The 275660-nt window shown below is 40.7% G+C and overlaps 12 protein-coding genes and 1 long non-coding RNA gene across 27 annotated transcripts; 10 read left to right on the top strand and 3 right to left on the bottom strand.

Annotated features, from left to right (window-relative positions):
• Window positions 1–29122: 29122 nt before the first annotated feature.
• Window positions 29123–43430, top strand: spopla (speckle type BTB/POZ protein like a). Of its 3 annotated transcripts, none has more exons than XM_034573230.1 (12): window positions 29123–29322; window positions 30532–30615; window positions 34265–34382; window positions 35343–35464; window positions 35763–35914; window positions 36048–36175; window positions 37890–38067; window positions 39301–39356; window positions 39544–39666; window positions 41103–41245; window positions 41347–41400; window positions 41921–43422. In XM_034573230.1, the coding sequence occupies exons 3-12, from the start codon at window positions 34305–34307 to the stop codon at window positions 42063–42065; spliced, it is 1179 nt and encodes a 392-aa protein (XP_034429121.1). In that variant the 5' UTR covers window positions 29123–29322; window positions 30532–30615; window positions 34265–34304; the 3' UTR covers window positions 42066–43422. The 3 variants fall into 3 exon arrangements, with proteins under 3 accessions (XP_034429121.1, XP_034429119.1, XP_034429120.1); XM_034573228.1 differs by having other exon boundaries at window positions 29136–29322; window positions 35742–35914; window positions 41921–43421; XM_034573229.1 differs by lacking the exon at window positions 29123–29322 and adding an exon at window positions 29453–30187 and having other exon boundaries at window positions 35742–35914; window positions 41921–43430.
• A 1375-nt stretch (window positions 43431–44805) lies between these two features.
• nxph2a (neurexophilin 2a) lies at window positions 44806–65933 on the bottom strand. Its single transcript, XM_034573231.1, has 3 exons — window positions 65319–65933; window positions 65032–65182; window positions 44806–47713 (listed from the first exon to the last, which is right to left on the bottom strand). Exons 2-3 carry the CDS (start codon window positions 65074–65076, stop codon window positions 46967–46969), a joined length of 792 nt encoding a protein of 263 aa, XP_034429122.1. The 5' UTR covers window positions 65077–65182; window positions 65319–65933; the 3' UTR covers window positions 44806–46966.
• A 5680-nt stretch (window positions 65934–71613) lies between these two features.
• LOC117754418 (UDP-glucuronosyltransferase) lies at window positions 71614–75217 on the top strand. The gene is made up of 5 exons (XM_034573222.1): window positions 71614–72603; window positions 73721–73852; window positions 74107–74194; window positions 74350–74569; window positions 74924–75217. Exons 1-5 carry the CDS (start codon window positions 71734–71736, stop codon window positions 75204–75206), a joined length of 1593 nt encoding a protein of 530 aa, XP_034429113.1. The 5' UTR covers window positions 71614–71733; the 3' UTR covers window positions 75207–75217.
• A 1614-nt stretch (window positions 75218–76831) lies between these two features.
• On the top strand, window positions 76832–78936 carry LOC117754422 (granzyme B-like). Its single transcript, XM_034573232.1, has 5 exons — window positions 76832–77195; window positions 77368–77515; window positions 77944–78082; window positions 78402–78662; window positions 78779–78936. Exons 1-5 carry the CDS (start codon window positions 77144–77146, stop codon window positions 78929–78931), a joined length of 753 nt encoding a protein of 250 aa, XP_034429123.1. The 5' UTR covers window positions 76832–77143; the 3' UTR covers window positions 78932–78936.
• Window positions 78699–80188, bottom strand: LOC117754425. The gene is made up of 3 exons (XR_004612416.1): window positions 80082–80188; window positions 79660–79698; window positions 78699–79553 (listed from the first exon to the last, which is right to left on the bottom strand). It is a non-coding gene; the product is annotated as an uncharacterized LOC117754425 (long non-coding RNA).
• A 1263-nt stretch (window positions 80189–81451) lies between these two features.
• LOC117754423 (granzyme B(G,H)-like) lies at window positions 81452–83932 on the top strand. 2 transcript variants are annotated; one of them, XM_034573235.1, is made up of 5 exons: window positions 81452–81674; window positions 81869–82066; window positions 82451–82586; window positions 82906–83166; window positions 83283–83932. In XM_034573235.1, the coding sequence occupies exons 2-5, from the start codon at window positions 81960–81962 to the stop codon at window positions 83433–83435; spliced, it is 657 nt and encodes a 218-aa protein (XP_034429126.1). In that variant the 5' UTR covers window positions 81452–81674; window positions 81869–81959; the 3' UTR covers window positions 83436–83932. The 2 variants fall into 2 exon arrangements, with proteins under 2 accessions (XP_034429126.1, XP_034429125.1); XM_034573234.1 differs by having other exon boundaries at window positions 81455–81674; window positions 81869–82016.
• rabl3 (RAB, member of RAS oncogene family-like 3) lies at window positions 83203–86414 on the bottom strand. The gene is made up of 8 exons (XM_034573236.1): window positions 86310–86414; window positions 85731–85822; window positions 85419–85548; window positions 85211–85325; window positions 84950–85103; window positions 84542–84613; window positions 84148–84186; window positions 83203–84042 (listed from the first exon to the last, which is right to left on the bottom strand). The coding sequence occupies exons 1-8, from the start codon at window positions 86353–86355 to the stop codon at window positions 83986–83988; spliced, it is 705 nt and encodes a 234-aa protein (XP_034429127.1). The 5' UTR covers window positions 86356–86414; the 3' UTR covers window positions 83203–83985.
• A 76-nt stretch (window positions 86415–86490) lies between these two features.
• On the top strand, window positions 86491–97918 carry gtf2e1 (general transcription factor IIE, polypeptide 1, alpha). Of its 4 annotated transcripts, none has more exons than XM_034573227.1 (7): window positions 86537–86708; window positions 87598–87603; window positions 88148–88441; window positions 89096–89253; window positions 95045–95240; window positions 95526–95758; window positions 96884–97918. In XM_034573227.1, exons 3-7 carry the CDS (start codon window positions 88152–88154, stop codon window positions 97336–97338), a joined length of 1332 nt encoding a protein of 443 aa, XP_034429118.1. In that variant the 5' UTR covers window positions 86537–86708; window positions 87598–87603; window positions 88148–88151; the 3' UTR covers window positions 97339–97918. The 4 variants fall into 4 exon arrangements, with proteins under 4 accessions (XP_034429117.1, XP_034429114.1, XP_034429118.1 ...); XM_034573225.1 differs by having other exon boundaries at window positions 88145–88441; XM_034573226.1 differs by lacking the exon at window positions 87598–87603 and having other exon boundaries at window positions 86491–86713; window positions 88149–88441.
• Window positions 97919–117304: 19386 nt separating this feature from the next.
• Window positions 117305–240897, top strand: stxbp5l (syntaxin binding protein 5-like). 8 transcript variants are annotated; one of them, XM_034575062.1, is made up of 30 exons: window positions 117305–118362; window positions 138645–138742; window positions 173678–173759; window positions 179186–179286; window positions 186158–186292; window positions 194483–194546; window positions 196868–196951; window positions 198409–198532; window positions 201843–201918; window positions 202643–202797; window positions 203365–203437; window positions 204356–204503; window positions 204884–204951; window positions 205127–205167; window positions 206601–206815; window positions 206964–207133; window positions 207485–207610; window positions 210077–210228; window positions 212603–212671; window positions 213843–213908; window positions 220921–221025; window positions 224380–224433; window positions 226933–227112; window positions 232231–232332; window positions 233232–233477; window positions 235720–236083; window positions 236350–236515; window positions 237223–237334; window positions 237553–237773; window positions 238011–240897. In XM_034575062.1, the coding sequence occupies exons 1-30, from the start codon at window positions 118195–118197 to the stop codon at window positions 238050–238052; spliced, it is 3807 nt and encodes a 1268-aa protein (XP_034430953.1). In that variant the 5' UTR covers window positions 117305–118194; the 3' UTR covers window positions 238053–240897. The 8 variants fall into 8 exon arrangements, with proteins under 8 accessions (XP_034430953.1, XP_034430955.1, XP_034430954.1 ...); XM_034575064.1 differs by lacking the exon at window positions 212603–212671; XM_034575063.1 differs by lacking the exon at window positions 224380–224433.
• A 439-nt stretch (window positions 240898–241336) lies between these two features.
• On the top strand, window positions 241337–248158 carry poglut2 (protein O-glucosyltransferase 2). The gene is made up of 10 exons (XM_034575071.1): window positions 241337–241812; window positions 243514–243719; window positions 243797–244002; window positions 244920–244997; window positions 245190–245362; window positions 246239–246476; window positions 246665–246874; window positions 247011–247100; window positions 247227–247331; window positions 247984–248158. Exons 1-10 carry the CDS (start codon window positions 241613–241615, stop codon window positions 247999–248001), a joined length of 1524 nt encoding a protein of 507 aa, XP_034430962.1. The 5' UTR covers window positions 241337–241612; the 3' UTR covers window positions 248002–248158.
• Window positions 248159–248581: 423 nt separating this feature from the next.
• tex30 (testis expressed 30) lies at window positions 248582–250819 on the top strand. The gene is given in 6 exon segments (XM_034575073.1): window positions 248582–248623; window positions 248829–249065; window positions 249157–249208; window positions 249837–250051; window positions 250640–250691; window positions 250694–250819. Coding segments are annotated over 6 exon segments (657 nt in total). The 5' UTR covers window positions 248582–248605; the 3' UTR covers window positions 250777–250819.
• A 1101-nt stretch (window positions 250820–251920) lies between these two features.
• On the top strand, window positions 251921–255066 carry nepro (nucleolus and neural progenitor protein). Its single transcript, XM_034575072.1, has 9 exons — window positions 251921–252064; window positions 252250–252404; window positions 252502–252590; window positions 252995–253123; window positions 253277–253354; window positions 253493–253794; window positions 254017–254075; window positions 254202–254398; window positions 254490–255066. The coding sequence occupies exons 1-9, from the start codon at window positions 251980–251982 to the stop codon at window positions 254839–254841; spliced, it is 1446 nt and encodes a 481-aa protein (XP_034430963.1). The 5' UTR covers window positions 251921–251979; the 3' UTR covers window positions 254842–255066.
• Window positions 255067–259588: 4522 nt separating this feature from the next.
• Window positions 259589–274496, top strand: ralba (v-ral simian leukemia viral oncogene homolog Ba (ras related)). 2 transcript variants are annotated; one of them, XM_034575074.1, is made up of 5 exons: window positions 259589–259732; window positions 270235–270442; window positions 271561–271769; window positions 272527–272704; window positions 272816–274496. In XM_034575074.1, the coding sequence occupies exons 2-5, from the start codon at window positions 270329–270331 to the stop codon at window positions 272936–272938; spliced, it is 624 nt and encodes a 207-aa protein (XP_034430965.1). In that variant the 5' UTR covers window positions 259589–259732; window positions 270235–270328; the 3' UTR covers window positions 272939–274496. The 2 variants fall into 2 exon arrangements, with proteins under 2 accessions (XP_034430965.1, XP_034430966.1); XM_034575075.1 differs by lacking the exon at window positions 259589–259732 and adding an exon at window positions 269876–269896.
• Window positions 274497–275660: the final 1164 nt, after the last annotated feature.

Below are 275660 nucleotides of genomic sequence, written 5' to 3'. Positions count from 1 at the left end.
CTGTTCACGAGGAAAAATGTGAACTCCCCATTTTATCCTCTCGAAAAAAGAAAAAAAAAGGCATAAACAGCCATGACATTTGCCTCTGAGCAAACAGAGGCTAATGCTGCATTACCGCCAATCAGTCAACTTGGTAAATGTTTGTCTAAAGTATGATGGATGACACGTCGACAACATTAAAAAGCGACCGCTTCCTAAACCTGAAATCTTGCATATTCAGAGACAGCCGGTGTGATGCTCCAGACAGCCGCCGCCCTGCTGCTTGACGCTTACCAGCAGCAGGATATGGCTGCTTCTTAGCGGACGGCGTGTTTTTTCCTTGGAGAGAGACACATCTGGCCTTGGATAATCTCTCCTTAGTCTTCTGCTGTGTAATACATGCAAAGCTCTGCTCCATGTAATTCCCCCAACTGCTCTTTTTTTTTTTTTTTACTTGACAAGGGTGAAAAGACCAGTAGTATGAAGTGTATTACATGATTTCTTTCTACCAACTGTCTCAGTAGCTCGTCCACGCAGAAGTTACCTTTATTTAAATGTGAAATAGAATATGAAAGTACAAGTAGGGGATAAAAGCAGGTTTAGATTAGTGCAGATATTTTGTTATTCAATTTTCTGAAGCTTAAAATGTGCCCCTGGTGAGCAAAATACAATAGTCACTTAAATATTGGCAGCTCAAAATGTGGTGCTGTTGTATTGTAGTGGTGCACAAACATTTATATTTAAACCCATTAATTAGCATTCTTGATAGCATGCAAGTCATACATGAAAACGTCATAATTATGCTTTGTGAAATGAAATCAGGACCAAATTGAGATTGAACGTCAGCCACTGTTAATGGTAATGAAATGTGCAGTGCGTAGCCAGACGCCTCGAGCCTCAGCAATATAATATGTAGCAGCAGTGTCTCACTTGTTTATTTATTAACAGAGGGATTGTCTGCTTCACTTGCTATCACTGAGGCTTGACAGCTGCAGAGTCCAGGTGATGCATGAGCCAATATGTGAACTGGAGAAGGCTCAACATCGCACATCAATATGAAAATCAGTTTCTGGCAGAAATAGCCCGTGGCAGTACATCCAGCCTCAAAAAGTGACTAATCTTAGGGTCATAAACCCTGCACAAGACGCCCTGGGTCTTTTTTAGAGCGACAGAATTCAGAAATACCATCATTTTCCATTCCACAAGCCAAGGACCTTGCTCCTTATATTAGCAGATTCCTTTTAATAGCGTGTGAAATAGCAGGGTTGCCAGAACTAAGCAAGAGCAAATAAAAGAGAGAGTGAGGGGGGATTGTGAAAGGTGACCTTAGTCTCTGGAGCGGCAGATTAAAAACTTCAAATGCTCTGCCAGCGGCTCTCCTAAAGAAACAAAAAGACCACAGGCACGATGTTACTGTAGATGGAAGTGGCTGCCAAATATCATCTTCTTACAGAGAGGGATTATGAATTTCACAAGGCAATGGCGTTCCCATTGGAGAGAATATTAGTTCACATATTGTTTTTCCAGATCTGCATATATTTCTGTTTATATATTTTTTTTCTTTTCCTGACTTTCAGAACTTTGTAGCGGACTATTTTTTTTAATTTGTCAATACATGGAGCCAACCAAACTGAATTTAATGCTATGTAGAATAAAATATAATGGCCATGTTTTCATGTCAGCCAACACAACTGACTGATATCACTATTATATAAGAGATATAAAACACCTGCAAGTTGCATGAATATGCTTATTATGGCAGAATCAATTTTATCTTTAATTTAATGTAGGCACATATTTAATTCAATGATTTATTTGTGTCGTGCCAAATCACAATATGCATTATCTCACAGCACTTTACATAAGAAAGGTGGAGATCTTACCATAATAAACAGTTCACACTATGGGTTGGTGATAGATTTGTGGTATATAACTCCCACTAATTTAAATATTTTAACAGGAATGTTCCCCTTGAGTTTTTAAGGATAAAATAGAAAAATTCAAATGCTGTTAAAATCATTTCCAAGCAGACATTGCTGCATTCTTGTGGTTTAGCTTCAGCGTTGCCATTTAGAAGCCTGGTGCACATTATAGGTGATCAGGCAGCACTTCCCCAGTCCCTCCCGTGGCTTGATAATAACTCAGCTCACTTAATTACAGACTCAGCTTCCCAGAGAAATAAAAAAGAGAAGCAAGAAAATGATTTTTCTCATGAGGGAAGCGAAACAATGGCGCTCCAAATCCTTGAATGGATTTCTATCTCAAAGCTCGTGGTGGAGACAGTTTGAACTGCAGTATCGCCGGGTGCTTTAATTACTGTTCAATGACTTCACTCTGAGTCCTTGGCCTAGTTTAGATTCCTTATCAAAAAAACAGCCATGCGCTGAGAAAAGATTACTTTTTAAACTTCGGGATGAGGGGAGGGCAGAGACAGAAAACAAGCTAATGCTGTTGCACAAATACATGGAAGGGGACACAGCCCAGAGCTATTTGGAAAGCAATAGCCCATTCCAAGATGTGGCATCGGGCTGGCATCCGCACAGCTCTTAAATTCCTTCTCTCGAGCCAGATGGCTATGGAATTACACAATTTTTAATCTAAAGCACGAACCTCTCTAGGCTTGGGGAAATCTTCTTGGGATAGCCACATTGGATTTATTTGTAGAGGAGACCGTCTCTTGCCCCGGGGGCCACATTTGATGGTAAATATGAAGTTTGACACTGAATGTCCTGAGTCCACTTACTGCGAGAGATAAGTCAAACCTACAAACTTTCACAGCGTGCCACAAATAGAGCCGGTCTTCCTGGACAGTTTGAAATACACCTTGTAACCTTGATATATTAATATAAAGAGAGGTCCTTAAATACTTAAAACAATAGTGTGACATTTTGGGAAGTGTGGGGTTTTTGTTGGAAACAGAGGGACACATAGATTGCCTGGGTCTGTCCAAAGGTAATAAAATCTGGAGTTAACTTGTTGTTAAGGTGTATACTGTAAATACAGCACTGCGGTTGTATGCTTCTGCCAACCAGTGACGTATCACCTTACATACTTTTTCAGTTGAATTTATTTCATCTAATCTACTCAGTTAATCTTTGTGTCATGGAGACAACTGGTCAAGTTGATGTTGAGGACATTTCCTGTAGGCAGACTTGAGACATCATGTTCAAGAGGCCCAAAACCTGTTTTGTGAGTCACGGTGACCTTGACCTTTGACCTCCAAATTCTAAGTATGTGTGTGTCAGATGTGACGAAATTCCTCATGGGTGTTCTTTATATATCACGTTCACAGGAACTCTTCACATCATATGTGAGCTTTGACCCTCGACCACCAAAATCCAATCAGTTTAACTTTGAGTCTAAATTGATGTTTATACCAAATTTGAAGAAATGTCTTTAAAGTGTGTGCGCGCTGTTGCATACATAAAACCATAAATGTGCTTTGTGAGGTCAAAGCAACCTTGACCTTTGACCTTTGACCACCAACTTCTAATCAGTTCATCTGTTAATCCAAGTGAACATTTCTCCTGAATTTGAAGAATTTCCCTCAAGGCGTTCATGTTACTGATTTCATCCCCTCAAACTAGAAAACTATAAATTTTACACAGTTTTTTGGTAGAAATTAAAAGTAACAGATGAATAGCATATTATCCGTATATTACATGTTATTTAGTGAGTTTCAGACTTGCTGGTAGGCAGATGTTGTTATTGTCAAACAGAGCCAGGCTAGTTTTTGGCTATGTCCCAATGCAGTTACACCATTGCTCGGCTAGTCTCGCCTTGGCCCAGCGTTTTTTCCACTTTGCAGAGCTCTGGAGCACATGTGCAAAATAATCAAATCTTTGAAATTCTGATTGGTGTGTGTGTGTTGATAGAAACCCTGGCAGTGTGTTGTGATTGCTACATTCTCTGTAACACAACACAGACACAGTTTATATCTGGGATATCTATAGGTCCTGTAATATGCTCAGTATGCTGGATCAATACCATATTGTTTATTTTGCAGTGGGCTCATACAGTCGCGGGCGCTGACACATAAAGGGACAGTTTTTTTCCCCCTCCAGTAGACATTTCTTATTTTGTATCCACACAGGGATGAAAGAAAAGTCGGGTGAGGTGCTTGGCACTCTCTCCACTCTCTGAATGCAACATAAAGCAATGCACTTAAAGGTTAATTAGAAAAATTATCTGTTGAGCTGAAAACAAATGGTACCATGGAGTCCCCCTGCTGGCAGACGAGTTAATCTATGGCAGGTCTCCTCACTGGTCCACCTGCGATCCGTCTCCGTCAGTCGGCTGACAGTCCCCGCGGGCCGCTGAGAGGATATGCTCCATCGCACCGCTGTGACTCGCCTGCTAATGAATACAGAGGAACCCGGGACGTCCAGACGCCCACGCAATGGCTGGGAAGACTCCTCTGGCTGCTCTGAATCGTTCTCCGGGCCGGATGTTGGCTCAAATGAAGCGGAACGCAGCTACTAGACTGCGAGCGCGGAGACGGATGCCACTCAGCCTGAATAGCGATCGCTCTGATGGTTGAGATTTACTCAATGAAGCCCAATAGAGAGTGAATAAGCAGCAGTTTATGTGAGATCTGATACACGGGGTATAAAGATGATGCTGTAGGGAAGGAAATATAGAGAATGGGTAAAGAATCAACTTTCATATTAATGGCCGACTTTAATGTCAATCTGAGGGGACGCGGTTTTATGGCGCGTGAAATGTTTATATTGGGGTTTTAGAAAGAGGAGAGGATATTAAGATAGAAATTAATTTACAGTAGTGCCTGGTTTCTCTCAGGCAACTGAGTCAGCCTTGTTGGGTGCCCTCAATAAAGCCTGCATGCAGAAACATAAGGTTGATGATGATATGGGAGTATCTGGTCAAACATGAATATCTCAAGTGTACTTTGTCATGATAAAGAATTCAAGTTGGGAATTAAACTGTTGCAATGAAGATTGGAAACCTGTTTGGATCAGGACGCTATATAACCGCTTTATTTACTGTCCTTGCTGACATTCACAGCTCGCCGTTAGAGGCCCTGCTGCATCCCTTCTTTCATTAGCAAACTTAGTAATGCCGGCGTTTAAATATCACCTGACCCACTGTACCCTCAGCACAGGAAGAGCAGGGGACGGTGAAGGGCACAGGAAGCTCATAACTCAACACAGCATCATTAAGTCGTCAGATACTTTACGGTCTCTGCTTAAAAGTTTTTGTTCATTTTAAAGAGGCACTTCAGAAGTTTATTTCACAAATTTTGCTCCTTTTTCACGATCATCTATTACAGCGTGATGAACCTTTGGGGGGGGGGGGGGGGGGGGGGTTGATCCCTGGCACCTCCAGTTTGCATTCTGAAGAGTCCATGGGCAAGATACTGAACCTCACACTGTGTAAACAGAGTGTAGAAGTGCTATATGGCTGTGAATGGGTGAATGTAAATTGTAATGTAAAGCACTTTGGGTGGTGAATAAGAAGAAGAAGAAAAGTGTGCACATAAAACAGCCCATAAGTGTAAACCAAGACTGAACAGTGCTGTGACGAAGCTTTAACAATCAAAACAAAGTACAAAAATGTAAAACCAATTAAATTGGAGCGTCGGCTCAACAAAGGACAACTCAGCTCTTCAATGTAAGGTATGATGTCATGCATATAGAGACATCCCTCCCCTGACTGATGAGGCACACCTCCCTTAAATGGGTCCTTCAATCTACTGAACAGTCACCTGTTAGAACCAGATTCAAATCTGTGGTTTCTCAGTTAGTTACCAAACAGTAAAAGACAATGAACCTTGTATCAAAACCAACACCTCTTATACAAACACTAGCAGGTACATGCAGGTTTTTTTGAACATGGGTAAACCCGCTAAAAAAGACAGTTGACTTTTTTGTCTTGTTTGACATCACCAACTTAAAAACCTAAAAAACTCTCTCTGCATCTTTTGCATTGTTCCCAAGATGTAAAAACAATACGAGTACTCAAACGCTCATGGCTATTTACAGGCCATAGCCCAGAAGTTCAATGTGTGTCATAATGTCCCACCAGAATGGATAGCAGTGTTACTGCTATCCATTCCCACTATAGACAAAAGATGTCAGCGGCTGTTAGTGGGTTTTTGGACCAGTGGAGAAGTGGCTGTATTGATACAATCCATGACATCACTACTGACATCAGCACGATTATAAAAGTGTTAATTCTAGTCTCTATGCAAAGGCTTTAGTTGGAATAACTATAATTATTCTGATTGATGTGACACGTGCAGGATGTGGTCGTGTATTCTGATGATGCAGATGAAATCATAAATACTACAACAGCCCAATATCGTCTTCTGAAGACATGCTGTGTCCTGACGTCAACATCAAGCCTCAGCTGTGCGTGTCCCTTTTTCACAGAAAGAAATCTAGGTTGATTTATGCATCCGAACTGATGGAGCAAGTCAAGACTGTTCAGTGGATCTCATTACCAGTTCAGGTGCGATCTGATTCCATGGGGATGAGGCCACGTGTCGAAACGGACGGTCAGTGAAGTGACTGACAGTCGACCACAGGGGGCCTCTTCCTGCAGGCCTACAGGTACACTGATGCCTGTCGCTGTACACACACACACACACACACACACACACACACACACACACACACACACACACACACACACCAGGCCAATATTTGTTTTCTATTAAAAATTGGGCCCCTTTATAAATAGGCTGCGTATTGATACTATTTTTTTATATTCTTTCTTATTCTTTACTTCTCAGCATCATCCTTGGTTTAAATGCTTTGCTCCATATTTTAGTTTTCAATGTAATACTAATAGTATATTATGGCAGAAACATTGACTGCTAATAAATGCTATTATCCATTTTTCATGTGGACGTGGTGAAATTTGAATATACACAGATGTGGAAGGAAATGAGGGCCTGAGTGGTAGAGTAGCCATCTTGCATGTGTGTTCTTATGTCACCATAGCTTTCTGTGAATAAGCAAACATCAGTGTTGCAGAACAGTTTTGAGTTGTCCTCTCCTTCACTCGCCTGCATTTAGGCCTCCATATTGTTGCTTTCTGAATGGAGAAGACGGTTATTCAAAAGCTCAAATTCATCATGATGCTGTAGTACAGTGTTCATCGCCTTGTGGTTTTCCTTGCATTTCATTTTTTGGGGTTTGTGTCAGTTATTTTTGATACTTTGAGTCTATTATTTCCTGTGTTTCTCATGTCAGAGCAATTCACGTGATCTAACTTTGCTTTTTAAAGACTGTGTAGCGGAACTGTCCTCGTGTGAAGTCTGCATTTGTGTCCTTAACTGTTATCAGACTTGACTAAATAGTTTTAATCAAATCCAAGACACACAGATGAAGGTATTTATTATGGGACATTTAGATTTGTTGGTTACCTAATGAATGTGCATCTAGAGAGAATAATCACTTTGAGGAGACGGAGTTAAACTCTGAAATGTAACTTAAGCACACTTACGTTGGCTGCTGCTAAAGTGGGTCAGATTAGTTTGAGTGCCAGTTAGCAGCATCTGTCAGCTGGAAGCAAACGGCACTTTGATATGTGAGGTTTTATAGAGATGTGGAACAACTGAAAAAAAAAAAAAAAATCTCTGCAGACAGCAAATCATCTGCAAGCAAACGGCTGCAACTTCAGTAAAAAAAAAACTCTGTAAAGGAATTTATCCTGTAACGGGAAAATCTACACATGTCAAACATTGAGAAAATGCCCTGACAGGAGTGAACAGTTTATAGCAGTTACTTTTAAACTAGGCAACAGAAATATGAAGGATATTTACAATATTCTTTCCAATATTTTAAAAGGTTTTGAGTGAAATGTTTATCTGAGCATGTGACCTACTGTGACCTCACTGTACTTTGTATCAGTGTTTACAAATAAGTGGTCATCTTTTCATACATCTCAGGCATTAGACTCTCCAAAGGAACCACTGGGATATGGAAACAGTCTCGTAGCAAAGATGGTCAATATAGGAAAAGATTAAGTAGAATGTGGGTTTGTAAACTGTGACGGATATTTACAGTGAAGAGTTGAAACCAAATTTTAGTAAGACATTTCTCCTCTTTATGTCAATATGGGTAACAAGAGCCTTTAAACGTGATATATTAAGGAGTTTAATGTCTGAAACTAAAACTAAAATTGTAATAAAGCAGAAATATTCTTCACTGTTCTCTTTGAAAGCAAAGATCTGACTTTTTTTTCTTTAAACTAAGAAACTAAAACCGCAATTCAGATGGAGGAGATGGCTTCTTTATAATTATCATTACAGGTAAAGTCAAATTCTTTAATTTTACCAAAAACACAAATCACATAATTGCTTTAAATCCTAACTGCATATGACAATTTATCTTTGGATAAGAAATCTGGGAGGACGTCAAGTTACTGTTCATGGAATCATGTAAATATTACCATCCAGATATCAGAGCCGATTTCCCATGGTCCTGGAGATCATTTGAACATGCACTTGAGAACACTGCATTTCTAAACTTATATTCATGTACTGTTGTATGTGAAAGACCTTTTTTCTATTTTATTAAAAGAGGCACAAAATTACAAATATGCAACACAAAAAATAAAAAATATCCCCAAATTCACTGAGGACAAAAATGGACTCCATCCTCTCATATACTACAATAATGATGTATAAATACAGCTCTGACAATAATACTCAGACAACACTGCCATTTCCCAAAATGAGCACACTTCCTTACGATAGATGAAACCAGACTCTAAATACAGTTTTCAGTGCTGCTCTAGGTTGTCTCCTCAGTCAGACCCTTATAGGCTCTGAGCTACAGGAGCAAGTCTCACACAAACCTTTAACAATACATACAGTAAGTACATGTGTCATATCAGCAGGGTTTAAGTCACCAACTGTCCCCAGAAGACTATAATCATTGTCCCATGAGTGATGGCAACCACTTCATTTAGTTCTCCATTGACTACGATAGGGCTCATTCACTGTGATCCTCAAATGACATTATATTACCAGGAAGACGGGCATGTCTTGGGTGTGACAGCACGGGGGTGTGAAATCATGTTCCCTTTCATCAAAAGAGTTATGATCGGTCAAGTCGGGCTCATAACAAATAGCAGGCTTTGCGCTTTTATCAGCGACGCCGTGACCCTCAACGCCGTGACCTCATCATTAATATGGGAAGGCCGGATGATAGATCAAAGCACGGTTCAGTGGAGCATCCCTGGGCCCGAGCTAGCCTTGAATCGTTCATCACAGCATCCCTGTGGGGACTTTACGAGGGTCCGGGGAGAGAGGACGCTCTCCAGGCTGTCACATTTGTTTTACCGCTTTTGATAATGGCTCCCCTTTTAAAAGATGATACTCGCAGGGGTTTCTTATCAACGAGTGGCCGTGATTTCAGCTGTGACGACATCCTCGAATGTTTAATAAAGCCAAACGGTCTGTTTCATGGTTTTCTTGGTGCAGTTTTGGTGAAGGGCTTGAGTCTGGTTTGCTAAATACAAGTAAACTGAGATGCTGTATTAGAGAGAAATACAATCAACTAATTAGTGCTTGAGACCATAGTTTTGGTGGTTGTTGTTTATTACCACAGCCAAGGAGGTTAGATTTCAGTTTGCTTACACACAAGATTACACAGAACCAACTGAATGAAATTTTGGGATTTCTTTTTACATTTTCAGTTTTCAATTCATGAAACTGCAAATTTGGTGCAGCTTGATTGAATTTCAGGGGTCTGTTGGGTCCTGGAATGTTTGTTTGTATTTTTTTTCACCAGAAACTTCAGGAAAGAGCCCATTAGTTTATTACAATTATATTATTTTAGTGTAGATCCAGTTCATGGACATTTCTCTCTCTCAAACATTTTCGACATTTTCCTTGATTTCCTTGAGAATCATTTAAAAAATCACACATATTTTGGAAACTGATATTTATGCGTTGCAAATCCAAATAAGGAATTCAGATCTAGCTCATTTAAATGTGGTTTCATAGGGGTGTAAGCTTTTTTTCCCCACCTGTATGGTAACAGATAGAGCTAGAAGAGTGTGAACTAAGGCATAATTAGATAATAAATGCCACCCATTTTCTCAGAGATACAGTACGTCAGAGAGATATCAGTGTGGGTTTGGATTATGAAGTGCAAAGATGGCATATCCAGTTTTTTTAAGAGATTAGGTGCATATACGCTCAGATGCAAACAACACTTTGAGTAAGATTGCCAAACCTAAACTGCCTCAGAGCTCTGAGTTAAACAGATGGAGTGATAAAGCTGGTGAGGTTAAAAGTCACCTGCGCATACTGAGATGATTTTACAGAGTTCTATAGAAAATTCAGCAGTAGGAAAACCAGTGAATGGGAAACAGTTGTGCCGGGCAGGTGTCGGGTCACACGGATAGTTATAGGTCATGTGCTTGGGCAGGGAAGTTGCCAAGGAGACCGGGTCTCTGTCTCTAAATCTATAAACTGTAGTTAGGGACTGGTAGTGGACTATAAAACCCTTCGATACATATAATATAATCACATAGTGTCACTCAACTGCAGAGTGCACAGGGGGTCTCGGACAGATGTTCCCTGCTAAAGGGGACAGAGCAAGTGCAGAGTGGTTTGGGGAACAATTTGAGTTTCGGGTTGTAATTGAGTGAAGAGGCATTATGTTTTATATGGTGCGTTTGTAGTTGATGAAGAGGTGCTTTACAATGTTTGTCACGTCAGAGTCCGAGGCAGGGAGCTTTGTTGTCATTGCACAAAAGAGCACAGCGGAATTTGCTGTGCAACACCTTAGAAACCTACACACACATTTGTCCACATTCATAAATAATAATACTATTACCACCTGCTATAATACTGTGTGTACATGTAGGTCACATTTACACACTGATGTAATCCAGAAACCTACTTTAGCTCTTGAGCCTCAAGAAACTGCCCTGATCTCAAATTCAGTGCTATTTTTTATTTTATTTTACTTTTGCACACTTGTAGTTTTAATTGGCAGAGAGCACTACTCTGAGCCATGAACCCATAAAACCTTTTTAAATGAGATATCTAAAGCTGCTCCTAACAGTGACTCACTCATGCTACCTTTGCCTTTATGTGGAACCAGGAGCTAAATATCATTATGCTGTATCAGTTCCCTCTGTTTCATTGATATTGAAAAGGTTATGCTTAGCCCCAGGGGCGACTTGATTTAACAATTATTGGAGAGATTTAGAGTTGGATTCCTACTTTGAAAACCATATTACAAAAGTGAAGAAAAAACATTTTTGCTCTTTCTAATATAAAGTGCTCCCTGGAGCTGGGGAGACGTACCGGATCAATAGTATCAATACTATGATAGGAAACAAGATATTGCCGGAGATGACCTACTGTGGCTTATATTTTGTCTTTCTTTTCTTGTAGAGGCTGCATTATTGTTACGTGACAAACTTTTTCCGATTGTGCTCAACTTCCGGAGCCATGTGAAAATGAACTGTGAACATCTCTCTGCTCGGCGTGACGGATTTCTTTCTCTCAGGAAGTGAAATCAGTAACATCGTTCACACTTACACTGAATACTGTTTGAGAGCAATAATAATCATGCCCCGCACTCAGTGACATTATTGCCGTCGAGGTATTGAGTCGACGATATTGTGGTTGATTTTTCTCTGCGGCACAAGTGTCAGTTTGAGGGATTTCTGCGTCGACAGGTGATTAAGTGCAGGGTCAGCGGCAGCTTCCTTCAAAGATGAGGAGCATGTGAAGCAGGTTTTTACTCATTATGATGATGGGAAGTGAAAACATCACAGAACCTTGGTGACTGCATATGTTCCTATGTATTATTGTTATTGTATGGTATGGATTACACTGATCCATGAAACCACAGCTCATATTTCTCTACATTGTATTGGAAGCTTACACATATACTTTTAATATTATGGCTGATCCATGCATATTTGCACTAAAATAAAACAAAATATTTGTATAAAGCTTTTCCATTTGAGGGTCCTGCCTCATACTGTAAACACACACTTGACTTCCTCTTTTATTAGCCTTGTTCTATTTGTCAGGGTGTGGCAGTAACATCACTCTTATTATGGATGTTAACCTAATCAGCTGTAACTAAAAGGTATTCATATATGTGTGTAATCTATAAATGTGAAAGGTCAGAGAACGTAGCAGCTTTACTGCTAAAAAAAGAAACCAAACAGAGCAGGAAACAAGCAATGTGACACAACAGGTTTTGTTTTTGTACACTGAAGCACGGAATACACTTCACCTATAGTGTAAGTGCATAATATGTATTTAATATATAATATGTACTGGTGTAGAATGCTGAACTACACATGTGATCATCAGCCATAGCACTATATGTGGAACCTTTGTTAAACACAGATTAGCATAGAAGACTTGTGATTTCATTATGTTACTCTGTGCATCTTCTTTATGATTTAATATCATGTGCTTGTGCTGTGTGTCAATTCCATTTATACTCTAAAATTACAAAGTATGTATATAATATCTTTAAGGAAGATGTAAGCGCATGTTTCCTTTCTCTTCTACAGTGTTTTAATCTGTCATGGACAAAGTCTTCATTACACATCACTGACTTGACATGTTACTGTAACAGATTATGAAGTTTCTAATCCAAGATGAGCGATATAGGATTTGGTATAATTCCAACGTTGTATCTATTAACATCCTGAATCTTCACTAGAAATAATAATAAAATGTGTAATAAAGTTTTCATATGTTTTAGACTTGCTTATACTGAGGGCCCCACTGATGCTACGCAGGATTTAGGAAGATACACTGCAGCACATTCAGGTTCACCCATATGTCATAATTTCAACTATTTAACTATATTCTCAATTCACAAAAAAATACAGCTTTAGGGGTCACTTGTACATTTGATTCTGTTCTTTAACATCAGTAAAAAGTCATCAGTTAAAATGAATTTACAGAGCAGGGTCTCAGAAGTGAGAGTTTGGCTGCTCTGAGTTAAAAAGCTATTTAACAAAAAAAAAACTCAAAATGAAAATGCCATGTGGAGTTTGCATGACTCAGACACCTTTTCCTCAGAGTACTTTTGAAATCTATGATAAAAGTCGTAACATCCCGTCTCATTGGCCTACATGACTCTGTGTTTTGTTTAAATCCAGCCAGCCGTATCCCTCAGGCTGCTTTTCACCTGCGATAAGAGCGACGGTTTCTCTCAGCGTGGACAGACATAGCTCAACTCCTACAGGTAGCGGCTGACATGACTATTAGTCTTTCTTCTGGTACTTGCAGGTGTCAGACTCGCCAGTGCTCACTTGTCAGAGCTGCTCTGTGTGCTGTCTGAGGTGATTCATCTTCTTGCCAGCATCATTAACTTCCTCGTGAAAGGACTGGCAGAAGGAGACTCAAAGCACAGCTCCGAAGAGTTTATGTGCCTTGTCAAGAGCGACTCTCCCTCCTCTATAATCAGATTTAAAACTTCTCTCTCTTCTATGTACTTTTTGTGTGTGTGTGTATGTTGTTCTCTGGCTCCTCTGTCTCATGTTGGAAGAGTGTCCTGAAAAACCTTCCTCGCTGTTAATAATCTAATGTGTCTAGTTAATTGTTTAAAGAGGAATGATTTGATCTCATTCAAACGCCATTCAACAATAAAACAAATACAATTATGATAACAGAGTTAAGAAAGTAAGAATAAATGCGATCATAATATTAATGCAGATCCATTAATCACTCAGTAAAAATAAACAATCGGACAATGGCATAAACACCCAAGGCACTATTCTGTTTTTCTATTTCCCATTAAACTAATGGGTTTCTGTGTTTCACCATTAATTGCTTCATTTCTGCCACAGATGGGTTTTTGTCGCCCTGCAATGGAACGTATTCACTGATTGTTTGCCTTGTTTAGGCTCCTAAATGAAACCGCTTAATTAGCGAATGAAACGTAAAGACCTGTCAAATTAACCCCTTTTTGCAGTACATTACATTTCTGCATTAAACCCAAAATGAAATCCTATGCACAGGCACAACATCAGTGCATCTAATAATAAATAAATGATACATTTTGGGGCTGATGACGCTTGATGAAGAGATGGCATCAAGTGTGACTGTACACGAGAGCAATGGCCTGCAGCAACAAATACATATGTATTCATAGAGAATAATTTGAATCATGATTTATAATATGCTTGTATTAAGGTTGCGGAAGGTGACAGGTTTTGTAGCTTTTTCCATTATTTTCAGGGATTGTCTGAAAACCTCTATTAAAGTCTCCCTCTCTCTCTCTCTTCTTTTGAATTAACAGCAAACGAGATGTGTTAGATCTCTGAGATTGTTTTCCTCTGGGAGAAAATAAAAGGAAGCTCACCCCCTGACCCTCTTTTCTCCAAAACATACCTCTCTTTCAGGTGCTTGATAACAAGTTATTATCCAATATGGCAGCCTGTTTCGGAGCGGGTGAAAAGTGGCAGAGGGTCTGTAGCGGGCTGTTATTAAGCTGGAGTGTGGGCTCTTAAGGACTGCGACAGACCGTCCTTCAACCTCAATGTTTTATTATGAATTTAGTTTGGTGTCTCGTCTTCTCGGGCTATTTTTCAAAGGAAACCTTTCACTTCTTAAACATTCGCTCTGAGAGGAGATACAGATCGGAGTTCTATAAATGTATTACTGTCAGATATATTCATTTCACTTTTCCCATCATTGCCTATGACTTTATTTGTATCATTAGAATTTGATAATGCTCATTAAGTACACTCATTATATTGATCTGATGCAACTGCACGCTGGTTTTTGTCGAAATGTGGATTTAATAGAGCTATCACCATTGATATATGGCATTGTGGGAGCCCTATCACAATTTTTGAAAACAACGATTTTTCCAACTTAGCCTAATTTAACAAATGTAATCTTTCCGAACATCTAAAGACTTATATAGGGTTGTTTATGCCTTTAGGCTTATTTAATGCAGGTATCACTCGCATTCCTACATTGCCTTCAGTTGGTTCAGAATGCTGCTGCTAGAGTAATAACTACATCGTTTTCTGGCCTCATTCTACTGGCTTCAGGGGCAGAGCCAGGGGTGGAACCAGGGGGCCACTGGTCCCAGCTAAAATCTGAATGGTTCCTTAAAGATCCCACGTCCTATCAATAGGGTTTCTTTTTTTTAAAATAACTAGACACTTACTAAATATACAAATAAGAAATATGACAATTTGTAGAGAATTTTTACTTTCTATACTTTTTTGAATGTTGTTTCAAAAGATTTCCTACACCTGCCACTGATTGGCTTCGTGTTTGTTTTTGCATTTATTTACAGATTTGATTAATGACTTTAAAGCTTTACAAAATATAGCCCCTTTGTATATTAAGGATTTTCTTTATCCCATTGAGCCTGCAAAGCATTTAGATCAACTGATGGTCTTCTTGTAGTTCCCAGAGCCTGATTGGTGACAACAGGCCCCCAAACTCCAGAATAGTTGGAGCTGAGATCAGAAATAATGCATCAGTTTTTGCTTTTAAACCTCTTCTTAAAACAATCTTTAGCTGAATTTCACTGTTGATTTTATTTGTTATTTTAATCAAATTTTCCTGTTGTACTATTGTTGTTTCATCCCCTCATGAAGCCCTTTGCAGCTTTAAGACAATTGCTACACAAATAAAGCTTCTAATAACCATCTGTATGTTGATCCTCTGCAATATTAGCACAACTACAACGAGTGTAGTGCAGAGGCTGATGGCAAAAGCGTTGTTCCCTCAGAACACGCCAGAGACGATTCTTGCTCCTTGTTCAATATTGCAACTCATAGAGAACACACGCCCATTTGTTTAGGATCATTGTTTGCTCTAAACATGTTGCAGACTATTGAGCCAGCAAACCTCCCCCTTAAATTTACAGTGTTGGTTAATAGGGTTATACGAGGGGAGTGGGAGCGGGGGAGCGCTAATAGGAAAAACACTGAATACAGGGGGAGTTTCATCTCTTGTGTCTCCACTTGATTAGTTTAACAGCTCCTTTGATCTTTCGCTGTGATTGAAGTGTTTAAGTGGAACATGGGGGGCAACGGCGGAGCCAGAGAGCAGCCGCCGAGTAATGTGCCACCAAATGCCTATGAGGCACAACATCTTAATGTCAGGGGGAAATTAAAACACTTTTCCATTACCGGGGCCCTTGAATCTTAATTCATTTGTCCACACGCAATACAAAGCAGGTGACAAGGTCAGTAAATACTCATTGAATAAGATGTGAATGTTGACCTTTGAGAGCAGGCGGAATTGAGAATCATTTCAAAATATATATGTGAATGAGAGAGAGCTCACGTATTCTGAGTTCTGGGAGTGAACAAAAGCCTTTGTACTGAGGAGCAGGTTTCTATTGATTGAACCCACGCTCTGCAACTTTGCACATGCACATCTTCAAACGGCAGTGAGGGGTAACTTTTCAAAATTGAACCTTAGCTTACAGAAATCCTGGTGCGCCCTCATGTTCACCAACCTGGATGCCTTGTTGTCCTTAAGCCCAGTACACACTACAATATCTCTAGCCCGATTTCTGGAAGGCGCCGTCAAAAGCCCAAGATCGGAGGAAAATTGGCGTTTTATCGATTGTATGTGAACTCTTCAAAGACTCGACCCGACGCAGACACCAACTAGATTTTTAGCAGGCTGAATATCTAGATGAGTCGGCGACAACTACAGCCAATGACAGCACAGGACAGTGTGAAGGTGATGAATGTACATGTAGTGGTGAGAAGCGCCCTGTTTGCTGCACACAATGACCATGCGTGTGAGGGACATGGTGATACAAACACATTGCAGATTACATAACTGTATTGGGCTTTATTTTAGTTTGGACTTAAAAAAATGTAATGTCTGGGTCGGGCTTGGTTCGTTTCCTCTTGGGCTCGGACGGGTTTGGACGGAAAAATGTGGCCCGAGTTGCTCTCTAACCTTTACAACTGTGACGTCCACTGAACCATTTCACAGCTTTTCCAGTCTGCTGTGTCATTCTGAACATAATGACACAGAGGGGCAGGGAGATCGGTCTGACTCACAGTGGCTCACACCAACAGGAGTGAAGTGTGAGCCACAGTGATTTGACGACCTTGAATAGCTGCTCACTTTACTGCAGTAACCAATCAATCAATCAAATTTTATTTGTATAACCCATATTCACAACTCACAATTTGTCTCATAGGGCTTAATAAGGTGCGACATCCTCTGTCCTTAACCCTTAACAAGAGTGAGGAAACACTACGAAAGAAAAACTATTAACTGGGGGGGAAGAAAAAAACAACAACAATGTAGAAACCTCAGGGAGCCACACATGTGTGTGATCCCTCTCCCAGGACGGACAGAGGTGTAATAGCTGCAGCGTGTAGCAGAACACAACAACAAAATTACAATATTTACAAAGTACAACAGAGACGATAGAGCCACTGTTGGTGAGCCACATTTTCTCAGGACTGTGGTTCCTGACGTTGTTCGACTAAATAAATCTACTTCTACTTGTGACCAACAGTAGCTGCATGTGTAAGTGAATTTAACCTGGTTACACAAATAATATGATTTATTTTCCTTTGCTTCGTCTGAAGACAGTAAAAATCTTGCTAAGGTTATTTTGAAGTCGGCCAGACATCAGTCCAATTACTGTCTTTCTGTCCGATCCAGTTACGCCGTCACATATCTCGTCTGCTAACCTATCAACCCTCAACTCTTGAAATCCCGACACAGTCTGGGGCTTCAGGAGCCATAAACCTGAGGTATCTTTGAGACACACCTCACAACACAAACAATTTGGTACCCGTAATGTTATGTCAATACCGCTGGACACAAGACAGATGCTGTTATTACTTTGTCATTTCAACACTTCGCACCAGTTGGAGAACCCCTGTGATCCCGTTGCCACCAGAATGTCAACTAATGACCGGACAGTCGGAAAAGAGCAGCGAATTTGTTACCGCTGACAGGAAGCACTGATGGATACGAGAGGTGAACATCCACAGAACAACAGCCTGCAGAGAAGCCTGAGAAGTGGAGTGACACAGCCGCTGCCCGAGGTGCTACTGCAGGTATAAATACACGCCTCACACAAGAACATAATAATAGTCGATGAAAAGTCCCTTTGAAAGTGTAAATGGGTTTGAAATATTGTCATTTATAAATGAAACCCATTACTATGTACTATTACTGTAAATATACCAATTGAAAAAAATATTTAAACTGTTTTGCTGAAATGGTCTGCCCTTTAACCAAATTATTATCTTGTGCTTTTACTAATGTAGGTGCTCCTTCATTCCAGCTTGCCATAATTTCTTTATATAGAACAGATACATTTCAAATTTTAATTCCTTTGTACAAGGGATCTGATTTATTTATTTTACTAGTTCCTTAATTGTAAGCACCAATAGAATTAATGCTTTTCCAACTGTTATTTATCCATCATGCAGGAAACCATAGGAAGCTCTCCAGCTCCCAGTCTTTCCCAGTGTACCATGCTGGGATATCACTTCAGCTTAGCCAACACTGTAATAAGGCATTGAATAAAACTGATCTATATAAAAATGTTGATAACTGATTAACTATTTGTCTTACAATAGCTGGTAGAATATAAAAAAATCCATAATTGCGAAAGCCTGAAATCCCTTATCCCTGCACCTTCCTGTTATCATAATCTTAAACAACAGCACATTATTGGTTATGTATTGTACTCTTGCACTCTATATATATATTCATTGTGATTGGACTGTATTATGTATGTTCTTATATTTTTTATTTCTTGTATTTTTAATAATTATTTACATGTTGTATTGTGTGTTATGTGCTTTGCTGCTGTAATAGAAATGTCGCAGTTTGCGATCAATTAATGAACATCTATCATACGTGAAAGGCGCAGTACAAATGTGTGATATTACATTATGCATAACAGCTGACAGACAGGAAGTATAAATTAGTAAAACTCGAGATTGACTCATTGCCGTCTTTGCCTCTCAATGTGCTTTTCCTTTGGTTTTTACCTCAATGCTAAACTGGGGGACACAGATGAATCCTTCAATCTTTCATTCTGTGCAGCAGCTGATATTGTTTAGGTACCTGTGATATGTTTTGCCATCAAACTTTATCTCGGCTGAATGTGCAATCACAACACTCCTGCTCATGTTGTCAGTGATAAGACAATTCACCGGCAACCATCTACAGTGAATAACTGCAGCTTTGAAATACATCTGGACATATATCCTTAAGATGTGTTTAAATTCCACTGTTGTCTCAGATGATCCCAGCTTTACTATCCTATACGTCAACATGAAAGTAAATACATGTTTAATTCTGTATGCCAATTTGACCCTATACACAATATGAAATATGAGGTGTGTCTGATAATTATGAACCTCTACAATGATCCATGCTGCGCTGCTTGCTGTCGAGCTTGTTGTCTGTGTTAGCACAAAGTTAAATCAGGAGAGATTATCCACACATTCTCGTTAGAGCTCCAATCACTCCAATTACATTTGCTCCAAAGTGACTTTTCCCAGTCATCCGGCCAGGGATTTCTTTAGCCATCAATTAGAAACGTCACTTCTAATCTGAGCCTGCTTCCCAGACACTGGTCATTTCCCATTAGAGTCATTTTCCCCAGGATCCCGTGGAGCGATAGACATCTCCGCGGCTCAATAGAGGAGACGTGGAGGAGACCATAATTAAAGAGGTGGCATTTCCTCTCAGTCAGGCTCTCTCAGAGATCTGAATCTGCAATTACCTTCCAGAAAATAGCATTGTCAGGACAGGACCCACGTTAATAATGGCCCCCATCTCTGGGGCAGGGTACAGAATGCAATCATTTCCACTGAAGCCGCACTTTGATTGTTTATCGCTTTACCCAGGGTTATCAGCCACTCTACTGTAGCGAATGTACACAGAAGGAAATAATCCTGTGGGCCACTCGCAGGGATGTTCAAGTATTTTGCTGTGCAGTGATTGTGCTCATAAAGGGTAACTTTTTTTAACGCCATGCTCATAAAGGTTGTAATATCATGGCTAGGATTCACCAACCGGCTATCACCCAAAGACAGAGCGATACAACTATATAGATGGTATCTGTATTCTCCTAACCCTCTCTCTTTCTCTCCCTCCCTGTATCTCTCACACACACTTTCTATCTCGTTTGCACATACTGCAAGTGCACAGGCTCCCTTAAAGCCTCTACAAACCCGCGCCTGACTTTCCAGATACTTTATCAAGTGCATAAGGACCATTTGCACAGAAGGCAATTAAAAGCTTTAGTGATTCCTGCAGGCAGAGGGGTAGTTTGGGGGCCCCAGTTGACACATGAGCCAGCACCTTATTGGAGAGGGCTGGCTTTGTGCAGCAAAATGGCCTCAGTAATTTATACCAAATAGACTGCAGGTAGGGTACGAGAGCCAAGAGGAACGCATCTGCATTAATCAATATGAAATTATCCTGGACGTAATTTGTGGAGGGCAGCCATGCACCTGCCTCGAAATGTGATTGGGGGAAGCCTGCACACAAACAAGTGACTAAACTCTGCTGGAAATCTGGCGGCTATAGAGCAAGAAACGAGATCCAAAAATCAGATCCAATTGTCTGGGAAAATCCCAAATCCCAAATCCCAAGGAAACAGGGAACTGAAAAGAGGAGAACTGATGAATGTAAAAACTGTGTTCATTTGTGAAACACACTCGCAGCTTTTGGCAGCGGTAAAGCTTTATACTGACTTGTCGAATTCAATGTAAAATCCTCAGTTTAGTAAATGTGACTTTTAGAAAATGCATCCTCAAACAAATGCAAATGGAGACTGCATGGGGACTGATGCTCAAGGGTTATAAGGAAATAAATCTATTAGCATGGTAAATTCTGGTCCCGCAGATAAGCTCGTCCTTAAAATGACCATATGCAAAGGAAGCGATAGGGAGGATGTCCAGCGGATTATCGCGTTTGCATATCTTCCGATCAATTCCGCTCGCTGCGTAAAGGCCAAGATCACTGTGTCATGATTTCGAATCAGTGTTTTTTTTCTTCTCTTTCTTTTCTATATGCTCCTCCACCTCCGGCTCCCAATGCCATTAGTGTCAGTAAATAGAGGAGAGGCATTCTGGACGTGGTCTGGCCCGTCTTTGGCAGCTGGTGACCTTCCTGGTCTGTGTGCTCCATGACTCTCTCCAGCCTCCTTTTTCAGGTTTCAGACAGCCCGGCGCTCTTTATCACTCCCAGGGATCAGCAATTGCTCACCGACAGTCTCAGTAATGCATCCACGCCGGGTATCTCTTCAGCACGCGACGATGTGCTTTGCAAATACAATACGCGAGGAGCGAATACAAGAGAGGGAGAGAAGGAGATGGGGAGCGGAGAGGGTTCGGAGCATTTCAAGTGCCAGCCAGCAGATGAATGTTTTAAGCTGTAAAACGTTACTCAAGGCGAGATTTAAATAGTATTTCACCTTCACGGGAGAGTTATTAGTAGAGTAACAGTAAAATACAGAGAGAGGGAGAGAGAGTAAAGATGAGGTTACATACGCCAGAGGCTGATGTTCCTGATGGCAAGATTTTTATGTAATCTGTCAGCCCGATTAACAAAGTCAGGCAAGAGAACAAAAGTTTTATTGCCTCTAACTGGAGTGATTTGAGATTGCTCGTTTTTTTCTAACGTGAAATTCTGCCGTTGAAATGAAATTCTACCCCATGTTTAAGTCATGATATCCGACTATAACCTTGAGACGACAAAACAAGAGCCACATTTACATACAGTAAAACAACAGGTTGCGCGAAAATTTTGAGTGTTTAAGTTCCCCGTGACTCACGAGAGGTTTTGTCAATTATGCAGAGCGATATTCTAAAAAACATTTTCCTGTGATACACGGTTCATAAGCATAGTACCACAGGCTTAATTGGTTGAATTCCTCTCCTGGCAGACAAGGCAACTGTACCCTCAGGCACAGATAAAAGACTTCTAAACTCTCTTTTGTGGAGCGAGGAGATGAAAGGGCAGAGAAGACAGGAGCTTGTCAGGAGAGGAGCCGGTCTCGCAGCAGCCAGTTAGTGTGCAGGTGTAGCCGACCAGAAGAACGACGGGTTATCACGAGCTCCCCGCTTTGAGAAATGAGACGCCTCGTCATCAAGTCATGATGTCTTATTCCTCCTTCAACTCTCGCGCCCAATCATCCTCGCTGCTGACGTGACAGACGTCATGTTGTTTACTAATATCAGGCGCCGTCTGTAGCATGGCGGCTGCGTGGATTTAAATATTTCATTTAGCCTATTTTAAATAGGAAGACAATGAATAGCTCTTTGCTTGATTTAGCAATGTTTGTTCAGTTCAAGCTTCCACGCTTATATTTTTTATTATGTGCTTAAATGAAAGCAATGAATGACTTAACAATTATTTGTACATACTGGGCTCATACCAGTGATCATATACAGGCAAGGCAACATCATATATAAACAAAGCATATAGACATTGTGTGATGCACACGTGAAATGTTTTTGATTTGTCAAGCTTGCCACCTGCCTCAAACCAAGTGATCAGGTTTCTTGTTGAAGACCAGACTGAGGGTGAAAAAAATACCAAAACAAGAAAGAGGTGAAAACGTCGGCAGTCTCTTCACGTATTTAATGCAAATGATATGCAGCAAAATGTGTCTTTTATCCGTCTTTCACAGTTTGGTCACATACATTGAGTGCACAGAGGGGGCAACAGTGTACTGATCATCTGAGGTGGTTGCAAAACCTTAAGATTTTAGGCTATAATAAATTGTCATTGTTGTAAATTTAAACCTGTGTGCTGTAGTACACAACAGAACACTTAATACTTAAGTGCACCATGAATATATTGTTAATGTTAAATTTATACCTTTTCTGATATTTCTTACTCAAATATATCATGAATCAATATATATATTAAATCCAAACGTATGAAAAAAATATTTGAATCCACAATAAATTATTTTAAACATAATGTCACATCTAAAGGTTTAGTGTTTGAATTTGACTTTTTTGAATCACATATTTAGATTTATTCATCCATCCGTTATTTATACCACTGACATGCAGACACTAACAACCATTCACATTCACACACTATGTATCTTATGTTAAATCTATCTATCTATACATACATTTAATATAGTATATACATTTACATTTTGTATCATTTTCAATTGTCATTTAAATTTGAGCATTTATAGTACATTTAATCATATTTCCCCAGTAAAAACACACTATCAAAAAGTATTCTCACAAAATTCCAGTGTAAGTTTTGCATTAGAGTTACTTAAAAACTGTCAAACTACTTGTTCAGTGTTTTTGACACATGGCAAAACTGACGTGTTAATTTGCATCACTGCAATCACTGTGAAATGATGGTATGACTAACATGACGTCATTTTATTCTGCCATTTAATAGATACACAAAATTAACAAGCAAAAAAACTCATCGAGTACAAGTTAGTATTGTCAAGTGTACCAAGAATCGTGGACAAATTATCACATTTGTTTTTTTTGTCATTAATCAAGTGAAATATGGAGGAATGTGGTTGAAAATTGTTAATCTGAAAACTAATAACAGTGATTCAATTTCTCAGTAATGTCATAGTTCATTTGATAATCAAACCGCGGAAAGAAATGTGCATATTGGTTAAATTAGTGTCTCATTTCCACACCAAGCGGCACTATTAATAACACAGAGCCAGTGTGCAATTTCTCTCACTGCTCCATGGGAAATGAGCTATGAAGAATAGCAATAATTGTCGATGGACATCTTGGCAACAGAGCGACTGCTTCATGCTGCATAATCAGCCCTGTCAAAATCCTGAAAGGGCTGAAACATTGTTGGGAAGGAAAACATGGAAAGCACTTAATTAAGAAGAGCGAAAATGGAAACAAGTGTAATTTAATCTTGTTTGGAGTTTCATTACATTCACACTCTAAGTTAATTTTCTGCCAACCCTGGTGTTTAACTCTCCTGTTGTAACATTGCGGATATTTGGCTCGTCACAAATTTTGCTAATGTCGTTTCCAGTTGCCATATTAGGTCTTTGTTTTCTGGCCGTATCCCAATTGCTCGAGGTGTAATATGACAATGAGCAGAAAATTATATAACAATGTAACTTTACATGCTAAAGGGGAGGTTTTTTAGTCCTATGATGTGTTTACATTTTCAGTTAGAAGTATAATGTGTAGCAGTATAGAAAATCCCATGTATTACTGTCCATGTAAAAGCTCAGTTATCTGAATCCGACCCACTCTCTGAGGGTGGCTAAATTTCTTGTCATTATCAGGAGGGTCAAGCACATAAGAGAGGAAAAACGTTTTTTAGAAAACCTTCGTCAGTGATTACATCTAGTTTGAGAGATTACATCTAGTAAAGGAGTCCCGGTCCAGTGCCCAGGCTTAATGGAGCTGCAACTTTTAAATACAGGCACTGAGAGGGGTATTGTGTTACAGATTCAAACACAAGCCTTCATCAATGACATGCACAAAGACTAATTACATTGTGTGTTATATAATGGAATATAAGAGATTTTTCTACTGTATAACGTATTGCAGCCCCCTTACCCAAAAAAGGGCGAACTGGGACCCTCTCCCAGAGCCAGACCAAGGAGATAAGCTCGCTGGTGTGCATGTTGTGGTCAGGCATTGACCCATTGCCACCAGTTGGCCCTAAAGAGCTCCTGTCCTCTAGGCTCGCCACCAGTGACGATAGCCATTAGGGTTGGGTGCTGTGCAAAACAGGCAGCAGTCAGAGGTGGGAACCTGGCTGTGCTGACTGGTTCTAGGTACATGGAATGTCACCTAGCTGGGAGGCAAATAATTTGATTTGGTGCAGGAGGTGGAGCAGTACCAATAACTGGAAGTAGATTAACTCATCTCTTGGCATAGAACTAGCACAAACTCCTGGAGAGGGGCTGGGTTGACCAGGGTAAGAGACACCTAGTGGCAATTAGGATAGAGTTCCCCTCCATGTGACTTTGGGTTGCTGAAATGAATCCAGTCTGGGTCTCTACTGGATGACTTAAATGCTCATATGGTTGATGAAGGAGAATTGTGTCTTTACTCTTTGTAGATGATGTGGTTCTGTTGGCTTCACCAGATGTTGACCCTCAGCATGCACTGGGGTGTTTTTCAGCCAAGTGCAAAGCAGTTAGGATGAGAGTCAGCACCTCAAAGTCTGAAGTCAATGTTCTCTCCTGGTTCAAATGGTGGATTGCTTCCTCTGAGTTACGTATGAGCTGGTGGCCTAACGGAATTATCTGAAATATCTTGCGGCCTTTGGTCACGAGTGAGGGCAGGATGGAACAGTAATGAAGACATTGGCAGACGGTATACCGGATCATTGTGGTGAAGAGGGAGTCAGAAGGCAAAGCGTTCGATTACCCAGTCAATCTAAATTCTGAACCTCTCATATGGTCATGAGTAGTGACAGAAGAATGAGATTATAGATAAAAACAGCCAAAATTTCCTCCACAGGGTATCCAGGTTCAGCCTTAAAGATAGTGTGATGCTTTGAATAGAGCTGCTGCTACTTTGCATTAACAGCCAATTGAAGTCATCCGATTAGGAAGCCTTCAGGGCACCTTCCATTGGACGTTTTTCAGGCACATCAGACCCCAGGGTAGAACCAGAGCTCCTGGAGGGATTAAGTTTCCCATTTAGCCTGGGAATGCCACAAAACTGGGAAAAGGGACTTCCCTCCTCTGCTTGCTGACATTGAAGCTGAACCCTGGATAAATGTAAAAAAATTAATGAATGAGAAAAGGACCAATGAAGCAACCCTCTTTCAAACACTGGAATTTAACATTTATTTAGAAAACTTAACTTTTTATGTCTGGAGTTTTAGATCATCAATCTCCGGTGCATAGCTCTAGTCTTTTGTGTACACTCAAGACAGTCGCACATTATGTATCATGAAGTTATTCAGAAATCGGTGGATGTATTGTGAGCACTTCAACTCTAGACAAGTGGCCCATATGTGAAATTTACAGTGCTGCAAGACACGTATATTCTGCAGGACCTTTATAACCACTGCTACTGTAGTTTGTTGTGCATCTTTTAGGGTAGTAGAGACTGGGCTTCCATGAAGCAACAGCAACTTTTCCTGTTTTTCTTGCTTATTATGTACCAATAAAGATAATTTGTCACATGTTTCGGTGTCTTTAAAATTTCTCTAAAATCCGATAACATCAACTGGTGGTAATCATTGATTAGTGCGGTAGAACATACAAGGGATATTCTCCATCTTGTCCTATGTTCTAAAAGGGGACAGTGTTTAGTTTAAAAAAGGCATAGAGGTAATGTCTGCTCTACTAAGCGGGCAACATGGCTTTCATAGTACTGCCATACAAGCCAGTAGCCAGTCAGATTTACCTTTAGCCTCAGCACACCCTCAAGTTCGGCCTGTATCGATGATTACGAGGCCAAAACACTTGATGATGCACACTAAGGTGCACAATTGAAGTTACATCCCTGACATCCGCTGGTGGCCGCTAACACCTGCTCACATCTAATGGTAGATGGTAACTTAAATTGTGCAGAAGACCTTCAAACGTACAAGGGATATTCACCACCTTGTCCTATATTAAAAAAAAAAAAAATCTCCAATGACAATAGACTGCCACTTCTCTCCTAAGGTGGTTGAAAGCAGCATTGAATACATATCAATGAAGATGCAGACAAAGCAGGTAAACGCATACATCTACAACTGAAAGGCCATCACTTCACAAAATACTCATTCTTTACCTCAGAAGAAAAGAACAAGAAAACATACTGTATATCCATCTTTGACAATTGGGAACTATCACCAATAAAGAAATTTCATGAGGACTAGTGATAATCTCATCAACTAATAACTTTCTTCCCATATCCATCTACTCAACAACTGGGTATTACCCTGTTTTTCATTACCTAGATTTAATCAAATCAGATGAAACTCCTCTAATTTGAAATCTCCTTTGTTCAGTAGCATATGACTTGATTTCCAAGTCAATGACAGAAAAAAGTGTGGACAATGTCAGACTTCATTTTTCTCTCGACATTTGTATGGCCACGTTCTGATAAGGTCGCCGGGGCTCGTCTTGTTACCATAGCCTTTTTCTTCCTGCTCATACGTTCTGTCTCTTTCAATCTTCCTCACTAAAGACACTGAATACTTGTCAGGGATGATATCAGATGTATCCGGAGATCCTTTTAATTAGAACGGTATTGTAGACTGAAGGTACAGGACTGTCACAGCCATTATGCAGATGGCTATTCATGCTTGATGAACATATCAAATAGGACAAAGACACAAAACAGGTATTCAGTGCTATTCATTGTGAAGCCAAACATTGAGAAAGAGTAGAAAAAAAGCTTTTGATTTTGCATTAAACTGCAAAACTAAAGTATAGGTGAACATATTGCGGTGCACGCCCACTAATTCAATACTAGCGCTTTTAAAAGAATAGCAGATAAATGCAATTAAATATTCCTTTGCTTTCCTGTTGTTGAATTGTTGGATTATGTCACGTTTGCATGGGCACTTCCAGCAGAGCCTCTCTTCCTGCCCTTAAATTAAACTGATTCAGACTCCCGATAAGTATGCCTCTATCTCTTCAACTGCGATCGTATCATCCGTCGCTTCCACTTCAAGATGGCTCACTGTATCGACACTACGATATTACAAACATTTGATGTGGGCTCCAGTTTCAAAATGTGACATTTTGCTGCTGCTACAGTACGTTTGATAAAAACTGAAACTGCCTTGCATAGGTACGGTGGTGTTTGTCGTCACTATATAAAACACAAAAAATCCAAAGACCGCACCATACTTTGCCCATGAATGTGGACTGATTGATGTTCGAGGAGCCATTTATTGCTCATTGTGCAGAACAGTGACCATCCATCTGAAAGGGAATTAGTTATCACAGGCCTACAGGGAGTCTTTACGGAGTATTGTTTCAGAGAATGACTTACCCCAAGCTGCTTTGTGTTTGCTAGACGAGAAACATCAGAAGCCGACAGAAAATACAGTGGCTGAGAATTAGCTGCAGTTGTGGGTGTCGTCTATCTTGTAAGCTACAAAATATTAGGACTTTTTTCTTTCTTTATTTTTTTCTGTGTCCATAGCATGAAGATGGGCTATTATAGACACATAATAGACAGCTTATGAGCAACCCCCCTCTCCCTGTTCACAGACACATTGTTTGCATTTCTTCCCATGTGAGGATCTTCAACAGTAGTGTTAATGAATACATTAAAAGTGCTCCGTGTCTAATATCAACTCTTACCAAGAACAGGAGCCGACAATTTAATCCAAATTCTAATTTCAGCAGCAAATACAACCCTATGACTGAAACTGACCTATAACAAAGCAAGAACCTGCCTTAAAGACACACAGTCCCAAGATATTATTGGTTTGACAGTCCAAAATTATATTTTTTGTAAATTAAGCCTTCATATATTTACTGTAGTTACAAAGGATGAGAATTCAATAGAGGGACATGACATGCACCCATGCATTGGGTTGGACGGAATAATGAAATCTAAAAACATGATATAATATAATATAATATAATATAGTTCAAGTGTTTTATTTGTCATATACAGTCCTGTACATGGAATTCTTACTCTGCCTTCCGCTACAAGTACCGTGCTTTAAGAGTTTTAAAATAAAATAAAATAAAAATAAAAATACAAAAGATATAACAGATATAACAGATATAACAAAAAGAACAAGGTGTTCAGGAGCGGAGCAAGAAAACACATCTGCAACGGTGGACGCCATGATACCTTGTGTATAATATAATATAATATAATATAACATAATATATAATATATAATAGTGGAATAAAATCACTTAAAATACCATAGACAGTATACTTGTGGTAACTTAAAATATGGTATCATTATTACATGTGCCCTGTGAGTTTCCTTATTCCTTATTTATTCTTACTATACTTATTAATAATTGTTATTTTATCATTATTATTATTATTGTTATTATTATTATTATTATTGTTGTTATCATTGTTGTTGTCCATCCATCAATTACCACTTATCCTTTTAGGGTTGTTGGTGGAGCTGATATTTAATTTAGTTTTTATTTTAAAGTATTTATTTTACAATATTGCAGTAGTAGTAATAATTGCAGTATTTGTCTGGATCAGTCAGTAGAAAACAGGGACCAGGATGTCATTGGCGCGTGCGCAGTGGGTATATTTTCTAACCTGTTAAGCTACCAGCAGCTAGACAGATGTAAGCTAGCACAGACATAAATTAGACAAAGAAGCCTTGTGGAGAGACTGAGTAAAAAAGAATTTAAAGTCACCGGGGGTGAAAGGAGCGAGTGTGACACAAAGCTATATGCGTTACCCGATATATATGGAAGTATGAAATTGAAAGGTACGCCGCCAACATGTCTTTTTAAACTTTTTGTGAGCATCAGTGCAGAGATTAGCTCCGGCTAGCCGCTAGCCCAAGCTAATAGCCGCCGTTGTTTTCCCACCAGCAGCCCGGGCAGAAATGCGAGGGTTTTTTTTTTTTACGTTAGCTCGTTTGCGTTAGCATCCTGCAACAGGAATCAGTACAGGCCCTTTGTTTTACAATGGGCACTGCGGGTCCACATAGGACATAAACAGTTTAAGTTGTAGCATTGTTAGCTTGTTTGTGTTGCCTTCCGAGGAGTAACGTTGCTAATGTGAGGCTGCCCTGGTTGTACGTGGACAGATTTATTGTGAACAAGCTAGCTCATCAGTGCTAGCCACAGCTGCGGTCTCAGGGCTGAAGTGAAGTTAACATTAATCTTGCTAATGAGAACATGGATGTTAGCTTTAGGGTTAGCTAAATACGCATTGCACACTCAATTGGCAGTTTCGCGGTATCTAATGGTTTCCCCTGATAGATCGTAAAAACGCGTTTCTTTGGTGGAAGTAGCTTCGTGTGTTTTTAGCGAAGTCAAATCGCAATGTATGAATGATGCTTTTGGGAATCGGTGTTGACACTTTGGCTGATGTTCACGCTAACACCGGGCTGTTGCTTTCCAGTGATTTCTATGTGTTGTGTTAAGGATAGTCACATCCGCTCACATCTCGACTAGCATGCAGCGCTAAGCTAGAATGGGGCTGCAAAGCTAAAACAATACGCGATCATTTCATTGTGAACGAATGCAAACGCACTGAATGCCATTCAGATAGCATCACTGCTGCTGCTGCAGTAAAGGCGAGGTACCACGACTCCAAGCTAATGTGCTAGCCAAACAAAGTTGCAGGTGAATCTCGAGTTAGCTAATTCAGCTGAGTGCTCTGTGGGCCTGAGCAATCAGCTACAGACAAGGCTATACGATAAAGCATCAATAATTGATCTAACATTGAACATGGCATTGGTATTAAAAGCCTCCACTACCTGTGCACCCTTGTTATCTGTTACCTGATAACCATAACACTTCTAACGTGACAATCTAAAATGGTTTGCTAGCTCTGTGGTTGTTATTTACACTTGTATAAGTGGGATGTGACAGCTCGGGTTTTATTGTGAGAACTGTGACTTTATTGCCAGATGCTTCTGGAGATCAGGTCCAACGTCGAGGCCTAATGTGTGTTTCTTTATTTCCAGAGTGGAACATGGAGATGGGGCCATGAAGGATCCTGTGATAACTTAGAAAAAACTCCATCATTGTACATTTCAACCAGATTAGAGGTGATTAGAAGCTTTTTTTCAAATTCATATCTCGTGCTGCATGATCTGCTTTTCATATATAACCATCATAGCAAAAGGTGCCAACAGGTTATTGTACTAAACAGCTGTTGAAATTGTCATTGCAAGCAAATATCTGTATGCTGGACATGAGGCCTCTTTGTCCAATGTTTCCTCATTCATCAATAGTACTTTATGTAAAAAAAACTAGAGGAAAACTTGTGTCCAAAATGAATGGCATGAATGATCCAGGTCCAGTCACTTGCACAGGGGTTTGAGTGACACCAGTAGCGCACCTGCCACCTCTCTCTAGTACTTAACGAAAGTTGAAAGTCCCCAATATCATAGAGGGGAGTTTCATATGTAAAATGTATGTATAGAGAAAGCAGATGTCCTTTTTCTATAGTTCCCACTTGCATCGTTTTGAGTGCACATTGTCTCATAGTTTAAATACATTTGGCCTCAACCTGAATATTGGAAATACAGATGATAAGTGAATGAGAGCTCTTATATATACAAAAGAAAAAGCTGGAAATGTGTGGCACATTAATGTATATGTACAGAAGCAGGGGTTCTGAAATCTTTTTAATTAATATTGCCTGACACTCCCACAGAAAACAAGTTAACTTCAGAGAAAAGATATAGGAGAAGAACACTTTTTCCAACAGTGTTATCTTTTTTCTATGTCTTCATGTCATCTTATCTTGGAAACATCTCAGTTTTTTGGGTTCTCGAGTCAAGCAGGAGTATATTTTTTTAAGTAAGGATACAGTTATTTTATATTTGTAGGTTTTCACTTCTGTCCTCATTTGGTAGTTGTCAAACTAAGGGTGTTCCTATCAGGATTTTTGGGGTCGATAGTTTGAAGTAGTATTGGCTGATACCTATCACATATCCCTGTGTATGTGTCTTGGGTGGTCCAAGTGACGATTTGTGGTCGGATTTCTCTTCCCCGTTCTATATACAAATAAACACGACAGAGCTGAATCCTACTCAGAATTTTGTGAGATAGTGTCCATTATAACTGTCAAGTTATTCCTTTGTTTTCAATTCAGTGCCACATTAAACTCCAGAATCAGCCATGTGTGTGTCACATGTTTCAGCTGCGCTGTCAGCAGCTGCTGGAGTGACGCTGTGTAGGATTTTATAACTGATCTATATGAGCAGGACACATTTTAACTTTCTCTGACTGTGTGGAAATCTGATGTTTTCACATCACAGATAGATGACGAAGAAAGGCATTAATACCAGAGAAAGGAGAATTGGTGACCTCTTCGCACAGCGCAGCTTCTGTCCCGCCGGGCTGCGACAGGCTCTCACCCGAGAGTCACACACAGCGGGCCACAGTAGAGGAGGTTATTCAACCTGATCAGACAGACCACGCCTAATAGAATCCCCTGCTCTATATGCAAACAAACATGTATACCCTGTTTCCAAAGATGAAATTTGTTTAAAAAATAAGACGAAATAACCGACACTACTGAACCAACACACTGGGACAAATGCCCACAAACGTTTTTTACACAAAGAAAGAAATAAATTCATGTATAGCGTTTTACAAGAAGGCTAAAATAATTAAGAATTAGTTGTAGACAGTGTTTCATAAAGTTTCTCTCAAAAGTGCACAATTTAAAAGTGAGTCTGGTGATAATACGATCCTTCAATGTGGCCCAGGATGCATTGCTGGCTGTGGTCTGAGCGATCTGATCTCAATTTGAAAGCCTTCTTTGTATCATGTAGCATGATTTATTTATTTAACTATGTTAACAACATATTATAAAATCAAGGAATGAGAAAGTATCATGAATTCAAATTACAACTGTTTATTTTTGGCAGGGCAACTTTTGTTTAACCTTCCTGTGGAATCAATAAAATACTGCATATGTGTAAATCAAAACAGAGGAGAAGAGAAGTAAGATGCCTCACTCGTTGGCTATTTCCACCATCAGCTCTGAGAAAAAAAACTTAAAAGTAGTCATCAAATAACTAGAATACAAAAGTATTTACTGAAAGAAATGATGAATGAGCCATCTGAATTCCTTCTGATCTCTGTTGAGAGTTGCACTTCCTGAGTGACAGCTGTTTGTTGTTTGTTTTGCCTGATCTGATCGGCTCCTCTGATCGGCGTTTATAGAGATCACCGATCAAACTAATTAGAGGGATTGGCTGATGCCGATACCCTTTGAGATGGATTTATTGAATCATTGATATAGTTTCAGAGACTGACTTAAATTTCACTTTGTGTGAAAGATGAAATGAAATGTGCTGACACTCTAAAAGGGAATTTAAAAACACTTATGTAAACAAGTGTCTTTGTGAACATTCCAGTTTTTGTTTTGGCTTCGGTGTAAATCTGTCATATCACTCTCCCTGGTTAAGTGAATGAAATTGGCATGTTTGGGTTTGAGAAATGTCGCTTATGTGACTTAAAACAATGTGCCACATTTGCTTTGATCACCATTATCCCCAGAGACGTGCCGGCCAAATCCGTGAATCATGCTGTTTAGTAACTACCCAATTCACCTCACCAGTGAGTCAACAGCGTGACATGAGACGGTTGTTTTTCCACTGTGTTTCCAGTGGAATGATTTTGGCTGCAATCCCTGTGTCCTCCTTCCATTTGCGTATTTACAAAATGAGTCAGACCATCACCACACTTGGATCATAGAGGCTATACTCAATACAAATGGAGAATATATTCAGGTTAAGAGAGAGTCTATGCACATGATAACACAAGTGTAACAAAATGTCTCTCAGGTCTCACAGTGAACTTGTGAGTAGTCCAAATTTCTGCCAGGTTTTTCCACTACAATTATAAAACTTGGGCACATTTTCAAGCAACCAAATGAATAGAAAAAAATCTGCTGAGAGTTTTCTACTGATCCGAAGAGAAAGGATGTTGTATTGGTCCAATATTGTTTATCTAAAAGTTAGAGTTTGGAAAGTGAAGGTTTTCTTTACTTTCAGGATTAGACAGACAGCTTTAGTGTCAGTACAGTGATTAGAAGACTGTTTTAATTGGTGAAGTTCCAGGTCCAAGTTAAGACTGAACTAGAAATTTTGTTTTTAGCATCAATTGTAAAAAAAATCATCAGTTTTTGCCCCACTTGAGGATTTCAGTGTTGATCTGCTCGTCCTTTTCATCCTCGTTCCACCTTTTTGAAACAGTTTCAGTCTCATTGTAGTGTGGTTCCTTTTTGATTGCCTTTCAAAAGTTTCAAGTGTAACACGATATTGATTGATTTGAACCCCAGACTGCCCCGCTCCCTTGTATGCAATATGTCATTTGATAGGTTGACTCTTTTTTTTTTTTTTTTTTTGCTTGTTCTTGTTTCACATTTACTTCTTTGGCTGATGTGGAGAATAGCTGTGAGGATGTGCATTTATGTGGCCACATAGATGGGAGTGGCAAATCTCCCATCAAATACATTGTACATTTCCTGAAGTGATGTCAGTATAATGCACCATTTTATGTCTCGCATTGACAATGAACTACACTGAACTGCATTTGGTTTGTTTTACTTTGCAGGCTTATTCTGTCCAAGCATTTCCAGTCATCCTTGACAGAGAGTGAATTTATCTTATCACTAAAACTCATGCTTTTGATTTGTGCAAAAATAATGACCCTTATTTGCTTTCTTGGAATGAACAGTGCTTTCAGGACGCGAGTGAGTGGTACTCCAAAGCCGGCGATGTCACGGGTTCCCACCCCTCCTCCTCCTGGGGAGATGTCAAGTGGACCTGTGGCAGAAAGCTGGTGTTACACACAGGTAGGGGCACAATGTAAATCACTGTATAATGTTATGTACACAAATGTAACATACTACAGGTATAGGTTTTATCAGTCTTAAATCATTTAATAGTGCTGGGAAAGCCCTGAGTGCTGCTGGTTCCTTCCTAACTCATACACCTATTTTTATTTCCCCCTCTTTATTTGACAGGTCTGATGTTCTGATGTTGAGTTACTGATAATATTAACAATGAGTCTGTTCTGTTCAAGTGTAACTCACACAAGATGGTGTGAAAGTGAGTCAGCATGAACAATAACATTAGCTAAATGGAATTCAGCCATTGTTTATTTTACTCTTTATGCCTGTGTTTTCTCACTGTGGCAGAAGAAACTATGTTGGTAAAATTCAAAGTATTGTAATCTAGGGTGGAAGTTAAGTTACAGCGTCTTAAATCATACCTGTTACAAGCTGTTTCCAGACATGATCTCTCCGCATGTAGAAGGCAGGACACAATGTGTAAATACTGCTGCGGAAACCACATAATTGTTTACAGCACATCAACACTAGTGTTTGCCCTTATCTTATTCAAAAGCTTACAAATGTCATTGTCTTTCTAAGTTGATATCTTCAGAATCTTCTATGTGTATGGCAACTCTATTTGTATTGTTTTAGTTGTTTTCTTCTTTTTTTTTCCTGTCTGTTGCATGTTAGACACGCCCACTCGCTCGCTGTGAACTTTCGGAATATTTTACAGCTCTATCCTCACAAGGGCTCACTCAGACATTTTCAGGACATTTTATAATGGGACTATCAGTTCCGGAGAATGTCCGCAGCAACCGACTCTGATATTTGCGTTCTCACATACAGCCCCTCCGGATAATTTCAGAAGCATGTCTGTAACCTCTGTCTTGACAAACTAAAATGCTTCTGATGTATTTTCAAAATGAAACAAAGCTTTTGTCTGGTCTGACGGTTCTGTGTGTTTCTTTTTCTTCCAAGGTCAAAGTTGTGAAGTTTTCCTACATGTGGACCATAAACAACTTTAGTTTTTGCAGAGAAGAAATGGGCGAAGTCTTGAAGAGCTCAACCTTCTCTTCTGGTCCTAATGACAAAATGAAATGGTTCGTACTCAATTTATACGTCTCACTGGAGTTTTATTTATTTGCAGAATTTCTGTGGCTAACAAGTGAATAAACAGACTTTCAGGATTTTTGGAATTTCAAGTCAATACTTGAATGAATTTTTGATTTATTTAAAATGAGCAATTCTTTATCCCTGAATTTCACCAAACACAAATATGACCTTTGAAAAGATAGTTACAGTTCCTCAAAACAAGAGAACGTTACTCCTCAAGTTTCGTCACAGTGCTATTTTGACAAAAAGTGTACTATTGTGCAGTGGCGTCTCTTTATTTTCCAGGTGTCTGCGAGTCAACCCAAAGGGACTTGATGATGAAAGCAAAGACTATCTGTCACTGTATTTACTTCTTGTTAGTTGTCCAAAAAGTGAAGTCAGAGCAAAGTTCAAGTTTTCTTTGTTGAACGCTAAAAGAGAGGAGACAAAAGCAATGGGTGAGTACAAGCCATCAGAAATGTCACCACATCAACTTACTCTGTATATTTGTTGTTCTTTTAATCTCATTTTTATTAACTTGATAACTCACAGGCAAATAAGACTTGGCGTTATTTTGTTCTGTTGTTACAGAAAGCCAAAGAGCATACAGATTTGTCCAAGGTAAAGACTGGGGCTTCAAAAAATTTATAAGGAGAGATTTCCTCCTGGATGAAGCCAATGGACTCTTACCAGATGACAAGCTCACCCTCTTCTGTGAGGTAATTATTATGGTGTTGCTTTGCTTTTGACACAGAGCCACGCTTTCCTCACTTGTACCTGTGATGACCCCGTCAACGTGGAACTTTTACACAAATGTATTTTTGACATGGAAATGGGACTCTTTTTGCCCCGTTGACTTGGTGACAAATTTTAGAAGATGTTTGATCGGGGAGGTGATCATTCAAATTCGCTCTCTTATTTGAATGTGGCAATCTCTCAATTCTTGGAACAAAAGTACCATCTTATAAATGCTGTTTTATTTATATATATATATATATATATATATATATATATATATATATATATATATATATATATATATATATATATATATATAAAAAATGTAATAGAAATCAAGATACATTATTAGTAAATTGTCTGCAGTGTCAAGGATAAGGTTTTGATTAGTGGAATGTAACGGGACAGAAGGCCTATGAATTAGCTTGTAGCCTCTTGGGCTACAAGCTAATTCATTCAAACGTTGTTGGTAAATTTCATATTCAAATTAGCCCGTTAGAATTCAAAACTACATTACAGAAGCTCATAGGCTGTCTGAGGTAGTTTGCCTCATGATTAAGGGTGCTTACTATCAGCTCGACCTGTTGTGTGCCCTCTTAACCAATCAGAAAAGCCAGTTTGTTGCCTTGTGATGTTGTTTTGCTATGAAAAGGGAGGATGCTAGCATGCACAGCCATCCTGAGTGGACAATAGGACACTAAAGTTTGTAGAAGCGGTGTGTGGAAGTATTTTGGGTTTTATACCGTAGATGGAAAAGTCACAAAGATAAGGTTGTATGTCGACTTGGCACAAAGCTGCAGGCTTGGTTACAATTTTTATGGCCGATAATCAAAATCTCTTTTCAGAAAATGAATGAGATTTTTACTTCCGTAACCGTGCTGCTGGAAAGTTTGACATAATCAAAATAACATGTTTCTTTTCATTGAAGCTCGTCCATTTGAATGTTTCTGTTTAACTTCTTTTCATTATCGTGAACCAGTATAATGTTACTAAGTGGCTATTGTGTTGTGCTTGGCTGAATCTTTGGCATCAAAACTAGATCATTGTTATGCTGAAGCATTTAAACACCTGGTGTTGCCTGAAGTCAATCAAGGCTCGAGTCCTTTGCTTCCTGTCATTGTGCATTTCCACCGGAGCTTTGATACTATTAAACTAAAAACCTTCTGATGGCATTTACTTCAAATTGTATTAATCTTAGGAAGTGAAATGCTTCCTCCTCCTCTACCCATCATTAACAATGATGCTTGTTCTGGAAATAATTGAATTCAGTGTGTCAAGAAGAATAAACGTCTCCTAGATTGTTTTTTGTGGGACAAGTTAAATGAAGTTTCAATGAATTTTGATGAAAATGCAATTGGCTGTATACTGTGTGCGCCAAAGAGCAGTTCCAGAAAGATTTGACAATTTCTGGGAAACCGGTGCCTGGGAAAAACAAATGACATTCAAATTAAAGACAAAATGCCATTTTCACAGAGCAGAGTTAATTAATTTTGGTTTCAAGTGGTTCACAAACAAGAATTCCTCCCACTGCAGGTCCATTGAACGTATTCTTTAAAAGGAGCAAATTAAAACTAAAAGATTTTCCTTCAATGCAGAAAGTGCGCAGATGTGTTTTCTGGTGAATTTATTAGACGGTTAAGTCTTGATGAGGCTGCTTTAGTGTGTCGTTCACACTGTGTTGTTTCTTATGCACAGGTCAGCGTTGTCCAGGACTCTGTTAACATTTCGGGCCAGTCCAACATGAACATGCTGAAGGTACCGGAGTGCCAGCTGTCAGACGACCTAGGGAATCTATGGGAGTGTTCGCGCTTCACAGACTGCAGCCTTTATGTGGGAGGGCAGGAGTTCAAAGCCCACAAATCCATCCTCGCAGGTAATAATAATAATAATAATAATAATAACTTTATTTGTATAGCACTTATCTAAACAAGGTTACAAAGTGCTTCACAAAAATAATATCCATGGCAAAAAGAAGAATGAAGTATAATAAAAGGTATTCAGTTCAGTTCAATTTCAAGGGCCAAATCATTTGTGGTTTATAAACTTGAGTGTCCATGTTGGTGTTTCTATGTTGGGTGAACAAAATGTTAACTGAAGGCACGACTGGCTGAACATAAACCTGCAATAAGAAGTGACAACCTTCAACACCCCATGGCACTTCATTACAAGGAAGCTAACCATGGTAATTGTACGCTAAAGATATCAGGCATAGACTTTGTAGAAGAAGTATTTCAAAACAGGAATCGCTACGGATATATATATATATATATATATATACATTGAAAGCTTCACAACACCCAGGTTTAAATGGGGATACCTAAATATTTTAGGTATCTGAATATTTAGATGTTGTGTATGTTATTATTTATTTGCATATAATCTGTCATGGGACCAGTCTGGCCTGATCACGTGACTAGTAGATATGAAGAAGCCCTAGCAAGGCCATTTTCTACTTGGCCCGATAATGGTCCTAATGGCTTAAATGTATAGGCCTGTTTTTACTATTGATACGATTCAATAACCTTGAGATATTAAAAGCTTTTTAACCCTCCACCTTCCTGAGTGACTCAGATTCCTTCAACATGCCTGAAACTTTTGAAATCCCCAAAATGAAGAGCACCAGTAGTACAAGAAAAACTAAAATATAAAAATCTTATCAAGACAGAGGCATCCAAACTGGCTCCAACAGGACACGTCCATGTCTCTTCTTAATGGCCTCACGGCAAGAGACATAATCACCTTGAAAGGCTGTAGACAGTCTGAATTTCTGGCTTGATTTGTAACGGCCTAGTTCTGCAGTTGGAGCTAATCCACCCCACTACCCCTGCTTGGCCCGGCTTGATCCAGATGATTGTAGGATCCAGAAGATTGAGAGGCTGCCTCTCCTCTCCAGCTTGTCTCCATTAGACATGCGGGCAACTGAAATGGTCAAGGATAAACGCTGACAAAGTGGCCACTCGACAGATTTTAAAGCCCTAATCCTGAAATAGTTCATGTTTTTGTGCCTTTCTTTCAATGAGATAGTCGTGTCGTTTTATATAATGTTTCATCAAAGCTGCTGTTGACAAGGTATGACATTTATGAGTGTCCTTTTTTTTTTTTACAGCGAGGTCTCCTGTCTTTAATGCTATGTTTGAACATGAAATGGAAGAAAGTAAAAAGGTAAGAACTTCTTATAATTGTTCCTTTTATATTTCATTTATCTCTATAGCACAATGCCACACAGATCATGTTTTAATGAATATCATACAAACTCAGTCGTAATGAAATTCATCATCTTCATTCATTGATGTATTATCAGTTTCTAGGCTCTTGTGAAAAGTCAAGTAACCCTTTGTCTTAACTGCAGAACCGTGTTGACATCAGTGACGTGGATCCAGATGTCTTTAAGGAAATGATGGGCTTCATCTATACAGGAAAGGCCCCAAACCTGGAGAAGATGGCAGACAATTTGCTGGCAGCTGCAGATAAAGTAAGTACCAAGACATTTAAACCTAAGTTCATAGTGTTTCTAAATATCTACCAGCCACTTAAAAGAAAACAGCTAAGCAGTTTCCTTTTTTCATTCCTCGGTTTTGTGTTATATTGTGATACATTCGGTGTGAAGTAAGACCTCAGCTGGTTTTTATACGCAGATGTTGGATTGGGGGGGGGGGGGGTCTTTGTCCAACCATCTCTTCATTTTCTGAAACAAACAGTGAAACATTGTACACCTCAAATGTATATATTTATCAATGTCCGAGGAATTATGCTTTAATCCCTTTATTTAAACGATATGTCTTCCCCTGCCTACATCATACTGCTTTCACTACTTTTGATTGACACCATGTTCAGACAGCACGGCTCTCAACTGTGTTTTAAACTAGTTGGTAACCAACTAGTGATGTCAATGTACAGCACTCATACACAACTCTTATCAAAACAGTTGGTCTGAGTTTCATGTGAAATTAGTTTTCAGTTGCATATTAGATTTTTTTTCTATTAAATGATGTCAAGTTTGTATTAATATATGTAACAGTAATGATATAGTCGTGGACGGTCATGCACTTAGTAGTTTGTTAGTTTATATCTAATTTGACTCATTTCACTCTTGCATGTAAAATATCAACCTGTTACATTGAGTACAGCATTTCAGTGAATACTATCAACAGTATAATGTATTCAACTTCTGCAGCCACCGTTAGACAAGTGCTAATTCAAGTTAGTAGAAGTTAATGAGGATGAAGTCAGTGATTTTTTTTATCTGTATGCATGCGACAATAATTAAAAAGGCTTCTATTATCTTGGTAATGAAAACATATATAGTTTATGAATATAGTCAAGGTATTATGTTATAAAATATCGTATGGATAAATTCCCAGAGGTGAATGTCAAGTATTAGACTTGATTCGTTGTGCAGACCCTTATTTATTTATTTTATTTTTTAAATGTGATGTTATGATGTCAGTGGATGTACATATTATGTCGCAGTTGTTGTATTTTATAATCCCTGCACCTTTTATAGCTGTGAAACAATATTTCACCTCTTTGAGGGTAATTGTATGATGAACTTAAATGTAGTAGAAAACCAGAATACTGGGCAACAACCTTGATTCTCCCTCCACATCACTAAATGTACACCATGTGGTGAAACTGTGTACCTCTGGTTTTGTGACATTGCAGTGTAGGTTACATGAGCCTGCTCCTTGGGCATTTTGAACCCTGGTCATTTTCTCCCCTATTTTTAGTCAAGGCATAATTATAAAAAATAAAAAATAAAAAATAAAAAAAACAGATTGCATATGTAGTTTTTATTTATACTGAGAAGTAGTTGAGACAAACCCTCAAACCGTGGGTTAGGGTTAGGATTACTGAATCCAGGATGTAACCGCTGCTTTTTGTGTACCCCCCCTCACCCGCCACCCCCAGTACGCTTTGGAGCGTTTAAAGGTCATGTGCGAAGAGGCCTTGTGCAACAGCCTTTCAGTGGAGAATGTGGCCGACACCCTCATCCTAGCAGACTTGCACAGTGCCGAGCAGCTCAAAGCACAAGCCATAGATTTTATCAACAGGCAAGTATCGCAGAAAAAAAAACAAACCTCCAATGATAAATTCCTGCTGCCATTTCTGTTTACCAGCCCTGAATGCTTACCTTTTTATCTCCTTGCCATAGGTGCAGTGTCCTGAGACAGCTGGGCTGTAAAGATGGAAAGAACTGGAATAGCAAGTATGTAATTAGCTGATATATGTGACACAAGATTAATAACACACTCTTATCTCTTCCGCCAAGCAGATGCATTAGAATTCATTGTTTTAGCCCAGGCAGACAGAGTGCTATTTGCCTTTTCAGTTTGAAGCGCCATATCTTTGTATCCAAGTTATTAATAGACTCATACCTGCATAAACTGTGGAAATGGAATATTTGTCGAATTTTAAACAGAAAGGCGGTGGTCGCTACGGGAAGCTTTTCTTTCAGATGATGTAGTGTGTTATTACAGGACACCTTGAAATGTTTAACTTGCATCCGTCTCGGTTGTGTTCACCGCGCGGAGACGTTCTAATCCTGCATTCATTTCAACCTATGCACATTCATAAAGCACTAATGGCCCTTTTCAAGTTTCGCCGTGCAACTCGCAAATCAAGTCCTCCTTATTGGCGCTGTCATTACGATCTCATTTATGTTTATTGATTTTTAATGTGCACATTCGTACGTCTGAGTGTTAACTTCATTTTCCCTGTGCTTACAGTCATGCTACAGATATAATGGAGACTGCAGGCTGGAAGTCAATGATCCAGTCCCATCCTCACTTGGTTGCAGAGGCCTTTCGCGCCCTGGCTTCAGCACAGTGCCCACCCTTTGGTCTTCCCAGGAAGCGTCTAAAACAGTCCTGACTGCCTGACTGTGCCCCAGAACTTTACTGGAGGTGTGAAGCATGGGTTTATAAAGGAAGGACTAGCGAGGGTGCCACTCTTATTTCCACCAAAATTGAACACACTTGAAAAAAAGAAGAGTGGAGCTTTCTGGCCAGGAATGTGGGGAGGCTGGCACGTTGGACGACTGACATCAATGGATTGAGGGAAAAGAGCGGTTCGATCAGTGTTGCTTGCTTGCTTTGCTTCCCCAGCTGAACTTTGTTCGGCGCGGGTAACAAGTCAAGCCGTCTGCTACTGTTTTTTTTCCTGTAATTTTGAAAATGGCCTTAATATATCTGCCATTGCTCTGGAGCTGCTCTAGAGTACTTTGTCTATTTTACTCTGTGCCTGCCTTGTCACAAAGACCAGGCCTCCTCCAGGTTGCACTAGTTCCCGTGAATAGTCATTTTGATATGGAGTTCTATAGGAACGTAACAAAGGTTTAACTAAATGGGAAATATTATATATATTTGTAATGTTTAGCCCGTTTTGTGACTAGACATTAAAAAGCATGAACACTTTCAGTGCAAGGTCAGTTCTTTACACTTTTTAAAAGATGTGTATGCCCCATATTGATGGCACCATTTCTATGTAAATGACAGTTGAACCATCTTCAGAAGACCAGTGTACAAGAAAGTCTGTTCTATTGCATATTTGTGGGGAAAAAAGTAATCTGCCATTATGAAGACCCAGTGTCAATCCTAATAATTCATGTGAGACAGGAACGTGTCTGTACCTTGGCCCTAATATATTAAAACATTGGAAGTATATGGAAGTATTTACTCAGTCTCCCATTTGAATGGCATATTCCAGATCATACGTCTGTGAACCGTTATAGATTAAATTTTTAAGAATTTCTTTCCTTAATATTGCCAACTTGCAAATATATATTCTCAATATATTGTGGTTAACTCAAAGTGGAAAGACTAATGCATGGTCATGTTATTGTCAGAAAGTGTCCAATTTTGTTTTTAACAATTTATTTTCTGCAACTATCTGACATATTTCAGCAGAATTAAATGAATTGAGTATGTGCAAAAATTTCCTCTAACATGCTTGGGTATTTTGTAGGATGCTGAGCATCACTTCTACTGGCAATGTTATTGTGTTTGAATGGGGGGGTTGTCATGTTTATTCAGTCCGTCTTGTATGTAGCGTGGTGTGACAGACACTTCAGAGGATTTTGTAAATTAAAAGAGTAGCATCATTTTTACATGATATTACTCATCATTCAGCGTCGTGTTGAGATGTTGAAACTACTTTTTATTTGGAAGCAAAAAAGATGAAGTTGTTGTCTGCAAGGATGCCTGCATTAACCCATTAAAACATTTTCCAGCAGTCTGAAGAGACCTGAAGCTTGTTTATTTAGTTTTCAACAGGAGGTTGTTGAACTCGATGTGACAAGAGACGCGAGTACGAGAGAGGGTGCTTATTATCCACATGGTCTCATTTTAATGACCATATTAATGGATGTGGATGTCAGGCAGACATTGTTTTTTTCTTCTTTTTGTCCTCCACTGGATTTAAATAGGATTGGGAAAACACCAGCGCAGTGATAATCAAAAGAAAATGTGCTTAAACCGCATTAGCAGCCGCGTGTTCGGTGTTGAACCTTTATCCCGACACACTTGTTTTATGTGTGAACGCTCGGCACAAGCTCTAATTAAAGTGAACATGAGGCACCTCTTTCCGTGCTGGAACAGAGATGTCTTCATCAGCAGCTCGCTGATCCCCCGTCCGCCTCTCTCGGCACAGATCCTAGCAAAATACCTGATACCATCTCTTCTTCGGGACGCCTCTCCATCCTTCCTCAACCAAGTGTAGCACTTGAAAGCCGAGCCGCCTGCAGTGGCACCATCAAAACTGCATTTGGATTTGTAGGAAGCAGGATTGCTAAGCTAAAGACAATGGGTTTGGTAGAAAGATGTTGTGAATGTGTGTCTGATGTGTCTAAATAACAAAATGAAACTGCAGTGTTGACTTTACATAGAGAAGTGACTATGGTCCTCCCTGCATCCAAGGAAAATGATATTAGCCACTTGTTTTTACTGAGCTTTAATCTATTAAGTAAATTACCTTTTATTTCCCATGATGCATTTTGACATGAGGTGAAATTTAATTTTGCTTTTCTTTTGTCTTTCCAATGATTTTTCCCTTTTTTATTGTTGCCTCTCAAACCAGTTTCAGCAACCAAGCCTGTAACTGACCACTGGTGATGAATTGTAGCTCTGCATATGTAAATCACTGCTGTTAATTGTCGGATCAATTTGACATGGGTAATTACCTAACGGATAGAAAGTCATTTATTATCTGATTGTCTAATAATTACTAATATCACCACTGGAAAATCAGGGAAATTGAAATGTATGTGAACATTCCTCTTAGCTTTCGAAGGATTTAGATGCGGCGGCAGGAGAGCCTGGTGTGACTTGATGCCTTAAGGAGTGGGCGCCTCACCCTGATCAGATAAGAGTAATGGAAGGGAATGAAAAGACCCCTGTCCCCGATGGCTGCAGAAAAATGGATGTGCTCCCTGAGGTGTACCTCTGGTATCATCCACGCCTGTGGACATAGATTTATTGCCCATTAAAAAGCTACACTGAAATGTAGCCCTTAAAATGGCGTGTTTATCCTGTTGAGAAGTCCTTGTAGGAATGAAACGAGACAAGCGTGAACGCCGACAGATTGCAGCTGACTCAGTGTGACAATACGCAGTGAGCCCAGTTCAAATAAGGTTTAATGCCATAAAAACCTGAATTGATCTTTACAATTTCCATTTTAACAAAAGTTAACCCCCTATGAAATCAAATATTCCAAAATGAACATTTGTACTTACACTATACACACAGCAGTGCTCATTTCTATTTTACAGGGGAACCGTTAAAACAAGATTAAGCAAGCAAGAAATCAAAATAGGACCAATTTGCAAGGATTACAAAAATGGAACTCAAAGCAATCTATGACTAGTAGCAATAAATATGATTATCTACATGATGCTGAACAAACACCAAAAATAAGGAGCAGTATACTCATTGATATATTTCTCTGGAAAAAAAAAATAAGAACAAATTGACATCATTTACTCTGAAGCCATAATTAAACACGTTTAGTTTTTAGAGTTACACGGTAATACACAGCATTTTCACAAAGGAGTAGAACTAAAACATCAACATATATCAACTCGGATTTAAATATTTCCTTATCCATACACCTCACCACATGTGTTGTGTGACAGGGTCATTTACAGCAGACGGGGGGGGGGGGGGGGGGGGCATGAGGTACAGCGAATAAAGAAACTGACGGAGATAATTGCCATGTGATTAGTCAAAGCCCTCGACTAATCTCTGGATGTGTGCAAACAACAACTTATGGCATTTAACGTGTTGATGGTTCTCCACAAAACCTTTTAAAAATGTGTTTTTTTTTGTAATTGCAAAGTCAAAGCACATTAAACCGTTTTACTACGAGACGGGGTGTTATCCACTTTTACACAGAAGTTGTTCAGTTTTAAGCCTGCTGTACATTTGGGAAATGTCTGACATTTTCAAATCGAGTAGTCCCACTTCTCATTAAAATTCCAGACGGATTCTGTACTTTTGTCTTTTTTTTTTCTCTTTTGCTTTTGGTTCCTCCACTCCCTGTGTTAAGTAAATGAAATTTCCCAGGCTAATTAAAGCCTATTAAAGACAGGTAATGTCAGGGCTTGTGGCAGGACCATGACAAAGTGCTGATAATTGTCTGCCAGACTCACTAAATCCACCTGTCCTGCAATTATCCCCCTCCACCCCCCCAACCCCCGCCACCCCCGCCTCTCCCGACATTAATCCACTGTGGCGCCCGCGCGGCAGGCTGATGCCTCAAAGTGCATCCTGCAAACACAGATGTTAGATTTCAGGCTAGTTTAGCATACACATGCCTTATGACGATTGTAGCAGAGGAAAAAACCCAACACATTTCTCGAGAAGCAAACAAGGCAGCATACATGGGTACCTACATATGTCTGTGTATTGATGGTCATGCTTTCAGGTTGCTTTTTGATCAGATCTGTCGGGTCAATTTATTTTGTCTTTCGGCCTCACTTAAATTTGGTTCAGTGGATCAGTTTGCTTGATTTCAGTCCCTAGAAGAGACAGATCGCAGGGATAAGAGACAGGTTGTGAGGCCGTATTAATTATTCAGAGCTACTTGAAAAAAATACCCATTAATCAAACTAATCTGATATTAAAGAGGCTGTCCTGCCTGGGCTGTGTTCACAGGTACAATTGGATGTGAGCTCCACTTTGAAGACAATGAAGAGATCATTTTGACTTATCAGTCAAAAGTAGTGATGCCTCAAATGGGTGATATCTCAACTTTATGCACTAATGAGTAACGATTCAATTGTCTGAGTATTGTAATTGTTAATATGAGTCTTGTAATATTTCACCCCGTAACTGACTGTTTAAATGAGGTGAGGGAATTGTTTGATAACGCTGGCATCAATGCTTCATTGGCAGAGATGCTCTTCCAACTGAGAGGCTGCGTGCCTATGGTCTTGCCTTGAAGGAAACATCTGGACAGCGTACTAATTATACCTGTGGTTTATAGAGAACATGTGCTGTTGTGATGGGAAGGAGTCACTCAGTGTTGGGAGCTAGCTCTGAATCCCAAGTCAACCCCTAACTCCCAGGTCCCTGGACACCTAACTATCTGAAGTGTTTACATGTGCAGTGTGTACAAAAAGTTTTGTAGCAATGCGGCAAATCCATCCCGAAATTTTAAGCTGCACGTCCTCAAACTTATCTCAGGTTTTTAGGTATTTCGGGACAGGGAGCTTAGAGGTTGACATTTACATGTTTGAAGATAAAACAAAACGTCGATGCACACTAACAACCGCTAGGTCACCCTGTGGAGGAGTAAGGCTGGTCGCTATGGTAGTTGTAGTCAGGGCATACCTTTTGCACCAGTTTATAGTCTACACTGTAAAAGGCTATATAGATGCATATGACTTTAAAGGGTTTCGAGCACAGCCAGGACACGTGGCTCTGCGTCTGCTCCTGATAGCACACCTTGGACGGGTCGAAGCTGCACAGTGCAGTCTTCTTGTTGCGGTCTGTCTTCTCGTACTCGATGCGGCAGTTGAACGACTTGGTGTCTTTGGTCTCCAGCGTGGACTGCTGGGCGATCTCAAACTCCACCACCTTGGAGGGCGGCACCAGGCTGACTGACACGTTGCCCAGGCCGGTGGAGTTGTGGCGGAAGTAAACGCTAAAAGTGCCGTTCCCGTGGTCCACGATCTTCCCCGTGATCAGCAGGTTGAGTTTGACAGTCTTGATGTTTGAGTGGAAGTCCCCCCACCCGAACATCTTTTTGAACTTGCCGGTCTTGACGATGGGCCTGCGTTTAGTTCTGGCCTGTGCACCCTGAGCATCTGTCTGGTTAGATAACCAGTCCCAAAAGTCCTCCATGTTCTGTAAATAGGTTATTTCCCTCATGGTACTCTTGAACCCGGGGGAGCCCTTGGCAAACAAACGTAGGGGGTTGAGGATCCGTGGGCTGGCCCCCGTGGGAGAAATCTTCTGTTCGTTATTGCCGTCTCCCCACTCGATGAGCTCTGTGGCACCTCCATGCACCTTCCTGCATGTGACCTACAGAGAAAAGAGAGCATATGAAAGAATGTTAAACGTTAATTTCACCTTTTCAAGGAAGAAAAATCCAGCAATGCAGTTTTCCGGTTTGTTTGTTTGTTCGTAAAAAAGACCATAAAGCTCAGTTTACACGGGCTGTCGTACATTTCATGGACAGTAAATCTGGCACAAAACATCATTAAATGCAACAAATCACACCAGTGTTCACACTGACTGACAACTTGTCCGAGGTGACTGCACTGTAAAACAAAATACCACAGCATAGGATCAGCACAAGGGATAAAGAAGGATATCTCTACAGCACTTAAGAGGGAGAGAGGAAGAAAATAAAAACCACCATGAACATGGAACACCCACTTGTTAAACAACTTTAAAAGATTAAAGATTTACTGTGGGAAATGCTTGAACACAGCAATGGTACCTCTGGGGAAAAGAAATCTTTGGTAACTAAAGCTTTACAAAAAAACCCGACTTCAAACAGATGCTGCATTTGAAACCGACTGCTGAAGGATTTGCTCAGGCTTCGGAAATCTGACATTGAAAATACGAGTTCAGGACGGCCACTTGATTTCCTGGCACAATAAAATGTATGAATTTCCTTCTATTATCTCGCTTGTGAGTTCTCTCTGAAGTTCCTTCCTGTTTAAAGGAAGTTTTTTCCTCTGCGTTGTTGCCAAGTCTTTGTTCATGGTGGGGACTGTGTGGTTTATCTCCATTATATTGTGAGGTCCTTACCTTCCTCTGTAAAATGCCTTAAGATAACGTGTGTAATGATCTGGTGTTCTATAAATATAACTGATCAGAATTTGAAGTAAAGGAATCAAGTTGCCTTTCTGAACTTTCTGCACTTCAGAAAAGTTGGTTTAAAAAATCACTATAATGAGAATCACCAACTTTCATATATATGCGATTTCCACTATAGTGTTATCTACTCAGTGAAGTCCAAGCAATAGTTTGACATTATTGGATTATGCACATTGATTCTGTTGCAGAGAGTTAGATGAGGAGAATAATGCTGCTCATGTCTGGAGTATTGTAGCTGAAGCCATAAGACATTTAACACGAAGACTGGAAACAGGGTGAAACAGCTCGTTTAGCTCTTTCCAAAGTTTAAAAAGCAGAATGTCCAGCATCGCATTGAAAGCTCTCAAGTTTAAATCTTATCGTTAGACAAAGCCTGACGATCTTTCCCTTTGTATCAAGCCTTTACGCTAAGCTAAGCTAAATGACTGGAACTACTCCTGTAAAATCAAAAATCATAATTTTGTAAATTCTCTATATATATATTTTTAAATCTCTACAAGTTACGACACATATTCAAAACTCTCTCCTTTCATTTAGTTAAGGTGATCAGTTAGACTTGAAGTCACCACCACAGTACTGACACAATGAGCCACAACTTGATTTGTAGGATCTTTATTAAACTACACAACCTTAACAATTTCCACTCAAACCAATGAACCTGCTACAACACAGTCCAAACTTGGAGGGAGGAGAGTGGAGATGAGGTTGGTCGAAGGAGTCTGAATGCGGTTGATTATCTACACCACATGGCATCAAATGTAATTGTGTAACATGGCTTAATAACTGAGAATTTAACTTTCCACAAAACGAAAGTACTAAACACCAGTAGCTCCTCCGCACTGACGAACTCCATAAGAGCTCATATTTGCATAAAGCTCCTAATATTTTAGGACGACTTGTCAGATTACATGACATTGAAAATCCCCTGAGCTAAACGTGAGCCGGTCTCAGTCCACTAATGCTATTTTTAGATAGCACCGTGCGTATGAACTTTGGCTTATAATGGTTCCCAACAATGAAATCCGCTTCTACAGTGGTGTGGGGTAAAGTATGTGATATAAGTGCTAATCCAGATGCAGCAATGAACTATGATCCCTGCTCTTACCTCAAAGCCTTTTTGGCTTCAGGAGCGATTCCTGGTCCACTTCAGATAAAGCTTTAATAATTCACGGCAATGAGCTTAGCTAGTTTTATTAGTAATTAGCAGTGGCGGCTTTCCCCGGGCCCGGTTGCAGGGATCACTGAGAGAAGCAGATGTTGAGAAGCACAGAGCAGCGGCTGTTTGAATTCTCACTGAGCTGCTGCGCACTACTTCCAAACTAATTATAATTTAGCTGTAAGCCTAACTGAGGCCCGTGTGTACAAAGCCAACAAACTAGGTCTGTCAGCCACTATTTGTTTTGTTTGCACTCACATTCTAATATAAATCTTTTCCATTTGACATGTTAAAGTGCCACGTGCATTTCAAGCAGTGCAATGTCCTTTCCCTCACTGCGCTGCTCGTGTCCCACACGGTCCTCACTCCTAAGCAGAACGTAATGGCTATCTGGATATGTAATGTGAAATCAATACGTCTCCAACGGACAATGAGTCTGACCCATCCATCAGCCCTCACGACGCTTAATTAAGACAGTAGCTCCCTGTAAACATGGATGAATGAGGCAACGCCGTAACAATGTCCCCCTGCGTATAGCTCATCACGTCCACAGTCATTTAATCAACCGATTCCAGAGTCCGTATTCCCCACTGATACCTCCACTTAGTAATACCTTGTCTGAGCTCAGCTGTTGATTTGATTAGACCATTACAGCGTCACAATAAGGAAGCGACTGTGAACATAAAATCGGCGTGACTGCCGGCTCCCGACAGGAAACGCTTCTTCACCGCTGTGAGCGAGGGGAAGACGTGGCACTTGTCTTCGCACCCTTCCCGAGTTGTTCTATCCGTTTCACATAGGGTGTCGTGCTGCGTGGCTCTTCAGAGGTGAAACCCCCCGAATTTTGTTTCTTTTTTAGTGTAAATCTCAGGTGAGCCTTGTATAGGGTGATTATAATGGAAATGAGAGAGGAGTTTAAGTCTGATGAGCAACTGGGAAAATTGCCGTGACGACAAGGGGATCAGCGGAGGGATATCTAATGCTTAAAATGCCCCGAGAGAGATGAAGCGCTGGGAACTTAAAAAGCCTGCACTGACACACAGGCTTTGGTTTCTCTCTCTCTCTCTCCCTGTCTCCCTGCACACATGCAACACCTACACACACACACACACACTTCCTTTATTTAGTCGGAAGTGGTGTCTCTTGAAAACAGACGAAAAGAATCAGTTTTTTTTATGTAACAAGACGATTTTGGGGGGGAAAAAAAGGGAGGCAAGGTCTGATGAAGGAGAGTCTACAAAAGCTTAATTAAGATTTCTTAATCGGTGCTGCTGTGCTAGAGGCATTTTGGGGCGACTTGAAACAAGACATTATTATGATAATAACGGCAGACTTATGGAGCTGAAAACACCAGACTTCATTTCTGCAGCAAAAAGGGAAAGTGACTAGCTTCTTCCCTTTTACTCCTGTAAGTCCTGAACAAAAACACAGAGAGGTGCATGAACCTGGTGTTACAGCTGTATTCCCCAGCTACATGTGCCTTATAAAAGTAACACAGCGGTAAGCATGAAGGTGGGTGAATTATAAATGCTGTCAGTAATATTCATGGCCTTCTACAGTAAAAGAGAAAAAGTGACTCAGGTGTTTTTATACTGTAGCTGCTTACATTTCCAGTTAATGTTCTCTCTCTCTCTCTCTCAGACCAAACCCTGTGAACCCTCCATAGTTTACAGTATTGTGAGAAGGAAACTGAGATTTCTTACATTTAATCATCAATATCACTGGAACCATAAAATGTACCTCAGTAACCTCATCAGCAAAGGCTATTTATTACATTTTGAGACTTTCTGCAAAATCAATACTTGTGTCACGGACACTGCATTTTTCACTCCACTTTCAGGGCCAGTTAATAATGAAATACTTTAAGTTTAGTCTGAATTGAAAATAAGAAATTTATCTGAAACTAAAATAAAGGACTATTGAGCACATACAAGATTTTGGACCCTATCATTGAAACAATTGTTTAAGGCAGTTGGAATATTAATTAGTTAGTAAGATAAAAAAAAAACATGATTCATAATTAAAAAAATGTGTACAAAACATATATATTGATATGTCATATTTTAGCCCAACATTGGTATTGTCATCATTACAAAAGGCAGCTTTGCGGATCTCTGCTACATGAGAGCAAGACTGATATTACCTACCAATGTGAGCTGATCACAGAATTATCTGCGTGAGTCCATATGTTGTCAAATCAGTGTTGAAATGCCACAACTGTGTTTTTAGTTCGAAACAGTGTCAGCATCACATTGTTTGTCCTCCACACAGAACAGGAGAGTTTATTTTTCCACTTTAGAATGATCAACTCATCACGTATCTTGATTACAAATCCTTAATATCCACATTTACAGACCTCTCAGCCAAAATATCTTTACAATAAAAGACCTTGTTAAACTAAACTCAATATATACAAATATTTGTCTCAGCATCAGCAGCAAAAAGTGTCTTCATTTGATACTATAAAATTTCATGATTACTTTGTAGTAAATGCTGCCCCTTTAAACAGACATTTAAAAAAATAGCTTTCAAATGTTAACGCACAGCTACTTTTTATTCATCAAATAAAAAGACTGAAATATTAACATCTTAAGTAATTTTTGCATGTGCAAACATTTTGGGAATTCTGCTTGTAAAACCCTGAGAGTTTCATCAACTTGTTCTGGTTTAATTGACTTGTAGATGAAGAAGGTCAAGAATCGCCATTAGAAATATTCAGCTGATGTCAGTTCCAGAGTCGATAAATCCTCTATGAAGCATCAGAGGCTATAAAAGGGAATCACTGCACTTCCAACTTGAATTCTCGCCCGTCCAAAATGTCGTTAAGAATTGGCAGTGAAGGGGAACTGTGGAAATCAAGGCACTATCTGCCTGACCAGGACATCTGCTGAGCAGGAAGCCAAAGCCAAACCTCCATATGACCGCAAAGGAGCTGTGGGAAGGTTGAGCTGAGTGTAACCTGACCTCTGACCTCATCACAAACCTCGACTTTCTGAAGACAAACAAAACAACACCCACAAAAAACCAGAGTCATTGTGGAAACAAGTGCTGTTGACAGACGAAGGTGAAATTGTGCCACAACCACCAAAGGTGTGTTTGGTAAAATGAACACCTTCTCAACTGTTTAGCTTGAAGGTGGAAACATTCTACTTTGAGGAGCGGGGGTCAGTGGTACAGGAAACAGTCTGTAGGAGAGTGGATTCCACTAAACATCAGCAAATAATTCTGGATGTAAACCACCTGCAGTCAGTCTGGAAAGTAAATGACCCAAAGCAAATCCCAAAATCCAGCATTAACTACTTCAGCCCTCACATGCAGTTCCCTGATCCGAACATCAATGAAAATCGCTTGGTTCGATTTTAAACATGATTTCCTGCAAGGTTCTGCAAAGCAGCAGAACTTGAAGTGCTCCAGGGAGAATGATATTTCCTATTTCAAGTGATTGAAATTCTTGTTTACAAAGAGCATTTGCAAGCTGAGAAATCTGCTAAGGTACGAGTCACTGCCTCAATGACGCTTGCATGTTTTTCACATTTGTATTCATTAAGTTCTTGAAATAAAAAGTCAGAGTGTATTAACATTAACATTTTCGTATGTTAGCACAGAAACTGGGAAAACTGAGTTGAGTTTCCTTAAAGCAAAAACACGGAGGCACTGAGGAAAATACACGTCACTGATATACGGAGGCAGAATTTGGTAAATTACCTTTACATCTCTAGCCTTTGATCTTATTTCACATGCAATTATTCCTCTAGATCTCTTAATGTTGCATAAAATCTGATTCAAGGCTTTGAAGTGAGGGTTTTTTACAGATATTAAGTAGAAGGTCTTATATGTTTCTAATTTAAAATAGTCTTTACCTCACATCTCTACGTGTTCAAGCAAAACTGTATTTGCATCTTTACATTTTTTTTTCATGTTTTACTGTCGTTTTGTGATTTTTCAAAGATCCTCCTGACAAAATGAAGGATTGATAAAAACATGCACAAATGTCCCTGCTGCAGAGCGATGACGATTCGTACAGGCTCCGTCCCTGCGGCACCTGTACTGTATGTTTGATTTAATGGCGTGTAAATCTATACTATCCTCAGGTATTAGTGGCATTTCAATACTGACAGCGGCCGGGGCCACACACACACACCGAGTCTGGATGAACCGGCCTCGACATTCGTCTGTAATGAGCATTATGGAGCTGGCTGTCTGCTTGTCCCGTGGGTAGACATATCTTTTAGAAGCCTGACATAAAGGTAATTGCCACGGTGACCACAAGTAGCCTCTAGAAAGTTATTAAGAAGCCAGTGACATCTGGCTTCTGGATCATCTGAAGAGATGCCGTTAAAATGCATTCGCACCGAGCAGCCGGGCAACATTGCGCTCGGCTGTGATGGGTTCTGGGCCGCGGGCGAGGCTACAGTGGTGTTTTGATGGGCAACGCTGGAATCTGATGGGAGTCTCTCTAAACCTGGAATGGCTGACTTGTGTGCCCCCCCCCCCACTCATCATCTGAGATCTGCAATTCCGTTTCTTCTCGTCTTCTTCTCTGTGAACGTCTCCTGCATCGTCTTCATTATTCGGCTCCTTGTGCTAAAATAATCCGTTTTTGGAGCTTTCCATAGTTGATTTTTTTTTTCTTTCCCCAGCACATAAGGTTGGGATATGCGTCGGGGGGAAATTTGGTTTCAGGCATCTTTCTCACAATAAACAAAATGGGCAATTAACCTGCTCAGCGGTGCAGGCAGAGCAGTTCCAATGATGCACTCCACCGTTCTTCATGGATTTATCTGTGCAAATTGACCTCACTTTGGTGGTGCAATTCATTTCTCTGCTAATTTTCTGTGTCTGAAGCTTCATTAACTTGATGCGCTTCCACGTAGTAAAAAATCTGGACGTCCCACGGAAATTACACCGGCTTCGCCCCTGCCTCTCCTAATACTTCCACTGCTACTGAACACCTGCCACATTAGAGCAGCTCAGCCGCTCGCTGCAGCTACAGCGTCAGACCACGGATTGTTGCAGAGCCCGGATTGACTGCAGCTTCTTGCTTTTCGAGCACCTAACATGACAAGCTGCTCCGCTCGCATTAAAACAATTCTCTGCCTGCAATCCCCCGCCCCACATCCTTCCCCTGCCATCCACCTGATGTTACAAGGCATATCATTTGTAATGATTCACACCCAGAGCCGGCTCCGGGAAAGAAGGCCCTGGAGGCGCATAGGCCGCACGGAGCGAGAGTCTACACATTGCAGAAGAATAGATTGGTGCTCTGATCGCTGGAACAGCTTCACGCTCCAGAGCCATCACTTTTAATCAGAGGCTGTCCAGGGAAACACATGGCAGGGGCTTCAGCACTGTGGTGGATCGCAACAGCAAATCCACACCAGGGGCACCTTACCAATCACAGGCTACGGTTAGGGTGCGTGCGTGTGTGTGTGTGTGTGTGTGTGTGCATATAGCATATCTACTCCCCTCCAGTATAATCCTTTAGGCCATTACCACCTGACCTCTGAGAGAATGAGACAGACTACGGCCTCTAATATCTTAACACTTGTAAGATCCCATATTGAATTTGTGGCTTAACTCATCATCGACATACTCGAGATTATTCCAGGTGAATATTGAGAGCAGCAGGAATCTAATCATCAGCCTTATTGTATTTATTTTCTAATTGTATGTTTTGATTCAGTACATCATGAATATATGCAATAATAACCTTCACCGAGGAGGTTGTGTTTTCACCCTGTTGTTGGTTGGTTTGTGTATTTGTTTGTGTGTTTGGAAGCAAGATCACACAAACACAACTAACCAGATTTCCACGAAACCCGGTGGAAGGATCATTAAACTTAACTACACATCTGGATCACTGGGCGGATTTTTCACTTTCAATATTTGCTATGTAGAGTGTTTTTCAACATTTTCACATTTTGGTTTCTCTGGACATAATTCATGGATCTTAATTTTGTAAAAGCATATTTATGGAACTGAACTCTATGAGTGTGTGAAATCTGGCGCAGCTTGATTTAATTAACGGTGACTGTTGGGCCTTGGTCTAGTTTGTTTGTCAGCAGGATGAAGCGAAAAGCACTGAACAAATTTTCATTAAAAATAGTGGAAGGATGGGATGTGACCCTAACGCCAAAAGAACCTCCTTCAATTTTGGCACGGATCCGGACGAGGGTGCGGATACAGAAATAAAATTTTCGCTTTGTTTAACATTGTGAGATATGGTACATTGTGAAATTCTCAAATTTTTTCCGGGGAATACTTCTTGGACCTTGATTAATAAAGTCAGGCACATTCAGGGAAGGGTGAGGGTGTGAAATTTGGTGCAGATTGATTGAATTCAAGGGGGGGGGGGGGGGTCTTGGCTTCGGTACGCGCTCTACTGAGTGCCATCCTAGTTAATATATATGTGTTTGTACAGATGTCATGCCGACAACCTACAAGGCCTAAAACTCGTGTCATGGGCTCCCTATATTTTTTACCACATCAGCGTGTGACTGTCTAAGCACTTTCTGCAGGTGCTGATGGTGACGGGGGGGTGACACTCCACATCCACTTTGGTATAGGAGCACACACTGAATTATGATTTATCTTACAAACTGTGGCCACAATGATTTAATGGCAGGGGAAACATTATAATGCATAAAAGGTATTATGCATAACACACGCTGTGAGGATTCTACCTATAAACAATGTGCTGCTGCACCTGATTAGTTCCGTTTCAGCCGCTGTTTTCATGTTGCTCAGAGTTGAGAGCTCAATTTTCCTGCAGCCACTTAGGAAACAAACGTTCTCCACTCCACAAGGTGTGTCGTATATTTTTATTACAGTCTAATTCAAGCCTGGAAATTAAACAGCCACCAGGAAATATATCGTGTAGATTAAAAACAGGTACAGCAATTTTTAGTAACACTTACTTCTAAGTTCCCCCTATTAAGTTTACAAATAATAAATAAATGGTTTATGGTACAGTATAAGTATATAAGGTAATTTTTTTTAATGTAAAAATATACTGTTTTCTTTCAGATATTTTGGCTGTTGATGAGTTTTAAAGTTTTGTCCTTGAGCAAGGCACTGTATGTCTGCCACTGTCACCAGGCTGTACACGACCCCTGACCTCTCTTATGGAGAAATATAAGGAGCAACTTTGAGTCCTGCCCACTTCCCTCTTCAAGATATTGGGATTATGCAGATCAGTTCAGTTCTCAATGAGCACCGCTGTGAAGTTGTCATTTTTCTGACACAAATAATTATGGACATATTGAGCTCTTATAGTCATTATGGTATCTAAGTGAATGAAAGTTGTTTGAGGACCTGTTTTTGCTATCGACTGTATATTAAAATGGACGACGCATCTCCACTTCCTCCCACTATCCAGAAATGAAGCCCAAATATCCCTGATACGAACGCTGCCATCTTGCACATTTGAGTCTGTGCAGTAGCCATCAGAGGGATGTAGCTGTGGCACAGAGGTCCCGCTGATACATGGGCTTGACCAATCACAAGTCTCAGTCCCAGCTGTCAATCATGATGTTTCACCCAGTTTAAAAAGCATCAAATAACTAATTAGAAACAAACTTAAAGGAAATAAAACAGCACATACATGAGTATGGTGAGAACTACCTAAATGACAGAAACCATCTTTGAGAAAAATGTATTTGATTTCTTTTTTACGTTGACATTTCCCATTCACTAACGTGGAGGAGGCGGGATTTACGACCTATACAGCGGCCAGCCACCAATTGGCGATCGCGACGATTTGTATACAATCAGTGGTTTAGGCAAGTGTTGTGGCAAAATATCATCTGACTGCTTATGTCGTCGTCTGAGGTTGCTCGCCTTCTATTATCAGCATAAATCACGACGCGAGTCATTAGTCACGTTTATGGCGTTTAGGTTCTTCCTCTGACTGACAATGAGGCCTTGCGACTCCTTGTTGCCCTTTAACAGAGTTTTACTTGCACGCCGGTTTGTATGGACCTTCATATTGAAACATTTGGTGTCATTAGAGAGTGTTTCCCTACAGGAAGCGAGCCACTCAACTGTGCAAATCACACACAATTACCTCGGCTACAGTGTGGAAGCTGCCAAAGCAGAAACGTGCTTCAGTGTTTCCTTATAATATTATATCATTATACTACAGTTAGCTCCAACCTCGCTGACATGTTTTGTTTGAATTCTAATGAGTGTCAGTCTCCTGTTTCCTAACAAGAGCTCTCAAATGATCAAGTCTACTCCGTGGCCTGCCCTTTAAAACCTCGTAACATAGCAACTAGTCTCAAGTCACCTTTAAGTTTACATGTAACCTATATCAGCTTTCTCTCTAACGGGGAAAAAAAGTAAATGTCAGTGATTTTGTCAAACGTATTAAGAAAAGAAAAGTCTGAAATGTAATTTAAACCAGCTACAGTTTAACAGGGACCTGTGTTGGATGCAGATCTCCGGCCTGATGCAGCAAACCAGTGTCAATATCACACAACACCGCACTGCTGTCGTATTATTGTTGATGTATTAAAGCCAGACGTGAACAGTGATCGTAGCATTTCATTATATTGTATTTTCTCTATGCTCTTGACTCTATATTATCATATTTGTCTGTAAATTATAACCTAAAACTGCAGCATTGTTTTTCTTGGTTTAGGTGAAGGTGGTTCTGAGGTTCTGACCACTCATGTTCTCCCAAGGTGTTTCCTCCAAACATTTACCAGGAGAGACAGAGGCTCCATAACAGCAGGGAATAATGGTCTTATTCTTCAAGAATGAAGTTCAAAAAACATATTACAATTCTTCACTTAAGCAAAAGTAGAATACCACACATTAAAACACTATTATACGTTTATGCAGCAGAAATATCATTATTTTAGTATAATTATTATTGGATATTTATTACACATCATTAAGAGATAGCTAATTAGGTATATACAGCTATAAGTATCTCTCTCTCTCTCTCTCTCTCTCTCTCTCTACATATGTCTATCTGTATGTATATACATGCGCATATATTTTTTGAAAATGTGTGTACATATGTATACATGTATATATACATGCAAATGTGTATGTAAATCTGTGTGTGTGTGTGTGTGTGTGTGTGTGTGTGTGTGTGTGTGTGTGTGTGTGTGTGTGTGTGTGTGTGTGTGTGTTCACTGGAGCCATGCATTATATTTATAAATGTATAGATAATGATAATCATTAGTAATAATTATATATTTTTAAAGGTTTCATACTCAAAATCTCAAGTAGGTAACCAGTGTCTGTAGCTTTCAAATTAAATGACTGTAGTAAAACTACAGTGTTTGCATAGAGGCAGCAATATTATATTAAGGTCAAATGTAAGTACTATAAAATGCAAATACTGAACAGTTGCACAAATTAAATTCTATAATCTATAATCCAATATACCTGTAAATTAATAATTTATTTACACAAATCCGGCTCTGACAAAATAAGAATTGAAATAGAATTGACGGCAAAGTGAGAAATGTTTGTGAATATTAACAGTTGATCCAAATCCACTGAAATAAAATAAAAGTAGAAATCTAAATTGTACCGCTGCATTAACTCAGTCACAGTTAATGTGGCACCAGTGAGTTTTTGAATTACCTGCTGGAGATCACAGACATTTTATTTTTCACATACGCTGATGGCAAAGCCTAGGAGGGTGAAGGTGGGATGCAAGTGAGCGCGGCTCGGTGTGGCAAATTTAAATGCAGCGATGATGTCAGGTGTTCCGAGAGTGTTAACAATGATCCCGCCAGGCAACAAGATGGAGAGCGAGCGGAGGCTGTGGGACGAGAGCCTCTCGGTAATCTGGATACTTGTGTTATCTTACCACCTGCCACATGTGACAGCAGCAAAGCCCTGAACACTTCACTTTTAGACAGGCGTTACCTTTCAACACATCATCACTTTCACAATCCCATTACATGGTCAAAGCACCATCTCCTGCGCTGGCTCCTGACACCTGCAGCACACCTCAATACGTGTGATAGCAGGGATTTAGGAGGATAATTCCACAAATCATGTTGGACCCGGTGTAATTATCATTGGCTTGACCAGGCCACCTTGTACTTTGGTATTCATGCTCATAAAACTCCTCCGCGTGGTATGTTATTCTCAAATCAATACTGCTTTTCTTAATATATCTCGGGAAGGCATAATATAAATGTTTCCCTCGCTGTTTTTTATTGACATTTTCCCTGTTTTTCAGATCCGTGCTGCAAATGGTGCGAGTGTTTGATTTTTTCCCCCCCTTGATTTGCTCAAACACGCGTCCACTAAATTTGACAGAGAAAACATTTTTCCCGCACTCGCAGCCGACTGCGCCGCGGCTGATTTCACAGAAACAGCTCCCTTTGAAGAGGAAACACGAGTTGGAAAGACGTTGCCTCATTTTCCTCTGAGTAGCTCTGAAGACAGTTACTTCACAAGAAATATACAAAGACAGAAGGGAGCTGACAGTGCTTTGTTAGGGCTGAAAATGACAAGCTGGAAAAAAGGAAAAGAAGAGAGAGGGGCCTCAAAGCCCAGAGGCAGAGGAGGAAAAACGCAAAACTGAGAATAATCAGCGAGGAGATTTACTGTACATATTCTAAAGCTGTCACACCTTTCCTTTTTACAGGAGAGCAACGCATTTCCTAATTAAAAAGGTCAATCATTCCCTGCACTCTGACGTAGAGTGTGATTTTCCTTTTCCAAAAAGCAACCAGGTGGTTATTAAGAACTTCATATGTCAGAGTGTTTGGGAAAATATGAAAGTGTTGCAGAAACTTTGGGGTGGTGGCTTTGTGCGATTACACAGCTTATTCCTGAGGTTGGCAGTTCAAACGCAAATGGAGAATTCTCGGCTGCATGCGACAGAAACGCAACAACTCTTTGCAATATGTGACAGAATAAAAGAAAACGTGATACCACGATTTTCTCAGGCCGCACGCATAGAGACAAAATACCTGTTGTAGAGGAGCTGTTCTCCACGTTCTGCTTTGTTGCAGCACAGCAGTAAAGAGCAGTGCAGGGAGTTAAAAGAGCTGCTAAACATCGAGGTTGTGCATCAGAGGCTGCTGGATGACTCTGACCCTGCAGAGCGGTAATGACAACGCTATAAGGTAGCAGAGCCTCCAGATCTAACGCCGCCTCGGGGCTGCGGATGGCTCCATAAAAATTCATAGCTGTGGACCAAGATCAGGAAGACTCGACATCGTATTAAACATAATGTTTCCAGCACCGGAGCCACCGGAGTGGGGTGTGAGTTCATGCGAGAGAGCCGCTCGGCACCTCACTCCATCTCGAAGAGCTCACATCACAAGAGATGCTCGGGGAAAGTAATCATAAGTGTTTTGACTTTAATCTTTAATGGTCCACTCAGCAGCCAGATTAGGGTTATTGTCAATGCAAAGGGCAATTGTGTCACAGCTATCAATCACCAGGAGCTTCTTTCTCTTCATTCCAAGACCTTTATCATGGATTTATTGTCAGCACGCACGCAATTATGACTGATGATTGGGAAAAGGGGAGGACAGGCTCCAGGGCTCAATACAGGCAACACGAGTTGGAGTGGCTGCGAGCTACATTTGAGGGATTTAACCTGCGGAAACAACAACCTTTTCCTTAAGAGGTCTGAGACAACATGCAGGCGGAGGACGGCAAATGCCACGGACAGTATTGTTTATGAGGGATTATCTAGTCGGGCCCTGTGGCGAGAGAGATTGTGACCCCAATATGAGAACAGATACACATCAGCACCGTGTAAGCTCCGAAATGATTCCTGGGAGGGCAGCCCATGCATACAAGGCCCCTCTGCTCCGTCAATCCATGTTTAATCACTTCCACAGAACATTTTTTTCTTCGGGTCCGCCTGACATTTCCTCTCATTTTTCTCTCTCCACCCAATTTCTCTGGTGGGTTTTTGAAGACTTAAGTTCCACTCTTTTTCTCTCTCTCTCTCTCTCTCCCTCCCTCTCTCTCTCTCTCCATCCCTCTCTCCCTCCCTCTCTCTCTCCCTCTCCCTCTCTCTTCAGCTTTCTTACAAGGCAAATCCTGAGAGAGGTTGCGAGGACCAGGCAGAGCAGGGGATGTGAAGAATATAAACACACATTTCTTTTTTTTCTTTTTTTTCTTGTCCAGAGGGAAAGGAGGGATGGGGCGGTGGGGTGGGGGGGGGGGGAGGCGGGAAGGGGTGCAGGGGGCTGGGCGGTGGGGTCTGTAAAAGAGACGAGGACCTTATCACAGCCCAGCAGCTCTGTAATTCGCTGCCATGATAAAGTGGCAGCGCGGAAAACCTTACAAGGCTGGCACAATCCAAAGACGGATTAGGTTTTTCTGACATAAGCTTCCTGAAAAACTAATCAATCAGCCCATGCGGCATTATCAGAAGCGTGAGATTAAAGCGCCGCTCCTAATCCCCCCCACTGTACATTTTATTACACTTTCCCAGTGTTATTTGCCTTTAAATATACAATAAATAAATAATAATCAAAAAGAAAACCCAGACCTAATTGAGCGTGGGGAAGAGGGAGAGGGGTTAAAGAGCCCGTAGAGAGGGAATTTATGTAGAATGTGTGTTTTGTTATGAAGACAGGGATAAAACTGTTGTCCTTGCCAGAGCCCCCCCTTTGACTTTGCATAGAGCCTCACTGTCTCACTCCAACACTGCAGAGAAACAAAAAGTGAGGAAGAAGGAAATACAAATCCTTTGCCAGAATTTTACAACAATGTAGCAGCTCACAAAATGTTGCCAATTCCAATTCAGACTCTTGTCTCTAGTGCCGTCGACGGATGAAGAGATAAATCATGACGTAGCTGTATATGCTGTGAAATAAATAACTGTTGAAATTAATGCTAAATCCTCTGGGAAATGACTTGTAATCCCTTAAATCAGCGCACATCAAAGTTACAGGGATGAACTCGGGGCGTGCGGCGGATCCAGAGGACAAGGCACGTACAGCTTTACCAGTAACCAGATAAGCTTTGTCTCTTTAATGCGTCACGCCCTTCTATCAAGACCCTTTGCTTACTTCCCCTGCTCGTGTCGGACCCTGGGCGGCGTTTACAGTATCAGAGAAGGTAGCTACTTCCAACGCTCTTGGCACGGGCCACATTTCCAAAGAGCTCTGCACCCCTGCAACAAGATACAGTGGTGCAATAGACTTTCTCAGCGTCTTCTCACTCCTAATCCCAACAAACAAACAAAAAGAGCCCTTTTCCCTGCATGCAATCTGTGGAGTGGAGCGTATAGAGGCAGGGCTGGACCAGCAGGGAGGAGATGGCAGAGAGTGCGGCTCTCAAAGCCATCCACATTGTTCTGCTGTCATTGCACAGAGGATAACTGCAGCAGATGTCACGAGGAAGAATGGATTCTCCCAGGATGGCTGTGACCCTCTTATTTGTCCCTGGGGTATGGCACAGATGCCGGGAGCCGGGGATGCATTTTCACCAATTTGATTCATGTCATGAGTGTATGCGTGCGCGTGCGAAGACGCAAGAGGGAGAAAAGCGTTTGGGTTTTCTTGTTGTTGGACGATTTGGCCTTTTGCTCCAGAACCCGAAATCTCTGATTAAAAAACAAGGAATGTAAACCCGTCCTCATTACAGTTCCGTCCTGATGGTTTTAGTTGTCTGAGGTTCAGCCTGTGACACTAGTGTCCCTGGATTGAAACCTTGCAGTGTCTTCAAAACTTTCCTATTAAGCAGACATACTGAGAAAAAAAAAGTTTTGTGCACATATTTCACGCTTTCTGCCCGCGCCAAGTCTGGAACTCAAGCATTCTTTAAACTACGGAAGGTGGGGGAATACTGATAAGGGCCAATATGTCCCCATTCAGACAGGGGTGAGTCTGCTGGGAGGGGAGCCACCGAGGCCAATGAAAAGAGCCTCTCCGGGGACGCAGCCCGTCTCCCTCTCCTCCCTCCCTCTCTGGAGTCAGTATAGCTCCCAATGGGCACAGGGCTGATTACAGCAGCAGCCGGGGCAGACAGCACTTTGCCGCTCCATCTGCACAGTTCAAGGCTATCTTTAAAGAAGCCCTCTTTGACGACAGCACAGATGTGAGGAACTTCTTCAATCGCGTGGCATTTTCTGCTCAGGTGTGATCACGGCAAGAAGCCTGTTAAGCAAGGATGATCACGATAAAAAAAAAAACAACACACACATATATTCAACCTTTATATTTCCCTATACAAAGCTTGTGATCTTTCTTTGGAGAGCTTATCCCTGCAATAAAAACAGAATTAGACTGTGGGAAAAGATTACGTCCAGAAGCTTATGAGACAATCAGGATCTGGTGAATACTAACAGTTTCTCTCTCAGGGACACGGTTTCATCACATTTGCAGTTACAGGTTATTATAGAGGAAGCGCACATGCAGGCCACGGAAACCTGTGAGTGCTGCAATTTTCACGCAGTGTTCTCGGTTGTCACTTCATTAATTAATTTATTTACATTTTTTTCCACTCTCTACACTTAGATGTAGAATTAAAATGACACTTTACGGGTGTCAAGGTTTTTTTTTTCGACACGTGAGGTTAAACCTTGTTCTTGCCTGATGGAAGGAAAGTAAATGAAAAATGATCGTTAACCACAAATATGCAAGAGATACAGTTGAAGAAATGAGGAGCTCCATTGTGTTGTTGAGCAATGGATGACAAACCCAACACACCCAGACCATAATATATGAAAATAAAAAATAAAACACTCACACAGTGGAAATGAACCATAAACTTTGCAAGCTTGCACATCAGTTTGTAGTTTATATCCAGTGACTATTAATTTGATTGATTTTTAACCACATTAACTCAACCTCTTAAATAATAAGTGCTGCAGAATAGTTAATTATAAACTATGATAATGCTCATTAAGCAGGAAGGTGATGTAAACGTTTTTTTATATTGTGGCTACGTGCATTATTTTCTGTACCTGAGAAGGTTGAATGTCCTAAGAAAAAGTCAAAGTGTTAGAATATTAAGTTTAAGTCAGTTGCTATTTATTAAATAAATAAGTGCATGTTGTTTTGTAAATATATTATGTCATTTGACAAAGAGTCTATTTCACCAAATTAAATGCAGTCAGATATTTGGAATTTACTTTTTTTAATTAAATATTTCAGATAAGAAAACACATCATTAGTGGAGCTGGTAAGGTCCATTAAGATACTTGTTTTAATGAACAGATTGTACGTTCAGGTCTATAAAAAAGGAAGCTTACTCCTTATTTGCTGAATTAAAATGCTGATGAATCACCTGAAATTTCAAGGCGATCATTTTAGTTCATTATCATTTGGTTATTGATAAATCTTGCATTGCGTAAAAAGTCTGAAAAAACCTTCAGATCTGTCCGTGTTTAGTCTGCAGGGACTCAAACCCTCACCTGGTGCAGGAGAACCAGAAGCAGGAGCGTTTGCAGGGCACTCATCTTCAGTGACTTCTCGACTTTATTCAAGATGAGCGGCGCTTAAATCCTCTCTGGAAGCTTTGGAGAGGGACAGACGCACATGCCGCTGGAGCATCGCAGTGATCACCTGCGAGAAACATTCACCACGTTAAATCGCTGCCAATCCCCCCCCCCCCCCCCCCCCCCCTCCCCTGTGGTTCTTCATTTGGGAGAGGCCCCCCGGGACATTTTGAAAAAACAAAAACTATGAACTTTTTTCTTACCGTTTTCCAAAGGCAACACCTCGCTTAGTTGGAGGAGGCGACTGGAATCATCCCTGTTCAATCCACTTTGGGGCAAAGAGTCATAAAATCCTCTCAGCGCGTCCCCGTCTTCCTCGGACTCTTGGGTCTCTCTGCAGACTCGGTCTACATTCACTGTTCTGAGATTGTGCGTCAAACCCAAACCTAAATGAACTCTGCTCAGTCCGGAGCCGTGTTGCCGATGCTGAGACGTCGACGCACCGCGGTGAAGTAGAGCCAAGTGAGCCCGTCTCCCGGTGTCAGGACTGCAGTCAGTCAGACGGCTGTGCGCGCTCTGTGCGCTCCCCTCAGCCAAAGTACTTCAGTGCGCAAAATCCTCCGCCGTGCGTCTCCAAGGTCGGCGCGCATCCATGCAAAGAGTCACAGCCAAAGATTTCACTCGTGAAGTCTCACTCTCTCCATCTTGGAGACAATATGCGCCTTGATGTGCCTGTTATCAGGTTTTTGTTCAGCAGCACGTCCACGTTTTTCTTTTTTCTTTTTAACCCTGTGAGGGACCAAACCTGAGATCTCACTTTCTCACCGTGTTGGGTGATTTGGCACGTTGACCTCCAACGTTACACCCAAATGTGGCCGTGGCTGCTGCCCCTTACCAGGTGTAGTTGTAGGTCTGTAGCATTATACAGAACTTTGACACAACTCTTTTTTAAATTATTTTAATCAGAGCAACAATGATTTCCAGTTGGGAAACACAGTCACATTAGTGTTTGAGTCCTGCAAGTGAAAAACACCCCAGTGAGTGAGATTCATTCATTTGAGAAGCAGCTGACGCAGCAGCCCTGACCACAAAGTACAGAGAAGCAGAAAAGGTCAAACGTTGACTGAGGCTGAACAAAGGCAACATGACTTTCTACTGTGGACACGAGGCCATCTATGTGACTCTGGCGCCATCATGTGGTCACAGGCAAAGGTGCCACTTCACAGAGAAAGCAAGGGAGTTGCAGTTGTTTCATATACGGTGAAAATGAAATGGTTAATTTGTTCATACCCAAACATTTGCAGTTTAAAGTCTGATTGTTTGCAGGACTAACCAGCAGGGGGCGAAACATCTCCACACTTGAGCTTTCAATGCTGAGTGACAGAAGTCATTGATGCAGTTCAGTACAAGTGTCAACAGTGAAACACTAGAAGAGCAGCTCAGGACACAATGTTTCAGATTAAACTGCTGAGCTGGAATCAGTTCAGAGAGCAGGGATCTCCTTTCCGTTTCTTTTTCTATGGCTCAATAGACCTTTTACTTTCAATCCCCCTGTTTAACATCAAACAGCAGCATATAAATGTGTGTTGAAATGGTTTCTAACACAGAAACTTAGTTAATATAAGAGTTAATATATTAGTTAACAACTGGATTCCATTTTATAAAATGCTGATTAATAACAATACAGTAAAATATATTTGTAATAATATGTACAACATAGACATTTAATTTCTTTAATGTACATAAATATGCGTTATATAAATAGTTGTGTGTTATGATATATGTGAGTTATAGTTTTTGACAAATTCTGTACATTAACACTTAAAACATCTAATTTTTACATTGTATTGTGTTACTATCTGCTTATAGATGATAAACAGAAGGACTTATAGTGAAGTGTTATTTTTAGATCACCCACACATCTCATACCATGAACAGGTATATGAAGAAGCCAAATGAGCCAATGAATGAGCATTAAAAGTTGTTTTCAGATTCATATCCAATACATCCAATTTTAAACATTTGAGATCAGCTCCTATCCGGATGTCATGTTTTATCTCGTGGAATTTTCACAAGACTTTTTATTTCAGTAACTCAAATTTCTTTGACCATGTAGAGTTCAGGTAAATTTACTTGCATTATGTAATATATAGCAGAAAGTATATATGGCTATTTACACGATATCAACTTGAGTAGGAACGTCAGCTCGATAACAGCTGTCATGATATTCAGACTCTGCCAAAGACGAATCAGCTCACAAATAAAAGGCCTTCTTGGGTTTAAAGGTCGCTGATAATGTTAACTGCTTCACATCTACATTAAAGAAACAATGGACATTGTTACTGAAGAGATTACACTGATATCAATATAGTGCATGAAGGATGAGAAGTCCCTCCCCCCCCCCCCCCCCAGATGCCCTTCTGTTCACCTTAAGAGGAGCAGCGTCACTGACATGGATCTTTCCAATTAAGTCCAGGGAATGGATGAAAGTTGGGCACACTAATAAAAAGAATGGCTCTCAGGTACGACTCGGTTCCCTTCATTCACATCAGAGCCGTTAAAAAGAGTTGGATTGTTCGCGAGTGACACAGCACTACCTGACTTCACATGAGGCAAACAGTATATCTGCAAGGCACGGCTCATTAGTTGCAAACAGCCAGGACGTGTATGACTGGCACCACGTGGAGTGACAGCCACTGATGTGAACTCTAACCACTGATATCAGATCACAAATAAACTTTCAGTAAGCAGGACTCAAACACTGTTTTAAAGTTTGACACCTTGAAATGTGACGTCCGGCCACCGTGCCGTATGCTCATGAAAATCAAAACCTGTTTACCCAGCTGGTAAACAGAGTCCATTTTATTTTTCATGTTGTGGTTGTGTGTGGTTTATTTTCTTAGTTTTTTTCATCAAGGATCTTTTATGATTTTTAATTCTAATTCAAATGTCAGACTTCAGTTCATTGGTCTTTGAAATGGTGCATGATTATGCAATGAAATTGTCATTATATCAGTGGTTTTAAATGGTTTCAAGCTGATGACAATAATAATACTCAATAATAATAATATTTATCATAAAAACCAACAGTGAACATCTGCTAATATCTGCTCTGGGTTTGATTTTATGAGTTTGGCACCACCATCTGGTTGAAAGCTAAATCACTACATAGTTTTGCAGCAACATCACAAATACATTAGTTTCTCATCAAAAGGCAGATTTTCTTCTTTTGGGACGTCTTCAGGTGTGATATGTTTCTCTTGTTTCAAGGTTTTACAAAAACAAAAAAACTCTCATTCACAATATGAGGACAAATCACACAAATACTGAAAGTAAAAGCAAAATCCATAAAAGCAGTGTGAGATGTTCAAAATTGATTATGGCTTTGATTTAGTTGCGCTTGCAGGTGTCAGCTTGCCTCAAAACAAACGCATATCTCAGTCTAGTATCTTCCTGTATGAGGAAATGACAACGTTTCATCAGGTTGCCAACAAGCTGTCTGCATGGATTCTCAGCTTTAATGAGCGTGTGTGCCTTTCATTCATATTGAGATTTGTGAGACTTTTATTACAACCTGCGTGTGAGCTGCACATGTTAACACAGTGCGGTGTTTGAAGCTGGGACAGTTAATTACATGGGGTGTGTCTTGTGGTGATGGCGTGAACAAGCCCAAATATTTAAACTACCAGTCTCTACACAAGGAATGGCACTGTCGTGGCAATTCTGCAATCCCACTCCGACAACGAGGAACGAGACACACATCTCTTACAGTACTGTCACACTTTAATGCTCAGAGCCTGGTGCACAAGACAAAGGTTGGTTTGTAGTATGCACCCCGATCGGAAGCTGTTCTTTCTCTTTATACATTTGGCTCCTTCCTCCCCTGGTTGAGGCTGTTTCTAAGCCAAAGGTCAGGATCTTCTGATCAGGCCAAGATTCATTTAGTTGTAGAGGATACAGCACGATCAAGGTTACATTGTTCAATCATGATCAATCAAAGGGGAAATTAACATGATTACATTGTGCATGATCAAAATGTTACATTTCCCTCACAGCAGTCAGAGAGCATGTAACTCTGCCCAAGGCCCAACATTCCCCTTACATTCACTGAAGCCGTACATTCACTAGATTTCCATCTAGATCTGCCCCAAATTGCACACACTCATAAATATCAGTCCCCTAAACATGTCTGATTTTTTCCCATCAATATCCATGAATTACTCTTTGAGAAATCAACACAAATATTGCAAATGTCAATGAAAGGTGAAAAAAAATCCAGAATCCACCCACTGATCTGCCCACAACGCCTCCATCCACCAAGTTTCGTGCTAATCCATAATAGCTTTAGCATATTTCTGCTAACTTACTAACAAACACAGACACAAACATAACCTCCGTGGATGAGGTAAATATGGAGACGATAAAAAACCCTGCAGCTTTTGCAAAACCTTTTCTTGCAGAATTTTCTACATACACACATTTACACAGGAAACATTCCAGCCACATTTTTTCTGTCTTCTGTCTCGAGACGAGAAAGATTGCAAGTACGATCAAAGCTGCTTTCTTTACAAACCTCCCCACATCTGAGTTCCTCCCAAACCCCACACAAACATTATTTTCGTGTCCGGTGGCAGTGACGGAGGAGGTAGCTGCTGCTGTAGAGCTGTTTTCGCTTTGTGGCCACTTTAGACAAGGTCGTAGGCTTTAAAGAGTAACACTGACCTACACACACAGATACCGAGGCAGGAAGCAGCCCTCCTCCTGTATACTCAGGTGAAGAATCAGCAGAATGAAGTGGAGCGAAGGTCAATCCGGAGAGTCGGTCACATCTGACAGAAAACAGCTTGAACACACAGGTGGCTGGGAAATTGTCCGATAGCAGTTTTCTCAATGATGACATTTTCGTGTGTGGAAGCTCCTGTGTCTGGACATTGCTGAAACATGGAGTAAGCAATTTGTCACGCTGTATTGACATGAAGGACAACGTATGAACCCAAGCACAGCCCCCCCCCCCTTCCTCCGACTTCCATGTCGGATGTGTGGAAACAGCTCCCTCATTACTCTGTCCTGTTGCTTTTGGAGGCAGGACTGAGCAAAAGCAGAAGAACAGGAAAACAGGATATATGAATCAAATTTCATGGCAATCCATTTGACAGATGTTTAGACATTTCATTCAATGCCACGACTGTTAACCTTCTGGTATAGGGCTATAGAAAAAGTAATTGGATCCTCAAAGTTAGTAGGATTCATCCTTTGGGAAGTCTGTACAATATAATGGCAACCCATCCAGTTGTGAACATGCTTAGGAGGGCTAAAGTAGCTGAAAGTGCCATCCACCGAGTACAGTGCTATCATGGCTAACTCATTTTACCACCAACAGTCCCCTGATGAAACCACATTTAAATTCACTAGATACAGATTTTTATTTAGATCTGCACCAGATTGCACTCACTCATGATATCATTCCCCCCTTTTTTTCCTTCAAGATCCATGAATTATTCTCTGAGAAATCCACCAAATTTTAAAGAAAGTGAAACACTGCTAAATAACTAACTCTGATAAAAAACAAAATCTCCTTGGTGGAGTTAAAGATGAGACATTTCACATCTAAAGTCAACAACGTCTGCAGCTGAAATAGTCCCTTTGACACACACACACACACACACACACACACACACACACACACACACACACACACACACACACACACACACACACACACACACCCTCATTGGCTCTCCTTCCTCATATTTCCTTTTACAATTCATTCAACTAAATGTGTAAAACCATGTGCGTTGCCCTGGCAGGATTCCAGAGTTACTTCATTGTGAAAAAAAACCCAAAATAAAGTAGGGGCCGCACATTCCAGGTAGTTAGTAAGGTAGTTACAAGCAAGTTGTAACCGAGGGTGAAATTCCACACATTACATTGTTTGGTTTGATGTTACCCCCCCCCCCCCAAAAAAAGGAGGGTGTTGGTTTCATATTACCACTTGCTTCGCACGCCACTGGTCTTTTTATGGTGGTTGTGTGACAACAGCAGATAGGTTAAAAAAAAGAGCGCACGCAACACATGAACAGGCACGCATGTGTCTGGGGTGAGAGAGAGGGAACAGCAGGACCGACCAGGGCATAGAGTCCAGAAAACAAATGAGAAAACAATCAGAAATCAATGCAATGAAATTTACTTCCCTGCAAAATTTTGTATGATAAATAAATGTAATAAAAACATATTTTTTACAGAAAGACTAAAACCTTCTGTTTCCATTTGTCACTGTTGGATAATCATACTGTATTTATACATAAGAAATCTGTGTTATGTCACCTGTGAATGAATACCCCAAGACAGAGAGAAAGACAAACCACGTCTCATAAGAGAATCATTAACTGGAGACAAGCTGAATAGTAAACTTCTGCAAGAAATCCTGCGGGAATCTCCATTCTCTCTGCCTTACATAACAGCCCGCCCACAACTGCAGCCTGAACTTCCTGCAGAATTTGAACACACACACACACACACACACACACACACACACACACACACACACACACACACACACACACACACACACACACACACACACACACACACACACACACACACACATATAAAGCCACTGTTACCAACAGGCACTAGTTGCTCTTACAACAAGGCAGCTTGCAGGACAGAGAAGAGGCAATGAGCGGCAGGGTGTGGTTTCCAATGCTGGGGCTAGTGGCCTGGCTGTGCTTCCTCAGTCTGGGGCCTGTTCAGGGGGGGAAGGTGCTGGTTATGCCTGCAGATGGGAGCCACTGGCTCAGCTTGAAGATACTGGTGAAGGGGCTCATCCACAGGGGCCATGACGTCCTGGTGCTGGTCCCCGAAAGCAGCATGTTGATGCACGAATCAGAGGACTACAAGACTGAGATGTACCAAGTGTCATTCACCAAAGACGAAATGGATGCAACCCTCCAGCAGCTGAAGGACAGTCTGTTCCTCAATCCACCAGATTGGAGAGATTATTTTGTCAATATAAAGCGTTTTGTCAACTTTACCTCGCTTCATTTGAGAGGTTGTGAGAGTTTGCTACTCAACCAGCCTCTAATGAGTCGAATGAAGGGCATGGGCTTCGATATCGTGCTTACAGACCCCTTCATACCGTGCGGCGCCATTGTGGGACATATCTTTTCCATTCCAGTTGTTAACTTCCTGCGTGGTCTTCCGTGTGAGCTGGATATGAAGGCGAACAAGTGCCCCACTCCTCCTTCATACGTTCCTATGTTCCACTCTGGTAATACAAACATCATGACCTTCCCACAGAGAGTCAAAAACATGGCCATGTCTGTTGTGGAGTCCTACTCGTGCAGCTTACTCTTTGGCCACTATGATGAGATGGTCAGCAAGTACTTGGGAAACAACATGGACTACAAGACTCTTCTCAGTCATGGGGCTCTCTGGCTCCTCAGAAATGAATTTACTTTGGATTGGCCCAGACCTCTCTTGCCAAACATGGTCTTAATTGGAGGCATCAACTGTGCAGAGAAGAAGAAGAAAGCTCCCCTGCCAGCGGTGAGTATGTAAAGAATGTCTGCCAGAGTAAACAAGCATGCAGCACATCTGGTTTCACTTTTGGAGAATCACATATACATGCTTTTTCTTTAGTCTGACTAAAGCTTACATCTACAAGGAAATCCGGAAAAGCTCCACCAATTGAAGGATTTGTTTAAACAACTGCTCAAATTACTCCCAGTGACGACTTTGTGCAGCATTCAAACTTGTTTTAGTCCCTTTAAGTGTTTTCAGTTGCATGTCCTGCTAATTCTGATCTCCTTATCCAATGTGTCCAGCAGCAACAGGTAACAACAAACAGGCAACAGGCAAAAAAATCCCTCACTGACAAAGTTAGCCACAAATTAATGAATATAGTGGAGATACTAAATATGTGTTTCACTGGAGTGGGTTGAGACCAAAATCAGAGCTAAAAGGAGAGTGATTCACCTCACAGCCACAAACACGACTCCTTGTGAGTCCTAATGTTGCTACAGATCTGCTTGATGTGTAAATAGGTAACAGTTTACTAATGTTATGGCGTTATGACGGGAGATTCAGTGTGTGATATCTGATCCAGGACACACTGCTGCTGGACAAGGGTCAATCTTATCTAAGAAAAGAAGAAGAGGGAGGGGCCCTTTTGTTTTGACATCTACCAAGTACTCCTTATGAAAGAAAAAGATTTGCTGGAATAGGCACAAATACGATTCTAAGATTGGATCTATGCTGAAACCACATTGATCAGATTCAGCTTTATTTGTCACTTCCATAGTACACGTGACAGCTTACATGGGAGTGAAGTGCTGTACTACTACAAATCAGGGTGCAGGTCACATATAGTACTACAAATATAATACATATAATGAGACAGATTAAGACATATTATCCATGTTACATAAAAAAGTTAAGAAAGAAGTAATAAAATAAAAAGAGAGCTGCGTTAAATGAATTCCCCTGTGTATATTTAAGAATAATGAATGACAGAAGATGATACAGAAAGAATAACAACCTTAAACATCAAGCTTGTGCATTGGTCTCTGGCCACTAGATTACCTGTTATTAAGAACATACGACTAACTTGGTATTTCTGACATCTTTTGAGTGACTTTTTGTGTCTTCTTCCACCTCCCTGCAGGACTTGGAGGAGTTTGTCGAAGGCTCAGGAGACGATGGATTTATTGTTTTCACTCTGGGCTCAATGGTGCCCGACATGCCCGAGGACAAGGCTCAACACTTCTTAGACGCTTTTCGGCAAATTCCTCAAAGGGTAACAATAAAGCTCATAGATGAAATCACGCTTCTTAGATTCAACAGCTCTCCTTTATCAGCTTTACCTCAACGATAACCCTCTTTGTGTGTAAAGTTTTCCAAGCACCTAGAACAAACATTTACACATTGGCCAACTTGAGATTTTCTAAAACGAGGCTCTAATCTGGTTGAACCGTAAGACTTTGTCCCCTGCCTTGCCTCACGCTCCATTTCAAAGTTTCGGCACATTAAGAGATATTATTTATGTTGCAGGTTGTGTGGAGATACGCCGGAGTCCCTCCTGAGGGTGTGCCCAAAAACGTCAGACTGATGAAGTGGCTACCTCAGAGAGATCTCCTTGGTGTGTTTAGTTTTATCCAGAATGTATTTTTTTTCCTTTTTGAAAATCTTTTGATACATTTTTGGAGTTTAATTTTAAAAAGACATTTACATTATTGTATATTATGACATGGCATTGACCTTTAACTTAAATGTGACTTTTCCTCTGCTCCTCAGCTCATCCCAAGGCTAAACTCTTCATCACGCATGGAGGGAGCCACAGTGTCTACGAGGGGATCTGTAACGCTGTGCCCCTGTTGATGTTTCCGCTGTTTGCAGAGCAGGGAGACAACGGCCTTCGCATGGTGACGCGCGGTGTCGCAGAGACACTCAATATATTTGACCTGACCAGTGACAAACTATTGGCTGCAGTAAATAAAATCCTCCAAAATAAAAGGTAAGACCACAACATGTTAATTAGGGAGAACAACCACTCAGGTGAAAATATGCTTCTTGGTGCACACACAAAACGTTCTGATGCACACAGAAAGATTTCTAGTGCACACAAAGCTTTCTGGTGCAAACACAAAAAAAATGTTGGTGCACACACAAAGCTCCTTGGTGCACACACAACACTTTCTGGTGTGCACTGGAAACTTTTGTGTGTATATAAAAAAACAATTGTGTCCCCTTGTATCTTCAGCCAGACATGAATCTTTTACATCACTACTTAGTACAGTAAATAAATTGATGAATGATAATCACAAAGTGGAGATCATACTCTTGACTTTTTACTTCCACTCCTCCCCAGTTACAAAGAGAAGATAGCGGAGCTGTCTCAGATACACCAGGACCGTCCCGTTGCGCCTCTGGACCTGGCTGTCTTCTGGACCGAGTTCGTCATTAGACACAAAGGAGCAGCGCACCTGAGAGTAGCTGCACACGACCTGAACTGGATTCAGCTCCACAGCCTGGACGTCATTGGCTTTATTCTCCTCATCCTCCTGACTGTTCTGTGGGTGACACTGAAATGCTGTTTGTTCTGCACCCGCAGGTGTTTCAGAAGAGGGACTGCAAAGACAAAATCAGAGTAGTTTATTTGGTTTAAAAAAGAATCTGTGATGAAGTGAATGATAGACGTTAAATCGCGCCTGTGAGGTTTCACACTGATGGACAGCATGAGTGTTTTTCTTATGTGTGTGTTTGTAAAGTCTCAACCAAAGTGCTGGGACTACACGTTGAGGTCTGCTGTACAGACCTCTCCTGTTTTACTTGACATTTATCGACAGGAAGGCAAAGTATTTAAAACCCAAATTCATACCACCTGCAACCCACTGTGTCAAACCAGACGTCCATCTCCTCTGCATTGGTCTACTGGTTCTTTTTGAGCACCAAGCATCATATTCCCTGTACTGTGAATACCAGCTCCGCCAGTGTGCTGTACACTGTTCTGTCTGACTGTGTGTGAGGAACAAATAACCTCCATCAGGGTGCACACACACGACAGTTACTTGCATTCTGTAACAAACACTAACCTTTCAGTTGCATCGCTAGAATAAGTGCTAAATTGAGAAAATTATAAGTCATGAGAATTGTATTGAGTTCTTCTCCACACGACTCAGTGCTGAGCAATAAGAGGAGCAAACATGTTCCACTTCACAATAAAAGTTGAATGGGCTGAATTTTTTTGACATCGTGCTTCTGTACCTGGTAACAGGGATCTCTATAATTGCAATGTACAGCCATCATCATAAACACTGACAGGTATTGATTTAGACACTAACATGCTTCTATCTAGTGGACAGTCGAAATAATATACAACTCTGTATCGAGCTTTTTAGCTTCCTTCTAAAACTATTTCTTCCCTTTTTGTTTTTTAGGTTAAATAACTCTCAAGGAAGAAAACACACATTTTGTGGTATTCTAATCTTCGGAGTCCCGTCCTGACGTTTTTAAAACCATACATATTAATATATATTCATGAAAGATATTATACCATATTTGTGTTAATTGATGTTGAACCTCCTCCTGTTTCATTGTTGAAAACTCCCTGTCTGAATATTCTGCCTCATCTCTTCCCCTTTACTCTTAAACTCACCTTACAATGCCCTTTACCCTTATCTTAAGTTGATCAAACCTGGAAGCCCCTTCCTGCCCCTCTGTTTATTTGACCCTTGAGGCTCTGAGACTGTAAATCCCCTCTTCTTCCTTCCCATTTGTAATCACAGCACAATGTCTGTACCCATTGATCACGGCTACATTTGCATACAGCCTGATCACCGCCCTGTCCTTCACTCTGGGACGGTTCACGGTCTCAGATCCATTCAGCACAACAGACTCACCCTATTCTGGAATACTGATAAAATCACACCTCTACAGCCAACTCTGTTCTTTTTTATAATCTTCAACACTCTCGATTATAATGCTTCGAGAGTGCTTACTTCTTTGTTGTAAGTAAAAAATACATTAACTATCAAGAGCTTATATTAATGTCTTAAATAATCACTAATCCTTCCCCAGGTGTTGCACCAGGGTCCTGAAATCCACAAAGGACACCGGACAGGTCTGCTGGAGATGTGTGTCCGGTCTCCAGAGTAAAATACATCTAAACATTGAAGTCTGTCTTTTGAAAAAAGGTCAAATTCATTATTACGGCTGGGAAAGAACACGGCACAGAAGTAAGAACATTATGTTTGTGTGTGTGAGGTGGAGAGATCTTTTTCATTGTGGTTAATGTGACCACATTTCCACTTGAGCATGAACCTCCTTCCATGAATCTCTTCCATTAGATTCAAATAGATAAAGAATCATCAAGCATGAGTTTAAACACTGCGTCCCAAATTAAAATCTTGTAGTAACTTGACAGTTTCAACTGGTTATGGTAAAGGGGTCTCACTCTTGCAGGAAACAACAACTCTGTGCGGTGTTTTTGACACCTACTCACAGTTTCCTTTGTGCGAGTTGGAAGGTAGTGGCGGTGGGGTGTGCAGCCCCCGTCTGACAGTTCAGCTTTTACCTCTGCACAGGGACAATGATTCAAATCTTCTGCATCATATTTTTCTTTCAGTTGTTCTCTCTAAATGGTAAGATCATTCAATTTCTAAATTATTGTTTTCAGGGATCATAGCTGATTTTAACAAACCTTTTAATGTCTAGATTTTTATTCATCCTATAATAATTATGATAATAATTTGATGGCTGGGGATTTAGTATTTTGGAATCTGTGTATTCATTTGCCCACTTTCTTCATATCAGGGGCGACTGAGAGCGGCATCTTTGGTGGTAAAGTTTCAAAGCCTCATTCCAGACCCTACATGGCATCGCTCCAGTTTAATGGACACCACTCATGTGGCGGGATCCTCGTCCGGGACGACTTTGTTCTGACATCAGCTCACTGCAAACAGTGAGTGTACTTTGGACCAATTTTCCATCACAGATAACTTTTAGTTAGTCAGAGGTGTACATAATTAATTATGTAATTTACAAAGGAGTTGCTGGTGATTACTTTTCAAATGACAAACATACATGTTGTGTAAATCATATTATTACATACATGCGTGTGTCTGTCATAACTTATGGTTTTAAATAATAAATGGAATTTGTCCTCCACCGTTAATACCTTTTATAATTTAATTTGTTTCAATGGTAGACTTCACCTTCAGTGTTTTAGTCCCTTTAATGGTTTCTCATTTGCTTTTTAATTGTTTGCCTTTTTAATTTTTAAGTTGAAGCACCTTAAATCTATATCAATAAAGTGTATTATTATTTAACTATGTAATCATGATAACTTCATAATAACTTAATATAATATTTTGTCCCCCGGTTTGACAGCCCTGAGACGATGATGGTGGTGCTCGGCGCACACAACATAAGCAAGAAAGAAAAAACTCAGCAGAATCTCAAAGTGGCAGATTACTTCCCACATCCAAAGTACAATGGACAACATGATTATGATATTATGCTACTCAAGGTAAAACTGTGTAAAAGTCCATATCAAAGTTGATCTGAAGTGTTAAAACCGAAATCAGTGTCTCTGTAAAATCCTTTTGTAGCTTTTAGCATCATGGTGCAAGTTTCATTTTGTCACCCTGTCTCATGTTGGGTTTAAGACTTTCACACATTTGCACTGAAGCGGGTGAGGGTGTGGGGGTGACGCACTTTACTTAAAAACTCAGTGTTGCATGAAGAGGATATAAACCACTCAGGGCTACACACACAATGTCTAGTCCAACAGAAGCTTTCATAATCTTTAAAGGCACAATAAATAATGATGCTCTGTTTTCTTACAGTTAAAAACCAAAGCAAAACTGAACAAATATGTGAAGCCCATTGGATTACCTAAGAAACACGGGAAAACCCCCGCCAATGTAGCATGTGTCGTTGCTGGCTGGGGCCAAAGAGCAGCCGAGGGGCCTGCCTCACATGTACTGAGGGAAACCACGGAGAAGATTCAATTCGGCATGGAATGCGAATATATCTGGCAGAAATACTTCAATAATGATCAAATGATATGCACCAAGTTTGACAAAAAGAAGGGAGGAATTTGCCAGGTAATTGAACAGAATACAACAATAATGCAACGATACAAAATGTCACAAATTATTTCTTTAATTCATTAAGAGCAACCTTTCCACAATCAAGTGTTTCTGTTGCCTTTTCCGTGCAGGGGGATTCTGGCGGACCGCTGATCTGCAACAGCAAACCTCAGGGTATCACAGCTTTTACTGTCGAGAAGGACTGCGACAATCCCAAGTATCCCCATGTCTTCATGAACCTACATTTCTTTCTTCCCTGGATCAAGAAAACCATGCAGGGGTAGGGGAATGTTATATGAGCCACTATTCAGAGGCCAAGACGTTATCCCTTTCTTCACTTGATTATTAACGCAGCTTAATAAAGCAAAATTCAAATTAATTTAGCTTGAAAAAGGAAACTGGTATATGTGAATGTTTTGCAGAGGTATGAAAAAAATTAAATAAAATCACAGCTGCTTGTATTAAAGAGAAGAAGAATTTTTGGAATATATTCAACCTAACATCTTGCTGTACAGTTATAGAATGTGCCTGTGTCCTTTCATTCATTGCTCGAGCTCGTCTTTGCATTCCTGCAACTTCCTTTTTGAAAAATCCTTGTGCAGGTTTTGTCAACTATGTACATATTCTTTTCTTTAACTCATTTAAAAACTCTATTTTCATTAGCATAGGTCTGAGTCATTTCTGGGTGAAAGTGTGTGTAAGACTGAATGGCGTGAAGGAGAAATGGCGGTGTAGCAGAGGAGGGCAGATATCGAAAGTATTTCAGTTAGTGTGTTGGTTGTGGTGGAGAAGCCCACACACGCACTCTGATCGAACCCCCCAGGCCACTGCTGCAGCGCTCATTGCTTGTCAGTCATTGTGCAAACTTTTGAAGTTGAAGCGTTTTCTGTCAGTGAAACCCGTCATCTGCAGAGAGAGGAAACGAAATGTTTAGAAGAAACAGCTCACCTTAAAATTACATCTCAGTCCTCATTAAGTCAGTTTCTAAAATCAATAAAGTCTGAAAACTCACCTGACTTGGATCTCTTGTGAAATATCTCTTTTCTATAACCTGTTTAGGGAGAGGTGAAGAGTTTTTGAGTTAAACTTGACAAAAAAACTTGTTCAGATCAAAATGTCAGAACCAAGTCACAAAATACGTGTTTTTAAAAGTTATTATTATTTAACTTTGGTAAACCTTTAAACTAGACCAAGATGATGAAGTCATAGTTGATATTTAGGAATATTTTGAACAGTAATATTCACTTCGACATTCACTTCACCAACTAAAAGTATTGGTCTACCCTCAATATAACACCATCATTAGAGCAAAGCATCATCATCACATTATTATACACAGCACATGCACAGTATAAACAATATTTAACTTTACATACCGTGTATATTGTAAAGGAAGTTTCTATACAGCTGTGTGTCACATTAAAGAACTCTCACCTTGTCAAAGAACCTGCTCAGCTTCACTGCATTCGATGTGCCTGCAGCCAGGTATCTGGGGTTAGTGCAGTCCTGGGAAAACAACATTACACATCAGCAACAGGCTTAGTTCAGATTGTAATGATGGCATAAACATTTCTGATGGGAATTTGGAATGCACTGCTGTCTGCTGAGACTTCCACTAGGTGTCACCAAAATCCCTCAAATTTTCAAATAAAACACAGAGAAGCATTTTTTGGTGACCGAGTATTAGTTATAATTTAACAATGTTCTTGTGGAACATTTGTGGCCTTTTTGGTGTGGTTTTTATAAAATTCTGAACTGTCAAAATTTCACTTAACTTACCGGAATCTCGACACAACAGTTACTTGCATTCTGTAACAAACACTAACCTTTCAGTTACATTGCTAGAATAAGTGCTGACGATAATGTTGGAAATTTTCTTTGCAAAAATTGAGAAAATTATAAGTCATGAGAATTGTATTGAGTTCTTCTCCACACGACTCAGTGCTGAGCAACAAGAGGCGCCAACATCTTCCACTTCACAATAAAAGTTGAATGGGCTGAATTTTTTTGACATCGTGCTTCTGTACCTGGTAACAGGGATCTCTATTATTGCAATTTATAGCCATCATCATAAACACTGACAGGTATTGATTTAGACACTAACATGCTTCTATCTAGTGGACAGTCGAAATAATATACAACTCTGTATCGAGCTTTTTAGCTTCCTTCTAAAACTATTTCACGGTCTCAGATCCATTCAGCACAACAGACTCACCCTATTCTGGAATACTGATAAAATCACACCTCTACAGCCAACTCTGGAACTGGTTGATTTTTCTTCAACACTCTCGATTATAAAAAGACACTTAAGTGTGAAGGGTTACACGGACACGAAGACTAGAAGTGTGTGACCTTGTGATTTAAGGCATTCAACTCCTCACTAGAATTCTGGTTTCAGTAAATGCTTACTTCTTTGTTGTAAGTAAAAAATACATTAACTATCAAGAGCTTATATTAATGGCTTAAATAATCACTAATCCTTCCCCAGGTGTTGCACCAGGGTCCTGAAATCCACAAAGGACACCGGACAGGTCTGCTGGAGATGTGTGTCCGGTCTCCAGAGTAAAATACATCTAAACATTTAAGTCTGTTTTTGAAAAAAGATCAAATTCATTTCGGCTGGGAAAGAACACGGCATAGAAGTAAGAACATTATGTTTGTGTGTGTGAGGTGGAGAGATCTTTTTCATTGTGGTTAATGTGACCACGTTTCCACTTGAGCATGAACCTCCTTCCATGAATCTCTTCCATTAGATCAAGCATGAGTTTAAACACTGCGTCCCAAATTAAAATCATGTTGTAACTTGACAGTTTCAACTGGTTATGGTAAAGGGGTCTCACTCTTGCAGGAATCAACACCTTTGTGCGATGTTTTTGACACCTACTCACAGTTTCCTTTGTGCGAGTTGGAAGGTAGTGGCGGTGGGGTGTGCAGCCCCCGTCTGACAGTTCAGCTTTTACCTCTGCACAGGGACAATGATTCAAATCTTCTGCATCATATTTTTCTTTCAGTTGTTCTCTCTAAATGGTAAGATCATTCAATTTCTAAATTATTGCTGGAAGAAACTTAATCATTTGCAAATAATATACATAGCTGATTTTAACAAACCTTTTAATGTCTAGATTTTTATTCATCCTATAATAATTATGATAATAATTTGATGGCTGGGGATTTAGTATTTTGGAATCTGTGTATTCATTTGCCCACTTTCTTCATATCAGGGGCGACTGAGAGCGGCATCTTCGGTGGTAAAGTTTCAAAGCCTCATTCCAGACCCTACATGGCATCGCTCCAGTTTAATGAACACCACTCATGTGGCGGGATCCTCGTCCGGGACGACTTTGTTCTGACATCAGCTCACTGCAAACGGTGAGTGTACTTTGGACCAATTTTCCATCACAGATAACTTTTAGTTACAGGTACAAGTCAGAGGTGTACATAATTAATTATGTAATTTACAAAGGAGTTGCTGGTGATTACTTTTCAAATGACAAACATACATGTTGTGTAAATCATATTATTACATACATGCGTGTGTCTGTCATAACTTATGGTTTTAAATAATAAATGGAATTTGTCCTCCACCGTTAATACCTTTTATAATTTAATTTGTTTTAATGGTAGACTTCACCTTCAGTGTTTTAGTCCCTTTAATGGTTTCTCATTTGCTTTTTAATTGTTTGCCTTTTTCATTTTTAAGTTGAAGCACCTTAAATCTATATCAATAAAGTGTATTATTATTTAACTATGTAATCATGATAACTTCATAATAACTTAATATATTTTGTCCCACGGTTTGACAGCCCTGAGACGATGATGGTGGTGCTCGGCGCACACAACATAAGCAAGAAAGAAAAAACTCAGCAGCATCTCAAAGTGGCAGATTACTTCCCACATCCAAAGTACAACGGACATGTTTATGATATTATGCTACTCAAGGTAAAACTGTGTAAAAGTCCATATCAAAGTTGATCTTAAGTGTTAAAACCGAAATCAGTGTCTCTTTAAAAGCATTTTGTAGCTTTTAGCATCATGGTGCAAGTTTCATTTTGTCACCCTGTCTCATGTTGGGTTTAAGACTTTCACACATTTGCACTGAAGCGGGTGAGGATGTGGGGGTGACACACTTTACTTAAAAACTCAGTGTTGCATGAAGACGATATAAACCACTCAGGGCTACACACACAATGTCTAGTCCAACAGAAGCTTTCATAATCTTTAAAGGCACAATAAATAATGATGCTCTGTTTTCTTACAGTTAAAAACCAAAGCAAAACTGAACAAATATGTGAAGCCCATTGGATTACCTAAGAAACACGGGAAAACCCCCGCCAATGTAGCATGTGTCGTTGCTGGCTGGGGCCAAAGAGCAGCCGAGGGGCCTGCCTCACATGTACTGAGGGAAACCACGGAGAAGATTCAATTCGGCAAGGAATGCAAAAATATCTGGAAGGAAAACTTCAATCATGATCAAATGATATGCACCAAGTTTGACAAAAAGAAGGGAGGAATTTGCCAGGTGATTGAACAGAATACAACAATAATGCAACGATACAAAATGTCACAAATTATTTCTTTAATTCATTAAGAGCAACCTTTCCACAATCAAGTGTTTCTGTTGCCTTTTCCGTGCAGGGGGATTCTGGCGGACCGCTGATCTGCAACAGCAAACCTCAGGGTATCACAGCTTTTACTCGCAAGAAGGACTGCGACAATCCCAAGTATCCCCATGTCTTCATGAACCTACATTTCTTTCTTCCCTGGATCAAGCAAACCATGCAGGGGTAGGGGAATGTTATATGAGCCACTATTCAGAGGCCAAGACGTTATCCCTTTCTTCACTTGATTATTAACGCAGCTTAATAAAGCAAAATTCAAATTAATTTAGCTTGAAACTGGTATATGTGAATGTTTTGCAGAGGTATGAAAAAAAAAAATCAGTTGCTTTTATTAAAAAGAAGAAGAATTTTTGGAATATATTCAACCTAACATCTTGCTGTACAGTTATAGAATGTGCCTGTGTCCTTTCATTCATTGCTCGAGCTCGTCTTTGCATTCCTGCAACTTCCTTTTTGAAAAATCCTTGTGCAAGTTTTGTCAACTATGTACATATTTTTTTCTTTAACTCATTTAAAAACTCTATTTTCATTAGCATAGGCCTGAGTCATTTCTGGGTGAAAGTGTGTGTAAGACTGAATGGCGTGAAGGAGAAATGGCGGTGTAGCAGACGAGGGCAGATATCGAAAGTATTTCAGTTAGTGTGTTGGTTGTGGTGGAGAAGCCCACACACGCACTCTGATCGAACCCCCCAGGCCACTGCTGCAGCGCTCATTGCTTGTCAGTCATAGTGCAAACTTTTGAAGTTGAAGCGTTTTCTGTCAGTGAAACCCGTCATCTGCAGAGAGAGGAAACGAAATGTTTAGAAGAAACAGCTCACCTTAAAATTACTGAGATGTAATGTAATGTCAGTTTCTAAAATCAATAAAGTCTGAAAACTCACCTGACTTGGATCTCTTGTGAAATATCTCTTTTCTATAACCTGTTTAGGGAGAGGTGAAGAGTTTTTGAGTTAAACTTGACAAAAAACTTGTTCAGATCAATTAAATGTCAGAACCAAGTCACAAAATACGTGTTTTGAAAAGTTATTATTATTTAACTTTGGTAAACCTTTAAACTAGACCAAGATGAGGAAGTCATAGTTGAACAGTAATATTCACTTCACCAACTAAAAGTATTGGTCTACCCTCAATATAACACCATCATTAGAGCAAAGCATCATCATCACATTATTATACAGAGCACATGCACAGTATAAACAATATTTAACTTTACATACCGTGTATATTGTAAAGGAAGTTTCTATACAGCTGTGTGTCACATTAAAGAACTCTCACCTTGTCAAAGAACCTGCTCAGCTTCACTGCATTCGATGTGCCTGCAGCCAGGTATCTGGGGTTAGTGCAGTCCTGGGAAAACAACATTACACATCAGCAACAGGCTTAGTTCAGATTGTAATGATGGCATAGACATTTCTGATGGGAATTTGAAATGCACTGCTGTCTGCTGAAACTCCCACTAGGTGTCACCAATATCCCTCAAATTTTCAAATAATACACAGAGAAGCATATTTTGGTGACCGAGTATTAGTTATGTTTTAACAATGTTCTTGTGGAACATTAGTGACCTATGTTCAAACGCCTAAGCGCTGTTATTTTAACACAAAGGTGAAGCCAGCTAAGTAACAGATTTAATATTAGACAGGGCCTTTGGGTCAGAGCTTGTGTGAATGAAGGTTAACCTACCAGATTAATCTCCTCAGCATTGAAGTCTTCGGAGAGAAAGGCTGTTCGGGTGAGAACTTCATTGCGTTTGTTGTCTGCGATCTGGTCAAACTTGGTGCCAATCAGCAGCAAAGGCACTGGGTTCTCAGCAAACTGCTCTCTATCATAGTCACTACTGCAAGGAAAGAAGAAAAAAGAGGGATGTCCCCCAGTGAAAACATTTACAGTTACTAATTGGTTTCTTAATTTTTGATAAACACCCTAAAACACACGTCTGCTTACCCGTTTGAGACAATGACTCCTGTTGGAGACGAATCCTTATTCAAAGCTTCTAGTGACCAGCGGTAAAGGTTCTGAGAGGATTTCTTATTTGTCAAATCATGCACCAGTATAATTCCTAGAATAATCCAGAAAATGAGAGAACATAGATTAATCGTAACGATTATTTTAGATACTTAAGACATTCGTATCTAATGAAAATGAACTTTACCATTAATTGAATTGTAGAAGACGGCTCTGGTGCTTTTGATGCTGCTGGCACTGCCGATAGATCCTCCGACATCCCACAGCTCAATATAGTAGGTTTTCTCCTCCGGGGTTCCCTCTTTATAGTCTTGAACCTGTCGTTGAAGGAAAATGTCAAACTTTAAATTACATTAATCTGTGGCAAAGCACGGAACTGCACTTTATTTACCATAAATATATATATATATACTATCAAGTCAGTGTAATGCATGTCTATACTTATACTATACCACTACTTTTGAGATCAAGTATGGGTCCAACTAAAAAGCCTGCGTACCCGAACATCCACCGAGCAACCAACAGTCCATGATGGATTTCCCAACACCTGATTCTGACACAGAAGATGGACCAAGGAGGATTTGCCCACACCTACAGAAAACATGCAATATGGTTAGATGACTGATATTATTGGATGGATTATAATATACTCAGGTAATGACTCTTTAACACAAGAACTCACACATTTAGTGAAAATGAAGACAATGAAGCCTCTAGTGACTGAATACGTCAGTTTAACATAATCGTAGTTTCTGTAGAACATCAGTAAATATATTTATTTTTAATATACTATACTGGCAACATATACGGGCAAATGTGTTTGGATGAACTTTAAACTATTAGAGTTTCTCTGTCTTATAGCAAACAGCCTTATTACAAGCTAATGTAGCTAATGTAGCTTAGAGTAGCTTTACAGAGCCACTGGAACAGACTGTTGACAAGAGTTCGGGTTGATACATTTAGGCTTAGAGGAGTGAGAATCACGTCCAACTTATTTCAAACCCAAGTTAATGTTTTACTCAAATAAGCGAACACGTTTGTATAATATTCTGAACTGTCAAAATGTCACTTAACTCACCGGAATCTCCCAAAACTAAAACCTTCACTCTGTCCAGAGAAGCCATCTTTAGCCACAGCGGCGTCCCGGAAGAAAACAGTGGAAAGCCCGCCTTCAACCTCGAATCTGATTGGTTGCAAAAGAATTACTCCCCACCTCTATTGGCTAATAAATGTTGACTTTCCTCCTCGGCCAATAGGAATTCAACTGAACCTTTTTTTTTATTTTGGGGTTTGCGGGTTTATCTTCTGAGTTCTTCATGCGACGCCATGAAGCATGCTAGCTAGCTTCAGAAGCTAACAGACTGGGATGTTTGCCTGTGTTCCAGCTGAGTTCGTGTGAAACGGAGTCAGCGTGTGGTCTGAAACATCTCAGAGAAGGTGTAGCTGTATGCTCACATCCTGCGGGAACACCAAGAGAGTCGGGTAAGAAGCTGCGAGTTCGTTTGTTCACGGTCTTCTGCCAACATCACTCCATGTTGGCTGCAACTTAAGTTATCGTTGGGTAGCATTAGCAAGCTGGAAGTACAAGATAATGTCAAAATAAAAGATATTGTTAGGTCACAACGTCATTAGCCGACTATGGTTCCAGCATCAATAGTAGTGGCTCACTGTTATTTGTCTTTGTGTCATTTAGCTAACGGTAAGCTAGCGTTAAGTTAGCACAGTTTACAGTGAGCTTAGCTTAGCTGTCAGTGTTCTCTGGTAGCATTAGCATCATTATACCTGAGCTTAAAGCAACTGGACAGGTTTAAAGGTTATTTTACACTTTAACACAAGTTTTTAAAATTATTACTTTGTCACACAAATTATGTCCTGGAGGATTTCTGTGCCTCACAACGTCAACCCTGGTTTTACTTTGAACTATTCTCGTGTAACATATGTGGTAAAGAAGGTGTTTGTGTTTCCTTATTTGATTTGTAACAATTGATTTTACTTTGATTGCTCGTGTTTATTCATGATATACTGTGACGTGTCCTCGTGGGATTAGAGAGGAGCTGTGAAATAAATTTTCTTCAGCTTTTTCCTCATTATTATTATTATTATTATTATTATTATTATGAATACTAATTCAATTAAGTATATACTCTTATATGAAAGGATACAGTGAAAGGGAAGATCTTATTAGAAAAGATGTTCATCTCTACCTGTAGATTTCCCTTATTGATGTATTGCTGCTCATTTGATCTCTTATTTACATCAACTTATTCACATTCCCAAACTGCAAAGCTGCTTCCATACGTGCCTCCGAAGCTTTCACAGACTTTCTCCACCTGGCCCCCAGAATAAAGATTGCAGAAAGTTCAGAGGAGCCGATGTGAGATCACAGCAGGAGATCCTCACAGGATTCACCAGGAGCGAGTGGCCGGGTTGATGACGTTTCTGACATGCGACAGATGAACAATCGTGAAAAAATAAACAAAAAGAAAACAAATATCTCAGGATGAAAAAGCAGGGCCATGCACGTGAAAGACACAGACAAAGATGTGAAGAGAGTCTGTGGTGATGAGAGCTGAAGCTGGTGTTTATGTGCTGTAAACAAAGTCACGTGATCTTCGCAGTGGAATAATATATTACATCCTGTGTCTGCCTGCTACACCCCCCCTCACCTGAATCCTGTGGCGAATTTGTTGCTGTTGTGAATGCGTCTGAGCTGAGAATCCCCTGCTGTGTTGTGCAATTCTCCAGAGTCCCTCAGCAGGACATGTCTGAAAACAGCTTAAGTGATTAATGTTACTTGCCTATTAATATATAAGTGTTGAGTACTCATGCCTAAAGTTCCTGCCTGCTGGCTCATATCTTCATACAAGACAGTTGCAGTCCATCATTTTTTCAGAGGTTTCATTTCTTTCCCCAGCAGAAGATGATTGAACCAGATCTATTGACGGAGGTTCCCGCTGCACTCAAGCGGTTGGCCAAGCAGGTTGTGAGGGGTTTCTACGAAGTGGAGCATGCCTTGGCCCTGGATGTGCTTATCCGCAATCCATGTGTACGCGAGGAGGATATGCTGGAGCTTCTCAAGTTTGACCGTAAACAGCTGCGCTCCGTACTCAACACCTTGAAGGCAGACAAAGTTGTCAAGTGCCGCATGCGAGTGGAGACGGCATCTGATGGCAAGACAACGCGACACAACTACTACTTCATCAACTACAGGTGGTTATTTTTACAACTTTCTTTATTGCAGGTAATGAACAGTGTCTTAAACACCTCCTGCTGACAGGTGGAGTTTTATTGTGGCTGAAGGCGATGCATCAGGAGGTGGGTGACTCGGTATCCACCTTCCAAACCTTGCATTATCTATCCGCACATTATATCAGCAATGTTTTGATGACCTAATACCACAACACTTTCAGATGGCTGTGGTACAACTGGTGCCATTGAATCTTCCCTATAAGGCTAATAATAGGTTTGCTCAACTGCCAAGTAATGCAAAAGCAATTTAAGCACTGAAACAGAGAAATTACTTTTAAGTCTTAAGTTTGTGTTGTAAACAAAAACACTTGATTTACACAGTGTCTTGTCCTGTCCCCTGCATGCTCCTCCTGATGCCACCTTTGGACCGAATGTTCTGGACATTTTCCTGTTGTTGTGCACTCGTCTTACCCAATCTCCTATTGCAATGAAAGGCAAACTCTGGAAAATATATGGAAAAATGGGTCTGGACCTTTTCTGGAGTTGATATCTGAAAATGGCTATGGAGTTCATCATTGTAATGTTTTACATTCTATTGTCAAACACATTAAAGTAACTAAATCCTTTAATGTCAATAGGTTGCAGTCAACAAAATTTGTCGATCTGATTTTATAGGGTACTGGTCAATGTGGTCAAGTATAAATTGGATCACATGCGACGGCGCATTGAGACAGATGAGCGGGACTCCACCAACCGTGCATCCTTTCGGTGCCCTTGCTGCTTCTCCACCTTCACTGACCTAGAAGCCAACCAGCTGTTTGACCCTATGACAGGTACAGTTCTGTAGCACATCAGTGATGTTGTTCTTCTTCATGTTTCAATATGCAAAATTACTTGACAGTTTTGTTTCTGGGATGGTATTATGATGTTCCTAATGGTGTCACAATGAAATGCACTGTGTAAAGACAGAGACCGAATTGTCAAAGCAGACAATTAACTGGGTTTAGAATTACTTTCTGTCACAGCTTAAAGTCCAAAGCACCTGTCTTCCACTCTTGCCATAAAAACATTTTCTGTTGAAGAGATTGCCCTTAAATTGTCTTTAATCACGAGTGGCTTTCTAAACTAGTTATTTAAAAGGACATTAAAAGTGTTCATTCATGGATAAGTAAGTAAGGTGCAGCAATTCAGATCTGCAATAGATGTATAGAAACCGATGTATCTCTTCTAAAATAGGGCTCTTGTCTTTGGGCACAAGAGGAAATCTTAAGCATATTTCTGCCATGGCAGAGATTCATTGACAATGTGAAAATGTAAATTGTAGTCTGCTCTTTATGTTGCAGTGCGCCTCTAGATGGCAGTCACAGCTCAATTTATCTACAGTGAAATTATGTACTAACATAAATTCATCAAGTCCCTGCAGCACTTAAATGCCTCCAGCCCTTTATTTAAAATGTCACTGTCTATTACCTGCATTTTCTTTTACCTCTGCATCAACAAAAGGAGAAATGCAAAAGGGTGTCTACAAACAACTTGAATTGTTTAGTTTGTATTTATTCTGTTTATGTCCAGCAGTCATGACGGGTTGTTTCCCCTATGTTTGTTACCATCTTCATGGCATGACTTGTGTAAACTGTGGGGGTTACTGGCTACCAATTATTACCATGATTTAAAAACATGAATTAAAACAATAGTACATTGTAAATAATCAAAATACTTAATAAAGTTATTGAATAATACTTAAATACTGTTTATAGATACCACACAAAGTAACAGAAAGTAGCGACAGTGTATTTCACTTTAACTAAACATTGTGTATGTTTGCCTCAACTCTGTTTACTCTGCTTATTTTGAGAGAAAATTAATTCCAGCAGGGCAAACAATATTTCTTTCAGAGTTTCACTCACAAATAACCGTAAGGAATTCATTTTGAGAACGAGTCAACAAACCAACACCTTGTGAATAGTAACTGAATTTGATGTTAGTGGAACTCACTCTGTTCCAGACATGATACAAATGACACAATGTAGGATCATCACATCTAGCCACATTATACCTCCTGAATAATGTGTACAATTTAAATACGTCATCTTGAATCAAATTTGTTGAAATTTGACCACTTTGGTTAACCTCTGGGACTTGAAAATTAAATTGTTTGTCATTGCATGCTGCAGTTCACAAGAGGTGGTTTCCCTGAAAATGTTCTTTCACGCCACAGTAATGGAGATAATGTTTTTACTTTCCACTGGATAAATTGGGCTTCCTCGTCACAGCAGAAATGGACAAACAGCCCTGAGGCTTCAGTCCCTCTTTCACTTTGCCAAAAAGTATCTTAACCAAGCTGGAGGGTTCCTTTTGTGCCTTGGTTAAAAATAATAACTCGTGACAATATGTTGGCAGTAGATCGGCCTGAGTGAGACATGCAGCGATGCTGACAGTTTGACTGACTGTATTCACAGAGGGCTGAGTAATATCAGGCCCATATTAGTTTATCTGCTGTTGTCCATCATCTTCACCTACAGCACTGACTCATCCTTTGTTGCTTTCACGACTCCCCATCTCTGTATTATACACTTTTTCTTTTCTCTCTGTCTTTGCCACACTCTGATTCTCACCTAGTCTTAATATGGGCTGACATCTGTCCCGAACATTGTTTCTAAATGGGCATCAAATACCTCACTTATCAGTCGAGTTATCCATTATGTTGTGTCAGGGCACATGTTTGAAAGGTGATTTAAAAGAAGCAACGTTATTGGATGGGGTAATGTAGAAAAGGTTATAAATGTTAAAGGGAAGATTAAGCTAAATAACTTGCATCTTGAGATCATTAGTTATTTGACTGAACAAAACAAGGCATGACCAGCAGATCTCAGTCAGCAGTGCAATTGAATAGTAGTCCCACTGAGACCTGCAAGGCCTCTGTTGAATTGCTCACAACTCTAGCAGGCAGATGCATGTGGTATTCATGTTGTCATGGAAAAGGTCATTTAAAGATTAGTTTTCATGGCCTGAGAAAAAAAGATTGCCATCTGCAGCCCACACTCAGGCAGTGCTGAAAGCATTTATTAAAGTGTGACAAGTATATAAATCTAATAGCATCCCTCTTTAATTAAAATACCAAATGTTCTGTTTATACAAATTTTCCCCTTTAAGACTGCTGTAGTAATGTAGTATGTTAAAATCTGCTGTATAAAACAAAGCATTATACCATAAGAAATATCTACTGATACTACTCTACTACCCAGAAGATCCTGCTCAGTAAAATGCATGAAAATGTGCATTAGAATGAAATGATAACTCTATAGAAGAACATAAACTCTATTCATTCATAAACTGCATTCATTCTTTAGTCCCTCAGAATGACGCACCATGCTTACACCACCTGATCGCCCAGTGCTGTTGCTAGGATATTCAGATAGGTTGTGCAACATAAATGTTTTAAGTAAGCTTCAAATTCAAGTAAGCCTTATTGGCATGATGGATCAGAAGCCTATATATATATATATATATATATATATATATATATTCATATACTGGATGATGTTACAGGCAGCATAACGTTCACCACTGCGTCTCCAGACTCTTTCACGCCTGTCACATGTGCTCAGTGGGAACCGGCTCATCTGTGAAGGGAACAGAGCGCCAGTGGCGGACCTGCCAATTCTGGTGTTCTCTGGCGAATGCCAATCGAGCTGCACGGTGCTGGGCTGTGAGCACAGGTCCCACTATAGGACTGTGTGTGTGTGTGTGTGTGTGTGTGTGTGTGTGTGTGTGTGTGTGTGTGTGTGTGTGTGTGTGTGTGTGTGTGTGTGTGTGTGTGTGTGTGTGTGTGTGTGTGTGTGTGTGTGTGTGTGTGTGTGTGTGTGTGTATATATATATATATTGCTCACAAAAATGAAGGGAGCAAATTATACAATGTACATCAGTAAAGATTTTCGACTTGAATAATCTGTTCATCAAGATCTGATGTATGATTAAATTGTTCCCTTAATTTAATATAAACAGTGTATATATCACATTGTCACACTATATCTCGCACATTTGAATTAATGCATGGTTGATTTATGAAATATATGTTCACATAAATCGTTTATTAAGGACTGAAATCAATTTCTAACCATGATATACTACAGACAGTCTGGTAAAGCCTGGATGATTTCGTATTTTCGTCAATGTAATGTTTTGTTTTTTAAACAGTTCTTAGTGAAAGCAAGAAAGAAAAATACAATTAAACGAAGTTTGAAGCCCAATAGAAAAGCTTCACTTTGCCTACAAACCCAGATATAACGTAAAGTAGAAGAACATAATGCGATTTTGGATAATCTGATTACATGCTTACTGGTTTTATAGATGGATACATAAAGATCTAAGAATATGGACATATCTACCTAAGGGATGAGTCATAAAAACTGCCTCAATGCACCAGTTAACTCCTGCAAGGAAAGAAAATGCACAATAATTCTACATGGAATAATACATTTGAGCCAAAGAAACCACATTCCCAGCTTACTGGTGCTGTTTTTAAGCCTCTTCCTGCTGACACGTTTAACCCTCCTGCCAATTCCTCTGGACTTGTCTCTGGTTTCGACATATCTCAACCAGTATCAGATCTTGCTGTGAAGGCAGTAACCCTGCACCCTGACAGGCTGACAAAAAGAATACCTGCAGCTCACACAGTGGGAGACGGATAGACCAGTTGCTTCTGCAGGGCCAGCAACACTCAGCCTGACCTCACAGGGATGGGACGTGACATTACTGCTCTCCCAGCTCATTCTGACCCTCTAAAGGAGAGCTGGACACCCTGCAGCTCTAAATGTTCACAATGTACTGTGTGAATGTTGGAAGATGGACACTTGTTTACTCACTTCACCTGACATGTTGGTCCAACTACCTCTTAGTAGAAAATACTGTTTTTTACTTTAGCTGTGCATAAAACGTTACTTTCTTATACTATTCCTTCTGTGACGTGGCCTGCTCTGTGATGATGCTGGGACATTCCCAACTCTTTGTTGCCCCAACACCACAACAATGCCCAAAGCAGTGTTTTGTAACTAGTCAATTGCGAGTTGGAGTTGGATTTTACTTTCTTTACAACTTCATCAGCAGTTTCTCAGCTTAATTACCTCCACCAAGGAGGTAATCAAGTTTTCATCAAATTTTAGATTTCCATTGATTTCCCAAGGATTAATTCATGGATCTTGAGGAGGGGATTATTGGGCCTTGGTGGAGATAAATGCTCTACTGAGTGCCATTCTAGTTATTAATGGAGCATGAAGCTGAGGTATCACAGGATTGTTACAAAATGGTACTGTGCCATTAAAGGTTCAGTGTGTATGATTTAGGTGAAGGGGATCTACTGGCAGAAATTGAATATAAAATAATCCTAGTGATGTTTTTCATCTAAACTATATGAAATGTCATCTGCCATGTTTTTTACAGTAGCCCAGACTGGACAAACTAAACACCTTTTGAGTTGTTGTGACAACTGAAGGCTGCCACCGTTTCTCTCTCATGTTTGGAAGGGGAGGGTGAGGTGAGGGGTATTCAGCTGCAACATACAACTTCACCACTAGATTCTATTCACTGAACGTTTTCATAAGGTAGACAAAACCCCAATAAGAACAGCAATTTTGGACATTGTTTTATAGTGGCCCACATTTCGACCCTTAGAATGGCCAATAATTTCCCAGTACCTCGACACGCAATCCCAACTAGTCATTTCTGTAAGAGGTTTTTGAAAAGTTGGCTTTTAATCTTCAAGGCAATGCAAAGCCTTAATAGACATGTCTGTAAATTATGGGTGAGAGTCTTGCCCAGGTTCAAAATGTAATTACCTCCAAATCAGATCCAGACCCTTTAAATACCTTTTTTAAATAAGAGTCCAGGGACCTGGCTCATACTTGCAGCGTTAATTAAGCACACAGGCTCCACAGTCACTCACCTTGAGACTCATTTAGATTGTTTTCACCCAGGGTGTGATGGCTGGTCTTAGGTAACATACTGTTCCATGCAGATCATACAGACCACTCACTCAGTCTGCTCCCTTTGGTTTTTAACATAGGAGACACAGAAATTACAGATTTTGTTGTAAATGTATGTCCGTACTTAAAGTGCCTCTTCATTGCGATCAGTCAGCTGCATTATCACTTCTGCACTGATGGTTGATGGGGATTGAGAGGTTGTGCCGTGGGGCGTCCAGGACCGTTCTGTTTAGATTTAGCATTTTCTTCCCATGTCTGCGTGGGTTTCTTCCAGATACTGAGGATCCTCCCACAGTTTAAAGATGTTAGACTAATTGTTGGCTGTAAATTGCCTGTAGGTGTGAATATGAGCCTGGATGGTGGTTTGCTTTGTGATACACTGAGAACTGTGCAGGATGTCTTGCCCAGTGTCATCTGAGATTGGCTCCATCCAGCCCTCCCTTACCCTCAAAAGGATAATTGGTATAGATAATGGTTTATCTATAGTTTTTTTTAAATTCCTTTGCATTTAGTTTGTTATCCATGCTTGTGCCTGTGATTTCATTTAAATATAGGGGCAGGACTGATATCTGCCTTGGTCTGGTGGGCCACCTGAACATCTCCTCCCACTCGTTTTAAACCGAGATTCTTTCTTTACCCACAGGTACATTTCGCTGCACTTTCTGCCAGACAGAAGTAGAAGAGGACGAGTCCGTCTGTCCTGATGCCAGGACGCAGGTGGCACGCTTCAACGAGCAGATCGAACCCATCTATGCGCTGCTACGTGAGACCGAAGATGTCAACTTGTCCCACGATCTTCTGGAACCTGAGCCCGGAGAGATCCCTGCGCTCAAACAGAGGTCAGTTTTGGACAAGTTTCCCAGAAAACAACATATAGAGTCCCATCAGTGGGCATCACATGAGTCAAATCCTGAACCAGTTTGGCTTACGACAGATTGAAGTTTGTCTCCGTTAACAACAACAATTACCACAGTGCTAATGGCTCCAATTTTGCAACGGTGCCACAATGAAATTCTATTCTATTAAGCCACAGCAGTACCTTAAATAAATTACTCTCTCAATTTTTGATGTTTAATTTAACTGTTGAAGTTATTTAAAGGATATTTCCTCAATGTTTCCTACAGCCGTGAACGTGCTGCAGCAGCTGCAGGGATGACTGGCCCACACCGTGAGGCCTGGTCTACCAAAGGCTCGTCCTACGGCGACATGTACACTCAGAACGTGGTTATCAACATGGAGGAGCAGGGAGACCAACAGAAACAGCCCAATGAGGGCAAGGTAACCAAGGAAAGGCCTGTCTGGTTGACCCAGAGCACCGTGCAGGGAGCGTACAGTGAGCCCGACGTAATCAATAACCGTAAGTTTTTTTTGCAATGTGCTGTCATTATGCTTCTGTGAAGAATCTATGAATTTGTCATCAATTTGGGTTTATAACCAATGCTCCTTAACCAATTAGATTAAAGGGTAATATAATGAACAAGTATCTGATGCCCTAAAGACTAGGCAATGGAAACATGCCGGTGGGGATGGACTGCATCAAGCCCAGTCCCACACCTTTGGCTGCTCTTCTCTGACCTTTAATGTCCCTCTCTGCGGTCTTTGTAGTTGAAACGGGCTGTTACAGATCAACCCAGGTTATCGTTCCCTGCCGGAGTTGTCTTTGACCGTGCTATCTTGTGCTCGCATCGTTTCTCCACCCAAGGGCACGCAGATCTCAGGCCGGGCCAAAATCCGGTTGAACCATTATTGCTTAATTGAAATAATGACATTTGATTAGTGCATGGCTGGGCAAGGATTGCTCATTAATAAAATTCATTATGGTGGAAATGGCATGAATTATGCCTGTCAAATGTCCTGTCTCTGAGGTGTGCCTCTGTGCATCTGTCTGTAATGACCTTGTTCCCCCGTCAGACCCTTTAAACAGACGTGACATCTGAGGGGGACGTGGTTTCTAAATAAAGCTTTTATTTATCTGCAATAATTAGTGATGTTCCGATTAAGGCTTTTTGGCACTGGTCCTAATCCGAGTCCTTCAACGTTGTGTATCTGCTGATGCAGTTCAGTATATTTACTGAAATATTGATTAAACTCTTCCCTCACACTGAAATAACAACTCACAACTATTTTTTCTCGAGCTGCTTGATCCAAAGACCCTATTAGGCTGATAAGCTTAAATTATTGATATTGATTTAATTAATGGGAGAAGGTGACTCTTGAATCTGACATAACACAATCAGCTCGAGAGATATATCGCCCTCTTAGCTGTAAGAACTGCTGAATCAGAGTTTGGCTGAGTACAGACACTGGCTAAACGATGATGGTTGAGGGGACCGACTATAGAGAGACTGTGATGTCTAGTTCCTGGCATAAATCAAAAAAATTTTCAGAATGTTTAAAGGCAGCTTTAACTCAAGTTCCAGTGGAAATTTTATGAAAGATTTCCGAAGTAAATATATATTTCTAATAATTGTTGTTTCCTCAGGTGGAGACATTGCACCGGAAGCCATCGATGGAGCAGCTGCTCATGGAATTGGTCAGGCAGATGAAAATGAGGAGGTGATGCGCGCTTTGCTCATCCACGAGAAGAGGGGTGCGGCGGGAGCCGAAAAAGGCGGAGCGAGCACTGCTGCTAAGGGAGTCAAGTCCACCAAAGCTAATGGCAGCGACTCGGACAGCGACACCAGTGAATCAGACGACAACCTCCCCGCAGGTCCTCCCCCTGCAGCAGCTGCTCAGCACCGGGCCGTTATGGAGGAGGACGACGATGACGATGAGTTTGAGGAGGTGGGGGATGAGCCGGTGGTGATGGTGGGAGGTCGGCAGTTCTCGTACCGAGAGGTGAGCCAGAGGCCAGAGCTAGTGGAGCAGATGTCTGCGCAGGAAAAAGAGGCCTACATTGAAAAGGGACAAAACCTCTTCCAGGATATGTACTTTTGAATACACGCATTCACTCATTAGAATATAAACTTTGGCTGTTGCACACTGTCAGAGTTTTTATCAGAGGAAAGGTTTGTGGACACAACTCATCAAGAATAACTAAGATGCTGCTCAACCAGTATTGACTGTCAAAAGGACATGTTTTGACAGTGTTGCCTCACTTGTAGTATTCTGTCCAAAGTATTTTTTGAAAATCACCAAACCAAAAAAGAGCAGGGCAGCTGCTCTTCAAGCAGTTTTGTTGGTCGTTTTTTTTAATTTTTTTTACTGAAGCTCTCAAGTTTAACAGATTACCTTCACTTACTATGTTTCAGCTTCCTTTTTTTCAGTTTTCTTTCTCATGACGAAGGATAAGGAAACAAAAGCCTAGATTTCACACTTAAAGTCAATTTCTCATGTCCGTTGAGCTTTGAGATTGGCTGAAATATGAGTGCAAAGCAACATGCTGCTTCCACTCCACTGTCAGTGTTACATGAATGTTGACAAAAAGGTAAAACTGTATATAAACGATTGTCTCAGGCATTGTTGAAAAGTAGAGCGAATAAAAGATGTGCGTAAGATTTCATACTTAACGGTCAAACAGTTGTTATTTTTTAGCAATCTGTAGTTACACAAAAATCACTGCAGTACAGACATACACATGTCAGTGTAATAAAGGTGTTAACTAAAGGAGGAGCTGAAGTCAGATTATAATAATAAAAACATTTTGTACAGATATTGAGAAGTTTGCAAGACATTTGTCTTCTCAGATAGAAGATGAGACTGACTCATCCATTATGTTGGTATGAAATATGAGTTTTGGAATTAATTTCTGTGCTTATGTGTCTGGATAAGACATGAGACCGTTCAGCAGCTGGTGATGGCTGAAGGTAAATGTGCTAAGTAAAATATATGAGTTTACAGTGACACAAGATGTGTTAAACAATTATGAATCCAGTTTTTGCTTGTACTCACTTTGTAAAAAATAAACCATTTTCATTCAGTTTTCTCTTAACCTTCCATGACGTGTGTTATTCTCTACACAGTATTATAACATGCAACTCATTTCTCACTATATTACACTAGTTAAGTTTCAGTACAATGGCAACAAATTCATTTCTGCTTCTCCTTTTGCTTGTTTCAGAATTACTTTTCAAATGAAATGAATGCTTCACAATGAAGAAAATTCTCGACATTATAAAATACATGTTTAATACTTTAAATGTGAAGTTGAGTAAATTATGCCTTTTTTTTTTTTTTTTTTTTTTTAGGACGTACAGATATCATGCACAATTGATTCCTTCTGTTTAAAATTCAAAGACATAAATTACCTCTACCACAGGTGGATGTCAGATGGATTCAAATTTGATATTGATTAAATTAAATAATTCATTATAAATTTGAACCGTCTATGATGCTCACCAAAGTTCACTCTCTAAATGAAACTGATGTCGTCTTCTGACATCCTCTGCAACAAAGATTTCCATCTCTGTAATTTTATTCTGGAGCGCCTCTGCGTGATTCACAGTTTGCTTTTTTTGAATCTCACACTGTTTGTTATGCTGCCCCTCAATATTAACTCAGACCTCCTTTGAAAACCCACCTTCTTCTGATTGGCTGCACCCAGCGTCGGTGAACACGCCTCGTCTTCTTTCCAGTGTGGAAATTATGAGCACAAGCTAAAAGTAATGTAACATACTTGAACAAAAAAGGGCAACTTTTTTTAATTCATCCATGAATGTTTGACTCCAAATCTCATCCTGGATATGAGAGTAGTCACAATGAACATCTTCTGCAACAAAGATTACAGCAGGACGTCTCTCTGGTTAGTATTACAACCATTACCTTTCTTTTATGTGACATAACAGTGGATTTTGTCTTTCAATCACAATCCATAGGTGGACAGTTGGGAACTGCTAGAATCTCTCAGGAACTTCAAATAATGTAATGCTATTAAACACCCCCTTTAAAAGCTAAAGCGGTAATTGGTAAATTTACTACACCTACATAATACCCCTTACTACAAATGTATATCCACATTTGCTCAGGAATGGAAGAGCATCCCATATTAATAGGCAGAAACTAACACATATTCCACATTATTTCTTTCCCCACGGTCGAATCTTCGCACTCAGACCTCCCCTGTTCCTCTGGGTCACATCCAGGAGATGATCATTTATTGAGGAGAACACACTCCCTCTATTCCTGAGTGTTTCTCTTAAATAAAGACTGTTTTAATGTAACCATGGTAACCTCTGGCACCCGGGTCACATGCTCATAATGGGAGCAATTTCCCCTCAAAGCAGAGGTGTGAATATTGACGTGGGTCTGGCATTTACAGAGCAGCCTCCTTTTCAAATGAAACGTTGAATGTTGCTCGCTCAAGTCAAACCTCTCCTCCTGTTTTCTCTTCAAGCAAAATGCAACACAAGTCCCTGCCATCGGGAAGGTGTGTTAGTATTATGCTGCAATCTAGTCCAAATAATTTAAGAATCAAAGCTGAATAAACGGGTATAAAAGTTGCCAATATGTGAAATATGGTATTTGAGGAATGTAAAAAATCTATAGCCCACCCTTTACACTGCAATCATCTGCTAGACGCAGCAATATTGACAACGATCCAAGATACTAATATGAGGCAAACACGGAGGGTTTCACTGAAAGAAAACCGATACACTGTCTGTTAAAATGACTGCACGTCTACTTGTCTTGTGCATTCACACAAATCGGACGTTTGAAAATACGGTGTTACATCTCCATCGCTGCCGATCCTGGCCTGAGAGTGAGTGCTGATGGAATCCATTCCCATTGCAGACTACAGCCAGATGTTAGTGGGTGTTTGTTGACCAGTGGAAAAGGGGCTTCACAGGAATACCCAAATGTGCATAAATATGTATTGTTTGTTGTATTGTTCCAAATAGCAGACATGTTGTGCCGTGGGGATGTTTGAGCCTCTACTATCTCAATACCCGCATATTTATTTCAATAGTTGATGAAGTGACCAAAATAGTAACAAAAAAAGCAAGTGAACATTGTAATTAATGTTTGTCGACTGGCCTAAAACATGATTCCAAACAAATGCTGCTGCTGTGTGTCTGCTGTGCAAGTAGTGCCTGATGTATAATTAGTGTTTGCCAACAAGTGAGCCAAAACTATTGCCTGCCCTAGAGACCAGAGATTAATTAGAGGCAGCTTCCAGGGAATTGGTACTAGAAGGTTTTAATCTTGGCCTATTACCTCTGTACCATGCGTTTACTGCACAATCCCCTGTAAAGTTATGGATTTAAATACTTTGCATTATTCATCTTTTACATGTGAGTTTAAGTGCAACGTTTGCAGTCGTCTCAACATTAAACAATCTGTGCAGTTTGGCTGCACGGCAACAACTGGAACTGAAAGGTCTAACCCTGTGTGCACCAGGGGGGGAAAAAAAAGGGCTTGGTTTGGGCGACTTGATGTTTCATACACTGTACATCATTTACACACTTGGCGTATTGGATTCAAGTTAAAATGTCACACTCTCCCGAGGAGCTTGGTGAGGTCGGACACCTCTCGGGCAGCTCGACAAGCCCATACACTCCTTTTAAGTTAGAGGATGGACACCTGTAGGGCAGAGTCTTAAAGGTCAGGATGAAAACAGGACCTGGCCTCATTAAAACAACCCCCGCCCTTCAGGACAGCTCAATTAAAAAGCTAACCGCACGCTGTTCCATTGATCTGCCAAGGCAAGCCCGAGGGTGGGGAGGTGGGCTGGGTTACATGGAGGATGAACAGAACTCGGTGGGGATTCCACAAAGCTGTAAAATAAAAAATAAAAATCGGGGGGACCTTGAAGATCAGGTGCAGCAGTGAGATGGTGGTTAATACGTTTAAACATGGGTTCTGGAGTTTGGACACAGTACAGGTCAGCCCTCTGCTGTCGTCGTCTTTAGTTCAGCATTTTTTCCCCTGTTGATTCGGACACAAATAGACGTTATTTGAATTTTCAGGACAATAATTTAACAGGGTTGACCCTCCAGGGAGCGAGTGGCTTTTCGCTGGGTCAGGATTTCGCTGGGTGTGGTGTGTAGCTGTTTTTATATGTACTGTATGAGTGTGTGTGTGGGTGGGCGGGCGGGTGGGTGGGTGAGTGGAGACTCTTCAGAGGCAGGTTGGAATGCTTCAAGAGCTCTGCCTGGGAAGATTACATAAGGGCTGATGGATTGGAGGTGTCTCTGTCACTCCTCATCCAATAATGAGCCAAGATTAATGACCTCACGATCGACCCAGTTTGTCCGTCTGTCAATCAGACACCAGTTTGCCAATTTCCAGACACTTTACCAGAGCAGTCACGTCACCGCATTTAATGGTGCAAACTTCAACAGGGCGGCGCAGCTCTAAATATTTCAGAGGCGAGCGAGGTCAGCTGAACATTTAACACTCTCCTGGTGAAGCCTGCTGCTCGGAGGAATCACCTCCATGTGCATCGAGGAAGACACACTGTTCCAAGGCCGACACAAGGGAAGCAGCTGCAGTGCGGAGGGGAATAATCATTCATAACTGCAACAACTGCAAAAAGCTCCAATGCTCTTGAATATTTGATTAATATTTCACAGCATTTATACTTTTCACAGCATATTTTAGCAGCTGGATTCTGTTCTTATAGTTTAATAGATTAAATGATCATTCATTTCTAAAAACAGAGTAAAACAAGATTTATAACATGCTGGTGTTTCAGTATAATGTTTTATGTGTTAATGTTTATCATCTTCACCATCTTAGTTTAGGTTTTCAGGTTTTTCAGTAGCTGTGACTGATCAATCAATCAATCAATCAAAATGTATTTGTACAGGACAGTTCTGTCCAAAGTGCTTCAAACGTGACTTTGAAAAACCAAATAAAAATTACTGACAATGAAAATACCATAAAATAGATTTTAAAAGCTGTAACAATAAACAATAACAAGAAGAAATAAAAGTCAATTGAATGGTACAAAAACATATACTAATATTACAGTAATTTAAATATTTTAGATGCCATGAAATAATGTCCATAAACCATACTCTCAAAAACCAGGCTAAAGAGATTTTAAAGGTTTTAAGGTTGTGATCTCTGGTCCTGGTCAGAATTCCGGTTGCAAAAACCGCAGTCTAAAAACTCTACTATCTAATCTATCTATCTGTTCTATTTGTATAGCGTTAAATCATAATATACATTATCTCAAGGTACATAAAAGATCAAGACCTTAAAAATTATAGAGTAACCCAACAGATCCCACAATGATCTATGTTGTTATCCCTCTATCCATATATCCCTTTATCCATCCATCTCTCGATCTATCTCTCTATCTGTCCTTCTCTCTATCCATCCATCCGTCCGTCAGCAGGGGAAGGATCCATTATCCATCGAATTGAGTGGTGGTTGTGCTGCTGCTGTCCGTGCTCGGCTCCCATCGCTGCGACCGTGACAAATGTCTGTCCTTATTTAGAAGCAGTTAACCTTTTGTGGGAAGCATTTCATATCCACTCTGAAAAGAACAACCATTATTCACATCATTTATTCATGAGAGTCTCCACACTCTGTCCACACCAGCCAGGGACAGTGATGCAGCTGTGGAGGTGCACTCACGTCGGCCCGACACACAGTGCACGGGCCTCTTCACACCTGGTGTTAACACTGACTTTAATGTGGCTAAATGACGGCTGCGTTGCACCATGGGTAATAGCTACATTTCTCGAGGCAAATTGTTTTATTAGGTCTTTGTTAGAAGTGAATACATGATGAGGAATGAGTCTATTTTAATAACGGCACAATGATTATATTTCCCTTTATGATAAATATATGGCTTTAAACCATGAAAATAAAAAATTCAATAAATGCTGAATATTTAATGAAATTTGTTGAACAGGGTTTAACATCATTGAGATGGAGAATGTGAACTGGACATGAAGGTCATCTGACGCTTCTTCCCATTCTTTCAGGTAAACAATATTTAATGTGTGTTTTACTCAAAGATATGAAGAGAGACGACACGAGAGAGCAGAACAGAAGGTGAACTGTCACGCTCGGGCACGCTGGCTGCGGTTGCGCCGTGGAAAGGCTGCGTGTCGCGGTTGTCTGTTGTTCACACTGGTAGCATGGGTTTTCAGTCTCCACAATAACTTTTGTGTCATCAATCCTGTTTACAGACTCTTAAAGTGTTTTGTGGACTCTTCACCCACCCCTCTATCAGCATAGTGGTGAATAAATAATGAGTGAATTCTCATTTTTCTGCGAACTATTCCTTCAATAGGAGAAAACAACTAAATAGAAAGTTACCTTTGAATAGGAGAGGTTCCATCTCCTCCTCTCGACCCGGACCACCAGTGCAGGATCCACTGCAGAGGTGCGAGGTGCCTCTGTAATTTCCAGCTCTTCATCTGGGGTCATCCTCATCCTCCCTGAGGCCATCTCTGAAGGACTTTCAATGTCCTCAGCAATCTTACTGAAGGCCTTTTTGTGCCTCTCCAGCTCAGCCTCTGGACGGACTCACGATGTGGCACTTTCTCCTCTCTGCAGAGCCTGATCTTCTTCCTCTCTCTGGAGGAGCTTCCTGGCCCTCTCTTGTGGATGTCAAAGTGCAAGACTTCAGATAAGGGCCTTCTTCTTGATTCTTCATGGTCGACTTCTCCTACTAAGATTTTCAGAAAGCGCAGTCAGAGGTCGTGAAAGCACATCTCACTCTCTCCTGCAGCAGAAGTGAAATGATCACATGAAGTGACAATGAGTTGTTCATGGTCTGTGGTTGTCATGGTGATAAGACCAACAGAGCAGAAAATTGCTTGGATCTCAATGCTCAATTAACATAAATGATATTTTGTAACTATTTTCAAAAGAACAATTTACACCAAAGGTTCATGAGATAAAATACGACACCGTCACTCACCTGAGCGCATCTGACTGGAGAATCTCCGGCTGCGCTCCGTATATGCAAGAGGCAACTTCCAGAGAAAGTCCAGACCCCATTGTGCAGACATTTTCTGGAGTTCATGTCTGAAAAATGCCTTTTGTTTGGTTTTAATTCCTTATTTGACAATATAAAAACAGGGTGAAACTTCATGATTGACAGCTGAGACTGACTCCAGTTGGTCGAGGGTGTATATATTCCTGGGATCTTGCCACTGCGGCTCCATCCCCGATCATTACCGCGCAGACTCTGGCTCCAAGCACGTAAGAAGGCAGCCGTCGTACCTGGGATGTTTTGGCTTCATTTTTCGAGACGTGTCGTCCATCTTTATATAAAAACTATGGTAGTGGAGAATCAAATAGCAAAGGGCTCTTGGCACAAAGTTTAGACCTAACACAGAATTTCCTAAAACACACAGACGCATGTTCAAATATCTAACACAGACAAATCCATAGCTGCACAGACCTGATCACGTGTGCACACAAACAGGTATCAACAGATAATTCTACAAGCAATAATAGTGACAATATTGTCACCTTACGTCTCTGGGGATTTCCCACAAGTCCTTGCAGCCTGAGGAATGTGAAGGGGCCTGTTCGATGAGCACTGATGAAGCAGCTGCGTCTCTGCTCCTCTTGTTTGTAGCTCCACCTTCAAGCCCAGGGACCCCTGAGAGTTGATTTGAATGGACTATTGACCTTTGACCATTCCTCTCTCCACGGGGACCTGGGACTATCAGTCAGTCCTCTCATGGCTGATTAGCTTCTGAGTGATTTCCAGTCCTGCTCTATTGCTCTGTACATCAGAACCGTTGCAGTTATGGGCGGCATCCGCGGCTCATTGTGAGAGGAGGAATAAAAAGCACCGTGCATCGTGTTTCCACATGAGCAGGACTTTTATTCATTCAGCGTGTCCCTCCTTGAACGTATCGACAGTGGCCAGACATCCCTTTTAAATCGGGAGAGATTGAGTTCTGTCTTCGTCCTTGTAACAAGACGTTGTACTAATGTATGAATAATTCCTTATGCTGTCACTAAATGATGAAATTATTGATCATACATTGAACAGTGGGTGAAATTATCTATGATTATTATCATACACGTAGCAGCCCCGTCTCACCTCTCTTCAGCCTGACTCTCTCTCTGTTTTAGTTCTTTAAACTCTCCAGAATCATGCTCCACCTCTCCTCTAGTGGCCCTCGCTGAGTCCCCTGATCCGTTCCCCCACCTACTCGGTACGGTACAGTCCCTGCTCCTGTTATCAGCCTCTCAGGATGCAGTGAACAGAGGCCAGGTTTCAGGACCTGTTTGCCAGATTGTCTGGTGCCAGAGGCTGTTATCGGTCTGACTCCTGCCTGTCGTCCGGGCCCCGACGCTGCTGCTCACCTCACGTTATCACCTGCTCGTTCTGCCCGTTGATCTTTCATTTCGTTAGCTGCCTTTGACTAACTTCTCATGCATTTACTTTGGTTCCCAAAAGCCAAACAGAAGTGTTCCAGTGTCTCTGTGTATTTCTGATTTCCTGTCTTAGCATTATCAGCGGACAAAACTGTTGGAATTATTGGAAACTGGCATTCGCATACTCTTCTTGAATTATTCATGCAGTCGAACCGAAGTTGGAAAAAGTAAGTTGCTGTGAAATGTCACACGATCCAATTTTATTTTAATCATCTGACCAAAACTTTCTATACAATACAATAAAACTAGCAGATGCACTCTAACCCCACCATTCAAATTGTGACTGAAATTATATAAGATCATGTCTTTTAAAATTTGACATTAACCATGATGTGATGGATGAGAAGGACTGAGAGTCTGAATCAGGATGTGTGAAGAATCAGCTGCAGAAAATGCAGTTTCAACAAATAAAATAATTTGCCTGGAGCGTGTTTCTCTCTCCCTCTCCACTCTCTCGTCTGATGTCCCTCTGGCTTCACACCTCCTCCTCCACCCGCCTCCAGGCTCTATGGGAAACGTCCCATGAGCCCACGGCGTTGACGTCACCTCCTCATTATGTCAATGGTTGCCCAACAGAGGGACTTGTTTCTATGCCACCAAACAAAAGCCTCGTCTCCGTCTCCTGGCAAAAGGAAACTTTCAGGCCCCACAGGAAACCGACTATTCATTACCGCATGACTTATTCATCTCTATAATGTGCTCACATTAACCCAGGGTTTCATCCTGATGATAAAAAGGAGACTGTACCGGTGTGATTTGATACTGTTTTACTCCCTTTAACGGCCCAGGGATTCAGCTCTCCGGTCAAAACATCTTCATCCCATTTGTCTGTGCTCAGCTAAAGGATGAATCACGATGAGTAATATTGAGATATGCTTTTACTCACTGAACATCCAGAGTCTTATTTTGATCAGCAATTATATATACTTCCCTGAATCATTCCTCTTCATAGCTTTTTTAATATAGATCACCTGACATTCAACAATGATGCACAAATTGAGACCAGGTTTTTGGAGGCAGAAATTGTTAATAATATTAAATAGTAATAATATATAACTGGCAAACTGAAATATTTCTAAGTTTCTCTCTCTAATCATAGTTTGACTTGAGCCCCCTGATGTTTAATCTCACTAGAACAACAGAGCACAAGTGCTGCATAATTAAAAAATGTAGAGAAAAGCAGCTGCATGTAAAACTGTTCAGACACCTGTAGCACACACCCGAATTAAAATAAAGGTTTAGAATCAGACCTTTTATTGGACCTTACTGGGGTTTCTCTTTAGCAATATGCAATACTCTGTTAAAGAACTACTTTTTTAAACAAACTACTGGATGAATTACCACAAAACCTGGTGGAAGGATGTCGTATGGGTCAAGAAAGAACCCTTTACATTTAGTAGTGGATCCCACAGAGGGTGGCACTTTCTTTTTTTGTTTTCATTTTTGTTGATTGCTCAGAGAATAATTAATGGATCTTCACGAAAAGACTCATGTGTTTTTGTGGCTATAGGACTATTGACATGGCCTAACATTTAAATAGATTGAAATATAATTTATGATTATATTGTAGGAATGGCATCATCATGTCGCTTAGAAGTCAGATTATATCAAATGGTGTGATGATTGATTGAGCTGTTGGAAACTCAAAATGCATCATTTACAGTATATGCATGAATCCATCTGAAATGGATATGAATAAACGGACATTTACTGCACCTCGTGTATCCCTACATTCTACAACACTGGTCCATCACTACATGTACGACTCCTCAGATGTTTGTGATGTGTCTCTGCGTCACCAGCCTGTTAAAGCTCCTCTCGGTTGTGCTGGTGCCGGCTGTCATCAAGCACTGATCAGACTGAAGACAGATTCTGCTCCAACAGGCGTCCATATGGCTGCTGCTGCTGCAGATCCCGGTGACACAGCTTTAGCTTCCTGCTGCTGAGGACATTGACAGCTATTGACGAGCCCCATTGTCATCCAGCAGGGCCAGAGACCTCAGACTCAGGCATGTTAGTGCTCAGTGGTGAAAAGCTTTCTTAGAATAATTAGGTTTCTCGTCCCACACTGTAAAATGTAACTCATGTGTTAAGTCATTGTGGCCACAGAGTCTGATGTTCTGTTCTGTCCCCATTGATCAGTGGAGGTCAACACAAGTCATTCAGTTATTGACTTGTGTAAATCCATACGATTCTATCATTGTTTTTTCTGAAAGGTAAAGATGTGTCACGTGGACGAAAGATAAATGAGCATCTGCCACTGGAGTCCTGAACAGGGTTGGGTTCCCACGAGGACCCACAAAGTATGGGTTAAAAACATATTGGTATAAATTCATTGGTATGACCATGGGTGAAAATGTAATAAACACCGACGGCCAGTTGTTGGGAACTAAAGTTTTTTTTTTGAGTGACTGTGTGTGTTGCCTGTGTGTTTACTTATGAGTAGCGGGTCGGGTCACGGGTCATATGTTAAGGGTTGCGGGGGGATCCAGATTTGAGTTGGAGATAGTTTTGGGTAAGGGTCCGGTACAGAGCTTTGAGGGTACAAGCAGGTGTGGATTTACTAAAATAGACCCGTGCAGGATTCTTACTACCACAGCCTTATGCTGAAAGTTAGAAATTACCTTTTTGCAATTAGTGTTGTGGAAAATTTTATATGTGACTCAATTACTGAGAAAGGTTAAGTTTTAAGGTTGAGTTTTTCTTGGTGTCAGCATGGCTATAAATGTCTTTGTAAGTTTGAAATAGGTTTTTCTCCTTGAGGATCAGTAATAAGCACCGGCCTCGTGTTGGATACCTGCGTGTACTTACCCACATAAGTTAACACATTGAAGGGGGCATTGATATAATGAAGGAAATGGTGTCCACTGTGTAGAACCATTCAACTTGCCTTCGTAGTATCAGGTGATATTTTCAATGAGACTTTTAAGGGGAAGGAATCTGTGCTTGACCTGTAATAAGCCTGTGCTGAATGCTTTCATATCCATACTATAGTTGAACATTTTCAGACATTTCATATTCATTATCTCACATGATGTATCACACATGCTGCTGGCACACATTTGCTAACCCCCGAACGTATAGGAACAAATACAATACTGGAAGTTGAAAAGTCAGACTTCCAGTCCCAGACGATTTCCCATTTTTAGCTGGGCCATCTCCTTCTTTTCTTCCCCCCTGCTCGACTCCGTGTCAGGAGAGATCAGATTGAAGATGGATGATTTGTGAGGAGCTGACGAGGTAATCTGCTGGGATGCTCACACTGGATCAAGGTCACAGCTGGCTACTGCCTCCTCACTCCATCCCCTACTGGCTCCTACAGGTCGTGAGCTGTTTGTGGTGATACAGTCAAGGTCACAGCTGTAGAAATCCAATCTTTAACCCAAAATGTGATTTACTGGGTTCATTTTTTTTCGAAGCAAATGATGAGAGGAGGATGTCGTGATTCACTTGTTGAACTTTGTGTTTGCAACTTAAAAAAAAAAAGACTCAGAATCTCTTTATTTCCTGTTTTCATTTGAAGCCAATTTCCTTGGCTGTGTCCGAAATCACCCATTCATTCACTAACCAATCTAACCAGTCAATCAATTCAGTATCAGCATCTGCAGATGGACTCACAGTACAATCACCTGAATGACATGCACGAATTAACAAAGGACAGAAGGGGAGCTCTGTGTTCCTATAACCCACAGGGCCCCTCCCATGGGTATGGTCAAGTATTTTATTACCGTCCTGCTTATCAGTGTGGAAGACCCTGGAGTCGTAAACCTACAGTTTCCCTTTTAGATAAACAACTGGTCAATCTTCATGTTGCATCACATACACCAAGTACAACATTTCCATTACATCTGCAAAAGAAAAAAAAATCCATTGCTTTTGGTGCTTTTTCTCTTTGACATCATTGTCAGCCAGTGGGGAAAAAAACTCCCTTTGAGTGGATTTAGTCTGTTTTCGACTTCTCTGAAAAGTCAAAGCAGGATATTGTATTTTGGGTGATATCTGGTTTTCTGTCAGAAAGTTCGTAAAGCCCAGAAAGTGCCTAAAAGGAAAACATTACCATGAAAAGGCATTAATGTCGGTTTTCACATCGTATTGTGCAGATAGTGCCGCCCAGCAGGATTAGATGAGCACAGCGGGGATGTTCCACAGCAGACGAAGAAAGAGAAGCTGGACAGATCGATGGATCGTGTCCCTCTTTGTCCTCACTCTTATGCTGTCTGGCTTTTTATTTCTGTTAAATGTGAGAGAATGGATGACATTTTCAACTAATAGCATATCTGACTCTGTTTTATGACTCTGTATTTATAACGAAAGTACGTATAAGCCCAAGTATCAATACGTCAATGAGTTATTGTGACATCCCAGCGTGGAGTATAATCAAATCACAAAAGACTTTCAAATTATTTTATGTCAAGAGAATCCATCAGCAAAAAACACTTTCCAAATAATAAAAGTCAACCACAATTGTATTATTTCTTTTAACAAACTAATAATTTACAGTGAACAGTTCAAAATAACGATCCTCTATTTCAACATCATGTCTTCTGAATACGTTTCTGTAATATTTTAACTCAGTTTTTTAAATTCCAATCCTTTTAAGAGGACTTTGTTTTCCACCACAGAAAAGGTAGTGGATGGGATATGTTGGAAACCAGGGTCTCAGAATTTCAGCTCTCATCCATGAAATGAATTTTATTTGATCATTTTATACACTGACCACTGCAGCTGCACTCTGAATCCTTCCAGATGTCCGGGCTCCTCACCCTGAGGCCGAGCACAGACACCCTGCAGAGGAAACTATTTACAGCTACATCATGTATCTGTTTTGTCACTTCCCAAAGCTCATTCCCAATAGATGAGGGTTGGAACACAGATCTTCGGCTCAGCTCCCTCTCGCCATGTTGATCCGGTGCAACTTTCACATCCCTGCTGCTGTGGCAGAAATCTGCCAGTCAATCTCCCTGTTCATCCCAGCCTCATTAGTCAAAAAGACCCCGATATACTTATTATACACTTGGTGCAGCAACTCTCCTCCAACCCAAAGGTTGAGATCTACCCTTATTGAACCTCAACCCTGGACTTGCGACTCATCCTGGCCCACTTCACATTCAGTTGCAATCTTCAAGGGGGAAGGCAACAATAATGTTCTGACCACAGCCCCTCCCTTGCCTCTGTAACAGAAGATGGCTCTGAACCTTTATCACCAAACTCCCACGGGATGCATTGAGGAACGGGTGGAAGTTGAAGAAGTGTCTTAGAGTGCTCTACCAGATGGTGATCAGGTGACAGCTCTGTCCCTCTATGAAAGAACCACCAAGGTGATCACTGTGGCCTTTTATGTTCTAGCACCAAGCAGATATGCTCAAATATGTTTGTTAAAGCTAATCCGTGACGAGCACAGGAGGCAGAGCCAGAGCCTTCCCCTCAGCAACTCAGAGTCTCATAGAGGTGACCCCCCCCCCCTTTATTCTCCAGGGAGAGCTCCAACAAATTGAGGCTCAGGAAGGGATCTGTTAGTATTCCCACACCTGCTTGTTGTCTGTCACTCGGTCCAGAGACAGACCCTCTCCAGGAGTTTGTTTCCTGAACCCATGTAGAGTAAAGCCCAGCTATATTGGTACAACTCTACCTCCCACACCAGCTCCAGTTCCCTCCCCACCAGAGGAAAAGGGTTTGTTGTCTTCATAAACAATGCACATGTGCTTTCTATCAAGTCAATGCCAGTCAATACCAGTAACACACTACAACACAGTACCAGTGAAACACATTTATTTCCCAGCACAATATCAGATCATTGAATATTTAATACATTCATTTTAAAATACATGTGACCATTTCCTCAATAGTGTTAAAGTGTCTTTAAAGTCTTAAAGTTTTTAATACCAGACATGGTTTCATCAGTTTTGAACTAATGAATAAATCTTGACCCTAAGAGAAAAAGGAAAGAAGTCATTAGTTGTCTTCGTCTTTTGGTCAATAATGAATCTTGAAAATCGGGGTCATGCTTTTATCGGCTCATTTATATGGAAATGACCAGCCCCTGTAGGATCGGCCCCGCCTCTCAGGCCTTCACTTCCTCCACCTTGACTCAATTACCAGTGGTCCAACAGACAGGAATGAATTATTAATTAGAAATTGATTAAAAACAACTTTTTTTGTAGCTTCTAAACTCTGCTTCTGTGCACTCGTATCAAATCACCGCAGGTATTAAGTGGTCCAAAGTGACTTACAGATTGGTGGGTGGTCTGAGTCAGTGTTAATCAGCTCAGTGGGGGGGGGGGGGGGGGGGGGGGTCCATAGGGTGCATGAAAGTGATTAAACCATTTAAAGCTGGATTGTATCCGACTGTTAGGGTTAGCCTTTTCATGTGTTCGTCTCCAACCAGGTTCAAAAACATCGCATCACTTTTCAGTTACAGTGCACAATGAACCAACTGGATATTATTATACCTCACACACCCTGTAGCCAGGAGCGGGGTTGTGTTTTCACATGTGTGTGTGTGTGTGTGTGTGTTTGTGTTTGTATACAAAGCAGACTGTACAGATCAGTGTCCAGTCGAGCTGCTCGTCCCGTGAGCGGACACTGTGAAAGTGATATATACCGAGTTTATGCTAAATTATGCCGGCCTGCAGCGGATTGGAAAAATGTTATGAATGTTTTAACTCTCTCACTGTGACTGATGGCAGAGAGCAAAGAGGCTCTACAATGAGGCAACGTGCAACAGTATCCAGGGTACGCATCCCCCTCAGATGCTTTAACTTCATTATCAAACACCTTCTATATTACACTTGTTTATGTGATAGGCCTATAGAAGTTTTAAAGATTTAACTATCTTAAAATCATTGAGAGTGAGTCGTTACCAAGCTGAAAAGCTGGTTTGGCTTCTTTGTACACTGAACATGGAAACCCGTCTTTTGATGAAGTTGCTTTAATGCATGTGTGTGTGTGTCTGCGCAGGCACACACATGAACATTTGCATAAATTCATTACGAACTGAATTCATTCCGCGCTCAGTTCGGACGGGTTTTTAATTACATCTGTCCTTAAAAAATTAATAATCCTCAGCAAATCATCTGTGAGACGAGGCTGACTGAACACCAGGTCAGTATTCCCATGATACAGAGGTCAAGCGTGGAGCCATTGTGCAATTTTGCCGTTTATTCTCAATCAGTGGTGAGTTATAATTACCATTTACCCTCTTTCCACACACCACAGACATGCTGGTGCTTGTGCCGATTCAGAGAAGGTTCAACTTGTGAATCTTCCCATGGGCTGGAGAACCAGTGCATCACTACATCACTGCACCTCTATATATTTCTCAGCTTTACCTCTGATGCTAGTATCAAGCACAACAACAACACTGACATACATTGTCTCTTTCCAAGGGTTTTTCTCCCCGATTTGAACATATAGCGTCTTCTTCTTCTTCTTCTTTGGATTAGGCTGAGACTAGATGCATTGGTGTTGCCAAAGTTTGAGTTGGTCATAATCATCCATCCCCCAGCCCCTGACATAAGCAGCTCTTGGTTCTATACCAGGGAAGCTCTTGAATTAGTTTTACTGGCAGACAAGCAGTTCTTCTGTTGGGGAACTAACAGATAAGGAACCCACTCTGAACTGACCTTCAAACGGCCTTATTGGGTAAGTGGTCTTCAAATATTCTTATATTTTTCTTGACTACAGCCACATATGTTACATAAAACACAAGCTCTCTGTGGGTGCATGTTTGTATGCAGCATTATTGTCTGTGAACAAAACACAATACAAAAATCACTCTCTGCATTTGTCTCTATTCTTCATTACCTCAGGTGTCAAAACAGCAAAAATCAATCTGACCTTACATAAAGAGAAACACGACCTCGAAGTCTTTGAATGTCTCCAGCACAAAACATTAAAATGTTGGTAATGATAGAGCTGCTTTCGAAGGCGTTGAGGGAACACTGTTGAACATCCTGTGTGAAAATCCCCCCCCCGAGGTCGAGTCCTTGTGTTTCGAGTAGCAAGTAACATAGCTAATGGTCTGGTGTGTTTGTGTAGACACGGGAGACACTTTCTCGATCCTTTCGGCCGTTTCCCCTGTCTTTCCTCCAGCTGAGAAAATTGCAGGCTACCGTGGATCTGACCAGAACACACCGCATCTGATACAAACCTAATGGACAGTGACGTCGTAATGTCTGCACATCACGGACCAAGGTCGGTGTGTTTCTTTCCCAGCTTTATTTCATTTCTCTATAGCTCCTGTGCAATAATGATAATGGTCATAGTGAATTGCAAGGACACACGTTGCTTCTGATTCTCCATTTATGTTACTGCAAAGGTTATAAATATGACCATTATATTAATTGTCATAGCAGTGAGATCCACAATCAATATGCAGAATTGCAGCTCTGTTTACTGCAGTTTTTTCTGTACAGTTTTCAGCTGAGCTTTTTCCGAGGATAACTTTGCTAATTGCTAAACAAAGGTAGGTATCGAACTAAAGATAAACAAGATTAAGTCTACCACCGCCATGCTAACATTCTCACAATGACGATGCCATTATCACACTGATCTTCCCCAGGAGTGTTTTCTGCTTCCCTTTGTTAGTTTGACTATATAAAGATGGATGGCATGACCAAAGTGAAGCCAAAGTGTTTGAACTGCCACCTGGTGACTGGCTTCAGTATAGGTCATAAAGGTAAGTAGTTCTTATTACACTGACGTATGTTTAAGAGTTAATCACATGCACAGACTCCGCCTCTAAAGGCTCAAGATGGCAACGTTTATATCCAGGATATTGGGCTTCATTTTCTGATAGTAGGAGGAAGTGGGGACATTTTGTCCATATTTTTTATACAGTCAATGGTTAGGCCTTTGATAATGCATTTAAAACAAAGATTAGTCTTCTACACTTCACACACACACACTTCATATTAAGATACTCATTCCACTAATAAAATTAAATCATCAAAGTCTTGCTTCACGACATGAGCACTTCTCTTCAACACATTTTAAACCCCCTGTGTGCACACAGTTCATTTGTTCTGGTTTCACATTTATTCTTTGCTTCTGCTGTACTTGCCCAGTATGAGTCTTTCAGCACATTGGTTTAACTTTGTTTAAAAACTGCATGACTTGGTCTCGATGGAGTCGTGACGAGCCTCAGATGTGAGTTTCATCCAATTTGCCGTGTTCTGAAAGAAAGTTTAAAGGCCCCCCCCCCCGCACAGTGCTTTGCAGCTGTGCATTACCTATGCAGGTCCCATGTTGTTCCCTTGAGGTGCTGCAAAGGAAATCTTGTAAGGGATCTTTGCACTGTAATTCAAATACTATGAAAAGTCTCTCACCATAGGTACAGATCTGTTAAAGTCCTTTTAAAATGTTTTATTCTAATTTTTGAAAGGCAGAACAACTTAACCGATGATGAGAGGAATACCCGAGCCGTTTTACATATCTAGATTAGAGAATAGTACAGACCGACCATGTGTGCCGTGCTCTGACTCCCTAACATCAAGTCTCACCGGGGGGGCACAGGCTGGTGATGTAAGTGCTTATGCAATATCACTGGTACTGAACATTCAAATAAGGTGATTATAGTTAACATTTCTCAGAAGAGCCTGTGATGAATATTCTAATGCTCAGAATATTTTTTTCATCTGTTGGATTCTGACATTGTTTTTACAGTCAAGAGAGTTTAGTGAAAACTCCATTATTCTCATAAGCTTCTACTTAGTGCTTTCAGGGATCCTCTGACTTCCGAGTCTTCTGGGTGAGTAAAGGCCGAGATTCACAATATGCCCGTCTGTTTTTTTGTGTTTTATTTTCTGACAACATTGTGCAATATTGCTCTTTGGTTGCTCACCCTCTCGGCTGCCAAAACGGCCTTTATTGGCACCTGAAGCCCCCCTCAAAATAATTTTACTTCGACAATTATTAAATGAATAAACTGGTAGTTTGTTCTGAAATGAAGAGAAACCAATGGCTGCCTGGAAGGTAAAGCTATCCAAACACTTATGGTAGGCTTTGCAAAATGGTTTGTGGTCATGTAAAGTGTATTTTCTTGTCGGTTAATGGACTAAAACCATGTTTTCTCCGATGTATTGTGAAGAATTACTTGCAAAGTATGACATGGCTGAAACCAGCAATTATAACAAGACATTTTAAGAACCACACAGGAATTCTCTTTGTCATTGAACATGTACACAGAACTGGCAGCAAAGCCTCACACCGTGTGTTCCTTTTCTCATTTGTTCAGTCGTCTACTTGATCAATTGTCTATGTTTATAATTTCTTTGGTGCAAGTAAATCATTTCCATCGTATTTCTCCACACAAGCTGTGAGTGTTGTGTAGCTCAGGTTGAGTTTTAGACCGATAGAAATAGGGCCTGTGAACAAAGCTACACATCCAGTAAAAATGTGTAGTAGTAAAAATCCAGTAAAGAGAGATGATACATAACATTTCTCTTTGCAATCTACATCTTGTTTTTTCACTAACTGTTATATCGATGCATGGACATTATCTCAGTCAATCCTGTTGATGGAGATTTTCTAACAAACTGGCAGGCAGTTAACAGCTAAATGGATCCAGTTAACAGAACCCACAACACAGCACTTTAGGTTAGGTGTAAATCAGCACAATGCAACTTTCTGTTTTTGATTCTCCTCTCAGATATCTCTTTACATGCATGTTCTTATTACCTCACGCATTTATTCCTGCAACAGCCTTTTTTCTGGTCTTACTCAGAAAACCCTGAAGCAACTGCAGTCAGTATGAGATTGGCTTTTAACTAGAACTAAGATATATCATCACATCACACCCGTTTTATCATTTTTACATTGGCTCCCAGTTTGTTTTGGAATTGATTTAAAGATTATATTGATTACTTGTATGGCTCCTCATGGCCGGGCCCCGGCTTAATCTCTGATGTTTTGATTCCTTATTTACTTCTCTGCACCTTGTGATCTTCAGGCAAAGGTCTGCTGTCACTTCCTGAATCTAAAGGCTGAAAATTAGATGTGGACAGAGCGTTTGCCATCAGGGCCCCTAGGCTCTGGAATGAGGAAAATAATGGTGAGGAAATAAGGTTGACTTAGATGTTGTCTTTGCTAAAAATGTTCTTTTTTTAAAAGGCCTTTTCCTGAATTTACTTGGGGTGCCAGGTAATTTTTGTCTTTCATCTCTTTTATTAATATTATCATTTTTATAACCATGTTACCATATTTCCTCCATTTATTTGTTTTCTTTCTATGCAGCACTTTTCATTATGTGTTGAGAAGTGCTCTATAACAAAAGATATTAAGTTTTGTTTGATGCGAATGGATTTAGAAGATCTTTTTTTGTTTCTCAATATTATTGTATGGTCTTGGCCTCATGATGTAAAGTGCCTTTGAAAATAAAATAAAAAGCACTTGAATGGTGAACAGTAAGGTAAGCTGCTCCTATATTGCAGTTTCCTATGTCCCCCCCCCCCCCCCTTCATCATTCTGTTTCTTTCATTAAAACCATTCACCCAATCCTTGGTGAGGGTGGGCGGGGGAAAAAAAGAGAAAGTGAGAGAGAGAGAGAGAGAGAGAGAGAGAGAGAGAGAGAGAGAGAGAGAGGTGTAGTGGTTGGGGGGCGGGGCTTGCTGGTTGATGGTTTTTCAGCACCGCGGACAGCTCCCGTCTCCTGCTCGTGGCTCTGGGCTGCAGGGAGGCCACACATCTGGACAGGGGGCAGATCTGGCCACACATCTGGACAGTGCATGAAGAAGAAGACCCGACTCACTTCGATCCGTAGATTCACCTCCAGCTCTCACCGTCAACGCATCGAGCCGCGTCTCTTCCTTTCATCCCCCCTTTTCCTCTCCTCCTCAGTGCCCGAAGACTCCCAGCGTTTTCTCGGCCCGACCGTGGACCGCATTGCCTATGCGTCTCCCATGCTCTTCCTGTTTCAGGCAACGACGGCGCAGTGAAAGTACTTTTTTCGGAGGGGAGGGAGTGGATTGACCTGCTCCCAAGTTTGTTTTTTCTCTTACTATTTTCTCTTTCTCTCTCGTTTCTCACCCGTACACTTCAGTCTGCTCGGTCCCTCGGTTGTGTTGCGGTGTGGGGTTTTCCTCGGAGCCCAGGTTTGGATGTCAGGCTGCTCCAGGATGCAGACGAAAGATGAAGTTGAACGGTCTCAGTAGCCGTCAGTGCGTGCTCGGAGATGAGATAGGCGACCTGCATCCGCAATATTGGCTGTAATCCCGGAGATCAGAGTGGATCAGACGCATTCATTTTTCAGAGAGCAAGATGAGGTGCCTGTGTGACTTTTTGAAACGCACCTAAGAGAGAGATAGAGGGTGGTCCTTCTACCCTGCTACTGCTGCGGGAGGCGACGTTTTCCTTTTTGCTTTTTTTACACAGCTGCCTAATCCAGTTTGCATCCGAGAGGAGACAGGGAACTCTGTGGGAAACAAAGGAAGAAGCAGAGTGGTCTTGATTCCCCCTCCGATCAACCCAAAACGTGACATACAGGCTATATAAAAGAAAATGAAGAAGTTTCGGAAGGTGCTGGACGGCTTGACCACCTCCTCTCCGGGGGGGACTATCGGGTCCCCATCGTGCGGCAGCGCGGCGGGGACTCCCACCTCGGCGCCGACACCTAAGGAGATCGACGTGCAGGAGACGCTAGTGTCGGAAAACTTTCAGCTGTGCAAGGTGGGTACATAAAGAGCAGTTTCAGGATATAGACAGAATGCAACACCTTTTATTTTGACTTTACCACATCGATTTTTTCCACATGTATAGAGCTTGTGCATAGAATTGTGTCTGCAGGTGCTTCTGGAGAAGGAGAAGGAGGTCATAAAAGTTGAATGTGGAGTGAGTTCGGCTGCTGATGCGGTAGATTTGGTGGCCTGCTGTTCTCTGTTTACATTGGAAGTTCAGCACCATGGACAGCTCCTCATTTTCGCTCCTCCTACTGGGTATCAAAGCGAATCATTTTCCAAATAGCAGAAAACACAGTTAAACACAGGATTATATTCTATTCCTGTCAGTCTTAGTTTCAGTTTTTTTGTTTGTTTTAGGGCCTTAACTGTAAAGAACTGCAGTTATTCCATTAGTCACCCGTTGTTCATCTACATAAAGCTCTTTCCCCCATGGACATGTGTGCACAGCTGGTGAAGCTGGCCGTGCTTGTGTGTGTGTGTGTGTGTGCATGTGTGTGAGTGTGTGTGTCTGTGTGTGTGTGTGTGCATGTGCAGTTTTTGGCTGTCCACTTCCACCAGTATGTGCAGTCAGTATATAGCTACAGTGTATGTGCCCCGTCATCAGGGCTGCAGCAGCCTCACACACATGTGATACAAACAATCCAAAGGAAGTCAATGAATAGCAGCCTCCTCCTCCTCCTCATTGCATCAGCAAGCCGACACAAATAGTGTAGGAGCGATGACATAACTGGTGTCCCTCCCTTGCATTATGAAAAAAAAAAAAAAGTGCACAGCAAGAGCCAGCGGAGGGACCCTGCAGTATACTGTCCTAGCTGATGTGCTTTTTCACTGAGAAGAAGGGAGAGAGAGAGAGAGAGAGAGAGAGAGAGACGGGGGGAGGGTGGGGGTGCAGGGTGGTGGGAGTATTTATAGCAGCCTCTGCTGCCCATTGCAGCCCTTTCCTGGATGCAATTTTTGGAGCTGACTGCAGCGATTATTCCTCGCCCTTAAAGAAACGGGGGGTTACATTTTGGATACGTCCGTGAATAATTCATTAAGAAACCAAAGAGAAAGTGGGTTGTTTGTTGGAGCTGATTCATTATTGGGCTGAGTGATACTGGTGGAGTGTGTGTGTGTGTGTGTGTGTGTGTGTGTGTGTGTGTGTGTGTGTGTGTGTGTGTGTGTGTGTGTGTGTATATTTCTGTATGGAGGAGCTGGGGGAGGAGGGGAGTGAGGAGGAAGGAGGTTGATTCACAAGCTGAAAAGGATGCTGCAGAGCTCCCTCAGCAGACAGGCAGGGCAGGGAGGAGAAAGTGCTGGAAAAAGAACAGCATGATTGCCTGGTCCCATGCAGGAAGCCACTCCTCCTCAGTGAGTGGCTTAAAGCACGGTTGTTTTAGAAAAAGCCATGAATGTGCAAATGTGCCCTACATCCCACCGTCACCACGTCTCCTCAGTTTCTTTTTTTTTATTTGAGTTTGTGCAGGTGCAGGTTGTATGTCAGCCTTTGTGTGGCTGTGTTTGTGTGTGTGAAAGGAAGTGAGAGACAGTCACAGAGGGAGAGGGAGGAAGAGACAGTAAAGCTGCACCACACGTCTGGGTGAGCATGAATCTGAGTATTTCCTGAAAGTAAACCAAATGCACAGCCTCTAACTTCATTCAGAGCACAAAGAGATCACATTTTATTTTATCACAAATAAACTTGACGGAGACAAATACAGTACAATCATCTGAATTTGCCATTTTCATTCAGTGCCGCAAATACTTTTTCAATTAGACACACTGTCCAATGGGAGATGTACATTTGTGTGTTTGGCATCTGGGATAACTTTTTGAAGTTAGCCACGACTTCTGTCCTGTGGGAAGATACAACAGCTCATTTTGTTTGGATTATACAGGATTTTTTGTGCTCACAGTTCAAAGCAAAACGCCCTAACCACAATAGCAAAGTGAAAATGATGAAATCTCTCTCAGACTGAGGAAGTAGAAAAAGGGCGAGAGATCAAGTTGCATCTGTTGGATAGAAATTGAATTAATTCATCTCAAGTTTACAGCAGGAGGGAAGAGAATTATCCCCAACCCTTATATTGCTGTTATTTTATTGTACACATATTGAGTTGTGTGAAAACAAAGCGTTTACAAATCATATACCCAACTCCATCATGCAGCTCTGTCAGTGTAGTCCTGAACATGTTGCATCAGTGATACAATTCAAGTAAAGTTGGGAGGAAGACAGAATGAAGGTACAAGCTTTATATTCACTGACATGCCTTTTCTGAAAGCACTTACAATAGTTCAGGCTTATACACTACAAACAGCCTGTTTCCTTACGCTATCAACAAGCAAATTCTACTTATTTACCATAATGCATCATAAAATGTTCACTTTACTTCAAATCTGTTTACAGCTTTCACTTTAGACTAGAAACAGCCCCAAGACAAAACTCAAAAACATGAATAGGTGATCAAACCCTAAAAAAAAGGAAAACAGAATAGAAACAGCACTTTGCCTTTGGCTAAAACCACAGTACAACAAGCCAAACCCAGAGAGAGGAAGAATGGGAGGATGCCATCTCCATTAGTTTTCGAAATGCACAAAGCTGACAGGAGCTTGTCTGAATCTCTGCAAAAATATTGGTCCCACGGGTCGACCAGTGGATTTTAAGTGAATAAGTTATTGTTACTTTTACAAACTTTATTGTTTTTCATCATGTACTTTCTGTGTGTAAAAGTTCAAATACATGAATACATAAAGAGACTACAGAGCAGCAGCAGATCCACTAGTGCAACTTTAACTGGTGATTTTCATTCTTCAAAACATATTTCTCTCAGACAACTTCTTCTGCAAAAAGCAACAGACCTGCGCTCATGACTCCATCTTCTTTTTCTGCTCTGATTTTACCTTTTTGTGTTTGGATGTTTGTATGTTATGAACACATTATCTGTGTTTAGGCTTTCAGATTTTAGGGATTTGTGTTTGTTTGCCCTTTTGGTTTCTTGTTTTACTTTGAAACATTTTTCCTTGTGTTTCTCTCTTGCTTTATTTCCTGTCTTTATCCTGTTTCCCGCCCCTGTGATCATCTGCACCTCTTCCTAATGTGTTTCACCTGATGTCTTCAATGATCTCTGCCTCCCTTGTATATTTAGTCTCTGTGTTTGCCGTAGTCTTGGCCAGGATGACTGGTCATGTTTCTGGGTTTGTGCTACTGGTGTTTCGGTTTTGTTCACCATCTTTAGCCGTTTTTTTCCCTTTTAGAGTATTTTTGGGGGATTTTGATTTCTGTGGAAGAAGGTCATTAAAAATAGCATATGTGTATTCTGTATCTGCCCCAATCAAATAGATGGTTCCTGTAGATGTTCAGATTTTGGTGTCTGGTCGGCCCCAAACTAATCCTACCTGCTGCACGATTATTTGGGACAAAGAGCCCAAAACGTTACAGCCAGATTCATAGAGACGAGAAGAACAAGGAGTTGTGTAAACCGAGTCCTAGCCAGCCAGGTGCATCCTTTCATGCCTCCTCTAAATTGCTACTGACAGCTATCATCAGCACAGTGTGAATCCAGAAACACGTCGCTTGTCTTGGTCGTCCTGTTCAATTTCCACATGTCCAACGAGTGGAGCACTTCTGGAAAATGGCAGAACACAAAGTTTGTAGCATGATTGCCTTTCTAAACACCGTCCTCAGTCAGTAGCTGGTTGAATCCAAGCCTCAGTCAAACAGGGAAGAGACAAAATATTACATGTGGGCCTTCTCTTTGTTCTGTGTTTTTCTCTGTTCAATCAGACTTTCCTGTTCTTTTTGTTCATCTGGTTTTACTGTGGTAAGGACATGTTAGCAAGTCTTTGGAAAATGGAGAAAATTGATGGACAATGTTTACTGAAGAGCTGATTATCAGCAACACTATCACCCAGTTTGACTTTGAAACTTCAAAATATATACTCTGAGGTTTAAAATGGCTGTAATATTTTAAATGTTTGACTCTTTGACTCTTTGTAAGTGGTGGTTGCTCGTTGTGGTAACAGAGATTATTATGACTTGCCTCTGCAGCTACTTGGCATCGTTTTTAGCTTTGATTTTCATGTTTGGATGACATTTTCACCGTCACCAACCAGCACTCAACTTTACAGTATAACCGGTGAATTACTGGAGGAATTGGTATGGCTACCGATTAATGCTAATATTGCTGCTGGATGTGTAAATAGGCAACTGTTTGCCAGCAAGTTTATCATCTCGATCACAAACTTGATAACGTGTCAATATTAAGTTTGCTCTGCCCCATGTGGCCAAAAAGGATTATTGTTATTGCAAGTAAACAAGATCATAAACCGTGAAGGGCACTGCACACCTTCGCCAAGGTGGTGTCCTTAAATTCACTCAGGCTGCACCAAACTTCACACACTCATAAATATCAGTTCCCTAAATGTGCCTGATTTTTATTTATATATTTTTTATCATCAAGTTCCATGAATTATTCCCTCGGGAATCAACAAAAACGTTGCAAAACTACCCAAAAAATCCTGGATTTGCACCAAAATTTAATCTGTTCCTCCGTGACACACACCACATGCTACAAAGTTTCGTGGGAATCCGATCAGTTGTTTGTGTAATCTTCTAAACACACACACAAAAACCGACGGGGGAAAACATGACCTCTTCTTCTTCAATAAAAAAATCAGGCATTAAAGGTAAAAAATAATGAGCTTCACAGAGGAAGTAGAGCAGGACTAAAGTATTGAAGTATAAAAGATCCTATATATCTGGAAATAGAGGCTTTCTAGCCCATTTTTTAAGTTGAAAATCCCTGACAGCCTCGTGTTTAATGCTAATCACTGCTGCTGTCTGTCAAAATGACTGTAATTTGTGTTGTGCAAATTCTAAAGCTCAAGTGACTTCATCCATATTGCATGTGCCGCTTCCTTTTTTTTAACCCCATCACCCTGCGTCTAGCTGTAGAATTATAATTAATGGAAAGTGATGGTTTCTATGTGGCCGCTGTGACGAGCATGGCTCCAACTCCATTACCCAGAATTTATGAATATAGTTTGGTCGCAGACGTTTGTAAGCTGATGTAGAAAATACAAAGTGATTCCGACAGATGAGCACATGACTTAAATGGATGCAGATGTAGTCGAAGCCCTCCAGGATCCGTCAGTGTTCAGGAGTATAATCTGCGACTCGATATTTGTGATCACACATGAGTAAACATGTCGCAGCAACTCAGAAACAACCTGGGCAAGAAAGAAAGAATCAACACAGCTGCATGGCCACCTAACCTTGCAAAAACGTGTGAGCACCATATGGACTGTTTTAATGCCAATAAGTTACAGACATCTCTACGCAATATTATTTTCATGCATCTTTGATGTTTTAAGAGAGAACAATCAGTTCATATAAACATGAGTGTAAGAGGAGAGAGAGGAATACTTGTATTGGTCCCTGATCATTGCAGCAAAGTCACGTGATTCATGAGTTTTTTAAGTGTTTTTTAATATCTTTGCATCCGGAGCTTGTTAAAAGGTGGACAAGTGAGACATCTCGTCCCCGTTCACATTTCTCCTCCTTCTAATAAGTGATTAATCTCAGAAGAGGGAGCATGATTACCCACAACACCAGCACAATCACGTTTCAAATTAGATTTCCTCTTAATAAGCGTAGTTTCTATGTCCATTTGGAGGATCGGATTAGTTTCAGACTAATGAAGAAAAGCTGCTTTGAGCCATAGTTAGATGAACAGTAAGAGTTTCAATATTGTAGTCCATTTAGGGTGCAAACATTTTGTATTAAACTCATAGATGCAGTTCAGAGGTCAAGTGCCCCCCCCCCCCCCCCCCCCCCCCCCGAACCCCGGGCTCATCTCTTTCCTCCGACAGCATGATACGTGGGCTCGTAGCGATCAGCTCACCCCCTCCGCAGCGAGCCCATGAGCTCTCCATGGGTGTGATGACTCAGTGGGTCGACTTCCAGCTAGTCTCACATTACCATGTGTCGGCTGCCTGTCAGAAGCCACAGTGTGGGATCAATTAAGGAGGAGTTGATGTCACGGGGGAAAAGGAGGAAAGACGTTCAGTGAGCTGTATACTGTGCGCTCAGTGTGCAGCAACCATCCTGTGTGTATCAAATTATCAACTACAGTGTTGTATTTGTGAGTGTGTGTGTGTGAGAGAGAGAGACAGAGCGAGCCAATAGAAATAGCTTCTGTTTGATTTTGTGTGGGCTTTCATAAAGCTTTGTCCATTCGGTCTGTAGGTGACGGCAGACTGCGCTGCCTCTCCTCATGCTGTGCAAATACACTCGAGAGAGCTTTTCAAACAGCCCTTCATTTCACTCAGTTTTCCATCGCTCCGACTCTCTGAGGAAGTCAGTCTTCATTTTTTCAGTATGCGATCAACCACTACAGAAACGTATTGTTTCGTGTGATATGAAGCTCCTGTTGAGAACTAAATTTGGGTTTAATTAAATTGTATCTTCTTCATTAGAATGGCATTCAGAGAGCTCAAACCTCCACCGAGGCCCAACAAGTCCCCTTATGGCACTACAATAACATTTTAATAGATCTGGATTTTATGTAGATCTGCACCGGATTGCAAACACTCAGTAAATATCAGTTGAAAAACACCCTATAGCAGTGTTAAGTGTTAAGTGTTTTTCTCTGACCCACAACTCATCATTCGACCATGTTTTGTGGTAATGTGTCCCGTAGTATTTTTTAAAAGCTTCTTCAAATAAACATTAAAACAAGTTGGTGGAGGTAACAAGGTTTGAGTTGTAACTACAGCTGTTAATATATGAAAAATAAAAAACAATTACATTTTTAATCAACCAATCAATCAAATCCACTGACACACAATCATTTTTTGGGAGTGTTCATAAAAAGGAAATGCATACTTGCCCTAGATGTTCTGCAGTTCTGAACAAACGTAACTCCTACCATCAGCTGTTCTACCATCTGTCCTTCATGAGGCTTCTTGTAGAGAAATGTTCATTTCAGTTTTGCATATTTCGGTAAATGTTTCCCCCTCTGTTCACCGACAAAATTTGAGCAAAAACGATCCAAACACAGTGTTTTTAGTGCACAACTCAGAGCGGTGAGTTGAAACCTGATTATGGAAAACAATCCACTTGGAGCTGCAGTGCTGCAAAGCTTTAAACCAACATTGGGGTTTCTTCCCTACCTCTGAGTGGTTATTGGATCCATCTGCTCTTAAGAGCTTCTCTCAGGCACTTGACAAACCTCATCGGCTTGATGTGGCTCTTAAAGTATCTAAAGGGTGGCTGTAGAAGCTGGAGTTGAGGTTTTTTAAATGTATTTATCTACTTTATTTTATAACAGAAGTGCAGCATGTTATAGGATTCAAGGTTCCTCCATGACATTTTTTCTTTTCATAATTCAGTTAAAAAGGACTCAGAAGAAGCCTCGCAGCAGAGCATTCAATAAGTAGGAGACAGCATATTGAAGAGGCAATTTATTTCCTGTGCCTTGGCCTTATATAAATGTCTTCCTTCAACATTTAAGTTTAATAATCTAAATTCAAAAGTTATCTTTGTATGTGGAGGCAGGACCGACGACCGACAGCTGCTATGTTCAGCCTTTAAATGTGATTCATGTCATAAAAACACTCTGCCTTGTGCAACATGAGATAGTAAGTTTAACAGGAATCATCATTTGTATCATTTTAAACATTTCTCCAATTGTTTTGGACACTTAACATCAAGAGTACAGGTGTATATATTGTGAGACTAAACTTTGTACTTGCATGGCACTCAGAGTGAATACTGCTAACAAGAAATTACATTTTAAATTCACTATATTCAGATTATTCGGATCTGAACCACATCTCACAACCTCACATATCAGTCCCCTAACCTCCTTGGCGGAGGTGATAATGCATTATTAATTCAATCATACATTTTCTTCACTTTGTGATAGAGTTTTACTTAACTGACAAATAACTTTAACTCTTGAGTGGATTCAGTTTCAGCATCTTACCCATTGTACCTTGACATGCAGTGTGCATGCTGACCACCTAAATCTAAATACTATGGATGACCAGTTTCAAGTTAACTGTTTCTATTCAAACCATTAGACAACTAGAATGACACCCAGTAAAAAGAAAACTTCCACCAAGGGCAATTGTCCCCTTTAATTTAATTATGCTGCACCAACTCGCACCTACTCACAGATATCAGTCCTCTTCACGTGCCAGATTTTTTGATCAAGATATATAAATTAATTTAAATATTTTAAAAAGGGATGAAGAATTCCTGGTTCTGCCCCCTGATGCGGATCTGCACCAACATTGAATGTGTACTTTCCTCTCCCGGCAAAACGCACCAAACATTTACTTTGAAAACCAACCAGTGAAAACGAGGGGGCGCAGTGATATGACATTACAGCGTCGTGATGTGTCTACACTTTGTCCGCTCCTCCTACCTTTTTCCCTCAAGCCTGGAGGCACGATGCTGATGCCATTACAGGCTCACTGACATGCCTGCTGCTGTGGTTAAAAAGGTTAAACCACATGCACACTACATCCACACATGGCTGGTCTCTGACTCCGTGGCTGCAAGACGGCACGACATGGGCATAGAATCACAACCTCCTCCTCCACACACAAACAGAAGAGATTGCTTTACAGTTATAGAATATAAAGATGTGGATTTTAGGTTTATGATTTCATCTGCAGGGACACATGCGTGATTGTTGTTGGAAACCTTGAAAGATTGAGGATTTAGCTCATGCAGAGAGTCAGATATTTCTCTTTGCTCTACCACAAGACATCAGACTCTGGGCTTTCACACCATGATATCGATCTATATCCTCACTTACCTCCATTAATTCCATTTCTTTTCTACTGTAAGAGCAAAACCCTTTGAAAAAATAAGAGCCTTGATGTTGATGAAGTTGCCCTCTGCTATATTGCATGATGCTGAAGCCTTGTTCACTGGTCTCATGGCTTCTGCTTCCACTGTGTGACGAGAACTATGACAAACTGTATTAACTCTGTGTCATATCCGTGTGTCTGATAGTCTCCTCTTCTTCACATCTCCAGTAACACTTGGCATCTCATCTGTCTGTCGCACTCATCATGTCCGCTTCTCTCCTTCCCTGTCCTGGTCATAAAAATGATGCAAGCATATGCCAACTAGAATCTCTCTGAATCTCATTTTCTTGATGTGATAATTAGATTATTTTTCAATTTCTTTGATACGATATAAATAGAGTCATCCAATTATTTGAGCACACAAACCAATATCAGATTAAACAAAAAACGAAAACTCTGCTCTGTAACATGTAAACAGGAATATGAATGGAATATTCTAGAAGCAACTCATTTAAACATCTTAAAAGAAATAATATCTTGAACAGAATAAGGTAAATTGTCAGTATATTGCTGTCTTTGTTGTTGTTCCGTCACACACTGGTGTACCTCGGAAAAAGTCTTATTTTAGATGATTTACATATTGTATTAGCATATTGTATTTCTATACTGTAGCTATAAACATATGCAAATGACGAGCTCGTCTTCAAGAGCCCCCTTCTTCACTATTCTGCTCTTTCGCTGCTGCAGCACCAGGAGATAAAGCTTTTCTCCACCTATAGCTTTGCCTGCACCTTATTCCCTTCATCCTTTCTCTTATTGAAAGAAGCTTCCTATATCCATACCCTTTAAGTCTAGAATCAGTGCCTTTGACAGCCAGCAGTGTTGTGCAGTAACAGAATGCTGCCACAACATACACCATGTATGTTGTGTTTTTGTCTATTTACAACACATTCAGATTGGGGGAGCAGTCTTGAACGTCCAGGCCTTACAACACTTCCTTTAGCTGTTTTTGTCAAATGTTGCCTGATATATATCAACAGTATAAGCTGCACCTGTCTGTGCAGTATCTCCCTATGTTCAGGTGTGTTTGTGTGGTAATATGTACATAATCATCCCCTCAGATAGAAACAATCATACAGTAATTCAAATGTAATATAAATGCAAAGATGGACACAGCAGCAAACATACAAACATATCTCTCCCCCCACTTCCTCTGGCCACACGTACTGTCTGCAGCTTTCATACTAATGACCCCACTACACTCAGCAGGGAGAGAGGCTTATCCAGGCTCATTCATTCGTTTTCATACTTCCAATCTCTCGCGCAGTATTCTCACCCTGTGCTCATTTGTGTGCTGTTCTCTGTGTGTGTTTGTTTGTGTGTGTGTGTGTGTGTGTGTGTGTGTGTGTGTGTGTGTGTGTGTGTGTGTGTGTGTGTGTGTGGTGAGCACATAGTGCTTATTAGATCAGTCCCAGCCTCAGTGATGAATCAAAGTCCCTGAATCCTTTGGCTTTCAGTGTGCTAAACAATCACACAGTGGAAATCTTGAGTCACTCTATTCATGACCGAAAACACTGGAATAAGACATCAGAGGTAGTTTTTGATATCATAGTCCTGCTTGCCTGCTACTAACACACCCTACATGTTATATATGTTCAATTTCTATCTTATATATGGGGGCCAAACATTCATTTCTGTGGCGGCTCACATCCCCTGTTAATGAAAGAATGAGAGTGTTTTTTTCCTCGTATATTCTGAAATGCGCTCCAGGAGCAAGCACATTTTCATTTGCATCCTCTGCCATAGTGGTTTTCAGACAAACAGCTAACGCACATCTCTTTGCCTGAGAATCTTTCACACAATGTGAACTAAGTCCCATCTTTTTTGGTCCCATTCAGATAATGCACCTTTATGAATCCAACTGTAATGTAGTTTTTTTAAATGGCGAAGCTTCTCTTCTTTATTCCATAATCATTTAGTTAATAGGAGGTATGAGTGGTACAGAAATAAAGGCCTGAGCACATTTCAAGAGATCTATAAATCTTTTCTTACTGCACCCTCCCCCCTTTTCTTCTACTGTCAGCTTTAAAAGCCAATGTTACCTCGTGGCACTTAACCATTCATCCTATGTATAAATCGTGTCACATTTACAGCAGAAGTAAGGCCACGACCTCTACAAATCTCTACTTAAGGTTTCTTCCAGTATACAGGATGTGACAGGGAGATTGTCCCGACCTTCACCCTGAATTTGACAGGGATGCATTTGGGAAACATAAAAAATTCACAGAACCTACTTTGCACCATCTAGGTTGAATCTGATGCACAGACGCTGAGACCTTTGCGCATGCCTTTGCCATTTGAAGGCTGCTGGCATCTTTCCCACATGGTGTAGAACTCCCTGCCAGTGTCTCACTTCTGGAACGAAGTAGCTGTAAAATTATCCGAGATCTTATCTTACACTTGCCATCTGGAAGCATTAGAGAAGGATCATGTTAGCTGGCGTAACAGCTGCTTGGAAGAGGGGTTGTTCTCGCTGCACGCCGCCATATTGTCGTTCTATTAGACAATGGATTATTTACTTCTTGTACAGAACATGTCTGGAGCTTTTCCACTGTCTGTGTGAATGGTGCAGACACACATACATTCAGTGCTTGATATGCAGCTGTATCCATGTCCTAATTTTTGTTAATATGACTGTGCGATGTATCCTGTATATCAGGGGAGGGGAACCTTTTGCAAATGAAGGTCCATGATGCAACGGCTGGGACGGCTTTGGCGAGGGGTCTGACGTCAGATGATGATGATGATAGTCACAACTGGTTTAAACCAACACGTCTCTATAGCTCAAACAAGTCCTCAACTTTGGAAGAGTCAAACATCGCTTGCAAAGACAGAAATTACTCCTTTGTATCAAATCCTGCAGTAATCTCGTTCGTGCGTAACAGCTGTTATGTCATTCCTGAAGCTTAATTAACATTTTTTTCTCATATCAGGTTCCATAATAAACCGGCTACATAACACCAAAAAAGACTAAATATTCAAATTTTGCATTTCTTATTCAGGACTGATGTTTGTTATTGAAACAGATAAAACCAAGATGTTTGAAACCTCAACCAAATGACTGTAGGCTACAGCCTACGCCGACTGTAGAGGACACATCTCTTTTCGCTCCTGCATGTTTGAATATGGTACATGTACTGGATTGAGCCGAATCCTGAATTTGCATTTCGAATTTCATGGAACACAAAAGAACAGCCTGGACCCGAGGTAGACCTGATGGGCATCTCAACAATAACGGATAAATCCTCAGTTAGAAAATAAAGCCAAGAATGTGTCTGATAAGAAATGAATGACGTCGTGCTGTGTTGTGTAACCACTGTGTGTTTCCAACTGGTTTCACACATTCAGAAACCCCCTGATCTCCTCTCCCCTTAACGTCTTCTCTCCTACCCACGTTCAGCTTTGCCTCTTTATTCATTTTTATTTTGGGCTGCTCCCGACAAGATCAAAGGAATTTTAGATCAACCTCAAAATATCCCTTCAAACAGTGATCGGGGAAGCCACGTGTAACTCTGTTTGTTTTCGGGAGAATCTGAGTCCGTAGAGGAAATTGGACTGGATGAATGTGACTGGAATTTTCTACTTTCCTCTGCACTACTGTCTCTCATCCTGACATTTAGCCTTAGGGAGAAGTAGCTCATACACCTGAGTGATGCAGAGGGAGAATTTGTATGCACACAGGGAAGATTCAACACACACAAAGGCGAACTGTATGGATAATGTGTTCACAAAGCTCACTATGCATACCTATAAGAAGCGATAAACACACCTTAGCTCCTCACTGGGTTCACAGATCCTGGATGCCTTGGTGCTATTTATGTACAAATGTCTTTCATTTATAAAGCACTTGCTCTAACATCATCAGTTGGATTTATAGCCAGATATGCAGGGTCCTTCAACCAGCAGAGGACAGTTATCTAGTTAAGGGTTGATTTGCTCTCATTGTCATGGCAACACTGAAACACTCCCATTTGAATTTTAAATATTGGTCACACACACGTCATTCAAATTCACTCAGAGACACACAGGCCTGGATTCAATATGTCACAGTTGTCCATTTCTCAGGTTTTTGGTTACAATAATACAATTTTAATTGAATACTCTGGATTAAAATAAATGTTTACATTTATTTAACCAGATACTTGATCATATAAATAAAATAACATTTTTTTTTTACCATTTCAAGTAAAATAATGTTTTCATTTAAAAATAAAATAAAGAGCCTTAAAAAAAAGGCATCTTAAAATATAGTGATTAATTTTAGGAAAAAAAAAAATAAAAATGTGTAGTTTGAGTTTCCCCTTTTCTTATTTTTTCATTTAAGATAAACAATACCAAAAAATATTAACAACTAAACAGCTTTACCTTTTCTATTTGTTCCCACTTCCTCTTGTTCACTGAGAGTGTGCTGCCAGGAGTTACTACCATAAAGACAAAAAGCTGCGCAGGTTAAAATAAGACTACCGTAAATATAAAAGAAGTTGCGCATATTGTAATAGAAGCCACAGTCAATGGTCACGTTCCTGCAGCGTGTGGTTCAAGTCTCGCGATAGTTTACCAACCTGCAGGCCTTTCTGCTCGTGGAGCCCAGACTGAGGTGTAAGATGATCCACTGGTCAAAGTGTAGCTGCCGCCGAAGGGAAACAAATCCCTTTCTTGACAAGAAGTGGTTTTTGAACTTCTTCACCACTAATATGGTGCGGACAGTAAAAGTTATAGGTAGGATAAACGTTTGGTAAACAAAAAGAGCTAGGCTAAGCTAACGATAGCTCACACCTGCACCTTGAAGACAAGAACTCGCTGACCTGCGTCTGCAGAGAAACAAAAAGGTTAGTGACACCTCACGTTTCAACATCATTAGAAATAACAGTGAGTACAGTAAGATTGCGTTTTGAATTTAATTTATAACCTGTTGCTACAGTTGGGAAGACCAATATTTCCAAAACATCAAAGTGTGGCTCTGTGTTAAAAAGTCATAAAAAATTATCACTTTTTGCTTAAAAATGTAATACATATGGGAAACTTGGGCCAGTTTATTTGACATGTCACTGAAGGAAAAGTACATCACTGATGACGGCTGTGTTCCATGCACATGTTCCTGTGTGATGCCTCATGCTCAATACCAGGTTCCTGAAACTAAAGCAGTCAAATGGAATTCAGTTACTATTGATTTTATTATGTTTACATGTTTTTTCCTTTTCATCTTTGTTTCAAATTGTGACAAATTACTGTCAAAATGTCTTCTGGGAAAAAGCCCCTTTCTGGCAGCATTCACAGAAATCGGTTTTGAATAGTTTTCAAAATGGTTTGCACTATGTTAGTAAATGGCCATTTAAGTCACCCTTGTGTGTAATATTATTATATAGTATTATATGTGTCAGCCTCTTTCTTAAACTGCTGTCGTTTGCCCGATTGAATCCAAATGATACGTTTTTAACCACTCACACTGCAGATTTTACAGACGTGCTCCTTTAGCTGTGCGATCTTTGTGCTCTTGACGGCTCCTCAACCAAAACACTTCAAACGGTCATGTATGCCACACTTACAGGAAGAGTCTTCATAAAGACCCCCTGTTGTGATATACAGGACGCTATGCCTCAAATTTTCTGAATTGTCTTTGCCCACGAGATGTGATTTCTTAGCTAACAACATAATGTTGAATCAGTATTCACGCTATCGTTGCCTAGCAGCACTATTCTCCTGAGTTAACTCCTAACGCCAAGCACACAGTGAACACGACTTCCCACATCATAACCACGAGCTCACCAGTTCCAGCTGAAGGCAGCATTAGCAGTCTACGCTGCACTTCCCCCGGTCCTCATTAATATACCTGCCAAGTTTGAAGCCGATCGGATGAGCAGTTATGGAAACATTAAAAGAAGGTAAGAGTGAGACTTCGGGAATTTATCAGGGGGAAGTGCAACTACGTGTAATGCAGATTCAGCAGTTTCTGCGCAAACTCATAGATCTCAACACCATTAAAATGTCTTTTCTTTACATCCAGATCCATACACGAAGGAAAGTGATAAAAAACTGAAACAGAATTTAATTGGTGCACGCCCCCAGCCCTCCACCATGTTTGGTTCAAATGGGGACAGGACTTTTTGTGTAATCCTGCTGATGAAGTGCGGAGGCTACAATAATAGTAATGACTGCATTTTAGGATTTGTATTTTTAAAGACATTGCTGTTTTTAATTACAGAGTAGACTGAACAATTTGGAATTTGTTGTATTCTGAATCTGTGAAACTATACTCGTAAAGGTTGGAAAGGATCTTGGGTTTAATGCTGATATAATATTGTCTTTGTCAGCTCATACACAAGAAAACCTCTCTATACATGCTCACCATATCTGTTAGGGCTACTAATGCAGCAGACCTGCATATTTCACACAAGATACAGTAAGATGCCGACGTGAACACCATTAAGAAGCATTCAGAAGAAGAATGGCACTCAGTAGAGTGTGTATGTCCTCCGAGGCAGAACAATCCTACACATGATTGCCGAGTTCTTACAGTAGTAATATAAAAGAAACAATGAAGTGGTCCAATAACTGAAATAATTTATTCATCATAAAACATCCTAAACAATAGAGATTATAACCGATGTCAGATATATTTGACTCTTACTCATATGCAGTACGTTTCTTTCCATCATTTCCATTTTATCTTACTTTCTTTCGCCATCCACGCACAGTTTTCTTACTATGCATTATTCACCATACTGTCTTCATCCGTTCCTCCGTTTATTCTTGGTCTGTATGCGCAGCACTTTCCCTGTGATTTTGTTGTGTAGATGAACGTATGCAAGAACCATCAAGGCCACACTGTAGAGTCTGCTCAGTACATCACTCACGTGTCTCAGTATCTACAGAGCACCTGCAGTGATGCACTGCCATGAGCCACATTGAAGGGCTGCTGCAGTGAATCAGTTGGACCAGATTCAACTCGCACGCTACCTGTCTCAGTGTAGCTCTGAAGAGACAGAGATAAGAGTTGTAAGATAGGAGAGTTAGTAGAAATAGTAGGTATGTGGATGCTACTTTAGCTCAACATGGTTAACCTTAAGTGATCTTGCTAGGTGGTGAAAAGTATCTTACACTACTCTAGATACAAGTGACCGATGTACACCTATTGTCCATATCCACACACTGTAAGTTCACTAACACAACTGGAAAACATTGCACATACCAAGAAGAAGCCAATAAGATTAACGGTTCTCGAGCTATGAGAGAGACGTGACGTCCTTTTATAACATTAATCTTGAATTGGCTAAATGGATTGTCACCACTGTCTTAAAACCTTGTCTGGCCACCTGAGCCTTTTGTACATATAACATATTGTATTTTCAAATGAGAAAGTGTGAGGTGAAATTAAAGATACAGTGAATAGCCAGTCTGATCATATTACCAAATATTTTGTGAGGAAACGTGCACACACAGCATTGAATCTTAATACAAAATTGTATTGGCAAATGTTTAAGATAATCCTAACACAGAATAAGATTAACCTTATTAACTAATTGTGTATGTGCTGTACCTTTTATATCAGAGTAAATGTTACTGTAATCACACGCACATGAGAATTAAACGTTGTGTTTCACTGAGTTGATCTGTGTTTGGAGATGCTGCTCAGTTTCCTGGCTGTGGCAGACAGACACGGGTGCTACGTGCTATTTATAGCACCAGGGATCTAAACCTGCTCTACAGCTGAATGCTGTGTGGAGAGAGAGGAAGGAGGGTGACATGAGGTGGTATTTGTCTTTGGAGGGGGGGTGGGGGTGTCTGTAGTTCATCAGATTGAGCGTTAGGGCTTCTGTGCATGAAGACTGTGTTTGTGTGTGTGCAGGGGAGAAGACAACACAACAAAGAAAGAGGAGAGGGGAGGAGGTAGATTGAGAGAGGAGTTGATGTAATGCAGCTTCTGGCGGCCATAACGCAGGTCCTTTAGCAGCAGGTCCACAAATCCTGCAGAGCTGACTGTATTATTTATAAATGTATATCTTGGCTGATTCACCAGCATGAATATATATTTAGTAATTCCTCCTTCTTTATTTCTCATGTTGATCACATAAGTTGATGAGCTTTATTCGCAAACAGCTACCTAATCCATAATTATCAGTTCTTATTTAATCTATGTAAAACTGCATTGATGTGAAGTTGTGTTATTGTTATCGTATTGTCAGACAAACGATAGGCAGATAGATGGATAGAGGATGGAAGTATGTGTGAATCTCCCGTGCACACATGCACATGTATTTTAAAATACACACTAAAAGAGGGAAAAAATAGGTTTATGGCTTTGTCCCTAAAATATGTATGAGCTGCTCTGAGATCCATCAGAGTAAATGCATCCCTCATCCACTTCTTGGCTGTCTTTTATGTATATGGGGATGGGCTCTGCTGTAGCCCAGCAGCTCAGTGTGTGTGTCTGACCGTGTGTGTGTGTGTGTGTGTGTGTGTGTGTTTCTCTGCTATGTGTGTGTGCATGGCCCTTACATACGTGTGTTGTGTATGAATGAGCCTGACCTGCTCTTATCACTTTCTGTCACGTCAGACTCATTTGCTGATGCGTTTGGGTTTTTCAATCAATTTTATGTCAGTGTAAAACAGCATTGCCTGTATCTGAAGATCTCTCCCCGCTGTCTGAAGCATATATTACCATTCCTCTTTCATTAAGTGTTTAAGTTCCTTTTCTTCAACCCTGTAATCTTGTTCCATCTCCTCTTGAACCCCTTCAAATGTTTTTTGTTTCTGGCTTCATGTCCCATCTTTCCAATTTCAAGGATTGCAAAATAAAACATCTTAATTCCATAAAAAGCACAAGGATATATGTTGTATTGGTGCATTGGTGGTCATGATCCATGTCTTAATGTTATAAGCCACTGTCAGGTGCATTTCCTGCATTGTTGCCTCTGTTCATTTGTTTATTTGTTTTTAAGCTAGAATATGTGAAAACTATACTGGACAGAGAACAACACAACTTGGTGGAAGGAGGCAATATGTGTCAGGGAGGAACCCATTCATTTTTGGTGTGGATCTAGGGGCAAACCCAGGAATTGTTTACATGCGTACTCAGCAGTACATTTATTCAGTGTAATTAAAAAGCCACAAAACATAATGTATAGATTTTTTGGATAGTTTCAACTCTCGAGTATTATTACAAAATTACACTTTTTAGAGCTTTTGTGTGCAACATGTTTTTTGGTCCCTTTGGGTTCAAATTTAGCTCGTTCCACTTTAGTAAAAGAGAAACAGATTAAGAAGCATTACAGCGTTTGCAAATGATACAACAGCAATCAAATCACAGATTCCTAATTAGCGTTCCCGGCTGTATCTGATCAGGAGTAAGACCGTAACTGCATTATTGGGGAAAAAATAACAGTTGAATTTCAGCAATTGCTGTGTGTTGCTTACAGAATGCAGAGTAATACAATTATACATTTTAAATATATCAATGATGCCAACTGGTAAATCATTATAGTTGTACTCAGACAGCTTTTTTACAGAAAGGTTCTTTGTTATTATTTGCTACTCCATTTGTATGCAAGGCACTATTTGGCCTAAATGAAGCAGTAGAACCCTGCTGTGTATGTATTAATGATGTGACAGATATGTGTGCATCTCAAGTTCATGTGCTTGTAACTGGTGAGCGCTACAGCAGTGAATACACACAGTCCTATTGACCCTAAATATAACATAAACATAACATGTCATGCATCATCATAATGAGCCCATGAATATGAAACATGTGTTAATAAACATTTAGACTCGCACACAGAAGCTGGTGTTTACCGCATATGAATAGGAAACATGTGCAAAGCAGGCACACACACACACAGGCGTGCACCCATAGTTGGGTTAGGGTGTGATTCAGAGTGCGTCTGTGTTGTTTCTCATTTTCCTCTGTCCAGTGTGATCACCGCTGAGTGATTTGATTCTCTCTGCGTTTCATACCCATCTAATTCATCCACAGCCTCTCATATTATCTTTGTGAATTCACGCCTTTGTTGTGTGAGCAGACAAAACCCTGTGAGAACCGTTCAGACAGCCAGACAAAGGTGCTGGTGAAGAGACGAGGGGTGGGGATTATTATTGACCAGCCTATTATTGAATTTTACAGATTCAATATTATATTAAACAATATTAAAAAAACTAATGAATTAATAAATAAATAAAAGACGATATTAAATACATATCATTTTGGACAATAATGTCGAGCAGGCTTAGTAAATACAGGGGTCCACACCGACTCTAGCGTTTTCAGCTGTAGCTTTGTTGATCTTTGCTCAGGTTGAATGTGAGCAGTGCAAGTAAACAACATGAACAACAACATGTTCACCTACAGACAACATGTTTACCTACAGACAAAGTCCTGAGAAGAGGTCTAAATAATCAAAATAACCTCATCTCACCATGCTGTAATGGGTAGTCATACATTCTTTATGTGTGATGTTTACTTTAGCTGTAGCATTGTTGCATAGTGCTAGAATTACTTTTTTTCTTCTACTGGATACAGTTTGCTAGTAAAACAGTAATATCATGTGGTAACATTTCCATTACATTGGTAATGTCCATGTCCTTAATATCGCTCGAGAGCAGATAACTGCAAGTGAGCTCTGCTGGGAAATTTAACATGACTAATGGCAGACAGCTGCAGCGCATCTCAGAGAGAGAGAGAGAGAGAGAGAGAGAGAGAGAGAGAGAGAGAGAGAGAGAGAGAGAGAGAGAGAGAGAGAGAGAGAGAGAGAGAGAGAGAGAGAGAGAGAGAGAGAGAGAGAGAGAGAGAGAGAGGTGTAGTGGTTGGGGGGCGGGGCTTGCTGGTTGATGGTTTTTCAGCACTGTTTTTCAGACTGTTCTTTTGTGTAATCAAGCCTTGGTATATGAATGTTGAGGCCAGTTCTCTGTTAGTTAAATACAGAAGGAACAATAACATAAATATAACAAACAATGCAATGTAACATTGTAAGAAGCAGCAATTTGTTTGTCTTATTATATTTATGTTTGATCAACAGGAGAAGTTCTCAGTCAATTTTATTTCTGCTGCATCTTTGTGAGTGTATTGATAAATGTTGTGCTAATACAGCTAATAATAGGAATGATGTCTTTACAAGAAAATGGCTGTGGAATCCATGTCACCTCAGCAATCACAGCAGCATGAAAATGTCAAGTAAAAATGTATATGTCTTGTTACATTTACCATTTAATTAAGAAAACGATAACATTTCAGAGGGTTAAGTCCTAAATTGTTTTAACAGATAAAAGGTTGCAGTTTAACAAAATCATAAAGCTTCATCTGGACTCATTACACAGTGGAATGTTGGAGGACAAATCATTAAATGATTAAATCATCAAAAAAGAAATGTTGCTCTGGTTTAATTAAAATAGTGCCCTGTGTCTTTTTCCTTGTAGACGGTGCGGCATGGTTTCCCTTACCAGCCCACAGCCTTGGCCTTTGACCCCGTGCAGAAGATCCTGGCCATCGGCTCAAGAACAGGCGGTGTACGGATGTATCCTTTACTCCTCATCTGCTCACTTCCTCCCCTCATCGCGTCCAGAGACACACATACTGTACATTAACACATTTTGATGAGATTATTCTAAATGCATCCCTTGGCCTTTGCCCCTTTTTATTACTGCACAATGAAACATGATCTATCGTAGTTAATGTTAGTGCTAATGTTAATAATGTATGACCAAATGTATGTACCTGGGAAATATAAATAATAATAGTAATAATATAAAATAGTTTTAAATCATACATTATCCCATCTGGGGTTTAATGGTTGTCTTCCTGAGGCAGGAAAGTAATTAAGTTATAAATAAACACCGTAAAATTTAAATACATGTAATATAAAAATGAAAATAACATCAGGCAGACTTACAATTATCCTAATAGAAATAGTTTGTCTCCTACACAAACCTGTGGCACTGCAGTACAGTCTCCAGACAGGGCCTCCCCCTCCTCCATCCCCTTCCCTCCTCCTCCACTCCTAATTCTCATCCCTCTTTCCGTCCTGTCACAAAATGATTGCTCGGCTGTCATGTCGCAGGCGCAGAACGGCCCGTCACACAGCCCATCCCCTGGGTCACCAGGTCACGGGGCTGGGAGAGAGGACGTGTAAGTGCAACCCAGGTAGGACATTACTCTCTCATAAATACCCGAGATTCCCGGTATCCCTTTAGGGAACCAGGGACTGAGGCAACAAACAATTATTGATGCCACGGCAGCTGCACTGCAGGTCCTGCTGGGCTAGTGGATGGATAGACTGAATGATCTCTATGCTGAAACCAACAGGAAAGCAGAGCGATGGTGACAGAGGCAGATGTGACATTCTTTGAATATTTGAAAGGGAAAAGCAATGGAGAGTAGGCGGCTGAATGTTCTGGAGAAGGGTAAAAGTGCACTAATGTGTTTGATGACACACGGAATAGCTGATGAAAAGGGATAAGAATGTGGCTTGATTACATGATAAGCTCATCTCAATGTATATATTGATATCCATCATTCCTCCTTTTTTCTCAATCCTTTTCTGTTCTCTATCTATCTCTATATCTCTCTAATGAATGCCTGACTGTAAAGCAAGGCTGAGATTTGAGATGAATTGATGCCCTTGATTTTCTGAGCATTTGTATTGACATGCTGCACACACACCTTCCTCTGCTCCCATGTGGCCCGTCAATGACTTTCTCTTTCAGTTGCATGCACTCGTATAAACCACACAAATCTATTTAGCTGTGCTCTCATTCTTCCTCATACTGCATCGCCTGCTAGAGCGCCGCGTTTTCCCTCTATTTCTGCTTGTATTTATTCAATTCACCTTTCTAGTGTCCTTCACTGCCTGTCATCCTTTTCTTACCCGGGCTTTGAACATCCGCCTGTCATCTTCTGTCAAGGTTTCGGTCTCTCTTCGTTTTCCTTTTTCCGCTGTAGCTTTTCTGTTGCTTTTCTCCTGGCTATGTTGCTGTCTTTGCAGCTGTATTAGCACTGAACCTAGTAGGAGTCATTGCAGTAATTTCCTCATGCTCTATTTCTACTTCATAAGCCGTGGACTAGCAAGTCTTGCCTTTTTGCTTTTATTCTCCATTGCAACTATGTTGAGCGCCGCCTTTCACGGATATTTCACCGGATTTTTATTTTCCTCACCTAGTCTCTCTAGGGCGGAGCAGGGTGTAAAAACAAGCAATTTAAAGTTAGAGCCTTGTCTCATTCTCTTCTGTTTGTCTGCCGTCACTGACCCGATACCTGAGCTGCTGTGGTAACACATCATGATTTGGCAGGAAAATAAATATTTTGCCCCCTGTAATCTGTTTTCATCTCCCAGGGCTTAAAGTGAAACATGCGGATGACACTTCTGATCGACTGTGTGGGACGGCCGTTACGTGGGCTCTCTGTGGAACGTGCTGCTTTCCAGCGTGTGGTGTGTAGGCATGCGGGACATGTGTGTCAATACAGGCAGAGGAGTGATCGATATATCTTGAGTTTGCAGTGAAGTCCTGTCGCCGCTGTCAGAAAACATTTGGTTCCCTACATGTAGCGAACAGGTTACTCATACATACCATCTACAAACTAACAGTTCAGCCATCAGGGTCCATATGTTAACGAGGGGTGTGAAGCACCGACTTTACCGATTAGTGGACAACCCTCCTGAGCTTCAGCTGCCATAGTGTTGTCTAGAAGGAACATGGTGATTACGTATATAATCAGTCCTCTTTGCATAGAAAAATAAATTCACATAAATGTCATTAGGTATATAATTTGCCAACACAATGTTTCAATACATAACAAGGCCATCTGTGGTTGAAACAGCAGCAGTGAGTCTTTAGATTTTCCCATCAGATCTCTCTGTACCTGTCTCCCCTCCCTTTACACAATCTGTTCCTGGTACAATTTAGCAAGAAGTCATAAAATCCCTTTGTGTTAATCTACTTTAGCCTTTTTTATAGTAGGTTACACTATCAGTTAAGGGGCCTTTTGCGTTCCCTCATTGATGAATCACTTCTTTTAAGCTGCACCTCATGCTTCTGCAGTGGGAGGAACCTCAACCCCTCGTAATCATCAAGAAACACTAACAGCACATTAGCTTACTGACTGCAATTGCTTTGTTCCTGATGTCACACCATGAACAGCTGAGGCAGTCGCAGAAGGACTGGTCCTGCTCTGGTGAATGGTGCATAGTGACAATGTCATCAGGGTGGTGCAGTGGCTTGGCAATGAGGATCTCTGCAGTGGACTCCGAGGACACTCCTCCCTCTGGCTGGGACGAGATGACCAAGATATGCTGAGATTTTGGAGAGAGAGCACATTGAACAGAGAGAGAGTTTTAGCGTGCGTGCGTGCGTGCGTGTGTGTGTGTGTGTGTGTGTGTGTGTGTGTGTGTGTGTGTGTGTGTGTGTGTGTGTGTGTGTGTGTGTGTGTGTGTGTGTGTGTGTGTGTGTGTGTGTGTGTGTGTGTGTGTGTGTGTGTGTGTGTACCTGTGTCAATATTGTCATCATCTCTGTACAAAAATGTGTTTATGTCGGTTATTGGTTTGTGTGTTGGTGCAGTGAAAGTAGTAATAGAATTGTCCAGAGTCTGATGGAAAGTAACTTCTCATAGCAGCAGAACAAGAGTGAGTGATGGAAAGAGAAATGGGAAAACAGTGATGGGCAGGAGGAAGATGACAGAAAGAGTCTTCCTGTAAAATTGTTTATAGCACATGCACTTAACATTAACGACTGTATTGTTCTGACCTGAGACTAGGCCTGGACGACAATTCAAAAGTATTGTTTACCAACTGGTAGTGGTATTGTATTTTCCTGATATGATCATTTTGAATATTTAGTTATTTAAGGGTTTCATTCTCATGTTTTGATAATTTTTATCTGATTCATAATAGTGTGCAACAGCAGAAAAACACCAGTTTAACTCAGTTGTTTGGAATTTGCCGTAGTGTGCCCACGACGAGACAATTATAGCTTAACACATAACAAGAAAAGAAACAAAACACATAACCCCCTCCCCACAAAAACATAACATACAACTGTTCATGTAAAATACAGAATTAATACAGAATAAAATTAAATACAGTTAAAAGTATAGTGCAATTAGAGTAGGATGTCCGGTGCTTAAAAATACACTAAAATACAATTGATGCATAATTAAGCATCACTGCCATTCGACTATAAAAACTGTGCAGACTGTCGGTTAGTTTTTGAGTTGACCGTATACATACATACATACACATACATAATAAAATGAATGTCCTATATTTGATCCATAATATCTCATGATGTGAAATAGACTTCACTTAAGCTGATCTCGCACGTTGTCCCCCATCAACTCAAGGCCCTGTCGAGCCTTTAGCCTGGAAGATATTTAACGACAGTGCTGAGCATTTGAGATAAGTTAGCTAACACTCCTCAGATTACCGCTGGGTGAAGAGATGTCTGCAGCTTTTACTTTCAGGGATACATTTCTCTTCACCACAGCCGAGTGACCGGCAGCAAGCAATTAGCAAACCTAATCTGGCCAATGGAGCATGAGCAGGCAATGGGAGGAGGCGACTGTGTAAACACAGAGCAACTGTTAGTGCATTATCAATCACGCAGTCTTACTGCCTGTGTGTGTGTGTGTGACAGGGCAGCTTTGCAGTGCCAGTGAAACAAACTATAACATCAGATAGTCATCAATTAGGCATTCATTGTTGTCACACTGTGTCACTGTCTTTGCTGCCTGTGTGAGTGGGCCTGCAAACATAATGACTCTTCTATCAGTCGCTCAGCTCCTGCAGGAGGCCGCCGGTGCCTCAATCAAGATGCTCCTCAGATTAAGTGTGGGGAGCGTTTGCCCACACCAGGCTCTATTTACATAATTTCCACCACCGTTGTTGCCGTAAAATCTCCAAACTTGAGCTCATTATCAACACCCCCCCGTTGCCATGGATATGAGCACAAGCATACAATCACAGTGAGACATGTACAGTCCTGCCCAGTGATTCGGTCTTGATTGAATTACTCAGAAGAGGATTTGCAGCCCTCTGTTTGTGAACTAAGAGTAGAGGCAATTTTGACTGGCGTCGGAAGTGAGCATGCGAAAGTGCTGCTGTAGTCGCAGGACGGAAAAGAGATGAAGCAGCAATATTAAGCTCTTCGTAACCACACCTCACTCATCCTCACTTTACCTTTGTATTCATTGAATTAATGGGTCTCTACCCTGCAGTTCACCTCGGGATGAAAGGAAACGCAGTGTGTGTGTGTAGTAGGTAATTTGAATTAGAAAGAAGCGCAGAAAATGAATTTTCCTTTAATCAGTGCTTCATGGAGAGAATTAGGACTGCAACTCGAGCATTATTTGTAAAAATGATTAGGTAAGTACTGATTGCTTTAATTAGAAATGACAAATGTCCATTACATGTTCCTAAAAACCAAGGCAACCTCTTCCATTTAAAATATTTTGTAGTTTCCACAGTTATTTAAATGATTTGAAATAATTAAAAGGTGCATATCTTTACTTTTGAGATGCAGGAACAACAACATTTACTTGAAACAACATTGATTATTCATTTCCCGTCAACAAAGTCAGATTCTTGATTGTGTTTTCTATCTTTAGTGTCTTAAGTTATTTCATAAAGTGACATTAAGTCAAGTTGTAGGTAAGGAGGCTGATTTTTCTTTTTCTCAGGCATGCTTAAGTTAATCTGAACGTGTCCCTCACCTGCTCAGCTCAACAAAGTTTGAAACCAGATTATGTAAGAACCTTTTTAATGTGGCCATATAATTATCTTCCATGTTGTATCCTCTCCTCTACATCCTGATTTTTCCCTATACAGTACATCCTACCACCAAAACCACTTTAAACCTCCTCTTTTTCTTTTAAGTTCTTCATAATATGAAGATAGTAGCAGATAATATACATATTTTACTGCTGATTTAGTAGCATGTCATCTTAACTTGTTTTTACTAATGGCCTGGATCAACAAGCTGGTAACCCTCGTGTTTTAGTTGTCTCAGTTTGCCTTTTGGCCCCACCCTCTTTTAATTAGTTGCCATGCTTCCTCAGGGCTTCATTAACACTGGTATTTTTGGTTTGGTTGGAAGACTACTAATTTCCCTCCAGCTATATAATGATCTCATTTATAGTGCTGTTCCATTTAGAGGGGGACAGGGAAGCACCAATGCCCCATGATACATTGCAGTTTTTTGGTGTCTGTCGGCCATTTAACACTTTGCTTGTAAAGTCCTGGCTGTAAAAAAAGATATGGGCAAAATGAGAGTATCTGTTGGACTTGATCCTGTTCTCCATCTTTGTTTCATTGTCTCCGTTCTTACTTGTCTTGGATCTTGTTTTTCCATTTTGTCTTAACTTTCAGTTTTACCTGCCTTTGTCTGTTCATCCTCCTATTTTTTTCCCAATTACTTTCTTGTTTTCTTCACATTCTCACTTTCCTTTTCTCTTCCCCTGCATCCATTTCTATTTCCTCCAGTGAGACTGTGAGACTGTTAACCCAACAACCTTTCCTGCTTTGCATTCTATGTACCTCACTGACAAAGTAATATACTTCCCTCATCTACAGCTGTGGACTCTTCCCACGGGTCATCTAAGGATATGGCTTCATGTTACATTAAGCAGTATGCTCTATTATTTCATATATTTATGTGAAAAAAAATCAATATGGTCTACCGTAATTTGTGATTGTTTTGCTAAAAGTAATTGCTACAAATCAATGAAACCAGCCAGTTCATATACTGACTCGTGTGCTGCTGCCTCCTTTGTGGTGGTTTTGCTTTACTGAACGGTGCGAAGGGTTTTCTTTTATTTACTCTTCACTTCTGTCTTCAACTTAAGAAAAGATTATGAAAATATTCACTTTGATTGCGCTTGAATCTGACCACTCTGCTGCTGCTGTTTTTTGCGGAAACACAATCCCTTTTGGTACATAGAGTAAAATTCTCTGCACAAACTGGTAAATTCTCTCCCTCATAGTATTTTAATTTCAGTGTAAATGCATCAATGTCAAAATATTACACAAAGTAGTTTAACGCGGAGGGGAGGAGAGTGGATTCTTCTGTGTGTGTCTTACTCAACGTGTGAAAATAGTTTCAGTTGAGCTTGATTGCATTAATGTCATGTGTAGCCAGTGAAGGGTTAAAGAGCAGCTGGAAGAGGAGAAGCCCTGTCGTCTTCCTCTGTGTTCTCATGTAAATTGGGATACCGGGTGTAGAGAGATATGCATAAAAGTACTGAATGCACAGTGATATTGTACTGCAGTGTGTTCCAAGTTATACAATATTCATATAACACACAACACAGATTACATCATGTGAAGAAATCTTACAGTTGAATCAACACCTCTTTATCATTCTATTATTATTATCATCATTAGCTATCATTTAGCTATAGTTGTACCTAATAAACTGACAAATTTGTGTATATTTGCAAACACATATATAGACAGTCAGACCTTTACTGTGGATTTCCTCGAAAACTGTTGTCTGTGCTTTTACATTCTCCTCTTCTTCATCCTCATCCTCCTCATCCTCCTTGTTTTCTTTGCTCGCCGGTCCTTCGTCCACTCTGATGGGGATGGCGAGGTGGATGAGTAATGAAAGGTCAGCTGACTATTAATAGCAGCGCTGCGAATAGTCCAGGAAATGCCAGTGGTTTACATTCACAGTCTATCCACTACTAAATGATACAGATACAGTTTAACTGGAGTTGTAAAGCAAAGATAATAGGTTTTTTTCAGATTTATTTGTGGTCAATGTGAACTTACTCTTACACCAAATCATACATGAAGCATCATAGAAGAGCAAAACGATTGCAGAATACACAACCTACTCTCTGAACATGAGAGCTACTTCAAATCTCATCCAGTGCACAAATCCAGCTGTTTGTTTTTAGACTCAATAGTCTTGTGTAGCACTTTAGGTTTATGGCAATATGCATATACATATATATATTTAAGCAGCTTCGGTAAAACACAATACGAGAAAGTTGTCATCATTTTTTTTTTTTTGCTCTCGAGAAAATGGGTGTTGTCTTGGTGAGGAGCTGGAAGCCTGACCTTTGATTGTATCTGATGTGTTAAGACTGCTTGCTAACCTTTACCGCAAAAAGGTCGCGGAGAGCTTCTGTGATTATTTTAGCGTGAGATCATTGACACTGAAAAGTCAGAAGTCAAAGGGAGGGTGGCAGAAAGCAAACTGATGGAGAGAAACTGATCCGAACATTTAGATAATATTTCATCCCAAAGTTGAAAAAGAAAGGTTTTTTGAATACTTTACTTTTAGTTTCCTGTTATTTTTAAATGTGTTTCTTAAACACCGATTTTTGCACCACACCAAAAAAACAGCTCACTTTGACGTTTAGATATGAGGACTTGTTGTGTAAATAAAATAGTATTCTGTATTTGAGTAAAGGAGCCGTGTCGCTGAGATGTGTTACTCATCAGCCCTCTGGCTCATGAGGCTCTAACAGTTACAACCAAACAGATCACGTCTACTGATGTTTTGTGGAGAAATATCATACTAGCGACTCTGACATCAGAAGCATCCCGTCGACTGTACTGTGCTGTACCCTCCAGCTGAGAGGACCGTGAAATGGAAGCAAAAGGAAATGTAAAAAGAGGCCTGTATGCGTCAGCACGCCTGCCTACGTTTATGTGTGCACATGTCCATGCATACATCTGAGCCGTCAATATCCCACCATACAAGGTGGATACCTCGAGTGGGTAGAGAGCGCAAGGTGCAGAAAGAGAGAAAGAATGAAATGAATGTACCAAAAAAGGTGAGAGTCTATTTTCACATGGTCAAAGTGCGGCATAAGGTGTAACAGAAAGCAAGGCTCTGTGCTGGAAAGGTATTTTCACAGGAGCTGTACTGTAAGTTATTCCCCTTTCAGCTGAATAACGACAGGTCTGTGATCTATCTGCACTCTATGATTGGAGTGTAACGCTTTGTCGACCGCAGTCATGCACGCCAGATGCACTGGCTAAACCTGTGCAACCATTATTAGACTGTTGGAAAATAACCACACATTCATCGCCCTCTTGTTTCCACCTAATTCTACACAGATTCTCATCCAGTGTGAACCAAGTGAAAGATTGGAGATGGCTCGATTCAAAACAATTTCACATTTCCAGGAAGGATGGTGTAAATTTCCCAGGAAACCGTCCTTTACGACCAATCCTCTCTTGGTGTTTTCATCCAAAAGCAATGGATTACTACAGACAACAACATTTAGAGAGGACAGTGTTCCCCTGTTGTCGCTGCTGGTGTCACACCTGCGATGTGTGATAATAGATTATTTTCCCACCGCCAGGACGGGATATACTTAAAAGGAACTACTTTGCGTTGCGTGTTATTCGACTATGTATATAATGTGAACAGATATGCTCAAAGGCAATGACAAATGGTGATTGTTATACGGGGATGAAAAAAAACGCAATTTTCAACAGTCTGACAATAGTTCCTGTTTGATAAATCTCCTTTAACCGCAAGGATGCAAGCCGCCGTTTGTGTTAAGTACACATTGCAGAGGAGACTATTCTAAGCATGATATAATCTTTATTAGTATGAGTTTATGCTCATGCAGTTCAAGTGTTCTTCCCCCTTCACTATAACATTTACAGGACGTTTTCTTGGGAAGTATGCAAATAAAGCCACGATCTGGCTGGATGGCGCTCATGCCGTTATCATTGCAAACCGCTATAAGAAATTCTGTAAATGCAATGCTGTGCTGCCAATGCAATGGTACATGTACTCTGTAAGTCTTTAATTAGATCAGATTACATGTCCCTTTGAATTAAATGACTAGGCTTGTTGGGACTTATGTTTACGCCACGTGACAGCGAGGAGGTGCGCGTGTGCATGCACAGTCTCATCTCGGCAGAGGCAATGGAAGTGAGAGAGCGAATTATGGGGGGGGGGGGGGGGTGACAGAGAGAGGAGACAAAGAGCAGCTCCGTATTCTTATCTCAAAACCCAGTGATGTCACGTGGGAAACCGTGTGCATTGCAACACAGAGGGAAATTGGACCGTTAGATCTGTGTCTGGAATTGAAAAGTCAAGAAGTATTAAGAACGATAATGAGGTATAGCTTCTCATGGACTCCTCTCCCTTTTAAGTCGTATGAATTTAAGGAGATTGCCTTGCTACTCCTGTAAGTGATGCAAATGTAGAATCATCCATGTGTGTGTTACACATCCTACACACTTATTTATAACTCACACAAAATATATAACGTTAACATTTTAAGGCCAAACTATTGAGGCTTCAGAATGCAATGTTTCATGTTTTCAAATGTGCTCTACTCGCTTATTCTTTTGAGTAAGATTTCTCCAAATATGAGTGGCTGCAGAATTACAATAAACTAATGTCCTGCTGTACTGTTACACAGGAGTTTGCCATTTCACATACACATAGACAAGTGCAACTCCTGTCTTGTTTATTTCATCACATATCATGTATCTACTGTGATGAGAGAGAGATAGATAGATAGATAGATAGATAGATAGATATACTTTATGTGACAGAAATTCACCTTTTGACAGGGCTCAACAATACACACATAATTCACATTTGACATCACACAGAACATATTTAAAAAGAAAGCTCAACAATGCCCATGATTAACATTTAACACATAGCACACATTTAAACCAAATTTCCGAATTGGCACATGACAAGGGACTGTTGAAAACAGCTTGAATTGCAGTGTCTATATAAAATTGTTGAAGGTGGTTATTGCAGAGGTAAGGGAGGATTTCTAGTAGATGTTTTTTTCACACCAGAGGGACTTGGAACTGGAACGAAGGCTGGAGAGGGTGAAATGGTTCCTCTTTGATCAGGGTGGCTTTCTGGATCACTAACCGTGTGTACAGTTCAGATAGGGGAGTTTGGGGTGAACCACTTGTATAAATTAACCCACATACTAACATTATATTAATTCAAGTATATTAATTTAGTCAGTAAGTCCATACTGACTCTGCTTGCTCACTTTTCTCTCTCTTGCGTTGACAGGCCGACTCACACACACACGGGTTTAAACATTGATTTCCAACATTGATTTCACCACATAATGTTCAATACTTCTTTGAAATGAGTAAAATCTTTCTTCGTAGCTGAAGAGCATTAATTATTTTATTCAGCCCCTTCTCACTCTGCTCTCTCTCTCTCCCTCTCTCTCTCTCTCTCTGACTCTCACAGAGACACACAGAATCACACAAACACAAACAGTGTCATTGGACACTCAGTAAACTCAGCCTGGGTAGAAACAACCTCATTTGCTCCTCACCAACACAAATGTCATGTTTATTTGCACACAGAGCGGTGAAGTGCGATCCGATCACAAGTGGTCACAACAAAGCGTTGGTTGGTCTGGTTGGTCATGTTAAAGTGGACCCAAACCATACCAGCAAAATACTAAAATACTTGTTGAGTATATATTCAAAAGGGACTCTCTTTTCCACATCTCTGTAGACCAGTCCCTGTGTTTTTTGCACTTCTGAACTCTAAAGTGTGGATTCATCTTTGTACTGATTGGTCCATCACTGCAGCCCTACGACAGCACCCCTCCCTGTGTAACTGATGATAGACTGTTCTTGCTGACACAGTCTAAATATTTGGCATTTTCAGTCACCTGAGTACGAGTTGCTCCTTAAATGTGAGCATCACAATCATCCAAAGTGACCTGTCATCCATTATTTATGACCCTATTTATTGAGGCCTTTCCCATAGATCTGTATACAGATTTTTATTTCTTTCCAAAACAAAAGCCTTATTGTTCCTTTAGAAACTCCAGTCGCCTGAGCGTCTTTGTGACTGAAGCACCTGCCAACACTGAACCCTCTTTCAAAGTCACTCAGATCTCATCCTTCTTGCCGATACAAGATCCGCCTCCTCGGTGTTTTTCTACTGTCAACGCCTCAGAGCCTGATTGGATGTTAATTGCTTAATTGCAGTATGGAGTGCACCTGTGTTGAAGTATCTGCATTAGTTACGTTCCTTCACTCATTTATTCACGTTTTTTCCCCTTTTTTTTTTCTGCCGTCACCATAGAGATACTGAGTTTCAACAATCCCTGAGCTTTTGAATTGTGTTTTTATTAAGCAGGAAATTCTCCATATACTAAAATGTCCATAAATTATTCATGCATCATGCAGGTTTTATGCTTATTCTGAAGCAGTCTCTGCTTATCACCGTATGTATGCATGTACTTACTCTGCTACCGAGAACAAGGAGTTCTAGCTTCTATTGTTTTACTCTACATAATGCAGTGTTATATTTTCTAATGACTTGTTCATCTACACATTATTTTTTCTGACTTGTCCTGAATGCACCATTAAACCACTGAGTGCTGCAGAATTGATTGCAGGATGCTGTGGACCTTCAGTCTTATTTAAAAAGCAGGATGCAATCATCAGCACCCATTAAATGTGTTTGGCCTTGTTGGTCTGTCGTAACTTATTAGATCCAACCTCTGAAATAGCACACAGGCCTTGTTTGTCACACTCACAGGTACATCCATATGCATACAGTAGGAAGTTTGGCTTGCATTCACAATAAGTGGTAAGTCTCATTTCACAAAGAAAAAATGTCACCATTAACTTAATGCATAAGGTTTTACTTTCAGAAGCTGTTTGCTTTAAACTATAAGGTTATTTATTTATCTCTTGTATATGCAGTTCTGCTGACATTCGATTTGTATTGTATTTGTAACAGAAATGACCATTTATAATTTATTTTCATATGGGCTTCCTTTTTAATACAGTTGTAATAATTACACAACTCAAATAAAGATGAGCAAAAAGAGTTTCCTGGTCCAAGCTCTTGTAATGGATGGTGAATGGCAGAGTGAGGGTTCCAGCAGGCAAAGGTAAACAAGGGCTGAGCTGAGTGGGGAGTGACGGCTGGGTCAAAGGGCAGCGGGCGGAGCAGAGAATGAAGGCAGATGAGCTGACAGGTGAGATAGGGGATTGAGGGAAGCTGGAGGCCGGTGGTGAGCGGTGAGCGTCGTGGGTGGACAGTCGAGCAGACAAACACATACGCAGGGGATGATCCTAAGACACAGAGAAACATAGTTAGTTCAAGGTAAATACATGAGGTGTGAAACGTTGAATACATTTCTGTAAGGTAAGGTCCGGTATTGCTTGGTACCAAACAATGATCTGGGGAAGAGTAGATGGAGTGCCTGGCAGATATAGCTGATTGTGGATCGTAATGGTGGATTGTGGTGGACTTCCTTACTCTTGTTGAGGGTTAAGAACTGAGGATGTCACACCTTGTTGAGCCCTATGAGACAAATAAAATTTGATTGATTGATTGATTGATACACTGATGGGCTGATCAGTAGATTCATAGCCGCTGTGCTGGTAGATTGACAGTCCAGTAACCAGAAGAGGTTGAGGAGTTTCACGCCCACAACCCAGTGAAACGTAAACATACATAGACAGAGAGAGACAGAGAAAAGATAAACACCAGAAGTGCAATGAAAGAACTGGACTTACAGCACACATGAATACACTACATTGTTGTTAACAAGCACATGTAGAACCATACTGCTCTTTCAACAGGGGTGTGAAAAGTAAGGCAAGGCAAATGAGAAGGCCAGTGACCTCCCTGTAAAGTGTGAATCACATAGTGTATGTCGAGGTTGATAGAGATTTGTTTACCATGCTGGTTTTTGCCTTTGCATTTTTCACCCGATCAGCCACAGGTGACAGCACCGAGCTCTATTGTCCCAGATAATCAAACTGCCACTGGGTTCTTCCACTTTACAAAGCATTATCCACTAAGAGAACCTTCTATCAAGCTTCACAATCATGCAGGAGACATGTTCAGCGCTGTGTGAAGTACTTCACAAATGGAGAGTTTGACTTTGTGATGTTGCCATGGCTACTCTGGCTACACTGTCTCATGTGGACAGTCCAGATATGCTTGGCCATCTGTTTCATATGTCACATAAAAGAGGAAATCAAATGCACGAGTTACTTGCTTGATTTTACAGCTAATATTATAATGCGTAACATTATAATGCCTAACAAACCTCACTAAAAATAACCTCACAAATCATTGGTTTTAGTGGAGGATGTGACATGGACCCAGCTGCTAGAGAAGACAAAAGATGGATATGAATCAACAGCAGAGGGTCCTTTGTTATATTTTTTAACTACACATTCACTCACATATCACACTGTTGCTTGTCAATGCCTTAATGAAGATAATGCAAAACATGTGTCCCTGGTGAGCACAGAAAAAGGTGTTGTGACCGTCATCAGTGTCACAAGGTGAAACAGTGCAGCAAAGCCCATCACATCTCATCAATTCATCCCGTCTGTCACCGGAACAGTAGACCCTGGCCAAAGGGCTTTACCGAAGCCAGCTGCCTCCCTTTTTTAATTTGATTCCTCAACTCGTCGCCCGGGACGAGTGCACTCAGCCATCGAGCTGGCCAGCAGTTTTTGTCTAGACATCGGCTTGTGAAGACAAAGGGACTATTGTTGTTGCATTTTTCATGTTTTCCTTCTCCTTCGCATGTCTCTTTGTTTTTGTGGGATATGGCCAAAATTGACTGCAGGTGCTAGAGAAGGATGCAGCTCTCTCTTACTCACCTTTTGTGAGACTCATGAGAGAAACGGAGAGATGAGAAATCCTGCAGTAGTGAGGGGGAGTGAAGGCCATCGTTGGAGGAGGCAGCGGAGGCTAAAGCTGAAAAATTATGCACATATTAAATAAATTCATTTGAAAAGTGAATGAAGACTGTCAAGGACATAGTCTGTACTTTCAAGTCATAACTTTCTGATAGACAAGTAAATACATTGTTTTCCTCAACTTTCCACAGGATATGGTGGGTGGCTTTGAAACTTGCCAGATATAATCAGAAAACAACATCTGTGCTATCTGTTTGATATGGTTTGGTTTTGACACACAGTAAAGTATTTCATTTTTTTATTATTTGAAAGCTCCAGGGAAATGGTATCTGGAGAATCTTTACCTTCTGTAATGTGCTAGTCAAATAGATTATGCAGGTGGAGCATCATTTCGAGGGGTTTTAATCAAATTGTCCAATGATTTGATCTTTAAAATGTGGCTGTGTCTCGGTGAACATACGGCCTCTGGAGAACCTCAGTGATTCGGTGTAGGACTCCTCCCACTATTCTCTTGTGCCATACTTCTGGCCTTCACCTACACCTCCACACCTGCGTTGTTCGAGCAGTAGGCGGAGGTGGTGTGGGAGAAGCAAATACATTTGACCATGCTCCTTGGGCAAGTTAAAGTTTTTGCTAACTGACGACCAAACAAACATCAATGATAAACAACCAAACAAAGTGAATTGTGTTTTTTATTAGAGCCCGACAAACATTGATTTGCCGATACTGACATTAGAAACTAAAAACGTTTCAATACTGATATATCGGCAATATGTATTGGCAATGTTTCCTAAGATGTGAAAATTTGATTTAATTAAGCTTAATACAACCATAAACTTTATTTTAAATAACTGTAAATATAGAGAAAACACATATTTAATCACATGTATAGAGCTTGAAAATAATGTGGAAAATAAACAAACATTTGAATGAATGAATGCACATCTTTTCTGCTTTATTCATTTTGTAAAATAGACATTTTAATATTGGCGCAAATCAGCAAACATTATTGCAGATCCTGATATGTCCCTGACAGGCTCATATCGGCTGATATTATTTTTACACTGATAAATTAATCAGGCTTTTTATTATGGAGGGTGAGCCGGTCACCCCAGGTCATATTTGTGAGTACATACATACATACAACGCTCTGAGACCCTACTTTCCATACATGATTCAATGTGACATCTTTTACATGATGAAATTCATTTTCAATCTAAAAAGTGCAGGGGTCAAGTTTACTTAATTAAATACAAACTCTAGAAAATTACTGAGGACCATTAAATTCAGTTTGTCTTCATTTATAAATGCCATTGCTGACATCTTGAGTGACGGCAGAGCTTGCAGATCTTTTATCTTCTCCCTGCCTTGTGTTTGCCAACAACCATAAGAGTGAACCTGTCACAAAACCAAACTGCATTTACATATATATGGGGTTGTAGATTAATTTCACCCTATGTTTAGAGACTATTAGCTTAATGATCTTTTCTACTACCAGTGTATGTGTATGTGCTGCCTTTTGAAGATGGTGATTTTTATAACGTACGCATATAACAGACCCTCTTTCCTTGCCGGTCATGCCTCAGAGCAGAGTGTAGATAGGCAAGAACAAATGCCAATTGCTGCTATTTCCGCTGGCTTTCTTGTCTCATGCTTGGGCCGATAGGGGGCTCTTTTATCTGCTCTTTTGGCCCCTGAAAGATGAGGCAGAATGATAAAAAGGCCAGACCTGGGAGAAACAAATTCCCAGAGACAGATAAGAGGATACTGCAGGATCAGGCTGTGAGAGAGGGAGATGCAGAAAAGAAACAGAGGGGGATTTAACGGGGAAGCAAGATAGCAAAACAAAGGTGTGGTTGGTGCAACCGGAGTGGGCTGAGCAGCAGAGGACCTGTATTCAGAGTCAATTCCCTTTAAAGGGAAATTGTGTGCTACTGTGTTGTAAGTGATAAGATTGGACGTGATAATTTCGCGAGCATGAACACAATGCAAAACATTGATCCACTTATTTTTTTGCCTGGAATTCTCCTTCCATTCCTCTCACTCCCTTCCATTTAAATACGATATTTAGTCTCTTGTTCTAAACATTTGTAGTTTCTGGGGTGCATGAGTCATAGTCACAGCAGCAATCTAGTCTCTTATTTGTGTATGTGTAGCCATGCATCCAAACATGACGTGTGTGTGTGGGCCTATGAGTGAGAGAAAAGGCAAGAGAGGTTGGAAGAGGTTGTGTAAGCTCTTTAGAAAAGGATGCTCACCTCCAAGAATAAGCCCGCAATTGGTGTGGGTGTATATGTGTGCATGTGTGAACCCAAGGGTGAACACAGGGACACCTGCACAGAAAGGAGGAGAGAAAGAGGTTGGATCGAGCGATAGGTTCTTGGCAGCGTCGCAGAGTTGGGCTGATTTATCTTCCCACATTGTGACTCACCATTTGTCACCCATACAGTTTACATTTCAAAGCAGCTCCTAAAAGATACAGATAAAGAGATAGAGAGAATGGGGTGGGGGGGGGGAGGAATAGGGGAGGACAAATCCGAGAAGAGGGAATCAGACAGTTTGGATTTCACAGGATAATGCAGAAAGTAGGGCATCAACAACACACCCACTACATCTCAATCTCTCCCTGTTTCCAGATGCACCAGAAACATCCTGTCACCAAACTACCAAATGTGCACAGTCACGCTCCCTGTGCCATGGCACTCGAAAAATAGGTCCATATGTTTTTATTGACTAGTTATTGCAAACGTTTCCACAATGCGGTGTGGCCTCAATCAGAGTCAGTGCAGACAGTGTGTGTCAAACTAAAGCTCATTATAGAGGCGACATCATGTGATCAAGTGAAACGTTTCATCTCTCATCCGAAAGGCTTCTTCAGTTCAGTTCCACAGGTCTTATCAGTAAAGAACAGATTCATATCTCGTGGCCACGAGTTATTCATAAATATATAAAAAAATAAACGTGACTTTAATTGAAACCAGCCTTCTTAAGTGTAATATGTTACAATGTTATCACCAGTAGAGGTGAAGTGGAATGTTCATGCCGGTGCAGGTCTCTAAATTGGAGAAAATTATTCCTTGGAGTGGGTGTTGAGCGGATGAGTCAAGCATACGTGTGGATTCAGATATCGTCAGAGCCGATCCTTGCATCTCTAATATGTATAGATAGGCCTATCTATAGATATACATACATAAACCATTGAGTACACTGTCATGATGTCTGGTTGGAGGGAGTCTTATGACACTCAGAATCCACTGTCTAAATATATTTATGTGAAATCTTTCTATTTAAAAGTTGTGCAAATCATTGCGAGGCTGTCAATGTCATTTGACACTCTCTTTTTAGTTTTTTACGTGATCTGATGAAGAACGTGTTCACACATCATCCACATCAGACCGTAGACACCAGAGCAGAGTGTACGGATGCTACAGATAGCATATTATAACCTTGTTACACATGGTTGGTTGGCAACGCGTGTGTGGGAGGACTGCTGTGCTTGGGCAACTGCCTTAAGCAATCACCGTCATGTGCCAAGTAATCATGTGTCACTATTGGAAATGTGTGCAGTAAATACCTAGCAAAGATTACCCTTGTTGTATGGTTTGTACACGTGTGTGCTTAGAAGCCAGATAGGGTTATTAAGTAGTTTACATATATTTAATGTACAGTGAAAAACACGTACGGCCCGAGATAAACATCTGTGTAACACTGCGTTTCCATACGAGCAGTAAAAGTATTCTTTTCTATCATGAGCTGCCATGTATTGTATTCATGTGCCAGTCAAACACATGTATACACTGACATAAGTATGCACTTGTCTCCCATGATGACTCGTGTTTTCCTCCCCTCAATGTCGCCACATCTGACTCTTAAAAGCACTTGATGAGCCCCACAGAACAATTAATGTCACCCATGCTTTATGGGGCGCTCTTGATTGTGTCTCTCGGTGTGTTCAGACCCAGTCCCCCCCCCCCCAACTGCTGCTGTATTGCCTCTGACAGCTGCACCATTTGCCTCACACTGACAGAATAGTTGAGCTTATTTGGATGTGCAGCATCTAAAGGAGCAGTTACAACTCAAGACTCATAAAACTGCTTGTGCCGCATAAGAAAACAACTGTGGCAGAACTCAACTGGAATTTACATACACTGAATAGTCAATACAGGAAAAATAGTCATGAAAATGTTAAGTTTAAGTGTAACTTCACCCCTAAATTATGGCTGAAGACAAGTTATCTGGGTTGTCTAGCTATGAGTGATTCCAGTAGCAGCACACACACACTTTTGCAACAGAAATGTCATGGAATACAGTCGTATGAAGTACAGGGCCTTTTGCCTCTGCCACAGTTGTCCCGAGCCATTTGAACCACCTGCACAGGCAGCTGGTGCTGAGACAACCAGGGCTGAAGCAAAACGTGTCTGAGGAGAGCGGAGGCACCGAGCCGCTCAAACCACTGGCACAGAGGGTTGTCTCAGCCAGATGTTCAAATGACTCAGACCGGCCTTGGTCTTGGCCGTCAGGAAACTCTGGAGGCGAGAAGCCACGCACCTCACATGACATTTCTGTCACCAAAGTTTGTGTGTGTGTGAGACAGCTGAAGGTGAAGAAGCTGTGTCTGAGGACATGGGGGGGCAGGAGAGGATGGGGGACGTCTCTAAATAGTGACAATGTGGCGGTTTTACGAGTTTCGTTTAAGCATATTTGAAAATGAGCTCATCTTTCCTGATTCACAAGCGGTTGCTGGTGTCTCATAAATGTAGATTTTTTATAGATCTAGTAATACATGTGATATTAAAACCAGGATTAATGTGTTTCATCAAAAAGTCTGTCATATATTTTAGTTTACAGCTCAAAAGACACATTTAAGTGGGACGTTTCTCTTTAAAACTGCTTTTATGCTTCTAGACTTTAGTCATAGTATGACTAAACAACACACCAACACCACCAGACAGGTGTGCACACAATTCAGGGAAACAAAGACGGCGTCATCCACATGAGAGCAACATCCAAGACACAGCCACAGAGATGACACACATACAATTTATATAGATAATTGCTCTGATGAAAAACGGCATCTGACTGGATGAGCTCAATCATCAGCCGAGCTCTTCCACCTGGCGACACGCGTCACAAACAGTATGAGCTGTGGTGAGCGCCACAGCGAGCTCCCTCTGCGCTGCTCAGCCCCGGAGCCGCGCTACAGTCGGACAAGTGCAAAGACGATGCATATTCTGGTCTATACTCAGCGCTGGAGCGAGACAGGAGTTTTGACACCCAAAGTGATTATCAGTATGCACCAGCAAAGGTTCGGCTCATCAGTGAACCAATCACAGGAAAATTGGATCCCTGAAATAACAGGCCATTAGGGGGGAATGGAGGAATACTGTGTGTTTTCACGCTGTGACTGTTGAATAGAAACCTTGTGAGTTTTGTGATTCTCATGTATTAAAAAAGCTAAGCAAGGCAAATCTCAAAGGGTGTGAAGGATATCAATGAATCTTCAGAAACATTTTCAAAAAGATAGGAAATCAGAAATGCATCACTTCAAAATTTGGTTTATTACAGAATATCTGTAAAACTAATGAGCTTCGACTGATTCCCACCAGCCTCAGCTACTTTATGTTAAGTGCTTGTTACAGATTAAAGGGATAGTGAAATTGAAAGTTGGATGAAAGATGGAAAAGTAAACTGTAAGTGTTACAAGTCACTTTGTGCGAACAGCTCTCTCTCTGTTGTGTGTATTGCAAGTTCCTGTAGCATGTTGTTCAGCTATCGGGGGTTATTGCTGATCTCATCTCGCGCCCCTTGGGCATTCTATGTTTTTTTTATGTTGTTTTTTTACATTTGAAGAATCGGTTCCCCCGGTTACTTCAATTGTATTGGATGTAGCTGCAACTCTGTTTACCCCTGAAGCTCCAAAAGGGTTTTGTGGACTCAAACACTTCACCCACCCCTTTTCGGGTGAACTATCCCTTTAAAGTGCTTTCACACTAAACTGTCGACATTGTTGTGAGCATGTTGTAAGAGCAGCATCATAGTGTGTCCATGATGAACACAGGCAATGGAATGTCCACGTAAATTTGGTCGTATACTGTAATTATAGATTGTTTAACAAAATATTCATACATGTACATGTGCAGTACATGTGTGGCACCAAGGACAGAGCAAGGTTGTGCCCTGTATTTATTTGTAATTGCCTGCCTCTCTCTACATTGTTCTACAATTTCCTGTGAGTGAACACCTAGAGCTCCTATGGAGTGATACAAACAGGAAGTACTACTGAGGATGGATCACACACATCTAACAGGCTAAACATTAACCCTGCACATTACTGTTAGAAATGCACATGAACACTATAAACAGAGTTTTATGATGTACATTACATGTGAAGACGTTACATCCAAAAACCCAGTCCTGATCTCAGCCTAAGATGTTGTTACGGAATATTATATTTGTCTTTTTTATATGCTGAAGAGACACTAATATTTTTGTTAATATTTACAGCACGTAGTTACTGACTCAGCTTATAATAATTTAATGACTATGGGGTGGGGTTATTTTGACGGCTGACGATAATCAAATAAGTCATGGTCCCACAGTTTGCTTTTCCATATAAAAGCACCACAGACCTCTTCAACAAATCAGCTCTTCAATCAAGCGCAGACGATCACACGTGGTTTGCTGCCCTCAATTTGAACTCAAACAAAACTAGACTGCAGACAAGATAACCCGAGGGCAAATCTTTTCTTTGTCTTTCTATTAGCACTGCAGAACAGTAAACAAGCGCAGCTAAACAGGTACATATACGTACACATGACATATATGAATAAATGATATGACCAGTAGTAAGATGCATCTCTTAACAGGGCGACAGGAAATTATCTGTCACATGGGTGTGTATGTTCCCGGCCTCTGAGGAGCAGGACTGGGCTGTTTGTCGAGTACTACAATGACAGGCCCAGACAGATTTTCTGCTCCAAAGAATTAAGTGCAGCTAATACAAGGTCCTGCTGTGGCCAAGCCCACCACAGTACTTGCACCAGCACTCCAGAATCACACGGATTCCAGAAGCACACACGAAAACACGCAGATTGCACACATTGCAGCAGCCAGCAGAATCTCAAGATCCTCTGTCGCTCTCTCTGGGTAACGTGCGATTTGACAACAGGAGATATCGATTCAGCTGCCTGCCAGGCTTTTTATAGAAGCTAGCACCATCATTATGACCCACAGCTCAGCCCCGCCTGCTTCTTTGCGTGCCTCAATGCCTCCCTATCTAGGCAGAGATACTGTGTGGAGAAAGAGGAACGGGGGTGACAGCAGGAGCACGAGAGGGCAAGCTAATGATGGCTATTGTAAACAGTTAAATGAAGGGAAATGGAAAGAAAGACGAGGATGGAGGGGGTCGGGATGCAGACAGAAATGGCAGGGGTTGTGGCAAACAGCAAAGTGGAGGGTGAAAGAAGCCAGGTTGATAGAAAAAAAACAAATGGAAGAGAGATCATTGTAAAGTGAAAGGGGAAAAAAAGGTTTGCACACTAAAATGTGCACACACAGGCACAAGTGAGAAGAGGGGATTTAATATATACATAAGCTCACTTAAATTTTGGGGCTGGTACTGTTATGATGTGCTTAGGTATTACAAAAAGCTCAAACAAGGTTTAAAAAACCTAATGTTAGCTAATATCTATAATAATCTTTGTGCCTGAAAGCAGAAAATTTATATTTCTTTAATACCTTTTAAAACACTGCTTAGAGCTCTCTTGCTGCCACTTACGTGTGTTAAAAATGCAAATACAAATATAATCCGCAGTGCATGGAGACTAAGATTAGCTGATGTGTGGATGCAAATGTGCGGGGGAGTGATACATGTATACATACGGGGCCATGCTTGTGTACGGTGACATATATGTGTTCATTTGTTTGAATGCATACGAGCCAGAAGTTGTAATTAGCTTTATACTGGGACTAACCTTGATATGGTAACTGCAGAAAAACACAGATTTAACATTCTCCTGATTACATTCTATCACATAGTTGTTATTTCCAGAAACGAGCTGATGAAGGTTGTCAGGCTTTGTTTGAGCACCAATTTAATTTAATCTACATTTACTAAAGGCGCTTTCATACCTAACTTGTTTAGTCTAAACCTTCAAACTTCTAAACCCAATTGACAGGTGTGAAAGGAGCCGCAGACACCGGTCCAGAGTAAGGGACCAAAATTTAGGCTACAAAATGTGCTGGCCTGTGTGTGTTGGAAACATGGTTCATCGACACAGATATACTGTTGGTTAATTTGCTGCTTCACTGTGATTGATCTAGACCTACATGTACCCATAGTCTAACTGCGCTTACACTCTTCGATCACTTCCTGTGTTTGAGCTGCTCAGCAGGTGCCGACATCAGCATCTGACCATTCATTTTAACTTGGCACATTGATTCCTTATTGGCTGCAATGTCCTTTACTGTACATCTTGGCAGTTGGAGGAAAAAGCCCACAGCCTCTAATTATGTGTTCCGTAAGAAGGCCATTGATTTTGCCTTTAAACATGGAGATGTTGGTTTCCCTCACGAAAAGGCATAGATACTGTACTACTCTTAAACTACAAACACATTTCTTAAATATTGTGTGACACTATATCATAGAAGAAGTGACTAATTGGAGTAATGGTCACGTAGAAATATTAATCAAATAAACTGAAATCCAATACACAAGAGCATACAATATTTTATTTATTATATCATAGTCCTACAATGCCCTGACCACTTACTCTAACAGCTGTAACTACAGTTTTGGACAAGCCTGGATGCATGGATGAGTAAAAATGGGGTAACTGAGTCATGAAACTTGTCTGTGCTATCAACGATGATTGGGCAACAAGACATTTCATTTTGTAGATTCCATGTGGTTCCTCTACAGAAAACAATAACATCTACAGGCTTTAAATGGACTTGCACATGCACAGGGGCACTGTTTGGCTAATATGAGTCGGCAAACAAATATGTCAGTAATTCGTAGATCCCACTAAGTGAAGGCCTCTTGAATTGTACTGACACGTGTTTTATCTACGTAAATACCAACAATACAAAAAAATATTATCATGGATTTTTCTACCTTCAACCACATCTGTTTGCATTAATGTCTGTAACAGTGTTTCTTTTGATACCAAAGTTTTCAAATTAAAATTTCACTCACACAAGCTTTAATCGTCCTCAGTTCGAGAAGTGCAACTTTTTACATTGTTATTTCGAGGACAGAGTCGCCCCAGGCGTCTCCTGATTCTCTTCCTCACTGGTTTACGAGAGAAACCTCAGGCTGGTGCATTTGCAGTCCCTTCCCTCTCTGACCTGTAAAAGTCTCTGTACTGCAGACATGTTTTCAGCTCCTAGAACACCACTTTTATTGCCTCAAAGCAGGTTATCTGCAGGTTAATTACTCACCGAGCCGCTCACTGAGATGCAGCCAAGAGCATACAAATGGTGTGCAACCCCGGGCACGTGTGTGTAATTGCTTATACATGATTGTCATGCATGGCAGTGAGGTAAAACAGTGGCCCATGCAATAGAACACCTGTAGCATTATTACACACAGTAATAATATATTTATTTGATCATGTTCATAGAAGTAAAGTGGTGGTCTTTATATAGAGTCTGTGGTTCTGGCATTTAAAGTTTTTTTCCAGAAATGTCAAATTTGATACCAACGATAACGGCTTTGCCAGAGCAGAATAGGAATTAGGCCCTATTCTGTTAAGATAGCATTTACAGGTTGAGCTCAAATCGGAGAGAGGGGCTCGCATGACAACCTCCCAGCACAAACCATGGTTTTGGAGGATGAATATACTTTTTCAAAGTTTCAGGTCACATTCTGTTATAGAGTTGTAATCAAAAGGTGTCTCACAGACACTCAAGGGCACGTACAACAGTGCAGGCGTCAGCAGCACAAGGTGCCTGCGCCCTGCTCCTCCTCACTGACACCAGATGAATCATCTTTCAAACTCATAGTTTTCTACAATGTCTTCTCTCTACCATAACCGTACTTTACACGTGACTGTATCATAATTGCACTGTGCTGAGGTGGTTAGCACTGTTGCCTCACAGCAAAAAGGTTTGAATCCTGAATCCACAGAGGTATTTCTGTGTGGAGTTTGCTTAGGTTATCTCTGGGTACTCCAGCTTCCTCCCGAAGTCTAAAAACATGTAGATTGGGGTAAGGGTAATTGGAGCGTTTACATTGGCAGTAGGTGTGAATGTGCGTTTGAATGTGTGTTTGTTTCTTTATGTCAGCCCGGTGTCCAGGGTGTACCCCGCCTCTCGCCCAATGTCAGCTGGATTTGCTGCAGGTCTTCTCGTGACCCTCAAAAGGATAAACTGATGGACGGATGGATGAACAAATGGATTAGGCCTTGTTTGCGTAGACTACATGGGTGTTTGGATATTTTTCTTGTGCTTCTACAAGTTGAAATAGTTTCTACGTTGTGCACAGCAAAAGGATATTAACACACAGCTCCATGGGCAGAGGGTGTGTTTGGATGTACTGTCATGTGGTGTATTCCGAACATAATGTTACCAGACACTAGTTCGCTATGCAACGATCTACATTATGACAGTTAACAGAAGCAATAATCATTGAAAATGTTGTGCTCAGTCCAGCTCTATTACACTCGTAAATTTTCATCATCACATTATACTTGCAATTGGAGATGCATTCTAAAATTGAAAAGTATAACACGTCAATTGTCAGAGGACTTGAAAAGGAGTTTAAAACAAGAATATTGCCCCACAGTGATGTAGTGTTTTTAAATGAGGCTGTGAGAAATTGTGGGAATGAGTATTTTTGTGTGTTGTACATTTGTGTGATGTTATTCTGCAGCTATTTTTGTTAAATTTACCAGTATTAATTGACTTTGTTATGATGTGATTTGGCACGAAATGCATGGCAATGACATGTAACAGAGGGGATTCAATGTGATTTACAAAGTGCAGGCAATACTTCAGCAGTTCAAAGATAATAAAAGGATGCTAAATTCGATTTAAATGCAATGAAAATGCTAATATTAGACTAGGAAAGGAATCATCATTATGGTCTCAGTGGATTAATAAATAACCCCAAGCTTAATAAAGAATATAAAAGTGCAGTATGGAAAATTAATCTGCCAACTGCACATGGAAACATATAATAATACAATGTTTTTCAGTCTTAGCCAATGACAATCAGCTGAAATTTGAGTGAACACAGATTGTGGCCTGGGTGTCCTTGGATTGAAAGAGGAGGTCCGCACTAAGAAGATGTGCTTCAGCATTTTAATCACAATGATGTGAAACAGTCAAATAGCCAATTACATGCACATATATTTAAATTATGAGGGCCTGAGCAAGACAAATGCCCTCTCTCACTGCTCCCACCACATCTGATGTGGTGGGAGCAGTAGTGTGCATGAAGAGATGCATTTAAAGGGTGACGTCTGCACTAATAAATGTCTTTTTAGTATGACAGATTTGCTTTTCCCAGTAAATCACATGAGAAATGTTTGACTGAGTGTTCTGGATTGTTAATTATGTGGACATTCACACAATCCTTTTTATAACTAGAATGGAACTCAGTGGAGCGCATAACTCTACCAAGGTCAACAGTCCCATCAAATCAATCAGGCTGCACAAAATTGCACACACTCAGTTCCTTAAATATGCCATCAAGACACACAAATTATTCCCTAGGATTGTTGAAGTGAAGAAAACTTTGATGAATTCTTTTCTTGGTCCATGTCCCATGCTGCCTCCAAATTTTGAGGAAATCTGTTCATTTGTTTTTACGTATTCCTGCTGACAAACCAACCAACCAACAGACAAATGGACAGGGACGAAAACATAACCTTCCTTGACGGAGGTAACAATTTAAATGAAACATAACAGAAAGAGGTTTCAGTCGTCAGCTGTCCTCTCCCTCGTTGACAGTAGCTTTCACGTAATACAAGGAAAAACACTTCTGCTTCGAAAGAAGTTGCTTCCATGCCACAGTAAACACTTTTTCCCATAGGTCAAAAATAAACAGTGGAAGAATTGAAAATGTCAGCGAGACTTGACTCTACATGTTACATATAGTGAGAGGTTCACATATAAACAAGTACCTGCAGTAAATAGCGAACTATCTTTGTAAAATATTTTATCTGTACACATTAGAGACTTGTGTCTACAGCCTTACCTGCATGTCAGAGATTAAGCCGACTCTGCCGGTAAGAAATTATCGCAGAGTACTTCTGCACAGGGCTGTGTAGAGAAGCCCACACGCAGTTACACACACAGACACACAATTACACACTCTCTGCACACCTTTTTTCTGTTTCCACTCTGCTGTGAGATGTTTATGCTCAAAGCTAAATTGCCCAGCTGTGTCCCCACTGCTCCACCAGCATTATTAAACACACACAAAACTGTTATTTTACACCCCCTCTCACAAACACACGGACGCACACTACACTAAGAGACACACACACACGCACGGAAAGTGAATAGGGCAGGACAAGATTCATTCAGCATTAAGCAGAGATCTTTGAGTGTGGATGGAGAGAAGAAGAGGGCGGATGAGTGGATAACAGACCATTTAGATTGAGAAACAATCACATTGGGATCAATTTAAGAGGAACCCACAGTGTGATTTCCAGAAATTGCACGGCTGTAATCAACAATGAATTTAAAGGTCAGGCCACTGCTTGAAGAAAAACATGGTCGTAGGCTGGGAAATTTCACCCTGAGGTTTCTGCAGCAAATTGAAACCTGGATTTGAGTTTACCACAGAAAATCACGGTGAAAAAAACTGTGTGGAGCTGAGGTGTGACAAGCGAGTGACCATCTGTCAGTCACGCACACATGAAAATAAAATGACAAACTTACAGCTCTGCTCAAGTCAACGATACAAAACAGAAATGTTGGATGTATCTATAGCACTTATCCTTTGAGGGTCGCAGGGGGACTGGAGCCAATCCCAGCTGACATTGGGTGAGAGGCAGGGTGCACCCTGGACAGGTCAGAGACAAACCACACCTACAGTCAATTTAGACTCTCCAATTAACCCTTACTCCAATCTGCATCTTTCTGGACTCTCTGAGGAAACTAGAGACAACCCAAAACATGCAAACTACAAACAGAAGACCCTGGACCAACTCTTATGTTGCGAATACGGAAAAACTCATGACATGGTAGTGACAATATGTAAATATGTAGATGAGAGACTTCAGAAGAGGTCAATCCACTGTTAATCCAGTATTAACATTGAATCCAGATTCATGTTGACAAACAAAACAAAACAAGGTCTATAATGTGATATGTGTATATAAACACTGTTACTTCAACAGGATTAATACCCAGAATACACACATACACATGCATCAAATACAACAATATTACATAACATAACATTTTTATTTGAAAGTAATTACTGGGGAGAAAAAGCGGTAATCAGCAGTACTGTAACAACATTGGCTGGTACAATCACAGAATAATACATTTTAGCCGTTGTACTTATCCACCACAAAAACACACCTTCGAACATGTTATTCTGTTATAACACTGACAACAAAATGACACACATTTTTCACATTAAAAAACAGCAGTGAACTGGAATGAAGATGATGACTTTATATTTCGTGTGAGCAGAATGCGGAAACCGTGAGATTAATTTTACACATAAAAAATTGGTTGCCTGTCAAATTTTATTGGAACTCTGGAAACACATAGTTTGTTTTTGGCTGCTAATTGGTCCAGAGGGAGACACCACATCAGTGGAGGAGAGTCATCATGCAGCCCTCACAGGAAACACACAGTAACATGCTAATGACTGACACACCATAGAAGTGTTTTATGTTTATCATCATTTTCAGTTGTGTAGAAGATGATGTCTGAGATCATGTGAGATTCATATACACACAAAGCACAGTATGCGCCACACACGGACACAAAAGACACACACACACACACACACACACACTCGAACATGATCACCGTGCATGTGTTATTCAAATGCTCCATGTGTCATTAGACCAAGGCTTTTGCTCAGCATGCTGCATATTCACATGGTGTTTTGACATTAAAAAAATATATACTTTTATTTATTTTTCCTGGTTTTCTCATTTACACCAAAATGATCTGGTCCGAACATCCACTCTGTTTTTAAGACAAGTCGTACATGATATGGCATTGACAGAAGAGTTGCACATTACAACTGACAGGCTACGTGGTTCAGCTACTTAGACAGAGCACTGTTCATCCTCATAATAAATGTGGCTCTGCTGGTCTGGTTCATTGTTACATATTCAACCAAAATTGTCCTAGAAGGTCTATTATGTGATGTTGCTGACTCATTTGTCTGATTCAGTTAGTGCCACCATGTAATTAAATATGGTATAAACGAGGTGTTAAGAGATATATATTTTTCGTTTACTCCATTAGTCATCGTGATCAGCACTCGTATGTGTTATTCATGTATTCTAGGCTTTTATCTGTTTGTCAGGGTACAGGTCAGTACAGATTGTGGGCTTCAATGAAATGATTCAGGGCTTGTTGGATACAAGAAAACGTGGCTGTTACTGTATATTCTGTCCGCGTGTGTATGTGTGTATGTATATATTTATACTACTACACACACACACACACACACACACACACACACACACACACACGCACATACACACACACACACTTAAGGACATTGAAGTATATCCGTAAGTCGTGCTGTTCCACAGAAGATAAAGTCATACATCATATATAAGCTCATACATCATGCATAGCCTGTCAAGTAGCATAAAGTCATATAGTAGAAATCATATGACAAATTTACAGTACAACAATTTGTTATACACATACATACCTGTGAAGTAAGTATGGTGACAAATTGCACAACCTACATGGTCGGCATCTACATTTCATAACGTATCATTGCACAACACTCACGGCCTTTACATGTCACGGTTGAGAAGCTTAATGGACGGAGGCAGCCTTCCCTCGGGAATCCTGAATCTTCTACCAGAAGGTAAAAGCTGGAACGTGTTGGATCTGCCACCGTTCTCTGGGCCTGTCTGATAATAGACTGCTCTTAAATTATTTGGATGTGTTGTCCACTACAAGACAAAGCGAATGTTGATATTTTAAATGAAAGTAAATCTACTGAAGATAGCGATCATGTTTGGAGGCATGTGTCTGAAAGGTGTTGCAGTCGGTTCACCAAGTCATCTACACCATTCAACGTTGTCTTCTTACTCGGCATGCAGCCATTGACAGTGAGGCAGATTTATCCTCAATATTCTTAGTAACTTCAAACAGCTGCAACATGCAACTCCACCACTAGATGTCACTAAATTCTACACACTGAACCTTTAAATCTCATGAGAGTTAAAAGGCTTTTGGAAGAGGCACTAACCATTGTGTTTGGTATCGCAAGTTTGGCTTGGTTTGATTGAATGTTAACTTCTCTAACTTCAGTAGAGCAGCCCAGACTTGTCAACGTTAGCTCACAATCCGATAGGCTGTGTCGGAAATCACTGCCCATTTACTATATGATGCACTATACTTACTAAATGTTCTATTTTTTGTGTGTGAGATGTATGGGCTATATAGTTTCCATTTCCTGTATGACTATTTTCTGTTACCAGTCTCATCTTGCAATGTGTCACATTTGATAAATGTGAAAATTAGACTTGTAACAATACACTTGTCAGTAATGACGCAGAACAACTATTGGTGTGTGTCCAAAATCTCAATTTATTGCTCACTAGAGAGTCAGCTGAGGGTCTATTGTTCAGAGAGCAGGGAAGCAGTGATTGAAGTGCCATTTCAGACATTCCCTCAACTGAAAGTTGCTCACACCTGGAAAAAAACAAGCGTAATGAAATGTAAAGAAAAGGAGCTCATGATGCATTGTTCCTTCTTGTTATTGTGAGTAACAAGGCATATTCACATCTAGTATGAGACTGTGAAAGGGTGCAAGAGATCACTGAGGCATTAAAGAAGAGGACAAAGAACGATTTCAGTTGAATTAACAGCAACACAAGTTGCAGTCCCTGCTTTGTATGTGCTGCCCTTTGTATACTGAATGGAAGTAGATGACTTTCCTGTGTTTAGTCATAGTGTATGTTCAACAAACATCGATATACCTCAGTCAGTGTTAATGTTGATTTACCACTGACAGTAGCTGATTGGTCTTTTCTTATCATATTCATTTTGGCTTGAATGTTTACACAGGTAATTAAGGCCTGGGCAATTTTCGTCAAACGCGCTGTGTTGCAATTAAAATCTTGGCCTCCCAGTTCCTTCCTCTGTTGTCTCTGCTTCTTGTTACTGCAAAACAAACAAGAACCGTGGCCATTGTTTCTAGCAGTGGACTTACTGCATGTGTTGCCCTCCCTGCTGAGATAAACACACCCTTGTGATTGGAGCCTATTGGGTTCTGCTTCAGCTTCATGTTTGACACTAATTTGATCGTTTTTCCACAGTCAGAAAAGAATTACATTGAAAATTGTAATTATTTTAGCCCATTTAGCAAAGCGGCTACACAGATGTTATCTTAAAGCAGCAAGTGGACAAACTACACCCTCTTACGGGTATTATGTTGGATGAATGTGAACCTAGAGCGATCTACGAATGAGCATTTCTCAAAGCAGCACTTGAAGTCTAACCTCACCCCTTATTTTTGGCTTAAGTGCCTCTATTTGGAAATGAATGAATTGATCGCTGGTAATGGGGCCACCTTGGATTAGAGGGTGTTAACCTTCTCAGATATCTGTAAGTGTCCTGCCGCAGAGATGTCCCAAATGGTTTACTCCATGTAAGGTCCCAGATGGTTTGAGACACTGGGTGGTTAATAAATATAACCAGAAACAAAAACAGTGATATGTTATGATACGTTTGGAGCCTGGATCCAACTGTATCAAGCAACAAGAGCTATTTGTTGGTTAAATGTTAATGCAAACTTGAGTTCCAGCTGCGTAAGCTATGAAACAGAAAATAACCTCAGATGTAGAAACACACACTCACCAATTTCTCTTTGTGATCATCAACTACTACTACTGTTATTACAACTATTACAGCTCAGACCATAATAGATGGAGAATTCCCATGTGTTTATATATCTTCTTTCAAATCATTAATTGTGAAAGTGAACACTACATTAGCGTATGCAGAACATTACACTTCTCTACACTTGCACAACATAAAGCCCCTGTGATATCTTTATATCAGTTGTATGTACAGTCTATCCCACTGCAGCAAGCCTCACTCACACTGTGAACACTCACAAGCAGCAACGTCTGACTTGTATTTATTTCAGTCACCAGCTGTGTGGGTATTCAGAGGAGAAATACATACAGACTGACTAAATGGGCGAGCCTGACTTCTTTTAGTTTGATGGCATGAGAGCAAAATGTGTTTTTCCCTGTTTGTGTTTCTGAGTGGGAATGAAAAGGAGCTGACGGAGAGAAGGGGGTAGAAATAATTTCGGGGATTCCTCTTTGACCGCTTTTCTTCCAGTGATGCTCTGTGTTCTCAAAACATTCATCTGGACTTTTGATCTCTGCCTGTATTCTCTTGGGATTTCATTATAGGAAGTTGAAACATAAGAAAGGAGCTTTTTGAGTTTTACTATTACATAGCCAGTGTCATCATTACGGGTGTTTAACCATCATGGAATTTACAAAACAAGAAGTTATAATATGCTATATGAGCAGCACTACTTCTTCAGGGCAGAATGTGATTCTGTTTGGTGTCGTGACAGACACCAAACAGAATCAAAGAAATGAAAACACCACTAGACATCAGCTCGAGGCAATCTTAATAAAACCTCAACTGGCTGAAATGTGACAAAGGCAGCAGCATGTAGGTGTTGACTGTAATGTGACAAAATGTGTGTGCATGTTTGCACTAGCACATGATAAGAATATAGAAAAGTATTTTAGGCATCCTAACCCCTGAGCCGCAGCTGTGCAGCCCTTTCACTTTATATATATATGATAAAGGCAGCATACAGCCACACACACATACAGATATACACACAAACCAATATTAACAATATTCACCACCTGGGGCTTTCCCCCCCTGTTTTGTGCCATTACAACCTGGAATTGTATTCTAATTAGATTTTATGTAATTGATGAAGCAAAATAATATTTTTGCTTGTTGATTTTGTACTTGTTTGGAGTGCAATGAAAAAGCAAAAAAATATAAAAGCTGAAACGTTGTCAACTTTTTGCACAATCAAAGTGTCACATGATCTGTCACATGTTCTCAGTAGGCTCCTTAGTCTACAACACCTCTAAAGGCTGCTGCACACTAGAGGGTAATCAGGCTGATTTAGGAAAGAAGTGCAGCCAGAAGAAATACTTGTTGCGTACTGGTTTATTTGGGTATTTGTTAAAAAAATTAAAAGAACATTTTGAAAGAAATTTGAAATGTGTCTTTCACCGACGGCCACAAGCAGCATTTTGAACCATGAACTTTTTGAGTCTTTCCTCCTCAGTGCACCTGAGATCTGCAGCCTGCTTCAACAATTCACCGTATCAGAGCCTGTGGCTGCTGCTGCTGTAGCTGTGATAATTCAGTCTAGCAAGACAAGACCTTTCTGCCCTGTTGGTTTCACAGTACATTGTGAAACTGAAATGAGATGTGCATGTCTGCATACTATCAATCAGCTGGATTTCTGACAGAGTCCTTCCTGACTTATTGGCCATACATGAAACATGACTGAACACTACCAGAGTTGCATGTTGGAAATCCAAACTGTGTGTTCATCATTTAGTAATAGATTTATTCTAATTAATGATTAGTGCATGAATTTGTGGCCACACTGAAATCCTACAGCAGGTAAACTGTCACACTGAAGCCTCCCACCCTCTAATTTTTCATTATAACTGAACGTTTTTTTCTCACTCGCAGGTTTTTCTATTTGTTTCTCACTGACAAAGCAACAAATACTTCATTGCTCTTCGTGCACGTTACACCTTGCCCCGAGCATTTGGGAAGGTGTTGAAAGGTAGCTATTGATGTTAAGTGAGGTGGACAGAAATCTCTGGAGGGGAGAAGGGCAAACCAGACACATCATGAGCTTTGGGTTGGAGCTTTATTACATTTTCAGACTCCATGAAATCACAAGATACAGCAACTGTCCAATACATGAAATTATGAGATATGGATGGATTATTATATAATCCTATCCTCCTGATTGTTTAAGACAAATAATATTGTTGCTATTATTTTATAATAATTACAAACCAAGTTATGACATAAATGGTAATCGAATCTAAAAAAGCTGGCACACAGACCGTTATCATTTAAATATTAATATACAATTTTTACAACAGCTGTTTTGAGAATAAAAACTGTAAACTTCTATATTTATGTCTCCTCATCGCTGAAGCTGGAAGGTTATTTACAAAAGGCCAAAGATTATTCGACTTAATGACTCAAACAAAAGGGGTTATTAATATTTCCAGAATTTTGATTGATTGGCAAAGGCATTAAACTTTAAGGCTGTAATTCCAGCTAATTTGAGTTGTTATTTATTTATTTATTTTTAATTATTATTATCATACACTTTATTCAACCTGGTTTTAGTTCATGCTAACACATACTCATGACAGAATTATATCAATGTTTTAGGTTTCAATGCCAAAAGATTAATGTAAAGCTAATCAACAGATAGAAAATTAACGACCTAACAGGTTGCCACTCTGCAACAAGGTGCTGAACCTCACGCAGTGACGGCAACTCTAGTGAATTCTGCGATAGTGGTTAAATAACTGCTCCTGTACCGGATCCAACTGGCTCTGTTTTCACGTTGTGTCATTTCCCCCTCCTGCTGATTCCCACCTGCTCTGGTGGATGTGCTTGGGGATTTTGCTTCCTCTGGTAACTTGTCTCCTCAACGAACCGCATGTTGATTTATTTGCTGATCACAGGATTATTCCTGTACATGTTCAGTAAATACTGTGTCTGTCAGCATGGGTGTTCACTGTGTGGGCGCTTGACAGACTCAAATCATGTTGGTCCATGTTACCAACGATCACACATAGCTGTTCAGTGTTAAATGTTTTTCATTTCAAATTCCTTCCCAGGGATTCCAGGCCATTTTGGCCATATGTTTATTTGATAGCACACCTATACGCATATCTGGTGAGAATCATGTACAGATAGTCTCACATTCTGAATGTGTCATGGATTGGTGTGAACTTTACTTATTTATTCGCCCTCTAACACAAATAATTAAACTCCTCTGCTCTTTGCAACATATGTGAGAAGCACTGCTCACATTTCTAAGCTCAAGAATCTGCTCTGGAGTTTTATTTTAGTTTATATTTCTGCCAAACCAAATAAGAAAACTCATTATTCACAGTACATCTGATCAGTTGTGTTTTTTTAATAACGCCAAATGTCAGATTATTTCTTTTGAAACAGGACAGGGCCTGGTATTAGCAGAATCAGTGACTACACGTTCTGCATGGCTGCTAACATTATTCATCTTGTTTATACACACAATGCCCGGCTTATTAGATACAACTAGATAATGTGAAGGTAGTGATGATACAGCTGTGCAGGGAACCTCACCTGAAGGTCATAATGTTCAGTCTTGTTCACACTGATGACATGTAGTGATTCAAATAATGGTCACTGGTGGTTGTGTTGCTGTATGTAATTGCAAGTGTTGCCTTGATGTTGTCTTACAATACACCACCATCACCGCCACATAGACATATGCTCTGTTTTTGACCATGCTGTGTGATGTACCCATAGTGCACCTCTGTACACATTTCCTTGACTCTGTGATGTCATCAGACTGGGACGACCTGGGGTGGACTGCTACTGTCAGCACGAGAGCGGAGCAGCTGTTCTTCAACTGCAGTTCCTCATCAATGAGGTAAGACCAAGTCGTCCTTTTTGTGTTTTCTTCATTGTTATAATGGTGAAGACAATTACCTTTTTTAAACGGTGGTGTTGAATTATTTGGGTGAATGTGAGAGAGGAATTATGTCTGAAGCTACTCAGGCAATGCTCGTGAGTACAATTAATTCATTGTGCATTTATCGTTATTTTTTATTTCATGGGATTTGTTGATAATAAATAACCGCAGATTTGGCTTTGTCACAGTCAGGGCTGTTGTGAGGGGTAAACACTGTTTACTTAACTTTTTGAATACAAAATAGTGTTTACGCACCTTTTTTATATCGTGGTTTACTCACTTGTTATTGTGCGATTTTTAAAAGCTTTAGTCAAATTCAACACCAATGTTTACTGAGCATTATGTGACCGTTCAGAGCACAGACTCCTCCAGCCTGGCACCCTACCCCTGCTCTCCCGTCTCCTCAGCATACAGACCTCTCTGCTTAAACACTCTCAAAGTCCAGTCTCTCTTGCAAACAAGACAAGTTTCTGTGGGTCCTAAATATATATATATATATATATATATATATATATATATATATATATATATATATATATATATATATATATATATTTTAAAACTACAGCCCTGGTCACAATAATCTCTGTTCTCTGTTTGAGGCGTGCAAGTGTAATTTCTTTTTCTTTTTTTTCCTGCTGAGTTAAACAGCAACATCTTCACCCTGTTAAATATTAAATCAGAAAATGTGACTGAAGCTTAATTTTGTCCATGTTTGGTTTGGCACACTACATAACCCAGAAATCAAGACCACTGAGGATAAAATGATCCAACCACTCCAGTTGTATCATGAAGAGGATTCAGTTTGCCCGTTGGAAACAACTTGATGTGTGCGAAAACGAGAGAAATGAAGATCCTGACAGTGTGACCTTGGTGCACCGTGGGCACCATAAATGATGTATTCACTTTCACACCGTTGTTTTTGTTCTTGACAGCAGATTTGGTTTCCAATTGAGTGGTTCGACTGTGTTGGATTTTTTTCTATCTTTGAAAGTACATATTGACATATTTGGGTTTACAATATTTAGCCCCCAGTCATGTTTGTGAATCGGTTATAAACTCTCAGTTGTTTAATGTGGAGGAGCTGATGACAGCAGGAGACAAAGCACTCTGTAATGAACCATTTAAATTATCATTATGATCATTACTCGCTCAAACATTTGTTTCCTCCATGTCTTTAAAACAGTTTTCCCTCGCTGTCTGATTTTGCTGTGTGGGCTGACACATGGCAGTGGTTCTTTAACAACAGCTTACTCGTGTGCGCCGCAGTTCGATTCCATGTTTTTGTTTACTAACAGAATTCTGTAGGTGTATTAGCGGAAGAAAAAAAGGCTGTGGTGTTAAAGAGCAGGAGCTTAGTCACGCGTTTCACTCCACTCTGTGTTTCTCTTTATCCTTTATTCTTCTTTAATCCATTTGCTCCTCCTGCCTCTCGATGTTTTTTGTGTAGAACCACTCAGTTTTTTTTTTTTATGCCCACTGGCTCTTTCAGCCCACTTCTCCATCACTCATTGGCCTACTTGTGATGTGTCTGTCTGAGGCAAATGGATGTGTATGGGCCTGAAGAGGTGTGTGTGTGTGTGTGTCAGATACTTACTTTGAGTATGTGTGTGGAGGCTCAAGTACATGTGTGAAGACACAGTCTTTGTGTGCGTGTGTTTTAATACCTCTGCCAAGAAGGTTATGTTTTCATTGCTGTTTGTCTGTTAGCAGGACTACACAAAAACTACTTTCACCCATTTCCCAGAGAATATTAATGGTTCTTGATGAAACAATGTATCATGTTCTGACACAATTTTTCCCTTTCTGATACCAATCTGATACCTGGACTGTGCGTATCAACCAACACAAGTGTACTTTAAAAAACAAAAACATATATAATGTTTAGCAACATCTGTGAGCTGCTAAACCTGTATGGAGTCCTTTCACCTTGTGTTGAACTCCTTGTGCGCTCAACCGAGTGCCATTCTAGTTTTTGCATATTTACTAATTCATTGTTACACTTTCATTGTGAAATGAGTGGGATTCAGCATAATATATGCTTTTGTGTTTGTCTCCTGTATATCAACAGGCCCAACACTGACACGCAGCACAGCTATTAGTCGACAGGTCTTCCCATTGTTTGACCTGTCGACTAATAGCTGTGCTGCGTGTCAGTGTCCTCTTGGATTCACTGTGTGGGCCGTCAGCCTCCCTGCTAATGTTCGACTTACGTTTTCAGACCAGCCTCTTGACATTCACTTAGATATAACCCACTCCTGGTATCTACCTGTTTCATGCATCAAGAGTGTGTCTCTTCTACGGGGGGGGTGGTAGGCAAACATTTTCCAATGTGCCACTGTCAGACCAACAACTGCTATTTGCACATGTGTGTGTGGGGTGTGATCAGACCTCATTTCAGCGCTCTGTTTGCAAATAAACGCGACATTAGTGTTGATGCAGACCAAATGATGTTTGTTTTTACCCAGTGTGAATTTACACAGCAGCATGATTCTATACACGACTTGTAGTCTTGTATTTAGTGGTACATGTATTTTCAAAAACGCGTTTGTGTTCATCGGTCTATACAGTCCACACACTACACTGACAAACCAACATCAAAAAGACTGTGTTATGTTGCTGCTTTAAAATTGATGACGGGGAAAAGAAATTATGATTTGGGAAACTCGTTGCCATCTGCTGCGTTAATGAGGTGCAGAACAGAGACCAGTGTCGGTGATTCATCAGGAACATTCAGACCTCCTAGTCCTCTGAACAGGTACATTGATTAATGGTTTTAAATTGCAGGGTAAACTCTTTTTAATTGCATATTATTAACAAAGCCCACTTCCCTCAAAAATTCTTGAAACAAAGAAACTGTGCAAATTTGATTGCCTCTGCACCATTTTTAATATGTTTTAACGAGAAACATAAATTTCACTCCTTATAATTTATTAAGCCTCTTATTCAGTGTTAAAATAAAATTATCAGGTTTGAAGAACTTAAATCAATTTCTTCCCTCAACTCAGGGACCTTTCTTAAGAATGAACTTCGTATCAGACCATGTAATGATCAATTGGTTAATTAACAAATAATAGATTCTCTGATGCGATGAGTGTTTAATGAGAGCTATTGAAAATGATTCAGTCAAATATGAAATGTTGATCCATCAACCGTGTGAACATAAATACATGGTAGCTATTTTTCCAGATGGTTTGTATAGAGTTATTTTCTGTTGGCCCTGGCCCTGGCCCCTGCCATTTTACCTGGCTTCCATCAAGCCGTCAACACAAACTCACCATAATGGAGCTGTGGACCTGGCGCAAAACATATAAGGTCAGATACAGACATACCAGGGTACAGGGGAGAGATGAGGTGGAACAGTTACCCAGAAGTGATCCTGACCTCCCAGGGGCCCTTAGCAAAATTCTACTGATAGGACCCCCGACCTGACCCATGAGCAATGAAAACCGTCACACAATCACACCTGTCACCCCAGTGCTTCCATTACACTTCCCTTTCAAAATAGTTTGCTCCATCTGTTGGTCTGAGAATAAGTAAACATACAGGGAACAGAATGAGATATATATGTATTGAATAGAATATCCTCTATATAATCTTAAGAGAAATGTAAAATTAACAAAAATGTAGAATGTAATAATTCTGAACTTTGGCTCTGCTGCATGGTGATGAACACTGGCTGATGATTCAACATCATTCGTCATGTGTATGACCTGTTAATTATATAGAACATGATTAATCATTTTTTCAGCTGCTTCAGGTCCATTCACGCTGGCTCCCCAGGTCTCATTTTATATATTTTCAAATATAAAGCACTATGTCTGCTTTGGCTAAGCCTGATACTACTAATTTACACATTTACCTAAATATTGTCCCTGTATGTTTTCCTATTCTCATGACCTGAATTAGCCTGTAGTTCCACTTCATCCTCGCTTCAACATTGTAAACACTGACACCCACTTTAACATGAGGTGCAGGCAGGGCCATTGTGTAAGTTCCAGGGCCCCATAGGCAACTGGTTCTTGTGCCAGTTATGTTGGGTCTGGTCTGAGCCTTTCAAGGCCAGAGGCAAAAGTGAAGGAACTACAACATTTTTCTTGACAAAATAAATTTTTTGAATGACAGGTATGTTTTAAGGTTGTGATGTTACTCGAGGAGGCTTTCACACAAACACACAAGTCTTATATATATTGTTTACCTCGTACTGGCACTCAGTGGAGACAAATATCAAATCATCCAATATAAAATATACCCTTTCGGTCAAGACAAGATAAGGAAGCGACACAGTCAAAATGCCTATTTATGGAAATAACAAAATAAATAAATACAGGAAAACAATGTTTTCCAGACGTACCAGGTTATCATCATCACCAGTTCCCCATCAGAGAAATTTGACAAAGACAAGCAGCAGCATAACAGTATGGAGACAGGGTGATGGAATAAAATATGAAGCAGCAGGCGGATTAAACTGAAATAATTATGTTGTATATTTCTTCTTTCTTATCTGTTGACTTGCTTTTGGAAGAGAAATGATTTGTCTTACAAACTCACTTTGAAAATAAGCTTTTGTTAAGCGTGACAATCAGACGAATCAAGGGAAAGTTAAGGTCATTCATTCATAATGGGGGTTAGGCAGGTTTATTGTAAAGAGAATCAGTCGGATGAAGACTTTTTACCACAGAGTGCAAATACAAGACTTTGGTGTCTGATGGTAATTACAGGGAATAATGGAACATTTCTCCACAGATAATAATGGTCCACAAAACGTCCTCCCTACGCTACGATTTCTCGCTTTTAGTTTTAGTATCATCCTGATAATCACCCCTTAAGCAAATGTTATGCATTTTGAATGGAGGGAAAACATTCAGTGGAATACTCTTGTGTTGTACAGTCTTTAATCCCATGATTAAGTTTGTAATCTAAAGCTAATTCTCCCTGGGCTCCAGTCTTAACAGTGACGCTCTGGTAGCAAACCCACAGTGGGAATTTCACTGTAATTACAATTAGCTGCCCTCAGAAGCAGGGTTGCAACCAGCTGATGACATTTGAAAACTTCCTCTCAGTTTTAATTCAGTTTCAAGTCATTTGTGTGTGTGTGTTCTGGTAGCAGCTGTCTTTATAGTAAACACAGAATTATTTACAATATTAGTTGCGTGTTTTATTTCTGCTTTTATGTGTTTATAAGACTGTATATACCTTGTGTTATTGTGGCTAAATGTATGTCCTTGGTGCCCTTCACCTTGAATCTACTGTGTTTTGGGCATTTTGTGTAATCTTCCACAATCTCATCAACCAGGACCACAGGACTTTATTCCAAAAGGCAAGGTGACATCCGTGTCCCTGCAATGATTCACTACTGATACTTCCTGTTTTTTGTGCTTTAGGGAGCGTTGGTCACAGCCTGTGCAGATGACACGCTACACTTGTGGAATCTGCGTCAGAGGCGGCCGGCGATCCTGCATTCACTCAAGTTCAACAGAGAGAGGTAAGCATTCCGCTAGATAAGACGCACACATTCACTCATCCGTGCAAACACACACACACACACACACACACACACACACACACACACACACACACACACACACACACACACACACACACACACACACACACTGTGCAGAGACACTCCAAACACCTCTTCCTCTGAAAACTGTATGCGATTGACCGAGATGAGTATATTCTCCAGCTTTTACGTGATTCTAGAGCCAACATCATGCACGACATTTTACACAGGGTCAGGCAGTCAGGGATGAGCTGCACATGACACTGTATTCTGCTTCCACTCATCTTCAGCATCTTGACACAATGACAGCTGTAAAGAGTCTTTAGAAATCCCTGAACTGGGCTCACATTACAGACATTTCAGGCCAATTTAACCCTGATTTGTTCCCCAAAGACTCTTAACTTGGTTGGTACTGATGTTCGGCCCAGATTATCTGGTAGTGTGAGAGGTTCCAGAGCCTTTCTTGAAGCTCCCCAGCTGCCCGCAGAATAATCGGGAGCTTCCCCGATACTTATCAAACTCATATTTACGATTTACAGTGCGTCGTTTCCGAGCTGAATCACAACAGCCAACGAGAGAGACAGAGCGACCCGAGCAGCTGACAAACATTCTGAGGCTAACGTCAGCTACTGCGCTACAGTTAACAGATATTATAACTGACGGTTGAAATGTCACCTGAAGAAAGGATAAATATCTCATGCTGACCACGTCCCTTTGATCATTTTCTCATCCACATTCATTCTGCCCTCTCCTTATTACAAAATTAGAGCAAGTTGTTGCTCCTCGCCAATCCCTATGAGGACACATGAGAGACATGAGGTGGTGTGTCGTTTCCTCTGGGGCAATAATCTTAATAATATCCTGTAGTGTGTGATTCCCCATTATTTTCTAATCTTGTAGTGTGCTCGTGTTTAAGATTATAGTGAATGATATGTGTGAAGATTCTCCTCATCTTCGTGATGCAACCTGATTTCAAAATACATTTGTCTGAGCCCAGCTTTATTTCACTGGAGCATCTCTCAGCAGCATCATCGGCGGTGGTCAGAAACACATTTAATCAGCTCTGTCTGTGTCGAGAAGACGGGGCCTCCTCCCTCTCCTCCCTCTCCTCCCTTTGACACTGAACCTTTTTTACCCTCTTTGATACACCTGAGAAACCTCATCTTCTGACTCCATTGAACTTGTGAGACATCTCCCCCATCACCACCACCACTGGCAGTGATAGATGATTTCTGAGTGGTTATTAGAAAACTGAATCCTTCGCCTTTGACATGTTGCCACATCACTCACCTTTCACATGGTGGCTGTAACCTGGCATCATTAGAGAGAGCTGGTGGAATATTTGATGTTGGTTATGGAAGCCCAGTCAGACTGGGTGTGTTTGTAGATGTGCTTAATTTGAACATCTAAAATGACACAGAGAACCTCTGTGTCTGTTTCTATATCAGACACCAATTGAGGGTCTTGAAGGTTAGAGGCCAGGCTGTTTTTGCTCTGTTGCTTTTACCCGACAGCTACGTCCGCACCATATGATGCCAGAATTGCTCAATAAACTGGGATGAACCTGATCACTGCAGAATTCGCACCCAGTGAGCTTGACTGTAGGGGAAAGGAGTGTGTTTGGAAAATTGGCAATTCCACTCTCTCCCTCTCTGTCAGTAATTTTTTTGTAGTGCTCCAACAATGTCAATGATCATTACATTTTCTCCAGCTTTCATCAACTCCCAGTGCCCTCTATTGTCCAGATATGACGTCCTTGATGTCTCTCTCTCTCTCTCTCTTGATCTTTGTGTCACACCTCCTCACCCGCTGGATGAGGAGGACATGACACACCCTCCGCCAGCTGCCTCTTTCAGTCTATCACATGTCTCACTCGCTGCTTGAGGCCATCTCCTCTTCTCCTCCGAGTAGCAGCCTGTGGGATGTGGTCATAAGCAAGGTTTTGGCTCTTTGCTTTTTCCCAGCAGTGACAGCTCGGGCTCTGCTCTCCACCATTTAACTGTAATGGCAAACAAAGGCTTCTAATGCTGACATTTGGTTTTTGAAACGTTTCCGTTTGCGTCGGCGTGGCCATACACAGAAGTAGCTCAGTTGTTTAAAACAACACCTGCTGTTTAATCCAAGCAGGGTCCACTGTTGTTGTGTAACTATCCAGAGCACACATTCATAGTCCATCATTATATCATCATCAGTAAGGGAGGCAATGATCCAGATTAAGTTTTCTTTTGTCAGCTTGTTCTCATTCTACCCTTCCTTCACATGTTATAACTGCAGACAAAAATTAAAATTAATAACAATTAAATAACAACAAAGTAAAATATAAATTTTGATGTCAAATGAAAGCTTCTTTTAAAAGAAAAGCTGCACCAACGTTCTCTTAGCCATTGAGGCTGAGAAAGTTCACAAACATGGTGGTAGAAATCAAAGGAAGCAACCTTCATCCACAATGGAAGCAAAGTTATATAAGATGTATTCAAAGCAAAACACAAAACACAGGACAGACACTAATCATTCGATTAACTTCATGTTTCAATATTCCACACTTTAAATTCTTCTTAAAATAAATGCTGCTTTGACTGAATTCATTGAACAGATGTGACTGATGAAGTCATTTTCTTTTTTCGTTTTCATTCTACTCAAATTTGATGTCTGCACCTTTCTCATGGTCAAGGGCATTTAATGAATATGACAGAATTTTGACTGAATGTGAAATATAAACTGTGCTCACGAATTGCAAAGCACATGTTTTTTCTATTACAATAAAGATTTATTCCGGCACATTCATGAAATCACAGAACATCAGGGTCAATGCCAGTGATAATTTTGATGAGTACGCATCACAGCGGAACTCAACTTAAGTCAAGGACTTCATCTGAGTCACTGGGCATGTTTTCTCTCAACTTTCCATCCCGAGACGGCAATGAGCTTCCTCCAGGAGACGGAAAAATCTCCGTCCTGCAGTAAAAAAAGAGAACAGCATCATAAAAGTCAACCAGGGGCTTGTTAAATCCACGTACTGTCTGCAGGTCAAGGAAGGAACACGCTGTCTCTGTAATGCAGTGATGACAACTACTGACATTTCAAGGAATTCTATCAAATTCATTAAAATATTGAAGAATTCTTCATATCCAAAACTTATCATGATACTCTGTCGCAGTTGCAGCTGCTGCCTTTACTGTTTGCATTGCAGACAGTACAATCACTTCTGCGCTGCACAATTAAGTGTGTTTTTTGATTTAATGCTTGTTTTAATGTCACAAATATAAATACAAATGCCTGTGTAATTTTGATGAGTACATTAAAATGGTTGGGGACCACCGCATTCCTCAGACACGTTGTTTCCGTCTTTGTATTGGCACCGGCCGCCCAGGACGATTGTGGTCTTGGCCGTCAGGAAACCCTGGAAGCAAGAAGCCTTCATATACTTTATGTCCCTCTTTTTCTGTCCCTAAACTCTTGACGTGTCTTAGCTTCGCCTCCCAGCATCTTGTTTTACTTTCAGGGAGAGACACTTTTGACAGAACTTAGCGGCAAAGTTACACTTTAATGTTTAGAGAAATCATCACACACTATAGCCACTGTAAACTTGTCCATCGGAGATTTATCTGCAGACCCTGCAGCTGTACCCATCACTGTGATTCTCATTCTGTAGCATGGCCACACAAACACATGGGTGAACCTTAGGAATACTGTTTTGATTCAATCCTTCTTCCTGTTCCTTCTAACTGTCTCGTGGTGCAGTGAGGTAGGAGTCAGCACCGTTCACTCTCCGTTGCAGAGCAGTGAATCATGCTTGAAGATAATGAAGAAGGAGGGCATCGTGAGTCATCCATCAGAGGCTGGGCAGTGATTTTCCATTTAGCTCTGTCTCTCTAGGTTGGACCTCACACAATTAGCACCCTACCACCTCCTCACAATCCCTCCAGAATAATGTATGAATCACAGGAAATTGTCAGGAGAATTGTTTTGGGATGACTGTCTGTCAGCATCTCGTGGCCGCCGGCCCTCCTCGCTTGTCATGTCGAAAGGAATCTGAAGACTTTCACAAATGCACATCACAATACATGAAGCATCACACACTCCCTGCAGTTTTGAGCACAATAAAAGGAGACAGTTGAGCTAATGTACGCATCTGTGGTTTTGATCTATCCAACATGACAGCTCGGATATCGTTAGGTAGCCGTTGCAGGATTTCCTTAAATAGTGGTGTCGTGTCTCATGCAGAGCAGATGGCCAGGTCGCCCGTTCCCTCGACGATATCGGCAATTCAATTAATCCCTACATCTGTTTAGTTAATTAAGGATATTTGCTCCTCAGCTGGTTTGGCGATGGCTGGTCAGCTGGCGGCTAAACCCACGTCGCTTCCTGTCCTCTTTGATTGCTGATTATAAGCCTGGTCCGACTGGCTGGAGTCAAAACCATATATTTGACTCCAGATCTGTATTCGCCTCTACTCATTCCCCCCCATGTCTTTTCATTTTCTCATTGCTTCTTCATTTAAAAGATGTTTTTTACTTTAAAGCCTTGACTTTTCTTTTGATTATTTTCACAGGAAGAAAAATCAAGACTTGTAGGGATACTATATATTGGATGGTTTGTAAGGATATAAATAGGCAGTTTCATAATGTTGAAACGATACAATATTTTTCTGATATCACAATCAATATACGATCAATATGAAACAATATTATAAAACCCATTTTCTAAAATTGGTTATATCTATATCAAATCACAAAAAGCCACTAAAATATGATTTATTTTTTTGTTTTGTTTTGTTCAGTCTTGACTTAATCTGTATTTAAATTTATTGTAAGACCTCTTGTCTTTGGAAATTTAAAATGGCAGTGAGGTTTGTGGTATTTTCTGAGTATCTTATCTCGTCTTTCCTAAATCCAAAATAATTCCACACAACAGATTTATCCCCACTCACTTTTGCATCCATACATTTTATTGTTGCTCATTGAATAGATATATTTATCCAGATCGCCGAAGGTAGTTTGAAGATATTTTGTGTTATAGACATAATAATCCTCAAACGTTGATCACAAAGCTTCTTGAAGATAAATGTATGTTGCAAAAGTCTTTCTTCCTCATGAAGCACATCCCCGCAACCACCAACAGTTTGAATGTTGTCATCTCCCCGAGCCACCGGAATCCTTATTGAATTGTCTGCTGTCTCATTTGTCTTCCATCTTCTAATCCTACCATTTACTGGGTCGTTGGCTTTGGGGCTTTGGGAAAAAACATCCAATCCCAAAAGATCTTGGAGAAGTCATAGAAAATGATTTAATAAATAGTTTGTGGCTTTGAAATCATTATGTTTTAAACATGGTCTGTGTATTTTGCAGTGCAAAGCTTGAACAGACATGCAATCACTCAGGTATGGTTATAATAAGCTTCTGCAGTTAGGTTATATCATTATTGCCTGGAGTGATACCCACTTGAGGTACAATTGAGAATTCATACATATGCAAAATGAAGACTGTGCGGGGAAAATTCTGCATTCAATAATTAAGATTCGATGCTATTTAAAGCTTTGAGTACAGAGGGGTAGTGATTATGTGTGGAACAGTGGACCAGTTCAGCCTGTGGTGCATACAGTACGTCTGCAGGCTACAGTGAAATGTAACCGCACACAGAAAAAGTTCAGGCTTCTACTTCTGGCAGTTGTTTTTGAAGGGCTCTTAAAATAACTATTTATACCGGCTTAGGGTGAGCTTACAGGCTGAGTGCAAGAGTTCTCTGACAAGAGAGGAGCAGGAGTGGCAACATAAAGCGCAGGAGGAGCAAATGCAGGCGATGCTTCCTATACACCAGCTTCTGCATTGTGGAAGGAAAGCGATTTTCCACCTTCCTGCTGAGTGCTAAATTAAACCATGACAGAATGAGTCAGGCCAGCTTGGATATCCATGAATGAGTCAGCGCTGAGCAGTGTGTGTTGTCCAATAACAGTGTCATTAAATATCTGTCTCTGAGCAAATGATTGTTTCACCACTTGGATTGTGTTGGGTCACCAGAAGAAAGTCTGTGTAAATGTTAAAAAGAAAGAAGAGCAAATTGACTCCATGTTTCATTGTGGTTGTATTCTAGGAGGAAATATTGCTCAATTTACTTTTGCTCGAACCTATTGTAGGATACATTATGGCTGATACATTGATAATCCACAATAAAACAGGTAACTGGTTTTGTTGTGTTGTAGCTTATCACTGTAGGCCTATTTTTGACTCAAGCCATGAAGCCTCCTTCTTCACAGGTCCAATAAATTTGTGCCCGAACCTAAAAAGCCCCAGAAATGTTGTCCAAAACCTGACCATGACCCATTATCTGAAAGCTGAGACCTGGAACTGTGCACAACCGAGAAACACTGAGAAACTTTTTGTCTTACCCAATGTTACTTTAGCAGACTTCTCCCCTGTGCCCTGTCGTGATGCATATAATCCATCTTCTCATAAAAAAATTATTATCCTGTTTACTGTTATTCTTCTTTGCTGATTGAAATAGCAGCGTGGCTAACTTCATCCAACTGTGATTAGAATTGACATTAGGTTTTAAATCACTTTTTCTTAACAGGAAAAAATACACACACCGATCAGATAAAAACTGTTTTCCATTTTATTTCATTGGCGGATTGTTGTAAAGACACATATAATAATAACTAACTTAATTATCCGCATTATAATCACAAATTTATTCGCAAATTTTCGGGTTTACCTTAATGTGCATATGTACAAAAAGAGTGAGAATACACTCTGTTATCACACCCATCAATCCTTGAAACAAACTGAATTAATGACTTTATATCGATATTCTAACACCCGGTCTCTCTCCTCCTTTGTTTCTTGTTCTCCAGGGTCACGTTTTGCCACCTTCCCTTTCAGAGTAAATGGCTGTACGTGGGGACGGAGCGTGGAAACACACACATGGTCAACATCGAGTCCTTCATTTTGTCCGGATACGTCATCATGTGGAACAAGGCCATAGAACTGTGAGTAGCTAACGCTCAAAGTGCTGGAGATCACCAAAACAGTGGTAACAGCTGTGGTGATGACAGTGATGCTTTCTAATGTAATGATCCTGGTGGTGGTTCTGCGGAGGGCACTGGTTCTTACAGTACATGGACAGTGAAATATTGAGTGGCAGTTAACTTGGTCCTCTGCCTTCTCTCTAAAATATGATTCATCAGTGGTGACAAACAGAAAGTTTACTTGTCTCAAGAAATCTTTGAAAGCTAAACTCTGTTGTGCCTTTCTAAACTAAACAAGCTGTACCTGTGTTGCTAGTGTGCAGTTTTCAGACCCTGGAAATGTCATTGATCATTATTTCCTGGTTTAAACCTCAGATGCAAATGGGTAAACAATGTTTAAATGCAGACACTGAAGATTGGCAGTTATTTGGGGCCTAACAACATGTAATAATATGGAGAGAAGCAATCACCAGAGGGATTTCATTGGTTTAGCATTAGGTGAATATGTGGATGGTTTGTTTCGCTGTAATCATGCTTCAGATTGACAATTAAAGGCACCGTCAAGTGTACAAATTGGGCGCAGCTCCGTTGAACGCCTGTTTGTTTCTTTTGGTTTCACCCACCTACACGCTGTTCATGTGGTGTTACCCTGACAAGTCCCCTGCTGCAGTGTCAGTCACAAGTCACTTTCGTAGCGAACCAGCTTGTTGCCTTGTGACAGCCCAAACTGGGGAGAGCAGTCACAACACTGGTGTTTCTGTGTGGGAGGTCTGTCTGCCAATCACTGCTTGAGTCTCGGAGGCCAAGACAGTGTTTGAGATTTGAGCAGAACATTTTGGTTTGCTGATTCCTTGCTGCAGGGAGGACTCTCCATTTTAGAGTTTTTTAAATAGTCAAAAAATGTGTGACAGGAATTTTCAGTTATATGTTGGTACTTGTACTTTGTTAATCAAAAAAGGTGTTTTTCATAAAAAAAAACACTGCTACATTAACATTTTATAACATCTTTATGAAATAATAATAATAATAATAATAATTTGACTTACATAGCCAGTCCTGCTAAGGCTTTGTCTCCTTTAGTCTTAAATCTGGACTCTGAAATAGTTAAAAGACTTAGAATGGCAAATGTGAACAAAATAGCAGCAGCACTACACAGTGGGTGTTTTACTGTGTAAAAGAGATGCATTTAGAAAACAATTGTATGTATAATCACATTTCAGACAAAGAGGTGGATGAAGTTGGGAGATCACATTTACAATCTGTATTATGAACAATCTATAGTTTGTTCTGTTTGAGCTTGTGAGACAACGTATAATGTATTCTACATTTTCTAACCGTCAGCACTCTGCACCTTTCTGAAGTGGAGTTCATGAGAAGTTGAACTAGTAAAGAGAGAATCTTCTCTCATCAACACACACAGCGACTGGGGAGTTTCATAGTTTGGCTGGGGAGGTTTTCTACCAAACATGAATAGGGATGAGTGGGGACTCTGTTGTTTCTGTGGTGGAACGTCGAGTGTGCAAAGGAGAAATGATCCACTCTGCTGTTTACAAACAGCAGAGTGAGAGTCATTCAGTGAGTGAGTGAGTGAGTGAGTGAGTGTGTGTGTGTGTGTGTGTGTGTGTGTGTGTGTGTGTGTGCGCGCATGCGTCCGCGCGTGCGTGTGTGTGTGCGCCATCCCAGCGTTTGTTTGTGTGCCAGCGGTTCACAGATGCATTAATTGAACACTAACCAAAGTATGCTCTCTGGAAAAAGAATCAATTATAGCGACAGTTCAACTGGGGCCAATGTTCCCAAACAGGAGGGCCGTGGCTCTCATTGAAATTCAAATGGGTTCGCAATATATTTAATGCACAATTTCATCTTCAGGAGATTAATTCCAAAATGAGATATTCCAAAATGAGATGCAAGGGGGAAATGGAAGAAAACACAGCAGCCTTGTGCGCATCCTGCTGCAGTTCATAGATCCCTCTGATGAACAGAATTATGTTTACGCCTGGCATCATGTCAGTCATAGTCAACACTGCTATGTTTGGCTGTTTCTTCCACTGAGATTGTCAAATAAAGAAAAAGCTCTCAGCGTCCTCCTGGTCCAACCTCTTTTCACTGAATAAGTACTGTTAAAATGCAAATGAGCTATGCAGATACAGACCGTACGTGGAAACACATGGCAATAGAAACCCTATAGATAACATTAAACATATGCAAATGAATGGATTGTTATGGTCTGACAAAGGTTCACATACATTCACACATTGTCCTTGTTTTTCTTTTTTGTTTAAAGCATGGCCAACATTTCTATAGTTGTGTTTAGGAACCCCTAAGTATAAGGTTAATAATAGTTTATTGTCTTGGTAAATGTGTAATATAACATGCACGTGACAAGATCCTTTTAATTTTCTCTATATTTTACCCACCATATAAGAGACAACCTCATGTTCACCAGCCGCCAGGTCCTGTGACGATGTGGCAGGTTGGGTGAAAATAGCCTGTGAAGTAGCTGCTACAAGAATCGAGGATCAGATCAGAGGTGGCACTGTCACTGAGCTGAAGTCGCTATGGAGACACAGTCATGAACACTGCAGTCAACATGTCTCAATGTCATGTCCTCAGGCTGAAGAGATGTTAAAGAAAAGCTCGCAGTGTTTCTAAAACTGATTTCAGCAGTGTGGTAATTCGAAGTCAATAATGTCAACCCTCTGACGCTATAGAGAACTCTGTTTCACACAACTCAGTATTTGTTAGGTTATTTACTCCACCTCGGTCATTGGTGGACACTAGATCGAATATATTCATGTTAACATCATATAAACGATACAACTGAATGAAATGTCTTTCTTTCAAGCGCAGAAATATTGCAGAATATATGGTTGGAAGGTTACACATGAATTACTTGGGATTAAAGTGCTCTGTCCATACAAACAGGAAACAGCAGACATAATAAAAGAGTTGTCAGCATTGTACTATATTTATGATATGTGAATAATTATAATGGAATATAAATTCAATACATAGTGCGTTGCCACTCTGCTATTCGTAAAGCTACAGTCGGTAGGATTTCAAAAGAGAGAGAGAGAAAGATATAATTTAAACGAATACAACTTCCAGACACCTCCTCCATTTCCACTGAGCTGTGCTCAAGCAGTGATTGAAACCTGGTCAGACTCTCCTCCTGCCTCTGATTGGTGGTTTAGAAATGGGAGCGTTGGATTCTCTAAATTGCATTATGTCTCTGCAAGGCATCCTCAGGGATCTGATGATTTAAGGCTTGTCTAAGGCTTCCAAGGTGCGGTTGCCTGTGAATACACAGAGGGTAACTTTGCGGCTGCAGGTAAGAGGAAAAGATTGATGAGCTTACTGGCGGTGTCTCCTTTCCGGCGCTGACCCCAAATCTGGAGCACTGGCCAGCTCGCTCTTAGTTTTCACTCAGTGTCAGGATGCCAATGAGTTCATTTGTAAACATTAACACACAGACAAAACTTACGGGTTCATTAAACAGCCACGTCCTCCAATGACACTCAAAACTCCCAGTCATCTGCGACAACATAACTCCACCCCCCCGAGCCTGACAGCCATGCAGGACAGCCAATAAGAACCTTTATTGTAAATGTTTCTTTCTGCACATTGAACTGTAGAAACTGTATGATTATATACATAGAAGTGAAAGTATTTGTTATATAATAGCAATAGCAAATCGTTTGCCCCTGCTGCGCTGTAGTAGCACATAAACACCTGCTCAGAGACACAGTCTTATTTCATTATTTCCCTCTCTCTGACTCTTCAGAAATATTGTCTCCTGAGCTGAATGCACAGCTAATCCTCAGTGGATATGAAGGAGGGGAACAACATCCTTAGCTCTATAGTGTTATAGTGTTGACTTTCAAAGGAAAACATGAAAACAAAGTTGTCAAAAAATGTCAAAAAAGAGGAAAATGTTGGCTGCTTGTTTGAAATGTCTTTGTCTCTGTTTACACTAGGTGAAAAGGATTATGGGTAGACTATGGGCTGAGAAAGAGCCAATAAGGAAGCTAGCTCAGGATGCAGCTGAGTGGCTGAGCTGTGTTCTATAAGCAAAAATGTGGGTGTTGTGATTTCATCATTTCTGAGCAGTTGCATGTCTTCTTTCTTCCTCTTGCTCCTCGGTGCACGTCTTACCCTGAATACCTCAACATTATCTGAGCCGAGACTTATAGACACCAGGTCAGCGGATGGCTAAAGTTCAACAATTACACACGACCAGATTTAGGAAACGGGAAAATTCTCTTCATAGATTCACATTACACAAAACTAATATCAGGAACACAGAGATGCTGTAGATGCACATTCAAATCTACGTGTTTCTGCTCAACCAAACAAAAGACTATCATAGAGGAATTAAGAGATTATCAATAAACTGTTAACATTAGAGTTGAGTCGGTTTTTAGGTTGTCTCTGTGGCTGTGGCTCAGGAGGTAGCGGAGAGGATCATGTACTAATCAGGTCGGGGGTTCAATCCCCAGCAACTCCAGTCTGTATTACAAATTGTCTTTGGGCAAGATACTAAGCCCCAAATACCTGAAGGCTGTGCTGACAGTGTGTGAATGGTGTATGATTGTGTGCGTGAGTGGGTGACTGCAACTTGTAATGTAAAGCAGTTGGACTGGCCGATAAGACTGGAAAAATACTAAGTAAATACAGTCCATCTACCTAATGTTGTGTATCTAATAATAGATATACAACTACACAATACGTTTGCATGTTTAGACATTGCATTGCCTTCTGACATCTCATTTCACATCTATAACAGATGGAAATGTACAGGAGACATCACAATGTGGTATAAAGCCTCTGCATGTGATGCCATTTGAATATTACTCACTATACAATTCAAACATATCACATCCTTGACATCTCTGCAGCTGACATGCTTTTCCTGCCTTGTCTTCCTCCTCCCTAATCTGTCACATTGATTATTTTGTCTCTCCTGTGATTGGTTGCCATGGCTCCACTGGCCCCGCTTCAGCTCAAGGTGTCTGTGCATTTGTGTGTGTGTGTGTTATCCGCAGCCACATATACATTTTTTTTCCATATCCTGAAAATATTTCTTCTGCTCTTCCTTTATAACTCTCAGTTGTATTATAACATTTCCTGCCTCCTGACAGCTGCAGTTAAAATAATGGCTTAATTTTGGTGATTTTACTGTTGTCTATTAATCTATAAAGCATTCATCTGTGCAAAAGGGAAATAAGTCTTTTTTTCAAACCTAGTTACACAACAGATAATGTTGTTTACCTTTGTCTTCGAGATTATTTGTTAACTAGCGCAGGGACACAAGTATTGTAAATGAAGCTTTCACACTTCAATAGCAGCAGCAGTTCCATTTCAGCTTGATGATACTTTTCTGGCATTCAACGTCCCAACTAGCACTTCCTCAGATTTGTAAACTATCAACCACAGAGACAGTGGGGACAGAGGACAGACAGAGGACGTGTGCCATCAGGTCTGAGGATCTTTGCAGTTAAGTCAGTCCCGAGCATTGTCTCTTTCTTAAATCCATTGGGTTTTTCATCAAAGGGGAAAGCTGTGGTGATCGCTTCCCTTCCTTTCGATATGATATCCATCTGGGCTGTGACCAGCTCCAGATCCTGCTGGTTAATGTGGAGAAGCTCTCAAAGGCTCTCCAATGAGGCTCCATCTCAGTTTTGGAGGAGTCTCTTAATGCAGCAATTACACACATCCATTATAAAACTTTAAAATCTCAGAAAAAAAAGCATTGAACTTGAAATGTGATTATTCCAAAACTACAGATGACATCAAAAAACTAATTTAAGTTTAATATATGAGACCCATTTAAAGTTTGAATAAAGTCTATAGCACAAAGTATGAAGAGGTAGACTCAGCTTAACTCTGGAAAGTACTACTGGCACATTCATTGTTAGAGTTTTGTATTCAGATGAAAGCAACAGAAAGAAAGAAAGATTGATCGATTTTTTGGAGTTTAATACATTTCAGCAGTACATGCAGCCTCACAGCTAGACAGAAGTAAACACACTATTTATAAGTAAAATAATTGTTTTCTTCTAGCCTCCTGATTTGATTTGTGTGCTTTTCAAAAAGCACACAGAGTCACTGAGTCAGTCAGGAACTCAACTCGATTCACACATTCTCCTCCACAGAGTGATGACTTTCATTAACCAAAGAAAACAACCTTACTTATACAATAGCAAGCATTTGTCCCCTGGTCATATCCGCTGTATCCAAAACTCAATAACTGCTGCAAATATTTTCTCTTTGACAACTTAATATTTAGTTTTTGTTCTCATTAACTCACACTTATTACTGTGTGTGTGTGTGTTGTATAGGTTTGTTCATGTACAACTTATTGTTTAGGGTCAAATGAGCATATGCTTGTTACGTCAGAATTTGGGCATCAGCTGAATGTGTTATTAGTTCTAGATGGCTTGTGCAGCCAGATTTACCTGTTGTTGCACTGCAGATACTGGACAGGTCTCGTGTGTCGTGGATGTTTTGGTGATATCTTTGCATTTTGCTTCTTAGATTGTCGAACGGGAAGATATTGAGTTGTTTTTATCGCCCTGCCACAGCAGGCATAACTAAATGGCCAGTTATGAACGTGTCAGTCACACTTTACCTCACCTTCCCACATCAGCTCACATTTCAGTCGTTATGCTGTTGGGGCTGCTGCAGTGAAGCTGGCCGCTGACCAAGTGGTTCTTGGAAAAATCTTTTTTATGCTGTAAGTTTTGGGAGAGCATTTGATTAACTCAAAAGCAAGACGTCTCTTTTCTTCTGCATTAGTCTTATTTGTCACAATCCCATATGATACTGACAGATGATGTGGCCGTCTGAGTTCAATTTGGCAAAGATATTTGTCTTCTGAGTCCATTTTATTATAATAATTATACTGTATATTGTTATTGTATTAGAATTCAATTTGTAACACTATCATATAGGTTCATGATATAATTATTGATGCATCAAAGTCCCCCTCAGGTGAAAATCAAGTTTTTGAACATGTAATACTTTCCCCTGTGTGCCTTTCAGAAGATATAAGATTTATTTTGAGTGAAAAGTCAACTCCATAGCTGACTTTTAATAACAAGTACCTCAAAATTGTGCTTAAGTTAAGTGCTTGAGTAAATGTACTCAGTTCCTTCCCACCCTTGATACTTTGCTCTTTGTCTGGTTATTGCAGTTAGGTTTTAAATAAGAGCATAAGTAGAATTGACTTTTCATACGTTTAAAAAATCAGAGCGACTGCTGGGTCTCGAGAGTGTAGTGATGATGAGCTCTATGTGCAGCTCCTAATTATCTCTGTGTGCAGCCTTATTTCCTCATGCGCCACACAGATTTTTTAATGAAAAACACAGTGGAACATACTTTTTTGCATCAGTGCAGAGGCAAGAAGTGTTCTCTGTATTTAACTGTCACTGTAGTGTGGTACTGCTGGTTGCAGCTTTCCTTCTCTAAAAGTGACCTGCAATGATTTAGCCGGAGCAAGTTGAGCCCGACCGTGGGACCCAGTCCTCAGAACCCTGAAGCTGCACCACCACTGCTGCACAAAGAGCTGTTCATCTTTTATTCAGAGTTTAGTGGAGCTCGACTCAGGTATGCAGAATCTCCAACTGGTGTCTGTTGTCCTCACAATCAATGAGTCCCAGCCACCACTGCTACAGAGGGGCATGGTCACCTGTTTATTCAAAGTGTATTAATATTGAACACAAATCACACCAAATTCGACACTGCACTTCCTTAGGCCCTTAATAAAAATGACACATGCCAAGTGAGAAGCTGTTAAGATTGGAGATGTGTTTCACATTCAGACAGACAGATATTTTTAAATCATTAGATAGTCAGACAGACCAATATTGTAGATAGATGGATGGAAAGACAGATGCTGTGGATTATTTAAAGGAAATAACAATTTTAACACTTCTAAAATATGTATATACATATAAGATTTGGATGCCGGTGTTCTCTGATGAAAGCAATGGATGAAGTATAAAGTATTCTCTTCTATACAGTGCTTGTTAATGTCATTCTACCTTGCAGCATGTTATAAACTATGCTTTTGGACCGAACAGGGAAATGTGACTTGTATGCAAAGTGTAAAACTGAATAATAACTCATTAGTCATTGCTTCCACGTCCTCTCCAAACAAAGAGATATGGGTCTTTTTCATCTCTCTCTTATGTCTCCCTCTCATCACAGAGCAACTAAAACTCATCCAGGACCTGTGGTTCATTTGAGCGACAGCCCAAAGGATGAAGGCAAGGTGAGTAGGCTGATAAAAGAAACACCACAGACACCTCCTGGTTCTCCTCGAGCACCAAATCTTAACCTGATCACTTTCTGAAACATAGAGCCCCCCCAACCTATTTCCCTGTGTTAACTCTTGCCTTTAGTCAAATCCCTTCCTTCATCTGTCATTCAACCTCCTCCTGCTGTCACTGCATTCCCATCCTTTCTTCTGCCTATTGTCTATTTCCTTACATTTTCCTTTTCAAGTCTCACCTCTCACTCTCTCAGCTCTTCTGAGTGGCTTACCCACCGCACACCATTCTCTCTATAGTATCTCTCCTTGTTGCTCTCATGTTCTTTCCCCCCGTCCCTCGGGGTCTTCACATACACACGCAGATGATTTGAAGTGCGAGGGACTTGCAGGTAATATCTTCTGAGGACGGTAGAGTTTTTCAGGGTCATGTCGCAGTCAGATTGGCAGGAAAGGTGTCAGGCTGAGGTTGCTGTAAAAAGAGAGGTCGTTGAAGAGCATATTGATTTTTCTCAATGGATTTTTCTGCCTTTGGGTCAAACCAGACTTGACAAGCTGTGAAGACATAAAGACGAGTGAGGAGTTTGCAGCTGCTCTCGCTCACTGTAGTCACAGTACAAAGGAAGAAGTGCTGTGTGTAGCATTAGGAAATGGTATTAATGTAATTTAAAGACTAAAGATAGATACAGGATTCTACAAGTGTTCCTATTTCTCAAAGCTTTTGCTTTTGCTTATTATTCACTTTTAGTTGTGGTAAATATAAAGCCGACAGTTCCAGCTTCCTAATTACGACTGGGGTCTGACAGCAGGGAACAGACATTAATACATATCAAATTCATTTTCATTGCTCCACAAGAAACTATACGCTCGTACTAACTGTTGTAAATTATGCAGGAACCTTCGCTTACAGTAGCTCAGCCTCGCAATTCCAAAACAGCTCAGAGAATTTCAGGATACGGTAAAATAAAATGTTGGGTTGTAACGTATGTGTTAAAAATCCATCACAAAAGTTATTTCACACATAGTACAGACTCCCTGGCCTGGTACCAACATTTGGTGTATATAAGGATCAGTTAAATAGCCATTAACTAAAATTCAGGTGACCACAAATATGACTTTGATTTATGTTGCTCCATTTCTGCTGTATCACATAATCCATAAAGATTTTGGAAACCACCAGTATGTAAGATTTACAATTTTATGACTTTGTGTGATTTTTAACTTTTCCTGCAGCCTAGTCATCAAAAATAAGTTAAGAGACTTAGAGCTACAATTAAATATCGTTGGCGTTTTGAGTGTCTGTATTTTTCATTGTTTATTTGTCGTGTTACTGAACAAATTCGAAATCAGTTAATCTAGAAAATAACTGTTGGCAAGCAGACTGAAGCGGCAGCAGAAAAAGACGTAGAAAAAGGTCTGACTGATAACATTAATAATGTCCCCGTACACTTAAGGGACCCAGTCAATTATGTGAGTGAATCAGCAATACTTTTTTTTATATTAATATTAACTATGCTAATTTTCTTGTGCTTTTGAATGAAAAGCACATTTTCTCCTGAAAATAATAAATCCTCTTTTTTCAAACTCTCCAAACACTTTTTTGTGGAAGACGGATTAATAATAAAATATTCACTGCATGTCAAAGCAGATCTGTATCCAGATATGACGGTGTGTGCTCTTTATGGATGTGTTCACAGGACACCTTCATTCATCCTACCTGCTTGTTTACATTTGTAACTGTTGCCAATGTAAAGCTTAAAGGTGTCAGGGAAGTTACTAGTTTTCCTTTTCCACCTCGCCTGCCCTCGAACTTCTCGTCTAAGATTTCACACACGTCTCCTCTCAGCAGGAGATTTGTTTCCTCCGCTCGGTCTTGCAGGCTGTGCTCCTCCAACATTACTCTCGATCTCTCTCCTCTGATCTGTGATCATACTGCGTTGCCTTTTCTCTCTCCTTCAAACGATGTTGTAGTGTGCAGGTGTTTTTGTGAGGTTGTTGTTGTTGTTGCCCTTTTTCATCTGTTATGTGCGACAAGACATGTGTATGTGAACTAGTAACAGGTATATATACGTATTTCTGCGCATGTATAAATCAATAAATATACGTGTGTCTGCAAGTATGGCAGAAAGCAGACCCACACAGGTGTTTAAATAAATTCTATAGAATCTCAGTGATACATGTTTGAGGTCTGAACTTCCAATCCTGACAAACCATAAAACTCACAGGCAGGCAGCTGAGAAACAGTATTTTTTTCCTCTGTGCTGTTGTCAATATGCTCTGCTCTTATATCTCTCTCTCATTCCTTGTCACTCTCCCCTCTGAAGCTGCTTATAGGGTTTGAGAGCGGGACGGTCGTACAATGGGACCTCCGGTGCAAGAAGGCTGACTTCAGAATCTACTACGATGAGGTGAGTCTCCCCTGTGCACTCCTCTTATCACCAACTTGAGTGAGAATTTGGCAAAATTTAGAGTCGTGCAAAAGTGAATCATGTGGACACAGACGTACGTGAGTGATGTAGGTAAATATTTACAAACCTTCCATGACTACAGAATCCTGTGGAAACAAGGACTTGTCTTTGTTGTTATTTCCAGGTGAAGGAAATAACAGGTGAAGAATGTAGTTGCAAAAAGTGCAAAACAAGATCAGACTGTGTTTGGTGATGTTTAGCTTGTGCAGCCTCGCTGTTAAATCTGCAACAACAACAATAATTCAGATATTCAACTGATCAAGACAAAAGTCAGAATAAGACACTGCTGTTTAAACAACATTTTCGGATGACCTTAACCTGCATAAGGTATATACTCAGAATTAAGATGTGGAGTATTGTGGCCTTAGTTGCATTATTTAGACATGTTATACTGTAGCATCATGCATTAAACTATTTCAGGTATTTGGGTTTTCAGACAGAAAATTAGGAATATGAAGCAACTCATCATCATAATCAAAATAATGTCTCATCCAGAATAAGGTAAAAATGCAGATTATTGATGTCCATGTAAGCGTAGTTAATTTCAAAAGGTATATAGATATATGTTAAACATTATAATAAAAATTATGAAGCCATTCTGTTAATGTGGCAATTAATAAAGTTCCAGGCAAAATGATGATCAGCACATTTCCTGCTCTTCCCTTTATCAGGTTTAGAAGCCTCAGTGAAAATGCACATTGTGAAATGACACAGCTAAAAGTAGAGGAAACAAGTCTTAATTGAATAGCTTCAAATTGGTCTAATTTTTGCCTATTCAGTATTTCTACACACACACACACACACACACACACACACACACACACACACACACACACACACACACACACACACACACACACACACAGACACACACACACATTCAGGTACATACACAACCACTGTCAAACACACACATCTGCTGATTTAATCTGTTTGTTTTTTTAACCTCTGTGGCCTCAAACCCAATTTGCCCCTTGGACAATTTCGCCTCATAGAGCTGATCTTCTGCATCTCTCATCTCTTGTCACCTCTCCCGTGAAGAGTCACATCCTGCTCACATTCATTAAGATGGTCTCATGTGCATCACCTCCAGCGTAGCATGGCATCTCTGTGTCACACCTCTTCAGCTGAGTACAAATAAAACAACAAAGACGAGGACAGCAGTGCCAAACTTCAATATGTTATACTTGTGCTCATGTTGGTTAACCATGAATTGCATTGCACAGTATTGTTTATTTTATTTGGCTTTTCTGTTTTGCTCCTGTTGCTGTTGTTTACCTTTTATTTTCTTTTAAAAAAAACACTGCAAATTCACAGTTATGCAGTTAGTGAAGGAAATGATCTGTAAGTAGAAACTCTTGGGGTTTAGTTAAGTTGTATCTCTGTCGTTGGCACAGGCCATCCACTCCGTGAGCTGGCATCATGAAGGGAAGCAGTTCATGTGCAGTCACTCAGACGGCAGCCTGACCATGTGGAACCTCAGAAACACCACCAAGCCATTCCAGGTCACCTACCCTCACGGTGAGATTCACACCCACACCACTACACTGGTTTTATTATTAAACAGAATCAAGCCTTTATGTTCCGCAAGCTGGAAAAACTGGGTCACTGGGCTGCTCACTGACACAACAGACAGAAGTGATACATCATTTAGGATAAATCTTAAATTGAATCAATCTATTGTCTTACAAATTAATGGTGAACTAGTTGTCTATGGGTTGAGATTCAAACAGTAATATGGCATAAAAAAGTCTGTTATGTAAATATAGTCTAAACTTCTACTTAAGGGAAAGTAGATTCAATAGAAGATCACAGAGCAGTGTGAATCCAAGCCTTTTACTGGTGGTAATAAAACACTGATAGTGGACATTTTGTGGACTGTCCCAGTTGCCCCATATGATTACATTACTGCTGCCATGTTGTAGCTGCCAGCAGAGGTGATCTACTGGACAGATTACAAAAGATTTATGAGTACCCACACATTTTTAAACACAGGCCCCAGGTTAAAAAATATCAGAATTCCACTTTAATGGTCAATGTAACTATCTACTTATATGGGGGGGGGGGGGGGTTGGGGTTTGTCCCTGTGGAATACATCATGCTGTGTATCATAGACGCTGGTACTGTCTGTGGCTCAGAAATTAGAGCGGGTCATGCACTGACCAGAAAGTTGGTGGGTTGATCCCCAATTCCTTCTGGAGTGTCCTTGGGCAAGACACTGAATCCTGCACTGCCCCTTCCCTCGTGTGTGATAGATAGTGCAGAATGTGTTTGTGAATATGTGAACGGTTAACAGTTCTGTTAAGCCCCTTAAATGGATATCTAGACTAGAAAAGTGCAATTATAAATGCAAACTATCGAATCCTTGGAGTCACTCCTGGTTATCGTGGCTTCGTGGAGCAGTGCAGCTGTGTAGAGCCATCAGCTCCGTATTATTCACACCAAGCTCTTTGCCAAGGGTCTTCACATTGAGAGTGCATGACAAAGCAAATCTGGCTCTGAGTTGAGAATAGTGGGTTGAATGATTCCCTCTTTAAACCTAATCCTAAATCCTCGTCTGCCAATTTATCTTCCCTTTGTTTCCTCCCTTCCCTATCACTCTTATGATGTCAGATATCTGGTGGTGAATAGTTCTGCTGTGATCTGTGATCTCAGGGCAAAAGAGTGAGGCAAGAGGGGGGGGATGTGGTCGATGAATGTTGAGGACGGCACAGCAGTTCCTAAGACCTGGTTAAATACCAGCAGATTGTTTACATAGCAGATAAAGGAAAAGGACAGAAGCAACTGAACATGAACAGAGGTGAATTTAGACAAAGAAGGAATATAAACCGTAAACATGTCATCTCCCTTTATTCTAGTTCTAAATAAATTAAGTGGTCGAACCCTGCAGTCTGAGCATCACGCCCCAAAACCAACGTGTGATACAAATGCTTTCATGCTGTCATTTACTCTGTATTGACTTTTTTCTCTTCATGCGTTGTTTGCTGGACACGGTTGTTGTGCTCAGATGTTGTGCTGTGAGCTAGAGGGAGGCAGGAGGCCTGCTGTCCATCCAGCTGTAGGTTCTTCAATAACAACGTAAAATAACTTCATCACCTGAGCATATTCCAATAACACTGACAAAGCCACACCACAGTCAGTTATGGAATTCATCCAGCTTCCCATTACTATATGCATTATAGTGCACTATACTGCTTTTAGAGGCATTTCTTAGTTGGTTTTCATCATGACAATAAATCTGCGACTGTATTATTTTTAATAATGTCCACATGGGGAGTCTATGTACCATTTAAATTAGGCATTGGTATAGATAAAGCTGAATATTTTTTGTTTTAAATGAAGTTCAGAAAACATGAAAAGTATGTATGTTGGTCGGACTATCATAGCAGAACACAATTACAGAGACACCAGGTTGAGATTTATGTATTTAATAATAGACGATAAGTTGTACAGGATAATACGAGGATAATCTGATACTTGATTCTTCAGAATGCACCTTCCTGCAATCTGGGAAAACATCAGGCTCGGGTCGGGTTAAAGACACAAAAACAGAATGGGTGTTTTTCCTCTGAGCCTTGGTTCGGGTTCAGACAGAAAATTGCTGCTCCGGCCACACTCTAGTTTGAGCACACAAGTGTTTGGTAAAAGATGTACTATGCAAATCCTGAGCAATTATGTCTTTTGTATTGAAGTCATTAAGTTTTCCTTTATTCTTTATTTTCAATGAGTAAAAAATAAGGTTTCAACCATGTTACATTGTGTTTTTTTTTCAGATCCACTGGGTTTATCATGAGGACTGTATTTGAAATTGCTTCATTCCATTTTGTAAAAGCAGCAGCAGCAGCAGCAGCAGCAGCAGAGAAAAGCCTTGCAGTTCAGAGTCATGTTTTCAGAAGGTGCTGGGCTTTTGACCGTGAGGTAGAAACCCAAGGTCCCTCTGCTTTCCAGCCGAGAGACTTCCTCTTTCATATCAAAATAAATCATTTCATTGTGTGAAGCAGCTGAAAAACAACTCTCAGTCTGTAATGTGCTAACTCTGATGTTGGTCTGCCACTCTGACGTTTCCTGAGAAGAAGAATTGGAAATATTACACAGTGATAATAAGAAAGTATCGAGGGAACAGGGACAAAATCACTTTTTTCAATTTCTGATCGGGGTTGTGTCTCTGGAACTGTGTCATTGTGACTTATAATGAGACAAACAGTGTTAGTCACTATTGTTACTTTATTAGTACGGCCTGGGAGGATAGGGCTGTGAGTCTGGAGTGGTGCAATGTCCATTAAATAATAAAGCTATTAATGTAGTGATGCAGAATTGAATCATTAGGTTGGGGTTGGGGGGGGTCATCAGAACACACATTAAAAGTTGTCGACTAATGCGTTTCCCAATCTCTCCTTTGTAGTTTTTGCTCTTTTGTTAAATTAAATTGTCTAACAAAAAACAAACTGAGAGGTTGCACAAAAGAAAATAATGTAAAAATACATTTTGCGTTGGTTCAATCAGCTGAAAGCCAACTGATTAGAGTCCAATCAGTCACACACCATTTAACTATGATGCCCTCCTGCGACACTACTGCTACCTCATACTGCTGATGTCATCGTTTTGCCTCCTCCCTTCTTGAGTCTTAACCTGTCAAATGTCTATAATGTTACTCAATGTCTTGCTTTGACCTCATTCTTATATCGGGGGGGGGGGGGGGGGGGGGTTCCTGCATCGCGCTACCTGTTTAGCTTAGAAAGCTCCTTGGCTAATCCAGAGAGCATTTCCCAAGTGGAGCCATCAGCACCAAGCATAAGTGTATTTCAATTTTTTGTTATTGTCTCTAATTCAGGTAAGATACAGAGGGATGGGAGGAAGGAGTCGTGCAAACCCATACTCAAAGTGGAATACAAGACCTCAAGGAGCAGGTGTGTTTCTAAAACAGACGTTCAGATCCACATTTCCTGATTTTTATTTTGTCCAAAGTTTGATTACAATAAACTGGGATTTCAACAAAGTTTATGGTGCTTAGGAAGTTTTTCTTTATCCTGTGGCTATTTCATCATCTAGTGAATTAACGAAAATGTTGCTAATGTTACCCCAGACAGTGATAATCACGAGCAAAAAGCAGTAATGTTTTTGGCAAAGCGTTATTTCATAATTATAGCCTCTTAAATTGTGCTCATGGGCCGAGGGGGGGGTAAAATTATACATGATTACACTGAGCTTTTAAACCAGTCTCCAGCTGGTTGATTCTTTTTTGAATCACTTCCACAACTCCTGCAGAACCGGCACGGACATAATAACACACTTCACAGGTTTGGGTTTGTATTTAATGCACATTCAGTTCACTTCACAGTGGATTCGCTTTATTTCAGCCTTCAGAGGTCGTTGTCGCTGTTACATTGAAAGTGTGTAGCCTATAGAGTCAAAGATTCAATCTTTTAGTATTATTCATTTTATTTTGTTAGTGGCTTGAAATTACTGACTTATAAACAGATTCAAACTCATATGCATGTCTCACAAATAGTTGAATTGACTTATTAGTAGATTTATTTTTATATTTAATTATTACATAGTCAGGTTTAGCTAGTAACACTGATGCAGCCCGAGAGGAACCCCTCCTAACATCCTGTTCTGCTTCCACAACAGCGAGCCTTTTATTGTCTTCTCCGGGGGACTTTCGTATGACAAGGCAGGACGGCGACCGACGTTAACCATCATGCACGGCAAAGCCATCACCGTGCTGGAGATGGACTATCCGATTGTGGAGTTCATGGTGCTCTGCGAGACTCCTTACAACAACGGTGAGTGTGTCCAAAGACGAGGACATAGCTGGTGTCCATACTACTAAAATGGACGGGGGGTGGAATTTTGTTTGTGGGGCCAATAGCAAAAATAAACAATCTAAAGACTTAAAAGCCACAAAGTATTTGATAAAAATAACTTGGAGGTGAACTCGTTGTAACTGAAGTTAGCCCCAGTTTGTGCATCTCATTCAACACTGTTGTACACACACACACACACACACACACACACACACACACACACACACACACACAAACACACAAGTCAAACTCATTCTGTTGTATGACAAAAGTGTCTGCTAGATGAAAAATATTCTGCTGCACACAATAGATTTTTAGTTGCTTTTGGTGAAAATCTGTATTCTGTAAGTGGAGTTTTCAAAGATTGGTTTGTACATTTGTGATCATCTGTGACTCATATTTAATCAGCAATACAACAACAGTCAAATGTAAAAATAAACATTACATTAAAGGCACAAAAATAAACTTCTTGGGCTAGAATATTTTCCTGAAAGTGTTAAGTGTTGTTTAGCTTTATCCTTTTCGGTTTGGCTTTGTGTTTTACAGAGGTGCAGGAGCCTTCTGCAGTGGTGGTGCTTCTGGAGAAGGACCTGATTGTTGTGGATCTGACACAGAGCAAGTACGTGCTTCATGTATACTGCACAGTGTAAATACACCTGCCAGCAGCTAAGTTGCATGTGACATGACATGACCTCGTATCACTTCAGGGAACACACAACATATAACGGTCATCCATAAGCAAAATTAAGGGATAAAGAGCTAACAGTGTTATTCAGATCTATTCTAAAGGGCAGAAAACAGAGGTGATATATGCCACTTTGCTATCAGGGTGCAAATGCTACTAATCCAGTTAAATTAACTTGTTATCATTATGGGATGGAGTGAAGATAAAGGTGAGAGACGCAGTTTTGACAGATTAACACCTGAGCCTTCCGAAGACGTTTAAATAGCAGCATAACACTTACCTATAAATTAGGTCACCCAGTTAATTGGGTGACCTAATTAAAGCTGCAAGATATAAATATCTTCTGATAAGGCATAATGAAGTTTGAACATGTCCAGACTGTCGACCGGGTCAGCCCGTTGATTAGCTGCTAATTGCATTTAAATAGGTTATTATTGGGCAGTCGGTGGCCTGCACGGAGAGGGTGTAGTTTAGACAGTTTATGCTCAGTATCTATGCTCATACTAATAATTATAAAGTTAACTAATGAAGGAATATTTAATACTTGTGTTGTAATTTACATGGTGGGAGTTTTTTTTTGCTGTAGACATATTTTCATGCAGACACATAGCAGAGTTTATTAAAAATTGTTTTGCCTCACATGCAAAGAGGTGATTTCACAAAATGTCGTGTTTTGTGAATTTGACATCAAGGGATTTAAAATCAAGGTGGATAAATTAATACCTGTCCAGTCCAAATTATTCATTACATGTTTGTTACATATTCAGTGTGTTAATCAAATGTTCAATTATCTCCTTGTTGTTATTTCATTGTAACTTCAGCTTTCATTTCTGTTTGTTCTGTGTGATGCAGCTTCCCAGTCTTTGAGAACCCTTACCCCATGGACGTCCATGAGTCTCCAGTTACCTGCACAGCTTATTTTGCAGACTGTCCTCCCGACATCATCCCCATCCTCTACTCTATAGGAGCTAAACACAAGAAGACTGGCTACAGTCAGAAGGTAGGGAGGGGGGGGGATTATGAGGGAAGGAATGATATGATACTTGCACACATATTTTTTGGGGTAATATTTCCATTTTTTCAGGCTCTTGTTTATAGTGATAATTAATTCCTCTTAAATGTTTGAGCAGGTTTCAGGGCTGGAAAAAACGCTTTATTTTCAACTTCCCCATTCAATGCAGACAGATGCTTTAAACGGTGCTTTCTCAAGGTTTCCAATATTAAACTGCAAAGTGAAAGCTTTTCAGTAAAATCTCAAATATGAGTGTTTTGGAATAGGATGAAATCTTACCAACAGGGCTCAGTGGGAGAAAAAACAAAACGAATGATGTTGTGATTGGGTTTTCAAAATATTGAACATTCTGTCTGTGTCCATGTCAGGAGTGGCCCATCAGTGGAGGAACGTGGACGTTGGGCTCCCAAACCTACCCAGAAGTCATCATCACAGGGTGAGTTAGAGATACTGAGAGAAATAAACCTTATATAACAAGTCCAAACACCTAGGAACCAAAAAGTGTGTCTGCATTTGTGTTTTCACTTTAGGAAACGTGTCTAGATTATTTGATATGTGCACCAATTAAGCCTAAAAGACCTGAGTAAACATGTAAATATCTCTTTGTTTAGACATGCTGATGGATCTATTAAGTTTTGGGATGCATCTGCAAGTAAGTCCTTCCTCTAAACTTTTCTTTCTCTCCTTCTCATTGTCTCTGAGCTAAACTGAAGTGATGCACTTTGTTCGACTCGGGCTTTTGTCACACAGCATGCTTGGATACACACTATATCTTCACAAGTTCCATGGAGAGTAATTTTAGATTTGCCTTGGGCTCTGAAATCAAAGGTAATTAATTGCACAGTGGTGATATGAGATGCTCCACATCAGACGAGGCACATTGCCCATTATCATGTTCACAGATGGGTACATCATGAATACCTAGCATGCAAATGTGTGGTTTCCTCACAATCTTGTGGTCTGTGGACCTGTGGGATGTCGGTGGATGACATTTATTTTGATTGCATCACATCTGGTTTTGCCGTCTTGACATTGGTTGATTGCTTAGTGTGAGTAACTTCTCCCAGACGTACCCTCACCTTAAGTGACCGAGTTACAACGAACTACATAAGCATAGTTAGAATTAATAGTTACCTGGCATTATACTTTATGTGATAGTAACATATCAGACCACAACATATCAGGGCTTACGTACACTTGGATGACACCACAGGAGCAGAATGGAGGCATTTTATGTTTATTCTGTAGATTTTTTACATTTGAAGTCATTTAAATGTATTATTCATTAATATTTTACATTTATTTTTGCCATTTGCACTGTTGTTGCACTTTTTGTGTGAAGGTGAAATGTATATTAATCAGTCAGTCACATTACTCACCTAATGCCTTTTATACAGCTCTGCCAATCACAGATGTGCTCGGTGAAAATGTTTCACTGAAAGGACAAAAACTAAATGATATGACTGTTCTTTGATGGAATACATTCATTCTGATTTTAATATCACACCCATTAACACATTCATAAAAAAAAAAACCATCTGCATTTATGGGTTGAACATGGCTGATAACACCATCTGGTGTTTCAAACCATCCTCGGCCAAAAAGTAAAGTAAAGCTACTAATTTTCAGAAACTAACCACATCGTCTACACATTCAGAGACGTCCCCGATCCTCTACTGCCCTTCGGCTGTCTCTCTCTCTCTCACACACACACACACACACACACACACACACACAATCGACCACTGGCTGAGACAGACACCTGTGTAGGCAGTTCAAACGGCTCGGGATGATTGGGACGGTGGGGGGTGAGGGAAAGGGCTGAGCCTTCCAGCACTGCATTTTTGAATTTCCAAAGATAGGCCCTTTAGCCAAAACTTTGCGGTGAAGTTACACTTACATGCATCCTATCAAGTAGTTTCCTCTGGACATTATTCGGTGTAGCTTATTCACTCAGGCCAGAATCTGCAGCAATAATAGCACACTGTTTCACTGGGCAACATATTGTGTAGGTGGCAAGTTTTCTTTCTCAGTGTATGCATGTTGCCATTTACAATTTCTTCTCACACAAATGTCTCTGACCAGTCACGTTGCAGATGTTGTACAAGTTTAAAACCTCCAAAGTGTTTGAGAAGCCAAAGCCTGGCGAGGGCCGGGCCGCCGATCTGGTGGAGGAAGACCCTTTCGCGGTTCAGATGGTCAGCTGGTGCCCTCAGAGTCGCATCTTCTGTGTGGTTGGCATCTCAGCTCACATCATCCTCTATCGATTCAGCAAATACGATGCCAACACTCAGATAGTGGTGAGTGAAATCGCATTTAAAGCAAAAGGGAATGCCTCCTGACGATTTGGTGCATAAATTGCTTTGACGTCTCCAGTGACTTTTTTACTGACCCTTGTGATCTAATTTAAATAGCATTCACTAATTCAGTGTCTCTTTTTGTCCCCAGTGTCTAGACATACGCCTGCAGTGCGAGTCGGACGATGTCATCACTCCCTCTGAGAATGAAAACAATCCCTGCTTCCCAGAGCCCGGCTCCCACTCTCCCCAGGCCCCACACCCAGCTAGCCCCAGCAGTGGAACACCAGAGGGAGTCAAAGACAGCATCCCCTGCCTCAAGTGAGACCCCAACATGCACATCATCGGTTCACTGCATCAGATAAAAACAATACTGCTCTGCCATCAGATTTTGGTTGACCGGGTTCAGAATTAGTTGTGATTGGCTGATTGAAGTGACTCTTCTATACAGTCTCTGGTTGTTGTTGATATATATCTTTGTACGTGCACATTTGTCCTAGATGTTTAGTCAGTCAGCACTTTGATCTTTACTTCCATTCATTGAGCTATAAGTTGTCCACATTCTCTTTTCCAGTGAATTTCCACGATGGAATTAAACATGTTTGCTTGGAGCATGTGCTATACTTTTCCACAGTTCTCTGATTTCTCTTCTATAATGTGTCTGTTTTTCAGAGTGAAAGACCGGGTGGTTCGGGTCCCCCCTGGTTACCAGGCAGAGCTGGTCATCCAGCTGCTGTGGGTGGATGGAGAACCTCCACAACAGATCAGCACCCTGGACATCAACTCTGCCTATGGCCTGTAAGTCACTAGACTTAAAGGACTGTATGTCTGTCAGGCTTTTATTCCTAAAAAAAAATCCATTGCACCAATCAGTCTCCACTCAGAACAGCAGTCTTTTGTGTAGTTTAGAGGTGCTTGCTCAAATTGATTATCGATAATGCTGGTACTCTGACAGGTGTTCAGCTTCATAGTGCTGTCACAACAGCTTGGTTGGAAGTGAAACAGGTAGTGGAAACATGACAGAGACCATGAGGTTCTCATCTGTCTGTGTCTCTCAGTGTCTCCAGTGGCGTGTGTCTTTATAAGAGGCACGTCTTTGTGGGTGGTTTCTATTGAGCCTTTCTGAAAGGAGTTTGCATGTTCTCTCTCCTGAGGTTTTTGCTGGTGATCTGGCTGGTGATCCCTTGACTCTCAAAAGGCTGAAGTGGTATAGATAATGGCTCTATGGAGTTTTCTGTACAATTACAGAAATACTCAGAGGTGAATTATGGATAATGGTGGAGGTGTCAAAGTCAGTGAATTGGATTGGACTCTTTAGCTCCTTTTATCTTCTTGAGAAAGAAAAAAAACAAAGAGGTTGTTTATAGTATTAAGCTTGAGGACATTCAACCCTTCAACAGTAAAAGGTTAGAACAATATTGAACTAGGTCTGGAGTTTTCCTGTCCTACATATTTTAACATCTACTGGCCAATCAGAAAAACATCCATATTTTCTGAGACCATAACTTTAACACTGATTGAACTGATTAAAAAGATGCGCAGACACTCTTTTTGTTCTCTTTTATGTGTTAGATACGTGTTTTTAACGGAATTTTAATTTATTTAAGTTTTTAATTTTAAAATATGTTACTCATTTAGAAATTCCTATGGCTCAGAGCGGGGCCATTATAACCTCTCTCCTCTGAAGCCATTCACAGCTAGGATGGAATTGCAGAAATGTATTTATTTACTTTCATTGTGTCACGTGTCCAGAGGTTTTATGTATCTGGCATTCTTGTGAATGTTCTCTTATGTATTTAGCACAAACATTGGCCTAAAAAATTTGATTGAATATTTTTTAGTAGTTACAGTTCAAGGTCATTGTGACCCCACAAAAGATTTCTTTGCCCATTACTGAGGAATTCATATGCGAAAAAACACATCAAACGTCCAAAACGTCACCTGAAAAGGTTCAACACAGAGTTAGAATCATGACGTTCTGTTTCTGTTTCTCATTACTATTTTAAATGATGTACTTGACTCATAATATAAATTATTGTGAGAAAAAGCAGTAACATCTGTTAAATTGGTAATAATAAAATAGACAAAAGAAACATGACATGGTAACAAAGTAATGAACAGCAACATTGAACCACAATACACAAACCTCCACATACATTTTTAAACAATGATAAATCATTTAATTTAAAAAATAACAAATAAGAAGTAAAAATACAGGACTGTCTCCTCTGGTCATGTTTATGACATGAACATCTAAACCAAAGGACAAGTTAACTGTTGTTCACTCCAAGTTTTCCTAAAATGTTTTTACCATTTATAAATATAATCACAAATCACCAAACAATCACTGAAACCTTCACTGACACAAGAAACACTTGTACCTGCAGCTTGTACCAGCATAATGTCAAATAACGTCAAACTACTGGAGCAGTAATGATAATAACGTTGTTTGCGTTGGAATGATTGTGTTCCTTTTGGACTTTCTGAAATTCCGAGTCAAAATAAAGGGAACATGTTTAAAGCTGCTGTTTTTCCAAATATGACAATGTTGACAGGAAGTTTCTCTTCCCTGCAGCTGTTGAGCCTGGATCTTTGAATGCTGAGGTTTCCTGTTTGTGTCACCTTTGCTGTGTTGTCAGGCTCCCACAATGTGTCATGTAGCTTTACTGACAGAGTGGTAACGGGTGGGGTTTGCCCACTGCTTCCTTTGCAGGTTCATCATGTCTTCAGACTGATGTGTCTTGAGTTGTGGACGGAGCAGTTTTCTCCGTACTTATTATATATTTTTTCTGATTACTATGTTAGAAAAGCCACTGATAGTCATTTGTTGTAAATACCCTCTAACTCTGGTCAGTGCCTGATCGGCTGGAACATATTTTGCGCAAACACTAATTCAGTGGTTGCGACGAATAGAAACATAACTGCTAACGAGTTCGTTGTGATCAGTGAAGCCAGAGGCTCCGGAGCAGAGTGGGGTGGCAGATGTTAGTGGAGCTTATTGGAAATCTAGTATTAATATTCAAAAACAGCAGCATGAGCAGTGTGAGATAAAGACACTCGACGTGAGGTGGAGTAATTACATGAAAATATCACAGTTAATTTCACAGTGTTTGATTGTGCTACATGTTGCTCCTCTAATCTGCAAATGAGAACAACCTGGTGAAATAAATCTGCCGAAATGTCTTTCTCTACCATGTCAATGCAAATGTGCCTGTGTGTTTGTGCATGTGCACGCGCCTCCTCGCTGTGTTTGTGTACGTCCAGTTTGGCGTTCGGGAACTGCAACGGCCTTGCGATAGTGGACTACTTGCAGAAAACCATCCTGTTGTGTATGTCGACACTGGATCTGTACGGAGCCTCCGACCCCTACCAGCGCCTTACCCGCTCCCCCCGCAGGAACAGACAGTCCACCTCAGGTAACACACACACACACACACACACACACACACACACACACACACACACACACACACACACACACACACACACACACACACACACCTCTGGGATCTTGCCACTCACGTGCACGTACACAACTAACACCCACAAATGTAGCCATTACATCCAGACAACTGTATCTTACTGTCTCAACTGTTTTCTATCCTCCTGTCCACTCTCTCTTTGTTCTACCTCCACTGATGTTTCTTCTTCCCTTTCTTCTGTGTCCTTCCTCTGTATCACTTCTTCTTTCGAAGGCTCGACTGATCAATCAGGCAAATGACCTAAGCTGCACAAAATCAATGATGAGGGTGATCTAATTACTTTCCTTGTTTAATTGATCAATACCACTGCTCACTCTATCAAAGTTGGTGAAAAGTTACCAATCACATTTACTCAAATACAACACTTAATTATTAATTGTCAAAACTGTATTTTTTGCTGTAATTATTTCGTATACGTATATATTGTAGAATATAAAAAATATATTTTATATATATATATATATATATATATATATATATTAATCACATATTGTTACATAGCATTATTTTTTATTTAAATTAAAGCTCTAAAAACTTTTATTAAAGTATTTTGGCCTAATTTACTCTGTAAACAGTGAATTTAAGAGACAAAATCCAGTTTTTAATCCCAAATAAAGTCTGGCAGTATCTGGTTAAATCTACGAATGGATTATTGTACCAGTATTCAAAAGTCTGCATCAGTCCAACTCTTATTCTTCTCTCTTTGCTCTTTTTCTGTCACAATATAACATACAACGACTCAAACATTCAGTGAAAAAGCCATGTGCCTGTCACAGGTCTGCACTATGATATGAAGCGCATGTTAACAGCCTGCGTGTCATTCCACGTCGGCATTTTTATGCATGTTATCATTTGGTTTCTCTGTCCTTTCTGTCTCTAGTCCTGCTTGAGCATAGAGCTGTAGTGACAAGCCACAGAGGTCTCGTTGTACTTCCTGACCCCTGCCTCCCTTTTTCCTGCTACTTATCTTGGCTGGTGATGGTCTCCTGTCTCGGGGGCAGCCTCTTACTGTAAAGATATTCAACCCCTGCCGAACTAAAACCACTTTGATTTGACCCCAGAATAACCTTTGGATGTGAAGGAGGAGCAGCTCCAATTGTTTAATATTTTAAATGTCTAAGGTCTATTAAGCAATATAAAGTACTGACATTTTCTCATTACATTATTCCCAAAAGTGTATGTGAAAATGATTTACACGTCCTCAGGATTAGTGTGAAGGGGAATATCAAGTTCGATGGAGGGATCGGTGACTTTGAACTTCAGAGCCAAGACTTCGGTGTTGCATAAGAGCCTTTATTGACTACCACAGCACTTATTGTTCCCAACGTCTGCCTTTGTGAAAGTCTTTCCGCGTTGGCTCTTTAAGATCAATTTCGAGACTGAGGGGAAGATAAAAACAGGCGTCCGTGCCCTTTTCTCTCCACCCCAGGTGGTGGTGTTATGATCTCAAGCCCTCGCTGTGCGGGAGATAATAAATTGCTGAAGACAAAACTTCAAAAACACAGTCAAAAGAAAAAGTACAGTGCGCAGCACTTGTTAATCCGCGTTAAAGCTTCTGGCATCTTCTCTTTTCGGAGCGTTCCAACTTGTGAGAATATAGGTTTCTGTCCTTCCCACAACATTTTTAGCTGTTATCACCACAAATTTGTGTATGTGTATTTTATATATATATGTCAGTTAAATGTAATGCATTCATTTCATTAAATGATGCTCAATTATTGATCGTATTAGGTGTGTTGCTCTAGTGTCTAATGAGTCTAATGTCTAATGCAGCCTGCACATGTCAGGATAGTATTAGAAAAAAACACATGAACAAAATGAAATGTAAACCAATTAATTAGTATGTTTCTTTTGATGCTGCATTGTAAGTAATCATATGTTCCCTTATAACACAGTAGTTTACTTCCTGTGCAAATGACCAATCACATCAGCGTTACCAGGGTTTGCAGGACTAGCGGGTATATCTTGTCTGTCCTCCCCCTGACACTAACGCGGTTGCTGCTTGCTCTCACTTTCTTTTCCACTCTAAGCCTGTGTGTTCTTCTCTCTCCCCTTTCCCTCCCCTTTCCCTCCCCTCCCTTCCCAACATCCTAAAATTGTATAACTAATTTCCTTACCCATCCACCCATCCTCTCCCACTTTACTTCAAATTCTTTCCATCATTTCTTTTCTATTATTTCTACCTTCTACCCCACTTGTACACCTCTTCCTTTTTACTCCTCTTCGTTCCCTCTTGTCATCCTCCTCCTCCTCCCACCTTATGTCGACTCTGTGGCTGCTGGTGTGGGCATGTGGGCCTGCCTGACAGAGTTTAGCATGCGTGGCCTGTCTAACTTTTATTCAGATTCAAAGAAAAGGATCCGTACATCCTATCAGAGTAAGTCAGGCCTTCCTGAGGCTCGGGGGGCTCTGTGTGTGTGTGTTTGTGTGTTTGTGTGTGTGTGTGTGTGTGTGTGTGCGGGGGGGGGTTGGGGGAGGATGGGGCAGTGTTTTGTTGGAACATACAGTTCTAGGACAACAGGGTTGATAGAAATGGTTGCTATAGAGATTGGGAAGGGAGGATGTAGACTGAAAGCCAAGGGACAAACCAAGGAGATGATTGGAATGAAAGTGGTTGTCCCTGGTCTTACAGCAGAATACCATTTCTGTACTTTTCTATATAAAACAAAGCCGACCTATTCCAGTCATGTCCAGCAGTATGTCCTCTGCAGAGAGACAGCCACTCCATTTGAATCTCAGGGCAATTATAAATATTATATGATCCACATGATGTATATTTTAGGTGAAGGTTAGTCAGTGGGGGAAATAAAGCCTTGTTCATCCACCGGGTCTTTAATGTGTATTTTGAATCAATGATTACAAATGAATTTTTAATTTTATTCTTCAGTAAAGTTAAGATCAGACTTCTGGTGCCTTCAATCATCAAAGCCAGTGTCAATGATTGAAGGGGAAATCTGCATGAGGAAGTTTTGCTGCAAACTTTGACTGAAGGGAAATAATTGAATCAATAGAAACTTTCCCAAGTGTGACGACTCAGTGAGGCTGTTAATGAAGCCTTAATGAACACGGCTCAAACTCCCCACATAAATTTAGGATTTCAGCATTTGTGATGTTGTTGTTTTTTTTGTTTTACTGGCCTGTGCTTGGTGCATGATCATATGTGTTGGTTCTGTTTTGTAGTTTGATTGTATTTGACACTTTATCATGAGATTTGCACTACATTCTGTAGTTGTGTAGCTTGATTGGAAATTCAAAACAATAGGTGATTCATACATTTATACATTAGACTATAGTGCAGGTAACATCCGGATTCAGCCACTCTGCTCCCAGAAGACAAATGATTCCCATAGTATCATACTTTAAGAAATAATAATAGAATACTGGGAATGTAAGTTATCAGAGAGGATGAGCTACGGGTTGCTGATCCTCTCTTGAGGCTGACATCTAACAAGCCGACTCCTGTAAAGTCGATTGACGCGATTGAAATAATCTGACAGAATCTCTGTTCTCTACCTCTTCCTCCTCTTGGCTGCCATTGGCTGCTGCAGGCCTTACTGAACTCTCTGACAACCAGCAATCCATTGACATGGAGAGAAGCAAGTCACCCACTTCAGGTAACCTACTCACACACACACTCACACACACACACACATTCCAGCCACTGCAGAGTCCATCTCCCCTGTATGGAAATGTGAACTGCACTGTGGAGCTTGGCTGGGAAGACACCATCTCTAAACTGTACAGCACGTGGACACCTCACCCATCACCAGAGCATCTTCACTTGATGAGAATGGCAGCTGTTGTTCAATGTTTCCGAATGTCTCCTGCAAGAATTGCTGAAAACCCCTTCAAACGGAAAGTTGTTATTGAGAACATGTAGTGATTGTGTTTGGTTGCAGTATGTTGTGGTCTGTTCGATGCTTTTTGTCACAGTTTCCAGCTGGTTTCACTTTATTCCGCTGTTGTGTATTGATTATATGATTTCTCCACTTTCCTCCTGCTCTCCCTCTCTCTTTATGGCTTTCTCACTTTGGCATTTATCCCACTCTTGGATTGAGTGATAAGTTCTGCCACTTTTCGTGAAGGACCTGGATAGATCTTAACTAAATCTCTGGTTTGGAGAGAAAGCAGAAGAGCTCAACAACGTGGTTCCGGACGTGATTTTGTTTATCCCACAAGCTTTACCACCTTATACCACAAGCTACAACATTGTGTAATGATGTTATAAGCTCCTGTAGAAGCCACAAGTGCGTATGATATCAACTTATAAAAAATATATGGTTTTTATTCGCGATGTCAAGGAGAAGTACTACACTACCCATAATCCTCAGGTGTAGGAGCTATGTCTCTGATTGGTGGAGCTTGCTGTTACCATGAAAATGTTTACTACAAATGCGAAAGTCATGTCGGCCACAATGGGACGATTCAGCGTTACATTTCCACAGAGCAATCATTATTTACCTTGTTGACATGCTGAGGTTTTTTAGTGATGGGGAAGCATCTAAAGTCAGGTCATGTACTGGAGAGTAGTGTAAGTGAATGCCAGCTTGTGCATTAGCAGTGGTTTATGGGATGTGCTGTTCCTTCACTCTTAAAATAAGTATGTACACAGTACACACATTTCTTGCTGTTTTCTGGTTTTATGGTCATGATTGATTTGAGTTGGTCGGCCTTGAAAGTCTTTTCATTAGGATTTTTTGAAACGTCAAAGGAGAAAATAAATGAGAAATTTACTTCACCAGAACCAGAACCGCTAAAGTGGGTGGTAACTGTTACCCTATATAAGGATGGCGTAGGCCTCAATTACATGTTTACTTTCAACTAATGTCAGAATATGAGCTGAGAGCAGGGGTGACAAACTAGAGTTGATAAGAGGTGGCAGTAACCTGCATCATTTTACAAGATCAAGGCTTGAATATCTGTCTGAGACAAGATCAGAACAGTTTCTCAAAGCTGTTGAAATATGTATTTTTATCATCCATAATATATCATGAAATCCTCCTGTGTGCTGCTCTAAGTTCAATATTTTCTGACATGTTGGTGCGTAGCATTGCTTGGCTTGATGTAGCATTAGATGCTAGAGGATGTATGATAAAACAGACATGCTTACTTGGAGGGGAATGGTTTGATGAACCAAACAATATAAATACCCTCGATGTTTGTAGTAGATGTTGTATTCACTATCTTGTCACTTGCTTCAGGATCACCCTTCGGAGATGTGATGTTAGATTGGAAGAAGAGTGAGAGATAAGCTGAGAGGACTGGCTTGTAGATATCTTGGCTTGTGAGTGAGTGGATCCAGCAGATTAGAGTTTAAACTGCCAGGTTGTTCAGAGAATGTTGAGATTTTGTGTTCGGAAAAAGAAATGAGACTATGTTCATGATTGCAGAGCGAAAAAAAAAACGCGTAATAGGAGGAGAAACGGAGAGAAATGAGAACATTTCCCAGCAGGTGCACTTGTACGTGTGGTGGGAAACCACATTATCTCAGAAAAAAAGGTCAAATGGAGAGAGTGTCAGTGTGTGTAAATCTGTGCTGAAGACACTGCCAAGCAATCATGCTGTTTTCTCAAGGCTCTGTCTGTCTGTATGCTTTATATCTTATTTTCAGTTTACTTGGGATGTAACGCAATGTTTGCCTCCAGTTCAGAACAATTTTTAACAGTTGATAAATATAGTAAGTGGTAGTTTATTAATATCAAAAAACCTTTTGAAAATACCCATCAAATTGCTCTTTCTCCATAAAACCTGTGAGGTGCATGTTTCCGTATCGGCACCAACACAGAGTGTGTGTGTGTGTGTGTCATCCTAATGATTGATTAACTAATCCTCTAATAATTAACTTGGTTTATCCTTGTTATTTTGGAAACAAACAACTAACCCAAGTTCCTAGGAAAAGGAGGCAATTGGAGATGTTCTCTTCTAAGCAGAGGTATAGTTCTCTCAAACAGGGATACACAGCAGCTGATCTTTGAATAATAACATGTAATTACCTGGTGATAACATTTATGTGTCACACTCTGTCAGTGCTGAGGCATGATAATGATTCCACTGTGTGCAAATATATAAAATTGGTTTATTGTGATTTATAGAGAGTAAAAACTTTTGGGGTTGAATTGGGTTCAGGCCACCAGGAGCTCTGAAGGAACAGTGAAGCACCTGAGCTTCACCTCTGCCCTTACAGGTGCTGAGCTGCTCACTTGGCTCCAGGCTGCTTTGTCAGACTGTGTCCACATGGACTTCATGTGTCCAAGTCTTTTAATGATTCGTATTTCCAGAGACACAGGGATACACGAATGCTTTCCTCCTAATGTTCCTGGAGGGGTGTTTGAAATTTCTCCGTAAGGGACAAGGGGAGTTCGCAATAGAAGCAAATGTGATCAGGATGCCTATCAGACACCACAAGGAGGAGGTGAGGAGCCTCAGTGACAGACCATAAACACATCTAAAAGACCTTAAACACAGCTTCTGGCAGGGCTGGAAGACAAGGTGCCTACCCCGGTCTGCTGCAGAGGATTTGTGGCTAATCTCTTTACAAAGCCATTGTGCATCACTGGCATGGGAAGAAGAGACATCACAAATATCACGGATGATATGTTCAGAAAAAAATCACTGTGTATCTCTTGTGGCCTGAGAACTTCCGGGGTTAATCCTGGAGGGTAAGATGGAAGATGAGCGATGGTTGGGGTGAAGGATGTCAGGGTTAAACTGCTGCTTTGTGAAACTAGATAGAAAGGAGGACGTATACATCTTATATTGCACTGAGCCTTTCTTTATATATACAGAACCAGGTTATGTAGTCGAATGTCAACAGACTTCTATAATATTATCAGTCAATAGAAGTTGACAGATTGTGTTATAAAAGTTGAGTCATACTTTTTTGATGTGTCTGGTGAACTTTTGAAGCCTCCGCAAAGTTTGTACTGACTGACAAAATAAAAAACTTTATAATGTTCCTCATTGGCAGATAGATAAGTAAACAATGTACTGCCCAGCAGCGGAGCAAGAACAATGTCTGCATCCACAGGAGGCTACAAAGTGTGACTCAACAATGACTCAGCAATCACGGTGGTTTTTATAACATTCAGCTGCTTGGTGATGGAGGACTGTGCAACAGGAAGATGAGCAGTGTTGTTGTATTTCTGATTTTAAGGACAAAAAGAGTCTTCTTATATTTTACCCTTTCTTTACCTTCCACTTTTTTTAGGTTTATGAAGTTTTACTGACAGCGATGGGCTGTACAAACAAACTGGTCCTGACTTGATTAGATGCCTCTCTGATGTTGCAAGGCCTCATCAGCGCCCCTCCAGTTTTTTCAATCAATCAATCAAATTTGATCTGTATAGCCCATATTCACAAATCACAATTTGTCTCATAGGGCTTAACAAGGTGTGACATCATCCCTCCTTAATCCTCAACAAGAGTGAGGACTAACTACCAAAAGAAAACTCTGTCTGTAAAAAGAAAAAGCTCTGTTATGTGTGTTCTCACATGTTTAGTCTCCAGCCCTGTTTCGAGCCTCTTAAGGAGGCTAACAGAACCAGGACAAGATGTCCTTTGCTGTCGTGCTGAGTCGTTCAGCATTGTCATGTTGACTAGGTCATGGTCATTCTGTCCCATTACAGGCCTGTCATCTTCTAATTGGAGAGATGGAAGAAAGGAGGAGTTGTGGACAGATGGATATGGACGAATACTGTACAACACAGTGTCTGATTCACTGTTACATTAAGTTAGAGCAGGAGGATGGAGGCAGATCCACAATCAATATAAATGAAAATGTTAATGTTGGTATAATTTGTTTGTGGATTTTGTGACAGCTTAAAAATATTCAACGTTAAGTTTAGAGTGATGTAAATTTATTTAAAGTGGTTATGGCTACAGATAAATGAGGCACCACTGCTGTGCTCTACCTGACAGGTGAAGAGTCCACGGATTGTTTCCTCCTGCTGAATATAAACTTCCATCCTTCTCTGTGGCCATTAGAGGCTGTTCCTGGCACACCAGGTGTGCTGTGTCTGTTTTAAGGCCATATCCAGACAGGACAGCCACACAGCGTCCTGATTCACCCCGTGTGTCAATAACCGCAGGCGTCTCTCGCCTATTCTTAACACGTCTTCCCCCTTCTTGCCTATTTTCTATCTTCCTTTCGTCATTAGGTCCAGTAATTGGTCCTTCTCCTGCCAGAAGCTGTCTCCCTCCACTCCAATATGTCGCCTTCTCTTCTGTCCTGAAGTCTGTTGTTTTAGTTCGAGATTATGAATTACATTTCCTTAGCTTTATCCCATGTATGTCTGTATCAGGGCTTACTTGACCAAAGCCACTTGTGAGATGGACTAACAAGCTGAGATGCTGTGATGGGTCCCTGACCCAGCAGGATATATTTAGCAATGGGCACATGAGGAGAGGAAGGGTGGGGGGAAAAAGCTGAAATTTAAGTGTTCTGAACTGACGCCAGTTGCAAAATTGCATCCACAACTACGCAATTCAGTTTGATAAAGGTTCAAATAAGCCTCACAACAGTATTACAACGTAACCCTGTTTGTGCTTTTTCTATAATAAGTATATCTATGATACAAAGTAAGAACTCAACAAAATTACATCGTTCTCATAATGCCGTACGACAGTTGCGTCATGGAAACCTTTACACGTACATTATTTCACCACTCATAAGCCAGTGCTGGTATACATAAAAATATTGTGTATGCAGTATATTCAATTATTGAACCTAATTATTAGACCAAACTTACTGAGATATGCTAATTCTGATATGACAAAAGCCTCAAGTGTTGAGACACAAATTTGAGAGAATCCTAACGCAGATGTTAGCCTGCTGTCTCTCGATGATGTGGGTTATCATGTCAGGAGAGAGATCAAGCTTCTGCATTGTCTCAGTTACCGGGGAGACAAGTTCTGCCCCATCTGTTTGGTTGCCTGAAAAGAAGAGCCACACGAAGACAAACTGTTTAGAGACTCACTCTTATGCAGTTTTAAGCTGAACGCCACAGGAATAGGTTGTTTCGATGTCATACATTTACTTCACTAGTGTGTAATTTGTTTTGTATTAAGGTTGTTGTGAGTTAAGGTTCATATAGCGCATTATTATTGTTGATCTAAAAAAACGCTCAGAGGGTTGTAGCGGCCTCAAATCGCCTGCTTGTGTGACACCCTCCTGGTGGCTTTGAGGTGTATTTCTGATGAAGAGTGACTGCTGCTGTTGTCATGTGGCTACAGGAGAGGAGCTGACAGCTGCTGCTACACAACCTCTGGGACCCGCTCGAGTACAGCAGACAGCAGATCCACATTCTTCTTTCAAAAACTCTGTCTATATACAACTTTGTTTTGTTTTGCTGGCCAACAGTTCACTTCTTTAAAGACAATGACAGGATTCTTACTAAAGAGACACACATTGTTTTTGGGCTGAAGACTGCTTATTTCAGTGCTACTGTTTTAGGGGTTCATTAAGTTTAAAGGGCAAGTTAATACATCCACAGGTTTAACTTGTAAGTGGCAGGACACAATTTTAAGGTGTATTTTCTTCCTTTAATTTTAATTTATTTTATACAAGAAAGATAGTTGAATTATTACCAATCCAAGGTTTAATTTAATTTTCGATTCATTTGGTATTTTGAGTCAATTCCTTTCAATATAATGAAAGGGGGGGTTTCTTGATTTCAGGCCTTTCAAGAGTACGTAGGGTAAGACTACTCAGGGATTATCTGAAGTATAATAAGGATGGATATGCTCCTGTCCAGCAAATAAAAGAGTAACGATAGTAATATACTTCTACCAACCATGATGAACCCTCCTGAGCTGTTACAGTTATATGGTCTCAGCAGTTTTTCTATAATAGGCTGAAACAGTGGGTACAAGTGGAGGGACAGCTCCTTTGTTTGTCCAGCACTGCTGCAGCTCACAAGGGGCAGAACGCAAGAGAAAAACAAACTAACCTTTCTCAAGCTCGCAGCTCAGGAGACTTGTATTGTCAAACCAAGGCTGAAAAACTAACAGAATTACACTGTACGTTCAGAGGAGTTACACACTGAATATTGGGAAGTGACACTATAAATTGCCGGCTGTATTATGTAGAGTTCCCGCAAGATGCAGATGGATCCATTTTAACTGTCTTTATGAAGTGTCAGGTATTTGACAGTGGCTGTAAAACTTAGAGGTGGTGGCTGTGTGTGTTTGGAAGTTAAAATGATTTGCAAAATTGCCTCATAGCAATAAAAGTGATGTTAATAATAGGTCTGGAGGACTGACGGGCTGAATGGAGCTGTTGGAGACAACGGAAATAGTGACGATACCTTTCGTGGGGATTATAAATGTGATACTAGTGGTTATGAGATGTTGTAAAAGTAGTAGTAACCATAGTAGTGGTTAGCAGTGTTCTTTGTGATAGTATTAGTTGTGCTTGTGTTGTGAACCCGTTTGAGTATCATATTGCTGGTTGAATAGTTTTGTCCTTTTTTCTGCTGCTTATTAACCTTTTTATTTTCATAACCTCTCAACTGTTTTCTTCTTGTTAACTCCAAGACTCTCATCTTCCCCAGTTCACCCGCTCTGTCTGTCTCTTTCCCCCATTTCCCTGAAAAGTCTCTGTCTGTTCTGTTGGATCTCCTATTCTAGTTCAATACCCAACCTCCCTTCACAATGACCCACGTGTGCTGCCCGAGCCTGTGGCCAGTCTGAGAGCCAGCCACTGCAGTCCAGTCTTTTACTTGCTGGACAATGGTAAGAGGAGGGAGGACTCAGGGATCTCAGCCTCTGCGTGGACGTCTGCTTGTGGCTTTTATTTTATGGCAAAACGAGGGAGGGAGCTGGGATAATTGGGTTGTTTTTGGACAGGTAGTTGGTTCAGTGTTGCACCTTGCATGCCAGCTCAGCTTCCACACTGTGAGCAACTCTATCAGAGAGACACCAGAAGTCCTTTCATTCCCGACACAAGCACAGAGGTAGGGACGTTTTAGGTATTTCAAATAAAACTGGTGGCTTTGAAAGAGCTGGGCTACGGCAAAATCTTTCATGGTCGTTGGTGATCAAGAGCAAAGCTGATTTTTCACTTGGTTTCTGTAGGAATCATGAAAAACACACTTATGTACATATGTAGCTGAACTTACAGCCATTTAAAGTACATCATTTAATGAAATATTGAATATAATTAACACAACCAACATGATATGAAAAAAAGGGTTGGAAAAGGGTTTTTAAAATACAGTAAAACATCAAATTTTTCATAATCAGTCAATGTCGTCAGTGCCTTTCACCACCCAAATGCAATCTCACACCCTGATAGGTCAGCACAGATCAACCATCAGACAGGTTGCTTGCAGTGTAAACAAGCCGACAGGGACTGTGTTTCTAGTGACTGACTGTCTGCTGCTGTTTCGTCAATGTCTTCCATGCTTTTGTGCGGACAACTGCTGGTGTTGTGTTGTCTCTCTGCCCGAGTTGCAGTGGGGAGGGGGGGGCAGATGTTGTGATGTGTGTTGTATGTGCCAGTTTGGGGATTTGACCTTGGATCCGTCACCATTCAGCAATGCTGCAAGGCAGGCGGGCTTAGAAAGAGGAAGGGGTTGTATTCCTGTTGGGTACATCTCCTCGCTCGTCAGAGCCTCTTGTGCTTCATTCTCTGTGATGTTAATCATCGTGCCTCCACTGGAACCACACATCTTTGTCACTGAAGGACAATATGCTACTTTACCAGGCTGTGGTGCTCAGATTGTCTCCAATTGTGTCTTTGTGATTGTGTGTCAATAAACCTGCGATCTCATCTTGTTGTCCTCTGCGCTAACATTCATCACTGTCTCATTTCTAACCAACTGCATGGTGGCCACTAAGTGGCCAGCTGTGGTGCTGATAAAAATTACTTCAGCTTGCTGTGTATGTCAACATCAGTGTTGTGGCCTGATCAAATCCAAACATTAGGCCCTTTTTGGATCTCAGCACTCTATATGTTACTCTAATTCAGTCCATCAGCCTTTTCTACGGACCTTGGGGCGGAGGGGTGTATTTTTACCTCCTAATCCCGCACCGGTGTGTTTGATCTTCAAAGGTATTCTTGTCATCTTACATATAACTTAAACCTGCCATGGCCTTGCACAGAGGAGAAAATGAGCAAACCCGAGCAGCACATTCAACAGAAATGTTTAAACACCATTTAAACTACAACCCTGCCTCAGTCAGACACTTTGTCTTTCCATCCACAGAGTCATAAATCACCTTTAAAGGTGCCACCCACTGCCCAGCCAGGAAATAACATTTTCATTTTGCTATCGTTTCACTTTGCGAACGCTACTTGAACAAATCATGAAGTAACATATGGAGTGTTGAGGTCGCAAATGGAGCTAGTCCAACACAAACTGTTGCCAAACATGTGTTACGTATGTTACATAAAAAGTTAAACTGTCCATGCACATAAATTGTAGTGATAATGTTATTGTCAACACAGATTGGTGAAATCCTTCAGAACTATTGTTTCTCAACTGACCAGATTTAAATGAACATGTGGTTATTAAGACCCATGGTCATGAATCCTGGTACATGCAGTGGTTGGCTGCGTGTTCTTCTTATTCACAATGAACATTTTATGAATTGTTAATTTGGCCACTGAGCTGTTAAACAGAGGAACCATCTGTTTGAGACTTGTTTATTATGAGAACATTTACTCTGTCGCTGTAGCCCGAACACTGCACAGTTTATATCGTTGCAGCAGCATCTGCTCCCCATGGTTCATTATGAAGAAAACACACAAACACACGCTCACTCACACACATTCACATGCACATCTCATCTATTATCTCATTAGCAACACTAATCTGAAAAGCTTTACTTGTTCCTGGAAAAAAAGGGAAACAGAAGTTCATTGATTGAGGAATTCAATTAGGGCACCATGCCACCCTAATTTCCTCCTTCGTAATAAAGGAAATATATCTTTCCTCAAAATGACCTTTGATATTGAGCTGACTACGTGCTCCTTCACAGCAAATAAGCTGCATACATGGAATGAACTGTATTACATTAAAATAGATTAAAAATAGTTTCACCATTTCCGCCAGTCGGCCCCGCATCCTCTGTGGCAGAAGGATTGAAACCTGAGTCAACATTTATTTTCAAAGGAGTTGTCACTGATTGCTTTGATGCATTTTCCAAATCAAAAACAAAAATAAATTGTCAAAATTCTAGACAATGCAAATTCATGGTCATGCTGTTTTTCCATGTGGTCTTTTAATGGACCAGTCGCATGTGACCCCCATCCTGTGTCTTCCACAAAGAAACAATAAAGCATTGCCTTCTTTTTGAGACGGGAAACTGACTCATGACATCTCAACTCTGACCTTTGCAGTTCTCCACTTACTGCAAAATACTTGCAAAATGTTTCAACAAGTTATTTTGTTCCCTCCAGTGTCTGGTTTTTGACACCGTGTGGTGCCCGTCTGTTTGTCTGTGCTTCCATGTCAGACATCCCAGGCCTTAGAAAATACAAAACAGACCTATTTCAGTATGTAAATGAAGTTAATGTTAATCAGATTTCAGAAATGTGTGCAGTGACTGGAGTTTGACATCCAGCGTAAATTCAAGTGTCTTGTTGCAGCTCGACAAGACATTGACCATTAGTTGTAAGAGGATGAATCCTGCACCGAGTGCCTGGATGATTCCCTGGACCATTTATTTCACTGGGTGTTACTAATCTTGTAGATATAGCTGGCTCCACTGGCCTGGGACAACAATGGAGCATGCATTTTGAAATACGCCTGCTGTGTGCAACTGCACCAATTTGCATGTTCTGGTTGTATTTTCATTTGAATTCCATTTGAATTCCATTTTGTTTGGTTTGATTATTCTTCTTTTTGCACTTTTTTTGGTTCATTCTTTGTCTTAGATTAGTACGAAGCCCCTGGAGTCCTAAAATATTATATTTTTTCCTCTTGTGCGAACCAGATATTTTCTTTTGGGAACTAGTTACTATCTTGAAAAATCATCTTTTGGGACTTCAGGGGCTCCGTAGATTATTTTTATTTTTTTATTTTATTTTATTTTTATTTAAAAGGATTAACTGGTGCTTTGTTTCCTATTCTTTTGTTTCAGTAAAGGGGCCCGGCAGAAAGTTAAGTCTGCCAACAGATCTTAAGACTGATCTTGGTACGGTAGGCGAAAGCCAGCAGTTTTCATTTGATTTCCTTTGAATCATTGACTTTCTGCTTTTTTCACATATTCTAGGCTTTTATGTAGCATTAGTTGTTTTAGATTTTTTTTTTTTCTTACTCAAACTTTCCTTTTTCAGTTTACTTGTCACTCTCTCCTGTTCAAGCAGCCCATGAGACTGTCGGCCTGACGTGTTCGTCCATTGTGCCCCTTTAATGTATTTTGATTTCAATCTTCTGTATTCGTTCCGTCTACATTTTGCAAGTGTTTATTAAGGTGATTTTTAGCTTATGCCCATGTTTAAATCTGAGGCTTTCTATCGCTCTATCATGATTGGACCATCCTCTGATTTTACACAACCTTTTCCTCCATTGACAGCCTTGCTCTACAGTGATTTGATCACTCGCTCCTTCCCTCACTTTAACTGGATCATTTCTCTCTGAAACAGCCGTCTCTTCATTATGACTGGATCATCTGCATTACAGATACCGGGTGCCCCCCCCCCCCCACCCCCCCCCACCCCCACCCATACATCTGCTACATGAGTGCCACATATACATCACAACCTCAGGTTTCTCTTTTCTCTGCGTCTGCAGTGTCATACATGCTGTCCCCTCCAAAAACTTCTGCTTCTTCAACACAAAATGTGCCGGTTCTTACTTATTCCTGTGACTCATTCAATAACCTTTTGGTGTGTGACAGTTAAAAAACAATGCTTTTATTTTATTTACATCTTTTATGAGCCAGGTAATACAAAAAATGGAGAAGAACGAGTTTGCTTGCCTCATCTCACATATGGTGTCATCAACAAAGGAACATTTTAAGCTTCCTGTGAGGTTAAAACAACAAAGTGTCAATATTGTATGTTGTGTGTAAAATGGACAGAAGTGCATATTAATACTTATTTTTATCATTAATCTTTCTTGATCTAATCTTTAATCTGGTTAGTCACTTCAATAGGAATATGTTATTTTTTTGGTCGGATCTGTCAATTATGGGAAATATTACTTGGTGTTTGTGTGTGTGCGTGAGATGGTGTATGTGCACTCTTGCTGTATGTGGTAGTCCATGCGTTGGGTGATGTGCATGAGGATACAGTGCCATTCTTTCTGCTATGTAGTTTCCTGCAGAACATTTCGGGGCAAAAGACTGAGTGGCCGCATCTCTGTTTGAAATTCAGAGTGAGAAAACATCAATACAGAGGCACAGCGGTGCCGTCATGCAGCTCTCGCATCAGTCGGCCCGATACTAACCTCAGCTTTCAATTCCCTGCTCTGCCTCGGCCCGTCCTGCTGTGAAACTGTGCATGTTGCACGCGGACTGGGTGGCACCCCGGAGCTTTTCATCTTCACTTTGAAACCAAGTCATTTGTGCATCAACCATGCAGGAGAAGTTGAGAGAGGAAAGGTAATAATCAAAAAAATAAGTGAGAAGCTTTCTTTTTTTTTTACTCGTCACTGAGAGGAAGTAAGAATAAAAGTAATCGTGGCATTTGGTATCATGAAGCTGTAATTACCTGTTCAGGCAGCTTTTTCATCACACGCTGACTGAACCGCAGGAAACAAAGAACTGCAAAGTGCAGCCAGTCCACATAGTGCTGCTTTGCTTTGTCTCGTTAATAAGGTTTGACTCTAAAAAACTAAAGTAAGGACAAAGCTTCCACTGTCAGTCCCTGAGTGGAGGCCATGTAAAGCAACGATGCCAGAGAGTAACAAGTGTTTCCTGTCAGCATCGTCTGCAGCTGATCATGTAGCCCAACAACTTGAATTAAATTAATTAATATAAAAAACAGTATTATATTTATTGTAGTTTTTTATAATCGGTTTTAGTTATTTGATCTTCACTTTAGGCTTTTTGTCAAAGCCAGTATTTCCTGTAAAGCTCTGGGTCGTCAAAAGAAATAAACAGCTTCTGCTAAAAAAGAAGGTTTTCTAACAATTCACACAGGAGAAAAGAAACAAAGTGGAAGTGAAACAAGCCTGTTTTCTTGTGATTTTCTCTCTCCTGGCAGAGACTGGATGACTCTGCACTACAATTTGTACACTCCACATTCTTTTACCCCAGCATCTCTCTCTCCTTCCTGCTCATACTGATTTCCAACCACTCTCCGACCTTTTGCAACCCACTCTTTCCTCCTTTCTCACCTTCCGCCATCTTTCTTATTGACAATCTGATCTTCAACATCAGCTTGCTTCTCTGACACTGCAAAAATGTCCATCTTCATAGGTCATGTGATGTACTATTGTATTAGAGTAATAAGTCAGCTTTTTTTTTATAAATCGCCCCAATCGGACTGAGTGATATTTCCTTTAAGCTGATAAAACAGGATTATAAATAAGTAAAATTAGCAGTTTTCTCCCTTATTTCGTTAAACCCGTTCGTTATCAGACTAAGTGACCTGTGATGGTGGATATTGCAGTCGGGGATTTGAATATGAATGAAAGTTTCTCTATTTCCCTTTTTGTATTGTTTGCTAATGCTTTGCCGTTGTTACAGATCATGTCAATGGACATTGCACTAGCCCCACCTCCCAGCCCTGCTCGGCGGGGAAGCCTCGCGTCCCAATGGGTCCCGAGGGGCCACGGCTTACTCGCAGAGGCCCCGGCCGACCGCCCTTCCGCAAGGCCCAGTCTGCTGCTTGCATGGAGATCTCTTTGCCTGTGTCCCACACTGAAGGTGTGTGCTTGTCTTCCCAACCCCCCCCCCCCCCCATCCCTAAACCTCTCTAACATGTTCTCCCTCCCAACAAGTGCATGCCTTCCTCTCACCCTGCGGTAAGTGGTTTAAGGCCTGATACATAGTTAACACAAGGCAAGCATATGCTAATGCAAGTTAGCAAAATTGAAAAACCATTTGAAACAGCATATTTTAACCATAATTTGAACCTTAAAATAAAAGTCTGAGGAGAATTTTAAAAAGAACCATACAAATACATCTTATTTTCTCCTTCTCTACATGACCCCTGAGGTGATAATGACAGATAAGCGGTTGTTCAAATGAATATCAATAAAAAAGCAGTTTACTTTCTCAAGAAACGTTGCCAGATATTCTCTCTCAGAATTCACAGCTAAAATACTTGACTATTACCATCTTAAAACTCAATTGTACCTCTTTAAGGCCCGTCCTGGTGCCAGTGACTGTGTCTCAATTCAGGGGCTGCATCCGTCACCTTCAGTGATACTAGGGGTCATAATCTGTGACTATTATTTTAGATGTCAGAGGCTGAAATGTTTGGGAGCCCCTGGTGTAAAAAGTTTCGAGTTTTGGGCCTTTTAGCAGTAAATAAGAGGGGCAGCGTTTGATAAATGGTCAATTTATTCAATTGGCAGTCACTAAAATCTGTAGAGGATGTGTTTGCACACTCAGATAAGTGGAAATCAGGCAAAAGGCGAATGTTGACAGTGAGAACATGATGATTATGGCTGCTCTACATTTACACTAACAGCAGCTGCTTCCACATTAAACAGTGTGGGAGCTACTTTCCTTCTTCAAACATATATTTCCTGCAGCTTGCATTAGCATCACCTTACAACATTGCAGCTCTTGCATGGTGACTCTTAATACGATTGCCTGTGTCGACTATGTCCCAGCCCTGAAGGTTGGTGCTATTTTAAGTGTATAAACTGATTTATTTTGACTTCTTCAATGCCTGTTTTTCTTTTTTAATCCTCTGCATCAGAATTTTGCATGTATTTAACTCTAAAAGCAGCACTGAGGTGTTAGAAATTAGTGTCGCGTTTTTTCCCCCCATCCAGTCATATAGTTTGATGAGGTAACATTTGAGCCTCGTTTCTGTCATATTCCTTTCTCGTCTCGTAAAGAGATTGTAGATGTTTTAGTTTTTAGAGTAACGGAGCTCACGTTAGGTTCGTGTAGTGTGGCCACACTGTCCGACTTTCTCATAACCCACAAAACTTTGAGCTGAGGGAGGCTTTTCATCACCTTTTATTTAGTGTCCTTGTGTGTGAGTATATACAGTTTCTTTGTATTGCAGTTGATCATGCTATTTTTTTCCCCCGACATTAAAATAGCTCTTTTCAGCATGCATACACATAAAAGAGGTGATTAAGTAGTTGAAGACGACCGTTGGAGCACGATTTGCACTCCGGCATTTTGACATTCTCATTGACAGATCTGACATTTCTCTTCTTTTGCCTCCATTGGAACTCGTTTTCCTCACACCCTGTCTTTGACTTGCACTGCCTGGAAATGGATTGGCCGAGTGGCCTCATATACCCATGATAAGTGTGGAGATTAGCGTGTGTGTGTGTGTTTTGAGTGTGTAAATATGTTCCTCTGTCTCTGTGTGTGATGCCTAAAGGTTTTTGTTATCGCTCCTGTATTCAGGGTTTATTCAACTTCACAAAATCACAAAAATCCTTGTATATTTCTATTATGACACACTAATCTGAATGTACTTTAACACTCTGAAGGTCTCTATAGCAGATCTTTCTTATTTTAGACATTTGATACATTATTAGTTTTGGGCTTTTTGTTATGCACATTTTTCAATGACAGTAAAAAAGCCAATAAATGAATGTGCTGTCAAGTAAAGACTTAAAATGACACTCCAGGCAGCGTCCTTTTAAGATTTTGACCTGAGAACCGACACAGAAAATGGCCTCTGTCGGGAATGTGCAAGAACATTTAATCACACAGTATGAAATCGTGCACTTAGGTGTCAGGCGTCAGACATTGCTGCAGGACATCTACTGACGTTTTAGCTAGAAATTTGTAGATTTCCTTTTGTTTTGACAGTGGATGGAAATAAAAGTGGGGACAGCAGACAATGGCCAGTGACTGACAGACACACAATGATTGGCCAAACATTTAAATGCTCTAATTTGAAATGTGCAACATTTGGGATAGTACTTCACAGGCAGGAGATTGAGTTTCATGTCATCTTGTGAACAAATGTACATGTATGTCAGTCAAAGTCTTGTGAATCTTCATATTTATCACAATCTACAAAACTGTGTTTAGGACCTGGTACACCACCAGTACTGCTTTTATATAATGCTCTTAAGGAGAGTCCACTTCTAAAGCTCTGGCTGGAGAGGTCACTCACACACGGTCCTGTCAGTATTTGCTTTTAGTCGAGGCTGTTTCAGTTTAACAAATCTAATTTTCTTCACATCTGTGTTGAGCTGCAGAATTATAAAGGTTTTTACTCTGGGCCTTTTTTGATTGTGCAAATCTAAAATGGTTCTAACAAACTGGTGTGGAATATTGATGCTAAAAATAATCCGGATAGGTGCAGTGTTGCTTGTTGAGTCACAGCTGACTCTTTTACACCAATTCTGCAATTAGACTCCCTCTGCCATCTTCATCTGCCTCATTATACCACATTGACCTGGAGCCAGGGGAGAAAAAAATGTTACATCAGCATAAGCTGAATGTTTTATTAAAGCCACTGCCTGGGCTGCAGCTGCAGTAGCAACCACACCAATGCAGACAATAGAAGACATTTATTTTCCAAAGTTTGAAGGCAATAGAACATATGAAAATATCCATAAAAACAGGTTGACAGACTTTTTTATTTAATAGGAAACCTTATACTAACCATAGGCTGTATTAACATAGTATTACGGGTTGCCTGCGTTTAGATATTCACTGAATCCATTGTCAGATATTCAACAATCTCTCTAATACTAAAGAACAATGTCTCTATAGGGGACAGCCACCTCACCTCTGTGTGCTACACTCTGTCCTCCTGCTCAAATGTGCCGAGGAAGCTTCGAGAGAGTGGCTCCGGCTTTAATCGATTTACAGTGGTCACCATTATCAAGAATGTCACATGGTACGACATGAGGGTAAATTGTCTTGCCTTCTAAGTCCATGATATGGTATTGGACCCAATTAAATTGTCCCTTATATCAAAGCTATCTTTGACTTTCCCAACCTTTTATGTCAAATGTCTTGATTCACAAACAGCGTGCAAGGAAATAATTTGAAAAATCAAGAATAGCCACTATCTGCACTAGCTTTAATGTGCTTTTATTCATTCATTTCATTTCTCCGCAGACGAATGCATATTCACTGACTGTCGCCCTACCTCGGGCGCTGTTGTTTATCAGTTGCACTGGGTTACCACAGTGAAGAGCCAGCAGGATCACTGGAATAATTAAAGGTCAACAAGCAGTGCGAGAGGTGAGGCCGATGTTAATGAGGCCTGCATTCCAGGAGAGGAGACAGAGGAGGGAAATGGCAAGGGAAGCCAAACTGAATATACAGTATCCACGTCACTACCTCCTCTATTGGTTAGGAAGCACAGCGATTAAATATTGACGATGTAATGGTATGATAACATTAGATTCGCCCGTGGACATGGTAATAAAGTGGTAGTTGAAGAACAGGAACATCTGTAAGATAGTGTTTGTGTTGTTATTAAGTAAAGAGAGGTGAGTGTAGCCTTTGATTTACATATAACTCACAAACAATGTAATAGGTAATAGTATCTCATAATAAACACATTTCACAGGTAAACGAAGGAGAACTCAAATATGTTTTACTGTGCTCTGCAATGCTAAGGTGACTCAGTAACTACCTGGCCAGATGCTGAAGAGGCTTTCAAAGGATGTTCTGTTCTGCACCTCCGCACACCCACGTCCGAAACAAAAAAAACCTGAAACCACACACCTGATATTGTGATATAAGAAGTCCCTGTTGAATCGCTGCATTTAACAACTTAAGCATCTTGTTTTTTTAGGTCAACATTTTATCAGTTCCCACTTAAATGCACAATTAACACGAAATGTGTCACAATTCTCTATTCACAGTCATTGGTGGTGCATAGATATGACCAGGTGTTCAGTAGCAGTCTCCATGTGTCCGTCCCTGTCTCTCCAAAGTATGTGGATGTATGTGCATGTACCACAGCATAAATCTGGCACATTGTCCGTCTCTTCCTATCACCCTCTGACACTGCCTCACCTGGCTCTATAGCTCCCCGTGAAGCAGCCCCCATCCCAGGGGGCCCTGTGTCCTGCCAGTGTACCACTCTGCCTGACTTTCATTAGCCAGCCCCCCCACAGGCTCTGTCACACAGCGTAAACACACCCCAGTGACACACACGGCAAAAACCCAGCCGCTGCTACCGAGACTCACAGCAGAAGGCTATTTCGTCTCGGTGTCTGCCAGCAGCATGTGCAGCAGGGTTGTCACGATACCAGAATTTATCACTTAAACCATCTGAATGTATTGATGTTGATCTGATACTGTGGAAAAGGAGTAACACAAATCCAACAACCACAATTTGCACTCTTGACGTCTTTATCTGAGTTTTCATGTCCCTTTTGTGTTACATTGATTTTTCTTTTTCCCCGATTGTTGGATGCACTTTTTTTGTACTCGTAGCAGTTTCAGAAGGAGCAGCATCAAATTTTGGTTGTCGTGCTACAGCGCTGTACATTATCCCTGGTCCCCATGTGGGACTCACAGTGTTGAGTTGAGCAGACGGTGTTGAGATGGTGTTTAGAGAGACGATGGTTTTTTTTGAGTAAAGGTTGTGTGGCCACAAGAAACGTAGCCTCTTTTTCAGTCACTCTCTCTTTCTGTGTCTGTTAATATTTCAAGGAATCTCTCAGCTCACACTCAGCTGCATCTTTCTCTCTTCCCCTTTCTTTCATCCTCTGGTACTGCTGTCCATCATGTCTGGTTCTTGGCTGGGTGGCTATGTGTGCGCACCCATGTGTGTGTGTACGTGTGTGTGTGTGTGTGTGTGTATTGATTTCTCTGGGTCTGGGCGATTGTGGTTTGTCCGACGGGTTTCATGTTGTGGTGGGGGACGAATAGGTTATGCATCGAGGAGGGCGATGCTTCAGCAGTTACACGGAGTCTCTATGTACTCCCACGACGAGCACCACAGCTCCAGCGCCTACTGCTGGAATGAGAAAGGTAAGGGGGCCTCGGCCACAAACCCATCAACCGCTGTCCTGCTGACTACTACACGTTTGTCCGTCCCTCCCGTCAGTCAGTATGTCCTCCCCTCCGTCAGTAAGTATGTCCGTCCCGTGGCCCTGTTCTGTCTGAAACACGCCTGGAAGTGCTCTCGTCCTGAGGTGTAGGGGCGGCTGTGATGCCATCTTTATATAGCAGCAGTCAGTGTATAGTGTATATTTTGCAGTCGGCATACTTTTTTGGCACCCAGCAGTTGTTGTTACATAAACTCTGCTTGCCGGGGAAGGCAGTACTCCACATTGCCTGGCTTTGAATTATTCAGAAATGCAGCAATACAGAAATACTTCTATGATGGGGTCTTAAAGTACACAATGGTGGACGTGAATGGGCTGCACTAAAATAGAGTTAAAGACGTTTTCTGGGTTTCGTGCAGTGTGTGTGTCCGTCTCTCAGTGTGTGTATCATCAGGCCGCTGAACAGTGAGTCGAACCAGCAGTTTCAATTAAAGACAACAGAAGTGTTTGTGTGTGCACAGGCGTGTGATGTGAAAATAAGGTCTCCGTCTTGTCGTCCCCTCGTAATGTTTGATCACGTTTCTTCTCCGTGTGTCACCTCTCGTTGGCATTTTCCTGTTTGTTCCAGTGTTTTACATGACACACGGAGTATTTGTCTTTTGCACTCCTTATCACCCTCTCTCCTCACACACAGAATACCATTTTCTAATTAACTTCTCGTCCCCTCATATCACCTCTCCGTCTTCTTCGTCCATCTCCTTGTTGCCATAAATCTCTATTTTCTCTTTCTTCTGTCCTCTCTTTCCATTCCTTCTCTTGTCACCCCCTTCATGTCTCTCTTCTCTCGCATCGTTTCCGCCTGTGGTCCGTGTTTGGCAGCTGCTGCAGAGAGTCGTGAAAACTCCTTCAGCCGCTCGCGCAGCTCCAGCGTGTCCAGCATCGACCGGGACACCAAAGAGGCAATCACCACGCTGCAGTTTGGAGAGTCCTACGGGCGCAAGAGTGATGCCCTGCCTACCCCGTGTTTGTGGGTGGGCACCAGCTTGGGCGTGGTCGTGCTCATCCCGATGTCCATTCCCACTGACCAGGAGGAGAGGATGGAGGAGGCGGTCACCATTGGCCCCTGTGGTAAGTACCAGGGTTTCATCAGAGGTGTCATGTGCCTTACTCAGGTTCTAAGTAAATGTAGTTGTTTGTGCAGTTTTCTTGTGTGCACTGGTGTTTTATTTCTCAGTATTAGATCTCAAATTTAAACTACATGTAAGACAAAGTGACTTATGTTTTGGACCTTACTTGATAGATTGATTTTGGCCAATTAGGAGCAGTGCAACAAAATAATCAATAATATCATCTAATAAACTTGATATGGTGAATGCTTAAATAATAACAATACCTGAAATACATATCCAGCAGATATGGAGCAACATTAGTGTTCATTAAGAGTCATGTTTCTAAAGTTTAAGTAGAATTTCAGACCAGAAAACTGAAATGATGAGCTGAAAGATGCTAAAGTGCTGTGATGAACTAAGGGAAACTGCAGAGATGGGTGATAATTCTCTGTAGATGTGTCACTTGTAATGTGAGAGTTCGATGTGCAGTGGTTGGATGACTCTAGATGGGAATAAACAGCTTCACAACACCCCCGGCTTCCTGGTTAAACTGATCACGTGTCTGAACTAACCAATCAGAAGCTAAAAGGGCATAGACTGAGGTAAAGGTATGTGAGAAACACTGAGGCAGATCCAACAAATAATTTTAACTGTTTTAAAGATGCTGATGTAAATAATCAAATGTATGATTTTTTTATTGAATGAACTCGTGCATTGACTTCTCTTCTAAACCTTACACTGCCATACTGATCCATGGTGGTAAAATATTAGTCAGAGTTAACTGTTAGGTCAGTAAAAAGGCATCTTGGATTTGATTGATTTACATCTCTAGTGTTTAGTGTTACTTCAACATGTTCACATTGCAGTAATAAGCCTTTTGTATTCTCCTTGTTTCCCTCATGACTGTGATGTGGACAAGTTCTTCAGAAATAATAAAATGGTGTACAAAAAAAACACAAGACTCTGATCTGAAGTAAAACACCAGCTCCCATTTCAACACCACTTGTATGTTTGACACAAGACATCCACTCAGACAAATGAGACATCTCAGAGTTGATGCAAAACAAGGCTTTTAGAATAAGAGCAGGCAATTTCCTCAGGAATTAAATGGGCTGCTTCGCTGTGCGAGCAGCACTCAAAGGCTCAACTCTCCCTGGGTCCTGCTCATACTAGAAAGCGTCTAAAACGGCATTAGTCTCAATTAGAGGGGGAGTTTGTTGTCATGGAGAAACTCTTGACGGGCATTTGTCATGCATGGTCTCACATTGACTAAATTCTGCGCTCAGAGCAAGGATGGATTTTACAGCTCTGGCGTGTTCGCACTCTGACTAAACAAAACTGAGCCAGTGAATTAACCCATCACCAGTCCAGGAGCCCCGCTGCGTGAGGAGAAAGGTCTCTCGTCTCAGGGTATAAACATCAATTGAACCAAAAATCCAGGCCCTTTGAAGCAGCAGCTGTTCTCTGGAGACCAAACGTACAAGAAGCGAGCTTTTTACTGGAAGGTCACAGATCCTGTTCCAAGGAAAAACTGGCGAACAGAGAAGCGAGGATCGTTGAGCTCTGTCTGTGCTGCTGGGGATTTCCTCTGGAGAGAGTGAATCGTCTCCAACGCAACAAATGATGTGTTTGAGAATAATATCGGCACACTCTAGTGTTATGTGAAAGTAATGGATTACTATGGAGACAAGAGTAGAAAACAAGTACTGTTTTAGATGTGAATTTTTGTGTTTAACTTGCATCATTCATGCATACTGACGTTACCAATCTCATTCTAATAATAATAATAATAACTTTTTATATGTAGCACTTTTCAACAGCCATTACAACGAACACAAATAAAAGCAAGAAAACAAAACAGGACACGAAGCAAATTAATACAATGTCATTTAAAAAGACAGCAAATTTTATAATACAAAATCTAAGACAGCAGGTAAAATAATACAACATTTAAAAGTAACGGCAAAAGAAAATGATAAAATAAACATAAGTAAAGGCAAGAAAATAACATTCAAGTCAAATCCATTCTGTAAAAGTGACCAGAGGGTTGGAATAGTCAAGTTTATAATAAATACCAATTATTCTCAGCATTATGTGTATTATGCTCTGCTTTTCAGACACTAGGTTGCTATGGAGATAAGTGACTTCCTTTCATTTGCATCCTGCACTTTTTTGTGATAGTTGTCTGCTGTGGCTTCAGACATTTTAGGTCTCATGCAAACCCATGTTCTCCTCTCTTGTCTCATCCCAAACACTTGCAGGAACGGTCCTGATGCTGAAGGGCTCAGTGCTGCGCTTTGGCTTCTTGGACTGCATGGGGGCGGTCATTCAGAGCCCTTACGAGGCTTGGCGGGACCCCAACGCCTCCGAGGACCCCGATCGACCGCGGAGGCGCAAGCTGGTCAACTTTTCACCGTCGTCGTCCCAGGACACCTGCGGGGACGGACATCTGGCCGTGGTGTGCTCCGAGAAGCAGGCCAAAGTGATCCTGATGCCCTCGCAGTCTTGCCTCTTTGTCCACAACATCACAGAGTCGTCGTTTGTGCTGCGCGCTGACGTGGTGTCCGCGTGTAACAGCGTGTGCCTCGCCTGCTTTTGTGCCAACGGTCACGTCATGACACTCAGGTACATAGACAGCTGCAACATTGTGAAAATACTGAAGGGGTCTGAATACAGGAATGCACTGAATTAGTGGCACTATTTTTTGCACATTATCAAATTGTGTTGAATCCTGATATTTGATTAACTTAGATTTGATAATCATAACTATTACATTTCTGTAATCGTGCTGTCTACATTTAGCTGTGCATGTGGTTTATTGTGCAGAGTAGAGTTTTTATTATACAGATGTTCCTGCATGTTATCTAACTCGTCTCTTTCTTCTTGCCTAGTCTGCCCAGTCTAAGACCGCTGATGGATGTCAATTACCTGCCTCTGACAGACATGCGCATCGCAAGAACCTTTTGCTTCACCAACGGGGGGCAGGCTCTCTATCTCAGCTCCCCGACAGAGATCCAGAGAATTACATACAGCCAGGAGATGTGTGACAACCTGCAGGTCAGCACCGCAGTTGGTGTGTGTGTGTGTGTGTGTGCTGTTTCTATGACATGCAACATCTCAGATTTTAGTGTTATTAAAGACATTATGTACAGATAAAGACCTCACTAATTTGGCATCTGTGTGTGGGCATCCACTTTGACAATTTTCAGAAGAGTTCAGAAAAGTGTTTGTGCAGTAATTAAGCAGACGCCTTTGTCCCCACTGTTTATAAAGCCCAGAGCTGACAGCAGCTATTGAAGAGAAATGTCACACTTGTCATATGTGGTCTGAAGTACCGTGTGTGTGTGTGTGTGTGTGTGTGTGTGTGTGTGTGTGTGTGTGTGTGTGTGTGTGTGTGTGTAAACCCGGTCATATTCCTAGAGGTGTTTATTCTCAACAACCATCACTGCACTCTCACTAATGATAACATATGTCAGTGGAGCTGTGAAAATGATACTGTGCTGCCATACTGCCACCTACAGGCAGTATGGCAGTGGTTGGTTACTCACATTATGGTCTAGTTCTCACTGTCAATGTACGGTAAGAACAACATTTTATACTGTTATGTATATATGTGCACTTTGACCTCACCATACCTCATTGACCAGTGTGATCAACAAATGTTGGCGCTATGTCCCTGGTGCACAACTGGAAATGATTGTTTGATTAAAAACTGTATCAATTGCTGAGAATTCTTAGATTTTGTTCATGTTCATTGTTTGCAGGAAATGCTCGGAGAGCTGTTTACACCAATAGAAACGCCAGAGGCCCAGAACAGAGGCTTTCTGAAGGGCTTCTTTGGAGGAAACGCCAACACCGTCGACAGAGAGGAGCTCTGTGCGTTTATTTCTTGTTTTTCATTGTATCAATGTAAAGTGCTTCATTTCCGTGTGTGCTAATTCACCCAAAAGATGACATAAGTGATAATCATATAAGAATCATAAGTTCTCACATTTTTACGGGTTAACTGTGCAATTAGCTGAGGGTTATGTGAATGTGCTTTACATTTCACCATCGCTTTTCTCTCTTTATTTTGTACCTGATGTTGTTGACAGTCGGTGAGGCATCAGCTGGGAAGGCGTCCCGCAGTCTGGCGCAGCACATCCCTGGCCAGGGGGGGATGGAGGGCATGAAGGTGGCAGCGGGGGGAGTCGTGGGGGATCTGGCTCGGGCCCGTATAGCTCTGGATGAAAGAGGCCAGAGACTGGGGGAGCTGGAGGATCGAACCGCTCTCATGATGACCAGTGCAGAAAGCTTCTCCAAACACGCTCATGAGGTGAACACAAGAATTGTTATGATAGTAATTCATAGACAAAATATTTATTATTAAAAAAAAATGTAAGATCATCTAATTTGATCTTAATCATGGTCCAAATATGTGTTTATTAATACTGAAGTAAAATTAAGATTAGGATAAAAGTTTTAGGATAATTTTCTCAATTACTTTAAGCTCATTCTCAAGGATTTGTTTAGTATTCATCCCCAAGACCTTCTCCCTTTTGTCTTTTCACAGCTGATGCTTAAGTGCAAGGACAAGAAGTGGTACCAGTTGTAATAGCAGCAGGACAGAGGGCGGAGGCTGCCCTGAGACTGCTGAGAGCTTTATGCCAGGACAGGGACTTTCCCTCTGCAGATGGGGGCAATTAAAAGAGAGACTCAAGAGTGACTTTGTCTTTACGGCTTGTGGACTGGCTATGTTTGCGGCACTGTCACCTTGTTGAATGACCGGGACGGGCTAGTTCCTGAGTTCCTTGTCTAGACACGCTGTGATGAGGATAGAAAGACGGTGGCGACATTTAAAGGACTGAAGAAACTGGAAGTGTGAATATCCGGCAAAGTGTGTGTGTGTGTGTGTGTGTGTGTGTGTGTGTGTGTGTGTGTGTGTGTGTGTGTGTGTGTGTGTGTGTGTGTGTGTGTGTGTGAGAGTGTGTGTGTGTGTGTGTGTATGGTTGGATTTTCTGGACCTCACTGTGTAGATACTCAAAAGTTACGAAACCAACAACAAATGCATGAAACAAAAATGGATGACTATTAAAAATATCCAACTGCCATATTAAAAAGCAGCATGCTACTTTAACAGGAGATACAAAAAAAAGTTTTATTTAATAATATAAGCCAACAACAGAAACTATAAAAAACTTTATATTTTTGGAAATACTGACAAAAAAAAGATATATATATAAAAAGGGAAATGTATACCTGCATTGCTATTAAGCCAAAAGTTGTGTTCCTTTCCCTTTAATTATTTTTCTTCTTTGGTTCATTTTAATTTTATGTTCTCAGTTTCAGCAAATATTACTTGACACAATATAAATGCACATACTTAGCTTTCTCTACACACACTTAGCATAGCGCTACAACTTTGGTATAACCAATTACTCCGGGCTGCACAGTGCAAACACAAATCAGTAGTATTTACACTTAACTCCGCACAGTCCGATCACACACATTTAATTTCACTTTACGGCTGCTGCTACATAATAAAAGCATTCAATGATAATGACGAATATCTCGCTCCCCAACTATAATTGTATGAAAACAGCAGAGAGCAGATTGATATGAGACGTACGCGACGGCTGAGAGACAGTTAAACGTGTATTCTGGACACAGTGTGTTTATATCTATACGAACATATGTACTATTCACGTGCCATAAAAAAAACAAGATGGGTGAATCTACTTACTGTAAACAAACAAAGAGCTAAAGACTAGTGAGTATTCATCATGTGTTTCCTGTTGATCAGAGCAGATGAGAGAAAGTTCTTGGCCATAAGGGCATTTATCAGAGTCCTTTTTCTTTTGGAAAAAAAAATTCTAAATATATATATATATATATGAGGGTGTTTTTTTATTATTTCTTGGGTTGTCAATCGTTCGCCATTTGAGTCATTAGCTGCCTTTGTCGGGTGTACAAGTTTAGTGAGCCATTAGGTTGTGTGTGTGTGTGTGAGTGTGTGTGTAACAGTGAGCAAGAGCACCAACAAGTGTTCAAGCAGACTCTTTCTCTGCCAAAGCAATCAAAAATGAATGACACCCTCCTGTCTATCTCTCCCTTGGTCCTTAAAGTCGTGGCGTGTGCGTTTTCAGGCGTTGAACCGGAGTGGTCCTCGGGGAACCCAGAGAGGAGACCTGGAATCACGTCGGTTTAAACACTCGTGAGTTTCAGGAGAAGTTAGAGTATTATTTTATTTTTTTCCAGTGCTGTTCAGATGTTGAGTCAGTGAAGAAACTATGTACATGTGTAAAACATTTGCAACAATTTCAACTGAGGGCAAACATGTTTGATTTTTAATTTCCGTTCAATATTGTTCTTGATGACTATATCCTCTTGTCACAGTCTTATATTTGATGGTGAAAGGCCTCTCAACCGGAGGCTCTTGTATGTGAAAAACAACAAATGTTCCATGATACATTGTTGTGTATCATATTGTGATTGTGTTGTACATGTCAATGGGTAGCCACATGACATGTTAAAACAGCATTAACTGAAGGGGATATTTTGTACTACATGTATTCGTCTGTATTTTGAATCGATCTGAAAAGCTGAACGGGGATTACTGATATCTTATCTCTCACACTTCAGGCCTTTATGCGCACAAGCATTAACCCGTGTGGCGCATTGTGTCTTGATCCTGTTGACATCACTCCCACGTAAAATACGCGCAGCGACACCTATACTCAGAAGAATAACAGACCTGGATTGAATCCGCTTCATCATTTCAGTCTACTTCCTGTCAGCTGAGGCGTCATTAAAAGGCCTTCAAACCCATTTGTTTTCGCCTGAAATCCAGAAGCAGCGCCTCGGGGATTTCAGTCATTATACATGACTTGATTGAATGAGATGTCTTAAACATGACAACAGAAATGATACATTTCTCTTCTATCACTGTACCGTCAATGAGATTTGTGTTCAGTGCAGTTCTGTCAATGGCGGAGAAAACACATAAAAACAAAAATCACAAAAAACCAAAAGAAAATTGATTTAAAAAAAAAAAAATCGGACTTCTACTGACAGGGTGTTTTGTTAGTATGTTTTTTGTTTTTTATATTAATTGTACAGTTCAATCTTGGGTGAAAGGTGAAACAAAAAAAAAGAAGAAGACACTCTTGAGATATTTTTCTCTGTATATGTTGTACCTGTTACTGCTGGTACTGTATCTGGTATTCTGGCTCTGTCTAAATCACTGGGACTCTGTAGTTCTTCACACTGTCGTATCCTGAAAAAGGCATTTCTCTGGTTTTCTCAATGATGGCAGCAAAGTTTGTCTTATTTAAATGGATTCTACCACTTTTTGTTCTTATTGATATTATACTAGTGTATTAGAAAATTACTTGGCAAAAAAAAAAAAGAACTGAAAATATGTTGATGCAAAAGCTGAAATAAACATTGATTGATGTACACAGCTGAGAGCTTCACTGGTCACTATGAATAGAAATGTGTGTGAAAAGTTGTATTAGTTTTATATTAATTGTATTCATTTATACTGCTATATACAGTATCGTATGTGTTTTATGTCCTTTTAGTCATCTGCCTAGTCTGTTAATCACTTTGTAACATTGTAAAGAAAAATGCAACATCACTTATTACTATTATTAATACTATTATCATTAGTAGAAGTAGTATAACAACAATGTATATAATAATATTGTTGTTATTATAACACTACCTCCACCATTGAATAATGATATAATAACATGACACACCCACAATCACAGAGTCACAGACACAATCAAAAAGCCAAGAGTTTAACTTCCGGGTGCGCGTCCAATCAGGTTTTCGTTCAGGAGTCCACTGCTCACCGAGCCAATCCAATCCAGAATAGGGTGGGGAAGCGACCAATCGGATCGCCGTGTTACGTGTCCTAGTCCCGCCCTCCCCCGCTCATTCAGCAGACAGAGGCGGCTCCTGTCACTCAACACGTCTCAACATCCCATAGTGTTTTTCCTGATGGAGACAGAACAAACATCAGACTTTAAACATCTGGACACGTTAAAGATGGCGGGTCGTTGTGTCGGAGCAGAGTGAGAAGAGGAGCTCCACCTCCTCCTCCTGCTCCTCCTCCTCCTCCTCCTCCTCTCAGCGGCAGAGTCAGAGAGTCTCCCCCCGGGTTCGGTGATGTGTCCCCGGCTGTGTTCGTGGCTGCTGCCGCTGCTTCTGCTGCTGTCCTGCTGCCGGGACGTGTCTTCACAGGAAGTCCCCGGGGCCTCGGTCCCCAGTGCCGCTGACACGCTGGTGTGGGGACCGGGGCTGGAGGCCGACGTGGTTCTCCCGGCGCGGTTCTTCTACATCCAGGCGGCGGACAGCTCCGGGAGGAAGTAAGTCACGTTCAGGCCCGATGCAGCTCTGTTGCTGGGGACCAAACTTTGACTTTGTCCGTTGTGGCGACCTGTGAACTGTCAGTGTCCAACAGCTACAGGAGCTCCACGTAGCAGCTGACTCTGTCGTGTGGAGCAGCAAGAGCAAAGTAAAGTATTATATATGAATTAAAATAATCCCTGCAACTTTGTTTCATTAGAGTCAACAGACAAAGTTGGACAAATGGCAAATATATCATTAATTCAATGAATAAAGGTCACATTAAGGTTCAGTTTTGTCAACACTTTGTCATCAATGTTTGTGTTTCTATGAGGGCTAGATCCTTTTTAATTATGTATGACCCTGAAGTGCAAAACGTCAAATCATAAAACACAACAGAAAATACAAAAACAATACAGCACAACAAATAAGGAAACACAACAGCAAGTAAGAAAAGAAATTACAAAAACAAATCACAAAACACAACGTCAAAACACAAAACATGACAACAAATCACAATGGCATTAACTTATAATGAAAAAAGAAGGTACCTACAATCAACAAGGCTTGTTTCTGTTTCTGATTTGTTGTTGTGTTTTGCGCTTTAGGGCCACCATAGTCAACCTTGAAAACTAAATGTCCTCCAATGTTCCCACTTTTCCTAATGCAATTTTAAACGGGTCTCATGTGGGCCTGTGTTGTTGTCTCTGAGGTGTCCCAGTTGGCCCAAGTGTCAGACGGGTGGAAACATAACCTCCCTCCAGGTCCCATGAGACAGGTCCCTGTTACAGAATCTCTATTTACAACTCAACACAGCACGATTACAAAGAAAGGACATCGTAGGAAATCTTTGAACCACTTGTGTTGTTTTGTGAAAGATGTTAGAGAACCTCCAACGAACCCTTTCATCCAAAATCTCCCACGGGTGCAATGAAGGTATCCCAGTCAATGCATAGTCCCTCAGTGGGTGTCACTTTCACACATGCTCTGGGTCTCCAGATGGATCAGTTTCTCTGCTCCATTCATTCAATAAACTACACTGTTGTTGTCTGCAGGTAGAGGAAACACAACACTAGCATTGCAAAATAAAGAAGCCATGAAATGATATCAGCAACAACAAAAAATAAACACAACCCTTTTTCTTCTGCTCCCATTTTTCACGTGTTAAAGTCAAAGATCTAAGATTTCTCTCAAATTCTGTTCACACGTGTTAAAATCTCTAATAGTGAGAACTTGACCTTTGAGGGATAAGATGCTGATTCAAGAGCTTGGTGTGCCTTGAACTGGTCACAATAAAAGACCAATCTACAATGTGCAGTTCTTTATTGCCTAAGAAGTTTTGAGGGAGCGTGCAAATGGCATGCTGAACTGAATCTTCATTTCTCTACCATAAGCTGCCTCCAACGTCGTTTTCTTCGAATTTAGCTGTTCATCCAACCGGCCTCACGACCACAGACCACCTCCCACCACGCCAGCCCAGGACCGCCGCCCTGCGTCTTCACCTGAGATATCTCCTCAGATCAGCCACCCAGTCAGCCGATGAAACAGCTGGTTTCCACAACCAAACAAAAGTGTTTTGTTTATATTTCCGTTGAGTGATCTTTGTGACAATTACAGTGTAGTCAACGGGTATTAGAACAATAGTTCATTTGAAATAAAACAAAGGTTGAAATGTAGATATTCTAACAGGGGCTCGTTCTCCATGTTCTTCCCCCTCACAGTTTCACAGCATCCCCCGGTGAGAATACCTTCGACGTGAAGATCGTGTCTCCGGTGGAGCAGTTCACCAGGATTTGGATCCAGGTCCTGGATCGTCATGACGGGTCATTCCTGGTCCGATACAGAATGTACGCCACCTACACGGACCTTCACATCCACGTTATGCTCAAGAACAAGCATGTCGCCAAGTCGCCGTTCATTCTCAAAGGTAGAACCCGACTCAAAAATACGTTTTGATTTGTATTTGTGAAAGATCTTAATGATGTTTCTGTTTGTCCTCCACAGGCCCAGTCTACCACGAGGGCTGTGACTGTCCCCAGCCCAGTGGTTCTGAATGGGAGGCCCACATGCACTGTCCTCAGTCCTTTCCCCAGATAGACAGGGACCTGTCTCTTTACCAGAGTGTTGACCCTGATCGTAACGCTGAGGAGATCCCACTGCGCTTTGGACAGCGGCAAAGCCTCTGCCATTATACCATCAAAGACAACAAGGTACACGGGACCTGAGACGCCACAACCACCAACAACAGACAAACTAAGCAGCAACATAAGCAGTACACATCCAAATCATCATGTTAGAAATATTATACGTGTAAATATGGCTAAAAAAATGCTGATACATCAGCATTTGGGTTGGGTGAAGGTGTCATTAGTAAACGACGTTGTGAGTGGAGATAATGAATTCTCGTAATGTAATGTAATGATTTATCTGTAGTTAATTTAACAGTGAAGAAGGGAAATCCATTAACACATATGTCATTTTACAAGAAAATCCTCAGTTTGTCCTTTGAATAGAGAGAGGATAGTAAAGTAGAGTAATAAAGGGTCGTGTTTCCTTGGGCTGAATAGTAATTAGGGCCATAGAATAATGTGAAGTCGGCCAGGAGAGCCTGAGGCTGTGCAGCACACATTCCACCGTGTTCGTCAATCCAGGTGTCTGCAACAGTGATATGTCTGAAGCTCGCACAGAGCTAACATCACCTGGACATATCAGCAATCAGTTGTCAAGGATTCCCACTCCCATTGTTTGTCATTTCTACATTATGTTTTCAGACTAAATAATGAGGAACACAAAAATGTGTTCCTCAAATAAATACCAAATAATGAGGAACACATTTTTGTGTTCCTCATTATTTGGTTTTTATTTCTTTGTATATAAGTCCTGTAATACGCATTTAATATGTTCTTGATAATTGAAATACTAGTCTGAAACAACATCTTTATCTGAAGCTTTCAGTTTTACGACATGGTCTTCCTTAGCAGGTGACGATGGATCTGTTGACATGTTGGTTCAGTAGCTTTTATAATTTTATTATAGGACTTTAAATTTGAATTGGTCTAAAGTTAAGCATGACTGTTAATTCTTGTGTTACTTTCATGTTCTTAAAGCTTCTTTTTATTTCCTTCAGGTTTACGTGAAGACTTTTGGAGAACATGTTGGTTTTAGGATCTTTATGGATTCTATCCTCCTGTCACTCACCAGGAAGGTACGCTCTTCTTTAAACTGCCTGTACAAAAATATTTGTCATTATATATGGATTCCAAGTCTTCAATAATGCACACACAGTATCTCCTCCATTTTGTGATATTATTTTTCTAATATTATTTTGTAATAACTGACACTTTCCTTCAAAAGAACCCACTCCAGTTCTCTTCTCTGTGTTGTTGTATGTGTCCAGGTGCAGCTCCCTGACATTGAGTTCTTTGTGAACCTGGGTGACTGGCCGCTGGAGAAGAGGAAACCAAGTGACAAGATTCATCCCATCTTTTCTTGGTGCGGCTCCAACAATACTCGAGATATCGTCATGCCCACGTATGACCTGACTGAGTCTGTCCTGGAGACCATGGGAAGGTGAGTCTCTGTGTCCAAAAGCTACATGATTCATTAACTCTTGTGTAGTAAAAAAGTAAAAGTCTACACATACTGACCAACATATGCAGATCAACTCCCCCCATCACCACCTGTAAGTACAGTGAGCCACCATTTTCGTAATAGTCGACAAAAATAGCTCAGGAATGTCGTGCGGGCAGCCTCAAAGGAAAAATCCACCCAAATACTTACGAGTATAAAAGAATAAAAAACAGGTTTCCAAATATTGAGCTTTTTCCTTCATTGAGCAAAGGACCTGCCGTCAGGTTGGATTCATTGCACAGTGGGTTCTAATAGTGACCCCGTGTCACAGGGAGCAGAAAAGTAGCTTATATGACAGTTATATTTATATTCTGTGGACATTTTGAATAATACAGTTTTGTTTTTTTTGCCTCCGTTGGTTTGGTAGATTTGTTCAGGACAATCTGATATGAATGTTTACTTAGCTTGTCCACAAACAAAAAATAAAACATTGACTCCTTCAGTTACAATCTTTCTTTAGCAGGTGACGTGTGCACAGCCTGCTCCCTCACACCGCCACAGTGCAGACAGAGTAATGAAACTCGAATAAACCTGTGTCCGGACGCTCATTATTTTCTCCTCATGCCTCTCTGCTTGTATAAAGGCAAACCTCATGCATTTTTATGAAGTGTGAGTTGGCTGATTTGTGCGTGACAAAAACCTCCCAGCAAACCCAGACACAGCCTGGATGCAGCCCTGCAGAAACTCTCACCCTTTAATGACACCAGGGTCTTATTCACCTGTATGAACACATACTGTACATGTAAAGTTCCAGATGCTGATATGAATGAGTGTGCCAGATTTGACATTCATCATTGTGTCCATCCAATTCAACAGAGTAAGTCTGGACATGATGTCAGTTCAGGCCAACTCAGGGCCGCCGTGGCCAGAGAAGAACGCCACGGCCTTCTGGAGGGGGAGGGACAGTCGTCAGGAGCGACTGGAGCTGGTCAAGCTATCGAGGGCTCATCCTCACATGATAGACGCAGCTTTCACCAACTTCTTCTTCTTCAAGCACGATGAGAGCCTCTACGGGCCGCTGGTCAAACACGTCTCGTTCTTTGACTTTTTCAAGGTAAGGAAAAATAAACCTTGAAGAAACTAAATCTGCACAAAAAGCCTCAATTGAAGTAGTGTCTATGAGGAAAGTATGTAACAAGCTAAAGACTCTTCAGTTAGGTAAATTGAATTTTAAATGTAGCACTGATTTTGCTAAAAGTCATTTAATCTTTTTTTTAATTTGTGTTCCATGTCCACCTCCAGTACAAGTACCAGATAAACATTGACGGCACGGTGGCGGCGTATCGGCTGCCGTACCTGTTGTCAGGAGACAGTGTGGTCTTAAAGCAGGACTCGGGCTACTACGAGCACTTCTACAATGAGCTGCGACCATGGGAGCACTTCATCCCAATAAGGGCGGACCTGGGAGACCTGCTGGAAAAGATCCAATGGGCCCGTGACCACGATGAAGAGGTGATGATGATTATTCAGTTGACTATAAACACCATTTGATCTGGTATGATTCTATTTAGTGGATCCTTATTGGCTTCGCTCTTCTGGGTTGTTGTGATTAAAAAATGAACCCAGGTCACTTTGATTCTTCTTTCAGGCAAAGAAAATTGCACTGGCGGGTCAACAGTTTGCCCGCAATCATCTCATGGGAGACAGTATACTTTGTTACTACTACAAACTCTTCCAGGTACAGTGCTGCAATCATCCAGGGCTCAAAGTATATTAGATTGTTGTTGATAAATATTATTTAAGTTATTCTGGATAATTTAATTTCACATAATTTCTCTCTGTAACTTTAATTTTCTCCTTGTAGGCATATGCCAAACTCCAGGTGACGGAGCCGGCGGTTCGTGAGGACATGGAGCTTGTAAAGCAGCCGACTGACGACCTGTTCACATGTTCCTGCCACAGGACGAGGGTAACGGACACAAATATGTTTCCCTTGCATCAAAGGGACTTTACCCCAATCTCAGCTTACACAAGTAGCTCAGATAATGAAAATAAAGTCTATTTTTCAAGGACGCCCTGATTACATTACACATGTACAAAACACATAAATCTACACAAATAATCATGAACAGATAAGCAACAATATAAAGTTTAACAGAACAATGACATTAATATGTTAAAGCAATAAGACATATAATAAAGGAGATATTAAATAGATAGGAACCGGATCTTGAACTTAAAGCAGCTCAATGAAACTCAGTCATCACAGATGGTTCGATTTACACCTGAGCTTCCAATACGTCATCCTTCCACAAGCTAATACCTCAATTCTAAAGAGTCTGTCTCCCTCTGGTGTGTATAAGATGTCCCTGCACCTAAAGTACATTCTCCTCCTAAAATACTGCAATTTGCACCTTAAAGTTACACTATCACTTAAAATAATATAATTATTCTTTTTTAATTCATGATAAATACATAAAATACTATATTAAAGGCCATGTTCACCCACTTCAAGTTGGGCAGAGCTCTGTAACATGTAAGTCTATATATATATATATATATATATATATATATATATATCACTCCTAATTCTAACATCAGTGTTATTGTTTGTTTTTCAGGTAAAAGATGAACTCTGATGGACCTGTCACTCACTTACAGAGAAGTCCTTCATATCTGATAAAGTGCCAAATAATTTGTACAAATGTGGATTCATTGTATGACTGTGTGATATGAATTAATATCACCTTAGGTCATCTTTTTTAAATAAATGTATTTCTTTTTTACATGTTGAAAGTGTAGGTTTTTCTTTCCTGCTGTTATATTACACACTCACACATACAGATAGAGAACAAGATAAGACGACTTGACCTGAACATGTGAAAGGATGAAGACAACCTGTACCTAGAGGAAAGTTTTTTTGGAGGATCCAAAATTGGGAATATAAACTGTATATATATATATATATACATATATATATACACATACATATTATTTTCTGCTCTGTATGTCACTACCCTATAATGAACACTTGCCATGCTTCACATTGGCTGTCAACATTATACCTGATTTATCTGTGTATATATATATTTAATATATATAATATTATACATGCATATATTAAACCATATACAAATGTATATAATCAATGAAAACAAAAGTCGCAAATTTAAGTTAATAACTACTCCCAACCGCTAGATGTCCCTAGTCGGCTGTAATGTCACTTGAGGTATCGCAGAAGACATGGAGAAGTTTGTGGAGGTAAATATAAACATTACATCTTGTAAACTTAACTGAGACTCGATCCTGGTACAACACAAACTTTAACTGTTTGTTACAGTCACTTTACTTTGTTTAGATTTTAGTTAATGTGTCAAACTGCGTCATTAACCACAAGAGAAATGATTTTAAACGATTTAAAGCTAAATGTGGCTGTGATGCACGGTGCCGCTTGTTTCCGGTTCAGGACAGAGTGAAGGTGCAGCTGGGGACAAAGTGTGTGGACGCTGCTGTGTGTGTCCCCACCTCGGAGACACGTGTCCACACCGCTGTGATCCTCACGCATGGAGCCGGTGGAGACATGAACTTCTCTCAGCTCGTGTCTCTGTCTCACGCGCTGGCTTCACGTGGCTTCATCTGCCTGCGCTTCACCTGCAGAGCTTTGAACCTGAGCTACAGAGTGAAGGTGTACCACGCTGTGTGGGTGAGGGGCTCCATCCACTCAACACTGTTTACATCCTCATCCTGTGGGTCTGTGTGAATCTGCATGAATAAGATGTGGTTTCCTCTCACAGGACTATTTGAAATCACTGCAGAGGTTTAACATCAAGCACATATTCATTGGAGGTGAGTGTCACACAGTGTTTTACACACAGTCTGTGAGCATTGCAATAAAATAACTACCATTGAACTTCAATTTAAATGAATCAGTTCACTGGGATGGCAATCAGTCCCCCTTTAAAAAACACATTTAAATTCACTAATGATATTAATAATAATTATATCTTTGTTTATGTGGCTCTTCTCAAAAATAAAGTTGCCAAGTGCTTCACAAATAAAAGACACAAGTACATAAAAATAACATGAACACAAATCAAAACAGTCATAAAAATATAAATATTCCAATCTAAGCATTACAATAATAAAAATAATCAGGGTATTCAATATGATAAAAGTAAGTTTTCAGCTTTCATTTAAGTGAAGTTACTGACTCACCCTGTTATATTTCATTAGGTAGGTTGTTCCAGAGCCTTTTATTTCACAATATCTGCCCCCCTCTCTGTGCCTAGAGGGAGCAGGGTTGTAGATCTGTAATATACTGAGGAGTCAGACTATTGGATCCAGATTTTTAATTAAATCTGCACCAAATGGCACACACTCTTAAATGTCAGTGCAAAAACATGGCAGGTCTTTTTCCATCAAGATCCATGAAATTTTGTATCCAGTTTATCCTGTGAAACGTGTGTGTCCACAGGCAGATCAATGGGGAGTCGTGCCGCTGCAGCTTTAGCCCGGCAGCTGAGTGAGGGAACAGAGGGAGCAGTGCAGGGTGTAATATGCCTGTCTTTCCCTCTGCACCCCCCAGGACAGACACACGCCCACCGCCAGCGGAGTGAGGATCTCCGGGCGCTGCCGGAACACGTGCCGGTACTGTTTGTGTCAGGCACCGGGGACAACATGTGTGATAAGGTGAGTTTGCCCCCACTGTTCTAAATGTACACTATATGGACAAAAGTATTGGGACACACCTCTTAATCATCAAATTCATGTGTTTCATTCAGTTCCATTGTCATTGGTTGGACTTGGCCCCTTAGTTCCAGTGAAGGAAAAATCTTAACACTTCAGTTTACCAAGACATTTGGACAATTCTATGGAGATATGTCCTCTCGTCCAACATCAGTGTCTGACCTGACAAATGCTCTTCTGGATGAATGTGTATATTCCCAGAAGAGTGGAAGCTGTTATAGCTGCAAAGCGGGGGCCAACACCATATCAATGCCTATGGATTTGAAAGGGATGTCATTAAATCTCCTGTAGGTGTAATGTGTAGGTTTCCCAATATCTTTGTCCATATAGTGTAAATGTTTTTTTGTCTTTATGTTAAAGTTGCAGATATCATGTATTGGTGTGCAGTGGAAAACCCAGTCCTGTAATAATTTGCATGAGTTGCATTTTAAGAAATGCTGTATTCTGATTATTCCACAGTTTTAGCTTGTGCAATGTATTTTTTTTGTGACATGTGCCACAACAATGATTTTGCTTTCTCTCTTTGCTCAGGTGCTTTTTGACAGGATGGTGTCAGAGTTAAAGGCTCCAACTGAGGTTTACTGGGAAGGTCAGAGGAGTCCGTGATGGAGGAAGTCAACCTACAAGTTATTACCTGGATAAGTAAACAGGAAGCACAGATTAGTTAATGTCATCCTTGTTTAGTTGTGTTTGTTGAATAAAGTATATTTGTCACAGTGCACTCGCTTTGAGTCTTTTTTTTTCAGAAACTTTGTTCAATTTAATGGAGATATTATTTAAATCATCCAAACCCACATTTTTATTACCTAACAAAACAACCTTTTAACATTCAGCCCATGTAGCTGGACATTTGCATCCGACCTCAGTGGGTCATCTACAACTCAGTGAAAAGCTCCACAAGAAAAAGACTACATTGTGTAGACAGAAATAATGAAGGGACACGTCAGTGAGCTCAGCAGGTTGCATTACATTACATTACATGTCATTTAGCTGACACTTTTATCCAAAGCGACTTCCAGTCCAGAAGCTTGAAGAGAAGCTATTTAAAGCTCAGTCAGATATGGTTGTAATGTAGAACTGAGCAATAAAACAATAATTTCCATATATATTAATTTAATAAAGGGTAAACATACACATTTATGTATTGTTTATGCATTGTGGAAGCACAGTGAGGAGATATAACACATGAGTGATCGACCTCAGATCTAAAAAATGCTTTGTTGTTTATTACATGTTTGTATCTGAGACATTCATCCTGATAATTATCAATACTGACGGATATGAATATTTTTTATCTTGATATAATTTACATTTTAACCCTTTTGTGATGAATGAGTCTCATCCTAAACTTAAAGTGAATGGTTACAGATGTCCGTTATGCCATCTCACCTCTTGGACCACAACTACTGGGGGATGGTCCCCAGCCCCACCACCTCTACCAGCACCTCCACGCCCTCTGCTGGGGACTTGAGGGGAGACATCCTGGGAGCCTGCGGAGTCAGGAAGTCTCCATCCCTGTCCTGTGTTGCCATGACAGCCAGTCACATCTCAAGCCAGTCACATCTCAAATAGACATCTCAATATGTCTCAAGATTTCTTTCTTCCAACATTTTGTTCTTCATTTCTCAGAAAACTATTGATGGATCCTGATGAAAAAAATCTGACCTGTTTAGAAGACTGAGATTTATGACTGAAGTTTAGCTTAGTTTAGCTTAGCTTAGCTTAGCTTAGCTTACTTTACTTTACTTTACTGTATTTGTTGCTTCAGTTTCTGTGGGCTGTGCCTTTAACGCGGACTCTGACGTCGCTGTGCAGTGGACTTCGATTGGCTGGCTCACTTCCGGGTGTGTGTGTTTCTCCTGCAGAGCAGCATGGCAGCTGAGCCGTGGAACAGAGTAAACATCTCCTTCCCTGGTGCTGTTTCCAGTGTCCGGGTAACTTTCAGCTCAGCTACAGGTACCTCGCAGTTTATCCTATAAAGATATGATAAATATCTCACTTTGCTGCGTCATGTCGCTTCCAGGCCATGTGAGCTGGGCTGTGCTGTGCTGTGCTGTGCTAGGCTGGGCTGTGCCAGTGGGCTGTGCTAGTGTGCACCTTCGTATCCTCCCTCACGTGTGTGTGTCGTCGCTGTTTTTCAGGTACAAACGTTGCAGCTCTGTTGGTTGAAAACGCGAAGGTCCTCAAACTGCTCCGCAGTGAGATTCTTCAGACGGAGGTTCGCGTCCTCTACGAGCTGCTGTACATCCTCAACAACAGCTTCCGGGGAAACAAGACGCTCAAAGGTCTGAAGCAGGTGAGACCCTCCTCATGTGTGAAGGATGTGTGACCTGCTTCAGCTGGTTTGACATCTAGCTGTGTCCATGTTTCACATCTTGTCTTCTCTGCCCCAGGTGGAACAATGTGTAAACAGGCTGAAGAATATGAAGCTGGACATGGCTCTTGATGAACTGACTTGTCTGTGTCCCAGCAGGATTCAAAGGTAGTTAACACTGGGTCAGTGTCACGTGGTGGTGGTGCCATTTATCATGTTGTGTTTATTCAGTATTCATTGATTTGAATCAACAAATATATGTCATCCTTTTCTCACTTACTGCCGGTCTGTGTTCTTTGGGTAAAACAAACCAAGCAGCGAGAATAAATCAAACTTCAATCAGTTGTCGTAGATCCATTAAAGCACAACTACGAGTTGAGGTACTTTCACACCAGCTAGAGACATCAGGCTGTGTGTGAAAAATAATATATTTAATTGGGGCGTTTATTTAATCAATATTAAATCACAACAAATACAAAAAATACTCTTCAGTCCAAGTTTAATCAATGTGCTTGGTTGCCTCAGTAATTAAGAAGTAATTAAGGATTGTTTTTGCGTGTGTGTGTTTTCAGAGGACTCGGCATCAAGACTGGTAACTGTGATGTTCCCAGTCAGCCCATGCTGGAGTGGCTCGGTCTCAAAGTGCTGGGAGCCGCCCAGCTGATGAGCTGCACGCTGGACCGCTGCTGCAGAGCTTTCTCGTATCCTTTCCAAATGTGGTACCGTTATAAAACGTGTGGTTGTTCATTCCTGAGGAGACGTACGATAGAAACCTCCCAAGATGTGGATCTGTTTGTTTGAATTGAGTGTTACCGCCTCTTCAATAAGTCATGTCCTTAACAGATTTGTTTCAGACTCTCACATCAGCACATGAAACTGGAGGAGTTTGTTATCTTGAATTTGGTGATAACCAGCTTGCTCAGTCGTCTGTGGTGAGTGTTTTTCCTCATTGTTGCAGTGGCAGAATTAGAACGTGCTCTAGAAAAGTCTGCATCTGATATTTTATGATATGTCTTTGTTTATAAAACACCCCCCACGGTCTAAATCCACCGTCTCTGTGCCTCCATCAGGGTGATATTCCGTGGCATCCTGGTCAGCCTGTCCACTCTGTACAAGCAGCTCCTGGAGTTCCTCAGAGAAGTCGCCCAGGCTCAGCCCATGCCCTTCCTCACAGACTTCTCCCTGCCCCCAGATGTGGCTCAGCTCCTGAGTCCCTCTCATGCATTGTTACTGATCGAAAGACCAAAGCCTGGTTCACACGCCAAAGAACACAAGGAGACGCAGAAGAAGAAGAAGAGTTCTACTGTTATAGTCAGGAAACGTGGACAGAAGGGGAAGGTTAGGGAAGATCTGGGTGTGGCTATTGAAAGAGGTATGCTTCATCCATGGATTTGTATTTTATATTAAGCACTTACTCAGGGCAGTAATGTGATACTGTCTTAAAATATGTGTTGTTTGTTTCATTCATTCGAGTCAATTAGAAGTAGATAAAAGAAAACAAATGTCCCACTGTTTGAAAATGTTGTTTTAATCCAGCAGCTTATTTTTAATGAGATTTACATTACTCATTTTTATTCTTGTCTTTATTTCCAAGGTTTAGTTCATGACACAGACATGAAGCCATTTCTGGAGTCTTTCAGGAACTTTCAAGAGGTATGTGAGCAAATCAGATGCAGCATTTATTTATTTACTTATTTTATTATTTAGAGAATATGTAATTACTAAGTGCTGTCAACTGATCTTCCAATGTACTGATCCTTTGACAAATCCTTCCCACAGACACCTAACAAGACAGACGAGACACAAAGATTCAAGAAACTAGTGAGAGAAGCGACTTCATTCACAGACATGGCGGCTTATCTGGAAGAACAGATCACATGGTGTAAATCCCAAAAGAGAAAAAAGGAAAAACGTCTCTTAACCTTCCTGCGGTTGAAGTGCCACAAGATGACGTGCCTGGAGGCTGCCGGCTACAAGTAAGACCAGCACCACACAATAGGAAGTTGTTGAGGTAGAACTACTATGACGAGGTTGGAATATTAAATATGTATTTCTCCTGATGCTCAGTGTCCAGAGGAAGTTGCCGAGCTTCAGACGGGAAGTTCTCTGGGCTTCATCTCTTCGGGGTTCGGCGCCGAGAACCTTCCGCTTCTCTGCCTCCCTGAGGATGAATCCTCGCCGGAGAGCGCGTTTTCATTACCTCAGGAGACAATTAAGGTTTTCAACAATCAAGACTGGTGTAAAAAAGAAACACCTGAGGAGGGACAGGAGAAGGAGGAGCAGAAGGTGTGAGTTATCAGCATCTGGACCCACAGAGGAAGAACAAAGTAGCAGGACCACACATAAGGAGACACCTCAGACCACTGACTGTGAAGGACAAGATGACATAGATGATATTTTTGCCTCTGTAGGTTTTTGACACTGAAACAAACTCAGTGGGGGGGCAGCTGAGCTGTGGACTCTGAATGATCAAACTGGGATGTGACTTGATTTTAACCTCAGTCAGTAAAACAGATTTTAACTGGTGATGTTTTCAAAGCAGGAAAAGTTTAAGAGATATAACTGGAGATCAACAGTTCTTTTTGTGTGATACCAGGTTCAAGGGGTTTGTGCCTTAGCTGTAATAAAACCTTTTTATTATTGATCCTGTGTCTGTGAATTTAATGTTGCCAGGGATCAGTTAAACTATTCATGGTCACCATTATTCATGGTAAGTTTAAATATGTATTTTGAATCATATTAGGAAACAAAAACCTCCCATATGCAAGAAGAAATGTGATTTTCTGATATTTACTAAGTGCAGGATGTCAATGCAGAAAAGTAATGTTGTAATCTTTTAAATCCCTATTCACAAAAATACAAAATGTCTGCATAAGATGTATATTTACATTTAGCTGAATAATGACACAAGTGACATGGGTGTGTGAGAAGGAATAAACCCAGTACAACACTTCAAAGTTTTTACTCATAACTTTTAGTCTCTAGTGAGGACCGACCACTTGCTATAATAACTGATAACATATCAACTCAAGATGAATGTTGAGAATATAAAGTATTAAATTAAGATAACTACACACTGGCTGTAAACACTAAAACAGTGTAAACATGATAGATAGCAACTCAGTGAGAAAATATACTAAATAAACTTAACTCAGCAATAAGTAATGAGGTAAAATATCTTGGTCATTTTATCACAGATCATATGAATGATATCTACAGTCAATGTTTGACTCAAGCAAATATTTTATGCAGGTTTACTGAGTGCACATACTGTCCTATACTGCCCACCTGTGGTCAAACTACAAATAAGCAAGCTTAATGAAACATGGAGGTGCTTACTATGATTCTGTGAGAATATTACTGAAGAAACTGAGATGGTCGAGGGCAAATTAAATGTTTGTGGCTGCAGGAGTCAACACTTTCTAATCTGTCCTATGAAATATCATGTAACTAAATTAAATCATCTTGGTTTAATCAAATAGCAGAAACAATTCATGGAATGGTTAAACAGCCAAACCACAGTGATACTTGTTGTTGAACATAATAGTATTATATTTGGTTGTCTGTTCAAGGGCAAAAATCATCTTCATGGGGCTCCAGCCTATATGCAGTCTATGGCTCCAGCTGGATTTCTAGCTCTGCCTGGTGGAGATGATGATAAACAACTCAATCAGTGATTATTCTCCTACAATATTGATTGACTCCCTCAACCTTGTTAACTGTAATGCTCCTGGCAGAGACAGCTGGAGACAGCAGAGGTGTCCGTCTTCTTGAGAATCTGTGAGTGCCGATATGAACAGAGAGCACACTGGCATGAGTTGAGAAAATCGATATCACACGAAATGTCTGTTCAAAATGCTGATATGTGCAGGTGCACTGATGATGACAGAATGGAACGGTTGTTTAATTTGAATGCACCTGAGTTTCTAAATGTTGGAAAATAACGTCATGATGGTTTATTTGTTTAGTGTGGTTATTGATGCTGCTAATCTGGTTTGTTTCTTTTCCTCTACTTTGTCCTTTTCTAAATAACATCTGTTTTAGGCTGCATGGGCTCATAATGTGATTAATTAAAAAAAGACTAGCATCAACTGCAGAGATAAATCGATATGATGCAAATTGTGAGACTACAATTTGTTGCTAGCGAGCACTCATCAGATGTGAAATGTTGAAGTAATCTGACAAGAATCAGTCGTATAACTCAGAAACAACTCTGAACTAACATAATTGGTGGCTTTGGTAAATTGGTCTGAAATGGATCCATCATGATTTTTGTCTTTCTCAGCTCTGCATCATTATCTGGCTGCAGCAGCCGAGAGATATCTAATAGGATATAATTGTAAACAGATGCTTCCACACACTCGGGCTTAGTGCTGGAATAGCACATATATTTATTAGGATGGTTCTCCAGGGATTCTGCAGATGCATCAGTGAGGGCCTGTGGGCATAATGTGACCTAAAAGAAGAGTAAGAATACTCAGGTCTGCAACCTCAATACGATGTGCTTCAGTTTATTGTCCTTCCTGCTTAATAGCAGCAGGGGAATGGAGCATTAACACTTCAATTTGTATGTTTTTTACGGAGCAGGACTTAGGGACTGAACAGTAATACTCAGAGGTGTACACCATCACTACACCGTTACCACCACCGAGACAGGACAATGAAAAGTGGGCCCACAGTGGCAAACTCCGGTGCATCATCATTCTTTCTTTGCTCAGCCTGCATTTTTTCCATCGCTCAATGCTTTCACTTAATACAATTAAATTTATTTTGTTGAATTATGGTTAATTCAACTTCATTAATTCAGTTGTCAATTAAATTAAGTCAGATGTTTTTGAATTGGTTTATCTATTATCAATTAGTATATTTGAATGTATTCAAGTTAGTACAATTAAATTTATTTTGTTTTTGAATCAACTCAATTAAATTGAGTTAATTCAAATCCTAATATATTTGATTAAGTTAAATGACTTTGATTCATTTATTATTAATGTTTAAATTTGGATTAATCTAAGGAATAAAGGCCATGAATAGAATGAGGGCAAACAAGTATTGAATGAGTGAAGTGTCAAAATCCTTATAAAGGCCTGAGAGGGGACACTGAATATAAACAGTGCATCTAATGCAGGCACAAATCCCTGTACATTTAGTTTGTTAATTATATCAAGAAATAGGCTATATGTTATCTATCATGTCCACACATTGCAGGTTTTAGCTTCCAATTCAGGTCGTGAAATGAGTTGAAATCTTCTCATGAAATTATTTCTAACATAGGTTTTGCTTCTCCTTTTATATATATATATATATCTATGCATTGTATTGTATCCAAGTCAATATAACACAAATTCTTTACTCACGCGTATGTTCAAGAATGATGTTCTTTTTATGTCCAAGAACAAATGTGAGAAAAAGCTTCCAGAGCATTAAAAAAAGCCTGTGTACAAACTGCCCCTCATCAGTCCCTTACACTAGAGAACTGAGAACTGACACATACTGTATATTTATATGTATAATGGCTCCTTTCCCCTGCTGCATTAGAAAGAAGATAAAGTAACCAGAAACATGCCTGATGTGCAGACCTTTATACTCTTTTTCACATTAGAGGCCATGTGGGCTCACGTGTGTTTAAGGAATCTGTTGGGAGAGGAGAGCACAGTGACACGTTTTTACTCAACTCTACAAATACGACCCCAAACAGCCCCCAGTTGTACCATTAGCATCCAACCATTTATTTTCAATGCTAACGTATTCTCCTTCGGGGTCACAGTGTGTTCTTTTATAGTATTGCAATAAAACATTGCATTGCCTGTACTGTCAGACACAGTAGATTACATAAACTTTACAGCAAGCTCCATTTTAATATCAACATGGGTCTTAATCTAGGCCAGGGCAGTATCTTTAACACTGTCCTCGGCTTTTCACTGTCGTGTAAATATAAAACTGAAACTGAACCTGTCTTATTCTAGATCTCTTCTCTATAGCGATGATTTTAAGAGACATATAAATATGGCGTTGAATCAAATTAATGTATTCATCATGGTGTATTTCTACAGGATCATCCTCATGTCAATGCAGATAATATCATAAGCTAACATGCTGTGAAAGCTTATATTCTGTCATAATTTGCTGTTATGTGCTTGCTGTTCACAATAAACAAGCATTTACTACATGCTCAGCAGTCAGAAGGACAGAAAAGTGCCCACAATTTTATTATCAGTTTTTAAACTGTAGCCAAAAGACTCTTACAGGTTTTACAAGTGCTAGTGTTTAGCCAAAGATGAAGGTTCATTGTTTTATATAGTTTTATTGTTAAAAAGACATATCAGTGGTTTGACATTAACCCAGTTTACTACATGTTACTTAACCTCACAGCTGCCCATTTTAAAAACTCTTCTACTAAGATCAGGAAATAGGGATGTATATAGTAACATCTATTTTTATTAATTAATGAAAAATATCAAAATTACTTGGCACACTCATGAATCATGCCTCCGTTTAGAGGTTAAGAAGCGCAATCATTTGTTGATCAATTAATTAATTAAATGACAGAAAATCAATCTGCAGCTATTTTGATTTTCCACAATTTAAGTTATTTTATTAGCAAAAGGGTTTCAATAGCCTTTTTGTTAGTCGTGTTAGAAATAAGATTTTTATATTGTTCAACATCTTTTTAGGAAATAACCTATTTTTGTATTCCTAAAACTACATTGATGAATACAAAATTGCCAAACTGATTAATACATTGATGATATGAAAAACAACTGTACCTTCTTTCACATTCTTTGAAAACATTGTCAGTGACAAATCTACTAAAGACTGGCAGAATGTTGTGGTGTGGGGACAGCACCAAAAAAAAGATGCAACAGTTTCTGTCTCTTTTGAATTTCAACATATTTGTGTAATATTTGTGATTTGTAATCATCCAGACTTTCTTGCAGTCGATATCATTTCCAAAAAGTTTCCAGTATGATATCACATGTGGAATAGACCACTGTTGTATCCTGTAATTTAAGTCATGAAACTACTTTATTAGAATCAAAGAGTGGCTATTACAGATGTCAATGCAAACACAGTTTATAAAACCAGACTGAGTATGAAAAAAATATAAATAAATAAATGATGACAGGCCCTTTTTTAAAGTCAGTCCCACGTGATGACGCCGTCACTTCCGGTCATGTGTGGCCGCTCACATCCGGAAGGTGGGGCTTTTGTTGCAGGAGCGGGTTGTATCAGGGAAGCCGATGTCTCCACATCCTCTATTAATGCAGTTGTCCAGATAACATCCACCCAGAGACACGCGAGCTACTGAGGTAAGGACTCCACGAACATATATGTCCCCGCAGAGAAACATGCGTGTGTGTGGGTGTGTGTGGGTGTGTGTTGACGTGGCCTTTTTCAGGGAGCGATGGATTTAAAAAACCCTTCACCTGACCCCACGGACACAGGAGGAGAGTGAGGGGGCTCAGGATAAAAAAAATGGGTGCAACACTTGGTCATTCAGGGGTTTTGTGTTTTCGGTTGTTTTGCTTAATTCTGCTCATGTTCCAACGGCCACAGCGTTAGCGTCAACATTAGCCGTCATGCTAAGTGGTCATCTGTCGTGAGGGTCAGCCCGCAGACACCCGGTCGACTGGCTGCTAACTTCTGCTCCCACCCCCTTGACCACACGGCCCCGGGCGAAGGGGATGTGGAGGGGATGTGTTTGCATGTGTGTGTGTTGTCTTTGATTCTACATATAACGGTGTGTAGCTCATCTACACAGTGTTGATGAGCTGCTGTGGCGATGGGCCGCTGCTGTTGTTGTCCAGCGACACACAGATGACACTAACCCCCCTGTGTGCTGAGACACTGGGTTCAATTCAAACCCACGTTACCCCTGATTAATACTTCAAATGGGCTGTGGTGTGTGTGTTTGTGTATGTGGAGGATTGTGTATTGTTCCCTCCTGAGATGACACACCCAAACTGGCTCCTGGCTTCTTCAGCTGTAATTCTAACTGTCAACATAATAACAGTGTACACACCAGTAATAGTTTTGCTTTCTCGGGCGGTTATTCTGATGTAGCACAATGCTGGTAGTCTCATGTAATATATGTCCTTTATTATATGTCTAATCCACAGAAATAAATCGTGACGTTAGATCTGTTACTGTATTTACACCCGTCCTGAGTGATCAGATCACAAGTGGTCAGGTTTAAGTGCAGGTCTGAACGCACCCAAATGCATCCTGAGGTCTTATCAATAAAAACACATTTAAAGATGGTCTGTAGCCACATTCTTTTCGCTGTGTGAAGCAAATGCATCCTGCGCTACATATTAAATATCTCCCTGTCAGATGATGTCCTCTGACCCCAAAGTTTAACAACAAATCAAACATATTTGTATACTTTGGTTTGTTTGTGGCCACCTCCAAAATATAAACTCTGATCACCACATACGGACTTGTACTTTTCTTAAAGTGGTCTTTGTTTTTCTTCATAGTCTCCAGTCACTCTCTTTCTCTCTTTCTCGTTCATTTAGACACACACAATGTCATCTGACACGTATGTAAAACATCTGTGTGAACACACACGTACTTAACGCTGTCCAATTTTGATCACATCGCTCGGGACAGATGTTAATACCACGTCTGAACAGGAAGTGTCCTGAGAGTTTCACAGAAAGGTCAAAATAGTATAGAGATGTAAATGTTTTGGCAACAAAGTCAACTATCTGTGAGTGATGTTGACATGTATACATTGTGCTGTGAGGGTGCAGGCTGATGGACATTCTGTGTTTACCGATTGGTCCAGTTTGCTGATGGGTGTAAACTTTTGACTTCTTATCACCCCTGTTCTTGTTTGAAGATAGATAAAGGAGGTGAAGGATAGTGGTCCGTCTCATTAAAGCTAGGGTTGGCAATCCTGGAAAAGCTGAGACCGATTTTTCCGTGATTCGCTCTCGCTAACTTCTGGCTATCATCTCTGCTTGAGCTGTGTATGCCACTCTGGCTGAAGCCTCCGGTCATGTGCAGTGAGAGCACGGGCAGATTGATCTCTATCATTAGTTGGGAAGATTTCAACAAATAAGATAAAAAGTGTTCCAGAAACAAATTACCAACCCTCTCTACTTTTCATGTAGGAGAACGTCACACATATAATTCATCATTTAGCTTCATGTGTCTTAAAGGTGAAAAAAGGCCCAGATTAAACATCCTAAAAAAATACTTACTGTTATATGATCTTTTCTCTGTCGGGCTGGAATTCACATGGGGCTAAAGGTTTCATCCCTCAGGCAATATTGTCATCACCATGGCTTGTTTGTAGGTGGCAGATTTCACAGTACTGAGACACAAGTTATATGAAATATGCCACAAGGAAATCATTTATGAAGTATTGCCATTATTCTTTCAGAACTTCTTTAAAAACCAAGATTATTGAATATAGCTGTTATGTGTGTGTGTGAGGCTTCCTACATTTTAGAGTAATAAACTTGGCATGTGTATCCCCAGCTTAAGTTCATTGTTAAGTGTAAGTTTATATGTGTTTTGTGAGCTAGGATCAAGTCAGCCATTAACATGTTGTCAGCCCCGTGTTAAACTGCAATGAAACTGTTGTGCCAAATGCTGATTCCAGCAAAATCACAAAATTTTCAGGGAAGTAACTTCAGGAATTGTTTGACAGTCTTGCTTGAGGTTTTTAAAAGCTGATGCAGATGGTTTTGTTTCGGAGCTATTGTTGAGGGGTTTTCTATAACTACACCATCCAAGTATTCAGTGTTTTCCCCACGGCACCATATCATTATTTCTCTCTCAGTTTTCAGGAAAAAGCCTGAAACAACACCTGAGGTAAAAACTCTGCAGTGAAATCCAGACTAATACAATAGGTCAGTGCCTCGATTGACTTGAACCAACTTTGGCCACATTGTAACTTTCTTACAGCAAAGAACAACACAGCAGGATTTAGTGTGAGCCTGTCAAAGTGCAGTTTTTGCATAGTTGTAGACCGATAGTAAGCAAGCCGTGGAGTCGGAGGTGGAGAGATGTTTTGACAGTGAGGCTCAACTGGCCCTGCATTCCTCCTCCTTCACTCTGAAGACGCTCAGGATGTTTATTCCTCTGCTCCAACCTCGTCTTCACTTGAATGATTTTCATAATGCTAAGCCCCGTTCCCTGCTATTACTTCAGCTTATCAGGATATGGAAAACATTTTCTGCATAACTTAATTCCCTTTTGTTTTGGACAGAATCTAGCTGGCCCATGTCAAAGAGCTCCGTCTGCTTTTATGATCAGTTTTTCATTTTCTGATGAGGTTCCCTAATGACCTGGGCTCTCGGTGTGTAACGGCACTGGAGTCAGAAAACCATCTGCTAATGATGTTGGCAGTGAAAGTGGAGGGCAAGGGCAGACAGACCGGTGCAAGGCCTTTTTTTTACTGGACTTATAAAGTGAGTGATAATCTGTAGGGGATGGTGATGTTGATAAGTGCATACCAGGCCACCATCAATTGTCTGCTGTCTGTCAGCAGGGAGGACGGGAGGGTTATATATTTTGCGCGACTGTCTCAGGTAATCACTATTATGAACAGGCAAGAGGAATTCAAATAAGTGTGGCCTCTGTGCAGAGTGCAGAATACACTTGGTGTCGTTTTGTACTGTAGAAAGTGTTTTTGTTCATCCAGCAGATATTTGCAGATCCCGACAACCATTTGACAGTATTTGTTTGACAGGTACATATAGGAGAATTATTATATTTTTCCTTTTGTGTTTGTTTGGTATGCATAAAAAGGTAAAAAAAGAAATCCAAGAAAAATATTAATCTTAAAACGTAGAGAACCCCTATTGTCTTTTGATATTTAAAAGTTCGGCACAATGATTTTATAACTGCAATTACATTAATAATATTAATTCCCAACTCTTTTTCAAGATCTGTGAATAGGAAAATTACATACTCCCCTCCAGAGAATCAATTACTTAAAATGTGGACAGATTTCCGTCTTCCCCCGAGGCAGGTAATTTGATGCACTGGCACATACAGTGGTTATGAAAGTAATAAAAAACAGTGCATCCTGTTTCTTTCAGGAAGAGGAACAAGGTGTGCAAATATTAATTTACAGAACACTATGATAACTTCTTTAGATGCATCAATTCCCCTCTACCCACTGCTGGCATCCAGTAAGCACGGGCCTGTGGGTTAGGAGGCTAAGTTTGAAGGGTATGTTTGTCTTCTTATAAAATATAGTTTAAAAAAAAGACTATTTATATATATTCATATACTCAGTTTGAGACTGCTTATCTTTTCTCCTACGTGTTTATAATATAACGATTATTCACAGGGAGAAAAATAGTATGTAGCAAGTCGATGCTATAATCAGCTTGACTGTATTATGTTCATGTGATGTACAATATATTATGTAATGTTGCAGTGACCAAAGATTCAAAAGTCCAGCTGTAATACCTTTGTGGTAGCTAAGCTAATAGGGTCATTGCTATCTAATATTCCTGTAAAGCAGGTCGCCCATAGACCAACAGCTAGCACAGCAACATAGTAGATGTCAAACTGAAATGCTCTAAATATGTAACTGATGAATACAAATATTGTGGTTGAGAGATTTTTATTACTCGAATCACTGGACTTCCTTTTAAATACGTGTTTCAGAAATGTCATGAAGTGCCTGTTTCTAACATGATTAGAGTTTGAACAACTCGGAAACAGGGTTGCTGTGGCTCAGGAGGTCGAGATAACCGCAAGGTTGGTGGTTAGATCCCTGGCTCCTCCATTCCATGTGTTGAAGTGCCCTTGGGCAAGACACTGAATGAATGAATGAATGTGTGTGTGAATGGCAAAACTGTACCGTAAAGTACTTTGAGTCGTCTACAAGACTAGAAGAGCACAACATGTATACAGACCAATTACAAGTTAATTTCCATAGTGGTGCCTCGGAGGTAGTTCAAGATTAGCAAGGCTTGAAAATGATGAGCAGTAACCTACATGTATAAAATGGTGAATCAGCTTGTCATTACTCATCCGGCAATGTCAACAGCATGCCAACACGACTTTATCTTGCTAGTATCCTGAGGGCTGCAGACCGAGATTGTGTATGGACATGTGAAATCCCTCTCATCTGCACCTGCACTCTGAATGTTTGCTGTGCTCCTTCAGACAAGGACACCCTTTCACAAACACACGCAATGAGAGGTTTGTCTCAGCCCATAAATGTATTCGTGTGGGCCCATTTACCATATGTTGAAGCCCGTGACAAAGAAGGGAGGATTTCACATTTTACTACCGCTGCGCTCTTATTATGTCTGCTGTGTCAAAGCTGTTGGCTACAGTATGCTCTGTTGTCCCAGGATGTAAATATTGCATTGCAGAAGGGCTTTGACTGTCCATGCTTTTCAAAAAATGCTAGCGCGCCGAGGAGCGAGGTTTACAGGCACCAAGTCCCAGTGAATACGTCCGAGCTGGGAGTTGAGACGGATATCAGGGGATGTTAGATAGACTTATCTTTGGTATTTTCATGGTTTACAGCTCCGCCAGTTTTCAACCATGATGGCACCACAGGCCCCTAGCATGGTCGTAGGTGGTATGTAACTGAGCCTGTTGTTTCCTGCCAGGCAAAAAAAAAATATAGCAAGTTGGAGATAAGTGGGCAGTAGGGAGCTACTCAGCAGGAACGAATAGATTTGTCCATGGATGCAAACTGAGAGCTGAACTCTTCATTCCCCCCGCCCCGGATCAGTGCAGTGGAATGCTTAGGTAATGGGAAAGATGTGAATGTTTGGATGACATCGCCCCAGCTGCAGGGAGGTTAGAAGAGATATGTTGTGTGTTTTTCAGGCCAAAAGCTCTGGCATCCCAGTGTAATTGTGTAATAATGTGCGCACTGTCTATACACGGTATCACAACATTATGTTCTGTGAAAATCATTGTTCTGAAACTAAGGGGATCAGTGAAGACTGTGTACATTTGCACCTCGAAGATTATTTCCACATGAATAAGAAAGGAGAAAAAAAAGGTTAAGAATAGAGATGTACTTTGAAAAAACCAGCTCACTCAGGGTCGCTGAAGTAGGAAGGATTGTAGCACACTAAGGACTTAGCTGCCCAGTTTCGTCAAAGGCTCCTCTGTGCACTCCGCCGGCCAAGACTTGTTAGTATGCACTGTGGGATGCTTTTTGAAAGTGTCTTCCTTGCTGCCGCAGTATACTGTCTAGTTAGGCTAGATAATTTCTCAGCTTCTCTGGCAGTGACCATGATAACTGCTGTGTTTTGACTGAAAATGTTTACGCGAATGCCTCTGCTGTTATTTGCTGTTAAATTGACGGTTGCACGGTGGTAAACAAATCCCAATTGTTGTGCGTTACAAAGGACCCATTCTTGCACATACGTTCCTCCTGACTGTGGTGACTCATCTGGAATATATTGTTTTGGTCACAGCGAGCTGTAATTATGACTAGGTAGACAGGCAGCTGTCCAGAAGCTCTCCCTTCACATTTGCAACAGTAGAAAAACTGTTTCAGTCTTGCATTGGTAGAAACTGGAAGGGACACAGCAAGAGTTCTGAGGTGGGGCATTTGTGTGGGAGCTTGGCCTTCCCTGGCATCAGGTTGACCAAGGAAGGATACCAGGAGTTAGTGGTTTAAGAATTAAAAAATGTTGACGTACAACAAGATGTGCAAGTGGGTTTGAGAGTTTTCTTCCCTGAAATGACACCACATCCTGTATCATCTGTAGGATAGTATTCACGAAGCATCACTGCTACATCACAGTGTTGAAGTTAAACCACAGAGCCACTGAACCACCTCAGAGTGTTTTGGTTGACTCAGTTGACCAGTGCAGATGATGAGAGGCATAATAACAGTGAGCTAATCTCCTGCTCACATCCTTGGAATTTGGAGGCTCGCTATTGGGCCTGAGAAAGCCCCTGTTTTCTCCATTAGACGAGGAGAGGAAATCCCCTCACCCATGTGCCCTCTGGAATGCAGGGAGAGGGAGAGTCATGGAGCTCAACTGTGGCTCAGAGATTTTGAATTTCAACATGCACCTTAATTCACTTATTCCACTTCCCTCAGTGGAATCAAGGCATCTCAGTACATGACATTAAACCTCAGCATAACTATACAGCTGACTTTGCTGATGCTCCTAATCAATCAAAGCATACCTGGTGATGTACATTTTTTTAAAGATTTAAGGAAATCTATCTACAATGTCTGGTAGCTTCAACATTGGTTCTATGGCTTGATTTGTGTGCTGTAATCTTTTATTAGTATCGGTGTCAGTCTTGGCAAACCTTTTCGCATCCCTGCCAAAGTGTTAAGATGTGCAGGGAGGGAACAACTGGCCCCTTCTCCGAAGGGAATCTTAATGAATCCCTGTAACCCACACTGCACTGGTGTCATCTATATTTCAGGAGCTTAGCAACCAGAGTGGTCTGTTAGGCCGGAGCCCCTCCTCTCCATAACCCAACGTCCCCTAAAACAGACCTCTACCTAGCAGACTGCAGTTCACTATCTGGGTCAGGCCTAAATATTCATTTCTTTCTAGCCGGTGCCCTCTATTTTAACCCTGAGCACAACTTTTGTTGACCTGCAGTTGGTGGAAATATGGCAGGGAACCGCCAAAATATCTGAACTTCCTTTGGAAAGTATGCACAAAGCACTTCCCTTGTGCTAAGCATTTTTTTGTCATTAGTGAATTAACTATGATTGCTTTATTCATAGCATTAAAATCTGTTTGTACTGTACATGTACACAAGAAAGTGGGTTAGAAATGAATAATTTAAGTGGTGACCTCTATGAGTAAGTGCTGAGTTTGGTGTTGTTGCTGTCTCTGTTAGTGTGTGGGGGTGTGGGGGTCGATCCTTTCCATAAACCCTTTCACTGGCCTGGTTACTGATAACAAAGACAGGAAGAGCCCAGGTCAGACTTTACTTCCCCTTCAGAGGGAGCAGCCCTCATAATCATCACACTACAGCTTCTGCTTACTGAGGTACAAGGTTCATTTGATACAAATGACATGTTCTTCTTTGGACAATGCAAGGAAACGTTGCAGCAGATAATCACATGCACAACTGCGCATGTAGAAATCATTTTTTTTCTATTATGACACTTTGCAACTCTTATATGGAACAACACAATTGAAATGTCAGTGCTTTTTTTTGCTGCTTTCATGTGCTTCTAAGAGCCAAGGCTTTCTCTCCTCATTCAGGTCTGGTGAACCTCACTGTGTAAGCTGAGATGAAGTGTTTACTGTTAGGGAGGAGCAGATAATGAATAATGATATGAATCACCTCATTGTTCCCATTAGTCTGACATCCACAGAGGAGGAGACAGAATCTTTCCACAGATAGAGATAAAATGATGTGGGGAGAGAATAACATTTTATTAATTTATTTTTATAGCACTAAAAGGTGCTTCGCATATTGGGTTAAAATACACATTTAAAATACAGGACTACATACAAACAGACATCCACAAGCATAACTACATACAATTGAGCATACATCCATACATACACATACACATGAATTAAGAATGCAACCAAAATAAAACTAAAGGGCAATGTGAAGTGTTATAAAAAGGCAGATCTGATGGAAAGAGGAACTTTGTAACAAAGTTTCCGAGCAACAACCGCAAAAGCATTATCACCCTTTGTATTTTAAATATGAACGAGGAACAGATAACATTAAATTAATAGTCTAGCTTTGGCATTTCGGGCCAGCTGAAGACGAGCTGGGGAGGACTGAGTAATACAAGTGAACGGAGAGAATTAGAAAATAAATAAAAGATTAGACTATGTACTAAAAGGGCCATGTTTTTGGCAGATAGTACAGGTTTGATTCTTGCAATATATCTCAGTTGAAAGGAACAACCCTGAATGAGCATGGTAATATGAGGTTCAAATATCAAATGCTGGTTGAAAAAGAACACAGGTTTTTTTTAGAGCTGGTCTTGATAGTGACCGGGGGCCTTCATAGGAACCGAACTCCTTAATGAAGCGATCAGGGACAAGGACCTCTGTCTTTTCAGAATCGAGATGAGGCATTTTTGAGACATCAAATTAGTCTCAGAAGCTAGACAGTCATGAAGGGTGGTAAAGTTAATGAGGTGGTCTGGTTTAACAGAGAAGTTAAGTTGTATGTCATCATCATAGCAATTATATGAGACACCACTGCAAGAGTTAGTCAGATGGTCTAGTGGAAGCATAAAAACAACATAGGGCCATGGACCGACCCTTGAGGGATCCTTCATACGAGAGGTACAGAGGAAGACTCATAATTAGTGGTGGTATCTGGGGAATGTTTTCTGAGGAGAGGGACGACACTGCCTATCTTGAACTAATCAGGTATGCAGCCAGAGAAGAAAGATTGATTGATAGAGGGAAATAACTGGTAGAACCTGTTCAAGGAATTTAGTAGGAATATTATCAGCAGACCAGGATCATGAGGGCATAGAAGAGACTATGTCCAGGAGTTCATGTGTGTATAAATGAGGTTGAACTCAAGACAGCAGAACAGGGAGGGTAATTCAATAAAAGTAATAAAGTCCAATGTTGAAATGTGAGTTGAGACCACTGATCTTGTCAACACAGATGATGGTTAAGTTGGTTATTAAAAATCTAGGGTTATATTTGTTATTGTAGATTGCACCAGAGGAAGATGCTGCTCTTGCATCTTTAACGGAGGGGTTAAGAAAGCAAAGAAAAAAGGCCCCAAGATACCAAGTGTGTTACAGCTCTAGCTCTATTAGTCTCTCTCATTATACCAGTGTGGGGTTGCAGTAGTTGCTAATTGTTGACCTTTGGATTGCCAAAGATAGAATTAAGATATCAACTGCGTGTTCATGCTTAAAACGAACTGTCAGAATTGTGCCAGTATGTGAGTCCACAGGAAGTGGTGGGTTTTGACTTATAAGAACACAGGATATTGGCTGTCTCTGAAGGATTAAACCACCATTAAAACAGCCATCACTGGCCGTTTTAATGATCGTTTTAATGCAGTGTACCATTACGGTCAAACTAGTGATGCTCTGAATTGAAGCTTTTACCAATATCCAATCATTTTTATGGTAATGTCCATAGATACCACTATAAATAGTCTGCATTGCTTTGCCAGCTATTGTCCAACTGAGAAAATGACCAGCATTTCATGCCTCCCTGACTCGCAGTAATCTAATGGAGGGGTTGTCCTCTCTGGTCAAAGACATAATGAACAAAATAGCACTTGCAAACTTATTTACAATATATTCATGTCTTCTAATGAACCCTGTGCATATAAGACATTAGTGATACAATAATGTCCTGTCTGTCCACAGGCTGTGCAAGTGAAGAAATGGCATAGAGGCATCGACAGTCAGTTTGTGCTCCGTTGGAAGTTCTGTCCGACAGGTAGAACATATTGTGGCCTCAGGCAGAAGCAATAGACTACGTGTTCACCTTCTGAGGGCAGGGCCATCGTGGAGCAGATGGATGACCAGTGACGTCTATCCTCTGTGGAAGGTGTTTAGCACACGATGCCGTCTTGCAGTGGAGAATGACAGCTTCATTACTACTGATCAGCTGCAATGACCTTTTGATGGCGAACTTTATAAAGATCTAGGATTCATGAGTAGGCAATTTGGCACTTTAATGGGAGGGTTGGGGGGGGGGGGGTGGGGGGTGAGGATTCGAGATTTGTTGGAGCAAAGCCTAGAGCCTTGGCACAGGGAGTTACTGTCACAGTGAAAGCTGTTAAGTAACAACTACCATCTGTTCCTGCACTCGTCCGCACACTTCTGTTCTCTATGTATGGGGTGTATTTACTGAAGGCAATGCTATGTTTCCACTCTTGTTCACAGGTCGTGTCAGAGAGCGCTCGGGTTCAGAGAAGTGTATGAGTGGGGGTGTGTGTGTTTGTGTGTGTGAGTGTGTGTGCATGTGAAGGATCCAGCGATGACGACCAGTAAAAGTAAAAACCAGAGCTCCCTGGCACTGCACAAGGTGATAATGGTGGGCAGTGGAGGTGTGGGGAAGTCGGCCCTCACCCTGCAGTTCATGTATGATGAGGTGAGTTAACACAGCACTTTAAACACTAGACACTGCTGTGACCTAATGGTGACCACAGCAGATAGAAAGCAAGCGGTTTCAACAGTAACCATGTATCACCTGCAACTCTTTGTCTAGCCAGTTCTCTTTTTTTATTGTTTATCTAATCTAAGTATCAATTACTGGCTAAATAAGTGGTTGGTGGTTAAATCACTCAGCACTTTCTCAGATTTAATGCCCTCCTTTCAGTGGCTCAGCAACGGAAGGCTTTTAATGTGAAGCAATTGCAAGGAGCCTTCAATTTGAAATGCTGCTGTCTGTTGCCCTTTCTTGCTTGGCCACTGATTCTCTGACTCTACACTAGTGAGGGTATGGTCACAGTTTGTCATATCAGCAGTAGACTAGGGTTCAGACATGCAACACTGCCAGGACCTTCCAGACCGAATCACAATGCGGATTTCGGTGCCTGAGCCATGCACGGAAATAGTTGCCCTGCTTAGAGGCAACAAACATTAGCACACATGCTTAGTTAATATTCCATTTAACTCACATTGCTCTGGCAGCCCCTAAAATTAGCCTTCAGTTAGCCGGTAGCTGCCTCAAACTCGGGTTGACACGACAACACAATGCCTAAAGGTAAATGATCTAAAGTGTGGCTTTTATTTTAGGCGATATGATTCAGACACCGCGTCATGCAGCAATTTCGTGTAAAAGGAAGAAACACGACAGAGTTTATTAAGCATTCGGTGAATGGATGCATTTGAAAGCAGAGTGATGCTCCATGTTTATGTGACCATCATCAACACATCAGCCGGCAGCGTCCCTGGCCCTGGCAATGGGAGACAATTGATGTCGAGTTTGGAGTATTTTGTTATTTAGTGTTAAATTATTGTTTTGTTTAGTAAAGAGTCATTCACTTATATATATTTGGTATCAACAAAAAGCCCAAACGATATCTAACCCTAATCAGCATCAGTCTGATCTCCATTGGCTCAGTTACAGGTCCATTTCAACCATTGTAGTCGTCTCCATCAGCTGCATGCATTACCTGCTCATGTTTCACTTGCTTTATGCATATTAATGCATCTTTTAACAGCTTTTGTAAGCTTCAAAAAGGAAATAAATCTTCCCTCTCCCAGTTTGTAGAGGACTATGAGCCCACCAAGGCGGACAGCTACAGAAAGAAGGTTGTTCTGGATGGGGAGGAGGTCCAGATTGACATTCTGGACACAGCAGGCCAGGAGGACTACGCTGCTATCAGGGACAACTACTTTCGCAGCGGGGAGGGCTTCCTACTGGTCTTCTCCATCACAGAGCAGGAGTCTTTCACCGCCACTGCCGAATTCAGGTACAGATGAAAGTGTGCAAATCTAAGCTTCACTCCATGAACTTTGAATAGATGATAACTAGTTTTAGATGACTATGCTGGTGCTGGACCGTAATTACCTATCCAACAGTTGTGATTCTGATTGTTGGAGAATGGATTCAAAGTAGGCAAAGGCCCCAAACAGCCAGCAAAATGTTGGTATGTCGCTTTAATTCATTTATTTATTTTCTTGCCGCTGATCTCTCTGCCAGCACCAAGTCCTAAATTAATAATGCAAATCCAGGTAAGAAGATTGTTAAGGAGAACCTGCACCACAGCACCTGCTTTAATGTTATTCTCTAGTGTGTGTGTGTGTGTGTGTGTGTGTGTGTGTGTGTGTGTGTGTGTGTGTGTGTGTGTGTGTGTGTGTGTGTGTGTGTGTGTGTGTGTGTGTGTGTGTGTGTGTGTGTGTGTGTGTGTGTGTGTGTGTGTGTGTGTGTGTGTTGTGAGTGGATCAGTTATGGCAGGAAGGTTTTGAGAGGATTTAGACAGCTTCTCTTCATCTTCAGCATGAACAAAATACTGAAGCTCAAATGCTAATTTTAGTCAGCGGCACTGTAGAATCATGTACAGCTCCAAAATGTTGACTAACTTGAGGCAGTGGACCACTCACGGATCACATTCGTTCATGAACTTACAACAGTCCTACCTGTAAACAACACTTAAACATCACTCGCTTATTTACATCATGACAAGTAGTGAAAGTACCATAAACACACAATCTGCTGTGTTCCTGCAGGGAGCAGATCTTGCGGGTGAAGGCGGAAGAGGACAAGATCCCTCTCCTGGTGGTGGGGAACAAGTCGGACCTGGAGGAGCGCCGACAGGTGTCCGTGGATGAGGCCCGAGGGAAATCTGAGGAGTGGGGCGTCCAGTATGTCGAGACATCAGCCAAAACCAGAGCCAACGTCGACAAGGTGCATTTATACACTCACTTACTATTTTCATATTCAGGACTGTATTTACGTTATTTGCTATTTAACTTTTTAACCCCTTAACTGATTTCTTCTTTTCTTTTCTTTTTCCAGGTATTCTTTGACCTGATGCGTGAAGTACGAGGCAAGAAAATGGCGGAAAACAAACACAAAAATGGAAAAGGAAAGAACAAGAAGAACAAGAAGAGTTTCAAAGAGCGATGCTGTTTACTTTGAACCCTTCATGGACATTAACACACAACCCCACAATACAACTGCGGAGTTGGGAACAAAGCAGAGCGTCCTTGCGATTGTCATTCAAAAGAAATGTAATCTTTTTTTAAGTAGCCGTTTATAGTTAAGTGTCTAGAACAGTCTCAACCACTATATTTTCGCTGTTTCATTGGAAGATAACCACTGTCGTGACTGTGACTGCAGTGCTTGATGGCTCACGGTGAAGCCAGTGACCAAACTGCCACTGACACTAACTCTGCTGCTCCACTGTTCAACTCAGCGATTATCCTGCCTTCGACTTTGGTTCAGCGTGTTTTACACCAGAATCGTTGAGTCTTTGTCAAAAACAGTGCTCTTAGTTTCTCTTGATCTTAACCTGCATATTTTCAGTCTTAGTGTGGACCCCTTGAGTCTATGATTATCAGTTTAGAACTCTAATGCTGGTGTCTGTCATATTTGTAATCATTCATGATGACAGTGACCTGTCTGTTGAAGATGTCAGCCTCATATATTCATCTGCCCAGACTTCAGCGTGTGCTTGGAATGGCTGTGGAAACTCAAATGTTTTCCTTTTTGAGGCTGCTTTTTTCATCTTATCTCAATGAATAGTTGTTTTTGTTTTTTTAACCACAGAAGAAACATAGTGCAATCTGAATATTTGTTGCCAAAAAGTTTTTCTTTTATTCCATTAACAGGCCTTATGTGACGACCACACACCAGTCACAAGAAGCTTTGCAGTTCTTCAGAATTATTGCTGCAAAGTGAAATCTTAGATTAATTAATCACAGAAAACCCTGAAATGTCTGATGGACACTTTACTGTGTGTTACATGAAAGCAAGACTGTAATATTGTCATGAGTATGCTGAGCAGTGACTGAGAGGTGAGAGTGGTTCTGGTTTTCTTCATGGTGCTCTGCCATGTTCATGCATTCTGGCCTTTTTCCACCCTTCTCACGCTGCAGACTACTTCCTGTTTCGGGTTAGAGTTGAAGTTCGGTGTCTCTGCTGCTTCTGCGCTGTGAGAAAGGTGTTGACAATCCAGGAGGCCGTCGCGCTTCTGTTCCACGATGTCGTTCAAATCAGTAGCTGCTTATGAATCTGAACAATACTGATGTCCTTCCTTTTTTTTAAAGTCCTGGGTCTTTCAAATAATATGCACTACATTGCCATTACCTAAGAAGTGGGCTTCATGCACAATGGTGTCAAAGTGGAGATTTTAGAACAATTTGTGCCAAGAAAAATGACAAAAAAAAAACTAAACCATGTTTATGGATGTACAGTGTGTGTGTGTGTGTGTGTGTGTTACCTGAGCATATGTGCATTTACCAGGAAACCCAACTTACCCTTCTGTCTGTGTGACTGAAGCTGTGATGAGGGTGCCAACCTCTGAACTGTTGTTTGATCAAGTGCTACAGTAAAAACCAGATGTTTCTACCACTGCCTGAACCATTCTTTGTAACATGTCCTCCTTTTTTCTTTTACTTCCTATACTACTGTGAATATGCTTCTGTCTCTCTGCAGGGAGAGTGTTGCCGAATAAATGCTTTTTTTTTCCCTTTGTAAATACTGGACGTTATTTTGTTTGTGTGAAAACCCTTAAAAAAAACGAAGTTTCTTTTATTCAACTGTCAGTGTGGAGGGAGACAGGAGACATGGAGCAGGGGGTATGACATGTGGTTACGTGATGTGAGTCTTAACCATTAGGCTACACATGTGCCAGCAAAATCTGATATTCTAAGTTTTTATAAGTGAATTTGCTCCCAGAAGAAGTCTGTTATAAGTCATATAAACCTCCATTGCTGCATGGTGGTCATGGAACTACTTATTGTATGGGCACCGTTCAGCCACGTTGGCATTGACCACCTAAGTGAAATGTTATGCTTGTCATTTCCTGTTTCCCCCTGGGGCGTCCCATGCCCCAGTTCAGTCAAAGAATCCACCAGTTACTCACTTTGCATTGATTGTTCCTCTGCCATCTAGAAACGAGTGCCAACGGCTTGTTTTTCCTCAATTTGACAGTGATATACAACCTCTATTTTTTATTAACCTCACATGCTTATCTGACATGGCAGGGGTGGTGTAACATAACCCTCGAGTTGAATCAGTCGGGGCCTCTCTTCAACGAACCCCTGGGGGTGGCCGGGTCAGCGAAACTCATTTCATAACGTGAGCGCAGGGTTGACTACCCCACCAGGAAAAGGCTGACCATACATCACTTTGAAAAGAGTTTTCCTGTGAAGGATAAGAGGAAGTGTGTCCCCTTTGTGGTGTGTAACGTGAAGGGAGTACAGCTGGTTTTTAGTATGACTACATGTCCTGTGTAGCTATACAGTCTGTATTCCACTCTCTGATATGCACCCACTTCCTTTGAGATCCATATAGGACTAACATGTACCACACAAATACTTGTAGGGACTTCCTTGTGTCTCTCTTACTCAAACATGAGTTTATAGTGACCTTATTCTGCTTTATTTTCAATTCTACTGCAGTAATCCTGCAGGGATGGATGATTTACAGTGATATTTCTCTAACCTCCCGGGAACGGAGAGTCCATCTTTTCCAGTTGTATTTTAGCATTAAGTCCCCTTTGGTGTCGACACTAAAGTATCCCTCATGTCCCCAAATCAATCGGCCATTTGTTGGCAATGAAGCAGCTCGGGGGCCGTGCATCTCGACAGCATCACAGATAAGACTCACTTCTCTGCTCTTTTGGAGAGAATTGTAT

Source organism: Hippoglossus hippoglossus, chromosome 21, assembly GCF_009819705.1.
Source record: "Hippoglossus hippoglossus isolate fHipHip1 chromosome 21, fHipHip1.pri, whole genome shotgun sequence".
NCBI classification, from domain to species: Eukaryota; Metazoa; Chordata; class Actinopteri; order Pleuronectiformes; family Pleuronectidae; genus Hippoglossus; species Hippoglossus hippoglossus.
This window is presented reverse-complemented; position numbering and strand designations above follow the sequence as displayed.

Bases quoted from the DNA above. Each gene is read 5' to 3' on its own strand.
- LOC117754422 (XM_034573232.1), top strand. From the start codon at position 77,144: ATGATTCAAATCTTCTGCATCATATTTTTCTTTCAGTTGTTCTCTCTA. The intron at 77,516-77,943 runs GTGAGTGTACTT...CCGGTTTGACAG, and splicing joins ACATCAGCTCACTGCAAACA to CCCTGAGACGATGATGGTGG. The intron at 78,083-78,401 runs GTAAAACTGTGT...GTTTTCTTACAG, and splicing joins ATGATATTATGCTACTCAAG to TTAAAAACCAAAGCAAAACT.
- gtf2e1 (XM_034573226.1), top strand. From the start codon at position 88,152: ATGATTGAACCAGATCTATTGACGGAGGTTCCCGCTGCACTCAAGCGG. The intron at 89,254-95,044 runs GTACAGTTCTGT...CTTTACCCACAG, and splicing joins GCTGTTTGACCCTATGACAG to GTACATTTCGCTGCACTTTC. The intron at 95,241-95,525 runs GTCAGTTTTGGA...TGTTTCCTACAG, and splicing joins ATCCCTGCGCTCAAACAGAG to CCGTGAACGTGCTGCAGCAG.
- stxbp5l (XM_034575062.1), top strand. From the start codon at position 118,195: ATGAAGAAGTTTCGGAAGGTGCTGGACGGCTTGACCACCTCCTCTCCG. The intron at 202,798-203,364 runs GTGAGTGTGTCC...TGTGTTTTACAG, and splicing joins CGAGACTCCTTACAACAACG to AGGTGCAGGAGCCTTCTGCA. The intron at 205,168-206,600 runs GTAAGTCCTTCC...GTCTCTGACCAG, and splicing joins GTTTTGGGATGCATCTGCAA to TCACGTTGCAGATGTTGTAC.
- LOC117754418 (XM_034573222.1), top strand. From the start codon at position 71,734: ATGAGCGGCAGGGTGTGGTTTCCAATGCTGGGGCTAGTGGCCTGGCTG. The intron at 74,195-74,349 runs GTGTGTTTAGTT...TCTGCTCCTCAG, and splicing joins ACCTCAGAGAGATCTCCTTG to CTCATCCCAAGGCTAAACTC. The intron at 74,570-74,923 runs GTAAGACCACAA...ACTCCTCCCCAG, and splicing joins AAAATCCTCCAAAATAAAAG to TTACAAAGAGAAGATAGCGG.
- spopla (XM_034573229.1), top strand. From the start codon at position 34,305: ATGTCACGGGTTCCCACCCCTCCTCCTCCTGGGGAGATGTCAAGTGGA. The intron at 34,383-35,342 runs GTAGGGGCACAA...TTTTCTTCCAAG, and splicing joins AAAGCTGGTGTTACACACAG to GTCAAAGTTGTGAAGTTTTC. The intron at 41,401-41,920 runs GTATGTAATTAG...CTGTGCTTACAG, and splicing joins GGAAAGAACTGGAATAGCAA to TCATGCTACAGATATAATGG.
- nxph2a (XM_034573231.1), bottom strand. From the start codon at position 65,076: ATGAGTGCCCTGCAAACGCTCCTGCTTCTGGTTCTCCTGCACCAG. The intron at 47,714-65,031 runs GTGAGGGTTTGA...TTTTCTCTGTAG, and splicing joins TTCTGGTTCTCCTGCACCAG to GTCACATGCAGGAAGGTGCA.
- nepro (XM_034575072.1), top strand. From the start codon at position 251,980: ATGGCAGCTGAGCCGTGGAACAGAGTAAACATCTCCTTCCCTGGTGCT. The intron at 252,065-252,249 runs GTACCTCGCAGT...GCTGTTTTTCAG, and splicing joins AACTTTCAGCTCAGCTACAG to GTACAAACGTTGCAGCTCTG. The intron at 253,795-254,016 runs GTATGCTTCATC...TTTATTTCCAAG, and splicing joins GGGTGTGGCTATTGAAAGAG to GTTTAGTTCATGACACAGAC.
- LOC117754423 (XM_034573234.1), top strand. From the start codon at position 81,623: ATGATTCAAATCTTCTGCATCATATTTTTCTTTCAGTTGTTCTCTCTA. The intron at 82,017-82,450 runs GTGAGTGTACTT...ACGGTTTGACAG, and splicing joins ACATCAGCTCACTGCAAACG to CCCTGAGACGATGATGGTGG. The intron at 83,167-83,282 runs GTGATTGAACAG...TTTTCCGTGCAG, and splicing joins AGAAGGGAGGAATTTGCCAG to GGGGATTCTGGCGGACCGCT.
- ralba (XM_034575074.1), top strand. From the start codon at position 270,329: ATGACGACCAGTAAAAGTAAAAACCAGAGCTCCCTGGCACTGCACAAG. The intron at 271,770-272,526 runs GTACAGATGAAA...GTGTTCCTGCAG, and splicing joins ACCGCCACTGCCGAATTCAG to GGAGCAGATCTTGCGGGTGA. The intron at 272,705-272,815 runs GTGCATTTATAC...TTCTTTTTCCAG, and splicing joins CCAGAGCCAACGTCGACAAG to GTATTCTTTGACCTGATGCG.
- poglut2 (XM_034575071.1), top strand. From the start codon at position 241,613: ATGTGTCCCCGGCTGTGTTCGTGGCTGCTGCCGCTGCTTCTGCTGCTG. The intron at 241,813-243,513 runs GTAAGTCACGTT...TCCCCCTCACAG, and splicing joins GCGGACAGCTCCGGGAGGAA to TTTCACAGCATCCCCCGGTG. The intron at 244,998-245,189 runs GTACGCTCTTCT...GTATGTGTCCAG, and splicing joins TCCTGTCACTCACCAGGAAG to GTGCAGCTCCCTGACATTGA.
- rabl3 (XM_034573236.1), bottom strand. From the start codon at position 86,355: ATGGCTTCTCTGGACAGAGTGAAGGTTTTAGTTTTGGGAGATTCCG. The intron at 85,549-85,730 runs GTACGCAGGCTT...CTTCAACGACAG, and splicing joins GTTGCTCGGTGGATGTTCGG to GTTCAAGACTATAAAGAGGG. The intron at 85,104-85,210 runs GTAAGCAGACGT...CTTTCCTTGCAG, and splicing joins GGAGTCATTGTCTCAAACGG to TAGTGACTATGATAGAGAGC.